This window comes from Muscardinus avellanarius (genome assembly GCF_963383645.1).
Source record: "Muscardinus avellanarius genome assembly, chromosome: 2".
Classification (NCBI taxonomy): domain Eukaryota; kingdom Metazoa; phylum Chordata; class Mammalia; order Rodentia; family Gliridae; genus Muscardinus; species Muscardinus avellanarius.
Genome location: NC_137787.1, coordinates 122346685 through 122635042, shown reverse-complemented (window position 1 = coordinate 122635042; position 288358 = coordinate 122346685). Strand labels below are relative to the sequence as shown.

The following is a 288358-nucleotide window of genomic DNA, read 5'->3' as shown; positions in this document are numbered from 1 at the left end:
AACAAGATTGCACAGGTATTACGGGGGACTTTTTAGGCCTTTGATTACTAATGTAGCCACTGGATGTCTAAGAAGTAGATGGTAAACAGTGGTTTCCACAGAATATACTTTGCAACCATCATTGCATGAGGTGAAACTTAGGAGACTTTACATAATAAAGTCATATTCAAGCCAGGCGTGGTGGCTCACGCTTGTAATCCCAGCATTCAGAAGGCTGAGACCGGAGGATCGCGGTTCGCAGACAGCCTCAGCTACTTAGTGAGGCCCTCCGCAACTCAGTGAGACCGTTTCAAAACTGTAAAGATTTGTGGAGATCCTGTAGAGATTATGAAGGAGGCAATCAGCCAGCGATGTACAGAATCTGCTTTTAATCAGCACCTTTGGAGACAGGTCAGCCAGTAGTGGGGGAAGAGACCAGTCCCAGTGGCAGGCCGAGTCACACACCCGGTGGGGTGTAAGTAGTCCTTTTAAGCTGGTATTCTGGGAGGTGGGATTAAGCGTGGGAACACTGATTCTCTTGTGACATCTGTAGTCTCGCGATCTCAAGTATGTCTCCCCAAGCCTGGAGTCTCGAGGCACCTGGAATAGCGATATCTCCACCTCCAGGGTTCCGCCTCCTGTCCCTGCTGCAAGATCACGTGGGGGAGGGGAGGGATCCGATTTATCAGAAATAAAGAATAAAAAATAGGGCAGGGGGTGTAGCTCGGAGGTAGAACGCCCCTGGGTTCCATCCCCAGACCCACATACACACACAAAAAAAGTCATATTCAGTGAAAACAATTGTAAGACTGGTATGGTGGTACAGGCCCAGGACTTGGGAGACTGAGACCAGGGGAATACCAGTACCAGGCCAGTCTCAGCAACTTAGTGAGATCTTTCAAAATAAAAAAAAAATAAGGAGGGCTGGAGGTATAGCTCAGAGGTAGAATGTTCCTGGGCTTCATCCCCAGTACGAAAAAGAAGAAATTTTATTGGTACAATATGATTATACATCTTAGTGAGGTTCAGAATTATACATTCATATATGCATTCAACATGTCTGGGCCTGTTTTCCTCCTAACCCCAACCAGTGTTCCACCTCCCTTTTGGTGTGAGTAATCAGGGTTGTTGGCAAGACCTTCATAGATAGACTAGTCCTGGTCGGCTTCCTCCCTCCATCCTCCCCTCCCCCATACCCCCTTCCTAACCCTTTGCCCTGTCCCATTGGTCTCACTTCTTAGTGTCCTGAAGTCCCTTGAAGATCCTTTTCTTTCCTTGACTTTGTTATTTATTTATTTATTTTGGTACTGTGGATTCTACCCAGGGGTATTCTACCTCCAAACTATCTCCCCTCCCCAGAGCCATTTTTATTTATTTAATATAATTTTAAGCCAGGTGTGGTGGCACACGCTTGTAATCCTAGTACTTGGGAGGCTGAGAAAGGAGGACTGCAGGTTCAGGGCCAGCCTCAGCTACTTAGTGAGGCTCTCCACAACTTACTGAGGCCCTGTTTTAAAGAAAAAAAATAGGGCTGGGGGTGTAGCTCAAAAACAAAATGGGCCTGGGTTCAATCCCCAGTACCACACACACACACAAATACATGAATATATGTGGCTCTAAAGTTACATGTATATAATTTTATCAGCAAACTAGAAATCCTGTAATCCCAGGATTTGAGAGGCTGATACAAGAGGATCACAGATTCAAAACCAGCCTCAGCAACTTAGTGAGATGGTGTTTCCAAATAAAAAATAAAATAGGTTTTCTGGGGCATCGCATGGAGGCAGAACACCCCTGGGTTCAATCCAGTCCTTATCACTACGTACGCCACACACACACACACACACACACACACACACATATATAATATAATTTTGGGGGTATTGGAGATTAAACCCAGGGGCATTCTACCTCTAAGCTACACCCCCAGTATTTTTTTAAAAAAATAGTCTCACTAAGTTGCTGAGACTGGCCTTGAACCTGTGATTTCCTGTCTTAGCCTCCCAAGTTCTGGAATTACAGGTGTGCACCACCATGCTCAACTCCTGTTTTATTCGTTATTTTGAAACAGGGTGTTTCTGGTTTGCTGAGAGTCTTGCTCTGTTGCCGAGGCTGGCCTCAAACCTGACAAGCCTCCTGTCTTTAGCCTCCTAAGTACTGAGATTACAGGTTTGCACAACCACGCCTAGCAACCCTTGGCTTTCTGAGACTGGCTGATCTCACTTAGCATAATGTTCTGTAGTTCCATCCATTTTCCTGCAAATGGAGTAAAACTCCACAAACCATAAAGAACTGTCCCTTTTTTTTTAAGCAGGGTTCCACCACTAGGTTGCTGAGAGCCTCACCATTTCTCAGTCTGTCCTCAAGCCTGCAATCCTCCTGTCTCAGTACTGGGATTCCAGGCGTGCGCCACCACGGCCTGCTGAGCTGTCACTTTTTAAGTTACATTTATTGAGAGATGACCTTGTGATCGCTAGTTTTTGTATATTATCTCATTCATAAAGTTAAAAAGGCAGTAACTGTCAGGAAGAAATTAAAAGAAGCACCACACTGTTCCCGTTTGTGCCATAATATTAAAGAATTTGCTCATTGTTTACTATTTGGGAAACGCAGAAAAGTACAGAGGAAATAAAATAACTCTTAATGTTATCTAGAGAGAACCTCCTCTAAAACAATATTTCATTATAGAAAAAATATTTTAAATGGTAACATATACACTTCACTTTCAGAGTAGGGTGTACACAAGTTTATTTACACAGGCTTTTTTTGTGTGTGTGTGGTACTGGAGATGGAACCCTGGGGCATTCTACCTCCGAGCTACACCCTCAGCCCTATTTTTTTCTTCTTTATTTTGATTCCTTATTTTGAAGCTGGGTCTCAGTGAGTTGCAGAGGACCTCACTAAGTAGCTGAGGCTGTCCAAGAACTGTGATCCTCCGGTCTCAGCCCCCCAAATGCTGGGCTCACAAGCGTGCGCCACCACACCTGGCTTATATGGGCATCTTTTAAAAAAAAAAAAATTCCCTTTTAAGCCAAGTGTGGTGGCACACACTTGTAATCCCAGCACTTGGGACACTGAGACAAGAGGATCGCACAAGTTCAAAGCCAGCCTCAGCTACTTAGGCTCTCAGCAACTTAGTGAGACCCTTCCTGTTTCCAAATAGGTCTGGGAGTATAACCTGGAGGTAGAAAAGTCCCTGGGTTCCACTTCCAGTAACACACACACACGCACACACACACCAAAAAAAATCCCTTTTAAAGTGATTTTTATTTTATTCCTTGGTACTGAGGATAGTATCCAGGGGCCATCTCCCTCCAAGCTACACCCCAGCCCTATTTTATTTTTTATTTTAAAGCAGGGTCTTGCTGAATTCTGGAGGGTCTTGCTAAGTTGCTGAGACAATCCTTGAACCTGCAATCCTTTCTCAGCCTCCCAAGTACTAAAACTACAGGTGTGTGCTTCCATACTCAGTTTTAAAGTGATTTTATAAATATACAATTAGCATAGTATAGTATCAGAACTCAAATTTTTCTCATACCATGGTGTGAAATCCTAACTCCATTTTTGAACTGAGCGACCTCTGTGCTTTTCTCTGGAGAAATAAATACCTCTGGAGAAGCCTTCTAAAAGTCCAGCTCCCGTTTGGGGATTGTAGTTAAAAGCAGCAAATACATTTTCCCCACCGTGAATGTGTTGGGGTTTGCGTTAGTTTAGAATTTCCTCCCCACGGTCCTGCACTGTGATGTGGCTGGAGCAGCTGACCCCCAGTCACTCAGCGCCAGCCAGCCAGCGAGCCGCCGCCAGTGTCTGGGCAGCTCTGGCTAGGAATGCAGGCAGCTCAGAAGCGGTGAATAAGCGGTTTCTGCCTCTCGGAGCCTGAGGCTGTGGGGCCTCCTGTGCGATGCTGTGCTGAGGACTAGCTTCCTCCTCACACCCTGTCCTGCTGTGCAGGTTGCCAACTCTCAAACCAAAGGATGGTAGCTAGAGGGGAGATTGCAAGATTCTGGAGCCTGGAAAGCCTTCATATGGGTATGTGTGCCGAGGACGGAGGAGTCCTGTCTGGGTGATATGGACGACCCCCAACTCCTCTCAAGTTGTAGCTCTGTCTCTCTGTTGTGATAAAGCTTGTTACTCCCAGGAAGGGGGGGGGGGTTCGTTGTGGACATACGTAGTTCATCAGAGAAATTGATTTTGCGTTTGGCTAGTACAAAAGAGAAAATAACAAACATTGAGCTTGATCTGTCCTTCCTGAGAAATGGGGAATGGTTCTGCTCCTGGCTTTGTTTACTATAGAGAGTTCATGAAATTTTATTCAAAAAAATATTGTTGAAATACCTTAAACTGCTCCCTGCCAAGTTCGGCGGAGTGAGTTTGAATCTGTGAGGTGACGTTTGGAGGGTCAGTGTTCTGCTTTGAGGCTCGCTCTTGCCGGGCTCGCCTGGGGCCGTGACTTGTGCTTCATCCCACCCTGATTGTCAGTGTCCACTGTACGCATCTACCAGCTTGGCTCCAGCTTAACTGCAAAAGTAATGTCCTCTGAGGCTCGGAAGTTATAAACTATAGTCCATGTATTCTTATAAGGAAGTAAGAGAAAAAACACTTGATGGAAAGAATTTCCCGTGGCCGCCCTAGGTGGACACCACAGCACATGCTGAAGACAGATCTTATCTCTGTTTCTGCTTTAAATAGATGCCAGAAACTCGTGCAAAATGCATGAGGATCGTAGGTGGCGGCTTGCAGGCACGCCGGCGAGCAGCGCTGTGCGGTTGGCATTCTCTTCCTTGTTTTGATGGGTTTCAGCGCTGGCCCGGAGAGGATGGGGATGTGGTTTACAACTCTGTCTCTGGCTGATGATAGAAACAGACTGGCGTGCTCCATTGCACAAGCCCTAATTTAGAAAAAGGCAAGAGAGTGTGGCCCAGATTTCTAGGTTGAGCTCAGGAGCCCTTCTTTCCTGCACGGGACAGGTCTCAGCAGTGCCAGCCTTGGGCCCACCGAGCGAGGCTAGGCAGAGGCACGGGTGAGCTGGCCCCCCACACCAGGACGGCAGTGTTGCAGCGGAGAGTGGTCAGGTCCTCCCTCCCTCTCCCTCTCACACAGAAGCCCAGCACCAGCTCTGAAGGGAATTCTGTCTCCATACACACCATGTCCTTTGGGAACCAGATTGGTATACTCTTCCCTTCCCTAGTGCACGCTTAAGGAATTGGTTGCTGAGGCTAGCCTTCTAGCCTCCTATCAGCATCCGAGTACCAGAATTACAGAAGTGTCACTGCCCCTTACACTCTTAGGAAATTAGGAAAACTCTGCACCAACCCCACCTCCACCACCCTGCACCCACCCACCTCCACCACCTTAAAGAAGTTTATTAAAAAGATAGAAATACAGAAGACAGTTAAAGCCCCATGCCATTCAGAAATGGCACAGGGGGGTGTTTGGAGCGAATTCACCAACAATCCCTGCATGCTGAGTGTTCTTATCCTGACCAAGTCTGATCTGCTCTGAGGGGGGGGCAGCTCTGTCTTTGGGATTTCCTTCCATCCTTGAGGCAGTTTGTCTCTCTTTAGAAATGTAAAGAGGCCCTTTTCTCTGGGCTCCTGGCTTTCTTTACTTCTCTTTAGAAATGTAAAAAAGGCCCCTTTTCCTGACACTCCTGGCTTTCTTTACTACCAAAGATATATTTTTAAAATTGGAAATCTTTCCCAGTACTGGTACATTAATACATTTTGATGGCTCTTCCCAATACTGACACATTGGGGTTCTGAAGGCTGTGCCCACCCCTACTGCTTTGAGATGGGAAGTCAGTGTGGCTGATCTCAGCCCTCAGGAAGTCAGAGCGGTCGGTCGCAGGAGGTTTTCTGAAATATATGTTTTTAACAGATAATTCTAACCATGGGAATTTCCCTGTAGTGAAGCTAAGGGAGGGGAGATTCCCGCTGCGGAGGAGGGCTGGATGAGAAGGAGCTGCTCCCTGGCCCTTCCTGTGGCTGAAGGGCTCAGGCCCAGAAGTCCATGCACAGTCAGGTACCCCGCCCTCAGCCCCCCAGGCTGGGTGTTTCTATCAGTTACAAAGGACAAAGACTTGAGCCCGGCGTGGTGGCGCACGCTTGTAATCCCTGTGCTTGGGAGGCTGAGACAGGAGGATCGCACAGGTTCAAAGCCAGCCTCAGCTATTTAGTGAGGCCCTCAGCAACTTAGTGAGATCCTGTCTCCATAAAATATGAAAAATAGGTCTGGGAGTATTGCCCAGAGGTAGAAAGCCTCTGTGTTCCACCCCCAGTACCACAAAAACAAAAATAAAAAGGACAAAGCCAAGGCAAGGTGGGGCACACACTGCCACCTTGAGATCCCCAGCGCAGTGTGTGGTTTTGTTGTTTGGGGTTTGCTTTTGTTTGTTTTTCCTTTGGTGCTGGAGATTGAACCCAGTGGCATTCTTGCCTCTAGGCAACTTTTTCTTTTTTATTTTGAAATAGGGTCTTGCTAAGTTGCTGAGGCTGGCCTTGTACTTGTGATCCTCTTGTCTCAGCCTCCCAAGGACTGGAATTACAAGCATGTGCCACTGTGCCCAGTTTTCAAAAAAGGTCCTTTTCAAAAATGGCATTTTCTGCCGTGCATGGCATGCTTATAATCCTAGTACTTGGGAGGCTGAGACAAGAGGATACAGGCTCGTGGCCAGTGAGGCACTCTACAACTTAGTGAGGCCCAGTTTCAAAATAAAGAATAAAAAATTGGGATGGGGGTTTAGCTCAGAGCCAGAATGACTCTTGGTTCAGTCCCCAGTACCAAACACACACACACACACACACACAGGCATTTCCATACCTGTTTTCAGCAAAACCAACAATATGTAGTCATAGGGAGTGCAAAGAAACTGGCCTCTCTAGGTCCCTGCTGGTAGGGAAATGGATTTCTGCAGCCCATGTGGAAGACAGACTGGAGGTTCATAAAAAATTACAGCTAGAAGCCAGGTGCAGTGGCACACACTTGTAACCCTAGTACTTGGAAGGCTGAGACAGGAGGATTGCAGGTTCTTGGTCAGCCTCAGCTACTTAGTGAAGCCTTCCACAACTTAGTGAGACCCTGTTTCAAAATAAATAATAAAGCCAAGCATGGTGGCACACACTTGTAATCCTGAAACGGGGGTTTCTTCTGAGCCCCCCAAGATGAAACGGGGGTTTCCTGAGAAGAAACCTGGTGTTTCATCAAAGCTGAAACGGAGTTTCTTGAGAAGAAACTCAGCGCTTCCTTACCGGGTTCTTGTCTACGGTGAGCAAAGAATGACACCCGCAGACCTCAGGAAGGGGAGTAAATGGTTTATTGGAAGCAGCAGGGAGTAAGGAAAGATGGCTGAACACCCCAAAGGGGTTGTTAGGAACTTTGGTGTCCAGCAGCTGCCTTCAGGACATTACTTGGGAGTCGCCCAAGCTGAATGCCCTCAATTACAGGCTGCTTTCTTCCAGAGTCCACACGATCAGCCAGAAAGGAATAGGGAAAGTGGCAGTGTCCGGCCGCTGCCTTCAGGACATTACTTGGGAGTAGCCCAAGCCGAATGCCTTCAATTACAGGCGGCTTTCTTCCAGAGTCCACGCAATCTGCCAGAAAAGAGGAGCAGGTCACCCCTAGGGTCCCTGGTTGGCCTTGATGTCCAGCAGAGGCCTTCAGGTCACTACCCGAGAGCAGCCTGAGCCACGTGCCCTCGATTGCACCCTGCCTTCTCTCAGGGCTAACACAACCTGCAAGAGAGAGAAAAGCTCCCCAAAAGGGGAGGGGGTCTCCAAGAGGGAAAAACTCCCCTTTGGTGGCCGGCTAGGGCCTTTGCCCCAATGTCTGGGTGTCCTCTTTTGGTTATGGTGAGTTTGGGATTCCGGGTATTCTGGGAAGCAGCTCTCAGAATTTGCATAGGGTATTTGCAAGTCCTTTGAAGAATCTCCATTCATTCAGTAGGAGTGTCAGACTTGCTCCTGTGATGGCTCCTAGGTTTGTTGATTAGTAATCCGATGGCTTTGTGAAGCTTTGGTCTTTCTTATCTCTAAACCTTGGTCCCTTGCCCCTCAGGAAATTAATTTTTTTCTACCAAGCCCTTTTCCCTATCTGCCTATTTCCTTTCTAGCTCCTCAATCCCAGCATTTAGAAGGCTGAGACAGGAGGATTGTGATTCTCGGCCAGCCTCAGCTACTTAGTGAAGCCCTCTGCAACTCAGTGAGTCCCTGTTTCAAAATAAAGAATAAAAAATAGGGCAGGGGGTGTAGCTCGGAGGTCGAATGCCCCTGGGTTCCACCCCCAGTACCGCAAAAAAAAAAAAGAATACAAAAAATAGGGGTGGAGAGTACATCAAAGGTAAAATGTCCCTGGGTTCAATCCCCAGCACCACAAAACAACAACAACAAAGAAACTACAGCTAGAATCACCCCAGGATCCAGCATTCTCGTTTCTTTGTACATAGCCAGAATTGAAAGTAGAGTCTTGAAAAGATAATCTGCTTGCCCATGTTGACAGTAGAATTATTCACAAAATCATGATGGTGGTACCCATCCAAATGTCCATCCACCAATTGCAAATAAGGTAAACAGAGTTGGACGTGGTGGCGCATGCTGGTAATCCCAGCATTCGGGAGGCTGAGACCAGAGGATCCAGGTTCTGGGACAGCTTCAGCTACTTAGCAAGGCCCTTCGCAACTCAGTGAGACCCTGTTTCGAAAAATAAAAAGACTAAAAAATTGGGCTGAGGGAGTACCTCTGAGGTAGACTGCCCCTGGGTTCCATCCCCAGTACCTGAAGAAAAAAAAAAAAAAGAAGGTACCAAAATGGAATGTTATCCTGCCTTTAAAGGAGGAAATCCCATCATGTGCTGCCTTGTGAAGGGCCTTGAGGCAATTCGCTAAGATAAACAAAAGGGCAGATACTATCTGGATGAGGTGGTGCATACCTATAATCCTAGTATCTGAGGCAGGATAATCACAGATTGGAGGCTATCCTCAGCAATTTACTGAAACCCTGTTTCAGAACAAAAAATAAAAGGACTGGGAGTATAGCTTAGAGATAGAACATCCCTGGGTTCTACCTCCAGTACCAAAAAAAAAAAAAAAACCAAAACAGACAGATACCATAGCGTCCCACTCATGCACTATCTGAAGCAGTCGGGGCCCTAAAGACAGGATGTAGAGAGTGAGTTGCTCGGGCGTGGGCAGTGGGGCTTCAGTTTCGCAAGATGAAACCTTCTTGTGATCTGCAGCATAGCAGTGTGAACATGCTTAGCACTACTGAACTGTATACTTAGAAAGGGTGAAGATTAGCTGGATGTGCTGGTGCACTCTTGTAATCCCAGCATTCTGGAGGCTGAGACAGGAGGATCGCAGTTCAAGGACAGCCTCAGCTACTTAGTGAAGCCCTTTGCAACTTAAACCCTGTTTCAAAATAAAGAACAAAATATAGGGCTGGGGGTATAGCTTGGAGGTAGAATGTCCCTGGGTTCAATCCCCAGTACCACAAAAAAAGGGGTGATGGCAAAATTTATTATGCTTTATCGAAACAGAAAAAAAATTATTTATTTTTTATACTCATTTCTCTGGGTTTGGAGAATGTATAATAGTTCCACATCACACAAAATTCCATTAGGTAAAAAGCTACCATTGCAGTGGGCGTGGTGGCACAAGCTTGTGATCCCAGTATTTGGGAGGCTGAGACAGGAGGACTGTAGGTTTGTGCCCCGCCTTAGCAACTTATAATGAGGCTCTCTGCAACTTAGTGAGACCCTGTTTTAAAATACATAGTAAAATAGGGCTGGGGTATAGCTTGGAAGTAGAATGCTACTAGGTTCAAGCCCCAGGACCCCCCCCCCAAAAAGCCACCTGTATTTGAGGGCTTTTTTGGAGGGTGGGGTACCCATGGGCATTCTGTCTCCAAGCTACAACCCAGCCATATATTTATTTTAATTTAATTTTTTTTTTTTTTTGAGATAGAATCTCACTAAATTGCTGAAGGTCAGTTGCTGAAGTCAGCCTCAGACCTGCAGTCCCTATCTCAACCTTCCAAGCACTGGGATTACAGGTACCTGCCACCACACTCTCTGGCTAGTTGAGGGCTTTTGAAGTCCTGGGCTGTTGGTGGGGAAGTGACAGGAGGAGGTGTCAAAGATAGAGAGGAGAAGGAGGAGGGTGTCAAAGTAGAGAGGTCTGTTTAGCATCATGAGGTGGGGGTGGGCGTCAGTGCCCGGTGGACATATGTAAAGACTTTCAATTAAACTGCAATTTGCTTTTTCTCCATTGCAATTTGTAGTTCAGTTAAAGAATATTAATTGCAAGTGTTTGGCCCACTAAAGGTCACTTAACTAGAGTACAGTTACATTACAGGAAGAAATTGGAAGACTAGGGAAGAATTTTGTCCTGATGCAATGGGTAACTACTGTGTAGTTTCTTGTGAAATCCTGAAACTGTTATTTTAGGGTTTGCCTTGGAAGCAATGCACAGCATGGCTTGGGGAGGGAGGCAGAAGGCGTGAAGACCAACTGGAGAGTTTTTCAGCCAAGTCTCAGGTGAGCACTGGAATGAGAGTCCTGGCTCTACCTCAGCACCATTAAGTGACCTCAATGGCCCCATTAAGTGACTTGAATTCTTGGAACTCCATTTTCTCCATCGGCTACTTGCAGTTGAGTTGAAAAGCACTTACTGAGTGCCTTCTGTATGACAGGTGCTAGGAACAGAGAAAATAAATTCTCTCCTTCCCTAAAAGGAAGTTACTATCTTAGAAGGAAAAACAAAGATAAGGAAATGAGCGTGAAGAATGACCTAAACTGTGTCCAGAGCCGTGCATGGTGGCGCACGCCTGTATCCCAGCACTTGGAAGGCTGAAATGAGAGGACTGAAGATTTCAGGGCAGCCTCAGAAACTTGGGGAGGCCTTCAGCATCCTAATGAGACCCTGTTAAAAAAAAAAAATAGGGCTATGGGTATAGTTTAGAGATAGAACACTCCTGGGTTCAATCCCCAGGAAACCGCTAGGTACAGATACATCATCAAAATAAAGCAGTCAAGCCGGGCGTGGTGGCGCACGCTTGTAATCCCCGCGCTTGGGAGGCAGAGACAGGAGGATGGCGCAGGTTCGAAGCCAGCCGCGCGCGCTGGCTTAGGAGACCCTGTTTCCAAATAAAAATGTAAAAATGGGTCTGGGAGTGTAGCCCGGAGGTAGAAGGGCTTCCAGGAACCCCAGTACCACCAAAAAAAAAAAATAAAAATAAAAAATAAAGCAAATACCTATGATCTAGACACACTGATGAAAAGCCAACTCAGCCAGGCATGGTGTCGCACACCTGTAATCCCAACACTTGAGAGGCTGAGAAAGGCAGATTGCAGGTTCGAGGCCAGCCTCAGAAACATAATGAGACTCTTAGCAACCTAGCAAGACCCTGTTTCCAAACAAAAACGTTTTTAAAAAAGTGCTGGGCATACAGTTCCACAAAACACATTTAAATCATATGCAGGAACACAGAGCCTTTCGCTTAGAAGGAGCTTAAAATCAGGATTGCAGTTAAGGTCCCGTGCTGGGGTGAAGGACTAAGACAGAAAACTGTAGCGGGCTTCCACAGGCAAAGCTGAGCAGAGGAACGGAGAACTGGCAAGTGCAGCCACTTCCTAGGATGGTGTAGAAGTGCTAAAATTTTGGTACCAAGCTGTGTTTTACATCTGTCCAGTCGTTTCTGTGTTATTACTAATAACAGGCGCCGCGGGGCACAGCACTGCTCACAGGTCGGGGCCTCTGCACACAGCTGTCTGGTCTTGGGACCGTTTTACTCGTGTGTAACCAGGTCTCCAGTGCAGCTCAGCATGTGGAATTGCCACGAGGATTGCATCAACTGGCTGCCTGAGCCAACACGGCCGCAGGCAATGCCCCGCACATCCTAAGAGTCCAGTAAAACTATATCTTGTACCTCTTTTTTTATTTTTTAGTATTGGAATTTGAACCCAGGGGCATTCTACCTCCGAACTACACCCCAGTCCTTCCTATTTTTTGTTTTTGAAACAGAATCTTGCCTGGTTGCTTGAGGATGCCACTAAATTGCTGAGGCTTTCCTTGAACCAGGGATCCTCCTGTCTCAGCCTCCTAAGTACTGGGAGCATAGGTGTGCACCCCTATGCCCGGTTTATCTTGTACTTGTATACTGCCTTTCAGTTTATAAAGTGTGCTTAAGTAACATCCTTGTATTGGGGGCTCACAGCAAACCAGTTATAGTTACTTTTGAGAATTTGTACAACAAGCCAGGCGCAGTGGTGCACACCCGTAATCCCAGTACTTAAGAGGCTGAAACAGGAGGATCACAGGTTTGGGGCCAGCCTCAGCAATTGAGTGAGATTCTAAGCAACCTAGTGAAACTCTGTGTCAAAACAAAAAATAAAGCCAGGCATGGTGGTGCTCATTTGTAATTCCAGTACTTGGGAGGTTGAGACAGAAGGATCTCAGGTTCTTGGCCAGCCTCAGCTACTTAGTGAGGCCTTCCACAACTTTGTGAGACGCTGTTTCAAAAAAAAAAAAAAAAAAAAAATAGCCAGGCATGGTGGCGCACACTTGTAATCCCAGCATTCGGGAGGCTGAGATCGGTGGATCACGGTTCGCAGACAGCCTCAGCTACTTAGTGAGGCCCTCCGCAATTTAGTGAGACCCTGTTTCAAAATAAAGAATAAAAGAGCCGGGCATGGTGGCCCACGCTTGTAATCCCCGTGCTTGGGAGGCTGAGACAGGAGGATCGCGCAGGTTTGAAACCAGCCTCAGCTACTTAGTGAGACTCCCAGCAACTTAGTGAGACCCTGTTTCCAAATAAAAATATTAAAAAGGTCTGGGAGTATAGCCCGGAGGTAGTAAGCCTCTGTGTTCCACCCCCAGTACCACCAAAATAAGTGAATGAATGAATGAATGAATGAAAGCCGGGCGTGGTGGTGCACACTTGTGATCCCAGCATTTGGGAGGCTGAGACCAGAGGACCGCGGTTCACGGACAGCCTCAGCTCCTTAGGCCTTCCGCAACTTAGTGAGACCCTGTTTCAAAATAAAGAATAAAAATAGGGCAGGGGGTATAGCTCAGAGGTCAAATGCCTCTGGGTTCCATTTCCAGATCCGCAAAAAATAATAAAAAATAAAAATAAAATAGCCGGGTATGGTGGCGCATTCTTGTAATCCCAGCATTTGGGAGGCTGAGACAGGAGGATCACAGTTCGAGGACAGCCTCAGCTACTTAGTGAAGCTCTTTGCAACTTAGTGAGACCCTGTTTCAAAATAAAGAATAAAAATATAAAGCTGGGGGTGTAGCTCAGAGGTAGAATGCCCCTGGATTCCATCTCTGGTGCCGCAAAAAAAAAAAAAAAAAAAATATATATATATATATATATATATATATATATATATATATATATTTATATATATATATAATAAAAATTGGGCTGAGAGTGTAGTTCAGTGGTAGAATGTCTCTACATTCCACCCCAAATACCAGAATAATAAATAAATAAGGCTGAGGGGATAGGTTGGAAGTAAAATGCCTCTGTGTTCAGTCCCTAGTACCATAAATAAATAAGGGCTTGGGGGCCAAACTTAGCAAGACCCTGTTTAAAATAAAAAATTCGTAAAGGAGCTAGGCATGGTGACACACACCTGTAATCCCAGTACTTCGAAAGCTAAGAAAGGAGAATCACAAGTTCATGGCCAGCCTCAGCAACTTAGGCCCTGTTTCAAATTAAAAAGTAAAGTTGGGTGTGGGGTGTAGCTAGGAAGTAGAATGCTCCTGGTTTCAACCTCTAGCACCAAAAAGTGGGGGTGGGGGTTGAAGGTATAGCTTGGAGGTGGACTGCTTCTGGTTCAATTCCCAGTATCCAAATAAATACCCTAGCAATGTGTGAGGTCCAGCATCGCTGCCCACAATGTTGTGCAGTGGGTGGCTTTCTTACCACCCTCCCTGTACGTTTTGGGTGTGTAGGCATTCAGGTATTGTCTAGTTACTAGGAATGCAAATGACGACGAATCATATTAGAATTGCTGTGCTTAGGTGATTTACACTTTAGCTGCACAGTGAATACAACAGAGGAGACGGTGACAGCTGCTGTGGAGGGCAGCAAACCTGGAGGAAGGTGTGGTTTTCAGGGGCTGGTCCTGGAGCACTTGCTGGGAGGGCAGTGGGGCTGGCGCAGTGCCTGGTGTTTGTAGCCAGAGCAGAGCCTCGGGACGTGGACTTGGAGCAGAGGAATGAGGGGATCAGAGCTCTGGGTGCACGGGCAGCATTGCTGCAGCTGCTTGGGAGCCAGCCACCTGCAGGCCAGGGGCAGCCATGGGGAGGGAAGGTAGGCAGGTGTGCTGGTGAGCCTCATGAATGGTGTGGAAGGCAAGAGGGGAGTGACCTGAGGCTATGGAGAACAGTTAGACCTGCTCCCATTTTACTGATGGGAACACTGCAGTTGAAAGAGATCCAGTAGCTGGGAGTAGTGGAGGATGCCAGTAATCTCAGTGTTTGGGAGGCTGAGGCAGGACAGCCTCAGCAACTTAGACTTTTTCAAGATAAAAATAAGGGGTATAATCACCCTGGGTTTAATCCCAAGAAAGGTCTAGTAACTTGGTCCAGGGTCATTTAACTAGAAAGATAGTCAAGGTAGGAGTTATATTTTGCCCAGGCCTTTTTTTTGTTTTTGTTTTTGTTTTTTCCCTTGCAGCACTAGGGATTGAATTTAGGTGCATTCCACCTCTGAGCTACACCCCCAGCCCTATTTTTTATTTTTTTATTTTGAAACAGGGTCTCACTGAGTTGCAAAGGGCCTCACTAAGTAGCTGAGGCTAGCTGCAAACATGCCATCCTCCTGTCTCAGCCTCCCAGGTACTGAGATTACAAGCATGTGCCACCACGCCCAGCTTGCCCAGGTATTTAAAAAAATAAGTGTTATTTTATTTTGAATCGACACACAACCATTGTACATGCCTACAGGGTAAAATGTAATGGGTATGTGTCTACATGTGTAGTGATCACACTGGGGCAGTTAGTCTTTCTATCACTGCCAGCCTTTATCATTTATTTGTCGCACCCCAGTACTTTTACAACAAATGCCCTAAGCCTTGTGCAACCCCCTCCCCCCCACACAGGGGAAGCCAGAATCACCTGACCTGTGCCTTCTAGATCCTTCTCCCTTCCAGCTACTCAGTGGGTGCTTTTTCACGATATGGAAACCATCACTGTGGGAATCTATCTCATAACCTACCTTGCTTTTTCAAGTGTTCATGGTAGTAGCTCAGAGGTCATCGGTATTTTACATACTTTTCCAGAAGGTTCCATTTGCGTATCGCCTGTGAAGTTTTTTTTTTTTTTTCTTTAACTGGGGGTGGAACCCAGCGGCATTTTATCTCTGAGCTACGTTCCTAGCCCTCTTTATTTTTCATTTTTATTTATTTTTCATGCTAGGGACTAAACCCAGGGGTGTTCCTCTGAGCTATACCCTCAGCCCTATTTTATTTTTTATTTTGAAACAGGGCCTCATTAAGTTGCTGAGTCTGGCCACAAACCTGCAATCCTTCAGCCTCAGTCTCCCAAGTACTGAGATTACAAGTGTGTACCACCGACTTTTATTTTTTATTTTGAAACAGGGTCTCGCTAGTTGCTGAAGCTGGCTTTGAACCTGCAGTCCTCCTATCTCCACCTCCCAAGCACTGGATTTCAGGCCTGTACTATTGCACCCAGTTTCATTTACTTGTTTATTTTCTTTACTGGTTTCACAGCAACGGCTGGATCAGATAGATTCCTTGAGGGGAAGTGCCATTTGCCGGCTCTGCTCTGGGCAGGAGGCCCAGGTGCTTTTATTTAAATGAGCTTCTTCTTTTTCTTCTCTTTTTTTTTCCCTTGGCTCAACTGCGGCTGAAATGTGATAAAGAAAAGTGCTGTTGGTGCCAGGCAGTGCTGGATCGCTGTGTCCGCCCCCTGCAGATTCCTGCAGCTTCAGCCGTCTACATCAAGGCTGTGTCTATTCTGCTCTTTAGAACTTTTCAGACGGTAAAGGTGATGAGGGTACCCTGCTGTTGAGGCAGCTGCCTCGAGATTGGAGGAAGCTGTCAGCTTTAGTACTGTCTCCTTTGTAGTCTAAGACACACTCCTGCTTGAAAAATAAATTCTGCTAGCTTCCCCAAGTCTTCCTCCCCCACCCCAAGTGCACACCCAGAGAGGAGGCCAGCCTGGGCCCTGCAAGCCCTCTGAGCACAGCAGAGGAAGCGGGATGCATTTACGAAGGAACCAGCATGGTAAGGTGTGCTGGAGCGCACTGCTGGAGCGCACTGCTGCGCAGACAGCGGTCCCCAGCCCCCACTCACACCCCCAGCATGGGGCCACTCTCCTGGACAGTGGGACTCAGTAGGTAGTGTCCTATGCTGTGCTACCAGGGTGCACACCCCTGAGCTGCCCTGTGCCTCCCTCCTGCCTGCACTTCCCCGACAGCTTATAACTAATTCCATTAGGACATTTTGATTTTAAAAGTACTATCACCCTAAGGCTGGGCGTGGTGACACACACGCTTGTAATCCCAGCATTCAGGAGGCTGAGACTGGAGGATCGCGGTTCACAGACAGCCTCAGCTACTTAGTGAGGCCCTCCGCAACTAAGTGAGACCCTGTTTCCAAATAAAGAATAAAAAATAGGGCAGGGGGTGTAGCTTGGAGGTCGAATGCCCCTGGGTTCCAGCCCCAGACCCGCAAAATAAATAAATAAAGTACTATCATCCTAGAGACAGAAGCAAAATAGTGTGTGTGAGAGAGAGGGAGTGGGGAAAGAGAGGTTCATTTAGGACAACAAGAAAAATACTCCTTCAAGGGAGAGTTATGACAGAGCAAGGTCTGTTTTCCTTTTTTGCACTGCTGGGTTGGAACCCAGGGGCATCCTACCTTCGAGCTACACCCCCAGCCCTATTATTATTCTTACTTACTTACTTACTTACTTACTTACTCACTTACTGCTCACTGCTGCGCAGACAGCAGGGCCTCACTGAGTCGAGGAGGGCCTCACTAAGTAGCTGAGGCTGGCTGCAAACTTGTGATCCTTCTGTCTCAGCCTCCCAAGTACTGGTTTTATAGCCATGCACTACCATGCCTGGCTAGAAGCAGGGTCATTTTTTTTTCCCCCCAGTACTGGGGAATGAACCCAGGGGCATTCTACCTCCAAACTACACCCTGGCACTGTTTTTTTTTTTTTTTTTTTTTCATGGTACTGGGGTTCCTGGAAACCCTTCTACCTCCAGGCTACACTCCCAGACCTATTTTTATATTTTTATTTGGAAACAGGGTCTCTTAAGCCAGGGAGGCTGGCTTCAAACCTGCACGATCCTCCTGTCTCCGCCTCCCAAGCACGGGGATTACAAGCGTGTGCTGCCATGCTTTATTTTGAAACCTGGTCTCACTGAGTTGCAGAGGGCCTCACTAAGTATTAGCTGAGGATGTCCTCAAACCACGATCCTCCTGTCTCAGCCTCCCAAATGCTGGGATTACAAGTGTACACCACCATGCCCAGCTAGAAGCAGGGTCATTTTTAAGAAACAATTCTATTTTTCATTTTCTTTGCCTCAAGCATATCAACATATTTCTTAGAAACATTATATTCATCCATCTACCTTGGAACACATTCCCAACTATATCACACACAATTCCCTCTTCCTTAACTCACAAAATCACTCTGTGCTGACAATAATTTCTGAAGCGGCCTGCTTCTCACTCACTGTGACACCTGGCTGCCGCCCTGCTCAGCACCACCACCACCTGGATTCCTGTGGCGGCAGGAATTCTCTAAGGATTTCTTCTTCAGGCAGGATGAAGCTGATTGCATTACCTGGGACTGTATCATGAAAGCTTGTTTGTTCCATCATATAGAATGCTCCCGTTGGTTAGATGTGCCTTCTAAACCATGCCTCCCTTCTGGCTCTAGTTTCTGCAGATGGAGGTACTGAGTCTTCGGCCCTAGTGGACGACAACGGCAGCGAGGAGGACTTCAGCTATGAGGATCTCTGCCAGGCCAACCCCCGGTACCTGCAGCCAGGCGGGGAGCAGCTGGCCATCAACGAGGTACCGCAAGTCCACCAAGAGTGGGGGTGTGGGGCACCTCACTTCAGGACAGATTATTATTGTCATTATTATTATTGTTACGGTGCTGGGGATTGGATCCAGGGACATTCTACCTCTCAGCTATGCCCTACAGCCCTTTTTATTTTGTATTTTAAAACAGGGTCTCCTGAAGTTGCTGAGGCTGGCCTTGGACCTGCAATCCTGCCATCTCAGCCTCCCAAGTGCTGGAATGATAAGCATGTGCCACCACACTCAGCCGATAATTATTATTATTATTATTATTATTATTATTATTATTATTTATTTTATTCATTTATTTTTTTTACTAAGTATAAGCCCAAGAACTTGGATTCAGACAACACTGGGGCTGAGGGGGTAGCTCAGAGCACCAGCCCTGCCTGCATGGGCCCATGGGTTCCATTCCCAGCACCAAAAAAATTGTCTGGGGGTATAGCTTAGTGGTAAAACAAGAACAAAGCCCTGGGCTCCATCTCTAATTTCACTGAATGAATGAACGGATGAATGGATGAATGAATGAGGGAGAGAATAACACTGACTTTCTGGCCTTGTCCAGGAGATGGCTGTGATCAAGCCTTCAGATAACTGAAGCCCACCCCCCACTAGGAACAAAGGCAGCAGGTGCTGGAGCTGGGCTTGCTTTTCAGCTTAGGAAGTGTTGGTTCCTTCCATATTTCATGTAATTTTTGCAAGGATCTAAGAGGTAAATGTTATCAGTTATTATCTACCTCCTGCTAAGCGCCCAAAAGGAAGCAGAGTACAAGGCACAGGTGAGATTCAGCACGCATTCCTCATCCCCATCTGGTGTATTTCTACCGGGATGCTGAGCTCGAGCCCTTCATATGAACATCTCTTTAGCAGGCACCTTCAGCTCTGCGCATTCTTAAGGGGAATATGACTTCAGTGAGTTCAGTGTCCCCCACGGTCACCGTCATCACTGTATAACATGGTACAGGCCCAGCATCCCTAAACTGAAAGTCTGAGCCTTTGTGTGTGTGTGTTGGGGGGTACTAGGGATTGAACCCAGAAGCATTCTATCTCCAAGCTACACCCCCAGCCCTTTTTATTTTAAAACAGGGTCTCACTAGAGCTGCTAAAAGCCTAAGTAGCTGAGGCTGGCTTCAAACCTGCCCAATTCTCCTCTCTCAGCCTCCCAAGTATTGGGATTACAGGTGTGCTCCACCACACCTGGCTCAATTTGAAACTTTATTAGCAAACAATATGATGCTCATAAAGTTTCAGGTATTTGGGTTAAGGATGCTCAGCCAGAGTCCACACAAATGTGCCCAAATCCAAAGCACTGAGAAATTTGAAACTCTCCCAGCCACAGGCATTTTGGTCAGGGATCCTCAGCCTGCATGTTGGGAGCCGAGGTGTCGCTTGCCAGGGGAACAGGCACACGGTGTCTGTTCTTGACTCGTCCAGTAACTGTTATCCCAAGATCATGCTGTGTGTTCTCTAACTGCAATCAGTGATGCTGCTGGGAACAACTCCCTCGAACTGAGAATCAAGTGTGAGTAGTACACTCTGAGAGAAGTTGTGAGGGACCTGAGTAGCATCTGTGGATGGCCTGAGGCCACGGGGATGTGGCTCTGTGACATCCAGTTCGGCCGCTCAGAAAACTTTTTTTGGGGGAGGGCAGTACTGGAGATTGAACCCAGGGGATTCTAACTCCTAGTGATAACCACAACCCAATTTTTTATTTTTTATTTTGAAACAGTCTCACTAAGTTGCAGAGGGCCTCACAAATTGCTGAGACTGGCTACGAATCTGTGATCCTCCTGTCTTAGCCTCCCAGGTACTGGGATTATAAGTGCGCCACCATGCCCTATCATCAGAAAACACTTTTGGAGCAAATATTCCAGATATTTAAGTCTGTTAGCTAACTATCTGTATCTAAGCGAGCTATTTATATAGAGAGTCCCTGATTTACAATGATTCAACTTGCCTTTTTTTTTTACTTCACCATGATGTAAAAGCAATAAATATGCACTCAGTAAGAAACCATCATTTTTCTACTTCTTTTTTTTTTTCTTTTACTAGTGATTGAACCCAGAGGTATTCACCTCCAAACTACTGCAATCCTCATTTCAGAAACCATCCATTCAGCCGGGCATAGTGGCACATGCGTGTAATCCTAGTACTTGGGAGGCTGAGACAGGAGGATCACGCAGGTTCAAAGCCAGCCTCAACTACTTAGTGAGGCTCTCAGGAACTTAGTGAGACACTGTTTCCAAATATATAAAAAATAGGTCTGGGAGTGTAGCCCAGAAGTAGAAAGCCCCTGGGTTCCATCCCCAATACAAAAAAAGGAGAGAGAGAGAGAGAGAGAGAGAGAGAGAGAGGGAGAGAGAGAGAGAAGCAGGCCATCCATTCAATTCAGTTGGGCATGGTGGTACACACTTGTAATTCCAATACTTGAGAGGCTGAAACAGGAGTATCACAGGTTCGAGACCAGCCTCAGCAATTTAGCAAGACCCTCAGCAACTTAATGAGACCCTGCTTCAATATAAAAAAAAAAAAAAAGTTGAAAACACTGGGAGTAGAGCCTGGAGGTAGAAATTCAATCCCCAGAAGTTAAAAAAAAGAAAAAGTCCTTTTGAAGTTTGAATTTTGATCTTTTCTGCAGGCTGGTAATACAGAACAACCATTGTGTATTTCATTTTTCTGTCCAGTATTCAATAAACGACATGAGCTGTTTAATACTTTATTATAAAATAGGCTTTGTGTTAGGTGATACTACCCAACTGTAGGCTAACAGGAGTGTTCTGAGCACATTTATGGTTAGCTGGGCTGAACTATTATGTTTCATAGCTTAGATATATTCAGTTTATGTTGGACATAGGATATTTTCAATTCATGAGAGGTTTATGAAGCTGGGTATGGTGACACACTTATATAATTCCAGTACTTGGGAGGCTGAGGTAGGTGGATTGCAGATTCAAAGCCAGCCTCAGCAATTTAGTGAGGCTCTCAGCAACCTAGTGAGACCCTGTTTCCACATAAGAAATAAAATCAGTCTGGGGATGTAGCTTGGAGGTAGAATGCCTCTGAATCCAGTCCTCACTACTCCCCTCCCCAAATGGGGTTTATGGAGAGATAGCCCCATTGTAAGACAGGGGACATCTGTCCAGTCTTTTTAAAAGTGAATTTGGAGGCAGGCATGGTGCAATACACCTGTCATCTAGTACTTGGAAGACTGAGACAAGTGGATCGCAGGTTTGTAGCCAACCTCAGCAACTTAGAGAGGCTCTCTGCTACCTAGTGAGACCCTGTTTAGAAAATAAAGGAGGGCTAGGGGTGTAACTCAGAGGTAGAATGTCCCTGGATTCAATCCTCAGTACCACCACCCCCCCCCCAAAAAAAAAGAAAGAATTTAGGTTTTCCCTTAAGAGCAAGTCAGAAGCCGGGTACAGTGGTATACACCTGTAATTCCAAGACTTGGGAGGCTGAGACAGGAGGATTGCAGGTTCACGGTCAGCTTCAGCTACTTAATGAGGCCCTCTGGAAGTTAGTGAAAACCTATTTCAAAATACATAAAAAATAGGGCTGGAACTCAGAGATAGAATGCCCTTGGGTTCAATCCCCATACCTCAAAAATAAATAAATAAATAAATAAATAAATAAATAAATAAATAAATAAATAAATAAATAAATGGGTTGAGGATGTAGCTTGGAGACAGAACCCCCTCTACAAAGAAAAAAAAGGCAAGTCAGAGATGGCTACTTGCACCCCACCCTGCCCCGCACATCTTTTCCTCCATTAAATAGTAGGAGTTGACTGGACCTGGCGAGGGTTTAACCAGAGACTCAGGGGCATCACTCTGAGTATGCAGAGCACCCCACCGTGGCCCTCAGTGAGCCTACCTGTCTCCCTTCCAGCTGATCAGCGATGGCAGCGTGGTCTGTGCAGAAGCACTGTGGGACCATGTGACCATGGACGACCAGGAACTGGGCTTCAAAGCTGGAGATGTCATCCAGGTCCTGGAAGCCTCTCACAAGGACTGGTGGTGGGGCCGGAGCGAGGACAAGGAGGCCTGGTTCCCGGCCAGCTTTGTCCGAGTAAGTGTGACCCTCACAGAAGTCTCTACCGGGGAAGCTGGGTACCCTGTAACCCCAGTATTGGGAGGCCAGGATAGGAAGATCATAGGTTTGAGGCTAGCCTCAACAACTTAGCAAGACCTCATTTCAAAATAAAAAATTAAATAGGGCTGAGGTATAGCTTAGAAGTAAGATGTCCCTGGGTTTTAGCCCCAGGATAGGAAGAAAAGCCATGGGCATCAATGGGGAATGGTGAATTGCTCAAGCAGATCTTCCTCTGGATTCAGTCAAGGTCTTTTGTAGTTAGTTTTTAATACCCAGGCAGATCAAACCTGTAAGACATAGGTGGGTCCACATAAGAGTTGTAGCGAAGGTGGGCGATAGCTTGCACTGCTGGTGTGCCTCCAGACAGGGCTCTGCTAATACACAAGACCTAAGCCAGGCCAGGGCGTCCTGGGAAGGGCAGAGCGGGAGGAAGGCAGGGGAGGGCTTCACTGCTGCCTGTGTGTGGACCGCAGCTCCGAGTCAATCAGGAGGAGCTGCCCGAGTGCTGGAGTGGCCCGCAGGGTGGGGAGCCAGAGCAGGAGACCAGCTCCAGCCGCCACCAGCACTCCGAGCACCAGCACCAGATGCGCACCAACGTCATCCAGGAGATCATGAACACCGAGCGCGTGTACATCAAGCACCTCAAGGACATCTGTGAGGTAAGGCCAGGCCCGGCCCGCTGCAACACGCCCCTCCCCCACCAGCCCTGCAGAACCCACGGGACCTGCCGCCGCCCTGCGGGTAACTGGCTGTGGCTGTGTTGCTTGTTTTTATAGCCAGTCTTTAGTTATTTATTTTGAGGTGGGATTTTACCACCTTTCCTGTGTGGCCTCCCAGTTCCTGGGCTCACACAGACCTGCCTCAGCCTCCCTAGTAGCCAAGCCTTCCATCTATCTGTCTATGTATCTATCTATTTATTTTAGGGTCTGGGGATGGAACCCAGGGGCATTTGACCTCCGAGCTACACCCCCTGCCCTATTTTGTATTCTTTATTTTGAAACAGGGTCTCACTAAGTTGTGGAGGGCCTCACTAAGTAGCTGAAGCTGTTCATGAACCGCGATCCTCCAGTCTCAGCCTCCCAAACGCTGGGATTACCAGCGGGCACCACCACACACGGCTGTCGCCAAACCTCTTTTAAGGGCATTCTGCAACCTTCCTTGTCAGGACTTAACCTCCTAAGCTGAAAGGTGCTGAGGATTGAACCCAGGGGTCTTCTACCTCTGAGTTACACTCCCAGCCCTTTTTATGTATTTATTTGCAGTACTGGGGATTGAGCCCAGGGTATGCTACCTCTGATATATACCTTCAGCCCTATTTTTTATTCTTTATTTTAAGACAGGGTCTTATTAAGTTGGGCCTCACTAAATAGCTGAAGCTGGCAAACCTGTGATCCTCCTGTCTCAGCCTCCCAAGTACTGTGATTACAAGCATGTGCCACCACACCTGGCTTCCCCCAGCCATTTTTATTTTTTATTTTGAAACAGGGTCTTACTAAGTTGCTGAAGCTGTTCTGGAACCCATGATCCTCCTATCTCAACCTCCCAAGTACTGGGATTCCAGGTGTGTGCTGCCTCACCGGGCTAAAGGCGACACTCTTTAAGTGAAGTCTACTTGATTTTACAGTTGAAGATTGTCAGTTTTTCCATCCCCAGCATCTAGTCTCTGATTCACAGATGAGATTCTGAGTCATTTAGATATGAGTGATTAAAAAAAAAAGTCTGGAATGAGGGTGCACATCTCTAATTCCAGTACTTGAGAGGAGAAACTTTATTTCAAAATGAATAAGCGCTGGGGGCTTATCTCAGATCGAAGGCCCCTGGGTTCAGTCCCCCTCCCCATTTTTATTTGGTTGAACTCAGAGGGCATTCTGCCTCCAAGATATACCCCCAGTTCTTTTTTCTTATTTGGAAACAGGGTCTCACTAAATTGCTAAGAGTCTCACTAAGTTGCTGAGGCTGGCTTTGAACGTGTGATCCTCCTGTTTCACTCAGCTTCCCAAATCCTGGGATTACAGGCATGCATCACCACACTTGGCTTCCAAAAAAATTATTATTATTATTTTTTTTTTTTGGTGGTACTGGGGTTCCTGGAAGCCCTTCTACTTCTACCTCCTGGATACATTCCCACGGGCTACACTCCCAGACCTGTTTTTTAACTTTTTTTTTTTAATGTGGAAACAGGGTCTCTTAAGCCAGCCTGGCTGGCTCCGAACCAGCGCGATCCTCCTGTCTCCGCCTCCCAAGCGCGGGGATCACAAGCGTGCGCCGCCACGCCCGGCCCCCCAAAATTATTTTAATTGATTTTATCTGGCAAGATCATGTGCTCTATTGTACAGTGTCTAATACTCTTGACAGGAGGACATTTTATTTTACAGCCTTGTCCTGATTTTGGAGGATGAGCATTAGAGGAGGTAACTCTGGAAGGCTCTTCCACACTGTTTTTGGTCTCGTGTGTGTATATGTGTGTGTGTCACACTGGGGGTTGAGCCCAGGGACATCCTACCTCCGAAGTATACCAACTCTATTTTATTTTTACTTGGAAACAAGGTCTCACTAGGTTGCTGAGAGTCTCACTAACTTGCTGTCCTCAAACCTGTGATCCTCCTGTCTCAACCTCCCAAGTACTAGGATTACAAGTGTGTGCCACCATGCCCAGTTGCTCTTGTGAATTTTGTCCAAGCATCCCAGCTGGCTTAGCTATAATGCTGAGGTTACACTACTGATACAGACCTGGTGTTCAGCACTGGAGACGAGCCCAGGCAGAGCAGTGTCTTGGCTATGGTTAGGCTAGCTGCCCACATAGACTACCAGTGTCTTGTTTACTGTCTTACTCTATAACCATGTATGGTGGAGGAAGTACCTTTAAAATGGCATTGCACAGCCAGGCATGGGAGGCTGACAGAGGAGGATCACATATTCAGGGCTACCCTCAGCAACCTAGTAAGACCTTCAGCAACTTAGTGAGACCCTGTTTCAAAATAAAAAATAAGAGGGCTTAGAGTATAGCTCAGAGGTAGAATGCCTCTGGGTTCAATCCCCAGTATCAAAAAAAAATATAAAGATATTTTATAGCCAGGCATGGGAGGCTGACACAGAGGATCACAGGTTCGAGGCAACCTCAGAAATTTTGTTTTGTTTTGTTTTGTTTTGTTTTTTGTTTTGTGGTACTGGGGATGGAACCCAGGGGGTTTTTTTTTTGGGTTTTTTCTGGTTTTTTTTTTTTTAACTTCTGGGCTACACTTCCAGGCCTATTTTACATTTTATTTCGAAACAGAATCTCACTAAGTTGCTGAGAGCCTCACTAAGTAGCTGAGCCTGGCTTCGAACCTGTGTGATCCTCCTGTCTCAGCCTCCCAAGCGCAGGGATTACAAGCGTGCACCACCACGCCCAGCAACCTCAGCAATTTAATGAAACCTTCAATAAAACTTTTCTTTTAGTTGGATGGCTGGCACACACTTGTAATCCTAGTTCTTGGGAGACTGAGACAGGAAGGATGATCGCAGGTTTGAGGACATCCTCAGCTACTGGGATTACAAGCATGTGCCACCATGCCTAGCCTCAATAAAACTTTTCAAGATTCTGTTTCAAAATAAAAAAGGGCTGGGAGTGTAACTCAGCAGTAGAACGCCCCTAGTTTTAATTCCCAGTACCAATAAGATAAAATGGCATTTTAGGAAAATCAGATTAACTATTACTGTTTTTTTAAAGCATTTATTATGCACTATCCCTTTACAGGATTAACCCAGGTACTAGCAGCTTTCTCCTTGGGCATGTCCTGTCAGCCCCTACAACAGATAAGGAAACCAGGGCAGAGCAGTGTGGGGCTGGGACTTCATCCTGCAGCCTGCCCCAGAGCCCGCAGTAGGATCTATTGCGCTCGGTTTTTCCCTATTAAAATTCATACCAAGCTGGGCTTGGTGGCACATGCTTGTGATCCCAGTACTTAGGAGGCTGAGACTGGAGGATCACAGGTTCAGGGCCAGCCCCAGCAACTTAGTGAGGCGCTCCACAATTTAGAGACCCTGTTTGAAAATAAAAAATAAACTTGGGCTAGGGGCGTAGCTCAGAAGTAGAATGTCCTGGGTTTCATCCCCAGTATCACAAAAAAATAAAATTTGTACCAAAGTGGGTGATATATAATTAAATGGTTACTTTTGTTTATTTAAATACATGACTGGTTTTGGAGTTGGCTATTGCATACACCACATATGGCCTTTTCTTTGTGACCCACTAACTCCTACCCACACCATAGTATATAACCATGCTATTGTGCACTGAGTATTAATTAGTACCCTTAATTAGTGCAGGCCTCAGACTAAAGCACATTTAAGGTGTGTTAAGAGCAGGTGGCGATGGAGTCCGTGGGTTGGATGTTCTTGGCTTCTGCCATGATGACCACGAGCAGGACCGCACTGGCCGTTCGCCAGCAGCAACATTCCATACCTGACAGCTCCTCTCACTGTGAAATGGAATTAGGATGGCAGGGTGACGCCTGAAGAGTTAAGAAAGAGGACAACTCTACTTTTTAAGCTCTGGCATTTGGAAAGTGTTTCTAGAAACTTTATTCATTTATTTACTTTTGTACTGGGGATTGAACCCAGGGTCATCCTACCTCTGAGCTACATCCGTAACCCATTTTATTTTTATTTTGAAAAAAGGTCTTGCTAAGTTGCTGAGGCTGATCTGGAATCCATGATCCTCCTGTTCCAACCTCCCAAGTACTATTACTACAGGCATGCGCTACCATGCCCAGCACTTAGAAAGTCTAAATCCAACTACATGGGATATTCTGCTTTCCTTTTTTTTATATAACTTTTTCCTTTTTTCTTTTTTATACTGGGGATTGAACTCAGGGGCATTCTTGAGCTACAAGCCCCAGCCCTTTTTATTTATTATTATTACTATATTTATTTTGGTACTGGAGATAGAACCCAGAGGAGTCTACCTCTGAGCTATACCCCAGCCCTATTTTATTTTTAATTTTGAAACAGCATTTTTCGAGGAGGGGCTCACTAAGTTGTTGAGGCTGGCTCTAACCTACAGTCCTTCTTTCTCAGCCTCCCAGATGCTAGGATTACAGGTGTGCTATACCACACTATTCCTTCGTTCCTTCTCTTTCTGTGGGCTCAATTGTACAACACTTGCCTAGATCAAGCACCACACAAATAAATTGAGATATAAAATACTTGTAACAAGCCAGACATGATAATTTCATGTACTTGGAAGGCTGAGACAGGAGGATCACAGGTTCAAAGCTGGCCTCAGCAACTTAGCAAGACACTGTTTCCAAATAAACAATAAAATAGGTCTAGGATTGTAGCCCAGAGTTAGAAGGCCCCTCCCTGGGTTCCATCACCAGTTCACTCCCCCTAAAAAAAGTTATATCTTGGAAGTGAGATTATCCTAGTAGATACTCACAGAGGTAAATATTATTTTATTCATTCTAAGCACCCAGCTATTCCCCCCTCCCCAAATCTTGTATTATTTGAATAATTTCTTTGAGCTTTCAAATAAATAAAGATGCTTGCTTTTGTATCCTGCAGGGCTACATTCGGCAGTGTCGTAAGCACACAGGAATGTTCACTGTTGCGCAGTTAGCCACTATTTTTGGAAACATTGAAGACATTTACAAATTTCAAAGAAAGTTCCTCAAAGACCTTGAGAAACAGTACAACAAAGAGGAACCGCACTTGAGTGAAATCGGATCCTGCTTTCTTCAACACGTATGTCACCTGCTGTGGCTCCACTAGTAACATTGGGTTAAAAAATAATTTCCAAGTGTGACTCTGCTAGACGGGCAGATGGCGCACAGCTCTGATCCCAGGACTTGGGAGGCCGAGACGGGAGGATCGCGATTCTCGGCTAGCCTCAGCTACTGAGTGAGGCCCTCTGCAACTTAGTGAGACCCTGCTTCAAAATAAAGATTAGGGCTGGGGTGTAGCTTAGAGATAGAATGCCATTGGGTTCAATTCCCAGTCCAAGAAAGGAAGAAAGAGAGGGAGGGAGGGAGGGAGGAAGGAAGGCAGGGAGGAAGGAAGGAAGGAAGAAAGGAAGGAGAAGGAGGGAGGGATAAATTTAGGAGGGAGACTTTATTTCTTTGTTTCCAGCCAGCCATAGTCAGGGAATACTAAAAGGACACAGCACCACCCCGTTGCTTCTTGGATGCTGTGCGCAGTAGATTTCTAGACGGCAGGAACAGGAGCTCGTCCTCTGGGGTGTGTGGCCTTTAGGTCTCCGAGCATCATGTTTGCAGGAGGCACCTGGGATGGGCCTCAGGGAGCACGGGGCATGTGCGGGACCCTGAAGGACCTGTGTGGCCGGATGCACAGGCTCTGGGGAGGGCAGCTGGAGTGGCCTGCGTATCTTGGGCCTGGCTGCTGCCACCAGGGAGCAGGACGAGCTCAGCCTGGCCAGGCGATGGCCTGGGAGATAGAACATGGGTGTTTGTCTATTGGAATTGGTGGTTTTGTGGAAAGTGTGACAAGACTGATTCTGGGCCACAAAGGAAGCAGTCAAAACTGCTTGTAGGGTTTGAGTCTCCAAGGTCAACAGAAGGGTTTGGGGTCTCCAGAGTCTCACAGGCTTAGGAGCCCAGGGTCTTGGGTTTCCACACGCTGTGTCTCAGCAGGCTGGGCCTTTGGTGTGGAGCAGGTAGGGATGGCGTGGGTGGATGGATGTGGGTGACTCAGCAGCCAAGGGTGGAGAAAGGAGGGACATGGAGAAGAGCCCAGGACAGGGCCTTGAACCCTCGTGCCTGCTTGATCTATGAGGGTGGAGAAAAGGAGGGAGCTGGGGACTAAGGGAAGAAGGGAGGGAGAATGCAGGCCAGAGTCCAGAGGCCCACATGGCCTTTTAAATTGAAGCAGGAAGGTGATGTGTGAAAACCAGGTCTTGGGAGAAGTGGAAGCACTGAATCAAAGTGCTCATCAGCCGTCGGTAATCCCAGTACTTGGGAGGCTGAGATGGGAGGACCGCAGGCTGGAGGTCAGCCTCCGCAACTTAGCAAGGCCTTCAGCAACCTAGCAAGCTCTTAAAAATAAAAAAACAAGCCGGGCATGGTGGTGCACACTTGTAATCCCAGTACTTGGGAGGCTGAGACAGGAGGATTGTGCAAGTTCGAAGCCAGCCTCAGCTACTTAGTGAGGCTCTCAGCAACTTAGTGAGACCCTGTTTACAAATAAAATATAAAATAGGTCTGAGGTATAGCCTGGAGGTAGAAAGCCCCTGGGTTCCATCTGCAATATCACCAAAAAAAAAAAAAAAAAAAAAAAAAAATCTGGGCGTGGTAGCATGCGTTTGTAATCCCTGAGCTTGGGAGGCTGAGACAGGAGGATCGCACAGGTTCGAAGCCAGCCTCAGCTACTTAGTGAGGCTCTCAGCAACTTAGTGAGACCCTGTTTCCAAATAAAATAGAAAATAGGTCTGGGAGTATAGCCCGGAGGTAGAAGGCCCCTGGGTTCCACCCCAGCACCACAATAAACAACAAAGAAATAGGACTGGAGTGTGGCTTGGGTGGAGAATGTTCCTGGCTCAATCCTCAGTACCAAAAACATAAGGAGTTTGACCCCGGAAGTACAGAGGAGCAGGCTGGAGAGCGCGGGCTGGACCGCTGCAGGTCAGAGCTGGCAGGGGTACGGCAGGGCCTGGCTCCCACCACCTGCGCTGCCTGCCCCTTGGCCAAGTGTGGAAACCACTGCAGAGTAGTTTGGGCCGTGCTGCGCCTCCCGCCGTGTCCATGCTGGGGTGCCCCGCCTCGGCCCCTTCCAGAAGTGTCCCCTTGGACAGCACCTGACCCGGCTGCTTCCCTTCCAGCAAGAGGGCTTCGCCATCTACTCCGAGTACTGCAACAACCACCCGGGCGCATGCGCGGAGCTCTCCAGCCTCATGAAGCAGGGCAAGTACAGGCACTTCTTCGAGGCCTGCCGCCTGCTCCAGCAGATGATCGACATCGCCCTGGACGGCTTCCTGCTCACCCCGGTGCAGAAGATCTGCAAATACCCTCTGCAGCTGGCCGAGCTGCTCAAGTACACCACGCAGGAGCACAGGTGAGGGGCGCGCATGCGCCACGCTTCACAGCTGCAGGGCAGATGCCTACCCGGCAGCTTCAACACGGGCTGCCAGGGCAAGATCAGTCCAGTTTGACTGTCCACTGCTGAAATAAGGGGTTAGAAAAGAGGCTTCGGAAAAGCCTTTCTAGACATAGAAAAACATATGGATAATTCTTATGCCGTGAACACATGGGGATTTTTACTGTACTATGTATTACCACTTATACTGTATAACTCTTCCTTTGTACTGGTTAATAATTTCAGTGGCAAGCTAAGAGTGGTCACATATTCTTGTAATCCCAGTACTTGGGGAGGTTGAGACAGGAGGCTCACAGGTTCGAGGACAGCCTCCACAAGTAAGACTCTCATCAGTCTAGCGGGACTCTATTTCAAAATAAAAACTAAAAAAAAAAAAAAAAAAAAAAAGCTAGGCGTGATGGTGGCGCATGCTTGTCATCCCCGCGCTTGGGAGGCTGAGACAGGAGGATCGCACAGGTTCGAAGTCAGCCTCAGCTACTTAGTGAGGCTCTCAGCAACTTAATGAGACCCCGTTTCCAAATAAAAATATTATAAAATAGGTCTGTAAGTATAGCCTGGAAGTAGAAAAGCCCCTGGGTTCCACCCCCAGTACCACCACCAAAAAAAAAAAAAAATAGGGCTAGGGGGTGTAGCTCAGAGGTACAGGTAGAGTGCCCCTGGGTGCAATCCTTAGTACTACAATAAATAAACAAAGAACAAATTCAGTGGCTGATAAAACATTTTTTTTTTCTTTTTTGGCACTGGAGATTGAACTCAGGGGCATTGTACCTTTGAGCTACATACACCCCCAGCCTTTTTAATTTTTTTTTTTTTAAACAGGTTCTTTCTTGGTAAATTGCAGAAAATCTTGCTAAGTTTCTGAGGCTGGCTTTGAACCGGTGATCCTCCCATGTCAGCCTCCCAAGCCCTGGGACTGGAGGGCATGAGCCCCACACCCATCTTCTGCTCTGCCTCTGTGAGCAGGCCTGCTGAAGACCACCGGGTCTGCTTTATGGGGAGGGCAAGAACTTGACTGCCCAGAGCAGAGCTCACCTGTGTCTGCTAGATAAACAGCTCTGAGGTTAAGGCTTGCCCCACTGCTGCACAGAAAATTCCAATTTGGTTCACCTGAGTTGACCCTGCACCTCTATCTGCTCTGCAAATCATCTCAAAGGAGTAAAAGTACAGCCTGTTAGCTTGCTGTGGTGGTGCATGCTGAGGTCCTTGAACTTGGGAGTCTGAAGTGGGAGGATCACAGGTTCCAGGCCAGCTTCAGCAACTCAGTGAGTGAGGCTTTGTTTCAAAATGAAAAGGGCTGGGGTTCTAGTTCAGAGGTAGAATGCCAGGAGTAAATTCCTGGAATCTCCTCATCCCTCCAAAAAACATTCAGTCCTTTAGCTGGATGATTGGGTTATAAGTTCCCAGGTTACTAAGGTTTAGCAAAAATGTGTCTGAAGGTAACACTTTGAAACAGGGGCCCTGCTGTGTTCATCCTGCCTACGGATTAGAACTCTGGTCTCAGTGTTTTCAGTACTTAAGGCTCTAGAGGCAGGGGGCACCCGTTTTAATTTGATTGTAGCATCCAGAACCCATTAAAAATGAAGGCCGGCTGGCCAGGCAGAAGTCCTCTTAGCACACCCACAGCTCACCGCCTGCCGCAGGGTCTGTGTCCCGTCGCCGTCCCTCTCGGACAGGGTGAAGATAAGGCTGAGTGCACACGTACACTCAAAATGGCCCGTGATTTTTAAAGTACTTGACAATAAGCAAAAGTGGTTATGTCAGAACCAGGTCAATAACGAAGACTGTTCTGTGGTAACAAATAACCCCCAGTCACAGTGACTTAGTCTCTCTGGCCTTCACCTTCGTTCACTGTGATTTCTGGGAAATGAATGAGCACATTCTTAGCCAAAGAATCTGAATCGCCTTCCAGGCTCCCTGGCCGCTCACACTGTGGTCATTCGCGGGGACACAGGGAAGGAGCAGAGGCCATTATTTAATCGCCACTCTGTCCAGATGGCCGGAGCTCGCGGCAGGCCAGGCGCACCGTTCTCGGGCCTCATGTGTGACTGGAACGAGCCCTCTGTTTTGCAGCGATTATAACAACATCAAGGCAGCTCACGAGGCCATGAAGAACGTGGCCTGCTTGATCAACGAGCGTAAACGCAGGCTGGAGAGCGTGGACAAGATCGCCCGCTGGCAGGTGTCCATCGTGGGCTGGGAGGTAAGTGGGGTCACGCACACACACGCCGGCCGGTGCTGCCCACCTGCTCTGCACCCACGACCAATGACGTCACACTTGAACATGTGCGATGAACACTTGATGTTCTTGGCTTCGATGGCATGTATGCTTTTAACATTTTTTTGTGTGTTGGGGCTTGAATTCATGAGCATTCCGAAGCCTCTGAGCTATACCCCCAGGCCTATTTTAATTTGAAACAGAACCTTAACGAGTTGTTGAGAGCCTCATTAAGTTGCTGAGGCTGGCCTCAAACTTGCAATCCTCCTGTCTCAGCCTCCCAAGTACTGCGATGACAGGCATGTGCTACCCCACCTGATAGTACATAAACTATAATGGTGTGTGTGTGTGTGTGTGTGTGTGTGTGTGTGTGTGTGTGGTGCCGGGGATGGAACCCAGGGGCATTCTACCTTTGAGCTATATGTACCCTAGTACTTTCTTATTTTTTATTTTTAAACAGGATCATGCTGAGTTGCTAAGGCTAGCCTTGAACCTGCAATCCTCTTATGTCAGCCTCCCAGGTACTGGGGTTACAGACATTCACCCCCATGCCTAACTTGGTCTATTTTGTTTACGGCATGCTGATCTAAAGCTTGGGGAAGAGCAGCTTAGCTCCCCCGTAGGCTCCCACAGCACTATATACCACAGTCCAAGCACTGTCTGGTTCAGCCAGTGGTAATAGTCCAACAAATACGTGCACTGCTATGCATTTACACCTATATACACACATAGAGACACACATCCTCACAAGCAGTGGCCGTAGTGTTTATTTTGTATTAACATCTATCCATCAGCTCATTTAATCCTCTACTGTCCTGCAAAGGAGGCACCATGACTATCCCACTTAACAGACAAGGATATGAAGAACAGAAAAGGAAAGCAGCTTGCCTAAGGACACAGAGCCAGGATCAGACCAGGCAGCAAGGCTTCACGCTTGTGCCGTCACTGCTGCACCACCCGCGGGCACCAGAACAAGTCAGCCCCGTGTGGGCTGTTTTCAGAATAAGTGAGATTTTCCCTACATCCATTAGTCGGTCAGAGTCAGCTCTCCTAGAGGATTGAAAGTTTGGAGTTAAGATTTATTTTATTTTTTATACTGGGGATCAAACCCAGTGGTGTCCTACCTCTGAGCTGTACCCTGAAACTTTATTTTTTATTTTGAAACAGGGTATCACTAAATTGCCGGGGCTGGTCTCAGACCTGCAATCTTCCTGTCTCAGTCTCCCAAGCACTGGGATTACAAGTGTATTCTACATAGAATTTAGCCGGGCATGGTGGCTCGTGTTTGTAATCCCAGTACATGGGAGTCTGACACAGGAGGAACGCAGGTTCAGGGATAGCCTCAGCCACTTAGTGAGACTCTGTTTCAAAATAAAGAATAAAAAATAGGGCTGGGGGTGTAGCTCAGAGGTAGAATGCCCCTGAGTTCTCTCCTCTGTACAAAAAAAAAAAAAAAAGAATTTTAAGCCAGCGTGATGGTGCACATCTGTAATCCCAGTGCTTGGGAGACTGAAACAGGAGGATCATCTTTACATCTTTAGCAGTGTAGCAAGACTCTAAGCAACCTATCGAGACCTATTTGTTTCTAAAACAATTTTTTTCTTTTCTTTTTCTTTTTTTTTTTTTTTTTTGTGGTACTGGGGATTGAACCCAGGGGCATTTTACCTCTGAGCTATGAAACAGGGTCTCACAAAGGAGCCGAGCCGCAAACCTGTGATCCTCCTGTCTCAGCCTCCCAAGTACTAGAATTACAAGTGTGCGCCACCACACTCAGAAAAGACGACGAGTTTTTAAAAGAGCTGGGGGTGCAACTCAGAAGTAGTGTGTTCTTGCGTTCCATCACCAGTACCACAAAAATTAAGTAAGTTAGAATTTTAACCAAAGTAGACTCTAGCAGTGAAACCGGAGAGAGATACTTAGATGTCAAGGACCCGTGTCCTCTGGAGTGGGTGAGCCTCAGACTGTCATTCTGTAAGTGAAGAATCTAGGGCACAGAATCGCTCTAGGCAAGTTAATACAAGAACTATTTTGGAGTCAAGCTCTTTAGCCTCCAAACAATATTATGTATGAGAAGATCTTATAAAACCAAGGCCAGTGGCATACCAATACCCTAAAGTGACACTGGACTAGATCCAGCCTAAACACTGGAAAAGCATGTCTTCCCTCTGATCTTAGACTCTGACATTTAGAAGACAGTGTACTGTCAGAAGCTCACTGATTTCTCACTGGTGATTTGCTGTCTGGCCTCTTGTTTCCAAGACCCTAAACAAGTCATTATTCCAGGGAGCTGCTATGTCCCTGACTCAGAAGGCATAGAGTTGGGCACAATGGCACAGACCTATAATCCCAGCACTTGGGAGGCTGAGACAGGAAAGCTCACGAGTTCAAGACCAGCCTTGGCAATTAGCAGAACCCTGTTTCAGAATAAAAATTAAAAATATCTGGAGGGATACCTCAGAGGTAGAACACTTCTGGCTCAATCCCTAATACCTTTCCTCTATGGCCCCACCAAAAAAAAGCCACAAGGGACTCTAGTACTATGCCCAGTAGTTCGCAACGCTTCCTTATTCTTTCTTTTAAGATCAGTATAGTTCAGATCTTGGCCGGATCTTGCTAATTTAGCATCCTTTTCACCAAGGATTTAAAAGGAAGAAAGAAGCCTCCAGTAACATCAAAGTACTGTAACATTCTTCCATTGAGTAAGAACCACAACCAAAAAAATGTCATAGACATGGAGACCAAGAAACGGTGACTTATTTTGCCCTTGAGGTCCTTCCTGCCAGGCTGTGAACATGGGGACGGCAGTAGGCAGTCCCTTTTCCTTTCTCTGGAAAATCCGAGAAAGATTATATATCAGGGGCCCCTTGCATGTCCCTTGTGCCCCAAGGAATCAGAATTGGGAGATTTTAAAAGTGCACTTTCATCCTTCCAGGGACTGGATATTCTAGACCGAAGCTCAGAACTGATTCATTCCGGGGAACTGACCAAGGTCACTAAGCAGGGCAAGAGTCAGCAGCGGACCTTCTTCCTGTTTGACCACCAGCTCGTGTCCTGCAAGAAGGACCTGCTGCGGAGGGACATGCTCTACTATAAGGGCCGCATGGACATGGATGACATGGAGATCGTGGACCTGGAGGACGGGCGTGACAAGGACTGGAACCTCAGCGTGAGGAACGCCTTTAAGCTGGTCAGTAGGACTACGGAGGAAGTCCATCTGTTTTGTGCCAAAAAGCAAGAAGACAAGGCAAGATGGCTGCAGGCCTGTGTGGATGAGAGGCGGCGGGTGCAGGAGGACCAGGAGATGGGTGAGCTGCCTAGGATCCCAGTGCTTGTCTGCCTCTGTCGCCAGCCCGCTCCCAGGACTAACCCTTTGGGAAAGTGAAGGGATTTGCAAATGCTACGTACTTCCAAGTTCAGCGAGGTGCAGTGGTGTGTGCCTGTAATCCCAGTGCTTAGAGGTTCAAGGCCAGCCTCGGTGACTAGCAAGACCCTCAACAAGACTATTTCATAATTACAACAACAACAAAAAAAAGCTAGGGTAGCTCAGTGGCGGAGCATTCCTGGGCTCAATCCCCAGTACTGCAAAACACAAAACAAAAACTAAATACTAAACTTCCTCACAAGTCACAGCAGGACCACTGTAGTTCCTGTAGCTAACATTTATTGCTATATTGCCATATGCCAGTGATTCTGCTGCACTCTTTTTTTATCTTTTTACTTTTTGTGTAGTACTGGAAATTGAACTCAGGGCATTCTACCTCCAATTTATACCTCCAGCCCTATTTTTATTCTTTTTTTTTGCGGTACTGGGGATGAAACCCAAGGGCATTCTACCTCTGAGCTGTACTCCCAGACCTATTTTTTATTCTTTATTTTGAAACAGGGTCTCACTGAGTTGCAAAGGGTCTAAGTAGTAGCTGAGGCTGTCCTCAAACTGCGATCCTCCTGTCTCAACCTCCCAAGTACTGGGATTACAAGTGTGTGCCACCGTGCCTGGCTTATTTTTATTTTGAAACAGTGTCTCACTAATTTTGTGTAGGGCCTGACTAAGTAGCTGAGGCTGGCTACAAACCTGCGATCCTCCTGTCTCAGCTCCCAAGTACTGGGATTATAAGTGTGCAAGTCACCACACCAGGCTCTCTGCTGCACTTTCTAGAGAGCAACTCTCTAAGCCTCTAAGGCTGACAATTGCTATTATGTCCATTTTACAGATGAAAAATATGAATGAGCCTTAGAACTGGCCCACTAGCCAGATGTGGTGGTGCACACTTGTAATCCCCGCGCTTGGGAGGCTGAGACAGGATCGCACAGGTTCAAAGCCAGCCTCAGCTACTTAGTGAGGCTCTCAGCAACTTCATGAGACCCTGTTTCCAAATAAAATATAAAACAGGTCTGGGAGTGTAGCCCGGAGGTAGAAAGCCCCTGGGTTCCACCCTCAGTACCACCAAAAAAAAAAAAAAAGAAAAGAACTGGCCCATTAGCTGTATGCAAGTGGTGCATGCCTTTAATCCCCACACTTGGGAGACTGAGACAGGAGGATCCAGGCCAGTGACAGCCTCAGCAATTTAGCAAAGCTATAAGCAACTTAGTAAGATCCTGTTTCCAAATAAAAAGTGAAGAAAGCTGGGGTGTAGCTCAGAGGTAGACTTCCCTGGTTCAGTCCTCAGCAACACACACACACACACACACACACACACACACACACACACACACACGGTTCACTGTTATACTGTAACCCAGTGGCATTTAAAAACAGCTTCGTGAGGCCGGGCGTGGTGGCGCACGCTTGTACTCCCCGCGCTTGGGAGGCGGAGACAGGAGGATGACGCAGGTTCGAAGCCAGCCGTGCACGCTGGCTTAGGAGACCCTGTTTCCAAAAATAAAATAGGTCTGGGAGTGTAGCCCGGAGATAGACGGGCTTCCAGGAACCCCAGTACCACCAAAAAAAAACCAGCTTCGTGTGACTTCAGAGACAGCCACACTGTGGTGACTGACTGTTCCCTAGGCTACTGGAAGTGCCAGAGTTCCTTTTTTGCTTGTTTTCTTTTTTAATTTTTTGCAGTACAGGGGACTGAGCCCAGATATGCTCTACCACTGAACTATATCCCCAGACCTTTATTTTGGGGGCTGGGTAAACAGGACTTTGCTAAGTAGCTGAAACTGGCCTTAAAATTGAGATCCTCCTGCCTGGAGGGATTAAATCCCCAGTGCTAGAGGATTTGTGAGACTTCCTCTTCACAGGGCACAGCACTTGACATTCACCTTGCTGCCTCCATCTACACTCTACCCGCTTGCTTTCCTGTCCATGCCGTCTTCCATCTCTCTCAGAAGCTGGTCTTGTCCTGTGAGGAAGCAGGCCTCAGGGCCCTTTCTGTGAACTCTCCTCCCAGGACCTTGTGTGCTTTAGGACTATAATTAGGGTGACAGTTGTACCATTTGTCCAGGAGTGTCTGGCTTTACACAGAGTCTGTGAGTTGGGTTTTGTTTTTTAATTTGAAATGGGGTCTTGCTAAGTTTCTGAGGCTGGTCTCAAACCCACTATCCTCCTGTCTCTGACTCCCAAATGCTAAGATTCCAGGTATGTGCGATCACACCCAGCTTGTGTGTGATTATCAACAGCATCCCAGTTCACTCTTAACATTGCTCAGCTCTGGGGATAACTCAGAGGGCAGCCCGGGACTGTCCTTCCTTCTCCTTTTCCAGCCTTTCCGCCCTCTCTCCCTGGGGCCATGGTGCAGGTGTTGTCCTGAAACATCACTTGTTCTGAATATAGATCATGTTTGTTTCTAAATCCAGGAATGGAAATTTCAGAAAGTCAAAAGAAACTGGCCATGTTAAATGCTCAGAAGGCAGGGCATGGAAAGTCAAAAGGTAAGACCTGGGGATGACTTCCTCTCCTTAACACAGTGTATTGAAAATCGATGGGGGGGGGGGGTGCACACTCAGAGTTGTTAGCCTTTAACCAACTCTGAGAGGGGAGAAAAGCCAGGTGAGATTCACAAAGACTGGCTCAGTCAGGCATGGTGGTGCTGCCTGTAATCCCAGGATTTGGAAGGCTAAGACAGGAGGATTGCAATTCAAGGCCAACCTCAGCAACTTAGTGAGACCTCATCTCAAAATAAGAAAATAAAAGGAACCGATGGGTATAGCTCAGAGGTAGAATGCCCTGGCAACATTCAGTACCAAAAAAGAAAGGAATTAATTACCAAAATGACACTTAGCATGCTCTGCTTTCACTGAACATGAACAGACTTTTGACCCCACTAAGTTAGAAGTATCTTCAAGGCTGAAAACCTCATTTTATTTTCTTGCATCTCTACTATCAATGGCAGGTAACAGGAAAATATCACTGCCGGCCTTTATCAGTGTATGTTCCAAGAGTCACTCCACTCAGCAGCTATGCCCCCAAAGACTGGAAGGGTGGAAGGGAGCACTTTATATAACGGTGCTGGGCACTTTTTTTTTTGTTGTTGTTGCAGTCCCAGGGATGGAACCCAGGAGCATTTTACCTCTGAGCTATACTCCCAGCCCTATTTTTTATTCCTGTGTGTGTGTGGGGGGGGGTACTGGGGATGGAACCCAGGGGCTATACTCCCAGCCCTATTTTTTATTCCTGTGTGTGTGTGTGTGTGTGTGTGTGTGTGTGTGTGTGTGTTACTGGGGATGGAACCACCCAGGGGCTATGCTCCCAGCCCTATTTTATATTTTATTTGGAAACAGGGTCTCACTAAGTTGCTGAGAGCCTCACTAAGTAGATGAGGCTGGCTTCAAACCTGCGCAATCCTCCTGTCTCAGCCTCCCAAGCGCAGGGATTACAAGCGTGCACTACCACACCTGGCTTTTTATTCCTTTTTTGAAACAGGGTCTGAGTTGCAAAGAGCCTCACTAATTAGCTGAGGCTGGCTGTGAACTGTGATCCTCCAGTCTTAGCCTCCCAAATGCTGGGATTACGAGTGTGCACCACCATGCTCGGTGGCACTGGGCACTTTCTATGGGTTTTTCTTTCCTCCTCCCTATGCCCCTGCAAGATAAGAGAAGTCCTATAGCAAGTCAGGACAGAGATGGATTCTGTATTACATCCTGTCAGCTTCCAGAACCCTCTCCTTCATCATATTGTGTTGATTTACATAGTTAATTTTATGATCTCGTAGTTAATTTTAATGATCTCTGCACAGATTTAAAATGCCTGCTGTATTGAAACAGTTGAGATTAAAGCAATTAGGTATCTGGAGGAAGCACTCTTCTAACTCATTTAATCCTTAATGACACCTTGGTATTGTTACCCATTTTAGAGATTAGGGAACTGAGGAACAGAGAAATCCAATCGTTTGCTAGCAAACGGCAGAATAGGCTCTGGGTAAGGCAGGAGAGCTCCAGGCTTTCACTGACTACGTTTTATTAAGTTTCTCATACTGATTGGCGACCTGGTTCTAATCCTCACTTACTGTTTAGGGATTCACATAGCCTCCCTGGATTTCAGTTCCCCTCCCTGGAGGGTATTGGGAGGATCCAGTGAGGAAATCTATGCCAGGCTCTAGGCGTGGCACCAAATGTAGTATTTTTTTAGGATGGCTACTAGATGTTCCTTTCGTTGATTTAAGAATAGCAAGCCAGACATGGCGGTAGACACTTGTAATCCCAGTACTTGGAAGGCTGAGATGGGGACTGCAGGTTCCTGGCCTGCCTCAGCTATTTAATGAGGCCCTCTATACCTTAGTGAGACCCTGTTTCAAAATAAGGAATAAAAGAGCCAGGCATGGTGGTGCACACTTATAATCCCAGTACTTGGGAGGATAAGACAGGAGGATCGCAGGTTCGTGGCCAGCCTCAGCTACTTAGAACCTCCGCAGCTTAGTGAGACCCTGTTTCAAAATAATAAGCCTAAAAAGGTGGCACACACTTGTAATCCAGCATTTTGGAGGCTGAGGCAAGATTGTGGTTTGCAGACAGCCTCAGCTACTTAGTGAGGCCCTTTGCAACTCAATGAGACCCTGTTTCAAAAAATAAAGAATAAAAAATAGGGCTGGGGGTGTAGCTCGGAAATAGAATGCCCCTCTGCTCCATCCCCAGTATTGAGGGGAGAAGGAGGAGGAGAACAGCAGCAGCAAAGAGACAGGCATGGTGGCACACACCTGCAATCCCACTACTGAGGAGGCTGAGACAGAAGCCAGCCTCAGCACTTGGCTAAACCCTGTTTCAAAGATAATCTTCTTTTTTTCTTTTTTCTTTTTTTTAAATTCTGAAACAAGGTCTAACTAGGTTGATAAGTCTTAACCTAGTTGAGACTTGCTGAGGCTGTCATCAAACCCGCAATACTGCTGTCCCAACCTCCCAAGTCCAGAGATTACAGGTGTGCCACCACGCCCGGCTCTTTTTTTTTAAGGGCTGGGATATAGCTCGGAGGTCAAACGCCCCTGGGCGCAATCCCGGAGGTCACACAGAGTCTTGGCACCTCTTTCTTCCCTGGCGGCCACCCTCGGTTCACGCTCTGCCTTCCTCCGTCCCGCGCAGGCTACAGCGGCTGCCCCGCGGCCCCGCCGCCCCCCAGCCTGCACCCACTGCACCAGCGCCACGTCACGGTGCCCACCAGCATCCCGCAGCAGCAGGTGTTCGCCCTGGCGGAACCCAAGCGGAAGCCCTCGCTCTTCTGGCACACGTTCAACAAGCTCGCCCCTTTCCGGAAGTGAGCCGGGCGGGCCGCGTTTCCCGACGCACCATTTTGGTTTGTTCCGGAGGAGATCTAGCCAAAGTGGCCCAGTGCCGAAGACTCTTAGGCGGCGCTCAGGGAGAGAGAGCAGGAGTTGGACTCGCCTTCACTCCTCGGAGGCCGGCCTGGGAACCAGGGCTGTTTTGTACTTGGGCTTGGCTTGAGCGGGGATGTTGAGGGTGATGCGCGCGGTTTTGGCGCGTGCCTGCTCACCGAGCGGGTGCACCACTTCTCCTGAGTGTCAGGGACCTCCAGCTGCCATGGCCGTGGTGTTCCTTGGTGTCGTCCGAGTCCACACAGTAGCCAAATGATAGCGCCGGCTGCTTCTCGCTCATTTCCGCTGCAAGCCTGAGATGCAGGGGCGAAGGCGTCCTTGCAGTAGCGCTGCTTTCCAGGCCAGGGAGAGATGCCACCCACCGCCAGCTGGTGTGGCCTTCTCAAGTCGCGTCCTCACCTGCCTGCGTGCCTTGTTGAGCTTCTCAAGCAGAAATTGCATCTTGCGCATGCATTATATCTTAAGACTTGTTTGTGATAAAAAGCTCTCGTTCACTGTATTTTTTTTATGACGTGGAATTCCCCCCGCTGGAAGTCATCGCCAAAAGCATCCTGCACATTTTCTAGGAGTTGTTTTTCATAACATTACAGAAATGCAGACATCCCGTGGAGAAAGCAATCCTGCTGCCTGTGGATTTGAAGCCACCTTTCCCACATAACCCTAAAGAGAAATGCATTATGGTTTCTGAAGATTTGTTTTGAAGAGACTTTAACAAAACACTAGGCTCAAAGAGAGCAGTCTTCTTAATGAAGACCACTCAGTCCAATACCTGCAGATAATCTCCTTTGTCGATATTGAAAGTTTGATGAAAATAATTTTTAAGTGTGTCCAGAGAAGATCGGCTCTGCATTTTAATCTCAGTGCACTGACGGGGATATTGTGTTGCGCTGTTTCTCGATTTCTACTTGAGAAGCTCATTTTTCTGTACGATAGTTTTGCAAAGTTCTTTCTTCTCTCATAGGTCCATGCTTGAGAACAAACAAGTCTGTAATGTCAAAAACAAAGGTATTAACTCCAAGGATGCAGTTCCTCCATCCTCTCCTGCCTTCCCATATCCAGAGCTACTCTTGAAGGACATGATGTCATGCATCAAGAAAACATTGGCCCTCTCCAGTGGCCCTGTAGGGCATTATGTGACTATTCATGCGCCACCTCGGCAAGAGTATTTATAGGCAGGATTGCTGGGAGGTGGCCTTTCCCTGTGGCCAGCAGCCCCAGGGTTGCCACCTCCCACCACAGGTACTGAGACAGAAGAGGTGCTATGGCTTCGTGCATAGGATTGAGTGGATGTGTGTGTGCGTGTATGTGTGCGTGTGTGTGTGTGTATCCATCCTTGAATAGATGTCTCAATTCAGTAACACTTATATAACTGACATTTTTACTAACAAAATGTAATGATATATTTTGGAAATGATACTCGACACGTGCTAAATAGAGTTGTTTGTGTATACAGCAGTTTTGAATGGTTTTAGTCATTGTTTTTAATGTAATATATAGAATTGCTTTAAGGAAGTAAAGAGAATCACCCTTATGTTACCTTTTGAGTGAGGACTCAAGTTCAGAGTCACTCACAGGGCTTCCTTTGCTAGTGGGCAATGAAGAAATGCTTCTAAGTTTCGTGACCAGTCCTAATGTGTTTCCCGCTGAGCTCAAACTCCCCAGTTCTGACCTACCTCCATGGACTCCCTAAGAATATCATGAACACCAGGACACACTTTTTAATGTTTTAAACTTGGGATTACTCTAATTTATTCAATGTAAGAATCTCTTGATCAATATATGTCCTAGTTAGCCCTACTTAGATTCTCAGGTAATTTTGAAAACTGCTAACATTTTTTAAAGGCGAGGACATCCTTTAAATTCTTGAAAATCTCTACATCTAGCTTGGGTTTTACTACCCAGGGTTCTAATACCTGGGTTCTGCACAGACTTGGAAGGCCTCCAGGATTCTCCTTTTTTATTTATCACACATGTTCTCCTTGGCAAGAAAAAAAGAAGCAATGAATCTCCTGCCTGGATTGTGTGAGAATTTCATTGAGAATCAATCTCTCTCCCCCTCTCCTCTCCTCTACCTCGGTGGGCCCAAGAAATGACATAACATTTTAATACATTTAACTTATTCTGTTTTTACTGTTTGAGAATTTGCCAACTCTCAAAAGGCAGTTGAAATGGACTTAGGTTGGCCTTGTCAATTTTGCTCATAACTAAAATGTATAACAAAAACCATGCAGTAGATTATAAGTGATCATAAACAATATTTTTAAAATGCTAGAGCAATAACATCACAATCTTTGGCCTAACTAGAAAGAGGGGAGCAAGCAGATGCCTGAGCTTTCATGGAATACTGCCCACCTGTTGGTTTTCATTCATCTGATCCTGTAATTGAAAACATACCACCATCTAATGTGATTTTTAAGTGTTATTCAGTTGAACACCAATGCCACATCCTATAATGCTCTTGTCTGGACACAAAGAAAAAGTGCATTTAATTTAAAAATTGGTTCACAATAGAAATCTTGTAAAAGCCAAGATTTCCAGGTGGAAATCTCTGCATGTCTGAATTGCTGGGACTCCTCAACCTAATTTCCCTGCTGGAACAGAACAGCCTGATAGCCTGGAGGTGAAGGAGTAATTTTGTGGTATTTAATCAAGATGAGGAGAAACAGAAATGTCCCTGGAAGGACAGTGCCAAGAAGTACGAGTAAACGTCCTTTCAGTGGCTTACAGGCCAGGGGTGCTGGGCACACAGCTTGTAGTTAGACCATGGGCCAGGTTTTCTGGTAACACACTTAAACTGAAAATTGTTCTCTCTAATCCTGTTTTTTTTTTGGGGGGGGGGTGGGGAGGTGCTTGTTTATTTTGGTTTTCTGGATTCAGTGCAAGTGGAGTTCAGATACCTTTGGAAAAAATAGGTGAAAGCCTCTAGCTGGTCTTGGAGAAAAAGAAAACCCAAGGCTTACATGTTTTATGTAAATTTATCTAGTGAAAACACACTTTTTGCAACTTCTAGTTATCTCATATGCATTGACATTTGTATTTAGAAAATGCTTTGAACTGATTCTGTAATTTAATAACTGGTCGTTTGTATATATTGGCACCCGCTGTGCCCACTCCACAGCAAGATGACGTCCTCAGTGTAGCCTTGACAGCTTGTATGATCTGCAAGATTACTGCAACGTGATACGTATCGTCACTGAATGAAGGGGTTTTTTTTTTTTTGTAAAAAAAAATATTTACAATGTTCTTTGAATGATTTATTGTAAATACTGTGAATCTTATATTTGTGTTTTTGTATCGCTATATTAAAGTTAATTTGCCAAAAGGTTCTAGTTATTCATTTGAATAGTGAAATAAGATAGAGGCATTGTTTAAAAAAAAAAAAAAAAGGTCGGGTGTGGTGTTGCACAGCCTGTTATCCCAGTACTTGGGAGGCTGAGACAGGAGAATTGTAGGTTTGCGGCCAGCCTCAGCAATGTAGTGAGGCCCTTTACAACTTAAAGAGATCCTGTATCAAAATAAAATATAAAGTAGGGCTGGGAGTGTAGCTCAGAGTTAGAATTCCCCTGAGTTCAATCCCCTGAGCCACAAAAGAAAAAGAAGAGTCAATGAGTACCAAGGTTTCCTGCCCTAGTGCGGTAGACTTCTTCCAGTAGCAATTAGCCCACTGATGACCTGGATCAAACCACTGGGTAGGTGTGGGAGAAAGAAGTCTCTGAGGCCAGCAGAGACAGGTCACTTGGCTTGAAAGAGTCTCTAGACTAATGGAATGAGATTGATGTAAGCAGAACCAGAAAAGTGAAATCCTGGTTTGGTGTTTTATTTTTTATAGTGCTTGGGACTGGGCCCAGGGCCCGTCCATGTTGAGCACTGTCCTACCACTGAGCTGCACCCCAAACCCTGGAGTCCTGGTGTGAAATTACAGCTTTTGCCAAGGATGATGGACCCTAAGTGACCAGAACATGCCCTCTCACCACAGCTAGGGGTTGGACCCCTCCATCAGGAGCCGTGGATGGCCCTAGGCTCCCGTACCATACCCTTTGGGTGTGGGGTGGACACAATTTCCTTCTCTAATTAAGGGCCCAGAAAAGCCAAGTAAATAGCCCATTGTTTGCTGTGACTAATCAGAAAAGGGCTCCTATGAAGGTTGCCAAGGCTGCTCCTTGTTTACTCATAACACCCACATCGTTCCCAAGTGGTCTCCCTCCACTCCCCAGCTGGACCAAGGGGACAGGAAGAGGGACAGCACCAGGGACCTAAAAAGTGACCCGAGATGCTCCCCACAGAGGAGTGAAAATACATTTTCTTCCTAGAAATGTTGGGGGGAAGATGAATGAATTCACATTAGCCACCTACTGTATGAACTGGAGAGTTGAACTGCAAAAGTCCTCCCAAGAAGCCAGAAGTGGAAGAGAAGACACACGGAAAGGTGCAGCCAACCTCACCTGAGCTGAGCCACTCTGACTGCCGAGAATGGAGTGCTCCCGGAAGTGCCCGTCCAGCCCACTCCTGCCAGGGCTTCTCCAGGAACCTGGGGCAGGAGCTCACAGGGCCAGCAAAGCCAGGCAAAGCCCCCACGGGATGGCATGTAGACCACAGGGCCTCAGTCTTAGGGGACCATCTCCTCACACGGGCCAGGCCGAGGGGGTAGAGGGAGCTCAGGAGAGAGGTCAAGGCTGGAGACAGCAGGTCAGAGAAGGTCCCACCATGGCAGAGCAGAAACCATGGGTGCAGAGGTGCCAGAGCAGATGCCTGAAAACAGCCCTGAGGCAGGAGGATCACAGGGTCGAGGCCAGCCTGGGAAATTTAGCAAGACTCTGTTTCAAAATAAAGGACTGTCATGTTGCTCAGAGACAGAACACCCCTGGGTTCAATCCTCAGAACTTATAAATAAAATGGGCTGGGGTGTAGCTCGGTGGTAGAGCAACCCCCTGGGTTCAATCTAAGTACTGCAAAAGAAAGGAGACAGACAGAGAATGAGAACAAAGAAGACCAAGCCAGATCCCTGGAAGCCCACGTGTGTTGCAGGGAGCCTGCCACCCTCCGGTGTCCTCCAGGTCTGGATGTAGCAGTCAGACAAGTGTGGCACTGCGAGGCTCAGCTACTTAGTGAAGCCTTCCACAACTTACACCCTGTTTCAAAATAAAGAATAAAAAATAGAGCTGGGGGTGTAGCTAGGAGGTCAAATGCCTCTGGGTTCCATCCCCAGACCCGCAAAAAAAGGGGGGGAGAGGGCTGAGGGTGTAGCTTGGAGGTACAATTCCCCCTAGTCTTAATCTCCAGCACCACACACACACACAAAAAGGAGTCAATACTTTCATGATGTTGAAGAGATAGTTTACTACATGGTTTTTCAGCAGCAGGTCAGGGTGTGGGTCTAAAGGGAATAGACACTGGTCCTTACCTACCAGGCCTCAGGTCCAGCAGCTTACCTGAAGTGAGAAAGATCTAGTCGAGTGATAGAACCCTAAGGGCAGGATCTCACGGAGACCTGGCCAGCCAGTCTTCAGCTCTGTCCTGTGGCGCCAAGTCCCCTCAGAAGCTGCTGCAGCAAACGGATGGGCATCGCTTGAGGGGGGAGAATCCTGCAGTAGGGTTCTCTCCCCCAGGCGCTGTGTGCAGGAGCACCTTGAGCTCCCTCGTCCCATAAAGAACAAAAAACAAGGGCCGCGGTGTTACCAAATCCTAGTACTTGCCCCAATTTGCGAAATAATTGGGACAAGACTTTGGGAAGAAGGAAAAAGAAATTTATTGACCTGCTAGCAAACTGGAGAAACCAGTGAGCGTAAGTGTTCAGGAAGAAGCCTGGGATTCTACTCCCCGGACAGAGGAATCAGTCCCTTTTAAGACGAGCGCTTCAGAGTCACGCTGGTGTCTTATCAGAAGAGATGAAGCTCATGTCTGGGTCTTCCTGGAGTCAGTTCTCGTTCATATCCACAGGTGCCAGGGCCTACCACCAGTGAATGGATAAGAACATGTTATTTGTTAACAGGAGGTGAAGGAAAAAGGGAAGACAAAGGAGGGGGAAATGTCAGCTATGAAATAACACCCTCCCCCATTACAGGGAGACTTTTCTACACTAAGTAGGGCTGGTAGCAACTGCTACTTGACTGAAACGTTGCTGTGATTTTTGAAGCCCTTCCAAGACATCTTGTGCCTTCCTTGGTCCCCTCCCCTTCCTGCTATTTTGCAGTTACATCCACTAGGGAGTTGTATGGCAGGAAGGCGTGATTTTCTTTAGTTTCACCAGATTCCCGATGTGCATAGCCCCCGCACGCAGCCTGCAGCCCTGGGATCCAGGTAAGCACACGGGGAATGGGTTTCTTTGCATTCGGCTTAAGGCATCTGGATCCTAAAGCAGTTCTTGTTATGTCAAACTCACTGTTTGCAAAATAGGTGTTGGGAAGGGGATATACTGTTTCCTGAATTCATCTTTGAAGAAGATGAATTGTGAGCTGGCTGGGATTTAAAAAAAAAAAACAGAATAAATTGTAAGAATACAGACCTGCTCTAGAGAGCTTTCTAAAGTAGTTTGCAGGCTACTTGTCACTTTTTTGGTGTTGTGTGAGGAATTGAATCCAGGTGCATTCTACCTCCAAGCTCCCCGGCCCTTTTTTATTTAATTTAATTAATTAATTTGCTTATTTATTTACTTATTTATTTAATGGTACTGGGATGGAACCCAAGGGGATCCTACCTCTGAGCTATACCCCAATCCCATTTTTTATTCTTTTTTTTGAAATAAGGTCTCACTGAGTTGCAAAGGGCCTCACTAAGTAGCTGAGGCTGGCTGCCAACCATGATCCTTCTGTCTCAGCCTCCCTAATGCTAGGATTACAAGCGTGCGCCACCACGCCCAGCTTTCTTTTTTATTTTGAAACAGGGTCTTGTCTCGCTAAATTGCTGAGGCTTCCCTCAAACCTGTGATCCTCCAGTCTCAGCCTCCCAAGAACTGTGATTATAGTGTATGCCACCATGCCTGGCTTTATTTTGCACAAGTTTTTTTTTTTTTTTTTTTTTTTTTTTTGTGGTACTGGGGTTCCTGGAAGCCCTTCTATCTCCGGGCTACACTCCCAGACCTATTTTTACATTTTTATTTGGAAACAGGGTCTCCTAAGCCAGCGCACGCGGCTGGCTTCGAACCTGCGCGATCCTCCTGTCTCCGCCTCCCCAGCGCGGGGATGACAAGCTTGCGCTGTTACGGATTTAGAGAGAATGTGGTTTGAGGAAACTGTTCCCCGGGAACCCCTGCGAGGGTCCCGGACACACTGCCCCAATCCATAACAAAACCCAAAACGATCAAAACCAGAAAATTACTGCGGGTTCTTGTCCTAAGCTAAGAATAAATATGCATAGCTTGGACAGTTGCTGAAGATTTAAAGAAGTTTATTAGAAAGATAGAAATACAGAAAATAGAAATACAGCTCCATACCAGACTGGCGTGGAGGGGTGACTCGAAATGAATACACCAAAGGGCTTACACGTGGACTCAGCCTTTTATACCCATGACCTCCATCTTGTTTGCATGACTCTGACGTAATGAACGTCCCTGTAAGGTACCTCCCCTTAACCCTGTAAGGTACCTCCCCCAATAAGGTGTGGCAGGGTGTCTCCTTTCATGAAGGTCGACCCCTCCTGCCATCTTAGCTAGCTTATCCAATCATGTAGATCTGTCTTTAGATAGAGAAAGGCCTAGTTCTCCTCAACTAAGGTCTGTCTTTAGATAGAGACAGGCCTAGTTCTCCTCTCCTATTGACTGGTTAATTGCTTTGAGCTAGGTTAATTTACATTGGAATAGCTGCCTGTTTTAGGCAGAAATCAAGTCCTTTCTTTACCCATGTCTGCCGCCATTTCGACATAACTATTTTGAAATATACCAATTATTTTCTTTTGAAATATATTAATAATCAGAGCTTTCCCAAATCTTCCTAGGCCATTCCCAATACTGGTACATGCGCCACCACGCCCGGCCTATTTTGCACAAGTTTTGATGTATACTTTTTATGTTTATGGACATGTTAATTATATGCAGTGTAATAAAAAGCCCTCAGCCAGACGTGGTGGCGCACACCTGTAATCCCAGTACTTGGGAGGTCTCAGCCTCCTCACACAGGGTACACCACCGGCACCTGCTGAGAGGATCCCGAGGCAAGGTGCGCCGCTCCCTTTGGCTGGTGCAGTTAGCACTCCTGCCTCTCGCTCTCCACCACCCCAGGGGCCAGAAACCAGTCTCCTGGGTGTAGCCAGGATGCAAGGGAGGATGGGAAGCTCAGGCTCTCGTGGGCAGATCTGCGACCAGCTAGAACTATTGTTTCCTAGAAGGCGGAGGGCATTGGAGATGACCAGCAGTCTCCACCAAAAGATGGGAAGTCACCTTCCAAGCCTCAGGGCTTGTGCAGACATAGCTAGAAGTAGGATACTACTTCATTCATTCACAAATGTTTGACTGTGTGGTACTGAAAGTAAGGAGGTGGACAGAGGGAGTCACTACTTCTCAAAAGTGGTCACCAGCTGAAGCAAGGTGTGGAGAGAAAGTGAAGATGGGGCTACAGGAGGAGGAGAGGAGAGAACGAGAGCATGAGAGGAAGAGAGAGAAAGAGAGAGAAGAGAAGAGAAAGAGAGGGAGAGAAAGAGAGGGGAGAGGAAGAGAGAAAAAGAGAAGAGAAAGAGGGGAGAGAAAGAGAGAAAAAGAGAAAGAGGGGAGAGAAAGAGAAAGAGAAGAGAAAGAGGAGAGAGAAAGAAGAGAAAGGGGAGTGAAGGAAAGAGAAAAAAAGAAGAGGGGAGAGAAAGAAAGAGAAAGAGAAGAGAAAGAGGGGAGAGAAAGAGAGAGAGAAAGAAGAGAGAGGGGAGAGAAAGAGAGAGAAAGAGAAGAGAAAGAGGGGAGTGAAGGAAAGAAAAAAGAAAGGGAGGAGAAAAAGAGAGAGAGAGAAAGAGAAGAGAAAGAGAGAGGGGAGAGAAAGAGAGAAGAAAGAAGAAAGCCAGGTGTGGTGGCGCACGCTTGTAATCCCAGCATTTGGGAGGCTGAGACCTAAGGATCGCGGTTCACGGACAGCCTCAGCTACTTAAGTGAGGCCTGCAACTCAGTGAGACCCTGTTTCAAAATAAAGAATAAAAAATAGGTGAGGGGGTGTAGCTCGGAGGTCAAATGTCCCTGGGTTCCATCCCCAGACCCGCAAAAAATAAATAAATAAATAATAAATACAAATGAAAGAGAGATCGGGGTGAAGAGTCAGATGGGAGGTTTAGGAGTGGGTCTCACCCCCACTGCCTTATGGAGAAAGAGCCAGGATAGGAATTTAAAGCTGGCAGTAATCACTGTGGTTGAACCAATGAAAACCAGCATTCCATTGTAGCTTTGTGAGGGACACAAATCCAACTTTTCCTTTCCCCAAATAACATGAATAGAAGGCATATATTCCTCATGCAAGACTGTCTTCTAAAGTTTCTTTCTTTATTTTGGTGGTGCTGGGGTTCCTGGAAACCCTTCTACCTCCAGGCTACACTCCCAGACCTATTTTATTTTTATTTGGAAACAGGGTCTCCTAAGACAGCGCGTGCGGCTGGCTTCGAACCTGCGCGATCCTCATGTCTCTGCCTCCCAAGCGCGTGGATTACAAGCGTGCGCCACCACGCCCGGCTAAAGTTTCTTAATAGTGGTAGCACCATGACTTTTTTCCTGCTCCTCTGGGAACAAAGTGTGTTCAATAAAAATCCGTTGTTAGGAGCCGGGCGTGGTGGCACAGGTTTATAATCCCAGTACTTGGGAGGCTGAGACAGGAGGATCGCGCAGGTTTAAAGCCAGCCTCAGCTACTTAGTGAGGCCCTCAGCAACTCAGTGAGACCCTGTTTCCAAATAAAATATAAAATAGGTCTGGGAGTATAGTCCAGAAGCAGAAAGCCTCTGGGTTCCACCCATGGTTACACACACACACACACACACACACACACACACACACCAGCTGTTAGCTGGGCATGGTGCTTCATACTTATAATCCCAGTACTTGGGAGGCTGAGACAGGAGGATCACAGGTTTGAGGATAGCCTCAGCAAGTAGTGAGACCCTCATCAACCTAGTGATATCCTGTTTCAAAATAAAAATAAAATAGGACTGAAAGTGTACCTCAGAGGCAGAATATCCCTGAGTTTAATTCCCAGTGCAAAAAAAAAAGATGAAAAAGATGAAAAAGTGGCTCATATCTCTAATCCCAGTACTTGAGAGTCTGAGACAGGAGGAGCCAGATCCAAGGCCAGCCTCCACTACTTAGCAAAATCCTCAACAACTTAGTGAGACGCTCTTTCAAAATAAAGAATAAAAACAGGGCTGAGGTAGAAACCTCCTGGGTTTCTATGCAGCCGAGACTGGCCTCAAACCTTGGGTCCTCCTACCTCAACCTCCCAAATACAGGATTACAATGTGCAGCACTACGCCCCACATGCGCTCAGCACAGAGCACAAGCAAGCTGGATTTCTTTCCCTGGATCAGGTATGCAAAACTAGTAAAAGACTAATATTTTCTCCAGCTGTACCATAAGATGAAGTCGATCCCGATCTGATGCCTGTTTGGTCCTGAGGTCTTTTTAGCACTGGGCCAACTGGTAGTTCACATTTTGAAACCTGGAAAGGGAAACTATACGACCTCAGGGATGGTTGTTCGGTGGAGTTTAGATTTGGCTATCGGATACTTTTGAGTTAAACAAAAGAGGAGGGGACAGATTATTCCTGGATTCAGCCTCAAGGAAACTCAGCTCAATTTCCTGAAATAAGTGAGTCTGTGACTTAAAAGGGAAACATCTGCATTTTCTCTTCGAAAAATACTATTATGCCGGGCCCTGAGATACTCAAAATGCCCATAAGATGGTGACACAACACATCGGAGGACGGACTAGCTCTTTAAAAAGGTTTAATCCCAGATGGTGGCACATGCTACTTATCTCATTACTTGGGAGGCTGAGACAGGAGGATTGCGGGTTCGCATCCAGCCTCAACTACTTAGTGAGGCTTTCCACAACTTAGTGAGACTCTGTTACAAAATAAATAAAAAATAGGGCTGAAGTACCACAAAAATAACTAAATAAAAATTTAAAAAATTCAAAAGCCAGGTGTGGAGGAATTTTAAAAATAAAATATGTATACAGTGCTTTTTAAAAAGCATTTTTTCAACCTGGGCGTGGTGGTGCACGCTTGTAATCCTAGCATTTGGGAGGTTGAGACAGGAGGATCTGGGTTCATAGCCAGCCTCAGCTACTTAGTGAGGCCCTCTGCAACTCAGTGAGACCCTGTTTCAAAAATAAAGAATAAAAAATAAGGCTTGGGGTGTAGCTTGGAGGTAGAATGCCCCTGAGTTCCAACCAGTACTGCAAAAAACAAACAAACAAAAAAAACTTTTTTTTTTTTTGTGGTACTGGGAGTGGAACCCAGGGGCTTTTCTGAGAGCCTCACTACGTAACTGAGGCTGGCTTGAACCTGTGCAATCCTCCTCTCTCAGCCTTATAAGCATGCGCCAGGTCTACCCCTCTATTTCTAAAGAAATCATGTTATTTTTGCATATATTTACTTCCAGTTTTTGTCAACATGCAAATATACATAGATACATTCATAATGTGAATGTAGTTTTAGTCTGCATTTTAAACTTTTTAAAATTAAATAGCCAGGCATGGTGATGCACGCTTGTAATCCCAGTACTTGGGAGGCTGAGACAGGAGGACTTGCAGGTTCATGGCCAGCCTCAGCTACATAGTGAGGGCCTCCTCAACTTAGTGAGACCCTTTTTCAAAATAAAGAATAAAAAATGGAGCTGGAGGTATAGCTCAGAAATAGACACCCCTGGGTTCAATCCCCAGTACCGCAAAAAGAAATTTTTTTTGGTGCTACTGGATATCTTTCTGTCTTAGCCTCCCAATTATTAGGAGCACAAGTGTGTACCGCTGCCCAGCCTCATTTAGAGTGTCTTCTGATTGTGTCAGTGTCCTTCTGATTGTGTGAACTGTGAATCGGCCATAGAAACAAAAACATAGTAGCTCAGCAAGGCAAAACTTTACTTCTGCAAAAGGGTGCAACCCACAAAGGTGTAGTCAGCAAGCACACCGAGCTAGTGAGAATCCAGTCAGGTTTGATTCCTGCCGCCGTCCTGCCCCACCCGTGATTGGTGGGGGTGTGGGTTTAGGACTGAGTGCAGTTGGCCAGTTTAAAGCACAACTCTGAAGTCGGACATGGTGGCGCACGCTTGTTGTAATCCCAGCGCTTGGGAGGCTGAGACAGGAGGATCTCACAGGTTCGAAGCCAGCCTCAGCTACTTAGTGAGGCTCTCAGCAACTTAGTGAGACCCTGTTTCCACATGAAGTATAAAATAGGTCTAGGTCTGGGAGTGTAGCCCAGAGGTGGAAAAGCCCCTAGGTTCCACCTCCAGTACCACACACACAATAAATAAATAAATAAATAAAGCCCAACTCTGCAGACTGACTTATATAAAAACAGGTAGGAGTTTTGACTTTTAAGTTTGACAAAGAAAGACAGAGAACATTCCGGGAAACTGAAAGTTATATTAGCTATAATGGCTGCTGTCTGACCAATCTCTTTGATAGAAAAGGCTCTGATGCTCCTCACAGCTGTGAGCAGGTTGGTCAGCTGTCAGGTGTCTCCCCTCATTGGTCCTCATCTTCTGTCCCAGTTTTCCAAAGGTGGGCTCGTAGCTGGTGTAGTGGCCCACACTGTAATCTCAAAAGGACTGCCGATTGGAGCCCAGGCTCTGCATTTAGTGAGACCCTCAGTAGCTTAGAGACCCTCTTTTAAAATAAAAAGGGCTGGGATGTAGCTTGGAGGTAGAATGCCCCCTGTTCAATCCCCAATACAAAAATAAAATAAAGCTGGGTGTGGTGGCTCACCCTTGCAATCCTAGTTCTTGGGAGGTTGAGACAGGAGGATTGCAGTTTTCAGGACAACCTCAGCAATTTAGCGAGGCTCTCAGCAACCTAGTGAGACCTTGTTTCCAAATAAGGAAATCAGTCTGGGATATAGCTTGGTGGTAGAATGGCCCTGCATTCAATCTTCAGTACAAAAATAAAATAAAGGTGGGTACGTTTTGCATGGCATGGAGCAGAACGAGGTGCCTGGCCCATGATGAAGGTTTACTGTGTCCGTTCTGTGTCTCTCTTCCAGCTCAGACTCCACAATCGGGACCATGCAGTTCTGGTGGCTCCTGCTTGCCACGGGTGTCTGCACGGTGAACGTGAATTCCCAGGACACGTGCAGGCAAGGGCACCCTGGCATCCCCGGGAATCCCGGTCACAATGGTCTGCCTGGGCGAGATGGACGCGACGGAGCCAAGGGCGACAAGGGGGATGCAGGTACTCACCAGCGGAGGCCTCCGCTGCCTCCATCTGTCCCTCAGCCCCGCGGGCTCACGTGCCTTCCTGCCTTCACCACCTGCGGCTGCCCGCCTACCCGCCGAGCTGCATCCACCACGTGTCGATGGGCTCCCTGCTCTGCGCCAGGGTGCTGGCGTGGATGGGGACCCGGCTGCACAGGCTCTCAGCTCCTGAGGATGCCTGTTTGGTACCCTTCGTCTCAGCATTCCTGCAGCCATAGTCTAGAAATCCGGCCATAAAGCTTAGAGGAAAGAAGGTTTATTTTCGTATGGTTTGGGCTCGGTCCATTGAGTTTGGGGACCTCAGATCCCAGGGCCTGGTGGCGGGAGGTGAACAGGAGAGCACGTGGGCTGTGTTCCTCACATCGCAGAGACAGGAAGCAGTAGAGGAGCAGGGAGAGGAGCAAACAAATATAATCTGGAGGGTCACAACCCGGGGACTCACCTGCAGCCACACCCTACCGCAGGTACCACCCAGGTAAATACATTACAGTGCATTTATTCACCGCCCAGGATTACAACCCTCAAGACCCGATTACAGCTCCAAACATTGATGAATGAGCTCTTCAGAGGACATTTTACATCTAACTCTAATAGATGTCATCAGTCTTCCTGCTTTGGCAATGAGTGGGACAAATCTGCAGCAACAAGGGCCCAACAAGAAACAGTTTAGTTTATATACTAAGTACAGCAGGAGATTAATAACAGCTAATAACAAAAGAGAACAGGTGGCTCACACTTGTAATCCCAGTACATGAGAGGCTGAGACAGGAGGATCGAGGGTTCATGGCCAGCCTCAGCTACGTAGGCCTTCCACAACTTAATGAAACCCTTTTTGTGTGTGTGTATGTGTGGTACTGGGGGTGGAACCCAGGGGCTTTTCTACCTCTGGGCTGTACTCCCAGACATATTTCATACTTTATTTGGAAACAAGTTCTCACTAAGTTGCTGAGAACCTCTCTAAGTAGCTGAGGCTGGCTTCAAACCTGTGGGATCCTCCTGTCTCAGCCTCCCAAGTGCTGGGATTACAAGTGTGCGCCACCACACCTGGCAATGAGACTCTTTAAGCTTAAAAATAAAACAGGGCTGAGAGTGTATCTCAGAGGTAGAATGCCCCTGGGTTCAAAATCCAGTACCAACGCACACACTCAAAAATAAATAAATAAAACACTATGCTTCAATGAAATTGGCAAAATCACTATCCCTATTTTTGCCCATTCAAGGTATTTTGTGTGCGTGCGTGTGTGTGTGTGTGTGTGTGTGTGTGTGTGTGTGTGTGCTGGGGATTGAACCCAGGTGAATTCTAGACTCCTAGTTACACCCCCAGTTCTATTTTTATTTTTCATTTTTTATTTGAAACAGGGTCTCACAAAGTTGTTGAGAGCCTTCCTTGCTAAGTTGCTGAGGCTGGTCTTGAATCTGTGATCCTCTTGCTTCAGCCTCCCAAGGACTGGGGTTATGGAGTGACCCACGACACCTGGCTTATTTTTTTATTTTGAAACAAGATCCCACTCAACTCTTGGACATCTTGCTAAGTAGCTGAAGCTAGCCTCAAATCTGCAATCCTCCTGTCTCACCCTCCCAAATACTACAAGCCACATCCCGCCCACCTGGGGTCATTATGGAGTGAAATAGGATTACTTGACTACAGTACTGTGATTCCAAGATCATCAGTAACAAGTTGGCCATCCAGGGACCAACAGGATAGCCCATATATATAGCATATATATTGTGGACCCGCTGTACCAAGCGGTAATTCATGTTCTGTCTGGGGCAGAGTGGACCACGTGAGATCTGCTCTTCCTACTCACTATGACATGTGACTTTATTTATTTATTTATTTATTTATTTATTTATTTATTTTGGTGGTGGTACTGGGGTTCCTGGAAGCCCTTCTACCTCTGGGCTACACTCCCAGACCTATTTTTACATTTTTATTTTGGAAACAGGGTCTCCTAAGCCAGTGCTCACGGCTGGCTTTGAACCCACGCGATCCTTCTGTCTCTGCCTCCCAAGCGCGGGGATTACAAGCGTGCACCACCACGCCCGGCTGACATGTGACTTTAAACATGTTCATTGCTTATTTCTGGAATTTTCCATGTAATGTTTTGGACCACAGTTGGCCGTGGGATCTGAAAGTGTAGAAAGTGAACCTGGAGATGCGGTGGGACTACTGTATTTGGCCAGGAGCCAGCAGTGGCGATGCAGGTGGGAGGCGACGGCTCTGCTGTGGGCAGGTGACTGTAGACACCAGGCAGCTGCTGCTCAGGTAACTCTAACCCGGGGTGGAGTCCTGCTCGGGTCTTGGAGATAGGATCCAGCCTCTTGGAGGGAGATTTGCAACAGATAAGAAATGTAGTGGTTTACATTATGCCAACCAAAGCACTTGGTTCCTCAATGGGACATCATTCCAGAGCACCCAACTTGACTGCAGGGTCATAGACCCAAGATGCATGCAGAACGATCCACACGGCTGCTCAAAGGGCTCACTAAGACTTTTATGGACAGTGTGTGTGTGTGTGTGTGTGTGTGTGTGTGTGTGTGTGTGTGTTACTGAGTATAGAGCTCAGGGGCCTTCTACCTCTGAGCTACATCCAAGCCCTTTTTTATTTTTTGGTGTTTTGAAACAGAGTCTCATCAGTTGTTGAAAGCCTAAGTTGTTGAAGCTGACCTTGAGCCTGCCATCCTCCTGGCTTGACCTCTCTAGTACCAGGCGTGCTCCACCAGGCCCAGCCTGCCTTGCTGTGCACGCGTGGTGCATCCTGCAGCTGGGTGCTTGGGGAGTCACCCTATCCACTCACAACTCCTTCATCTAACACAACTCGACAGCATGGAAGCCCACGCGAGCTGCCTCTCTCTGCCTGGGGGGAGTGCCCACTGGGGCTGGGTCACCCCGGGCTCTCTCTTCACCATGCAGCCCCCATGGAGACCAATGGCCACAAGAATCAGATTTGGAATTTCAATCTTGTCTGTGTTCTTCTTTTTCTACCTAGGAGAACCAGGACAGCCCGGTGGCCCAGGGAAGGATGGAGTGAATGGAGAGAAAGGAGAGCGAGGTTAGAAGCTGACTTTTTATTTATTTATTTATTTATTTATTTATTTATTTATTTATTATTTTGTGGTACTGGGAATCGAACCCAGGGGTATTCTACCTTTGAGATATACTCCCATCCCTATTTTTTATTTTTTACTTTGAAACAGTCTCACTAAGTTGTGGAGGGCCTAAGTACCTGAGGCTGGCCATGAACCTGCAATTTTCCTGTCTCCGCTTCCCATGTACTGAGATTACAAGCGTGTATCACCACACCCGGTTCTGGCTTCACTTTTAGCACAGGCTAATGCCGAACAAGAGTTTCCTGGTGGCTGTTACGTGCTTACTGCCGCCGTACATCTTTCATGAGGCCCCCAGGATGGCCCAGTGGCAGAGTCGCTAAAGGGCCGGCTCTGCAGGAGCCCCCCCAATGTGTGTGGGGATCAGCAACCTTTCTGAAAGAGTCCAGATAGTAAATATTTTGAGTTTTCCATCAGCACTACTAAATTCTGCTACTGGAGTGAAATGCAGCCACAGATCTACCATGACACGGTGTATATGAAGACTACATTCAGCTGGGTGTGCTGGCGCTCACCTGTAATCTCAGGCTTTGGGAGGCCGAGACAGGAGGATTGCAGATTCAAGCCAGCCTCAGCAACTTAGTGAGACCCTCAGGAACTGAGTGAGACCCTGTTCAAATAAAAAATAGAATGGGGCTGGGGCTGGGGGTATAGCTGAGAGGTAGAACACCCCTGGGTTCAATCCCCAGCACTGCACAACCACACACACACACACACACACACACACACACACACGCAGGAGTTGTCATCTGTCCTGTGAGCCCTGATGCTCATTTAGGGTCCAGGAGTCAAAGGGTCCTGTGTGTGTATGTGTGTGTGTGTGTGTGTGTGTGTGTGTGTGTGTGTGTGTCTGTGTGTGTCTGTGTGTGTATGTGTGCACCCCCCCCACACACACACACATGTAATCTGGGAATAAATGCACTTTCCAACCCTGAACAGAGACTGAGCCTGCGCACTGCTCTTTAAGTCAAATGCTTGGTAGCAGGAAGGTCACAGTCACTCACAAGGGAAATCTTCATGAAGCCCCCTCTCCTTTCTCTTCCTCTGTTTAGGAGCAGATGGCAAAGTCGAGGCAAAAGGCATCAAAGGCGACCAAGGCCCCAGAGGCTCCCCGGGGAAGCACGGGCCAAAGGGATCTGTTGGTCCCCTGGGAGAGACAGGGCTCCCTGGAGAAACTGGTCCTCAGGGACTGAAGGGGGATAAAGGTGACGTGGGGCCCACGGGCCCTGAAGGTCTGACAGGTGATGCTGGGCCCTTGGGCCCCACGGGCTTACCTGGCCCCACAGGCCCCATCGGCAAGCCAGGGCCTAGGGGAGAACCAGGACCCACGGGACCCCAGGGTGAGCCCGGAGTCCGGGGAATAAGAGGCTGGAAAGGAGATCGAGGAGAAAAAGGGAAAATGGGCGAGACTCCAGCCTTGCCCAAAAGCGCTTTCACTGTGGGGCTCACGGTGCTGAGCAAGTTCCCTCCTTCGGACACACCCATTAAATTCGACAAGATCTTGTATAACGAATTCAACCACTACGACGTAGCGACGGGGAAATTCTCCTGCCACGTGGCCGGCGTCTATTACTTCACCTACCACGTCACCGTGTTCTCCAGGAATGTGCAGGTGTCTTTGGTCAAAAATGGGGTGAAAATCTTGCACACCAAGGACGGCTACTCGAGCTCTGAGGACCAGGCCTCTGGTGGCGTTGTCCTGCAGCTGAAGTTGGGGGACGAGGTGTGGATGCAGGCGACAGGGGGTGAGAGGTTCAACGGGCTGTTCGCGGACGAGGACGACGACACCACGTTCACAGGCTTCCTTCTGTTCAGCAGCTCGTGACGGGGACGTGGCCTCACCCCCTCAGAGCTGGCTTGGCGAGGACTTCCCCAGATGATGTGACTGTCCCCCAGTTATTGCAATAAAGAGGTGCCAGGAAACATTCCCCTAACATTGGTTCCATAACTTACTGTCTTTTCAACGGCAAATGCTTGAACAGTTGCCCTGTCTTTTATAATTGTTTTTGCCTTGTCGGGGACTGACCCCTGGGCCTGTAAGGTGCTAGGCCAGCGCCCTGCCTCTGAGTGAGGCTGCAGGCCCTGCGCATCACACTTTAACATTTCCCATTGTCTCTATTACCTGAGGAATAACAGGTGCATGTTTCTTCTGGGGAGAGTTCTACTTCCACTGACACTTGCAGGTTCTGCAGAACCACATTGTACCTTACAAGTCATCTGTGTTTCTGAGGACATTAGGGAGAAGAGAAAAAAGAAAACGGCTGGGGCTGTAACCCAGTGTTAGAGCACTTGCCTGACACGTGTGGGTCCCTGGGTTCCATCCTCAGCAACACCTCACACACTCCCTCAATCCCCCACGCACATTCCACTTAGTGCTGATAAGAGCTTTAAGTTGATAACAAAGAGGTACTCCAGAAAGCTACATTCTTGTGTCTTTTTCTTTTCCCCTTCTTCTCTCCTCCTCTTCCTTTTCTCTCTCTTCTTTTTAGAACTCAGGGTTAAAGCCAGTGCTCTTCTATCTCTGAGCTTATTCTTTTTTTATTTTGAAACAGGGTCTCACTAAGTTGCTGAGGCTGGCCTCGAACCTACAACCTTCCTGCCTCAGCCTCCCAAGTACTGAGGCTACAGGTGTATGCCACGACAGCTGGCTACTTGCTTCTCTTCTAACTCAGTTTTTGTTTTTGGACTCATACATCACTTTGGAATACAAGACTTGAGAGGATATACAAGCACATATCATCCAATAAGCCCTCATCCAATCCCCATCCCATTCCCTCCCCCTCCCTCAATCCCATGCTTAATTGGTGATTATCTTTGATATAATTGTTTACACATGAGTTTTAAAGAGATTCCATCCTCCCCCATCCCCTCCCCTCTGATTGGTCACCTTAATTGCTTTTCAATAGGTCCCTTTCTACTACTCGACCTCCTCCTGTTACCCTTTTCCTCCTAGTTCTTGCTAATTAGGGGAAGCATCTAGGTTTTATTTTCTGTGCTATTTCTCTGTGCATGATGCATCGCAAGTTCCGATCTCACTCTCGATGGCCCCAGTAGTGGCCTGGCCACCTGGAGGACTCTGATCCCGACCTTGCTGGCTCCAGCACCGGCCTGGCCTCGCTGGCCCCCGCACCAAACTAACCCCTCAGCTGGCTCCTCTCCCGGCCTCAGAGGCCCCATCGCCGACTTAGCCTCACGACAGGCTCCAATACCGGTCTCACTGACCCTGGCACCGGCCTAACCCCTCGGCAGGCTCCTATCCTGGTCTCTCAAGTCCCAGCTCAATCCTTGCCTCACAGCAGTTTCCGATCCCAGCCTCGCTGGCCCCGGCACCAGCCTTACCCCTCGGCAGAGTCCGATCCCGGCTTCATAGGTCCCAGCACCGGCCTTGCCTTATGGCTGGCTCTGATCCCAGCCTTGCTGGCTCTGGCACTGGCCTAATGCATCAGCTGGCTCCGATACCAACCTCAGAGGCCCCAGCACCGGCCTTGCCTCATGGCAGGCTCCGATCCCAGTCTCCCTAACTGTGGGACCGGCCTAACCCCTTGGCAGGCTCCAATCCTGGCCTTGGAAGCCTCAGTAGCAGCCGTGCCTCCCAGCAGGCTCCAATCCCGGCCTCGCTGGCCCCGGCACTGGCCTCACCCCTCGGCAGGCTCCGATCCAAGCACCCTCCTAACTCAGGTTTTTGCTGCTAATCAATCCAACCATGACATGCGCAGTCCAGTTGTTCCTGGGCAGTGAGAGAGGTAGTTGAGAGACCGAAACCAGAGATGATAGGAGAGGTCAGATGTATCGGCCAACGCTCCAGGAGGGGATCCAGTGGCAACGGGCTGGACAACTGGCTGGACAGACGTCTCACCAGAAGCCAGGTGAGACCTGCCGTCTCCAGTGCTTCACCAGCAAACAGCATCTCCCGTGCCTTGCGTGCTTTGCCCAGGGGTGGCAGCCTGGAGAAAACGTCCCTGTCAGGGGTGCTTAGCTCAGCACCAGCTCCCCAGGAGAGGGGCTGCAAGTGAGCTACAGAAACAAGGGTGCCATGGACTTGCTGAGTTTGCTTTGCTCCTCCTATGAGCTGCTTCTCAAGGAGCAGCAAGACAGCAGCTGCTGCAACCCCGCCGACTTGCCCCGCTCCCTGTACAGGCGCACGCAGCGTGCTCCTGAAAACAGCTGCGCCTCCACACTCCTGCCCCGCTTACTCTCACTGTTTCCTTCACTTGCTAGGTTTGGGGTAATGGAAAGTGGGCATTTGGGAACATGGTGTTTTACTGTACCCCATTTTTTTTGGTGGTACTGGGGTTCCTGGAAACCCTTCTACCTCCAAGCTACACTCCCAGACACCTATTTTTTATATTTTTATTTGGAAACAGGGTCTCTTAAGCCAGCGAGGCTGACTTTGAACCTGCATGATCCCCCTGTCTCTGCCTCCCAAGCGCGGGAATTACAAGCGTGCACCACCATGGTCAGCACTGTACACCATTTTTAATTTAATTTAAAATTTTTGCGGTACTGGGGATGGTATCTAGGGGCATTCTACCTCCGAGCTATACCCCCAGCCCTACTTTTTATTCTTTCTTTCTTTCTTTCTTTCTTTCTTTCTTTCTTTCTTTCTTTTGGCAGTATTGGGGATGGAACCAAGGGGTTCTGAGATACACCTATTTTTAATATTTTATTTTGAAACAGGGTCTCACTGAGTTGCAAAGGGCCTCACTAAGTAGTTGAGGCTGTCCTCGAACTACGATCCTCCTATCTCAGCCTCCCAAATGCTGGGATTACAAGGGTGTGTCACCATGCCTGGCTATTCTTTATTTTGAAACAGGGTCTCACTGGGTTACAAAGGGCCTTACTAGGTAGCTGAGACTGGCCGTGAACCTTGATCCTCCTGTCTCAGCCTCCCAAATGCTGGGATTACAAGCATGCACCATCCCGCCCAGCTTTGTACCCCCATTTTTAAAAGACAAGACACCAGCAAGTAATTGCTTGGACAGACTTGGGTTGGTATCTGTTTTCTAGGACTGCTATAACCACAAACATGTATTGGGTGGTTTAAAACAACAGAAATAGCTGGGTACATGCTTGTAATCCCAGTACTTGGGAGGCTGGGACAGGAGGATCACAAATTCAAAGCCAGTCTCTGCAATTTAGCAAGGCTTTCAGTATCCTAGTGAGACCCTGTTTCCAAATAAGAAATAAAATCTGACTGGGGGTATAGCTTTGAGGTAGAATGCCTCTGGCTTCAATCCTCAGTACCCAAACCAACCAACCAAACAGAAATGTGCCCCCTCCCCAATTCTGCTGGCTACAAGTTCAAGGTCAGGGCCTCTTCAGGACGATCTGTCTTTGGTGATCAGTTTCTTCTCCCAACTTTATGTGGCCGTCTGCTTCCTGTGTCTGCTTGTATCCGAGTTTCCCTTTTCTCACAGGACATCAATTACTGCCTAACACAACATGACCCATCTTAGTCTGATTACACTGGGAAGGCCCTATTTCCAAATAAGGTCACATTCGTAGGTACCAAGGTTGGGACTTCAACATATCTTTTTGGGAGACACAATTTAATCCATTAGCAGTTAGCAGTCTGGAGCCCAAATTTGATGTCATTCTCATGTGCAAAATACATTCATCCCAATCTAATATTTCCAAAAGTCTTAACAATTTCAGTATCAACTTCTTGCTGTTGTTGTACTGAGGATTGAACCCAGGGACATTCTACCTCTGAGCTACATCCCAAGCTCTTTTTATTGTTTTATTCTGAAACAGGGTCTCACTGAGTTGCTGAAGGTCTTCTTAATGGCTGAGGCTGGCCTCCAACCCGTGATCCTTCTGTCTCAGTGTCCTAAGTATTGGGATAACAAGAGTAAGCTGCCACGCTAAGCGTGTGTGTGTGTGTGTGTGTGTGTGTGTGTGTGTGTGTGTTCTACTGGACATTGAACCCCAGTAAAATGCCTGGAAGGGCATTTTACCTCTGAGCTACACCCCCAGCCCTATTTTAGGTTTGTTGTTGTTGTTTTTGTTTTTTGGTGGTACTGGGGATGGAACCCAGGGGCCTTCTACCTCAGGTGCTTATAGTTTATTTGGAAACAGGGTCTCACTAAGTAGCTGAGGCTGGCTTTGAACCTGTGCGATACTCCTGTCTCAGTCTCCCAAGCACTGGAATTACAAGCGTGTGCCACCACGCCCGGCTTAAGTTTATTTAATTTAAACCATCTTTTCGAGTGGAGACAGACGGACTGGACAGACTGATAGGACTATGTATCGCCTCCTGGATCCTTCCACAGACTCTGCCACTGAACCTTCTCGGAGGAGGCAACAAGAACTCCAACTATGGGGTTCCCCATGTATTCAACTCCCTGTTTCTGTAAGGATTTAAAAGTATAAGGATTTTTCCCGCCCCTTCAAAGTCTCCTGGGAGGAAAAGGCGAATCCTAGCCGTTCTTTACTCCAACCACATGAGGGCGCTACACCGCGACGGCTGCCGAGAAGGCGGGCGGGCGGCGCTCTAGCCCTCGGGACGTCGACGTCCTTACGTCCTGGCAGCCACGCGCTCGACCCGGAAGCGGGGACTTCACGCGCGGGCGCGTGGGTGCTGCCTTGGCAACGCGGAACGCGCGCGGCGGCCGGAGCGGCGGCGCGGGGAGGAGGCCGGGCGCGGCCATGCAGTGTGTCCGGAGGCTGGGCTGGGCTCTGCGGCCCGGGCCCGCGGGCGGGGGAAACCTCGGGGCCCGGGCCCGCGGGGTCAGCACCAGCTGGTCCCCGGTGGGCGCCGCCTTCAACGTCAGGCCGCAGGGCCGCCGCCTGGACCTGTTCGGCGAGCGCGGGGTGAGCGCGCGGCGGGGCCCGGCCTGGGCGGGTCGCGGCGTGGTTCCCGCTGGGTGACCTTGTCCGGGGCCGCCCGTGGGGGCGCGGCGGGGCCTTCCGTGGTCTCGGGGGAGTGGGGTCGGGTCCCGCCTCGCCGCCTGCCCCTGCGGCGCTCCTCCCGCAGCCCGCCCCGGTTCGCTTCTGCTGCTTCCTCCTCGAGCCTTAGGCCTGGCCCGGAGTGTCTGTGTCTTGCAAGGACACGCACATCGTCAGTCGCATAATAGTAATTCTAAAATTGCACCATCCGTTATTATTTCAAAGCTCTGGGCTCTCCTATTTCTTTCTTAGGTTTTTAAAAAACGATGCTGGGGATTGAACCCGGAGGTATTCTACCTCCTAGCTACATCTCCGGGCCTTTTTTATTTTTTGTTTGGAAACAGGGTCTCACTAGGTTGCTGAGAGTCCTAATATGTTGCTGAGGCTGGCCTCAAAGCTGTGACCCTCCAGTTTGAACCTCATTAGTGGGGTTTATAGGCATGCGCCGCCCACCATTCCCGACTCTTCTTTTCGTACTATGAACCCAGGGACATTCTACCGCCGAGCTCCACCCCCAGATTTATTTTATTTTTTATTTTGAAAGAGTGTCTCACTAAGTTCTAAAAAGCCTCACTAAGCTGAAGCTGGCAGCCAAACCTGCGATCCTCCTGTCTCAGCCTCCCAAGTACTGAGATTACAAGCCTGCGCCACTACTCCCGGCATGTCTCTTTTCTTTAAAAAAACACAACGCCCCATTGAGTCCGATCTGATATCCTGTAGTGCATTGGAGTTGATCACATTGATTTCTTACCCCAGGAAGTCTGAGACCGAGTCCCTTGGTTCATGTACCTACATCCGCGCTGCCTGGTCCCTGCCCCGCAGCAGGCACTTCACAGTGAACTAGTGGAAAGTGAGAGGAAGGCGTGCCTGGTGTCGGTTTTGCTTTGCATTTGTGGATTTTCCTCATTTTAGGTTGAGGGATATTTATCTGCCTTTCACAATATCTTCGTTGTACCATTGCCTGTGTAGGGTATGGTTGCTGTGAGATTAGTGGTATTTATGTTTCTTATCTCCATCCTTAGCTTTGTTTAAAAATGCTACACCAAACCAGGCGTGGTAGCCGACACTTGTAGTAATCCCAGCATTTGTGAGGCTGAGACCGGAGGATTGCAGTTAGCGGACAGCCTCAGCTACTTAGGCTCTTTACAACTCAGTAAGACCCTGTTACAAAATAAAGAATAAAAATCGGGCTGAGGGTGTGGCTTGGAGGTAGAATGCCCCTAGGTTCCATCCCCAGGATCGCCAAAAAAAAAAAAAAAAAAAAAAAAAAGGCTACACCAGCTCCCACAAGGACATATGATCTTGGTATTGATGTGGATGAAAGTACCGCGTGTAAAGATGGGAAGGATTCATTAAACAGAACAACTTTTAGCTTCATTACATTTTCCTTTGTGCATCATGATTTTAAAGAATGATAGCAGCTGACTTTTCAAACTGGTCAGTTTTTGCCTCAAAAAAACAAAAAGTTTTATGTAGTTCTCTAGGATTACCTTGACAAGCACTATGAGATTGGAATTCTTAAGAGCATTATGGGGGATCAGAGCTGTACTGGAGGAAATTAAATCAATGCAAATAATTAAATTCAGCCAGGTGCCGCAGCATACACCTGTAATCCTATTATTTAAGAGGCCAAGACAGGAGGATTGCAGGTTTGAGACCAGCATCCGCAACTTACTAGGGCCTGTATCAAAAAGGGCTGGGATTGTAGCTCTGAGGAGAACTCCCCTGGGGGTTTCAACCCCCAGTACCCCCAACCCCCAAGAAGAAGAATGGATTTTTGGTATGGATTCTACTCTCAGCTTTCTTCCATTCCCTGTCATTATGCCATTAATTTTTTTCTAATCTCTAAGGATTTGATGAGCAACTCCTCCTCCCTGCCTTCTAGCTGTGGAATACTTGGTGTTGCGTCCTGAGACCTTGCTCTGTGCTTGGCCTAGTCCTCTAAGTACTCACTTGCACTTGGTAATTTAGTATCTGTGTTTGGGTCCAGAGATGAATACTGTCACCTCATCCTGCCCTTGTGCCCAAGAGAAACAGAAGTAACTTGGCCAAGGTTGCACATTGGCGCCCATCCTCACATCCATTAGGGCATTCTGTGTGCTGGGCACCAGCCTGACTTAACGTGTGCCCCACTCCTCCCAAGCGCTGTGTGAATTAGGTTCTCCAGTGGTGACAGTTGAATTTTAAACCCATACCATCCTGTTTTGGGTTTGGAAAGAATTAATGATTAAGGAAAAATTAAGTTAAATATTTATTTTGTACTGGGGATTAAATCCAGGGGTGTTCTAAGTTATACCCCAGCCCTTTTAAAATTATTATAAGTCGGCACATGCTTGTAAGCCTCATGCTTGGGAGGCTGAGACAGGAGGATCATACAGGTTCAAAGCCAGCCCCAGCTACTGAGTGAGGCTCTCAGCAACTTAGTGAGACCCTGTTTTAAAATAAAGTATAAAATAGGTCTGGGAGTATAGCCCAGAGGTAGAAAGCTTCTGGGTTCCACCCCCAGCACCACCAAAAAAAAAAAAAAAAAAAAAAGAGAAAGAGACCCTGTTTCCAAATAAATATAAAAATAGGTCTGAGAGTATAGCCCGGAGTTCCACCCCCAGTAACACACACACACACACACACACACACACACACACACATTATATATATATATATATATATATATATATATGTATATATATAATTATAAAAAATGATCTTATTTTCTGACTATATCACCAAGTTGCTGAGGACCTGGTCCTCTGGCTCAGCCTCCTAAGTACTGGGACAATAGTCATGTCTCACCACGCCCAACAAAAAATTTAGGTTTTTTTTGTTTTTTGTTTTTTTTGGTGGTACTGGGGTTCCTGGAAGCCCTTCTACCTCCGGGCTACACTCCCAGACCTATTTTTTATATTTTTATTTGGAAACAGGGTCTCTTAAGCCAGCAAGGCTGGCTTCGAACCTGTGCTATCCTCCTGTCTCCGCCTCCCAAGCGCGGGGATTATAGGTGTGTGCCACCACGCCCGGCTTAAAATTTAGTTCTTAAAACATCTTTTTTTGTGTGGTACTGGAGGTGGAACCCAGGGACATTCTATCTCTGAGTTACACACCCCCAGCCCTATGTTTTAGTCCTTTTTATGTTTGAAACAAGGTCTCACTGAGTTGCGAAGGGCCTCACTAAGTAGCTGAGGCTGTCTGTGAACCGTGATCCTCTGGACTCAGCCTCCCAAATGCTTAGATTACAAGTGTGCCCCAGCATGCCTGGCCTTAAAACATCTTTAATCTATGTGAAATAATGCAGGAATTGTGAAGTGATATCTATAGCCATAGGTATTGTCAGATACACCAACAAAAACCAGGTTTTTCTTTATGAGAAAAGTATTTTTTTTACAAGCACATGCTATTTTTCCCCCCCAGTACTGGGGATGGAACCCAGGGGCATTCTACCTCCAAGCTACACCTCCAGCCCTATATTTTATTCTGTATTTTGATACAGGATCTCACTAAGTTGTGGAGGGCCTTACAATGTACCTGCAGCCGGCTGCCAACCTGCAATCCTCCTTCTCAGCTGCCCGAGTACTAGGATTACTAGCGTGCACCCCCATTGCCCAGCTGCATTTAATTTTGGTTGTAAACTGATGTGTTCTCTGGATCTAAGGGTCTCTTTGGAGTTCCTGAGCTCAGCGCCCCAGAAGGATTCCGCGTTGCGCAGGAAGCAGCCCTGAGGAAGAGCGAGCTGCTGGTGGCGCGCGCCTGCTCTGCCCCGCCCGGGCCCCAGACCGTGCTCATCTTTGACGAGCTTTCGGACGCCTTGTGCAGAGTGGCCGACCTGGTAAGAGGCTTTGCTGAGGCTCGAAACTGCCTCTCTTTCAGGCAGTCATACTTATGTGAAGGTTAATCTTTTCTGTTGAGGGTGCATATTAGATTATATGATTAAAAATGCCTGGAGTCACTTGAGAGCTGTTAGCTATCAGTTTTCTCTTTGAAGTATGTCATTAGAAACAGGAAACATATCTGAAAGGTGACATTTAGTACATATATTATAAATGGATGTATGATAAAATATGCATATATTTAATAAAAAGATGATTGCTGATACAGTGGAGATTCTGTGACAAAGGTCCTTTGTTCATGAAAACTCATACCAAAATTCTAATGGGACATTTAATCTGTTACATTATAACATAAGTCCTTTTTTTATAAGATGAATGAAAACCAGTTTTTATAAACCTATTCAAGAATGCCATCAAGCTAATTATACTAGAGACTTTCTCCAAGTTATATCCCTAGCCTGATTTTATTTATTTGGAAATAGGGTCTCACTAAGTTGGAGAGGGCCTAAGTTGCCAAGGCCAGCTTCGAACCTGTGGTCCTCCTGTCTCAGCCTCTTGAGAACTGGGAATACAAGTGTGCACCACTACACCTCCCTTCTATTACAGACTTTAAAAATATTTTGTTTTAAATTGAGTCTGTTCTCCATCTCTGTAATTTTGTCTTTTCTAGAATGTCATAGAAATGGAACCAGATAGACATTCTGAGACGGACTTTCACTCAGCCCAGTACCTGCCCATCTTTGTTCTTTTTCCTTTTGAGAAGAAGATCCATCCCTTTTGCCTCTACACCTATAGAGGTGCAATAACACATTTCAGATGTATAATAGTCCTAGTTTTAAGAAAACGAATAAAGTATCTTATTTGAAGGGATTTTCCTCAGGAGTAGGATTCCGGGCTTTGGGTAGTGTTACTGGGTCGTCGTCCTGTCCCTCCAGTGTGTGCACTGGGCGTGCCTCTTTGGTGATGGAGAAGCTGTGGGGATGCACTGCCAAGGAGCTTCCTCTGTGTAATTATGTCACTGAATCTGAAGAGGAAAGCGTGCAGCATGGACCTCTCATGTAGTTGGAGGTTGGCCCTGGCAGTCAGGCCCTTCAAACTCACTCTTCGTTATCTCCGTCTCCATCTTATTTAAGCAGTGCCGTAGAATTTTTCTCCACATTTTTTTTTGTTATTGTTGTTTTGCCTCTTCACTAAAATACTTTAAGTTTTCTGCCCTGTATCTTATTCTGTTTTTGAGGTTTTTAATATTTGTGATATGTTATCTTATTTTAAAAACTTTATTTAAAAGACACTATAATGTGGTTTATACATGTAATTTACTGGGTAAAAGAACTTAGAGAACTTTTCTTTTTCAATTTTTAAGATCTTAGCGTGTATGATTGAAACCATTGTAAAGCAATAGTTTTGTAAACTTTCTCAGCCAATGTTTGTTTTTTATTTTTTATACAGTATTTTTGTAATAGAATTGTTGTCCTCATCACTATTACACTGAAAACTTTTCAGAGTATACCAGAGTTGTGATTTTTCACATTGATTGTAACTTCAAAAACATATTAATTTGTAATTTATAAAATATGCTGTAACATTTACCTAGCTCATTTCTCGGCTGCTTTAGTTCTGATTTCTTTTGTTACCTATTGTTACAACAAATGTACCAAGCTATGGATTTAAATGTTTCTGCATTCAAAGCTATTTGATAATAAAATTAGGAAATGTTACCTTGTGGTGATTTTTATTTCATATTATAGTTATACACATCTTGGAGAATAAAGAAAATATGTAGTGTTTTGTAATTTCTCTACACTTTAGTTTGTCGCAGTTTTCTTTTGCAATGTATTAAAATTAACATAAAAACTAAAATCTAGTTTTACATGACTTCATTTTTAGAAATATTTTTGTTAGGTTTAATTCTAGCAGTGAATGTAGCAGCCGCCGCTGCCATAGTCTCTGCTCTGGCTCAGATGGGGCCCAGGAGTTCATAGTTTACTGGAAGGACTAGGAGAATGTGCCTTTGTTTCTGCACAAGACTGGAATGTGGTTAAATTGACTTTGAAATACTGTGTGTCAGTTTTTAAAAGCTGAGTTACTGTCTGGGGTTAGAGTTTCTGAACCTTAGAGACCAGGGTCTGTCTGCTCTTTTGAACTGTAGGATTACAAAGATTTGCTTGGTGTTCATTTGAAGTAGAAAGACGGTTGAAGTTCACCAAAGTATTTTCTTATAAAAAAAACGGTTCTATAAATAAAGAGTATCTTATTTTCAATTCTTAAAACAAAACAAAAACAACAAAAACAAAACTCGGTCCCAAGGAATAACTTGTGTGCATCATGGCTGTGCCCCACCGGTGGGGGGAAGCCGCGGTGCCGGAGCGCGGTACCGGGCGGCTGGCTTGGGTAGCCAGGTGGCACATTGTGAAGCACACGATTTCATTTTCACACTCCGATCTTGGAAGCAAGCGTTCTAGCAAATTCCCCTTTGGTTTTGTCTTTTCCCTTATTAGGCTGATTTTGTGAAACTCGCACACCCCGAGCCAGCGTACAGAGAGGCAGCGGAAGAAGCCTGTAGAAGTGTTGGCACCATGGTAGAGAAGTAGGTGCTGTCCCTGCCGTGTGCTGGGTGATGCGCTCTCGGATCCGCCCACCTTCTCCGCCCAGCCGGGTGGAAGGTGGTGTGTGTGACCATGGGGCGCTGCCCAGGGTTGGAGAGGGTGGGCTCCGGGGTAGGGTCACCTCCTGGCTCTGACACGTGGGCTGGTAACGTAGCTCCTCCAGTTCCTTTCCCTGTCTGAGATGGGGCACTCAAGCCAACCCTGCCTTGCCGGGGTGCTGGGGGCACTAAAGGAAATAACCACATGTGTGAGGTGTCAGGACACAGGTGTCCAGTAGCCCAGGTCACCAGTTTGCTTACACTAAAACGAGGCCATTTTAGTGTCTTGGTGGCAGCTTGCAGTTCCTAGGTTATTGCATGGCTCCTTGCTGTTGTCTGGGCCACAAGGCGAGAAGCCAGAATTATATACACACATTGCCCTTCCGTCCCTGTTGCCTTGTGACGGGCCCCTGGAGGGAACAGAAAACCTTCTGGGAGGGCTGAGACTGTGATGAGGTGGATCATTTTAAAGTGATTTTGAGGTAAACTGAAATGTTTTTACACCCTTTGCGAGTGCTCTGAAGTGCTTGTTAGCATAACTGCAGACAGGGCCGTATTCCAAGTGCCATATTCCATATGCCAGTGCGCCACGGGGGTGTCCAGCAGGGAGAGCCCCAGGCTTGAACTGACTTAGGACAGAAAGACGGGCCTGCGGTGTTGAGAACTCCCCTTCATACACGAAGTTAGAGAAGGAGGTAGGTGCTTCTCTGGTTAGAAGGGCTTTCCAGAAACCCTGGCATCTCAGGATGTCTGGCTGCGCTCACTCCCTGGACCAGCCTTTGCTCAGTTTGGTGCAATGCATGTGGTATTTCTTGCAGCCACTGAAAGTCAGTGCACTAAAGGAACAAAACGAGCCCTTGCCGTGTCCAGACTTGGGGCGCCTGCAAGGTTTTCACGGGGACTCGTGGGAAAAGGGCCATTGCCTGTGGGTGAGGCCCAGACACGGCTAGCACGGCCAGGCCACCTGCCTGGGATGCCCTGAAAGGCTGCGTCCTGCGGATGCTGATGCAGCCTGGTGTGAGGATGACATGTTAACTGTGGGGTCAGTGGAGAGCCACTGTCGGTAGGAAGTGGTGTGCCGAGTCCACGATGCTCTCTTCTGTGGGACGCCTGGCAGCTTATTGGAGGCCGAGTCCTGACAGGGCCCATGGCCTCCCTGAGAGCGCTGCTGTCTCCACACCGCAACACATTTCCCCTTCACTCCAGCTGCACCGTAACTAACATCTGGATGTTTGACAATCAGGACGATTTCCAGCACATGTGTGGAATAAATTTATCTTCTGATAGTGGGGAGAAAAAGCCTAAAATATATAAAAACCAAAACCTCATGGGTGGATGGTTTTTGTAACTGTCTCCTCCTGAGGATCCACCAGGCAGGTTGTTACCTAGAGCACATTGTTATCTAGACCCAGGTTACTCTTTAGCCCTGAGGATGCCATGACCTTGTGGCACCTGGGGAAGAAGGTCCAGAGGGAGTCGGGCGTGGTGGTTGCCTGCTTGTAATCCTCAGCATTCAGGATGATCGAGGCTCATGGACAGCCTTTTCTACTCAGTGAGACGCTGTTTCAAAATAAAGAATAAAAATTAGGACTGGGGATGTAGCTTGGAGATAGAATGCCTCTGGATTCCATCCCCAGTATTGTAAATAAAATTAAAAAAAAAAAATAAGGCCAGGGGTGTAGTTCAGAGATAGAATGCCCCTGGGATCCAACCCCAGTACCCCCCTCCCCCCCAAAAAAAGAAACAAGACCCAGAGGTTAGGTTGAGACCAGCGCTGGGGTGGCGGCCTCTTGTTCCCAAGCCTTGGCTAAGGGCAGGCTGGCTGCAGTCAATAGTTCACTACTATGAAGAATGCACACTGCACATATGCGACCTTATTTAATCCTCATAGCAACCTCAGGTCTGAATACCTTGTCCTGGCCCACGGGCTGCACCTGGGTGCAGCACGAAATCCTGTGTCCCGAACTGTTCTTTTCCTTGTGGGCCTGCCAGTCCCAAGCTGAAACAGTGCTCAGCTCAGGACCAGGAACCTGTGTTTGTCCAGCCTCCCCATCCTCACTCCTTTCTCTCATTAAGAAAACAAGATGGGCACTGGCATCTTTCTGAGGGGAACTAGTTCTCCATTAAACCACTGCAATCCTCCCCAACCCCTGTTCATGACTGCCCTTCCTGCCCCGGCTGCCGACTGTGGATTTAATTTACCCTTCGCCTTCCAGAGCAGTCAGTTACTATGACGTTTCACCCAGCACACTGTCTGCCCCTAACTGAATAGTCCTAAGTGTGCTATACCCTTCCTGGCCCAAATGGGGGGGGGGGAATTCCCCCAACTTTTGGCTTCTGGGTATGAGTATACAACAATCTGACTCCATTTTTATGACGTAAAGTAAAAAAAAAATAAGGTTTTAAAGTGTTTTCATTTTTTATTTTTTTTCATTTGTAATTTTTTTAGGTTGAACACAAATGTGGAATTACATCAAAGTTTGCAGAAATTGCTGTCTGACAAAAAGCTCATGGATTCCCTTGATCCAGAAACCAGGTATGCACTCGTTCCTTGGCATTCGTTCCACCGTGACTCTACAGGTGCCGTGGAGAACCCCCTTAGTGTTCCTGCCGCAGCCTCATGGTCCTCCAGGGATAGGGTAGCGCTTCTTCCTGGCAGGTCAGGTGCCGTCGACTTATCTTTAGTTTCCTCATAGTCCTAGCCATTTTCAGCATTATCTAGCGTGTCGATCATCTCTGCCTCTCTTGCTCTTTGATTTACTGCTGTGTTATCAGCACCTCCATGTAGTGGGTGTTCTTCCAACCCATAAACCATAAACAGTGGATGAGCATACTTTTTTTTTTTTCTTTTTTGATACTGGAGACTGAACCCAGGGGTGTTTTACCTCCAAGCCACACCCTCAGCCTTTTTTTTTTTTTATATATCTTGAGACAAGGTCTTTCTCAGTTGCTGAGGCCGGCCTCAAATCCTTCTGTCTTGGCCTCTCAAGTACTGGGAGTACTGTCATGCTCTTTCATGCCCAGCTAAGTACACTTGTTTTTATGCTTAAAGGTCCATAATAGAAGACAGAAAAAGATATAAACAAATTGATTAATTTACTGGGTGGATAGCAGATCTTTGAAATTATGTTTATCAGTCTGATTGAAAGGCCTGGCTTCCAAGTAATACATAGGAATATTTATAATCTTGGATAGCTCATTTTTTTTGCTCAATTCTGTTTGTAAAATCAATGTAGCAGGGCTTGTCCTTTATTTACTCATTTCTTCTCAGCCGTTTGTATCTGTTAATCTTTTTATTTATTGGAGCCCGGCCTCCTTTGGTCACCTGGTTCTCTTTCCTCCTGTCCCTTCTGCTTGTCTGTCTCCATATGTGGCTTGTGACCCCCAGGGGCCAGCTGATGCTGGGATCTTGCTCTTCATCTACTAGATGGTACCATGCGGTTTGGTTAGCAGGGAAGCTGTGTTTGGGTATGGCGTCACCAGCTGGCAGGTGTGCGGGAGCCAGCTCTTGCCTGGCTTCCTCAGGCCTGACTCAGTGTACTGGGGAAGCCAGCCCTGTTGTCAGGATAGCTGGTGTCCTTAGACTTGTACTAGTCGGATGCATTCTGTACTTCTGGATGTTACTCAGAATCCCAATAGGAACTTTGTATAAAAAAGTGATAAATTGGAAAGCTTGAACTATGTGGGCGGAGCCTGTGGCACACAGCTGTGATCCCAGTACTTGGGAGGCCGAGACTGGAGGATTGCCAGCTCGAAGCCAGCCGCAACAACCACTAGTGAGGATCTCCTCAACTTAGCGAGACTCCAAATAAAAAGCAAAATAGGATTAGGGATATACCTCAGAGGTAGAATGCCCCTGGGTTCATTCTCCAGTGCAAATAAATTCAAAAATAAATAAATAAAAAGCTCTCTTAGAAGCCCAGCCACAGAGAAACCTGTTTAACTTGGGGATTTCCCAAACTGTATATTCTGTGTTCAGAGAATATAACAGACTCTCCAGATATGGTCATGGAGGGAAAGCCCAGTCAAGCACAACAGAAGCTGTACCTAGCTGGGAGTGAGCTCTGGAGGGCTGAGCATGGGTCTTGAACACCTGCATTCATGGATTCTCTGGGAGAGGATGTGAGGTGGAGCCAGTGGCCAGGCGGGGCCTGGGAAGAGTGCTCTGTTAGTTAAGAAAGAATATAAAGCCAGGCGTGGTGGCACATGCTTGTAATCTCAGCATTTGGGAGGCTGAGACAGGAAGGGTCGCAGTTTGCTGACAGGCTCAGCTACTACTTAGTAAGGTCCTTTCCAACTCAATGAGATTCTGCTTCAAAATAAAGAATAAAAAATAGGGCCGGGGGCCAGGTGTGGTGGCGCACGCTTGTAATCCCAGCGCTTGGGAGGCTGAGACAGTAGGATCACACAGGTTCGAAGCCCCAGCCTCAGCCATTTAGTGACCTGTTTCCAAATAAAGTATAAAATAGGGCTGAAGTGTAACCTGGAGGTAGAAAGCCCCTGGGTTCCACCCCCCAGTACCACCCCCCCCCCCAAAAAAAAGGGCTGGGGGTGTCACTCGGAAATAGAATGCCCCTAGGTTCCATCTCCAGTACTACAAGAAAAGAAAGAAAGAAGGAAGGAAGGAAGGAAAGAAAGAAAGAAAGAAAGAAAGAAAGAAAGAAAGAAAGAAAGAATATAAATGACTACATTATTAATTTTCAGGACTTAAGAAGAACTTTAATTCCATTCATTCAAAATGCATTTGACAAAATAATCAGGAAGATAAAATATCCATTTTGAAAAGCTAAGAAAGAAGATTATATCAAATGTTTGGTTTGCTTACCTCCAGAAAAAAGCAATTAAAAAGATATTGTTGACAGCAAAAGGTGTTACTCTTGAAATTGGTTCTAAGCATAAAGCAGGATTAAAAAGAAAGAAAACAGTTCTCCTTAGCCAAGAAACTCAGCTTCCAGCGCAGCATCAAAGAATTGAGTGCTTGAAGTTACTGCTACTAGTTGGAAAAAAACCTGAAAAATCTCATGCAAGAGGCCTTTGAAAAATCATCCAAGTGTAAACTGTTTCATGTTTTTAATTATTGGGATTTGGATGGAGTTAAAATAAATAAGTAATTATGATGGTGGCTTTCACAAGTTTGCACTGAGGAAGGGAGTAAGCCCCTACATGGCAGACTAATCGTTATTCTCAGTTATATGTTTTGCCTGACCTGAGATATGAAGCTCCTTGGCTAAAACAGACAAACAAATTGTTTACGTGTGTGTGTGTGTGTGTGTGTGTGTGTGTGTGTGTGTGTGTGTGTGCACATTGAAACAGCTTTTGGTAGTATTTCACAAAGTTCATTGTAACAAAACACCAGACTTTTGCTTGTGATTTTTATTGTCTGTTATAACCTGAGCCTTGTTTTATATTAGGCGAGTGGCCGAATTGTTTATGTTTGATTTTGAGATCAGCGGAATCCATCTAGACGAAGGAAAGGTAAATCTTTCCTTTATTTTTGTCTCTTCTTGTTTTGCTAACTTTTATAGCTGACATCTTTGTTGCTATAGTGCTTGAATTTGCATCTTACAAAAATCTCGGCTCTTCGGAGAGCTGAGGGCGTGATAGAGCACCCCTGTAATCCCAGTACTTGGGAGGCTGAGACAGGAAGATCACAGCAAGGAGGTCAGCCTCAGCAATTCAAACAAACAAACTAGGGCCGAGGGTGTCGTTCAGGGCGGTGCCGTGGGTCCCAGCTCCACCCCACATGCAAGTACGTGCCATTTTCTGTAAGGACTTGAACCCGTGTGGATTTCAGTGTCCGTGGAGGGAAGGTCTTGGAAACAGTCCCTTGAAGACACTGAGGATGACTGCCTGTCGTATACTATAAATATCATTGCTACTGGAGCTGGCTGTTGGTGTGTCCTTAGACAAGTTCATGTGGCTCTAAGGGCTTGACGCCTGCTGCCTTGTCCTGCCCTGACTAGGACTCGCCTTGACATCAGGTCACAAGGCCAGTGAGCGCTCTGTCAGCTCACTGCCTACAGTGAACATCTGAACATCTGCCCCTCTTCAGGTCAGCTCTTTACTAGTATTTTTCTGTGTCTGTGATACATACCATTATTCTCTGAGTCACTCAAAAATTCTGGAGTCAGTTAGTACTTTTCCCTTCCCAGTACTCATATTATAATTAGTATCCAAGTCACCAGATTGGGCTCTCAGGTCTGAGAACAAGTAACCTCGACCACATGGCTGAGCAGTCCTAGAAAAGGTCTTCGAAGCTTTTCCTAACATTTGCCGTCACTCACATCACTGGAGCTTTGTTCTGTTAAAGCGTATGTTTCTCATCCTGTCTTCATGACAGCTTGGAGACTGGTGACATTACTTCTGTTTTGTGGAGAGAGTGGTGGGCCAAGAGGTGGGGAGGCTACTTTGGAAGCTGTAACCTAGGCCAACCTGAGTGTGAACACGGGAACCTGTGGGTGCTTTTGTTCTCTGGCGCCTCTCCTCGTGCCCCCCCCCCCTTCCTGCAGGTGCTGCACAGCCGCTCCTCCTCGCCCTCTCGCTAGGTCTGTGCTACGGCACCCTCGCTTCAGTCTCTAGTATCTCAACAAAACAAAACATTGCATGAATCATTTTAATGCTAGCTAACATTAATCACGTTTGATAGCTTCAGAAGGAATGTTGCTAAGTAGGGATCTATGTGAATAATTGTAATATTTTATATAATCTCATAAAAGGTGCTTTGGAAAGTTTGCTGACAAATCATGTATGTTCTCCAGCACAGACTTTTCTGCTTTTCTCTCGCATGTCCTTAAGTATAGCGTTATTTTCCAGCAACCAACACCCTGGGGAACCCCTCAGCCCAGAGACGCAAGAGCTCAATCAACCAAATTCTTACCTAGTAGCCTCCTTGTACAAGGAAGACACGTTACATGTTCAAGAAGAGAAATGGCGAAGTAAACCCATCAACATTACTAACGTCAAGGCCTAGATTCTTCTCAGTCTTATTTTTTTGAGATGGGCATCTTCCTCATTGTTGGCCTTAAACTCCCGGGCACAAGCCGTCCTTCTGCCTCAGGCTCCCAAGGAGCTGGGACTATAGATGTGGCCTCCACATCACATAATTTTTTAAAATTTTTATTTTAGGGCCTCATGAATATATGTTTGCTTGCTTGTTTGTTTTGGTACTGGGAATTGAACACTAGAACAATTACCTTGGAGCGAAACCCCAGCCCTTTTTCTATTATTTATTTATTTATTTTTTGTGGATTTGGGGATGGAACCCAGGGGCATTCGACCTCTGAGCTACACCCCCTGCCCTACTTTTATTCTTTATTTTGAAACAGGATCTCACTAAGTTGCGGAGGGCTTCACTAAGTAGCTGAGGCTGTCCGCGAACTGCGATCCTCCAGTCTCAGTCTCCCGAATGCTGGGGTTACAAGCGTGCACCACCACGCCTGGCTCTCTTTTTTATTTTGACTCTGTGTCTCCCTAAATTGCTGAGGCTGTCCTTGAACCTTCAGTTTTTCTGTCTCAGCCTCCCAAATACTGGGATTACAGGTATGTGCTACCATGTCCAGCTATAAATATAATTTAATAACAAAATAAATAGAAGTGTATCTAACAATCATTTAATAGATAACAATTTCATAGAAGTTTTAGAGAGTTCAGAGTACTGCATCTGTAATTGTTATCTCAAAATGATGAAATAATACCTACAGATTGTTGAAATCAGAAAGTAAACTCAGTTTTTATTTTTCTATGTATTTTACCAGGTGATAAAATTGAAATTATTTATTTATTTATTTATTATTTATTTATTTATTTTTTGTGGTACTGGTGGTGGAACCCAGGGGCTTTTCTACCTCTGGGCTATACTCCCAAACCTATTTTATATTTTATTTGGAAACAGGGTCTCACTAAGTTGCTGAGAGCCTCACTAAGTAGCTGAGGCTGGCTTCGAACTTGTGCGATCCTCTTGTCTCAGCCCCCCAAGCTCTGGGATTACAAGCGTGTGCCACCATGCCCGGCCTAAAATTGAAATAATTTTATCACATTAAAAAAAAAAAATTCATAGTGAAAGCATGGGGAAGATTGGTGCAATTTCTAGGTATTGTGTGACTTGTGATTCCACTGGCTGCCATTAGGTGGCGACATGTGGCCATATGAGAAACAAAACAGGCAAAAAGAAATTGGGCTAAAAAGAAGGTTCCATTCCTAGTACCGGAAAAAAAAGATGTTGGCATCTCTGAAAATTTATGTTTCCCAGGGAGTTAACATTTTTACATTGGAAACTCTGGGTTATTAATATGTATTTAATATTTAATTTTTTAGCTCCTTCTGAAGCATACATTTACATCTTATATATTTAAATTTAAAAGCAATTCGTGCTGCCCTTTTTTTTTTTTTCAGTACTGCAGATGGAACCCAGGGGCATTCTACCTTTATGCCCAGCCCTATATTTTATTCTTTTTTTTTTTTTTTTTTTTTTTTTGGTGGTACTGGGGTTCCGGGAAACCCTTCTACCTCCGGGCTACACTCCCAAACCTATTTTATACTTTTTTTTTTTTTTTTTTTTTTTTTTTTTTTGGAAACAGGGTCTCTGAAGCCAGTGTGGCTGGCTTTGAACCTGTGCGATCCTCCTGTCTCTGCCTCCCAAGCGCAGGGATTACAAGTGTGCACCGCCACGCCCGGCCTTTATTCTTTATTTTGAAATAGGGTCTCACTAAGTATCTAAGGCTATCTGTGAACCTGGATCCTCCTGTCTCAACCTCCCAAATACTGGGATTACAAGTGTGTGCCACTACACCCAGCTTGCTTTGTAATTTTTAAAGGGGTAGTAAATTTACTTTAGAATGTATTAATAGTGTTCTATTGGCATGTGTTTCACCTGAATGAAGCCCCTCAAAGCCCCCCTTGAGCCTGGGGCGGACGCTCACCGGGTATTGAGTGATTAGCATCTGCAGTCCACACCTCGTGCTCTAGGGGAGTGACCAGCTCATTGTGGTGACTGGAGTTAACATTTGTGGCGACTCCTTTGTAGCATACAGTTCAAGACAAAACTCAGACTTGTCCACAGACACCATCTGCATCCTGGCTACTGCCTGAGGGCCTGGCAGGGATGGGGTCCCTGTGGCCCTGCCACGTGGGGCCCCTGTCTCCTGCAGATGGCTTCCTTGCTTGCCATGTTATAGCAGCTCAGGAGTGTGCCACATCAGAACTTTAATTGGGCTGGACTTCGTGCACACACTTGTCATTTCAGTACTTGAAGGCCGAGACAGGAAGATCGCAGGTTCAACGCCAGCCTCGACAACGTAGAAAGGCTCTCCGGAACATAGTGAGAACCTGTTTCCAAATAAAAAGATAAAATCAGGCTGGGGCAAAGCTTGAAGGTAGAATGTCTCTAGGTTCAATTCTTAGTACAAAAAAAAAAAAACTTTGATGGGCTTCCTCACATGGTTGTTCATATTTGTGAGAAGAGTTCTGTTGCTTCCCTTTTCTTCTGCCCTTTGATATAATCTTTTAAGATTAAATATATTTTCTAGTCTACCTTTCAAATACTTAGTTTTTCTTAACCCCAAAATATTTTATAAGTGCCATATTGAATAGCCTACCCAGCTCCTTATTCTTGGAGTCCCTTGACAAGGGGTTTACGGAGATGGAGAAAAATTGTGTGCTTTTTACATTGCGAATGTCAAAGATTAGTCACATAGCCTAGATACGAAATAGAAGTTGTATAAATCCTAAAACATAGAAACATTATAAAATTGGGATCTTAGATATCTGTTATCAAGAGCAGGTCATTAAGTGTCCTATATCAGTAATATATATGTTTGTTTTTTAACTTTATAGGTTGTCTTATCAGTTGTGAAACATTCATTTAAAATGTCTAAATCTGCTGGGTGTGGTGATGCAAGCTTGTAATCCCAGTACTTGGGAGGCTGAGACAGGAGGATGACAGGTTTGAGGCCAACCCCAGCGACTTACTGAGATCCCATCTCAAAACTTAAAAATAAACCAGGTGTGGTGGTGCACGCTTGTAATTCTAGTACTTGTGAGGTTGAGGCAGGAGGATCTCAGGTTCAAGGACAGCAAGTAGTGAGACTCTTAGCAACCTATTGAGACCCTGTTTCAAAACAAAAGAATCAAATCAGGCTGCGAGTGTACTTCAGAGGTAGAATGCCCCTGGGTTCCATCCTTACTACCACAAAAATAAAAGTAAATAAAAGAATGAAATGCCTATAAATAATGTTTACTCCTCCCACATGTAGCGTAAAAGAGCTGTGGACCTCAACGTTAAAATCTTGGACTTGAGCAGTAAATTTCTCATGGGAACCAACTTTCCCAACAAGATCGAGAGGCATCTGCTGCCCGAACACATCCGCCATAACTTTGCCCGCGACGGGAATCACGTGGTAGTCGATGGTCTGCACGCAGAAGCGCCCGACGACTTGGTACGGCCCTCTCCTTCTCTCTGTTGCTTAGGTCCCAGCTAGACATGCTAAACATGTGTGCTGTTAACCCAAAAGTTAGGGTGGCGATATACTAATATCCTGAAAAATCTTTCAGTCTTACTTAGTCCTAAAAATTTCACTCATTATTTCCTTTAATGCTTGAATCATGAAAATGGCTTAATTTTTCACGTCTCATAAAGAACTCTTCTGTAGAACATGGTGAGTAACAGTAATGATGGATGGGCCTTGCAGACAGCTGAGGTGCCTAATGCCTGCTTCTTCACTCCACCGCGTTAGAGCACAGCAGTGAGTCGGCGGTCCCACTGGGCCCAGCTGGAGCTCCAGCAAGCGCCGCGTGTCCTCGCCAGGGGTGACTGGACGGTGGCCACCTGTGTAGACGTGACGTCAGCAGCGGGAGCGCGGGGCAGTGCTGCGGCTGCGCTGTGCGTCCCGTCCTGGCACTCACGCCTCTCACTTTTTATACATAGGTGAGAGAAGCTGCTTATAAAATATTTCTGTATCCCAGTGCTGGTCAGTTGAAATGTTTAGAAGAACTGCTCAGCAGCAGAGATCTCCTGGCGAAGTTAGTGGGCTACTCTACATTTTCCCACAGAGCCCTGCAAGGAACCATAGCTCAAAATCCAGGTGAGCCTATTATCTGACTTTTGAGGCCAAATAGGGTTTTTACAAAACTGAATTTTTTTTTTTTTTTTTTAGGTATTAGGGATTGAACCCAGGGGCATCTATCTCTGAACCATACTCCCAGACCTATTTTTTATTCCTTATTTTGAAACAGAGTCTCATTAAGTTGTGGAGGGCCTCACTAAGTAGCTGAGACTGGCTGGAAACGGCGATCCTCTTGTCTCAGCCTCCCAAATGCTGGGATTACAAGTTGTGCCACCATGCTTGGCTAGAACTAAATTTTTATTTACTTATTTATTTTTTGGTGGTCCTGGGGATTGAACCCAGGGCCTTAACACACACACACACACACACACACACACACACACACACACACACACATCATGTACACATACACGTACTTTTGTACTAAGGATTGAACCCAGAGACATTCTATTTTTTTTTTTTTTCTGGGTCTGGGGATGGAATCCAGGGCCATTCAACCTCCGAGCTACACCCCCTTCCCTACTTTTTATTCTTTATTTTGAAACAGGGTCTCACTAAGTTGTGGAGGGCCTCACTAAATAACTGAGGCTGTCTGTGAACTGTGATCCTTCAGTCTCAGCCTCCCAAATGCTGGGACTACAAGCGTGTGCCACCATGCCCGGCTGACATTCTATTTTTGAGCTACACCTCCCAGCCCTATTTTGGTTTTTATTTTCAAATGAGGTCTTGCTAAGTTGTTAAAGTTCTTGCTGAGTTGTCGAGGTTGGTCTCGAACTCATGATCCTCCTGACTTAGTACCGGGATCCAAGTAGTGGAATTTACAGGTGTGTGCCACCAGGCACCACACCCAGCAATTTATTGAAATTTTTGACATCTTTTGATAGAAATGATCTTTAAATAGAGCAAGAAATTTGGCACATATTCTTTTAGCCAAGATAATTTATTGCGTGTGTATACTGAGAATAAATCATGCCTGAGTTTTCATATGATGCTAGTTTAGATTATTTTCATTCTAACTCAACTAGTTTCTGTATTCAATCTAATTAAACTGGTTAGAATCAGGGCGAAAGAATGAAAAATGAATGTTTTGCTGAGGTCAGATGAAACGTAGGCCAGGGCATACAGAAACGCGTTGTCCCATAAGCCTCCTTTTCCGAGAGAAGGACTGCCCGGAGGCTTTGTGCTGGGTGGCATGGGGAGAATGCCTTTTCTTGGCTTTGCGATAAACTCGCCCGATACCGTGCTGAGCCCTTCGTGATTCATCATGTCTAAGGGAGAATGTTATACAACGAGAATAATATAAATGTATATAGAGTAAACTTTTTAAAAGGCATTTAAAGATGACAGGCACAATTTAGGCAGTGATTCAGGACTGGAGTGGCCGAGATGGTGGAGCTGTTTAGATCCACGATGCATTTTGGAAGTGATGGTCATGAGACATGGAGCTGGTTCAGAGGGAGCAGTTCGGCATTGTGAGGCTTCTGGTCCCGTGCCTGGATGGGCTGGCCACTTGTGGGATAGGGAGCCTAGGAAACGAACTCTGTAGGAAGATCCATCCTTAAAGCCGCACTATTTCTATTCTTTCCATGTTCATCCCGTCTTTCCCAAGCATTTCCAGACCTTCCCCAGAGCCCTTTAAGCCCCCCCACCTTGTTCATCATTCTTTTGTGCACAGCTGTTTCTCTCCCTCACCTGCGGAGGCCCTCTGTGGAGGCCCTCAGCGGAGGCCTCTGCAGAGGCGCCCTGAGGCCATGGGAACGGCCGCTCACTCTGGCCTGGCCGCCTTTGGCCTGTTTCCATTGCTCAGCCCCAATGCCACCTCCCTCAGGAGCCTGTTAAATTTTCACTTTCATTGGGATCCTTTGTCTTTGGACCTTTATAGCACTTAAACTTTTTTTTCTTTCTGCACTGCTGGGTGTGGAACCCAAGACCTTGCACATGCTGGGCAAGTGCTTTGTCACTGAGCGAATCTCCAGCCTAGCACTTGAAGTTCATTTCACGTGGTCTAGTGCTCACCCAGGAAGTATATGTATCTCAGGTATTATGTCTTGTCTTTTTTTTTTTTTTTTTGGTATTGAGGATTGAACCCAGGGACATTCTACCTCTGACCTACAGCCCCAGCCATGTTTTATTTTTTATTTTGAAATAGGGCTTTGCTAAATTGTTGAGGCTGACCTTGAACCTGTGATCCTCCTGTCTTAGCCTCCACATACCGGGATTACAGGTGTGAGCCACCATACCTGGCTCTTTTTTATTTTGAAGCAGGGGTCTTGCTAAGCCATTGAGGGCCTCACTAAATGCTGACACTGGCGTTGAGCCTGTAGTCTTTCATCCCAGCCTTTAATACTGGGATTGCAGGTGTGTTCCACATTTCCTGCTTCAAATTCAGTCTTTTTTTTTTTTTTTTTTCCCTTTTTGTGCTACTGGGCATTGAACCCAGGAGCATTCTGCCTCCAAGCTATACCCCCAACCCTCTTTTTTATTTTGAAACAGAGTCTCACTAGGTTGCCGAGAGTCTTACTGAGACATTGCTGAGGCTGTCCTTGAACCTGCGATCTTCCTGTCTCAGCCTTCTAAGTACTGGAATTGCAGGCATGCGCCATCATGCCCCCTGAATTCAGTCCTTTTAATATGACAGTTGTTGAGGTAGATTATTTGAGGCAGCATCCTCACATATGACTAAAAAGATTAAAGTGGGTAAATGTTAGTAAAACATGGTTATTAGAAAATAAAAAGCATAGGTGTGGATTTATGTGCAAACAGTTCTGCACAGTAGCTGGTATAATATCCTGAAGTAAGATTTCACTTGGGAGAACATAACGTTTTTTTCTTTCTCTCTGTAATTTCTGACACTGTGTAGCAGGGCACAGGAGGCAGCGTCTCTAGAATTATCCACCTAGGCCTTGCTAAGCGCCAGCAATTGGCAGACACCCGCGGCTCTGCGGCCTGGGCTAGCCTCCATTCCTTCCGTAGCCTTTGATTTCTCTCAGAAAGGAGATAACTTAGATTGAAGAGAGGAGAAGAAACTTTAAACCATATAAAATATCATCTGGAACATATAAAAACAATGTTTGTGGCAAAGTAAAATACACACGAAGGGCCTGCACACATAAGTCACTGGCAGAAATGCTAAATGAAAAAATACACACGCACTTCTTTCTTTCATGGGAAACAATGGCAGTTCTACTACAATGGAAATTCTGCCTTAATGGAATTGTAAATTATAATGACCATAGCTGAATGTGTGTGTGTGTGTGTGTGTGTGTGTGTGTGTGTGTGTCCCCTCCCAGCTATATCCCCAGCCCTTTTTTTTTTCTTCTGATTTTGAAATGGGGTCTTGCTAACTTACCATGTGCTGGACTTGAACCTGGGATCCTCTTGTCTCAGGCTCCCAAGTACTGGGAATACAGGAATATGCCACTACTGGCTTAGCTGATGTATTTTAATAAGAATTTAAAATTTTTTGATTCACCTTAGAATTTTGCTTCATTTTCTTTTAGTACTAATTCTGAATATTTGAATGTCAAGTCAAAATAGTTAAAATTTAATTTTTTATCAACTTAGTTTTTAGTAAAAATTATTTTTTTCAGTACTGGGGATTGACCCTAGTGGCATTCTACCTCCAAGCTACATCCCCAGCCTTATTTTTCATTCTTTATTTTGAAACAGGTTCTCACCAAGTGCTGGAGGGCCTTACTAAGTAGTTGAGGCTGGCCACAAATCTGTGATTCTCCTATCTCAACCTCCCAAGTATTGGGATTATTATAAGTGTGTGCCACCATGCCTGACTATTAATGATAATTTTTTTTTTTTTTTTTTTTTTTTTGCGGGTCTGGGTATGGAACCCAGGGGTATTCTACCTCTGAGCTACACCCCTGCCCTATTTTTTATTCTTTATTTTGAAACAGGGTCTCACTGAGTTGCAGAGGGCCTCACTAAGTAGCTGAGGCTGTCTGCAAACTGCCATCCTCCAGGTATCAGCCTCCCGAATGCTGGGATTATAAGCATGTGCCACCACGTCCAGCTCTGTTATGATAATTTTCAAAATTTAATTTTCAGTAAATCATATTTTCAAATTATACAGACCAGAGTCTAGCCATCTCTCTAAACTTAAGAAAAAATTAGACATATCTAAGATATTTATTTTTTTCTCTTATACATATGGATTGAATCACATTGAAATTTTGTTTTCTTTTAGCCTCTCAATTAAAACTTTTAATTATGGAATATAAGACTTTGGATTATTACTGTGTCAGTTTAATTTTATTTATTTTTCTTTTTTTGTGTGGTACTGGGGATGTAATCCAGGGGCATTCTACCTCCGAGCTACACCCCCAGTCCTATTTTTTATTCTATATTTTGAAACAGGGTCTCACTGAATTACAAAGAACCTCACTAAGTAGCTGAGGCTGTCTGTGAACGGCGATCCTCCTGTCTCAGCCTCCCAAATGCTGGCATTACAAGCGTGTGCCACCACGTCCGGCTTATTTTTCTTATGAAGAAATTAACCTCTACAAATATTTGTTGTATACCTTACATCTGTTAGCATCTTTGCTGCCCCTTAAAAAATCATCAGTTTAAGGAAGTTGTAGTATATAGCTTATGATTATCTTATTATAATTTTACCAGATATGTTTATTTGATTTCACATAATTGAAAATATTTTTTTTGGATTTTGCTTTTAGAGACTGTCATGCAGTTCCTTGAGAAGCTATCCAATAAACTTGCTGAAAGGTTAGTTTTTATTCTACTTTTTAGTGTCTGAGTTATATGTTATTTCACTTTTAAAAAAGGGTTGCATTTGTAAAATGAATTAGGAAGTGACTTATTAAGAGTGTAAGCTGGGATGTTGGGCAGATCCATTGCCCACTGGCCAGAGACATGCACTGTAAGATGGTGTACTTTGAGAGCACATGGTGGACTTTTTTTAAGGTGGTAATTATGACAACAGGGACAGTCCTCTCCCTTTACCCACTGTCTTCAGCCACACTTCATTTGTGTATAATCTAAACATGTTTCCAGGACCTTCTTGAAAGTGTTTATTTGAATCCGTCCATTAATGTTGTAACAGGCTCATAGAGTAGCACCTCTAGTCTTCTGGGCTAATGCCGAGAGCCACGGATGTGCAGATCAGTCTAGGATACTGCACGTTCTGAGCCTGGCTCTGCCTCAGCCCCTGACTTCAAGATGAGGCGCTGTCCTCTGTGTGGGGTCCCTGGTCACAAGGCCGCCTTCCCTGCTGCCTCATCGCGCTGTTCTCCTTGCCGGGTGCTCTTCTCAGTGAATGGAGCACACACTGCCCTCACCAGTCTGCAGCTCCAGGAGGAGATGTGTCTGAGTTTTTTTTTTTTTTTTTTTTTTTTTTTTGCGGGTCTGGAGATGATGGAACCCAGGGGCATTTTACCTCCGAGCTACACCCCCTGCTCTATTTTTTATTCTTTATTTTGAAATCGTGTCTCACTGAGTTGCAGAGGGCCTCACTAAGTAGCTGAGGCTGTCCACGAACCGCGATCCTCCTGTCTCAGCCTCCCGAATGCTGGGATTACAAGCATGCACCACCACGCCCAGCTCGTGTCTGAGTTTCTTAAGGAGGGCACAGTCACCTCTTCTTTCTATAATGCTCCCTGATACTTTATTTGCCTTTCCCTGACTACAGCAATGCATTTAATGTTAGCTCAAGTTTCTGTTTTGGATTATAAACTCATATCTTAGAACTCTTTTGAATTTAGCTTATGTTTAACAATTCTAATACCTTATTTTTAATCCTACTCTGTCCTTGATATAATGAAGAAGGGGTGTTAACTATGCAGTTATTTAAGAATCTATTTTACTTAGCTGGGTGTAATGGCACACACCTAGAATATCAACTATTTTGGAGGCTGAGGCAGAAAAATCATAAGTTTGAGGCCAGCCTAGGAAACTTAGTGAGATTCTTTCTCAAAAAATTTATTTTTAATCAGTCTTAAAAAACTAGAAGTTTTCCTGTATGCCAACCATAAATCCACTGAAAAAGAAATCCAGAAAACATGTCCACTTAGGATATCCCACACACACACAAAATAAAATACTTAGGAGTAAACTTAAACAAGGAGGTAAAAGACCTCTACAAAGAAAATGATAAAACATTGAAAAAAGAAATCAAAGAAGACCTTAGGAGATGGAAAGGTCTTCCATGTTCATGGATAGGCAGAATAAATATCATTAAAATGGCCATCTTCCAAAAGTGATCTACAGATTCAATGCAATACCCATTAAATTATCAGGGTTATTTCTCACAAACATAAAAAAATCAGTCCTTAAATTCATTTGAAACAACAACAACAACAACAACAAAAACTGGAATAGCCAGAGTAGTTCTCAGCAACAAAAATTATGCAGGAGGAATCACAATACCTGACTTTAAAGTATACTACAAAGCCATAGGAATAAAAACAGTGTGGTACTGGCACAAAAACAGATACATAGAACAATGAAGCAGAGTAGAAAAAACCAAAATCTGCACACTTAGAAGCAATTGATTTTGACAAAGGGGCCAAAAACATACACTAGAAAAAAAAAAGCCTATTCAACAAATGATGTTGGCAAAACTGCTTAACCATATGCAGAAAAATGGAAATAAATCCCACTTTCTTACCCTGCACAATGTCAGTTCAAGATGGATCAAAGACTTGGAAATTAGACCAGAGACCTTGAGGCTCCTTGAAGAGAGCATAGGTCCAACACTGCAACACATAGGCACAGATAAACACTTTCTCAACAAGACCCCAAAGGCACAAGAAGCTAAATGGTGAATCAATACGTGAGATTGCATGAAACTGAAGAGCTTCTGTTCAGCAAAGGAAACTGTTAAGGACCTCAACCAAGAGCCAAATGAATGGGAGAAGATTTTTTCCACCTACTCCTCTGATAGAGGACTAATATCTAGAATATACAAAGAGCTCAAGAAACTCAGCACTAAAAAAACAAATAACCTAATTTAAAAAATGGGTATGTGAACTGAATAGACACGTCACGAAAGAAGAAATTCAAAGGGCCAATAAATGCATGAAAAAATGCTCAACATTATTATTAGCAATCAGAGAGATGCAAATCAAAACTAACCTTACTTCAACTAGAATGGCAATCATTCAAAACACAAATAACAACAAATGCTGGCCAGGATGTGGAGAAGTGGGAATTCTAATATATTGTTGGTGGGATTGCAAATTAGTGCAACCACTTTGGAAAACAGTATGGAGAATCCTCAGAAGAATGGGAACAAATCTACCATATGATCTAGCAATACCACTTCTGGGTATCTACCCAAAAGAATGGAAACCAAACTACCAAACTAATGCATGTGTATCTATTTTCATAGCTACACAATTCACCATAGCCAAACTATGAAACCAGCCAAGATGTCAATCAAAAGATGAATGGATTACAAAACTATGGGATATGTACATAATGGAATTTTACTCAGCCATAAAGAACAAAATTATGTCATTTACAGGGAAATGGATGGAACTAAAAACATTATGCTGAGATTAGTCAGTCACAAAAAGTAAAAATGGTGGTGTACGCCTGTAATCCCAGTATTTGGAGGCTGAGACAGGAGAATTGCGATTCACAGACAGCTTCAGTTATTTGGTGAGGCCCTCTGCAACTTTGTGAGACCCTGTTTCAAAATAAAGAATTAAAAAAAAAAAAAGATAGAGCCGGGGATGTAGCTTGGAGGTAGAATCATCCCCAGTACTGTAAAAAAATAAAAATAAAAAATCGGATGCTTTGCCTAATATGAGGAAGCTAGGGGGGAAAAGTGTCATAGGAGGAACCCTAAATGAAGAAGGAGAAACCATAGATGAGCAAATAAGGTGACCTCACTGAGGGGGATGGAGGGGAGAAGAGGGAAATTTCCTACATGATGCACATTCACAAACATATCAAAGTCAATCACTAAGCCAAACATGAGAAAGAGCGAGGGGGGAGGGGATGGGGTGGGAATTGGGGAAGGGCTAAATGAGTGATGTGTGCATGTATGACTACCATCTTGTACTCCATTAAGATGTACGACTAATGCACCAATAAAAATTTAAAAGAAAAAAAGTATTTGTAAAAAGGGACTAGAGTTGGGTATGGTGGGGCATGCTTGTAATCTCAGTAACTTGGGAGGTTGAGACAGGAGGATTGCAGGTTTGTGGCCAGCCTTAGCTACTTAGTAAGGTCCTCTGCAACCTAGTGAGACTCACCTGTCTCAAAATAAGAAATAGAATTACAAAAAAATAGGGCTGGGAGTGTAGAGATTTAGCTGAGAAGTGGAGTGCTCCTGAGTTCAATTACAGTATTGCAAAAAAAATACTGCAGTATTTTTCTACCTTGCAGTATTAGTATTCTGTTTCTGATTGTATGTAACTATAAATCATATCTTCAGCAAACATATCTTCATAATGTTACAGTTATATATATATATATATATGAATTAATGCTAATATGAGACTCATATTTTATAAATATTAAGAACCTATTGGATTATTGCCCACCTAGAGTTTTTCTGTAGGGGAAAAATATGAACACAATCCTAAATTTCTGTTAATATTCCTTCATAGACATAGTTTGTTAGTGTCTTGCCTTTTTAACATGAAGCAAACAGTAGTGATTTAAAGTTTGCTGATGGAGTGGTGAGTCGGCCCGGGCCACCCTCCCCCCATGCCATTTTGGCACGAGGCTGTAACTAGTTTCTGTATTTCTATTTTCTGTATTTCTATCTTTTTTTTTTTTTTGGTGGTACTGGGGTTCCTGGAAGCCCTTCTACCTCCGGACTACACTCCCAGACCTCTTTTTACATTTTATATTTGGAAACAGGGTCTCCTAAGCCAGCGCGCGCGGCTGGCTTCGAACCTGCGCGATCCTCCTGTCTCTGCCTCCCAAGCGCGGGGATTACAAGCGTGCGCCACCATGCCCGGCTGTATTTCTATCTTTTTAATAAACTTCTTTAAATCTTCAGCAACTGAAAAAATAAATAAATAAAATTTGCTGATTAAGGCTTTGTATGTTTCTGTAGCATTCGTAGTTTGTCCCAGCTTTAGTACTTATAAGGCATATGTGTGTGATGTGTTTTAAGGTAGAAATTGGGTGACATGCTGATTAATATATTGTTGTTTCTTTTAACACTTCAGTAAAATCTGGAATAATAATAATTTACAGTCACACTATAAATTCCATGTAATGTTATAAATACTGGCAGATAATATAAAGAAGCCAGTTTTTTCTTAATGAAATTATTAAAACTGTCCGAACAAGTAATGATAAACTTGTTTTACAGAACTGCAAAAGATTTTGAGATGATGCGAAGAATGAAGATGAAACTAAATCCTCAAAGCTCTGTAAGTAGTTATTTTGGGATTTTTAAAATTATAATATAAATATGCTGCTATCAATTAAAGTCATTATTACTTAGATCTAGAAATTTCTTAGCATATACCAAGGTTTCTGTAGTCTGGGTTCTGATGCTTGGTTTTGGTGAAGAAAGGTATGGAAATATCTGGTCCAGAGGTCTGAGTCTGAGGTTGCTTGGGAATCCAGAATTTATGATAATTAGTTGATAAACATATGCGTGTGCATATGTATATATGTAAACGTATGTTAACATTACATGCATTTATGCAAGGGCTGGCTGCTTCCATTCTCCAGAAAGCTGGCTCCTCAGTGTGAAGCATCCTTTACTGAGCTCAGTGGAGATGATCTAGTGGTTGTTCATTTTAAACCCTCAGCATTAGTGCTGACATTTATATGCTCATTTATTTGTGTTCTAATTTATAGTGTTTGCTCAATTAAATAGATCAGTATTGATGGAAAAAGTGTGCCATATTCTAAAAACATAAGTCATATGATTATATGGTCTTACAGTATAGTTACAGTATAAGAACTAAGTATTCTTATTTTGTTTTTTGCTTTTTTAAAATTTTGGTGTCTGTAATGGAACCCAGGTGCATTCTGCCTTTGAGCTAATCCCCGAGCCCAATTTATTTATTTATTTATTTGGCACTGAAAATTGAACCCATGGGCATATTGTCTCTGAGCTACTTCCTCAGCCTGATTTTATTCATTATTTTGAAACAGGGTTTCACTGAGCTGTGGAAGACCTCACTAAGTAGCTGAGGCTGGCCACAAACCCAGATCCTCCTGTCTTAAGCTCTCAAGTACTGGAATTACAAGCGTGCACCACCATGCCTGGCTCCTTTTTATGTTTCATTTGCAAACAGGTGTCACTAAGTTGTTGAGGAGTCATGCTAAGTTGCTGAATCTGGACTTGAACCTGCAGTCCTCCAATCTCAGCCTCCCAAGTAGATTACAGATGTATGCCACCACTCCCAGCTTCTGTGCTTTTTTCATTTATTTTTGCTTTCCTTTCCTTATTGTTTAATTCTAACCGACATTGGCGCGCCAGCCACAGAAGTATGAGAGGTAGCTTCTAGTCATTCACAAGTGCTGTGCACCTCTCCTGCCTTCTCAGATGAACTGCTTCTCTCTCTCAACCTTCATTTAGGTTTTGCCTTCTCTAGAGCATTGTCTGACCCCTCACTGTGACTGAGGTACCCTTCTCAGAGTCATTTAATACTCCTGTGTCTTAGGCACGTCGACATTCTGTGTGTTCCCTGTCCTCGTGTCTAACGCAAGCATCGTACGCGTGCGCTGTCCTGCAGCTCAGTCACTTCCGCTGCCGCCCAGCGGTTCCTGCCACGGGGCCATGTGTCCCACTTGTTTTTTGTCATTAGAGCCTGCACTCTGCCTGGCTTCTGTTAGAGGAACTGAACCCTGGGGACTAGAGGTCCAGGGACACAGCCCCTCACCTTTCAACACTCATGGCGGAAAAAAACCAAGACCGGTGTATCTTGTCATCCTGTGACAGAAGTATGACCAGATGACGTGGAGGAGGATACCGGTTTACGCGAGGAGGTGATGCTGAGGACACTGTAGGGGACTGTGGTAGGAGAGCAGCCGCACTCTGCCAGGCGTCGTTCTTAATAACATGAGTGCCGTTAGCTGTCCTCTGGGGGACGTGCTGTTGATTCATTCAGCAGCTATTTATTGAGTGACGATCACGTACCAGGCACTGCCCAGGGAGCCTGGATGTACTAGGGATCATGCGGGCAAGTTGCTGTCCCTGTGCACTTTGTAGTCCGTGTGGGTTGAGCACACACGGCCAGGCTCTCTGATGTCACAGGCGGGGCTGGCCCCTCGTGTGTCACCTGGACGCCCGTGGGGAGGGCGAGCCATTCAGGTGTTCAAGATCTGTTCTTTCAGTATTCTGTACCTGTTGTGAAAAACATTATTGTATTTCTTTATGACGTATTTCCTTTGCCAGGATTATAGATATTCTGTCTTAGTTATATGTTAAATTACAGATTTCATTTTAGGGACCATATGTAATCTTCATGCCTAGGTTTAGAAGGAACCTCAAGCTTACCTTCAGTGTCCAAGTCCTGGCTGCATTATGTTTAATGAGTTACTACTTGGGTTACATTTTTCAAAAAATGATACCATGGACAACTTAACCCGTTAGTGTTGACTCTTGGTAGTTTAAACTATAATTTTGAAGTACCCAGGCTGGCTTCAAACTCGAGATCCTCTAGCCTCAGCCTCCTGAGTATTCAGGAGTACAGATGTGTGCCACTGTGCCTGATGTTGTGTATGTTTTAGAATGACATTTCTTTACCTTTCCCTCAAATTCCTAGGGGTATGCCTTATTTATTCCTCTTTACTGATTGAATACAGAAAACTCAAATTCTGCCAGCCATGAAATTTTTTTTTCCTATAAATTTCTTCAGATTTACATTAGAAGTAACTGGGTTACAGGCATGATGGCACATGCCTGTAATCCTCTACTTGGGAGACTGAGACTGGAGGATTGCAGTTTGAGGACAGCCTCAGCAAGTCCTGAGACTCTCATCAGCTTAGCGAGACTTTGTTTCTAAATAAAAATAAAATAGGGCTGGGGGTATAGCTCAGAGGTATAGGTCGGAGGTAGGTTGCCCCAGGGCTCAATCCCCAGTACCACATACACACATACAAATACATAACTGGCTTACTCTATGAACAGGCTGATTTACAATAGCTGGTTTCTGTGTCATAAGCTAAGTTACTGACAATAATTATGAAACAGTCAAGTCTTTCATAACTGCACTATTCCATTGTAGGACTTGATGCCCTGGGATCCCCCCTACTACAGTGGTGTTATTCGTGCAGAGAGGTGAGTTTTTCAAGAAATACCCCTGCGAGAAGGAAGAGGGAAAGCAATACTGAGCTCTTTGCATGTTAGTTATGCGCCTACTGTATTCAATCCGGGCCCACAGTGCACCCTGCTCCTACCTCTCTCTTCCGTCTCTTGGCAGGGTGGCCTCCTGCCTACAGATCTTTAGAATCTAGATTGCGGAGTTGTGCTTGGTCATGGTGTCCTGCATCCCTCTCCCACAGGCCATTTCCTTGTTTAAAACCCTTCTGCATCTTTCTGCTGTGCCTAGCGGCACCCGAGCCCCCCAGCCCGTCCCTGGCTCCTCTAGACCTTGGGCCTCAGGTCTGGGCCTTTGCTAGAATACTCGGGGAGTCCCCTGCTGGCTGGGGGGAGGGGGTCTTAGCAAATGTTTGCTTAACCAATGAGGGAATAAAGTAGTGCTTGTCCTGGTTCTATGTGGCTTTTGTATGTTTTCTCATTTTTATTTGAACATTTTCTCAACACATTTTTGGTACATCTAGAAGAATATAAGTGAAATAAACATTTAGGAAACAAGTTAAATGAAGCATTCCTCTGTTCCTCTGTTTGTTGAAGTAGCAGGTAGATCTTTTTCTTCCTAAATGAATACAGAAATCTGTTCAAAGTGAGCCGTGTGTGTGTGTGTGTGTGTGTGTGTGTGTGTGTGTGTGTGTGTTTCAATCTGAGGATGGAACCCAGAGACATTCTATGTCTGAGCTATACCCTCAGCCCGTTTTATTGTTGTTGTTAGTTTTTTTGTTTATTTATTTATTTATTTTTTTGGTGGTATTGGGGGTGGAACCCAGAGGCCTTCTACCTCCAGGCTATACTCCCAAACCTATTTTATATTTTATTTGGAAACAGGGTCTCACTAAGTTGCTGAATTTATTTATTTATTTATTTATTTATTTATTATTATTATTATTTTGGTGGTGCTGGGGTTCCTAGAAACCCTTCTACCTCCGGGCTACACTCCCAGACCTATTTTTATACAAAGAACTTAAAAGACTTTACACTAGGAAAACAAATAATCAAGAAATGTGCAACTGAATTGAATAGATATTTCACAAAAGAAAAGATACAGATGACCAATAGAAAACTGGGCGTGGTGGCGCACGCTTGTAATCCCAGTACTTGGGAGGCTGAGACAGGAGGATCACACAGGTTTGAAGCCAGCCTCTACTTAGTGAGGCTCTCAGCAACCCTGTTTCCAAATTAAATATAAAATAGGTCTTGGAGTGTAGCCCAGAGGTAGAAGGCCCCTGGATTCCATTCCCAGTACCAAAACAAACAAACAAACAAACAAATAAACAATAAATTGGTGAGGATGTGGGGAAATAGGAACCCTGTAGTCTGGTTATGATAAACAGTGAGTAACTTACAGTATATTATGGCTTAACATAAGATATGGTTTTACAAGTGTCTATTGGTTGCAAAATTTTAGACCTTTCAATAGTTGTATTAAATTGTAATTTCTCTTTTAAAATTCTTTCAAAGAAAAATTTGGTTTTGTGGCTTGGCCTGTGAAGGATATGTAGTAAAAAGGGATAGCTGGGTTTGGTGGTACACGTTTGTAAGCCCAGCATTCGGGAAGCTGAGACAGGAGGCTCGCAGTTCGCAGACAGCCTCAGCTACTTAGGCCCTTTGCAATTCAGTGAGACCCTGTTTCAAAATTAAGAATAAAAAATAGGGCTGGAGGTTTAGCTTAGAGGTAGAAAGCCCCTGGGTTCCATCCCTGGTACGTTAAAAAAAAAAAGTAAAAAATAAAAAGGGATACTAAAATTTACTCACATTTTCATATATATTTAAGTTATTAGTTTTTAGTTTTTACTCTATAAAATAATGTAAATTGATCCACGCATGGTGGTGCATGCTTGTAATCCCAGTAATTGGGAGGCTTAGACAGGAGGATCGTGGTTCACAGACAGCCTCAGCTACTTAGTGAGGCCCTTCACAACTCACTGAGACCTTGTTTCAAATTAAAGAATAAAAAATAGGGCTGACAATGGAGAAGAAGCCTCACCAAAGCTAGAATGGAAGGAGAGGAGAGGAAGAACGCTGAGGTTAATTAATGAAGGAGCTACATCTGAATTTGCGTAAAAATATAAATATAGCATGGTTAGCTTTGACACTCATTTTTTGGGGGAGGGCAACAAGCATAGTCTGAATGCCATTTTCAATATATTCCATATAAAAATAAAAATATAGGGCTGGGGGTGCATCGCAGAGGTAGAATGCCCCTGAGTTCCATCGCCAGTGCCTCAAAATAAATAATGCAAATTGAATGTATTTGGTTCTAACATTTGCTACTGTGCTTTGTATATATTTCCATATCATATTCTCCAGCCATAATTATTTCAATTAATGCCATAGCCTTAAATTAAAGTGATATTCTTGTCATTTAACTGTATTCTGCAAGTATAGCATACCCAAATGATAGTATATATGTGAATATTTGAAGATTTGGAAAGATGCAATCGATAGGAGTTTAAAGTTTATGCAATAATTAGGCACCTGAGCTCTCTGAGAAGTTTGGTGTGATCTGAAGCAAAAGCTACTGGGTAAAGGACAGTGCCACCCTCCTTTCCATTTCTACTAGACACAGTGTTGGGAAGGCTTCCGCGGCTGACAGACTCTGAAGTCAGCACTCGGATTCCTGAGCTCCCAAGTACCTTGAGAGTTCTCACTCTGCGCGGCCTGGAGACGGTGTAACTGCCCGAGCCCACACTGTCAAGAGTGGACACGCTGAGTTAGTTGGTGCCGGGGCCAGAAGCAGGCTTCCTGGATTTAGAGGGACTTGCACATCTCGGTGGCACCACTTAATCAGCCCCAAGACCTGGACAAGTCACAGGCTCACACAGCCTCTCACCAAGATTGTCTATAAGGTGGAGGTCGCGTAGCTCTACTTCTGATCATGTTTGTAGTATTAGGAGTCAGGTAACTTCGTTATGTGGGATTGCTTATCTGCAGACTGTTGCCTGGGGGATGGCCCACTTGAAGGCGCTTCCTAGTACCTTCTAAAATCATCTGCAGGAGAGGCCAGATCTCCCTTTTTATTTATTATTTATTTTTTATGGTGCTGAAGTTGGAATCCAAAGGCATTCTACCTCTGGACTATGCCCCCATCCCTATTTTATTTTATTTTATATTTGGAAACAGGGTCCCAAAGTTGCTGAGAGCCTTGCTAAGTTGCCGAGGCTAGCTTTGAATGTGTAATCCTCCTGTCTGAGTCTCCCGAGGTGTGCAACACCATGCCCAACTTTAGTTCTCTCTTCAAAACACACATTGAGAATGTGATGGTTTGTGGCTGTATCAGCTGCGCTCTAAGATGTCCCCATGGAGCTTTTGATGAAGATAGAGAATGATGGTACCATGGGGCTAGGCGGCATGCCTGCACCTGGCTCTCAGGATGCTCACTGCACTTGGGTACTGCCTGTTCACGTCAAGGGGTCCCTGCTGCCCTGCAAGGTCTTCTAGGGTCTGATCATAACCTAGTTTCCTGGGACCATACATACATACATACATGCATACCCACACTTCTTAACTCTTCTACAGTTCATTGGATACATTGATGCTTTATAATTCCTTGAAAGATTAATGTTATTTTATTTATTTTGATACAGAGGCTTGATCCCAGGGGCATTCTACCCCAAAACTATATCCCCAGACCTTTTAATTTTTTTTCTTTTTTAATTTTGAAACAGGGGCTAAGTTGCTGAGGGCCTTGCTAAGTTCTGAGGCTGGCTTCGAACCTGTAATCCTTCTGTCTCAGCCTCTGAAGTATTGGGCTTACGGTATTTGCCACCACACTCTGCTGTCATAGTGGTTCGAGTGATATTTTTCATCCAGTGGGTTTGTGCAGTGCAGGGTGACCCTCGGGAGGACTTTGCAAGGTACACTGGACAGAGCCTCACCACCCACTTCCTGACGCTGGAATCACCAGCCCGCTGGGAGCACAGTGTGCCATTCCCGAGAGCTCAGGGGGCTTCTCAGTACTTTAAAGTTTCAATACTAGCTCCTTTATTTGACTCTTTAATCAGGAAAAGAGCTGCAGAAATGCTTCAGAAGGGATTGTGAGTGAAGTGGGCGGGGTTAGACGTCTACTTTAAGTAGTCCTCCAGAACAAGATGGAGTTTGAAATTTTAATAATCTTGATTGACAAACGCGGGCAGAGAAGCACAGGTAAGGGATGAGAAAGAGAGGGGAAATCAACAGTGTTAGAAGAATGGGGCAAAGTTAAAGATGTCTAAATCCTGTGAAATCCATTCACTTTCAAGTAAAGACTTAAATGTGTGGTTTGACACAGTGAAAAATAGAAGGGGCTGTCTGTGGTTTGAGCTTTTCTTCAAGCTAACCCCAGGGACTTTTTTTCTCTTATGTTAAATACTCTAGATTTATTCCAGGTTTCTTAAATGTCTGCCTAAAGAAGAAAATAACCTATTTGGAAGTAGGAGGAGACGCTAACATATTCTAAACCTGTTAGGAGGAGACGCTAACATATTCTAAACCTGTTAGGAGGAGACGTTAACATATTCTAAACCTGTTAAAAGATTGATCTGGGAAAAGTGGGATGGAAGACCACTGGTAAACCTTTAAAAGTGGGATGGAAGACCACTGGCAAACCTTCAAAAGCAGCTCAGGTCTTTCTTTTTTCAGTTTTAGCAATAGGTTTTTCATAGGGCAAAATTCAGCTATGAGAAGTATGTATGAAATGATTATATTTGAAATTAAAATTTGTTTTTGGCTGGGTGTGGTGGCACAGGCCTGTAATCTCAGTACTTAGGAGGCTGAGACAGAAGGATTGTAGGTTCGAGGACAGGCTCAGCGAGTACAATTCTCAGCAACCTAGCAAGACTCTATTTCAAAATAAAAATAAAAAGTAGATCTGGGATGGAGTAGAATACCTCTGAGTTCAATCCCCAGTACCGTAAAAAATAAAAAAAATTGATTTTGAATAGGCAATATATTTACATGGTTCAAAAAAAATCAAAACAGTGTTGAAAGTATTCAGTAAGAAACGTTGATCTCAGCTGGGTGTAGTGACACACGGTTGTAATCCCAGAAATAGGAGGCTGAGACAGGAGGATCATGGTTCAAAGATAGCCTCAGCTACTTAGTGAGCCCCTTTGCAACTCTCAGTGAGACCCTGTTTTAAAATACAGAATTTAAAAATAGGGCTGGGGATGTAGCTTGGAGGTAGAATGCCTCTGGGTTCCCTCCCCAGTACCGAAAAGAGAGAGAGAGAGAGAGAGAGAGAGAGAGAGAGAGAGAGAGAGAGAGAGAGAGAGAGAGAGATATAGATGTGTTCATCTTAGCTGGGTGTGGTGGTGCGCACTTGTAATCTCAGTACTTGGGAGGCCAAGACAGGAGGATCACAGGTTCGGGGACAACTGCAGCAAGTACTGAGAATCTCATTAACCTAGGGAGACTGTTTCAAAATTAAAATGGAGCTGGGGTGCAGCTTGGAGGTGGAATGCCCCTGGCCTCAATCTTCAGTGTCACCAAAAAAAAAAAAAAAAAAAAAAGCAATGCTTATTGCATCCCTGCCTCTGCCCCCCAGAGGTCATAATTTTAATGTGACTTAAGGTACCCTTATGGCATTTGGTTTTGCTTTTACTGCTTTGGGGACATTCTCTCTTTCTGCCAGTATCATTACTAAGATTGCAGGTATGTGCCATTGCTCCTAGTTATTAGGTTTTGTCTTGATTTCTGTTAACTACAATTTCCAGTGAGCTCTGTAGCTAATCTGTACCATTAAAAAAAATTGTTCTTGGCCAGGCGTGGTGGCGCACGCTTGTAATCCCCGTGCTTGGGAGGTGGAGACAGGAGGATTGCTCAGGTTCGAAGCCAGCCTTGCTGGCTTAAGAGACCCTGTTTCCAAATTTAAAAAGTATAAAATAGGTGTCTGGGAGTGAAGGCCAGAGGTAGAAGGGTTTCCAGGAACCCCAGTACTACCAAAAATGAATAATAATAATAATAATAATATAAAAAATTGTTCCCTGATTAGGAGGAAATGTGGCCAGAACAGTGATCTTGCCACTAGGTTCAGACATCAGGCAGAACCTGGCTAGCCATGGTGGATTCTTTATGAACAGAGGGAGGGAAAGGCCTTCCTCCTTAGTGCCTGTAATTACCTGAAAGGCAAACAGCCCGCGGCCTGGCTCATTCCCTTTCTGCTTCATCTTACCTTTACTTAACCAGAGAAACAGTAGCTCCGCCAGTGGCGTCAGCGTTTCAAAGTCTCATCCAACTGTAACATTCTAATCGTCCCCAGACAGTCATCCTTTCTTCTGCTAAGTTAAGCGTGGTCCTTTGGCCCCACTGTGGCCTGCACTGGTTTCTGCGTGGCTCTGCCTCTCCTCCCGCAGGCCTCAGGCCTGTGCCTTCGCTGCAGACGTTCTGTCCCACCTGCATTTACCTGCAATCCAACCTGCACCCACTAACCACACTTGTGTTCTGTCTCCACCAAGACCAATGCCAAGGTTTTTGGAAGTCATATCCAAGTTACTTCTTTACCCTAATTCCATGTACGTCAGAGGCTGAGACATGGGTCTGACTCATGGAGTACCAGTGAACATTGTTGTTGTTTTCTTTTTTAACTGAAATGACAATGAATGAAGAAATCTTCAGGTGAAAAATCTCTTAGTTACTGATGTTTCTCTGCTTATTTAAGTCATAATTTGTGATTATTAATCATAATCCTCAAGATAAAGGTTTTGATATATTGTTAAATTTTACTTTTTGTGGTACTGGGGACTAAACACCAGGGCCTTGTGCATACTAGTATGGGAATTTCACTAATACTGAGTGACACCCCCAAGCCCTAAATTCCATTATTCTTAGCAAAAAAAAGTCTTAATTATACTTAAACTGTTTACTATGTTGATTATAATATGTTCTGATTCTTTGAAAATTGAAAATTTGTAAACCCATATGTAGTTGGGCATAGTGGGGCATGCCTATAATTTCAGTTCTTGGGAGGCTGAGATAGAAAGATTGCTGGTTTGAGGCCAGTCTCAACAATTTAGCAACATCCTATTGCAAAATAAAAAAAATAAAACGGACTGGGGATACAGCTCAGAGGTAGATGCCTCTGGGTGCAGCCCCCAGGACCAGAGCCGCCTTTGTACTTCTCTCTGATCGTCCTCTCTCAGTCTCTCCCGGCTGGCCGGTGGGACTGACCACAGCCTCATCTCAGTGCAGAGCTCTGTTTACACCGCTCCAGTGGCTTTTTTTTTTTTTTTTTTTTTTTTGGTACTGGGGGTGCAACCCAGGGGCTTTTCTACCTCAGGGCTATAGCTATACTCCCAGACCTATTTTATACTTTATGTGGAAACAGGGTCTCACTAAGTTGCTGAGAGCCTAAGTAGCTGAGGCTGGCTTTGAACCTGTGCGATCCTCCTGTTTCAGCCTCCCAAGCTCTGGGATTACAAGCGTGCGCCACCACGCCCAGTGGCCTTTTTGATTAATCTTTTGGATTAGTCATTCTTTAGGGTTCTAATGTCTTTTTCTTTCTACATTGAAGACTTATCCTGTGGGTGATTAATGAGCACTTCCTGTATTGACTCAGCTTCTTGACTGACTGACTGACTGACTGACTGACCGACTGACTGAGCTTCCTTCCTTCCTTCCCATTGGACCCAGGCGCATTTTATCTCCAAACTATGCCAGCAGCCCTTTTTATTTTGAAACAGGATCCCTCTATGTGGCTGAGGCTGGCCTCAAACCTGAGATCCGCTTGCCTCGGCCTACCAAGTACTGGGATTACAGATAGATGCCACTTCACCCCACTTAGTCCCTTCTGTAAGTTGTTCACTGTTAGGCAGCCATGGAGTTCAGGGTAGGGTGCTAATTCCCCAAGCATAGGCAGTATCTCCTGCCTCTTCTCTCTCACCCAGGGAAGCATTCTGAGAAATGTGGTGAGAGTGACACAGTCACGGCAGTGCTTGCTTATCTAATGTTTCATTCCTTGGTGTAACATACACGGTATCCATGAACAGCACTTCTGTGCCTTGCTTGAGCAAAGCTGGGCTGTCTCCGTCACGCTCTTCAGCTCCTGTACCACTAGCATGCAGCTGAGGGAAAGTCTCAGCCCCTTCCTTAATAGTTGTAATCGCAGGAAGGTTATTTATCAACTTGGAAATCTGCTTCCTGTTTCCCATTGTAGCTGGGATAATGGTATAACCTTTAGCATGGCTTTTGCCATCAATGAGACACAGATAAAGGGCGTAGCCGAGTATCAGAGTGAGGACTCACCAAAGCCAGTCACTGTCCTTGTCATCAGCCATTCTCGCCATTGTCATGATGGCTTTGGGTGAGATGGTTCTCTGTGTGTAGATTAAATTTAGGGAAATAGCCAGGTGTGGTGTCACATGCTTCTATTCCCAGCATTTGAGAGGCTGAGACTGGAGGGTTGCAGAATCATGGCCAGCCTCAGCCACTTAGACCCTGTTTCAAAATAAAGAATAAAAAATGGGCTAGGGGTGTAGCTTGGAGGTAGAGTGCTCCAGGATTCAATTCGAGTATGACGAAAATAATTATGGAAAATTTACATATTTGTGATATTCAACCTTCTCTTCCCGTAATTATGGACTTAGATCCACTGGCAGAGAAATCTCACTAAGCTAAGTCTGCCTGGAAGTCCCTTGTGACTGTTCCCTTCTTGTGTCCCTGCCCTCTCCTTCCGGCTAGCCTTGACCCTTCCTAATTCCTGTGTGTGAAGGCCTACAGGGCTCCGCGTGCCTGCGAGCCTGCGTGGGCAGTCTTCACGAGCGCTTTCCTCCCCTTCCCACACGCGGTCCTCCTTCCTTCCTTTCCTGAAAGCCGGCTGCACTGCTGCTCTGGGCTGGGGGCACGCTGTTCCCTCCTGCCTCCTCTACTGTGAGCTCATGAAGACCAAGACGACTCCTTTCTCTCCTCCTCCTGCCAGTGGCTCTGTGGTCCTGAGGCTTAAGGGCTGACGCAGGAGTGGGCCATGGACCAGGTCTCCTCCTGCACTGAGACTCGGCTCTTGGGACAAGTCGCTGGGCATCCCTGTGTGCATTTATGGGTTCTTCAGGTCCACTGTCCCATGTGGTAGAATTCATACTCACCCACCAAATCCTGTCATTCATTTAGTAATAAATAGTCATTTGCGTATGTTTTATATATAAGCTGATACCTATTTTGTTCAGCCCAGAAAATACCTACAATTGTTCTAGAGCCATTCTTTTTGGCGATGGTTATACATCTGGGATTTAATGACACAGGAATAAACATTTGAATCGCATATTTTGGATCTGCTTTGGTTTATGTTGGAGTATATGGAGCCTAAAAAAGTTATTTTTGGGTGAAGAATAATTAAGCTTACCAGTTATGTTGCCCTTAATGTAAGACATACAACTGTAAAACAGATACATTAAAATGTGGCAGTTTATATTCCAGGCATTTTTTTTCTCATAAGTATTTTACCCAATGAGAACTTTCAGTTCTCTGAGTGTACCTCAGGATTGTGTTTGTTTAATATTTATGTGTTGTAAGTCACACTACTTTTACACTATAACACATTTTGTAAAGTGAAAGTTACCATTATAATTAGAACTGGTCACATTTTATAAATGAATATGTATAAAAGAATGTGTGTAGTGTGGCTCAGTGAGATAGATTCCCGAATTAGGTCAGTGAAAGATTTAATCTAAGAATCAAGATTAGAGAACAATAGAAATGGCTATCTTAATTACTTTCTTTTTTCTTTTTTCTTTTTGGTGGTACTGGGGGTAGAACCCAGGGGTTTTCTACCTCCGGGCTATACTCCCAGACCTATTTTCTATTTTATTTGGAAACAGGGTCTCACTAAGTTGCTGAGAGCCTCACTCAGTAGCTGTGCAATTCTCCTGTCTCAGCCTCACAAGCGCGGGGATTACAAGTGGGCGCCAGCACGCCAGGCTATCTTAATTACTTTCTAATAATAAAAGTAGGACTAACCAGGCATAGTGACACACACCTGTAATCCTAGTACTTGAGAGGCTGAGACAGGAAGATTGCAGGTTTAAGGACAACCTCAGCAACCTAGTGAGACCCAGTTTCAAAATAAAAAATAAAGCTGGGTGTGGTGGTACACGCTTGCAATCCCAGTATTTGGAGGCTGAGACAAAAGGATCCTGAGTTCGCAGACAGCCCCAGCTACTTAGGTCCTCTGCAACTCAGTGAAACCTTGTTTTAAAATAAAGAATAAAAATAGGACTGGAGATGTAGCTCAGAGGTAGAATGCCCATGGATTCAATACCCAGTACTACAGAGGTAAATTCCTTTTGGTTCAACCCTCAGTACCACCACCAAGGAGGAGGAGGAGGAGGAGGAGGAGGAGGAGGAGGAGGAGGAGGAGGAGGAGGACTGGCATTATTCTGAGGAAGACTGAGTCTAAGTAGCCCTCCAGTGACAGCCCTGGGCAAGGACTGGTCCCAGGGCTCCGGCGTATGTTCAGATCCAGGTCACTCCAGCCTCTCCTACAAAATGATGTAGTATTTGCACAGAATCTGTGAGGTCGTCGGTAGACTAGAACATCTCTGCTTAGAGAACTTGCACCATCAAGGAATAATGACGAGGAAAAGCAGTCTGAACATGTCTAGTGCTGATAGAATTCTTCTTCTCCTGAGCATTTCCGACTGCATTTGTTTCAGTCCTGGAACAGGGAACCGGTGATATCGAGACCAACGGCATACTTTTAGGTTTTGAGTCCTCCTAACCACGATGGTCCCAAATATTAAAGGAACAGTTACCGAGTTTCCCTTGAGGAACTGGCATGAAAGCGCTGCTGACGCCCTCCGCTTCCCCGTAGGTATAACATCGAGCCCAGTCTGTACTGCCCGTTTTTCTCTCTCGGAGCGTGCATGGAAGGCCTGAATATTTTGTTCAACAAACTGTTGGGCATCTCATTATATGTGGAGCAGCCTGCAAAAGGAGAGGTGTGGTGTGAGGATGTCAGAAAGCTGGTAAGTCTCTACTGCCTGTGAACCCGCGCTGGGAACTTTTGGTTGTAATCAAGTCCACAGCAGTTTCACCTTTTTCTTTTGTAATGAAGATTGAGCCCAAAAATATACTACCTCTGAGCTACAACCTCAGCCCTTCTTTTCCTATTATTACATTTTGAAACGGTGTCTTGCTAAGTTGCTGAAGCCATGGCCCTACTTTCCAGCTTACAAAGCACTTGGATCGCAGGCGTGTGCTGCCGTGCAGTTTTGTCTTTAGGTTAGCTTTGTCCTGATGGAGCATGCTTCACCATATTTCTGTTTAATAAAAAAATTCCTGGGAGTTGAGCACAGTGGCTCATGGCTGTAATGCCAGTACTTGGGAGGCTGAGACAGGAAGATTATAGGTTTGAGGCAGCAATTTAGCCTCAATTTAGTAATTTAGAAGACCCTGTTTTAAAATAAAAAACAGCTGTGTGTAGTGGCGTTGCTTGTAATTCCAGTACTTGGGAGGCTGAGAAAAGAGGATCCAAGGTTCGAGGTCAGCTCCAACAAGTAGTGAGACTATCATCCACCTAGTGAGACCCTCTTTCAAAATAAAAATTTAAAAATAGGGCTGGGGACATAGTTTGGGGGTAAAATGCCTCTGGGTTCAGTTCCCAGCAGAAAATTAAGAAATAAAATAAAAATAAAAAATTAAAAGGACTGGGGTGTAGCTCAGAGGTAGCTCAGAGGGGCATGATGACCCTGAGCTACACTTCCAAGCCCTCTTTTATTTTTTATTTTGAAGTTGCGGAGGCTGTTCTCCAACCAGTGATCCTCCTTTCTCAGCCTCCCAAGAACTGGAGGACAGGCAAGTGCCTCCGGCCCAAAGGCGAGTGACTTTTAATTTCTCCTCTGAAGCCTCTGAGGCTTTCTTGACCTGCGCATTCACCCCAGGCTCCATGTTTCGCACATCTTGGTGTTTGCGCATCTCATCGTGTTGTGCGGACTTCACTCTGTTTTGAGAAACATAAGCTCTCTCACTTCCTCTTTGCCACGTTTTGTGAGCAGGGATAGGTAAGGGCTTCCCCCGGGCACTGCTGCTGGGCGACTGTGTCCCAGCTGCCTCTAACAAGTTCTGGCACCTGTAGATGCTTTGCAGGTGTTTATTGGATGGGTGAATATATTCTTGTTAAGTTGGATGCAGTAGTGCAGGCCTGTAATCCCAGTACCTGGGAGGCTGAAACAGAAGGATTACAGGTTGGAGGCCGGCCTCACTAAATTGCTAAGTTACAACTTGGCAAGATTCTGTTTCAAAATAAAAGAATGGCTGGGGGTATAGCTTAGAGATCCAATGTCCCTAGGCTCACTCTTCAGTACTACACAAGAATACACACACACACACACACACACACACGCAGCAACAAAACAAAGCAGGAAGGAGACTAGTGGTTGCCTCTTTCTCTGTACAGCGTTTTTTTAAATATATATATATATATATATATATATATATATATATATATATATATAAAAGGCCCTTTTTGAAGAGAAAATTTAAAAATTACTAATATCCACCTGAAACTGAGAGCTGCATTTTGTTTTTATTTCAAGAATTATAGTCTGTATGCACATATGTCACTACATTCTAAGATGTGAAGGAAAAATAAATAATTTTGCTGCTAAGCTTGTCCGGGCAGCACTCGCGCCCTGCCCTCGGGTGAGCCTGCGGCCTTCTGTGAGGAGCCACGACTGGAGCAGCACTGGAGGGTGGCGTTCAGGGCAGAGGCCCAGGAGCCTCCTCTCTCCTGCACAGAGTTCTCACATCAGCACCATTTGAAAGAGGGAGCAAAACGGGGGGACAAGAGATGGGAGGAGAACCCACCTCGAGATAGCGTGGGATGCAGGAAGGGATTCGGGATGCCTGTATTCGTGGCTGTGGATGTTTAACATACAGGGTCTTGTGTGGGAATATTTTCCAGCAGGCTCATTTGCCAAGGAATTTCACTTTATGTTCTAGGCTGTCGTTCATGAATCTGAAGGCTTGTTGGGGTACATCTACTGTGATTTTTTCCAGCGAGCAGACAAACCACATCAGGTGAGCCTTTCTTTAAGAAGCAACCTAAGAGTGACCTGCAATATGTTTGTGTTTGTGTGGGCTTTGTAATTTCTATGATATTTAAAAGGTACTGATGATAGTAGTGCCCACTTAAATATATGTGTATATTTGTGTACAAAGTTTAATATTTAAAAGGCACTAATGATAGTAACTAAATATATAAATTTGAAAGTAGTACTTGATTACCCACAGGTAAAGCAGCATACACATTTTTTTTTTCCTGGTACTGGGGATGGAACCCAGAGGCATTCTATTTCCGAGTGACACCCCAACCCTATTTTTTATTCTTTATTTTTTGAAACAGGGTCTCCTCTCTCTGAGTTGCAAAGGGCCTCACTCAGGAGCTGAGGCTGGCTTCAAATCTGCGTGATCCTCCTGTCTCAGCCTCCCAAATGCTGGAATTATAAGCGTGCGTCGCCACGCCTGGCTCAGCATACACATTTAGCACAGTTGTGACTATTTGTTTTGGTTCCTGATCAGTAAGTTTTAGGGAGCAGAGATGTATGGGCATACGTATGTATGTGCTCATAGAAGGGTATTTCTTGTCTCTTTTTGAGTTTGTTTACTCTTTTTGTGTGACTCAATTTGGTCCTCTTCTAATGTTACAGAAAAATCATTTTATTAAGTACTAATTATCGAGTAGATGTGGTGGCGCATGCCTATAATCCCAGTACTTGGGAGGCTGAAATAGGAGGATCGTAGGTTGGAGGACAGCCTCAACAACTAGTAAGACTCAGCAACTTACCAAGACCCTGTTTCAAAACAAAAAAATAAAATAGGGCTGAGGGTCACCTGGGAAGTAGAACGCCCATGGGTTCAGTCCCCAGTAAAACACACACACACACTACTAAGTAACAAAATACTAGTTTCAGTTAAATATAATAGTATTGGAAAGTAATAAAGGTTATGGAAATAATGCTTACATCTGTGTCTGTTGCTTTTATCTGAAGCATGATATTAAGGATTGTAATAATGGTAGATGATGCTTTACAAACCCTTATTTGTGCAAACTAGTGCATGAAGCCTTTTTATACCATCAGGTACCTTTTGATGTTCACCTCAGTTTGTGTGTGTGTCGGAGCTGGGCTAGAGCTCAGGGCCTCTGCATGCTGGGTGTGTGTACTACCTCTGCACCACCTCCCCAGCCTTTTGAACTAAGCTCTAATGTTATGCAGAAACTGAAGCCAGCGAGGTTGTGCCCTGGCCCAGCGGCACACATTTAGAAGCGCTAGGGTTTGAACCTAGACGTTCTGTTCAGAGCCCAGCTCTCAACCTCTTCCCATGCTTGACAATGAGCCCGCTTGACCGTGCGTCCATCAGGAAGCCTTGCTGACCACCGTAGCTCCTCACGGGGAAGACGTGGGTGCGTTTCCTCTCCTTCAGCTGCACATCAGCTCTGCCAGCCAGTGAGCTCCAGCAGATCCATACAGCTCTGGGAAACGTCAGGAGTCGAGGTTTCCGGTTAAACACAAGTGATGCACCTTCCACCGAGCGGTGATTCAGTTTCCAGAGCATCTCAGCAGATGTGAGCTTAGGAAGTCTGGAAGGCCACTCTGAGATGTGGCAAGGTGGCATTCCCCATTTGAGGGAGGAGTGAGGCTTGCAGATGACCTGGCTAGGAAGTGTCACGGGGGCCTGGGGTGTATGTCATGAGCTCTGAGCCCCATGATCTTCTTCTGCCTGGGTGGGGGCAGAGGCTTCAGGCCAGAGACCAGCAGCCCTGCCCGCAGTCAGCTGCACTCAGGTCCTGGGTGCAGCGATTCCAGCTGCATGGCCTTGGATATGGTACTTGACATTCCTGAGGCTCGGTGTCAGTTTTCCCATGGAGAGTGAGCTGCCTGCTCTGCGTCTCAGTGCGGGCCCCCTCAAGTTGAGCTACTCCAGGCTCCTTGCTTCAGGATTCTTTACGACCAGCACATCCATGGCAGCAGACATAGTAAGTGCCTCCTTGTTCACTGTCTGGCACAGTGGGTACTCAGCGTAACTATCAGCGTTCTTCCCTTAGTGGCTGATGTCCGTCCCTTCCCCTGGACTGATTCCTGAAGCTGTGGGGCGAAGCTCTTTGATGCCTCTGTTTCCAGTGTCTGGCACAGCATCAGTCCAATGAATGTTTTTGGAGTGGAAAAGTGAATCAATAAGAGCTCCATGGATTATTTGGTGCTTTAAAAAATGAAAACTTTAGCAGAATGAAAAGTGTTGAGAATAAAATGGTCTATAACTAAAGAGAATAAAAATAGTTAAGTTAGCCAGACATGGTGGCACATGCTTGTAATCCCAGTACTTGAGAGGTTGAGACAGGAAGATCACAGGTTCAAAGCCAGCCTCAGCAATTTAGGAAGGCCATCTGCAACTTAGGCGAGACCCTATTTCCAAATAAAAATGTAAACAATTGGACTTGGGGCTATGGCTCAGAGGTAGAATGCCCCTGTGTTCAATCCCCATTAATACAAAAAATAAAAAATAAAATAGAATTGAGTTAAAGAAAATAGAATAAGTTTTAACTCACATGATTCAGTGTAGTTTTGTCCTAATGAGTACAAATGAGTGCAATCTTCTTGCTCTGTGGATTGCTAATATTTTGGTTTCCTTCTGTGTTTCCTGACCCTCAAGGACTGCCATTTCACCATTCGCGGAGGCAGGCTGAAGGAGGACGGAGACTACCAGCTCCCGGTCGTGGTCCTCATGCTGAACCTGCCTCATCCCTCCAGGAGCTCCCCCACTCTGCTAACTCCCGGCATGATGGAAAACCTCTTCCACGAGATGGGACACGCCATGCATTCTATGCTGGGGCGGACTCGGTACCAGCATGTCACTGGTGAGCCACGAGGAGGGCTTTCATTTCATAGAATCTTTAACAAAAGTAATTGCTTTAAGCCAGGCGCGGTGGAGCAGGCCTGGACAGGAGGACCGCAGGTTTGTGGCCAGTGCATGGCAACTTAGTGAGACCCTGTTTCAAAATAAGATAGGGCTGGAGTATAGCCCTCTGGTTTAATCCCTCTGCTTTAACCCTCTGGTTTAATCCCCAAGTATCACATAAAGGAAATTAATATTTTTTTAATTGGGAAAAGGGTTTTTTATTTTTTTAATTTTTTAATTTTATTTTATTTATTTATTTATTTTTTGGTGGTACTGGGGTTCCTGGAAGCCCTTCTACCTCTGGGATACACTCCCACGGGCTACACTCCCAGACCTATTTTTTAACTTTTTTTTTTATTTGGAAACAGGGTCTCTTAGGCCAGCGTGGCTGGCTCCGAACCAGCGCGATCCTCCTGTCTCCGCCTCCCAAGTGCAGGGATTACAAGCGTGTGCCACCACGTCCGGCGGAAAAGGGTTTTTTATTTGGAAAGTCTGATCATCACTTTTTTTTTTTGTGGTGCTGGGGGTTGAACCCAGGGGCATTCTACCTCTGAGCCGCATTGCCAGCAGGGCCTCATTAAATTGCAGAGGGCCTCACTAAGTAGCAGAGCCTGGCTGCATACCTGTGGTCCTCCTGTCTCAGCCTCCCAAGTACTGAGATTACAAGCATGCGCCACCATGCCTAGCTACACTTGTTAGTACATATCGCTGTACACAGTGATGTTCCTGTGATATCCCCACATGCGTGTGTGTGTCCCTGTTGTGCGTCTGACCCTCTCTTACTCTCTCCGTCCTTGCTCTGAGTTCTCACCGCTGTCAGTCTCAGCTGTCTGTCTTTTGAATTTGTACCTATTCTCATTTTATAGTGTCTTAGATGGAATTTAATTTTGTGGCTATGTGTGTGAATAAATATGTATCTCCTTAGCACAGAGTTAGTGAGTGATAAATTGAAGGAATGTTGCCTCTTTTATCTAAAATAAAATTTTGTTAAAAAAAAAATATGTCTGTAATCCCAGTACATGGGAGGCTAAGAGAGGAGGATCTAGATTCAAGGCCAGCCTCAGCAAGTACTGAGATGCTGATCAATTTAGCAATACATTGTTTCAAAATAAAAATAAAATAGGGCCTAAGGTGTATGTGGAGGTAGAATTTCTGCCCCTGGGTTCAATCTCCAGTACCCCCCCCACAAAGTATGATGAAATATTTTCAGTTTTTTGTGTTATTCCCTATATAAAATGATGATTCTGTTAGTTATTTTATGTTAGTTTTTTACGCTGATGTGTAACAATATCTGATGATATTTAGACTTCCCTCTTAGTTCTCTTATCTCTGATTCTTAAGCTCACTCCCATAACGTGGCCAGCATTTGACCACCTGGCAAACTGCCAGCGCCTATTACTTATTAACTGCACACACACTATGTACAAGGAGGGGATGTTTGAAAAGACTGTAGGCGACTGGACAGAATCATAAAGTGTCACCGAAAAATTCTTACAGGATCCATTGCTTTAAGTAATTTTGAGTTAAAAATATTGATTTTCCTCACTGAGGACTGACTTTGTTACAAAAAGAATAAATAAAGTACTTTTAAAGCAAATAAAGGCTAAAAGCATTTGGTAATGGAATCCAGTGAATTAAATGCAAACTCTGTGCTAATTGTAAGCGCATTCTAATTTGTGTTTCATGTGCAGCCAGCACACCAAGACGGGCTTGTTTGTAGAGGGCGTGAGTCGCTGCTTATAAGGTGTTTCACCAGCTGTGCAAATATTTTATTTTACTTTCGATATAAAGAAAAATCTATAGGATTATAATAAACTTTTCTGCAAATATGTACAATAATTTTATAGAAGCAAAATATTGATTTAATGAATTAAAGCTTATCATAGTTCATCAGAAATACAAATAAAAGTTTTAAAGGTATATATAAAAAAGTAAGATAACTATATTGATTTCGACTCATACTAAACTTTGTCCTTTCCTCCCCATTTTAGGGACCAGGTGCTCCACTGATTTTGCTGAGGTTCCGTCCATCTTGATGGAGTACTTTTCAAATGATTATAGAGTGGTGAACCAGTTTGCCAGACACTATCAGACGGGGCAGGTAGGAACCACTAATACAGCCTGAGCACCCTAACCAAACATTCCAAGTCCAAAATGCTCCGACACCCAACACTGTGTGAGTGCTGACATGATGCTGGATAATTCCACACACGACCTCACGCAAACAGTCATAGTCAGATCCAGGGGCACTAAGATATATACGGCTATCTGCAGTCTCTGTGTGGAAATGAAGGTGTCTGTGAAACACCATTGAGTTTTGTGTTTATTCTCGGATTTCATCCCGGAGATACCACCTTACCACGTGAGATATCCCTAAAGCTGGCAACCTCCAAAGTCTTGAAAAGCTCCCAGCCCCAAGCATTTTGAACAGAGACGCTCACCGGGCACTGACGCTGTCCTTTGGTCTGTGGTGACGGCTCTTATGACCTGCTGGATGATGCTGAACACTGGGCACTTTTTCAGAACCCCATGACTGTCTTGCAACACCAGATCCCTTTTACTTATTTGATTCTCTTTGTTTTCCCAGATTATAGAATCACAGCCTTATATGTTAAAAAAAATAGCTATGCTTCATAATATGCCAAGTATCTTCCCATTTAGCCCTCATCCCATCGCACAAGGAGACTGTGTCCTGTTTTCCAAACGAGGAAGCAGGTGCCGAGGTGAGCAGACCGCGGCAGATGCTCTGCAGAGATGCACGTGCTGCGGAGACGCGCTGTTTGTTCTCTCAGCCCGCATTGTGCATGATCCCGCAGTATTATTAGCATAATTTTTAATCAAAACAATAAGCCTGAAAAACCCTTAATTTCAATTTTGATGGTACATTTAATTTTAAAGATTGAAATGAAAATGAGGGCTACTTTGCAGACAGCCGTACGAGTAACTGTCAGTATTGTGCTATTTACTGTCCACACCCATTTTGGAAAAATATTTTTTTATCTGTGAACTTTAATCATTTACTATTGTATTGAATTGTGTCTTCTCCCCTCATAACATGCCTCCCTGTTACAAGTTTAAATTATATTTATCTTTGACTCTCTAGACCCTTTCTTAGTTTTAATAACAACAAAAACAAAAAGCTGAAACTGAAAAATAGTAAATGCCTCTGGGTTCAATCCCCAGTACAAAAAAAAAAAGAAAGAAGGAAAGAAAGAAAGAAATGTTAGGGACTTAATTAACTACTTGTCTGTCAACGTGCAGAGTTGCCCTGGGGATTATGTAGACATGGCCATAGCCTAGAAGCATGTACCCCCTCAAGTGATCACATGACCCATTCGTGGCTCCATGTCGTGGGCTTGGGGAGGAGCAGGATCTTGTCCTCGCTCCCTGCCTGGGGCCTGTGGAGCAGAGCCAGGTGCACAGCGCAGGCTCGGGAGAGCCCAGCTCCAGCTGCTGAGGAAACTGCGGTGGGCGCTGGAGGAGCGGGGGCTTGGAGAGGGCACAGAAGGGCTGCTTGCCAGCAGCAACCGGCAACCTCGTCTGCCTCATTCCCACCTGTGTTACTGAGGACATGCTGAGGACAGAGAGGTCCCTGATCAGAAATCCCTGTTAGAGTTTATGACATTTCCCAGAGGCTGAGAAACAGCCACGCGGAAGTCAACAGCATGCCAGCACTCATCTTTAATCTTAGGGACACTGAGGTAAAGTCAGAGACCAGGCGTTGGGGTCAAAAGAGAACACCCCTCAAAGGCCAGGAGAAGCCCTTGGAGGGCTTTGGAGCCATGGGCAGCGGGTGTGGCAGAGGCGCAGGAAGAGGGCACCTCCGGGGTGAAGGGCCGTGGATCATAGTCAGGGGTCTGCACCGTTTCCTGGCTTGGGCGAGGAGGGAGTCATTAAAGGGTTTTAACCTATGGCCCGGCATGATGGTGCACACCTGTAATCCCAGTACTTGGGAGGCTGAGAAGGAGGATTGCAGATTTGAGGACATGCTTGGCAACTTAGAAAGACCCTAAAAAAAGGCGGGGGAGGGGGTGGTGGTGCTGGAAGTTTATCACATAGGTAAAATGCTCCTTGGGTTCAGTACCCAGTAAAAGCAAAAGGAATTTAACTTAGTATGTCCTGTCGCACTATAAACATTTAAATATAGCAGTTTTATAGGGACCTATAACATTTTATAGATGTTTATTGGTGTTCCATATACAAGAGGACAGGATCTGATGGATAGGTAGGGAGAGCAATCAGCAAGCTTTTATTTGGGGGACATGATCCTGGGGCCTGGGGATAGGATTGGAGGGGTAAGCGTGGCCAGGGGGATGCCAAGGCTCCTGGAGGACAGGGCAGGGCCCAGGGCAGGGCCATGTGGGTCACCTCCGTCGTGGGACGTGGGCCAGTGCACCGGCTGCCAGGTCCCAGCCCAGCCTCGAGTCTAGCTCCTTTGGGCTCTCTCTGACCCCTGCTCTGTAGAAGTTGCTGGCAGTCTCTGCACCCTCTTCCCCTCATCCCCTTCAACCCTGGCCTGCCCCATCCCTTGTCTCTGGAGAAAGTTGCCTCGGCCCAGTCGTACCTGGCCTGTGTCTCACTTCCTCCCACGACTGTGCCCAGCCTTGTCCCCTCAGCCCGGGGCAGCTGGCTTCCCTGGCTGGTGCCTCACTTGGCCTGTACCAGGGTGTGGTGAAGGCTGTGCACCGTGCTCAGTGAGGATGAGGACCACACAGCATGGCTGGTGGGGGCCTGGGAGGGAAAAGGGCACCTGCTCGGTGAGGACCACCTGGAGGACGAGTAACTGGACACGGTGAGGGAGAGGGCAAGTCCAGGGCAGAGACCCACAGCAGTGACCCCTGGAGCAGGCGCGGCTGTGCTACTGTCCACTTCATGTTTGGATGTATCTCTGAACATCACTGCTGTTTGAAGTCTAGACGTCCATGGACATTGCAGCTGCTGGAACAAATGGGAAGGCAATGGTGGCCAAATAGTAGGGAGACAGGAGTGGGGGGGGGGCGTCTCCAGCCCTGCTAGCAGAGGAGCACGTGGACACAGTGTAAGGAGACACACACTCACACAGGCACACACTCACACACTCACACGCGCGGATGACTGCAAAGGACCATGGGCCTTTTTTTTTTTTTTGGTGATACTGGGGGTGGAACCCAGAGGCTTTCTACCTCTGGGCTATACTCCCAGACCTATTTTATATTTTATTTAGAAACAGGGTCTCACTAAGTTGCTTAAGTTGCTGAGAGCCTCACTAAGTAGCTGAGGATGGCTTCGAACCTGTGCGATCCTTCTGTCTCAGCCTCCCAAACGCTGGGATTACAAGCGTGCGTCACCATGCCTGGCATCCATGAGCCTTTTATTTTATTTTATTTTTTACTTATTATTATTTTTTTGGTGGTACTGGGGTTCCTGGAAACCCTTCTACCTCTGGGTTACACTCCCAGACCTATTTTTTTTTTTTTTTTAAACAGGGTCTCCTAAGCCAGCGAGGCTGGCTTTGAACCAGTGCGATCCTCCTGTCTCCGCCTCCCAAGCGCAGGGATTACAAGCGTGTGCCACTACGCCCCCCCATGAGCCTTTTAGACTGACAATTTTTTTAAAAAGTTAAATCTCAGGTCAAAATCCATCATGGAAAGCTGGGCATGGTGTGCACACTTGTAATCCCAGTACTTGGGAGGCGGAGACAGGAGGATTGCTCAGGTTTGAAGCCAGCCTCAGCTACTTTCTGAGGCTCTCAGCACCTTAGTGAGACCTTGCTTCCAAGTAAAATATAAAATAAGTCTGGGAGTATAGCCTGAAGGTTAGAAGGTCTCTGGGTTCCATCCGTAGTACCACAAAAACAACAACAACAACAACAAAAAACATGGATACTAAAGTGGGTTTTCAGATATAACCATTTTCTTACAAAGAAGCAAAAGAGAAAGGCTGGGCCCATGCTCAGGGCACACAGTGTTTGCAGGCAGCCCCTCAAGGCCTGTGCGCTCACTACACTCTGCAGTGAGAGCAACCATTTCTGCACGTGTAACAGTAATAAGCCTCAAATACATTCCAGTCCAGAGGAGCCGGGAAGAAAGCATTAAGCTGCTTTGAAGTAACTCAGCTTGCAGACTCAGAAGTCATGTCCAGGGCCCTCAAGGAATGAGGGACTCACACACACAATCTCTAAAGAATGTGAAATCTTCTGTGACTTCATGAGGAGGGGAAGTGTGCCTGAAGGCGAGAGACGGATAAATTGCTCTGAACCTCTGAACGTGCTTGCCTCTTCTTGTCACTAATTAAGACACCAAGGGGCTTGACTTTTTTATTTTAAGGGCAGCCCTAGCCTTAGGACAAGGAGTTAATTCCCTAAAATCTGAGAATTTCTAAATAAATGACATTTAAGCCCATAAAGAAAAATCACAGGGCTGTGTCTTTATGCTTAATTTCCTGTCCTGTTGCATTTCAGGGAAGAGTTTTTTGTTTTTTAACATCATGAAATTTATTTCAGAGAGCTCTGAGAGAGTCTGTGTGAATCAGTCAGTGATTTATTAACACCTACAAGCATCTTATCTGAACTAGAGCATAGCATAGCCAATGAATTCCTTGTGCTGGAGGAATTAGAAGTATGCTTATCAGATTTGCAGTGCCGCACAGATACCTGATAACAAATGCCAGGGGTGCCTGTGAGAGTCCGTTTTGGCAAGCTGCGACATCAGACGAGGTAGAATCTATCACAGCTTGATCTTCAAATCCATAGCCCAAGTGCAGGAGGGGACACACTTGGTAGCAGGCCAGGCCTTGAGACGTGATGAACTCAGTATGAATCAACCGTGATGGTTTTCCCACACGCCGCATGCTGCTCTAGGTTGCACTGGTGGGCCTGTGGTGTCTGAGGACCAAGAAGTCCTTGTCCCTCTTCTCAGTGCTTATTGGTTCTGACCTTGAGGCTTTTCCAGTTATTCTGAGTGAACATATGATTAATTATTTGTAGATGTCTACACTTCTGGAAGTGTGATCCTTGACTTCTTTAAACTCTTGTAATATGCAACCTTCCCCCCACCCCTAAAACTAGGACCCCTTGATGGTCACCAATATTTATTTATTTTGTTTTTTGTTTTTGTGTTTATTATTTACTGTGGTACTGGGGAATTTTACCTCTGAGCATACCCCTTGCCCTGTATTTTATTTTTATTTTGAAACAGGGTCTTGATAGATTGATGCAAGTTCCACTACTTGCTGAGGCTGTCCTTGAACTTGCCATCCTCTGTCTCAGCCTCCCAAGTACCTGGATTACAGGTGTGGGCCTCTATGCCTGGCTACCAATTCACATTTAATGATATAGTATACCGCCACCACCAAGTCTATTAAAAATCACAGGTGCTCTTTGCAATTATTTGGTCCTTGGATGTAAGAGTAGTTGTGACCTCTGTGCCAACATTGAGCATCTCCATTATGCGGCCTGGCTGGCTAACCCTTGACCTCATCCCTAGACACCCTACGGGAAAGAGAGACTGTTCCACCCCCTACATAACTTGAGTACTCAGAATCTTCCTTCTTTTTCATGGACCCCAGATATCCCCAAATGTAAGATCTTTTTGTCCCTACCCTTAATTAGTGACTTCATCATATCAGGTATAGATCACTTTCTAGAATGAGCCAAAGCCAAGACTTCTCCCTTTCCTTTATATTTCTAGAATTCTGTTCTCATTCCACTTTTTTCAGACAGGGTTTTTACCCAGAACGCTGTGATTTTATGTAACTGCATCAAATTAGCCAAACCCTGAAATAGACCAGATACATGATCGCCCATCCTGTCCTCCTCTTTGCTGCATCCCCGACCTGTGCCCGGGCAGTGGTGTGTGGGGAGGGCTCCTCTCGTAACTGCCCGGTTCAGTAGCGTGTGCCCAGGCCAGCCTCACCGTCTTCAGAGCTTCGTAATACACCTCCACGTATGTCTTCCCCGATTTGTTCTTCTTGAGAAAACTTCTTGTCTGCTCTAGGGCCTTCGTGTTCTTCCTGTTTATTTCACAATCAAGTTGTCTTATTTTCTTGAAACCCTTTTGTAAGAATTTGATTGGGATTGCATTAGTTCTAAGTCAATTTGGAGAGAACTAGTATTGCTGACTGTGAAATCTCTTGGTACATGACTGTGGCACAACTTTGCATTCATTAGGTCTTTTGTGAAGTTTCTGAGTAAAGTCCTAGCATTTTCTTCCTAATAGCCTTGTTGACCTTTTGTGAGACTTAGTCCTAAAAGCCCTACCTTTTGATAATGTTACAAATAGTGTGTGTGTGTGTGTGTGTGTGTGTGTGTGTGTATACATATATATATATTGTGTGTGTGTGTGTGTGTGTGTGTGTGTGTGTGTGTGTGTGTGTAGTACTGGGGTTCCTGGAAGCCCTTCTACCATAGGGCTACACTCCCAGACCTATTTTATATTTTTTATTTGGAAACAGGGTCTCTTACGCCAGCGCGCTGGCTTCGAACCTGCAAGATCCTCCTGTCTCCACCTCCCAAGCGCGGGGATCACAAGCGTGCGCCACCACACCCGGCTTAAAAATAGTATATATTTTTAAAAATTACATTTTGTGTTTGTTGCTGGTGTTCAAAAATGCAGCTTTTCCTTTATTGTATATCAGTCTTGTTTTCAATAAACTTGTTAAACTTTTACTAACAATGTTCATTAGAGACGGTATATGGGCAATTCCTGCCTTGATCCTCATTTTAAAGGAAATGTTTCTAATGTTTTATTATAAGGAAATATATTTGTTATAGGTTTGGTGGAGGTGCCAGGGAAAAAATTCTTTATTTTCAGTTTGCAAGTGTTTTAAAAATCATTTTTGCTGGGAGTGGTGGCACACACCTGTAATTCCAGTACTTGGGAAGCTGAGACAGGAGGATCACAGATTCAAGGACAGTCTCAACAAGTGGTGAGACTCTCATCAATCTAGCAAGACCCTGTTTCAAAATAAAGCTAAAAAGTAGGGCTGGTGGCTAGGCATGGTGGTGCACACTTGTAATCCTAGCATTTGGGAGGCTGAGACAGGAGGGTCACAGTTTGCGGCCAGCCTCAGCTACTACTTAGGCTCCATGCAACTCAGTGACCCTGTTTCAAAATAAAGGATAAAAAATAGGGCAGGGGGTGTAGCTTGGAGGTCAAATGCCCCTGGGTTTCATCTCCAGACCCGAAAAAAAAAAAAAAAATAGGGCTGGTGGTACAGCTCAGAAGTAGAAGGCCCCTGGGTTCAATCCCCAGTACTCACCCCACACAAAACAATCATCTTATCAGATTTTTTCTGTATCTTTTGACGTATCAGATTGTTCTTTAACTTGTTAATGTTGTGAACATAAATGTTAAAAATTAAACCACCTTTGAATTCCAGGATTAAATGACCTTGGTCCTAAATTTTTATTATTTTTTTACTACAGAACTCAATTTTGTGTGCTAATATTTTGTGTCTAGAGGTGTTTGGTGTTTATGAGACAGACTGGCTAATGATATTTCTTTGTCTTCTTGTTCTCCATTGGTATTAAGCATATACCATTTTATAAAATGAGTTGGTGTATTTTTCTTCTATTTCTGTTCTCTACTTGTATTCTTAAAATTATAATCATCAGTTCCTTAAAACTTTGTCAAAACTCTTTCATAAAACCATTCATGGTTTATTATTTTTTCTGTGGGAAAATTTTTTAAGTGACTGCTTCTCTAATAGTCATGGGGCTCTTTGGGCCTTCCTTTCTTCTTAATAAGCTTTACTAAGTTGTAATTTTCTAGAAATTTACTCATTTAATCCAAGTTCTTAAGTTTATTGGCATAACCTTTATACTATTCTTCAATCTTCAAAATTCTACTAAATCTGTAATTATGCCATTTCCCCCCCTTTTTATTTTTTGTGGTACTGGGGATTGAATCCTGGGGCATTAATTATCCAAGCTATATCCCTAGCCCTGTTTTATTTTTATTTTGAAACAGTGTCTCGCTAGGTTGATGACAGTCTCACTACTTGCTGAGGCTGTCCTCGAACCTGTGATCTTCTGTCTCAGCCTCTCAACTACTGAGATTAGTGGCATGCAGCACCGCACCTAGCTAATTGTCTTTTTTAATCTCTAGTATTATTTTCTCATTTTTTTCTCCTATTAATTCTGGCTAAAGTTGGTCTAATTAGGATTTTCAAAAACGAATGCTAACTTTGTTTATCCTATTTTGCATCTTTTTAGTTCATTAATAGTTTTTGCTTTTGCTGCTACTTTCTTTGTCCTTCCTTATTCTTCCACTGACTTTTTTGTTTTTTAGGGTGGAGCACTAGGGATTGAACTCAGGGGTGTTCTACCTCTGAATTACACACTCCCAGCCCTTTTTATTTTTAAAAGGAGTTTTGCTAAATTACCAAATTACCATACCTTGGCCTCCAACCTGTGGTCCTCCTGTCGGCTTCCCAAGTATTGGGATTGCAGTCATGTACCAGCATACCCTGCTCACCTATCTGATTTCCGAAAGTGGGTAATTAGCTAGTTACTTATCTAACATGTATTTAAAAATTAATGCTTTAAAATTTAAATTTCATGATCCAATGTGTTAGCTGCATCTTGTGATTTTAGTAGAAAATATTTATAATGTTCCTGATTTCCACTGCAATTTTCTTTTTGACCAAGAACTTGTTTATAGACAGTTTAAGTTGTTTGGGAACTTTCTTTTTTTTTTTTTTCTTTTTGGTGGTACTGGGGTTCCTAGAAACCCTTCTACCTCTGGGCTACACTCCCAGACCTATTTTATACTTTTTATTTGGAAACAAGGGTCACTTTAAGCCAGAACGGCTGGCTTCGAATCTGCACGATTCTCCTGTTTCCGCCTCCTGAACGAAGGGATTACAAGCGTGCGGCACCACGCCCGGCGGGAACTTTTCTTATTTTATGTCTGGACAAGAGCATTGATCTGGGCGGTAGAGACAAATCTGCCCCTGGCTGGCCTGACCACCATGCACGGGGATCTTAGATGTTGGGAAAGGGCCTATTCTTCTGACAGTGTATTTCACAAAATAACAGACCCATATCTATTTTGAGCGTTATTTTTGTAATAGTAAAATTTTATTAGTTTCATCTTAGAATTGTTACTGTCTCATCAGTATAAGATTAAGTTTTTCACCTTGGCTCATGAAAGTTAGCCTGAGGCTAAAGTTGCTTAAATTATATTTCCCAGGAGAAGTGCAGTCTGGTGGATGATAACTTCTCCTGTGTTCTCTCAGGAGATGTGATTATGGATTCAAGGTAAGAATCACAGTGCAGCTAGAGCTAGGTGAGCTTTAGCAGGCTTAAGTATTTGAGAACTTTTCTTATTTCAGCTTAAATATTTCAGTTATGTCTAGATAAAAGCATTCATCTGGGAGGTGGAGGCGGATCTGACCTGGCTGACCGTGGGCACAGGTGAACTGGCCACTTCTCTGCTCATGTATACTTAGGAAAAAAGCACCTAGAGATGATAAATTAGTAATGCAACTGAGCCTACTTTAAATTTTTTTGTTAAGTTTAATGATGTATGTAAACTGTAAAACATGGTATTTATGGACTAGTGTTTATATAAAGATGGAAATTAAACCTGGGCATGGTGGCGCACACTTGTAATCCCACTACTTGGGAGGCTGAGACAGGAGGACCCAGGTTCGTGGCCAGCCTCAGCTGCTTAGGGAGGCTCTCTACAATTTAGTGAGACCCTGTTTCAAAATAAAGAATAAGCCGGGCATGATGGGATATGCTTATAATCCCAGCATTTGGAAGGCTGAGACAGGAGGATCATGGTTCAAGGACAGCCTCAGCTACTTAGTGAAGGCCTTTCCAACTCAGTGACATCCTGTTTTAAAATAAAGAATAAGCTGGGTGTGGTGGCGCACGCTCGCTCATAATCCCAGCATTCAGAAGGCTGAGACAGGAGGATCACGGTTCGTGGACAGCCTTAGCTACTTAGTGAGGCCCTCCTCAACGAAGGGAGTGAGTGAGACCCTGTTTCAAGATTAAGAATAAAAAATAGGGCAGAGGGTATAGCTCAGAGGTCAAATGCCCCTGGGTTCCATCACTAGACTTGCATAAAAACCAAAAAATTATAAAGAATAAAAAAAAAGGCCAGGTGTGATGGCTCACGCTTGTAATACCCGCACTTGGGAGGCGGAGACAGGAGGATTGCGCAGGTTTGAAGCCAGCCGCGCTGGCTTAAGAGACCCTGTTTCCAAATAAAAATATAAAATAGGTCTGGGAGTGTAGCCCGGATCTAGAAGGGTTTCCAGGAACCCCAGTACCACACACACTAAAAAAAAAAGATTAAAAAAAAATAGGGCTGGGGGTGTTGCTCGGAGGTAGAATGCCCCTGGGTTCTATCCCCAGTACCACACACACACACACACACACACACACACACACACAAATAAATAAATAAAAAATAAAATATTGGGCTGGGGTTGTAGTTCAGTGGTAGAATGTCCCTGGGTTCAATCCCCAGCACCATACATATACACAAAAGGAAATTAGACTTTTGTCACATATTAAAACATTTATTTATTTGTTTCTTAGTTCTGGTGCTGGGGAATTGAATGGAGGACCTCACATGTGCTGAATACTTACTCCACCACTGCATCCACACCCAGCCCCTGAGGTGCTGAATTTTTAACCCTTTAGAGCTCAGTCGTCTGCCCTTTCTTCTAGCTGTCAGTGGGTTCATGATTATAGGTAAGCATTTCTAGAAGTTTAAAAAAAAAACTTGTTTCATCCTATTTTGTCAGAAAATATCACTAAAAATCGAGTAAATGAAAAGAAATGTTATTTTCCATGGATTTTGGTCTGAGATTGTTGTCTCTTTGGGCCGAGGCAGCATTTTCAACATTGATTACACATCTGGATTACCGGCCATATCAAAGCCAGCTGGTGCAGGCCGGCTGAGCTCCATTAGAGGTGGAGAGCCGCTCCCACAGGTAGCTTGAGATGGAATGGGTTCAAGCTGGAATCGAAGCTACCGGCTCGTCGTCTGGGCAGCCTTGGTGCGTGGCCCTCTGCCTCACCGGTCTTTTCTTGTTTTAAATGGCTCTGCCTCAACAAGTTTTATATCATTAGACCAAACATGTTCACAGAGGACGTCGATGGTAGGAGTTTTTTGCTTTAGGAGGAGTTAAATCATTACCTTAACAAGGATTTGTGCCAGAGAAGGTCTTAACTTTCAATATTTATGCAGCTTTACAATAATAACTTTTCTAGGTGGTCATAAATTAAACAAGGTATTTTATCACAGAAAATTGTCTGTAGGAATACATGGCAAATTTTTATCCTGACATTATTTAAATTAGACTAGTGAGGTTGTGAAAAGACACAAAGTGTCTGGCCAGTGAGTGAGCTCAGGTGCATACAAGTTCAGCTCACGCAGGACATTCAGAGGTGTCAGGTAATGCCAGCTTGTCTCCGCAGCCGTATTTTCCTGGTGTTATTTCTAAGATCCCCCCAAAATGTTGCTCTGTGTTGGTGTGATATTCCTTACCGCCTTAATGTTTTTGTTCCTGTGTGGTCAAACGACACTGGTATTTGTTCATCCCAGGAATATAGTGAGGCGCTTCTTGTCTTTCTGAGGAGTGAAGTACTGTCTGTGGACGGCTGCCGCCAAGTTTGACAGGTGACAGTGTGATCTGCTGGGAGGCCACTAGCAGTCACACCGAGACAGACCCAGGCTCCTCCTGCACTTGTGGTCGCTAACTGGGACCGCATTCACAGAGCCAGATGTGTTAGGTACAGGGACCTGAATATCTTACATCTAGCTAATATTTATTTTATAAGTTGATCGAATCATTATTACCTCATCGAATCTTCCTGCAGTTTTTTTTTTTTGTTTGTTTTGTTTTTTTTTTTGGTGGTACTGGGGGTGGAATCCAGAGGCTTTCTACCTCTGGGCTATATTCCTAGACCTTTTTTATATTTTATTTGGAAACAGGGTCTCACTAAGTTGCTGAGAGCCTCACTAAGTAGCTGAGGCTGGCTTCGAACCCGTGCGATCCTCCTGTCTCAGCCTCCCAAGTGCGGGGATTACAAGCGTGCGCCACCACGCCCGGCTCTTCAAAGGTATTTTTATCCTTACTTTACAAGTGAACAGGATACTGGGAGATGTAAGACCCTTGACCTCAGGTTCTGTCTTCTGTCTTTCACACAGAGCCACCTCCTACAGGCAGTTTTTCTCTTTGTAAGGTTCAAATTGTTTCATTTTTTTTTCTTTTTTTTTTTTTTTAAGTCTGGAGATGGAACCCAGGGGCATTTGACCTCTGAGCTACACTCCCTGCCCTATTTTTTTATTCTTTATCTTGAAATATGGTCTCACTAAGTAGCTGAGGCTGTCTGTGAACCACGATCCTCCTGTCTCAGCCTCCCAAATGCTGGGGTTACAAGTGTGCGCCACCACGCCCGGCTTCCCCTTTGCTTTTTAAATCATTGTGATGGTCATGTTTTTCTAAGTCAGGCCATCTCAAACTTGATTGTGGATAAAGTCAGCAGAGCTCTTATTTATTTATTTATTTATTTAGACCAAGAATTGAACCCAGGGGCATTCTACTTCTGAGCTATACTCCCCATCTACCTTTCTTTTTTATATTTTGAAACAAGGTCCTTCTAAATTGCAAAAGTCCTCACTAAGTTGCTAAGGCTGTCCTCAAACCTGTGATCCTCCTGTCTCAGCCTCCCAAGTACTAGGATTACAGGGATTACAGGCATATACCACCATGCCTGGCTCAGTGGGGGTAATTATTATTTGTATAACTCACACTTAGGCAGAAAAAATATATAATTCTGAGCAAGAAACCAGACTTTATTATCTTCCTGACACAAGAAGGGGCTCAGTTTGAATAGTCTCCTTTTTTACTAAAATTACGTTCTAGCATTAAAAAAAGAATGAATGAACCAGCGCCGTATCAGCAAAGTTGTGTGCTGTGGGTGCACAGGATGGGGGCTTCCACGGCCAGGTGATGCAGGACACCTTTGTCCCCATGATGGCCAATAGCACTTTACAGAGGTTGGCTGAGGTACCCCAAATTTAAACCGAAGCCACCAGCTGCGTGAGTGGGCTTCATGAGCTAAATACCAACAGTGGGATGTCGGTTCTCGCCATAAGGCAGAGCCTGAGCGCAGGTGTGCATGGAGCCACTGCTGCGCGTGACTGAAGTCCGTTCTCTAGCTTGCACGCACCTGTGGCATTTCCTGTGACCAGGCTGCATTTCCAGTGCAGTCACATAGAGCTGCAGCTCAGCTTTTCAGAAATAAATATGTTTTCTGTTTTGAAATAAAGAATGCTAGTAATCATGGAAAATTCAGGTTAAATTATTAAAGCCAGCAAATTAAGCCACTGAAGTTACTGGCAAATTATGTTACCATTATGGAAATAATATTTCTACCATTTTCCTGTGGCAAAACTGAAAAACCTTTCTCTCTCCCTCTCTCTCTCTCTCTCTCTCTCTCTCTCTATATATATATATATATATATATATATGTATATATATATTTTTTTTTAACCACTGAGCTATACCCTAAGTTCTTTTTATTGTTTTATTTTAAGACAGGGTCTGCTTAGTTGAAGGCCACGCTGGCCTTGAAGTTGTGATCCTCCTGCCTCAGCCTCCCATGTAGCTAAGATTACAGACATTTGCCACCAGGCCTGGCTTCTTTGTCTAACAAAAAGCAAAAAATTCACACTCTATTTCAGATAAAATATATGCTATGTAGAGAATTATAGTTCTTGATCTAAAAATTTAGGATTAGCTCAGAATCTTCTGGGTTGTTAGAAAGCTTAAATATTTTCTTTATTGTAAATTTCGAGTTAGGAAACAAACATATGAACCTAGTATTTGTTCTGGCAGAGTACCCTTTAGTCAAACCCATTCATTTTTCTCCATATTCACGAAGTGAGACAAATGCTTTGAAAAGATGGTTTGAAAGGATGGTGTTTGTGCAGGTCGAGTCAGCCACAGATGTGTTAGTGTGAATGTCTCACAGCTTCCAGGCTTCCGAGCTTTCTGCATTATGAGGTTCTAGGCAAGGGCTCTGGGCTGTACTTGGCACTTAGAATAAGACTCATCCTGCCTCCCTCCCCGGGGCTGCAGGGAGGAGCCGCAGCTGCCTGTGGAGCGGTGGGGACTAGTGAGTAGTGGGCTTCTTGTGGATGTACACGCTTCCATCCTGGCCCCCTTCCCTTTATCCTGTTTTCATTTCTCTCGTCTCTGACTTCCTCGTCTAGCACATGCTAATCGCCTATTAAATACATAATTATACTCCTTGCATTTTTATTACCTCTGCTAAGCCTTTTTTGGGGAATTTGTTACAGGTGAGAAAACACATTTTGCATGGGGATACTTCTGCCACTGAGTGTCAGCATGCCTTGGCTGCGGGGTGATTTCGAGGGGGACATAAGTAAAGTGAAAATGAATCAACAGTCCTGACATTACTGACTGCAGGTGCGTCACAGCCTGGGCTCCCTGTGAGGCTGGTGACCAGCATTACCACCCTTCCGAGGGCGGACAGAGGATGGCGCTTTGTCTTGTTCCTTTTGTGTGTGGGGTTGGGGGCAGGTGCTGGGGATTGAATCCAGGGGCATTCTGTCTCTGAGCTATACCCTAGCTCTTTCTATTGTTTTAATTTTGAAACAGGTCTCCCAAGGTTGCTGGCAATCTCACTGTTGCTGAGGCTGGTCTCTAACCCACTATCCTCCTGTCTCAGCCTCCCAAGTACTGCGATTGCAGGTATGCACTACCCTACCAAACTAGATACTGCTTCATTCTAGGAGTTTTACTGAATGAATGGATGAATAGTTAGATGGTACTTTTAGCTTGTTTACGTTTTTGCATTTTACCATTTCTTTTCCTTTGAAAGTATATTCTATGCCCTTACCCTTTGTTGGCTATCTGCCTTCATTCAAATTAAGGTATAAAGTTAAACTTAAAATCAATGTTTGCATATGTAAACATCACTGTAAATTAGTGCAGTTTGATACTTTGGGTCAGGTCTTAGAGGACACAGGTTTAAAACCTTTCCTTATATTATGCACCTGTAGAAATTGAAACAAAATGGTGTTTTAAAGAATAACAAGGTTTGTGAGGATAAAGTTCCTTGAGAACCGGGATTTTTATCCCTTTTTAGTCACCGATGATATTATCAGCTCTACCGGTCACACGTGGGCATCAGTCAGCGAGTGGCTGTGGAGTGGACTGCCTTGGCCAGGTCCTGCTCCCCTGCTGTCTTGCCAGAAAGAAGGCGCAGTAGGGACTCATGGCACCTCCAGCAGGGCCTCGTTCTGACCCTGGACATCTGGCCTGCCGGGCCTTCCCACCCTCAGCAGATGTAGACGGTGAGAAGGCAGAGCTGCCGACCCGAAGGCAGGACCTGAGCCAGCCGCCATGGGGAGCAGGGCACCCGGGACAGCCAACGCCACACAGGGTGAGAGGAGTCAGATGGCTGGGCCAGAGGCCTGGCTGTCAGTCTGGAATATTGGAGGGGAGTTCGCGGCCCTCGAAGGCTGCTCCCCGTTGGCCTCTGCCGGGTGCTCGTGAGGACCGTCAGGAGCATGGTGAGCGGCTCCAGTGGGTCCCTCCTCGGGTGGCGGGCCAGGAGGATGAAGGAGGGCTGCTGCTGCAGGAGCGGAGACCCTGGCCTCCCGCTCCAAGGTGGGGCAATAACAGAACCGACTCAGAATGCTTGGGAGCTGGTAGGTAGCTAAGACAGCTTTGACAGGGACTTGGATGACTCTGTCAAAGGATGTCATGGAATGGATGAGTGACATGCATGACAGTTGGGGAGGAGAGGTGCAAACTATGAGGCAGCCAAAAGGAAGTTCAAGAAGTAAACCCACAGTTCACCAGGGCTGAGTTCCGTCCGGGATCCAGAGGTGTGTGTGTGTGTGTGTGTGTGTGTGTGTGTGTGTGTGTGTGTGGTGGTGGTGGTGGTGGTGGTGAGTAGGGGTAACTGGAGATTGAACTCAGAGCATTCTGACTTACATCCCCTGCCTTTTTTTCTGAGAATCTTACTACGTTGCCAAGGCTGGCCTCAAACCTGAGATCCTCCTCTTTCAGCCTCCCAAGTACTGAGGTTACAGGCACGCACCACCACGCGTTCTTAATATGTTAGTTGGATTTTTTTGTATCTTTAACAAGTTTGGCAGTATCCAAATCCTGTGGAGAACCAGATTATATGCCAGTAGATTTAAAGATGAGTGGAGTTTTATTCTATTTTGGAAATTGTGGAGATTGAAGAAGACTCTGGTAAAACATGCAGCTGATTACATGATGACAGTTACTATTTCTAAAGGCACAGACTTTGGTAAGCTCTCATTTAATATAATGAAAGTTATTACACTATTATTCAGCATTCAAGTCTTTTCAGTGTCCCCATTGGCATTTCTATATAGTTTCTCATTACCTATCATTTGAGATGTGTTTATTCTTTGTTTTTTTAATGTACCAGATGTTAAAGTTTTGAGCTGAGGAGACGATACTATAAAACGCCTTCACTAATCTATTTGCATATGTATGCATATATTTACATATACATATACTTTTGGAATGGCAGCCAACTTTAATTATTTTAATCTTGGTTATCATGACAGATTGGTAAAGTGATATTTACAGAAGAAAATCTTGAGCAGATTTAGAACTTTTATCTACTGTAAAGTTTATGCTTTAACTTCTAAATATTGTTTATTTAATAATGATTTTAAAATCTTTGCATAAAACTTAAAAAGAAAATCAACTTTTTTAGGTTGATTTTGTTTTAATTTTTTTATAGCCCATTTATTTTAAAAACATTTGCTAGGCTTAAGTGGTGCATATCTGTAATCCCTCGGGAGGCTGAGCCAGGAGGAGCACAAGTTCACCGCCATCCTCAGCAGCTCAGTGAGGCTTTGTTCAAAGTAAAAAGAAGGCTGGGCCAGGCATGGTGGTGCATGCTTGTAATCCCAGCATTTGGGAGGCTGAGACCAGAGGATCGGGGTTCAAGGGCAGCCTCAGCTACTTAGTGAGGCCCTCTGCAACTCTGAGACCCGGTTTCAAATTTTAAAAAGAATAATAAAAAAAATTGGGCAGGGGGTGTAGCTCAGAGGTCAAATGCCCCTGGGTTCTATCCCTGGATCCGCAAAAAAAAAAAAGAAAAAAAAAAAAGAGGCTGGGAATGTAGCTTGAAGCTAGAACAGCTCAGGGTTAATCCCCAATATCCCTCTTCCCCCTAAAAAAGAGAGAGGCAGGAAGTGGGGCAGGAGAGGGAGAGAAAGAGAAAAAATGACTTCCTATGAATCTATTGCAGAGAATAGCGTGGCCGGGCCGCATCCCTCGGGCTCCTCCAGGGCGAGCATGCCGCGTGGCTGCGGCAGCGTGTGCTTTTTCGAATGCACCAGTTCTGATGGCGCGCTCGCTCTTGTCCTTGAGCTGTGAGCGGCCCTTCTTTAAACCTGTCGTAGTGCCAGCCTGACAAGGAAGGGATCTGCCTTCCCAGGTTTGTCCAGGAATGTCTGCCCTTCCTGCAGAGGTCTGGATCTCGAGGATAAACAGACTGGGCGGGGGGTGTGGGGCTTGGCTCTGGGAGCTGAGGCTTGGCATTTCCGGTCATCGTTCGCCTCCCGCGGCCTCTGCTGTCCTGGTTTCCCCAGTCCACCCTCTCCATCCCAGCGCTCCTCTCCTGATCTCAGCCTGCAGCCCCCTCCCTGCCTGCCTCGCCTCCCCTCCCCTTCCCTCCCGCATTCTTAGGAGCCCCTCCTGCTCTGATTCTCTGGAGTCTTCCTCCCCTCTCTGGACTGTCCCCTTTGGCATTTTTCTCTTTTCTGTTTTGTTGTGTGTGGGGTGGGGGTTATGGGAAATTCAACTCAGGGGCATTTTACCTTCGAGCTACATCTCCAGCCCTATTTTATTCTTTTTTATTTCTTTTTTATTCTTTATTTTGAATCAGGGTCTCACTAAGTTGCTAAGGCTGGCTGCGAGCCTGCAATCCTCCTATCTCAGCCTCCCAAGTACTGGAGTTACAGATGTGTGCCACCATGCCTGGCTTCATTTTGCAAATCTTGCCCATCGTTTCCAAGTTAAGCCCTTCAGGGCACAGCTGTCTTGGCTCTGCAGCACTGCACCTTTGTAGCACTTGCTGGGTCCACAGTGGAGTCTGTGCGGTGTGGCAGGCCCTGGCTGTGGTTCACGTGGGTCCCTCCTGCCACCACAGCGAGCCCTCACAGTGATCTTCACATTAACGTCACCCTCTGGCATACACTTGTGCTGTGAAAATAAAGCTATTAAGCCGGGCGTGGTGGCGCACGCTTGTAATCCCAGTGCTTGGGAGGCTGAGACAGGAGGATCACACAGGTTCGAAGCCAGCCTCAGCTACTGAGTGAGGCTCTCAGCAACTTAAGCAACTTAGTGAGACCCTATTTCTAAATAAAATATAAAATAGGTCTGGGAGTGTAGCCCAGAGATAGAAAGCCTCTGGGTTCCACCCCCAGTACCACAAGAAAAAAAAGAAAGAAAAGAAGAGAAAGCTATTAAAACTTTGTAGAGCCAGGCATGTTGGTGCATGCTTGTAATCCCAACATGTGGGGGGTTGAGACAGGAGGATCGTGGTTCGCAGACAGCCTCAGCTACTTAATGAGGCCCTTTGTAACTCAGTGAGACCCTGTTTCAAGAATAAAGAATAAAAAATTAGGGCTGGGGGGAGCTAGCCACTGTCCATGAACCTGTAATCCTCCTGTCTCAGCCTCCCAAGTACTGGGATTTCAGGTGTGTATCCATGTCTAGCACATGAGCCCTTGTGCTTGTTCACAGGCTGGTCATTTGTGGAAAGACGAGTTGCCTGCCACTACCCTCCTGTGCACTGTGCTTCTCTTTGGAATGACATCTGCCGTAATTTAGACTGTAAACAGTTATATAAAGTGATAGCTTTCTTCAGCATACATCAATATTAATTATTTTATTTTATTTATTATTTATTTATTTATTTATTTATTTGGTGGTACTGGGGGTGGAATCCAGGGGCTTTCTACCTCCGGGCTATACTCCTAGACTTATTTTATACTTTATTTGGAAACAGGGTCTCACTATGTTGCTGAGAACCTCACTAAGTAGCTGAGGCTGGCTTTGAACCTGTGTGATCCTCCTGTCTCAGCCTCCCAAGCACTGGGATTACAAGCATGTGCCACCATGCCCGGCTCAATATTAGTGATTTTAAACGCTGAGCAAATAATTTCTTCAACCACACTTTAAAGTATTTCCAAGATGCTTATGTTATAGGATTAGGCTTAGTTAGTCTCACAGAAAAAGTTTTATCATACAGGGACTTTTTTTTTTTTTTACCAGATGTTCAAGCTCTACAATTCTAGAAAAATAAACAATCTCTGCTGGATGTAGTTGGTACAGGCCTCTAATCCCAGAACCTAGGAGTCTGAGACAGGAAGACTGCAGGTTGGAGGCCAGCCTCAGCAATGTAGAGAGACCCTGTTTCAAAATAGGAAATAAAAGGGGCTGGTGATGTAGCTCAGAGGTAGAATGCCCCTGGGTTCAATTTCTCCCAAGGGGGAGGGGGAGGAAAAAGAAAAGAAAAGAATCCTCAATTTATTCTCATGCCAGTTTGTCAGAATATCAGTTCAGCTTTAATACCTGCAGGCTCATGGATTATCGTTCTTTTCTTGATATTTTAACCTTTCAGTTATTGTATAGCTTAAAAGTCAAGAGAGCACTTGAACAGATACTCATGAGGAACCAAGGGGCAGAAAACGTTTTCTCTTGGGGGTTTTAAGTAGATTGTAAAGATCAGCGCCAGTATCACAGTTCCCTGTAATCCTGGTTTTCCACCTGTAAACCCTTTGTATCTGGTAGTTACCACTGTTGGAAATGAAATGGAATGTCTTTGTCCATGTTGTTTTGTCAGCTAAAATATCTAAGTTATTTTAAAACTATCCCACATTTCTTTCATTCTTCCATTTGATGTTATTTTTAAATATCCTGACTCATAGGCACACATAATACAATGGCTTATTAAGCAGTTTACTCACATCTATCTTCCTTTGTTTTTTTAAGCCACTGCCAAAAAATATGGTGTCTCGTCTCTGTGAATCTAAGAAAGTTTGTGCCGCTGCCGATATGCAGCTTCAGGTAGGTAACCACCTTTGTTCTGAACTTCCCCGCAGTCTTTTATCCATATAAATATAGAACGTGAACTTCTTGCCAATGCTGCCCATTCATTATAATAATTAGGCTTCTGAAACATCTTTCATCTGAGTTCAAAGAGCTTGGCCAAGACTGACTCATTGAGCCTTGCGCTGTCCTTACGCGTGGAGGATGTTAGAGAAGGCTATGTGCCATTTTTAGTTGGAAAATCAATGCCGAGAAGGGCTGCACTACTTCTGAATCGGACAGCTCAGCAGCCAGGTTAGGGCTCAAGTCCAATGATATGTATATTCTTACTCGTTCTGTATTCTTTCTAAAGTTTGTGGGTTTAGATGTGAAATTGAAACGGTAATTACCGTTAGTTTTAGATAATATTCAAAGCCAACTTCTCAGGTCTCCAGAGGAAGACAAGAAAAACTTTATGAAGCATCTGGACACCAGGTCCGCACGGTGCAGACATTTGGCTATTTGTGACTGCTGCCTTGTTTATGGAGTCCTCACTCTTCACAGATCATGAGAATTATGTCAACACAGCCCGGACACGCAGCTCTCCTCTGTAAATAGTTGCCTTATAGATTTGTAAAATTCTCTCCGGTGGAAGTAACAAACTCCATTTTTGTTGTATCTTAAAATATATGTTTCAGGGCCAGAGAGCGAGCTCAGTTGTAGAACACTTGCATGAGGCCCTGTGTTCAATCCCAGCACCACAAAAAAGAGTAGTAACAACTGTGTGTGTGTGTGTGTGTGTGTGAGAGAGAGAAAGAGAGAGAAAGAGAGAGAGAGAGTGAGAGAGAGAGAGAGAGAGAGAGAGTGAGAGAGAGAGAGAGAGAGAGAGAGAGAGAGAGAGAGAAATTCAGTGAGGAATATTTGATTTATATTATTCACTATCTATTCATATTAATACAGTTTAAAAGGATTTCTGAACTGTTTTTTTTTTTTTTTTTTTTTTTTTTGGTGGTACTGGGGTTCCTGGAAGCCCTCCTTCCTCCAGGCTACACTCCCAGACCTATTTTATATTTTTGAAACAGGGTCTCTTACGCCAGCACGGCTGGCTTCGAACCTGCGCGATCCTCCTGTCTCCGCCTCCCAAGCGCGGGGATTACAAGCGTGCGCCACCACGCCCGGCTTTCTGAACTGTTTTTGAAAATTAATCTTACTTTGTAAAATGGCAAGTCTTTTGATTTGCTGGTATCTCTAGTAGAAGGCCCGCCTTTTAGAATTCTGGGTTGTAGCTTTTTTTTCAAACAGTTGTTTCAGTGATTTTCTTTTAAAATGGAAAAAAAATCAACCTTTCTTTCCTTCATCCCTCTAAAAAGAATATCCTGAGAGAGAAATTTCTGCCAGAGGACATGCTTGTGTCTTGATTTTATATTACACTTATACAGTGAATGAAAGGAAGTAAAGGATTTTAGCTTCCTAAGAGGGTAAAAACACTTCTAATTGTGAAAAAAAAATTATTTTACCATGCATTGTTTTAAAATTAGGCTCCTTATTTTCCTGGGGCTCTAAGAGTCTTGGTTCCAGGAACGTGTAATCCTCTGGGTAGACAAATAGACTGATTACTTTAGAATGGTTTGGCTTATCAACAAATAAACATGAAATAAATACACATTTATTTTTCTCTGTTTTTATAATTCAGAAGAACCATTTCATGTTCCTATCATTTGTAAAAGGCATAATTGAACAAATAAAACTCTTGGCATTGTGACTTGTATATAGTCTGTAGCCCCACACCACTTCAGTTCAGGATGTGTGTGTGTGTGTGTGTGTGTGTGTGTGTGTGTGTGTGTGTGTTACAGGGGATTGAACCCAGGGGCATTCTACCTCCTAACTACACCCCAGCCCTATTTTTTATTCTTTATTTTGAAACAAGTTCTCACTAAGTTTCAGAGGGCCTCACTAAGTAGCTGAGCCTGGCTACGAACCTGTGATCCTCCTGTCTCAGCCTCCCAAGTACTGGGATTACAAGCGTGTGTCACCACGCCCAGCTCAATTCAGGTTTTAATGAAGAGTTTTCATTCCTAATAATTTACTCTATTAGAATGTCGGTAAGACACCGAGGAGTAGCTTTGGCTTCTCTGATTATCTTTAGGTCTTGTTAGTCATTAGAGAATCTCAAACTGGAAGAGCTGTGTTTAGCTACATGTTTAGTGTGTGGTTAGAGGAAGGCAATATTTATATTTAGGAAATGTCTGTATTTTTCTTGGACTGCTGAAACTTGGCTTTGTAATTTAGAACCATAATTCTATATCTAGATGAAGCCAGAAGCGAGAGGTCATTTAAATTTTTTCTTTTATCCAGACTAATCTTCACTTCTTTTAAGTCAACAGCTGCACATTCTCTACAAATTCCATTTCAGAACCAAAAAGATATATTTCAGAGGCATAATTGCATGGCAGAGTTTTTCCTTTACATAAAGCATTTTCAGTGGGTTTACCTGGCTTATATCAGGTAAATTCCAAGCTGTGTCAGTATTCAAGCCAAATGTTGCTGCAAAAGAACCCTTTATCTTCACTTTCAATTTTCTGTGCATTTCATTTTCGGTGTTTTGTGCACAGCACATCTCCTGCTCAGCCTGCCTCTGCTGCCTCCTCTCCCATCCTGTTTCACGGCTCGGAGGTGCCTGGTCCTCCTCACGGCCCTTGCTGCACCGGCGCTGCCCTGCACAGGTGGCAGCCGCTTCCTGTGTCCTTCCTGACTCCGGGCGTGCAGTGGGCTGCCCCTCGTTCAGGCTTCAGCAGGCTGCATCGGGGTTCCTCGTGGTACCCGGGCTCGCCCATGCCCCCTGCTCCACTCGGAAGTCACAAGACGTAGCTTGTGACCATTCTGCTTTTCTTATTTAAGGTCCATCCGGATGCAGAAAGAAACCAAACAGGATTTGTCACAACTATGGGGTCACAAGTTGTCACACTTTGTTCCTATGTCTGACCTTGTGTAGACTGACACAGTTCCAGTTTTATGGCCACAGATTCAGCTTGCTACATGATACATAAAGTGTACTCTATGGATACGGTTCACTTTTTATTTTTGGTACTGGGGATTGAACCCAAGGGCATTTTACCTCTGAGCTACACCCCCAGCCCGTTTTATTTATTTATTTTTTTAAATTTTGAAACAGGGTCTAAGTTTCTGAGGGTCTCACTAAGTTGCTGAGGCTGGCCTCAAAACTGTGATCATCTGTTTCAACCTCACTTCACGGTTCTTTAATATTGTTAATCATGAAAAAGTTGAGAGCCTTCCTTTTCATCTTTGACATGGTTTAACTCTGGTACAGTATATGTTGCCACTCATATATGTTTTATGTGTGAGAATTTTCAACCATGGTTTATTATTTTTATTATGTAGGTACACTTAGGACATCTTTTTTTTTTTTCTTGCCATATTGGGGATGGAACCCACAGGCATTGTACTCCAAGCTACACTCCCAGCCCTACTTTTTAGTCTTTTATTTTTTATTTTTATTTTTTTATTTATTTATTTTTTTTGGTGGTACTGGGGTTCCTGGAAGCCCTTCTTCCTCCGGGCTACACTCCCAGACCTATTTTATATTTCTGAAACAGGGTCTCTTACGCCAGCGCGGCTGGCTTCGAACCTGCGCGATCCTCCTGTCTCCGCCTCCCAAGCGCGGGGATTATAAGCGTGCGCCACCACGCCCGGCAAGTCTTTTATTTTTGAAACAGGATCTCTCTGAGTTGCAAAGAGCCTCACTATATAGCTGAGGCTGTCTGCAAACCAGGATCCTCCGGTCTCTGCCTCCCAAATGCTGGGGATTACAAGCATGTGCCACCACGTCCGGCTACTTACAACGTCTTTGGTTGACCACATCTTAAATATGAGGATGGACTACTAAATCTAAATCGACATTTCTTCGTCTAGGTCTTTTATGCCACTCTGGATCAGATCTACCATGGGCAGCATCCCCTGAGGAAGTCAACCACAGACATCCTCAAGGAAACACAGGAGAAGGTTTACGGCTTACCCTACGTTCCACACACCGTGAGTGCTGCTGTCCCGTCCTGTCGCGAGCATCTGTGGCTCTGTGGTGTTTCCGTGCAGTCACAGGGTAACCAGTTAGAAAAGCCAAGGCTAGGAGGGCTGGGAGCTTTCCAAAGCCACCGAGCTTCAGCCTGAGTTGTTTGCTCACTGCATGTATTTATCTTATGTCTTTTTTTTTTAATTTAAATTAAACTTTTTTTTAAACAATAGCATGAAACATAAAAATCAAACATATTTATGAGCTATGATTCTTGTCTTATGATAACAGAGCTATGTCTCTTTTTTAAAGAGAACCTAGAATTCCTTGCCACCTATCTTCCGTGTGTATAATCACTTCATATACAAGGATGAAACAACAGCGGCAACCACATCATGAACTAGTGACTTGTAAATTGGTGTGTGTATGTCTTGCCAGAGTTGAACCTAGGGCAGTTCTACCCCTGAACTACAGCCCAAGCCCTACTTTATTTTCTGTTTTGAAGCCGAATCTTGAGGCTGGCCTAGAGCCTGTGGTCCTCCTGTCTCAGTCCTCAGTGCACGGCTGCACCCGGCGGCTGTTGCTAGCGACTGAGGAAGGTGAGCCCATTCCTCCTGTCTGAGCGCCTTTTGAGGACATAGAAAAATGTATCTCTTCAGTGGGCCTGCCTGCCACATGAATGCTCAGTAGCCATTTGAGTAAGTTCTTTTAAGATCCCTGTAGAAGATGATAACTGTATTTAAAAAAAAGACATTCTATTAAGGCCTGTGTTACTTCACTTTGGTGGCTGAGAGTCTGTTTAGATTTGCATACATGTTGTACTTTTCCTACTGAGGAGTTCTATATCTCTTCCTTTGTCAATTCAGTCCTTAAACTGATAACAAACATTTCCATACAAATAAAAAATAAAGCCAGGATGTGCATTGGAATAAATCCCCAAATGTAACTTGCATCAGGGCAGTAGGACACAGAAAGGAAGAAAAAGCTGGCATGATTTGTGGATGACTGACTTTCTGCAGATAAAATCAAAAGTATCGGCAGATAAGTTTTAAAGTTTAATAAAAGAAGCTGGCCATGTTGGCACACACTTGTAATCCAGGACTTGGAGGCTAAGACAGAAGGATCACAGATTTGTGAGGCCGTCAACAACTTAATGAAACTCTGTTTCAAAATAAAAGAATAAAATAGGGAGACAGGGTTGGGACTGTAGCTCAGAGGTAGAATGCCCCTGGATTCCATCCCCAGTCTCTCACACACACACACGAATTACAACTTTCTGTGTAAGTCATTCATATGTTAAAATTAATTCCTTCTCTACTTAATGACCAACAAACTGAAGAGAATTTCAAGGATGCCATTACTGCAGCACAAAGCAAAAAAATACCTACTAAAATAGTCTTTTTAAAAGTGTATTTGTAGCCGGGCGTGGTGGCGCACGCTTGTAATCCCCGCGCTTGGGAGGCGGAGACGGGAAGATGCAATTGGTGGCCAGCCTCAGCTGCTTAGTGAGGTCCTTTGCAACTCAGTGAGATCCTGTTTGAAATTAAAGAATAAAAAATAGGGCTGGGGATATAGCTCAGAGGTAGAATGCCCTGGGTTTCATTCCCAGTACTGCCAAAAAAAAAAAAAAGTATATTATTTTGATATAGAAACTGACAAAACTTTACTCAGACTATTTGCAAAATCCTAAGTAAGCAAAGAACTGAACCATATTTATGATTAGCAAAATTTATTTATTTATTTATTATTATTATTATTATTATTTTTGGTGGTACTGGGGTTCCTGGAAGCCCTTCTACCTCCGGGCTACATTCCCAGACCTATTTTTACATTTTTATTTGGAAACAGGGTCTCCTAAGCCAGCACACGTGGCTGGCTTCGAACCTGCACGATCCTCCTGTCTCTGCCTCCCAAGCCCGGGGATTACAAGCGTGCGCCACCACTCCCGGCTTAGTCTTTTATTTTTTGAAACAGGATTTCATTGAGTTGCATAGAGCATCACTAAGTAGCTGAGGCTATTTGTGAATCGTGATGCTCTGGCCTCTGCTTCCCGAATGCTGGGATTATAAGTTTGCGCCACCACTCCCGGCGTCCCATTTGAGTATTTTAATTTTATTATTATTATTAGTGTGTGTGTGTGTGTGTGTGTGTGTGTGTGTGTGTGTGTTACTGGGGATGAACCCAGGGGCTTTTTTTTTTTTTTAACCTCCCGGCTCTACTCCCAGACCTATTTTATACTTTATTTGGAAACAGGGTCTCACTGAGTTGCCAAGGCTGGCTTCGAACCTATGCGATCCTCCTGGCTCCGCCTCCCAAGTGCTGGGATTACAAGCGTGCGCCACCACGCTCGGCTCCATTTGAGTATTTTTAGAATGCAGACCGTGAATGCCTGGCTATGCAAAGAGACTAGATTGTCTGAAGACTGTTATGAGGCAGTTGGACCTCAGCATTTTGAACTAATTCGTAGATGTGTGAGTTTGAGTGGCCACGTGGCATCTCCAGCCCAGCCCCTCTGGAGTCGCACTGCTCTAAACAAATCCTGTGGCCGGTGAGACATATTTTGCCCTTTCCTGACCTCAAATTGGAAACAGCAATGTATACAGAATTAGAAGGTCCTGAGCACTGTGAGTCTTGGCAGGAAACTATCGCAATACCATGTCTAGAAGATGGTCTTTCTTAGTTGGTAACCATACTCACATCCTGATGGACTACAGGTTGCTTAAGGCAAAACACAAAGGTGTCAGGAGAACCGTTACTGACGGATATGGAGCTATTTGGACATTATTCTTGTAGGAAGAAAACACCAGCAAAGAGTGTGCAAACAGGACATGGTTCTTGTAAATGGTGTCCATATCACACTTGGATTTTATGTCTGTCCCGCAAAGCTTGTCTTGTGATCACGACACAGTGGTGATGTTGGTTAAAAGTGGCACGGCAGTCATTCCGCATCTGGCCGGTGGAGGGTGTGTTGGGGCCCTCTTTAGTTTTGAGGTGGCTCCTCCAGTGTTCCCCAGGCCTTTGCATTCTTCCCCACATTCACACGTGTCTGCAATGTGCACCGCACTCCCTCCTGCATGACCCTACCGCACGTAGCCTGCTGGACACCAGGAGGGTAAGCAAAGTCAGCAAAGCCCAGCTCTCTAGAGTGGCTGAGGCTCAGGGCAGCCATCACACAGGTGGAGGAGAGGTGCTAGACGGGGTTATGGCACCCAGCACTTACTGCCACCAGAGCCTCACAGCCCTGGGGAGGAAGCCTCCGTGGTGGTGCAGAGGTGCTGAGATCAGTGTGACGGGGTGTAGCATGGCCAGCCGTGGGCCCCTGGATCTGAAGCCTGGGTCAAGCAGAGCTCTGTAGACTTGAGAATCGCCACCTAGGGAGCGTGGGAGCAACCCGGGCTGGCTGGTTCAGCAGGGAGGAAAGTTTAAGTGGGTGTTCATGAGCGGGCGTCACAGGCGCAGACTGCCCAGCTGGTGTCATTGACTGAGATCTGCTCATCAGAACAGACTTCTCAAGTACCAGCAAACACCAAAATTTAAACATGTTCTTTTTTTTTCAGTTTCTACTACTACAATATAATACTACTACTATGACAATACAATGTTCTACATTTATTTATTTATTTATTTATTTATTTATTTATTTATTGTGGGTCTGAGGATGGAACCCAGGGGCATTCAACCTCCAAGCTACACAGCTCTGCCCTATTTTTACTCTTTATTTTGAAACCGGGTCTCACTGAGTTGCAGAGGGCCTCACTAAGTAGCTGAGGCTATCTGCGAACCATAAACCGCGATCCTCCGGTCTCAGCCTCCTGAATGCTGGGATTACAAGTGTGTGCCACCATGCCCAGCACCCTTTTTTATAAATTATTTTAAGGCTAGATTGGTTGCATAATTGCTTGAAATATTTATAAAGCATTTGTTTTGAAGCCAGGCATGATGTCACATGCTTGTAATCCCAGTATTTGAGAGGCTGAGACAGGAGGATCACAGGTTTGAGGTCAGCCTCAGCAACCTAGCAAGACCCTACTTAAAAAGTAAAAAGGTCCAGCTGGGCGTGGTGGCATATGCTTGTAATCCCAGCACTTGGGAGGCTGAGACAGGAGGATTGCACAAGTTCAAAGACAGCCTCAGCTATTTAGTAAGGCTCTCAGCAATATAGTGATACTCTGTTTCTAAATAAAATATAAAATAGATCTGGGAGTGTAGCCCAGAGGTAGAAGACCCCTGGGTTCCATCCCCAGTATCACACACAAAAAATGAATAAATAAATAAATAAATAGTAAAAAAAAAAAAAAAAAAAAAAAAGGTCTGGGAGTGTAGTCAGAGGTAGAATGCCTCTAGATTCAATTTCCAGTATAAAAAGAAAAGAGAACATTTGTTTTGAATGTGTGCTTTGGGTTCGCAAGTAACAAACTAATAAATGGACTCTTAGCATAGACTTATGCGTCATTTGAGGTCTTTTCATGCTGAGATGGCTTGATTTTTGGAGCAGATTTCTAAACTGATGTTGTTGTGACCATGATTATATGTACAAAGAAAAGTAAGAGCTGGCTTACCATCTGGGAGCTGGTGTGCACGCGGCGTGGAGCCAGTTGTTTACTCAGTGTGTCCAGATCAGCTTCTCAGCAGCCCTCGTGGGGAGGGAGGTGCAGGCCCAGGCTGAGCGCGCTGCTGTCACGTGGACTGACTGTGTGTGGGTTGTTTCTGATAGTCTAAAAGAAGAAAAATAAAAGCACCCACCATGAGACCATGGCACTATTATGCACAATGTAGGTGTTAAGGCTTTGATTTATTGTCACTAAAGTTGATTTTTCTTTTCCTGTCAGATTGTCAATTATTTTTTTTTTCCAGTACTGGGGGTGAAACCCAGGGGCATTGTACCTTCGAGCTACACCCCCTGCCCTATTTTTTATTCTTTATTTTGAAACAGGGTCTCACTAAGTTGCGGAGGGCCTCACTAAGTAGCTGAGGCTGTCAGTGAACCTGTGATCCTCCATTCTCAGCTTCCTGAATGCTGGGATTACAAGCGTGCACCACCACACCCGGCTCGATTGTCAGTTTTTAAAAGCTTCTTTGTTCAAATATATATGTATATGTATATATGCATGTGTGTATATGGTCTTCATGAGTACTGTGTGTGTAACTAAAACATGGACGTGTTAGAAACACATGACAATAGCTGACATTTGAGCATTCTCAGTTTTTATGTATATATCTATGTATGTATATATGTGTATATGTATACATAATGATACTCAGTATTGAACCCAGGAGCATTCTACCTCAGACCTAGACACCAAGCCCTATTTTATTTTTTATTTTGAAATTGTGTCTCATTAAGTTCCTGAAGGTCTCCCTGAGTTGCTGGCCCCCAACCTGTGATCCTCCTATTTTAGTCTCCCAAGTATTGGGATTACAGGCATGCATCATAATGCCTGGCTATATATTTTTTAATTTTTGTATTTTTTAAAATATATATTTATTGGTGCAGTGTAGTCAAACATCTCAATGTAATATAAGATTTGTGAGGATATACAAGTACACATCACCCAGTAAGCCTTTATCCAATCCCCATCCCATTTCCTCCCCCTCCCTTGATCCCATGCTTGATTTAGTGATTGACTTTGATAATTTTGTTTAAGTACATCATGTGCTTTAAAGAGATTCCATCTCCCCCCCTCATGTCCCCTCTGATAGGTCCCCTTAATTGCTCCTCCATAGGGCCCTTTCTTCAACTAGATTTCCTCCTATTACCTATTTCTTCCTAGTTTTTGCATATTGGGGAAAGCATCTGATTTTTTATTTTCAGTGATATTTCCCTGTGGATGCCGCATTGCAGGCTCCGATCCCACTCTCCAAGGCCCCGGCACGGGCCTCGCCTCACGGCAGGCTCCAACCCCAGCCTCCCTGGCCCAATCACTGGCCTCCCCTTCTGGCAGGCTCCAATCCCAGCCTCACTGGCCCCAGCACCAGCCTTGCCTTATGGCAGTCTCCTATCCTGGCCTTGCCACATGGCAGGCTCCAATCCCGGCCTTGGAGGCCCCAGCACTGACCTTGCCTCATGGCAGGCTCCAATCCCAGCCTGTGCAGTGAGGCAGGTGCTGGGACCAGCGAGGCTGGGATTGGAGCCTGCCATGAGGCAAGGCCGGTGCTGGGGCCTCCGATGCCAGGCTCCTATCCTGACCTTGCTGGCCCTGGCACTAGCCTCACCGCATGACAGGCTCTGATCCTGGCCTCGGAGGCCCCCACTGGCCTTGCCTTATGACAGGCTTCAATCCCAGCCTGGCAGGCCCGGGCACTGGCCTCGCCACAAGGTAGGCTCCAGTCCCGGCTTTGCTTGCTGGGTACCGGCCTCGCCCCACGGCAGGGTGCCTTGCTTTACTTTTAATTCTAAATCTATAAAGCTTTTCATAGATTGATTTCACAGATTTTTTTTATTTTTTTCTCTTTCTTTCTTTCTTTCTTTCTTTCTTTCTTTCTTTCTTTCTTTCTTTCTTTCTTTGTAGTATTGGGGATGGAACCCAGGGGCATTCTACCTTTGAGCTACACCCCCAGCCCTATTTTTTATTTTTTATTTTGAAACAAGGTCTCACTGAGTTGTAGAAGGCCTCACTGAGTAGCTGAGGCCGTCCGTGAACTGTGATCCTCCTGTCTCAGCCTCTCAAGTACTAAGGTTACAAGCATGCAACACCACTCCCAGCTCACAATTTTTTTTAGTTTTTTTTTTTTCCTTTTTTTTGGCACTACTGGAGCTCCAACCCAGGACCTCAAGCTGAGCACTGTACCATTGAGCACCCCAGCACCCAATTTTACAATTTTAGTTCAATGAACAGGAAATTGTGTCACTGCTATTGACTTTGTTTCATCGGATATTAATAATTTTATTTTAAAACTTATTTTAGAATAATGGATGAACCACAATGATAAAGAATAATTATCTATTCAATGAGTTCTATCTTCATTAAAATAGCAACTAGATTTTTTTGACCTTTGCCATTCTTTACCGCTCACCTGCTCAGATGCTGGTTTAAAGAATGGCATTAAGGTCTCTTTCGCAAACACAAAAATATGTTGTCTATTGAACAGGGGTGCAAGTGCCCCAGGGTAGTTAAAAGGTCACGAGTCTCTCAGGAGAGTATTCAGTTTATATTACTTGGTAAAAAATGCTTATCCCCCTCTAATTTTTTTTCCTAGAAAAGTTCTATTTTCTTTTGTTTTCTTTACACTCCATCCCACCCTCCAATTCTCCTGCAAATGGAAAATCTCACTGGACAGTGAAGGCACTGTCCAGGTTAAACTACCTTGGTGTATTTGATGTTGCTAAGCAAATGTTAAAGAACACAGTATTGATTTTTGCTTTTTTTCTTTATCTTAAATACAAAGCCCATCTGGTACATATCTGGAAACACCTAAGTGGTTAATTGCATGTTAAATTCCTTTCCTCTTTGGCTGCATAAACAACTGAGAAAATATTTACCTTCTCTGTCATGCTAGATTTATTTATGACTTTGTAACTAAAACACAGAAGTGTTATAAATTAAAACTTTAATCTCCTGATTGACTCATTTTCTAAAAATTTATATGTTTTGGTCTGTGGGACAGCTGCAATTCCAGATTTTGCCCATTTAAAGCATGAGGAAATTGTGTCTACCCAGGTTGTTTTTATGATACAATGCTATGAGCCAGGCAGGTCATCCACTTCCATTTTTGTCTTGGTTTTCAGGAATAGCAGTACACTTTTTGTTTTTTTAGCCTGCAATTTGACATGGGGTGGATGTAATGAACTGAAAATCCAGGATATTAGAAGTTCTTTCTTTTTTTTTTAAGTTTTTTTTATTTATTTATTATTTTTTTTATTGGTGCATTATATTCATACAACTTATTGGGGTAAAAAACTTGTGTGTACAAACATGTACTCATCGCTGATTTAACCCCTACCCAAATACCACCCCATTCCCTCCCCGTCCCTCCCTTCCTTGCTTGGCTTAGTGATTGACTTCAATATGTTTAAGTACATTGTGTGCTTTAGAGATTTTTCTCTTCCCCCTCCTTTCTCTTCCTTTAGGTTATCTTGTTTGCTCCTCTTTTCTCTCTAACTCTCACATATTAGGGAAAGCATCTGATTTCTTATTTTATGTGACTGACTAATCTCACTTAGCATAATGTCCTCCAGTTCCATCCATTTCCCTGGAAATGACGTAATTGAGTTTTTTTTTGATGGCTGAGTAAAATTCCATTGTGTATATATCCCACAGTTTTGTAATCCATTCATCTGTTGATGGACATCTTGGCTGGTTCCATAGTTTGGCTATGGTGAATTGTGCAGCTATGAACATAGATACACATGCATTAGTTTGGTAGTTTGGTTTCCTATCTTTTGGGTAGATACCCAACAGTGGTATTGCTGGATCAAATGGTAGGTGTGTTCCCATTCTTCTGAGGATTCTCCATACTGTTTTCCAAAGTGGTTGCACTAATTTGCAATCCCACCAACAATATATGAGAATTCCCACTTCTCCACATCCTGGCCAGCATCTGTTGTTGTTTGTGTTTTGAATGATGGCCATTCTAGTTGGAGTTAGGTGGAATCTCAGGGTAGTTTTGATTTGCATCTCTCTGATTGCCAGTGATGTTGAGCATTTTTTCATGCATTTATTGGCCATTTGAATTTCTTCTTTTGTGAAGTGTCTATTTAGTTCATTTGCCCATTTTGTTATTGGATGCTTTGTTTTCTTAGTGTTGAGTTTCTTGAGTTCTCTGTATATTCTAGATATTAGTCCTCTATCGGAGGGGTAGGTGGCAAAAATCTTCTCCCATTCTGTTGGCTCTCGATTGAGGTTCTTGATAGTTTCCTTTGCTGAACAGAAGCTCTTCAGTTTCATGTAATCCCATGTATTGATTCTCCTTTTAATTTGTTGTGCCTTTGGGGGTCTTATTGAGGAAATGTTTGTCTGTGCCTATGTGTTGTAGTGTTGGACCTATGCCCTCTTCAAGGAGCTTCAAAGTCTCTGGTTTAATTTCCAAGTCTTTGATCCATCGTGAGTTGACTTTTGTACAGGGTGAAAAAGTGGGATTAACATCCAATTTTCTGCATATGGTTAACCAGTTTTGCCAACACCATTTGTTGAAGAGGCTATCTTTTTTCCAGTGTATGTTTTTGGCCCCTTTGTCAGAAGTTCTTTCTTTACTGGGTAAACGTTACATGTCTCTTAGGTTTGTGCTGTTTATGTCTCAGGAGGAGTAACTCAGGTTTGTTCTCATCCATGAGTTGTGGGAGCTGGACCCGGGGCCCTCATTCCTAGAATGCCTCTTTACCCCTGGTCTTAACCACCAGCTTCAAGGGCAACATCTACATGATAAGAAAGGTTGCAGGTGAGGGTGTTCATTTTGAACTGTAGGTACATTTTTAGTAAGCAATGTATGTACATAATTAAAATTTCATATGGTGTAAAAGGGTTTACAGTGTAGAGCCTCCCTCCTACTCTGTTCCCTGGCCCTTGTTCCCTGCCCTGAAGGAAGCCCAGGTTACTATTGGTCATGCACCTATTTAAAGATGGAGCTAGCTGGGCATGGTGGCACACGCTTGTAATCCTAGCATTTGGGAGGCTGAAACTGGAGGATCTTGGTTCACAGACAGACTCAGCTACTTAGGCCTTCTGCAACTTAGTGAGACCCTGTTTCAAAATAAAGAATAAAAAATAGGGCAGGGGGTGTAGCTTAGTGGTTGAATGCCCCTGGGTTCCATCCCCAGACCGGCAAAAAAAAAAAAAAAAAAAAAAAAAAAAAAAATTAAAAAAAAAAAGATGGAGCTACGCCTGTAAACATATATATAAATAAAACTCACGTTTCTCTGGCTGATGCTCAACCAGAAAATGGCAATCGTCCCCTGAGGAGCAAGTCCACACAGTCTCCAGTGGGGACTTTTCTGGATATGGATTTAATTGTGACACCTCTCCCCTTAAAGCCCTGTGTTGCTTCCATTACCCTTGAGCTAGAGGCTCATGCTGTCCCGCGCCTCCCCCGAGCTCCTGTATACTCTGGTCCCCGGCCTCCTCCTGCTGGATGCACCCTGCTTCCTTTGCCACAGTTCTGGGCATATCCCCTCTGTGTCCCTCTGCCTGGTGCTGTCGGTTCCTGCTTGCTTTGCAGTGTCAGGTGTCCAGGCTGGTTGGGCTTGTGCTGAACCACAACCTAGCACCCAGCCGGCCCCTCAGATCACCACCTTCCTGCCCAGGGTCACTCAGCGAGGAGCCAGGCCCACTCTCGCGTGGTCAGCATTGTCCAGAGCCCTGAGCAGTTACATATTACGATAGGTTCCCAGAAAAGATTGACTGAAGATTGTTTAAATCTCTTGATCGAGGCAAAACTTCCAGTATTGATGGACATTTAAAGTATTTCCAGTTTGTAGGTATTATGAATAAAATTCCTATGAATATTCTTGTGTATGTCTTTTAGTAGATGTAATTATTTCTGTTAAATACCTGAGCGTAGCTGTTGCAAACAGTACTTTCTTTCTTTCTTTCTTTTCTTTGTAGAACTGGGGATTGAACCCAGGGCCATTGTACCTCCAAGCTACACCCTCAGCCCTATTTTTTTTTTAATTATTTATTCTTTGTTTTGAAACAGTTTCAGCAAGCTGTAGAGGGCCTCACTAAGTAGCTGAGGCTGGCTGCAAACCTGTGGTCCTCCTGTCTCGGCCTCCCAAGTACTAGGATTACAAGCTTGTGCCACCACACCTGGCTTGCAAACAATATTTTGAAGTGGTTATCAGGAGGGTGCTTCAGCCAGCAAGGCTTGACATACTGTTTACTCCTTGTCTACTCCAGTATCTAGTGGTGGTCTTTTAATTTTATCCATTCTGGATGCATGGAACCGTAGCTTGCTGTGCTTTTAATTTGCTTTTCTCAGGACTCACGAGCAGGCACACATTCACATGTTCATAGGCCATTTGCTTCCTCTCCACATGAGCTTCTTGCCTGTGACCTGGATGAAACAGGATGCCATCAGAGGGTTTCAAGCAGAGGCTGGCAGGAGGAATGTGGCAGAAGAGAAGCAGATGGGCTGAGAGCCACTGCAAGGGTCTTGGCCTGAGAAGCCTGAAACATGGCATTGCCACTGAGTAGAGAAGACTGTGGGGATGTGGGTCCTGGAGGAAGACCAGGAGGTCTGAGTTGGAAATACTAGGTTATGTTTTTGTTTTTGGTGCTGGAGACTGAACCCAGGGGCTGTGTATTTCCAAGCTACACCTCCACCCTGTTTTTATTTTTTATTTTTATTAATATATTTTTTTGTGGGTCTGGGGATAGAACCCAGAGGTATTTGACCTCCGAGCTACATCCCCTGCCCTATTTTGTATTCTTTATTTGAAACAGGGTCTCACTAAGTTGCAGAAGACCTCGCTAATTAGCTGAGGCTGTCTGCGAACCACGATCCTCAGTCAGCCTCCCAAATGCTGGGATTACAAGTGTGCACCACCACACCCGGCTTTATTTTTTATTTTGAAATAGAATCTCACTAAGTTGTTGAGGGTCTTGATAAATTACTGAGGCTGGTCTCGGACCTGTGATCCTCCTGTCTTAGCCTCCCAAGTGCTGGGATTATAGGCATGTGCCACCACACTCAACTGGAAATACTAAATTGGAGACATCTATTGCACATAAATAAAAGAAGAGGTCACTTGGGTAGCTGGACATGTGAGTCCAAAGTTCACACATGGGCTGGGTGCTGGCAGGACCTAGCAGGAGCCATCTGCACAGGCTGGATCTAAAGCCAGGGCACGTGGTGAGCACACTCCTGGGAATGTAAACAGGAAAGATGTGTGTGAACAATGAGCTTCAAGCTTTGGGGTACACCAGCATTAGAGACTGGAACTGGCGGTAAACACAGAGGACCACCGCTGTCCTTGGGAAGGAAGCAGCCATTGTTTGAAAAGTGAAGGAAATAGGACTCTCAGTGGAGGCCCAAGTCCGTGGAGGCCCAAGTCCCTGATAGGAGAGGTAGAAGGAACATTCAAAGGAGCCAGATAAAAATAAGCTGATTTTGCTGATGGCTGAATTTCAGAAAGCTCAGCCAAAGATGGGGGTCAGAAGAGGTCAGAAGCAGAGTGTCGGAGTGTCACTGGGAGATGCTGAAGTTAGTTATAGAATGGCCTGTGGTGAAGAGCCCTAGACTGCTGTTTGCCTTGAGGTTTTGACCCCATCAATGGATAAATCCATCGTAATGGATTTACCTGGATGTGCGGCAATGGGATTACATACGGTTCCTCCTCCCCTGCCTACTTGCTCTCACTTGCATCCGGCCTCCATGATGTGAGGAGCTCAGCCCATGTTCTCTCCTCTCTCCACCTCTCTTCACCATGCCCTGAGACCTGCTGTCCCCAGCCTCACAGGGACTGAGCCTGAAACTAGAGAAAAACAAACCTGCTTTCTACTAACTTAAGTTAGGCATTTATTTATTTATTCATTCATTCATTCATTTATTTTGCAATACTGGGGATTGAACCCAGGAACATTCTACCTCTGAACCACACCCCCAGCCTTATTTTTAGTTATTTATTTTGAAACAGGGTTTCACTAAGTTGCAGAGAGCCTCACTAAGTAGCTGAGGCTGGCTGAGAACCTGCCGTCTTCCTGTCTCAGCCTCCCAAGTACTGGGATTATAAATGTGCACCACCATGCCCAGTTGGGGCTGATGGTTTTGAGGCCAGTGATCTTGTCTCGGTGCGCTGTGAGTGGTGGACACCAGGAGGGTGGGAAGCCTCAGGCCTTCACTCTTCATTGGCAGCAGGCTGGTAGAAGGTTGGTGTCACTCTGGCACCTGGGGAAAAGGGAAGCAAGTTCAAGACCTGCCATGCCACAGAAACTGGGAATCAAAATGAAGATTCAGAATAAGTGAGACTTTTTTACATTAATTTATATATGGAAATACGGTATTTCTGTTTGTTTTTGGCAGAGTATTGGCAGAGGCCAGATGTACATTTAGTTTGTGAAGAAGCTAAGAAGCTTTGCCTTAGTCTCCAAACACTGGAATTGCACTTTGGGGACAGGGTAGAGTGAGGCTTGAGGAGCTTAGCTAAGGCATCACGTGTGCATCGATGCACATTTTGCATGACATTTGCTGTCATGAAATAAATTCCAGTGGACTAAGCATTTACATAGAAAAATTAAGGCCTTAAGATGGCTTAAAATTCACAGCAAACCACTTGGTTTTAGCTGTTATGACATTTATGACAAATGGTTTATTCTCTTGCTGCTCAAAGAGCTCATACAAATAAGCCAGGCCAGGTGTGGTGGCACACACCTGTAATCCCAGTACTTGAGGCTGAGACAGGAGAATCCCACGTTTGAGGACAGCCTCAGCAACTTATAGCAAGTCCCCGTTCCCAAATAAATAATAAAATAGGGTTAGGAAATAGCTCAGATGTAGAATGCCTCTGGGCTCAGTCCCCATTACTGCAAAAATAAAATTTAAAAAAAAAGGTCATACAAATGAAATAGTAACTATAGTATAACAAAAAAAAAATTTTTTTTAAAGGAATTCTCAACATTCTCCCATAGAATAATGGACAAGAACATGAAAATTTTAATCACAAAAGAAGAAAGTGTAAATGATTAATATACTTTGAAACATTGTTCAACTTTCCTAGTATTCAAAAGTACCTAAGTAGAAATAACAGTGAAATGACATACCCACTTATGAAATTACTAATTTTTTTACGTAAGGATAACACTCTAGTGTCAGTGTTGATACACTGAGATAGATACTTTTTTCTTTGTTCATAGAGGAATATATAGGTTTGGCAGAAGATGGAGAACCAAAATGTTATGGATCCTTTAAGCTAATAATGTTATTTGGGGGAATTTATTCTAAAGAAGGAAATAGAAGCCAGGCATGATAGCACACTCCCGTAATTCCACTACTTGGAATGTTGAGACAGGAGAATAAGTTCAAGGCCAGCCTCACCAACTTAGCAAGGCCCTCAGCAAGATGTGAGACCCTGTTCAAAATAAAAAATAAAATAGGGCTGCAGGTGTAGCTCCGCAGTAGAATTCCCCTGGATTCAATTCCCAGTACCACGAGTCGTCAGGCCTCCTCAGCAATGTCTAGCTCGCCCATCTTTGGCATCTGGTAGAATTGCACTTCCTTGTCTCAGGAGGTTAAGCTGTGGCCTGTGACTCAATTTGACCAAAGAAATGTGAGCATAGGTGGTATGTATCATTGCTAGGCTCTGTCTCTAGATGATGTACCAGCTATTTTGTTGTGACAACCCAAACTCAGATGGGAAGTTTAAACTTGGTTCACCAAACATTTTTCAAGGAGCTTTGCACTGTGTGCGCAGTGGAGGGTGCGCCCGGGACCCCCGCAGGCTGCACGGCCTCCCCGTCATACTCGCGTGTTAACCCGCGCCTTGGCTCCTCCTGTGGGGTGGTGTTCACATTCTCTCCACTTGATCTGAAACTCCACCCTAGAATTGTATCCTCTTTAACCTTGTTCAAGGCTCTGGAAACATCTGGAGTATTGCAGAAGGACAAGGTGTAACCCGTGGGCACCTAATGTTTTGTGCACTTAACTACTTTCACCTTCAAATAAGTTCCTAAAAATGGGGCTGCAGAGGTAAAAGATATCTACCCACAGTTTAGAATTCCACGCACCCTGCACTGTTATAATCCGACTTATTTTCCCCTAACAATCCAAATTGCTGATTTATATTTTAATTTTTACTGACAGTGTAATTTATTTCTACTTGTAATTCTTTTATTACTAGTTAAAATCAGTGTCTGTCACCATGGCTTTTTTTCCTTATCTTTTTATATGGGGGAAGGATGAAAAATATCTGTTATGTCATTTTCCATGTTTATGAGGGGTTTTGTATGTGTGTGTTTATTGTGACACTGGGAATTGAACCCAGGGGCATCATTCTACCTCTGAGCTACACCCCCAGACCCCTTTTAACTTTTTGTTTTTGAAACAGGGTTGCACCAGGTTGCTGAGAGTCTCACTACATTTCTAGACTGTCCTCGGACCTGCAATCCTCCTGTCTCAGCCTCCAGGTACTGGGATTTCTGGTGTGCACCACCACACCCAGCTTCTAGTGGGTTTTGAATAACTGCTCTTTCCCCGTGCATCTGCAGAGGCCTTTTTTGCCAGCTGCTAAGCTCCATATACAACAAGGTTTGCTTTTGTCTAACTTGCCATTCCTGGCGTGCTGGCCCAGGTGGGATAATCACATGTGCAGTTTTTGTTAATAGTTGATTTAAAATTTTTTTTTAATTTTTATTGGTGCACTGCATTCATACATCATAATGGGATAAAAAAAACTTGTGTAGACATATATGCACACATCGCCTAGTTAGCCCCTACCCCACACCATTCCCTCCCCCTCCCTCCTTCCCATACTTGGCTTAGTGGTTGACATTTAGTATTATAGCAATTTATCCAAAATTAACAATGATAATCTCCATAACAGATTCATTTGTCTGATATCAAACTTTTGATCACTTAGATATAACATTTCAATATTTCTTTTTGCTTTCTTTCTTACCAGAGGATATTTTTTTCTTTCTTTTTTTTTTAAGTTGAAACTATCATACATTTTTTTTTTTCAGAAAAAATCCATCCTAACATGAAATATGAACTCTAAATACCCAAAACAGTCTTGAAAAGGAACAAAGTTAGAAGATGTACATTTTCTGATTTCAAACCTTATAAAGCTACATTAAATGAAACAGTGTAGTACTGCTATAAAGGCAGATATATAAACCAGTGGAGTAAAATAAAAAGCCTAGAAATAAATTCTTCCATATATGGCCAAGTTATTTTTGACAAGGTTTCCAAGAACATTTGATAAAGGAAATAATAATATTTTCACTAAATATTGTTGAAAATAATAATTACATGAAAAAGAATAAAATTGGACCCTTACCTAACACCATATACAAATATTAACTCAAAATAGATAAAAGACCTAAATGTACATCTTAAGACTATAAATTTTTAGAAGAAAACCTGCGTCATAACACTTCAAAACATTGAAATTGGCAGTGATTTCTTGGATATGATTTCAAAGGCACAGGCAACAACAGAATAAACAAACTTCCTAAAAAATAAAAAAAATATTGTACATCCAAGGACAATGTAAACAGAGTTAAAAGTTACTGATAGAATGGGATAAAATATTTCTAAATGCTATATCTGAAGGTATATTAATATTCCAAATAGAAATCCTAAAAATTAGCAACAATAAAAGGAAACAATACAATTTAGAAATAGGTAAAAGACTAAAATAAATGAATCTCCAAAGATTTTAACCAATAAACACATGAATATATTCTTCCTTGCTTAGTTGTCTGCTGGATGGAAAATCTTGTTTCTCCGGTTCTGGTGTGTATTACCTATTTCTTCTTTGTAGTTAATCTCTTTGAGTATTTTCTCTAGCACTGGTTTTGAAGACATAAATTCCTTCAGTTTCTGTTTGTCATGGAAGCTTCTTATTTCCCCATCTAATTTGATAGATAGTTGTGCTGGGTAGGAAATTTTTGGCTGGAAGTTGTTTTCTTTCAGTCTGGAATATGTTACTCCAAGCCCTTCTGGCTTTCATGACTTGGTTTGGGAAGTCTGGAGTGATTCTAATTGGTTTGCCTCTGAATGTCACTTGGCCCTGTGTTTTTGTTGCCTTTAAGATTCTCTGCTTGGCTTCCACATTGGTCATTTTGACAGTTATGTGGCATGGGGAACCTCTTCTCTGATCCTGTCTAAAGGGAGTTCTATAAGTTTCGTGGACCTGTGTATCGACTTCTTGCTCTATGTTTGGAAAATTTTCTGCTATTATTTCTTTGAAGATATTATTGATCCCTTTGGTTTCACCTTCTTTTCCCTCCTCTATTCCAATTATTCTTAGGTTAGCTCTCTTAAAATGGGCCCATATTTCTTCAATGACAGATTCCTGCTGTCTGATTTTTTTTATAAGTTATAAATTATGCATTCGTTTTTGGAGTGATCCTCTTCCAGGAGCAAGATTCTATTCTCCATGTGGTCGAATCGATTGTTTATACTTTGAATTGAGGACTTTACCTCAATGATCGCATCCTTTATTTCTTTTTTTTTTTTTTTTGTCTTGCTTTAGAATTTTTATTGTAGTTTATAAATCATAAAATATACCTGGCGCAGATGTCACATAGACAAAACCATCCCATTAATCCACATTTTTTCACATTGCTCCCCAGAGAGATGTCTAACACTGAATTATATTAGGATTCTCTCAAACCTGCTGGGCCATGAAACTGGCCTACAAGACTTGGATGACTTTACAAGTATGAACTAAGTTATTGGAATTATGCATATACTATATGCTTTTATTTTTTATTTTTATTTTTTGTTATTAGCAAAGTTTATTTAAAATTATGATATGTATATCTTTTATCTTACAATGCCATATATCCTAGAAATCTATTTATATAAATAAAAGCATTTGTACAAATATATGTGTGCATATGGAAACACACCATAGCAATGTTAATAATTCTCAAAATATCTGGAAACAAAATACATACCATTTATGGGAAAAGCATAAAATGTAGTATATCCATGTCATAGGATAGTATTATTAATTCTTTTTTTTTTCACATGAGCAAAAAAAAAAAAACAACAACAACAAAAAACAAAATCAAGGACAGTGTGGCTAAATTAGCAAAACTCTGCCCCCCCCAAAAAAAAATGAAAAAGGAAGGGGATGTAAGTTAGTTGTAGAGCACTCCTGGGTATAATGTAGTATATTGTAGATCTTGGATAATCTGAATTATTTTAGAAGCACTAGAATGACCTTGTTATACTATGTTTTTGTCTATGAACCTTCCCTGTGGTTAGATGTTTGAAATCATAATTAATGATTTCATTGTCCTTTATTTCTTTTAAACTCTCTCTAAATTCTTTTAGAAAGTCCTGTATTATTTCGACAGTTATATTCCTGATTTGATCTTCTGGAAATCTCTGAATTTCTGTGTTATCAGGTTCTGATAATATGGGGTTGTGGACATTCATTGCTCTATTGTTGTTCCTTTTTCCCATGATTTCAAAAGTTTGTGCCTTCCCTGGATCACTACGACTTCACTTAGGGTGCTCTGTATCTTGAGTGTGTGGTAATCTCAGCCGCCACTACTCCTTTACTGGGTTGTATCGTGAAGTCTCAGACCCAGGAAGTTAATCGAGGCTGCATGAGACCATGGGGGTGCTGGGCTGGGTGTTTTCCCACAGGGAGCTGCGGCTAAGGTGTGGTATCTCTGCCACCACTGCTCCTTCATTGGGTTGGACTGCAAAATATCAGACCCAGGGAGATTTTAAAAGTCCCTGGGAGGGCAGTACAGGGATTTCTCCTTTAGGGGCCTCAATTTCACTCATGGTTATTGTGCGTATTGATCAGGAGCTGTCGAGGGCGTGGTGAACTCGCTGTTGCTGCTGGAAATATGGTGCCGCTGCCACGCCCTCGGCCGTGAGGCTGGCGTATTTCTTTTCTGGTTTTGAGCTCCGTTCTGAGTCCCTGGAAGGTGTGATGAACTTGGCCACTGGGAGTTTTAGCTGTTCTTTGCACTGAAAGAACTGCTGAGTTACACCTGAATGATCCACAGCTGCTCACTTCAACTCCTTGTTTACCTTTCCTGTCTGGAGCCTGGTGTTGTGAGGCAAGATGGTTCCGGCGTGGCTCCGCTGCCGCATCGCGGGCTTGAATTTCTGGTCTCTGATTGTTCTTCTAGTTTTTCTCTGTCCCTTGTGTTTACATTTTTTATTTCTCTGCTGATGGTGTTTCCTGGCTATGAAAAGCGCTGATTTTGTGGCAATAGAGATCGAGTTTTAGCAGGGCTTATAAGCGCCGCTTTTCTCGGTCGCCATCTTCCTGGAAGTCAATAGTTGATTTTTAATAGGGATGCCTTTGTTCTATTATATTGACCTTTGAATTCTTTTTATACTATCATATATTTATAATGTTCTTTTTAGAAATTCCTCATACACTTAATTTTTTGGGGGGTGATACGAGGGCTCAAACTCAGGGGCACTCTAACACTGAGCTACACCCTGGCCTTCCTTTTTTCTTCGTGTGTGTGTGTGTGTGTGTGTGTGTGTGTGTGTGTGTGTGTGTGTGGTACTGGGAATGGAACCCAGGGAAATTCTACCTCTGAGCTACACCCCCCAGCCCTATTTTTTATTTTTATTTTTATTTTTTTTTGAGATGGGGTCTCACTGAGTTGCTGAGGACCTCACTAAGTAGCTGAAGCTGTCTGAGAACCTGGATCCTCCTGTCTCAACCTCCCAAATGCTGAGATTACAAGCATGCTGCCACCACGCCCGGCTTCTTGTTTTAATTTTTACTTTTGAAGCAGAATCTCACAAAGTCACTGAAGATCTCACTAAGTTGCTGAGGCTGACCTCAACTCTGACATCCTCCTGTCTCAGTCTCTTAGGTACAGGGATCCCAGGTATTCACCACCATGCCCAGCTCATTCATCTTCTTAAATGTATTTATTTTATGATTTTTGTTTGGGCTGTCATGGATAGGAAATTTATCCCTCCCTTTTTTTCTAGCTGAATATCATTAATAGGTAAGAAAGTTGTGTGTTTCAGTTTGTTGGTTCTGTGGCTGTTTTAGAACTGAATTACTTAGAACAGAAGCACCACAGCTCCCACCTGATCACAGTTCTTCTTCCTCCTCCTGTGCCATTTTATTGGACAGACGTCTCTCAGGATGGATGAGTATATAGATGTATTTTATGTATAAGATGGTATGGAAACACGATGCAGTGCTCTAAGAACAATGTCACAGGTAGGGAAGCATTCAATTTTGCCTTGTGGAGTCAGAAATGACATTTATCTATCTGGGCATAGTCACTTCTAAGCAAATTTTACCCTAGATAGAACCACGTTGGGAAGGAGGGAGGAGGGTGCAGTGAGGTGTGGTAGAGGGAAGATAGAGAGCGATCCGTCTAGAGAGCGTGCTGAGAGGAGCTTGCATGGTAGGAGGGCTGCTGGGCGTGGGTTGAAAGTAGATTGGGAAAAAATAGATTAACATGTATTGCTTGCTCTTGCTGTTGTTTGTGGCACTGGGGATTGAACCCAAGGGCATTCTGCCTCCAAGCTACAACCCCAGCCCTTTTTACTTTTCATTTTGAAACAAGGTCTCTGGGCCGCTGAGAGGGTCTCACTAAGTGGCTGAGGCTGGATCACACTCCTTCTGTTTCAACCTCCCAAGTACTGGGGTTACAGGAGTGCGCCTTTGCTCCTGGCTTAACTTGGAGGTTTTCAAACTGTGGCTCGTTACCTACTAGTGGTTTGTGAATTCAGTATTGGAGGCTGTTGACCAGTTTAAAGAGATAAAGAAACAGAAAAACTGACATTCTCCTCACTCAGCGAGGGTGGCCTCTGCTCTCCGGCACTTGTGTCTTAGCTTCTCACCCACACGTGCACTCACACACTTCAGTATGAATACACACATTTGTGTAATAGGTCATAATGTAAATGCATGTCTTGCTGTGGCTTTGCTCAAAACACTTAAAAGCCAGCAAGTTAACAGTTTAAGGACACAGATAAGAAAATCAGTGCTACTAACCTAGAGAGAAGAAGAGGCAAAAAGCTCAAGATGGTGATCCCATGGTATCTACTGATTTTACCTACCAGACAAGGGGACTATGAAGACAAAAAAGCCCCCATGGCTCTTTACAGGTAGCTCTTAAAACATTTGTGTTTTTCTGGTGTGAACACAGTCCTGAGCAAGTCTCTGCTGACCCCAGTTCTGTCAGTCCTGTGTCCATGATGAGTGTAGGCTCTGGTTGTCTCCTCCACGGAGCAGAAGAGTCGTGCTTAAAGGGCAAAGTGACCATTCCCAGATGCACCGTCCTGGAAAATGAAAGGTGGCAGATTCCAGAAGGAATCAAAATTATGGAACAGAGTATATAAAAGTAATTCAGATGGCCAGCCTAGTGGTCTTGTGCCAAGGTCGGCTGCCTGGACCTGAATGCACTGTGGTGATGCAGGTTATTAATATTGGGAAAGCCAGGTAAAGGAACATGGCAGCTATTTGTGCAACTTAGGGATATTAAGCTATTTCAAATAAGAAATTATTGGGAAATCATTCAAATGAAAGTGTTCTGCGGCTCCTGGGCTGGTGCCAAGAGGCCAGTTTGAGATGCCTCAGCGCAGAGACTGTGCTACTGAGCTCGGGTGCAGATCGCTCCTCAGGGTCTGTCTGTATCTCTTTATTCACGTCAGCCTTAATTTAGTGCGAGAGGGGCTCTGCTTCTCAGAGGATATACTGAGTTTTTAAAAGGGAAAACGTGTTAGAAAAAGTGGTTATGAAATAAATGTAAACAATCGTTTGATTTATAGGCCTCGCCGCGTCTATGGAGAGGGCATAGCAGTGGGACAGGGTTGTTTAGACTGCACTTTGGCTTAAGTGGGAAAGAGTTATTGCTGTAACAGTATAAATCATTTCAAATACTGTTTGATTTGAGCTTTTAAGTGTCTGGGTTTTTCTAAATGATCTGAGAAGGTTTGGTTCACTTTCATTCACCATAAATCAGCAAGTACTTCATAGCTTCCCTGAGACACAGAAAGACACGCACAAGTAGAAAGGAGCACTGCATCCCCTGAGTTAGGGATCTGGAGACAGTGTGTGGAAGAAAGCCGAGGACCAGTGTCACCGCAAATTGAGATGTGTCACAGAACCAAGATAAACCACTCCAGCACGCCAGGACGTTAGAAGGGCCTGTCTTGGAAAGAAGACAAAGCTGGGGGGCTCGCACCTCCCGATTTCAATATTTCCCACAAAGTTACAGTAATCAAGACCCTGTGGTACCTCGATAGAATTTTTGTTTTGAAACAGGGTCTTTCTAGGTTGCTGAGAGTCTCACTAAATAGCTGAGGATGTCCTCTAATCTGCAATCTTTATGTCTAGTCTCCCAAGTACTGGGATTATAGTTGTGCACCACCACAACCGGCCCCAATTGGTGTTTGGTAACGGTGCCAAGACAAATCAATGGGGAAAGTATTGTCCTTTAAGAATGATCCTGCCGGGTGTGGTGGTGCACGCTTGTAATCCCAGCATTCGGGAGGCTGAGAACAGAGGATGGTGGTTCGTGAACAGCCTCAGCTACTCAGTGAGGCCCCCGGAAACTTAATGAGACCCTGTTTCAAAATAAAGAATAAAAAAATAGGGCAGGGGGTGTAGCTCAGTGGTTGAATGCCCCTGGGTTCCAACCCCAGACCTGCAAAGAAAAAGAATGATCCTGGGTCAGCTGGGTGTGGTGATGCCTGTAATCCTAGTACTTGGGAAGCTGAGACAGAAGGATCACAGGTTCGAGGACAGCCTCAGCAGCTTATTGGGGCCCTCTGCAACTTAATGAGACCCTGTTTTAAAAATTAAAAACTAAAATAAAATAGGGCTAGAAGTGGAGCTCAGAGGCAGAATGTCCCTGGGTTCAATCCCCAGTACCCCCACATACACACATACATAGGAATGGTGCTAGGTCAATTGTATATCCACATACAAAAGAATGAAATATGATTATTAAAGTTTTCTTTTCTGAGAAACCTCGACCCTGATCTCTATAGTGGCTGTACTAGTTTGCAGTCCCACCAAGAGTGTGGTAGGGTTCCTGTTTTTCCACAACCTCGCCAGCATTCATTATTATTCATGTTCTTGATGATTACCATCTTAACCGGAGTGAGATGAAATCTCAGTGGAGTTTTACTTTGCCTTTCACCACTGACTGCTAAAGATTTTGGACATTTTTTTGTATATTTATTGGCCATTTGTAATTCTACTTTAGAAAATCTTTTAGTTTGGTTGCTCTTTTTTTTTTAGTGTATATTCTAGATATTAGACCTTTGTCAGGTGGGTAGATGGTGAAGATCTTCTCCCACTCCATAGGCACCGCTCTCTGGAGATTCTTGATGTTCTCCTCTGCTGTACAAAAGCTTTTTAATTGCCATCCCATTCATTGATTTTTTATTTTAATTTCTTGAGCTTTTGGGGTCTTTCTAAGGAAGTTTCTATCTGAAAAGTTGGTCCTATACCCTCTTCTAACAGTTGCAAAATTTCTTGTTTAATTTCTTCTACTTTTCTTTTTTTTTTTTCTTTTTTTTCTTTTGGTGGTACTGGGGATGGAACCCTTCTACCTGCGGGCTACACTCCCAGACCTATGTTATACTTTTATTTGGAAACAGGGTCTCTTAAGCCAGGTGAGGCCGGCTTCGAACTTGCGCGATCCTCCTGTCTCCGCCTCCCAAACGCGGGGATTTCAAGCGTGCACCACCACGCCTGGCTTCTTGTCTAATTTCTATGTCTTCATACCATCTTGAGGTTAGAATTCAGTACCACTTTTCTATATATGAATAGCCAATTTTCCTAATACCATTTGCTAAAAAGGCTGTCCTCTCCAGTATATGTCTTTGTTGCCTTTATTAAAGATCAACTGGCTTTAGATGTGGGGCTTTGTATCTGAGTGTTCTGTTCTTTTCTATTGGTCTATGTGCCTGTTTTCATGCTAGTACTATGCTGTTTTATTATTATCATTTTGTAGTATATTGGAGTCAGGTATTGTAATTCCTCTGGCATGGTTCGTATTGCTGAGAATTGCTTTGGCTATTATGGGTCTTTTGTTTTTCCATAAAAGTGTGTGTGTGTGTGTGTGTGTGTGTGTGTGTGTGTGTGTTACTGGAGATTGAACCCAGGGGCATTCTACCTACGAGCTACACCCTGAGCTCTATTTTTATTCTTTATTTTGAAACAGGGTCTCACTAAGTTGCAGAAGGCCTCACTAACTAGTGGGGGCTGGCCGTGAATCTGTGATCCTCCTGTCTCATCCTACCCAGTACAAGCGTGCACCACCACATCTGGCTCTATATGAATTTTATAACTGATTTCTCTACGTGAAGAATAATTTTGTAACTGATTTCTCTACAAGAAGAATAATTTTGTTTTTTGCAGTACTGGGGATTGAACTCAACCCCAGCCCTATTTTTCATTCTTTATTTTGAAACAGGTCTTATTAAGTTGCGGAGGGCCTCACTAAGTAGCTGAGGCTGGCCATGAACCTGCGATCCTCCTGTCTCAGCCTCCCAAGTACTGGGATTACAAGTGTGCCACCACGCCTGGCTGATGATAGTATTTTAATAGGGATTGTGTTGAATGTGTTGATCACTTTTGATAGAATGGCCATTTTGGTAATATCTATTCTGCCTATCCAAGAACATGGGAGGTCTATCTTCTAAAATCTTCCATTTCTTTTTTTAGTGATTTATAATTTTCATCGTAAAGGTCTTCCACCTCCTTGGTTAAATTTATTTCTAAGTTTTTATCCTTTTTGAAGTTATTGTGAATGGAATTGTTTTCCGACTTCTTTTTCAGTGGATTCATGATTGATGTAAAAGAATGCTAATGATTTTCCTAGGTTCATTTTGTATCCTACCGCTTTGCTGAAACTATCACCTCTAGAAGTCTTCTGGTTGAGTTTTTTTGTTTTCTAAGTAAAGGATTGTGTCATCTGTAAACAAAGATAATTTCAATCCTTTCCCTATTTGTATGCCTTTGATTCCTTTCTCCTGTCTTATTGCTGAGGCTAGAGTTTTGAGTACTCTGTTGAATAGGAGTGGTGACGGTGTTACGTTTTTGAGTTCTTTATATATTTTAGATATTAGTTCTCTATCTTATATATTTTAGATATTAGTTTTCTTAGTGAGGCCTTCTACAACTTAGTGAGACCCTGTTTCAAAATAAAGAAAGAGCCGGGCATAGTGGCGCATGCTTGTAATCACAGCATTTTGGGGGGGGGCTGAGATCGGAGGATGGCGGTTCGCAGACAGCCTCAACTACTTAGTGAGGCCCTCTGCAACTCAGTGAGACCCGGTTTCAAAATAAAGAATCAAAAATAGGGCAGGGGCTGTAGCTCGGAGGTCGAATGCCCCTGGGTTCCATCCCCAGACCCACAAAAAATGAATGAATGAATGAATGAATGAATGAATGAATAAAGATTTCGTCCCATCCCATAGGCTCTCTCATCACACTCTTGATTGTTTCCTTTACCATGCAGTTTTTTTGTTTGATGCTATCTCATTTATTGATTCTCAGATTTATTTCCTGAGCGTTGGGGTGGGTTTATTGAGGAAGTCTCTACCAGTGCCTAGATGTTGGAGTTGGTCCTATATGTTACTTTTATCTAATTTTTTTTTTTAAGGTTTTGGAAATTGAACCTGGGGCCTCTTGCATGCGAGGCAGCTCTAACCGTTGAACAACACATTTCCCTCATTATCTAAGTTCTCTCTGTTTCAGCCACAACTGTAACATTTTTAATTGCTAAAAGCTGTTTCATGAGGAATTTTGGAAATTCTTCAGAGGCGACAATCTAGGAAAACCGCCGATGACATGTTGATGGAAAGCAGGCAGCCCTAGCAATTCCTGGGGATCCGTTTCATGTTTTACTTCAGTCTGTTACACTACACAAAATGCAGGCAGCCACATGCCGTGTGGATGACACCCTGCCACATGCCCGGAGCTGCCCTTTGGCTTCTGGAAGGCCCTGTGCATCTGAGGGCGGGGAGGCTGCTGGCGAGTGTTCTGGGGTGAAGGTGTTCCACCATCGTCATGAGCTTGGAAGAACATCTCCCAGACAACATCTCTGGAGAAAAACTTAATTGCATGTGTCTAGCTTGTGTACCTTAGGAATGTTAATAGGCGACACTTGTTCATATGACCTGGAAGCATCTGTCACCAGGAGAAATAGAAAGTCACTTTGGAGAGCAGCGGCTATTCCAACCCAGGAAGCTGAGTAGACATCATATAAAGTTTTTAGGTACGGGTTAACAGGTTAGAACATGAGATGAGGTGCAGATGTGCAGACCTCAGACTCCACAGCATTCAGACGGAATCACGCGACTCTTGAGGAATCCTAGCTAGACTTTAACCTAATCCTATGAGAAGTTCATTGAGCTGATAATGGGGTTATTTTAATTTTGATTTATCCCTGTAGAAATTGAAACGTGCACGTATATGTGTGTGTTGATAGTAAGCTGGTTCTATGTTACCTATCTTTCATGGCCAAATTATTAAACCAACCTAGGTACCCAAGCACACCATGTGCGTGTGTATGTATGCTTCTGTCACTTTGAAGCTATGATGTGTAATTACAGTGCACCAATAATGATGGTGCGTGCCTCTAATCCTAGTACGTGGGAGGCTGAGACAGAAGGATTGCAGGTCCAGGGATCACCTAAGGAAGTAGTGAGCCTCTCAGCAACTTAATGTTTCAAACATAAAAAATAAAAAGGGCTAGGGTAAAATGTAGCTAGGTTTAATACTTAGTGCCAAAAAAGGTAAAAGAAAAATAATTTTAGTATTTATCGAAGCTAATCTGAACTTCCAAATGCTAACTGGGTGTACATTGCATTAATTTGTGTCTACACTTTTATTCCTTTTATTGTCTTCCATGTGCAAATGTACTGAAGACACTGCCAGCATCCTTCCTGCTGCCATGGTGATTAGGCTGGGGAGGCCACAGATGGAAACATCCCCAGGGCCAACACAGTGCAAGCTTTTTACTTACTCTCTCTTACATAACTCACAGGATGGTCCTGTTGGGTGTTGTGATGCTGATCTTCAAGATGAGGGTGGGTTGAATCCCGCAGTGGTTAGGCAGCCACTTTGTAACCACCTGGTGCTCCTTAATTTCATGTGTGCCCCTGGCGGGCTGTGAGGTAAAAAAGATCTAGCCTCGGAGGCCAGCAGGGCATGGTGTTTAGTGAATTTTGAAAAGATGGCTGATTTTCATTCTGTGTCTGTCCATCACGAATCCTGCCCCCAGGTAAGGAGGAAGGACCGTGTGCAAGTCCACTTGCCCTGGCTGCTCGAGTAGACACTGAGGGCACCAGGAGTCAGGAGAAGCTGGACAGCCTTTCCTTTTTTTTTTCTTTTTTGGTGGTACTGGGGTTCCTGGAAGCCCTTCTACCTCCGGGCTACACTCCCAGACCTATTTTATATTTTTGAAACAGGGTCTCTGAAGCCAGCGCGGCTGGCTTTGAACCTGCCCGATCCTCCTGTCTCCGTCTCCCAAGCGCGGGGATTACAAGCGTGCGCCACCACGCCCAGCTGGACAGCCTTTCCTGTTCTCTTTGAAGACTTTAAAGGCACAATATAAATCTCATTAGTTATTTAAAAACTCAATTTTTAATTTAAAACCCCATTTTTATTTAAAACTTTTATTTATTGCTCAAAATATTTATTTAAAAAACTAAAGTAACAATAATAGTCATTATTAGTATGTAATGAGGATTGAGCCCAGGGTTTCCAACACTGCTCCCTGCCTCCTCAGGAGGGTTTCTAGAGCAAGAGACATTGCATAGGGCGATTACAAAGAGGACAGCCAACACCATTGCCATATTCCTTTGATTAGAAGCAACAAACAGATTCTGTGTATATTTAAGGGAGGCGATTTCACAAAGGTGTGACTGCCAGGAAGGCAGGTCGTGAAGCCACAGAGTGTATCCACCATAAAGGCTGTGTTTTGTTGATCACCTTAATTCCAAGTAGAAATTCCTGTTTAACCCTGCTCTTCCGTGAGTTTTGGTAAAATGTCAGTAGGTACTGGTTATCATTGAAAATATGAGTCTGCCTTAATTCATGGAATGTGCAGACACATACAGAGGGCCCTGTGAGCAGGAGAGGGTGGGCAGGGACGCTCCCTCGCTCTCCACTGGGATCAAGCAGTCAGACACCATGGACGCCAGCAATTTGATATCATGGGGAAGACCACATACTCAACAGCAGTACGGTGCGTGGAGAGTGTGAGGGGCGAGGAGGGTCTGTCTGCAAAGACCGGCTCAGGAGAATGTGAGGGGCGAGGAGGGTCTGTCTGCAAAGACCGGCTCAGGACATTGCTTCTTCCCATCCGTTAGTTACCGGAATTACAGCAGGTAGCAGCGCCACATAGTATATGAAGAAATGTGGCATTGTAGCCCATTGTGTAGATTCTCTGAGGCATGAAGGAGATCGCGATTGCAGTGTTGGAAGCCCTTCTCATATTCTGCACACAGCCCAAACTGGAAGGTCTGCTGCCAAAATTAGCCTCAAAAGTCTTATATTTCTCAAATAGTATGGTCACTTTTTTGGGGTTTTTTTCTTATTTTTGGTACTTGGGATTGAACCCACAAGCATTCTACGCTGAAGCTACACCCCCAGCCCTATTTTATTTTGTATTTTGAAACAAGGCCTCATTAAGTTGCTAAGGATCTTGCTAAGTTGCTGAGGCTGGCTTCCAACCTGTGATCCTTGGGTGTCAGCCTCCCAAGCACTGGGATTACCAGTGTGTGCCACCATGCCCAGCAAAGAACTGTCTTTGGAAAACCATTCATACAGCCAGGCGTGGTGGCTCACACTTGTAATCCCCACACTTGGGAGGCTGAGACAGGAAGATCGCACAGGTTCGAAGCCAGCCTCAGCTACTTAGTGAGGCTCTCACCAACTTAGTGAGACCCTGTTTCCAAATAAAATATAAAATAGGTCTGGGAGTATAGCCTGGAGGTAGAAAGCCTCTGGGTTCCACCCCCAGTACCACCAAAAAAAGAAAAACCATTCATAGCCCGAGATACAAACTTGTTTTTGCTACCTTAGCATTCTTTTGTCTGTGATGTAAATATAATTTCTGGGCTCCTTATCCCCACCAGAAGTTCAGCCTGAAAGGTCACAAGCATGGCGCTGGCCATCCGCCTGCTTCCCCATCTCTGCTCCGCGGAGCCTTCTGACCCCGGAGGCCCCCTCAACTGGGTTCGGAATATAATTTACGCCTTCCTTATCTGGGCCTATTTCAACAGAGAGTTTAACATCACCGAGTTCTCAGAGGGGGCCAAGCAGGCTTTTGCTCATGTATCCAAGTTGCTATCACAGTGTAAATTCGATCTATTGGAAGAACTTGTGGCCAAAGAGGTGCTACATGTATTGAAAGAAAAGGTCACTTCACTGCCGGGTAACCATAAAATGCTCTTGTGCTGACATAGATGAAATTGTTTATACATCAACAGGAGACATCTCCATTTACTGCGATGAGAAAGGAAGTTTGTTAACATCCTGAGGTGCTTTCCATATCTAACCAGTGCCAACGTCCCCAGTGAAACTATAAGTGGAGCCAGTGTATTCCAGGTTAAGTTGGGGGATGAAAGCGTGGAAACTAAACAACTTCTTAGTGCAAGCTATGAATTTCAGAGGCAGTTTACACAAGGAATAAAGCCTGACTGGACCATTTCACGGATTGAACCCTCAAAGTTACTAGAATAATCTTTCTTGGGAAAACCAGCTTATGGACTTTTAGCAATTGCTGTAAAAAACTAAGGAAGAAAAATTTTAGATTATTTGATCTCCATTTAATCAAGTCTAAGGATTACTTTTGTATTTTGAACTATTTTTTTGCGGTATATTGGCATGGTATAATAAAGCATTTTTCACACACACACACAAAAAAGTCCAGCCTGTCCTTAACACTGAGCCTCCCGGTAGGAGAATCCCATGACGCTCATCTAGCCATCGATCCAGCCAGCAGCAGAGTGCTATTGAATTCCCACTGTGATCCAGTGGGTACTGTGTTGAAACTAAACCTGGACGCAGCATGTGGCCCAGGGCTTTAAGGAAATTCCAGTTAAGAGCGACACACGCCAAAGAAGCAATAAATGTCATCTCTGTTCTTGGTTGTGATGTCCCAATGATGAGATTGTTTTAAAGTACATGTTAGAGCCAGGTTTGGTACTGCATGCTTGTAATCTCAGTACTTGGGAGGCTGAGATAGGGGATTGCAGGTCCGAGGCCAGCTTCAGCTATTTAGTGAGACCCTGTTTCCAAATAAAAAATAGAATAGAGCTGGGTGTGGTGGCACAGTCTTGTAATCCCAGTACTTAGGAGGCTGAAACAGAAGGATTGCAGGTTCTTGGCCAGCCTCAGCTACTAGTGAGGCTCTCCACAACTTAGACCTTGTTTCAAAAATAAAGAAAAAACAGGGCTAGGGATGGAGCTCGGAGGTAGAATGTTCCTGGGTTCAATCCCCAGCACCACATACACACATACATTTTAGGTAAGTGTCCATACATCACTGGAAGTGAACTTAATAGTGAAATGGAGAGAGGATTGGTTAGTTCCATCTTTTGACCTTAGCACGTAGTGGGAGGGTGTACTCTGCACCAGCCCCTGTTCCAGGTTTGAAAGGGATAGGGTAAATGACTATATCTTTGTTTTATGTTTCTATAAAACTATGGTGTTAGAGAAGAGGTTCCTGCAAATCGGAGCCCTCACAGGGCCTCACAGGCTTAGTTCTAAAGCAGATAACAGTGTGCTTGCTCCACCAGCTCCAGGTTGTGTTTCCAGGTGGGAGCTGAGATTCCCTTGCCCAAAGCAGGCTGAGATGGCTGAGCCTCGGGTAATGTTAGCATCCATGAGGGAATCTGTACAGGTGTTCGTGAACCTGCACAGGTGTTTCTCTTTGTGAAACCAGACCCATGTGTTAAATGTCAAGGAAAGGTGGAAATATTTTTATCATCTGACAGACCCCCCCTAAGGAGGAGGAAACCGATCTAAAAGGAAGAAGGTGTCTGATCCCAGAGCCTATGAGAATGTGTAAAGTGGAAACCAGGACTTACTATTAGGCTGAATTAAGGAGGAATTCAGCAATTATGTTCAAATAACAGCAGAAGTTACAAACTTCTGATGAAAGGTGTCAGGTAGGTGTGATTTATTTAGCATGTCTCGAGCTGCGGGCAGGATGTAGTACACAGCTCCAACCTGTAATTAAGGACAAGACTCAGCGAGATCACTGGTATCCAGCGGGGATGCCCCGCGACAGTGTTTCTGTCTGCAGTTCTAAAAGGTCTTGTTCTTACTGCTCTGTGTGTGGAGGGGAGGATTGGGTGTGTGTCGAGGAGCCTGACGAGCCTCGCCATCTGAACTCACATCAGTTCACTGTCGAAGGTCTTTTCCAAAGATAAACAAATCTATTCAGGTCAGTTTTGAAGGGAATAAGCTCTGCATTGTACCGCAGAGGTCGCCAAACTTGCTCTGGCAGATCGCCATGAAGACAAGAGTTGCAGAGACAAAGCCCCTTCACTGCGGCTACTTTTTGGTGGCTTCTGCTGTGCTCGATGCTCACGTGATCCATAGAACCCAAGCCGGGATCTTGGCGAGGCACCGATGAAACCAGAGGCCATATTCTGTCACCAAAGGCAGTGCCACATCCAGATTCTTTTATGTGAGGAAGATCACCGATCGTATTCTAAGCACATTTAGTAGATTAAGATTCTAGGCGTGCAGTGGCACACACCTGTAATCCTAGTACTTGAGAAGTCAAGACAGGACAATTGCAGATTCAAGGCCAGCCTTAGCAACTTAAAATTTAAAAAGACTCTGTTCAAAATAAAAAAGGCTGAGGGTAGCCTGGCGTGGTGGTGCACACTTGTAATCCCTGTGCTTGGGAGGCTGAGACAGGAGGATCCCACAGGTTCAAAGCCAGCCTCAGCTACTTAGGGAGGCTCTCAGCAATGTAGTGAGACCCTGTTTCCAAATAAAGTATAAAATAAGTCTGGGAGTATAGCCGGAGGTAGAAAGCCTCTGGGTTCCACCCCCAGTACCACCAAAAAAAAAAAAAAAAAAAGGCTGAGGGTATAGCTCAGAGGCAGAATGCCCCGGGTTCAATTCCCAGTACCCCACCCCCCCAAAAAAAATTCTAGCATCACATTAAACATATGTAAATCCTCTTTTAATAAGATGGAATACATAGAACTGTGTACATTATAAACAAATTCTTATGAGTGGCTATACTGGGATTTGGCCATAGATGGTCCTGGGCCATTTGCTTTCTTCTAGATACCTTTTTGTCTGAGCAGACTGAGAAGACTGTGTCTGTCTCTCTGTCCACATGCCTCCAGAGGCCCTGTTGGCAGAAGGCTGTGGGGACCCAGTTTCCCGTGCCTGACTCCTCCCATCAAGGCAGGGGGAGCCTCCAGGAGCCTCAGCTCCTTGTTGGCGTGACCATGTTACCCGGTGGGGACCACACCTGCACCTGGGTGAGGCGTGTCTTGTGCAGGTGGGTGAGGTGGAGCACAGACCCGAGATGACTGGCACGCGAGTGCACCCGTCCCTGTGGGTGGTGGCCACCAGGAGCCAGAGCCCCGTGCCCTGCTGGCTGTGACCCACAGAAGGATCCCGCCCTTGCAGGCACCCATGTGGGACACCCCAGGGAGGCCCCTCCAGGACGTGCTCTGGGTGACCACCTTACCTCCAGTTGTATCTTTTTGCAGAGGAGAAGCGTGGACACTGGGGGTTATTGTCTCGTGTCCTCGGTTGATGGGACTGTCCCTGGACTGTCTCACTAAACCTCCCTGCAGTGGCCACTTTGCCCATTGCGGTGGGCCAGTTGTCTTTATAGAACTAGACACAGTGGGTGTGGGGCACATGTCCTGAAACCCTAGGACGTGGGAGGCCGAGGCGGTAGGAGCCAAGGGTTTCAGGCAGCTTCAGCGACTTGGCAAAAGCCTGTTCCAGAATGAAAAAGAAGAGAATGGCTGGAGGTTTAACTCACAAGTAGAATGTCCCTGTGTTCAATTCCCAGTACCAAAAAAATAAAAATAAGAAACCACTGAAGCTGGGTGTGGTGGCGCATGCTTGTAATGCCAGCATTTGGGAGGCTGAGACAGGAGGACCGAGTAGGTTAAAAGCCAACCGTAGCTACTTAGTGAGGCCCTTTGCAACTCAGTGAGACCCTGTTTCAAAATAAAGAATTAAAAAAAAAAAATCGGACTAGGGGTATAGCTTGGAGGTAGAATGTCCCTGGCTTCCAACCCCACTACCACAAAAAAGAAGGAAAGAAAGAAAGAAAGAAAGAAAGAAAGAAAGAAAGAAAGAAAGAAAGAAAGAAAAGAAACCACTGAGCACATTCAGAGTGTAACTAGCAATGACTTCATCTTTAAGGTCACTGTGATGTGTAGGGGCACTGGTGAAGAAACCATCTTTGCTAATCTTTGTTTCTTGTTCTAGTAACTAGAATTTGCTTATAGTGTGTGTGGAATTATAGTAAGGATTAACTTTAGTTGTGCTTCATTTCCTAGGGAAATGGGAGATTTATTAGAAAATGATCATCCTTCAAAGGAAAAGCTTTTTTCTTTTATACAAAAAATTTGAAAATCAGAAAAGTGCATCTTAGAAGTAAGTGTATGAGTGCATGCTTCTGTTGTTTATAGAGTAGCAGTAAGGATTAGATGTTATTTGTACTCAAGGGATGTAGAAGGTTGGTTGCTGAGTGATTCTTTTTCTTTAAAAGCTTCCAGTTTTTTGTTTTTGGTATTGGGCATTGGACCCAGAGCATTCTACCTCCAAGACAGGCCCCCAGCCCTTTCATTTTTTAATTTTGAAACAGGTTCTCATTAAGTTTCTGAGGGTCTTGCTGTGCTGCTGAGGCTAGCCCCAAACCTGGGATACTCCTGTCTCAAGCTCCCAAGTAGTGGAATTACAGACATGCACCACCATGCTCGGCTCGCTTCAGGTTTGAATTTTTTTTTTCTTAATGTCATATAAAGTTTATATTGGTAAAAATGGATGACTGCATGTCAGATTAATTTTAGAAAAGTAAAAGAAAAAACTTATTTTGATAGTAGTAGGAATTGAAACTAGAGGCATTCTACCTCCAAGCTATGCCCTCAGCCCTATCTTATTTTTTATTTTGAAATAGGGTCTCACTAAATTGCTAAAGGTCTCACTTTGTTGCTGAGGTTGGCCTCATGCCTGTAATCCTCCTGTTGTAGCCTCCCAAGTACTTAGATGACAACCGTGCGTCACCACATGCAGCTCAGAAAAGTAAAAGTTTTAAAGGCTCAAGTGTGTTCTTTGAAGACAGGGTTCATAACCTGGCCTCTAGCCAAGCGTGGTGGCGCATGCCTGTAATCCCTGTACTTGGGAGGCTGAGACAGGAGGATCACAGCTTCAAGGACAGCCTCAGCAAATAGTGAGATTCTCATCAACCTAGTGAGATCCTGTTTCCAAATAAAAGTAAAATAGGGTTGTGTGGATGGCACACACTTGTAATACCAGCATTTGGGAGGCTAAGACAGGAGGATTGCGGTTCGCAGACAGCCTCAGCTACTTGAAGCCTTTGCAACCCAATGAGATCCTATTTCAAAATAAAGAGAAAAAAATGGGGCTGGGGCTGTAGCTCAGAGGTAGAATGCCCCTGGGTTCCATTCCCTGTACCACAAAATTAATTAATTAAAAATAAAAATAAAATAGGGCTGGGGCTGTAGGTTGAAGTTAAAATGCCTCTGGGTTCAGTATCCATAACACACACACACACACACACACACGCACGCACACACACGCACGCACGCACACACACACACACGCACGCACACACACACGCACACGTACACGCACACACACACGCACACACACACACGCGCACGCTTCTGAGGGCGTAGTGTTAGAATGGCCTGTCAGACAGAAGTGGGTGTTTTAAGCCAGGCATGGTGGCGCACGCTTGTAATCCCGGCGCTTGGGAGGCGGAGACAGGAGGATCGCACAGGTTCGAAGCAGCCTCAGCTACCAAGTGAGGCTCTCAGCAACTTAGTGAGACCCTGTTTCCAAATATAGTATAAAATAGGTCTGGGAATATAGCCTGGAGGTAGAAAAGCCCCTGGGTTCCACCCCAGTACCACCAAAAAAAAAAAAAAAAGAAGTGAGTGTTTCAGCTTTTAGGAACAGAAAAGGCATTTGTAGGAAGAAAAGCTTCTGCTGGAACAGTGTTCTTTTATGAAAACCCATGTGGCCTTCTTTTTTGTGGTACTAGGGATTGAACTGAGGGGCATTCTACCTTGAAGCTATAACCCCAGCCCTATTTTCTTTTTTATTTTGAAACAGCATTTCACTAAGTCACAGGGGGCCTCACTAAGTAGCTGAGGCTGCCTGCAAACCTGGGATCCTCCTGTCTTAGCCTCCCAAACGCTGGGCTTACAGGCGCGCCACCGCGCCTGGCTCTCATGTGGTCTTTCTTATAATGAATGTCCACATCCTTGTCCTCAGAAAGAAGAGATGCTTTTTTGAAATTCCTCTTCTGGTGCTTGGCTGAGCATTCCAAAGCAGGGCAGAAGAGCCGTGCAGGCCCAGTCCTGCTCCCGTCCCCCTCCTGCCCTCTGTAGCCTCTCTGTCGCAGACGTGGATCCCAGGGTACTGAGCTAGCACCGTGTAGTCAGGTGGCCCGATAGAAAAGCAGCTCAGAGGCAGGGAGCCCCGAGTTCTCCACCTTCTCCTGAGAGTGATGGCGAGGCCCTCGGCAGTTTAGCTCAGAGGGGGAATGCCCCTGGATTCATCCCCAGGGAAGGAAGAAAGCAAAGAAAGATCAGCCCATATGAAGTAATTTATGCGGCAAATGGTCAGTGCAGAGTAAAACTTAAACGGACCAGATTATAAAAATAAGTAACTCATGTCATCTTTTTTCTAGTCATATGATATAAAATATAATTTTAAAGTACTTAAACTCCCCAGCATTCGGGAGGCTGATACTAGAGGATCGTGGTTCGTGGACAGCCTCAGCTACTTAGTGAGGTCCTCTGCAACTCAGTGAGACTCGGTTTCAAAGTAAAGAATAAAAAATAGGGCAGGGGGTGTAGCTCGGAGGTCGAATGTCCCTGGGTTCCATCCCCAGACCCGCAAAAAAAAAAAAAAAGTACTTAAACTCAATGAAGACTAAACATATACTTGGATATATATACCTACGTATATTTTACATACATACATATGCATGAATGTGTACATATATATGTATATAGACGTATGTATGTGTATATATATACACACATATATATGGTGTGTCTGAGGATTGTACTTACATGATACAAATTTTCTTGTGTGTGTTAGGACCACAGTAACAAAGCACCACAGACCAGTGGCTTACAGAGCAGAAGTCGGCTGTGCTTCCTGCCGTTATGGAGGCCGAGGCTGAGGCCAGGGTCTGGGTGTGGCTTCTCCGCGGCCTGCCTCTGCCTACCACCTTCTCTCTCACTTCATACACGTGTCCTCTCCTCTGTGTCTTTTTCTGTGTCCAGATTTTCTTTTTCTGAGGCTTCCAGCCTCATTTTACTTCATCGCCTCTTTAAAGGTGGCTTCTACATGCAAATGTTAGGGAGGTACAGTTGAGCTCAGAGCAGCGTGTAAAGTGTTTATTTGTCTATTTGTGGTACTGGGGATTGAACCCAGGGGCATTCTACCTCTGCGCTACTTCCAAGCCCTGTTGATTTTTTGTTTTATTTGAAACAGGTTTCTGAGGCCCTCACTAAATCGTTGAGGCTGGCCTCAAACCTGTGATCCTCCTGTCTCCCAAGTACTGGGATTCCAGGTGTGAACCGTGATGCCCAGCTGTGAAAATATCAGTATGGCCCTTGGGGGGACGCTGAAATCACTGTGCGGTTTCCTTATGCATTCTCCTTGTGTTCTTGGGCGGAACATCCCTAAACCCCAGCGAGTGAGTGTTTCCCATGCTGCTTTGTTTGGCAGGCCTGGCAGCTGCGATTTAGCCACCTCGTGGGCTATGGGGCCAAATACTACTCCTACCTGATGTCCAGGGCCGTGGCGACCATGCTTTGGAAGGAGTGTTTTCTACAGGATCCATTTAACAGGTAACAGGGCAGAGGGGTTCACAAGCTATCAACCCACAAATGCAGCCGTCCCCCATCCTACCATAGCCAAAGCCCACACTCGGATCCTAGGTGACTCTGGTGGGTGCCCTCCAGTCAGCCCCCTCCTGCCTCCTGCGGTGATGTCTCTGCAGGACCCAGCTGCCCTGCCTGTGCTCTCCAATTTTCTGGCTGTTTCTCTGGTCAGGCCCTGCTGCACTCAGAGCTCCGTCACCTTAGACAGGCTTCTTGGCCCAGGCACAGACGTCCAAGCGTCATGCACGGATGCATCTTTCCCCTGCCCACTCTTCCTCACCGGCCGGCAGCCCTTTGAGAGTGTTGCATGCCCTTGTAAACATCCCATTTGCTTTGGGAATCCCCCTGTGCCTCGTCTTGGGACACTTTCCTTCTCTGGGGAGGCGGTCTCCAGAGCATAGTGGTGGTGTGGAGGAGGTGGCAGGTCCCTTCCTGGCGGTGACTGGCTACCATCTAGACAGCACTGGTAGGTGGCTGCGGAGTTCTTCCCACCTGGCATTACCTGGACTCAGCTGGCAGCAGGATAGCCCGCCCTGGAGACGAGTCTAGCTCTAGAAGCCGACCAATGTGCTCCGCTCCTAGACCTCGGGTCAGCCCGTGAATAGGGCGAGCCTCCAGTGAGTAGCAAAATAGGGACAGGCCACCTTCGTTATGGCTGCATCGTGCCCAGAACAGAGGCAGGACAGGGCTCTGCAGAGGCTGGGCAAGGGTGGGCCTGCTCCCCGGGGAGATTACTGGATGTCCTGCTGGGGACGTTGGATTTTGAGCTCACCATTTCTTAGAAGGGCTTCCTTTGAAAGCAGACCAGTAACTCCAATCTGATATCATAGTTGTTTCAAGCCTTTTATCTCCTCACTGCTCAAATAAATACCCCCAGGCAGCTCTGATAACAATTACCTTCCCTGCTCTTCCTTTTTTTTTTTTTTTTTTCTTTTTTTTTCTTCATTTTATTACTGGGATTCCAAGCTACACTCCCGCCCTTTTATTTTATTTTTGAACAGGGTCTCACTGAGTTCCGGGGTTCCTATTAAGTTGCTGAGGCTGGTCTCAAACCCGCTGTACCTCCCTCTCCATCTCCCAAGTCCTGGGCTTGCAGGCGTCCATGCCTGGCTTCCAGGTCACTTTTGATACACAGTAGACATTCAGTAAAAGTTTACTTATGAAAATACTTATGTATGAAAGCCCAGGAAGACAGAAAAGCCTTCTGACACTGCATGGTTGGGCCCAAACAGCATCAATAATGCACTGAAACAGACTCCCTCTAAAATTAAGGGCTACTTCCTGATAGCTTGTTTTTCTGCCTTCCTGAGAGTAAAGGCTAGAGTGCCCCTGCCGCCCCAACCCCGTGTGTGTGCTAGTGTGTGTGCTAAGTAAGCAGAGGCTGCCAGGTTCTCTGGCTATCCAATTTGCGTATGTATATGTCTTTTGGGGGACAGGGCACTGGGAATCAAACCTAGAAATAGTCTACCTCCAGGCTCCAGCTCCAGCCCTTTTCATTGTTTATTTTGAAACAGGGTCTGAGTTGCTAGGGCTGTCCTAGAACTTGTGGTCCTCCTGTCTCAGCTTCCCAAGTACTGGGATCACAGGCGTGCACCATCATGCCAGTAACTCTCTTCTTTGCTTTAACCCTGTTTAAATGCACACGCTGTTAGATTGAGAGTGCCCTGGAGTTTGCCGGTGGCATTCACAGCGGCATGGCTGAACAGGTACTTTTTGGAAGGCTACCCCAAGGCAAGTGGTCTGGCCAGATCTGTTCAGAGCTTCACAGTGAACAGACTCAGCTCCAGTGGCCCTGCAGGCCTCCACTCCCAGTCCCCAGCCTGCTGCCTCCCCACACCCTCAGCTTTCACGCAGTTGGACAGAGATTTGCATTTTCTCAGCAGTTAATAATCACATTCCACCCCCAAATCTTTTGAACTTGAATCTGTGTCAGAGTTTCTGAATGTGTGCAGCATGGTGCCCACATGCTGTTTTGCCTCCTGCCCGTGGTCTACCTCTCAGATTTTATAATCTTTCCAAGAATCTACACAGCTGATGTGGCTGCAGTAAGTCAGTGTCGGGGACTGCCGCTCTTTACTAGACATTTTCATAAAATGGGCAAAATATCATCTTATTTGAAGCAACTAAGCTTTCCTGGAAAACCACATAACATTAAAAACATACATTTCCAAATACTTATGTCTTTGATTGCGAGTGCCATCTTGCCTAGATGCAGAGCTGCCGTCTTTCTGTGGACACGAAAATCCCTGGCCTCTGTCAAAGGGACCGAGTCACAGCAGCAGCAGGCCCAGAGGAGCAGGGCCCAGGGGGGCACTGACCCAGGGCAGGGCGCTACTTCTGTGGCCTGAGGGCGTCCTTGCCAGCAGCCTGGGGTCTAGCTGGTCCTCTCTGGGACGCCGTGTGTCCTTCAGGCTCCCTGTTTTACCTTAACACTCACATCAGGGCACGAGCATGGTCTGTGTTTGATGTCAGTGTGTTTCTGATGTAATGCTATCAAAGAGTCTAATGAAGCCGGGTGTGGTGCTACATGCCTGTGATCCCAGTACTTGGGAGGCTGAGACAGGAAGATCACAGGTTCATGGATAGCCACAGAAACTTAGTGAAACTGAGCAACTTAATGAGACCTTGTTTCAATACAAAAGCAGTAAAAAGGGCTGGGGATGTAGCTTAGAGATAGGATGCTCCTGGGCTCAGTCCAGGAAGAAAGAGGGGGAGGGAGGGAAGGAGAGAATAGAGAGTCTAGGGCCAACTTGTCCTTTGGGGGCAGCTGGCGGCTCTTATGAATGCGGCATCCAAGTGGCTTCCTTTGAGGATCTCAAGGCGATGTCAGGGGGACTCGAAGGGAGCAGAGCACCACGGAGCAGGTGGGGTGACTGTCTCCTCTCCCCAGGGCCGCCGGGGAGCGCTACCGCAGGGAGATGCTGGCACACGGCGGGGGCAGGGAGCCCATGCTCATGATTCAAGGTAAGACAACACCAAAACCAAACATTTTCTTTCCTCTGTGGGGTGATCCCCCCTTCTTTTTAAAAGGTTTTGTGTGACATATGTTTGGTGTTCATTGTCAGAATGTTACTAACAGTTTAATAGAAAATTGTCAGATTTGTTATAAATTCTTATAAAATTTGCCTTCAGATTTTAGTAGATCACAGTGTTTTATGGTTTTTGATTTTTCGGCCTAAAGAACTCCTTTCTTTCTCCCTTTCTTCCCTTCCTCCCTCCCTCTGACCATCTACCTGTCTCCCTTTTTTGTACTAGGGGTGGAACACAAGGGCATTCTGCCCCCAAGCTACACACCCAGCCCTTTTTATGCTTTTATTTTGAAACAGGGTCTCACGGAGTTTAAGTTTAGAGTCTCACTAACTTGCTAAGGCTGGTCTCAAACCTGCAATCCTCCTGTCTCAGCCTCCCAAATACTGGGATAATAGGCCTGTACTTCCACACCTGGAAATAATTTATTAATTTTCTTCTGAAAAATTCCAAAACATCAAGGTAAATGTTTTTACCTGTTGAAAACTAAAACCCAACCCAGTCTTTTTTTCAGGTATCATAATGTTTGTTTTCCTATGTAATTTTTTATATAAATGTTTTTACAGAAAGTTTAACCAGGGCCGGGCGTGGTGGTGCACGCTTGTAACTTGGTGCACTTGGGAGGCGGAGACAGGAGGCGGAGACAGGAGGATCACGCAGGTTCGAAGCCAGCCTTGCTGGCTTAAGAGACCCTGTTTCCAAATAAAATATAAAATAGGTCTGGGAGTGTAGCCCGGAGGTAGAAGGGTTCCATCTCTAGTACCACCAAAAAAAAAAAAAAAAAAAGAAAAAGAAATTTTAACCAGAAGCAGAAGTAGCCATCATGATTTTTTATGGCATGTTTGCATAGGTATTTCTAGGAAGATGTGAATATTACTGGGTTCTGTCAATATATTGGCAGTTATATTTGCAGCTCAGCCTTTGGACTATTTATTTAGTCAGAATAAATAAATAGTCATTGGGAAATGACTCCCAATATTAGGGCCGTGTTGCTTTCTTTGTAGTAATTGTTGGTAATTGGTCTGATTTAAACATCTTTGTGCCTATATCTATTGACTCTAATTCCTGTAGCCCCTTTTAAAAATAACACTAGATCCTCTCTTCAGCCATTCATTTATTTACCAATTATTTACTGAGTAAATAATAATGTACCAGGTAAAATTATAAGCCAGACGTTATGCACTAGAAGACTCAGAGGCAAAATTTCCGCTTTCGGAGCTTGTTTCCATTCAGTTGGCTTTCCAGGCTGGACAGACTCTGCTTAGACGCCACAGCAAATCTATGACCCAAACTAGCCAGCCAGTGGCCCCGCGGCTTCACAGGGCCTGAGTGGACTACGCCTCTGACCGTCCTCTTGATAAAGGACTCGTGAGGCCGCGTGTCCACGTTGGTGATTCTTATCCCCTTTTTGAGCTGGGGTTTGGTTTTGTTTCTCTTGTACGGGCTCTTGCTACGTTGCCCAGCCTGGTCTCTAACTTCCTAGGTAGGCCGGAGCTGCCTCCGCCTCCTGGGAGATGGGATACCAGGCCAGGCCCCTGTGCCCAGCTGGAACTGCTTGACATGATCGTCCAGTATTAGTTAATTTAATCTTCTTAGAAACCTTTGAAGTCAGAATTATCAGTATCCCCACCTTACAGATGATGGAGCAGGCCAGGGCCCCTGCCCACATGGAAGGCAGTGAACAGAACCATCGTATTCAAGCCAGGTTCCCTTGGCAGCAGAGAGCGAGGTTTTCTGTAGCCTGTGGCCCATAACACCTGGCCACAGTTCTTCTGTGCGCTCAGGGTGTGGTACAGGGACTGTTCAGGTTGTGCGCGTCTAGTAAATGGTTTGTACTGTGTGTACACAGCCCACTTCAAGCTGAGAATGGACGGAAGAGATGGCCCAAATCGCTTTCTCACAGAGGTAGTCCTATTGGGCATGGTCTCCGGTCACCGTGCTTACCAAGGCCAGGCTGTAACTGCTGTCTGCACGTCCACATTGATTTCCGACTGGTTCCATCCAAAGAAAAAAATGAATTTCTTTTCCCAGTTGGCCAGTGTGTTTTCTGCTCTGTTCTGATGATGGTACACCCACCTTGCTGACAGTTCTGTTCTTTATTCAAAACGTTTTCGTGTTAGGAAACTTAATATTTTCTGTATTAAAATTCACACACTCATGAGAGAAAAACAAGTCCTGTTTCAGACCAGAGGTGCTCAAGTGTTCCGATTCCAGTTAACAGCAACAATAGGAGGATTTTGCTCCTACAACTTAATGTTTGTCTTCATGTCATCCCGTCAGACCGCATTAATTCACATGACCTGTCGCCTGTCAGAGACGAACGTCTCCTCCGGAACGGGTGACATCCGAGCCACTCTGCAGGGCGGGATCCACACGCCAGGGCCAGCAGTGGCTGCTCATCTCCCTGTACACCGCCAGCCTGCACCCCAAGACAGAGTGTTTGAGAGAGGGTGACTTGTCACCTTAACTCTGGGGCTCCCCTAGGCAGGACTGTCCGGTGAAATTACTGATATTTGTAATATAAACGTGTATCTAATCGAGTTGGTATCACTCTTCTATGAAGATATAATCTTTTTTAGGTACTTCATATTTTTTCTTTACTTAGTAGATAAATATAAAAATTTTTATTCAGGAGCAAACAGTGAAAAGAATACCTTGGCAGGGCGTGGAGGCGCACGCTTGTAATCCCCGCGCTTGGGAGGCAGAGACAGGAGGATCGCGCAGGTTCGAAGCCAGCCGTGTGCTGGCTTAGGAGAACCTGTTTCCAAATAAAAATGTAAAAATAGGTCTGGGAGTGTAGCCCGGAGGTAGAAGGGCTTCCAGGAACCCCAGTACCACCAAAAAAAAAAAAAAAAAACCTTCAAATTATGTACCCGCCTCACCAATCACAGCTTTCTTAACCTCCCAGAAGGAGGCTTTGGTTCAAATGAAACCCCAAGCTATTTCTTAGGGTCCCACTGCCCATGATTCCTGTTTACAGTCTTGAAATGATACCTAGATAAACTGGGTGGACACAGCTCTGGATCTTTGCATAGTAAACACTGCGTAGGTGCACTTTTAAGTTACTTATCCGTCTGGAATGACTCTTCCCTTGGAAGCCAGGCTCTGCTGGTTCTCTGAGTCTCCCTGCATTGTCCAGTTCCCACCAGACAGATAGCATCAGTGGCCAGAACCCTGCCCAAGGAAGTCCCAGAGAACTTGGAAAGAGCACCGTCCTCTCCCGTCTCTGTCCGAGGGATACAGCCTCCCGCCAGGCTTTGAATGTCTGCTCCCCAGCCCCGCAAGGCCAGCAGTTTCCTTTGCCTCACTCTGCACGGAGGGGTTTCACAGGAAAGAGCAGGATTTTTCTTAGGGTCTGCTCTAAAGACCTTTTGAAGACCACAGGATATTGGTTAAAATGGCGCTTCCTTCCTCAGAGAAGAGGAGCAGCATTAGTAGCTCTGCCACAACAGGAGGGTCTGTGTGTGTGCGCGCGCACAAGCGTGTGTGTGCTTGTGACAATGAAAAGCACAGCCTTATCAATTTTGAGACACAGCCATAGTTTGTATAGAAATATGTGTCACCCAGCTACTGTGGTGTACTCATGTAATCCCAGTACACGGAAGACTGACACAGGAAGATTGCAGGTTCGAGGCCAACCTCAGTAACTTAGTGAGACCTCAACTTTGTGAGACCGTTTTCAAATAGAAAGGTCCAGGGCCCAGGATATAACTTGGAGGTAGAATGCCCCTGGGTTCAGGCCGGGCGTGGTGGCGCACGCTTGTAATCCCCGCGCTTGGGAGGCGGAGACAGGAGGATCGCGCAGGTTTGAAGCCAGCCGTGCTGGCGTAAGAGACCCTGTTTCAAAAATATAAAATAGGTTTGGGAGTGTAGCCCGGAGGTAGAAGGGCTTCCAGGAACCCCAGTACCACCAAAAAAAAAAAAAAAAAAAAAGAATGCCCCTGGGTTCAATTCCCATTAAATAAAAAGGAATTGAAGGGGGGATAGGCACGATACTAGTTAGTTCTGGCCTGGTGGGTGCACTGTGGCACCGGCTCTTCTCGTTACTGGGTTCTGCGAGGCCTGGCTGCTGTGTACTCACTTGTCAAAGTGAAGAAGGTTTTCTGCTGTTCTCTTCTTGCTCAATGGTGCTTTTGGCCTATGTTAGGGATCACATGTCTAAGTAATAAGAGAACTTAAAATTTTTGCTTAAAATAAGCCATGATGGTATGGCATTTTGGTGCATCTTGTTTTTTTTAAGTTGTGCTGTGATGAGCCTCATCTGAAGCTCAGTTTTCTTTATAATCATCTAGAAAATGTGTCGTTTTCGAGAAAGATAAACATGCCCTTAGACTTATGAGTAGCAAGAAAGCAAATTCCCATGGGCAAGGAGGCACAGCTATTTCTTAGTACAAATCAGAGTGGAATTATATGGCTATTAGGGATAGAAACTATATTATTTCAGAGTTTGGAACAACAGATGAATTACTCACGCATGTTTACATCCCTTCCTCTGTAAACTATTTCTTTTTTTGTGTTTTGAGTTATCTAAAATTCTTGAGTATTCTGGTACATTGGTACGTGCCTGTAATCCCAGTAATTGAGAGGCTGAAACAGAAGGATCACAGGTTTGAGGCCAGCCTCAGCAACTTAGTGAGACCCTGTTTCAAAATTAAAAAAAAAAAAAGAAAAAGATTTAAAAAGGGCTGGGGGTGTAGCTGGGAAGTAGAATACCAAAATAGTAATAATCATAATAATAAAATTCTTGGTTAAATGGCTTTTACTGAGTTTCTAAAATTAAACTTTACAAATCTTTCCATAGCCAGAAAGGAAAAAACAAAATACAGTACACTGAAACCCTGCGGCCAGCCAGGTGCTTTCTGCTGCTTCCTCACTGGCCCCCACTTTTTTAAATAAAGACACTTAGTGAAGGCTCGTCCTCCTCCCACTGCCTCCTCACCCATGGGAACCCTGACATTGAGTGGGCCCAAGCTGCAGCGGGGGTCGTGAGTGACATGAACCTCACAATTCCCCAAGGTTTGTTTTTGGGGCTTTGGGGGCTTAAGCCCAGAGCATTCTACCTCTGAGCTACAGTCCCGGCCTTTTTTATTTTAAATTTTGAAACAGGGTCTTGCTAAGTTGCAGAGGCTAGCATCAAATGTGTGATCCTCCTGCCTCAGCCTTCTGAGTACTGGCATTATGCATTACAAGTGTGCATCATAGGCCCGGCCCCTAGTCGTTTTTTTTTAACATTCTGCCCTGACTATTCCATTGACGGCCAAGAGTCTGCTGACATTCCCCCTCCTCGCTTTTCTTCGAGCCTCTCTAGACTTGCGGCAAACTCTCCTTTGGGTCTGAACCCTCTTAGCCAGAGCAGCCTGGTGAGACGATTCTCAGTGCCACTGGGTTGGGGTTCAGATTTCAGTCTCTGCCTGGTAACTTTGCCTTCAGCCTTTCCATGAAGATGTTTGGGGACTAAAAGGTTAAAAGCTAAGGTTTTAGCATCCAAAGAGAATATGTGTGGATGTTAACAGAAAGAAACTCTAAATTTATATGTTTCTCTGCCCAAAGGCAGCTTGCAAGTAGAGATCTAAAGTAATAATTTGACAGAGTCTGAAAAGGACCATAGATCAGATAGAAGAAGAAAAAGTAGGTAAATGAGTCATTTCTCAGCAAACTGAAACTCCCTTCCACACTGACTCAGAAGCAAGTTCTAAAAGCCCGCAGGGCCTTACCTTAAGCTGATTAAAATCATTTAATACTTTACATTTCTGCAGAGCTTTATGGTTGCCAAAACACATTCGCTTTTGCCATAATTATCCAACCTCATCTCTTCTAGCTCATTAAATACTATGTTTATTCACAAAACAAACCAGTGAATTAAAGCTTATATTGTAAAAGGTCACCCTCGATACCCCAGGGAGATTAACACAGCCATCTATGGAGATGTTGATCTTTTCTTTAAAAGCCTCCTTGGTTGCAGTGGCATCAGGAATGCCAGCACGCAGAGGGTGGGTTCACACCATTTTCCTTAAGAGGAATCAGGGCTCTTTGGAAAAACGGCCAATTCTAGGCCTGGAGCAAGGAAGATTCAAGATGAACCCTGAGCATCTTCTAGGGCCAGAAAATAAGAAAATGCTCAGAAACACACTGGGATGGATGCCTAAGTCATAGGCACTCAGGAAGGAGCCAGACAGCGCACAGTGGCCATAGCAAGGACAAGTTTGAGCAATCAGATAAGTAATGCAGCATTGGCATAGTACTCTGAATACAAAGTATAGATGATATCAGTGATTGAATGAATAAATAAGTGGAAAGCATAGACATATTTCCCACGGAAAGGAATTCTAAATCTTTTTTTTTTTTTTCAGTACTGGGGATGGAAACCAGGGGCTTTCCATCTCCGAGCTACGCCCTTTTTTTTATTCTTTATTTGGAAACAGGGTCTCACTGAGTTGCAAAGGACCTCACTAAATAGCTAAGGCTGGGGCCGTGAATCATGATCCTCCTGTCTGAACTGCCCAAATGCTGGGATTACAAGCGTGCACCACCATGCCTGGCTTCTTAATCATTTGTGTACCTTCTCCTGCCTCAAGGAGATGGCGCAGTGCCTCCCACCCCTAAGCAAGGGCGGGACAGCATGAGTTCCTTCCAGAGAGCAGCTTGGAAGAAGAGGAAGGGGCAGCACTCACTCCTCAGCCAGGTGATCGGCAGGATGGGATTCTGGGACAGAAAAGGGGCATTCGGTAAAAACTGAGGTGCCGTGAATAAAGTATACCTTTAAGTGATAATACTCTCCCAGGATTGGTCCTCTGTGGCCAGTGTACCACATCAAAGTGAGATATTACTAATGGAAACTGGCTGCAGTTAGAGCACATGGAGAGTCTGTGTGATCACAGGTTTTCATCAAATAATAAGCTGTCCTAACATAGAAGCCTCCTTGGTAGGATTCTCAGGACTGGTGCTGTCACCATGGTTCCGGTCCCGCTGTGTCGATCCTGGGTCCAGAAGAGAAGGCCTTAAGTGTAATTGAGGAACAGGGTGGTCGAGGTGCAGAATGAGGCCGGGAGGTAAACAGGCACCAGGCAGGGTGTGGTCAACACTGCAAGAAATGGGGGCATTTATTTTGAGGACCATGAGAAACCATTGAAAACCACTTTTCTATAGTGCAAATTCATTTTGCCCTTAGACAGCTCTCATCAACAGGGCAGTGTGTTTATTCACATTGACCAGAACATTTGGTCTACTTTGGAGTGTGCTCTCCTGTTGACACATCACCTTAGGTAGGAGCTTCAGGCTTTTTTTTTTTTTTTTAAGTAACTTGATTCCCTGCTGAATAGCCCAGATGTGCTGATGTGGGTTTCACTGTGGGTGCTGTTTGTACAAGGCAAACATGACAGCAAGCAGGGAGCTGTAAGCCCTGCCCGTCAGCAGAATTACAGCTGACGCTTAAAGTCGCCAAATAAACAGTCATTGTTCAATACCCACTTGATTGATTTTTCTCTCTTGTCAAGATGTAGACACAGTAACTTTACACAAAAGGCATTTTATATTGTTTCATGGCACTAGAAATTAGTAGTTATGACTTCCAGTTTTAAAACATGCAGTTAACTTCTAATCATGCCATCAGATTAATCACTAAATATTGGCCTTGTGTGGCAAAAGGCCAGTGTGCTGTCTTTAGGTGGCTGCTCCTAAGTTTATTTTATTTTATACACACACACACACACACACACACACACACACACACACACGATCTTTTTAACTAGGAATTGAACCTGGGGCATTCCACCTCAGAGTTACATCCTCAGCCCTATTTTATTTTTTTATTTTAAAACAAGGGTCTCACTAAGTTACTGAAGACCTCCAAGTTGTTGATACTGGTCTTGAACCTGCAGTCCTCCCGTCTCAGGCTCTCAAGTAGTAGGTTACAGGCATGTATCACTAAGCCCAGCTCTAAGTTTTCTTTCTTTTTTTTTAATGTCTCTTTGCTTTTTAAATTCTTTAATCAAGTGGGATTTTCACAGGAGAGATAGCACCAATACTTGACAGGTTCTCCCTGGCCTGGCCAGCTCCATCCCTGGGTATAGGGGCCCAGAACTAATGAATGCCACACCATGCCCAGAGGCTGTGTGCCTTGGCCTATGGTGCCCACCTCATAGTGGGTTCTGTATTTGTAGATGACTTAGAGCAAACCCCTCACACTCATTCATTAAATATGCAAAGATTAAGATAGTTAAAAAGTACCAGCATGCCAACCAAACTCCACTGTTGAAGTAAGCCCTAGATGACATTTGACTGGTGGCTCAGAAGTCTGTAGATGCTTTCCATTTCATCCTGAGTCAGGGGCCTCTCCTGTCCTTTCCTACCCGTTCTCTGTATACTTTTCTGACACCATTTTTTTTTTTTTTTTTTTTTTTTGCAGTACTGGGGATGGACAGCCCTATTTTTTATTCTTTATTTTGAAACAGCGTCTCACTGAGTTACAGAGGGCCTCACTAAGTAGTAGCTGAGGCTGTCCACAAACCACAATCCTCCTGTCTCAGCCTCCCAAATGCTGGGATTACAAGTGTGTGTCACCACTCCGGCTCTGACACCATTTTAAAAATTTATTTATTTTTATATTTTATTTATTTTTGTGGTGGTGGTACTGGGGCTCCTGGAAGCCCTTCTACCTCCAGGCTACACTCCCTGACCTATTTTATTTTTGGAAACAGGGTCTCTTAAGCCAGCACAGCTGTCTTCGAACCTGCGCGATCCTCCTGTCTCCACCTCCCAAGCGCGGGGATTACAAGTGTGCGCCACCATGCCCGGCTCTCTGACACCATTTTAATGTTCATGTTCATTATGGTCTCTGCACTCGATAGTCTAAGCTGTCTGAAGGAAGTTCAACTGCTGGCCAGGGTCACAGCTATATCTGGAGCTTTCCAGGCTCATGTATCAGCCTTCAGTGAAGACCATCAAATGAGGAGACCTGTTAATATCAAAACAGACTTTCAGGGTCAAAGGTTTCTTGTGCCATAAAAAAGGTTGTGATTATTAGAATGAGAGCAAGTTTTTATTTGCCTGGTTCTAAAATTTTTATATCATAAAAATTACAAGTATTTTAAATTATAAGTATTTTATAGGCCTAAACATTTTCATGAAGCTCCATAATAATGTATAATTTTTTAAAATGTAGATAGCTCCAGGTGTGGTGGCGCATGCCTATAATCCCAGTACTTGGGAAGCTGAGACTGGAGGATCACAGGTTTGAAGCCAGCCTCAGCAATTTGGCGAGGCTCTAAGCAATCAAGTGAGACCCTGTATCAAAACAAAAAATAGCCAGGCGTAAGTGGTGCACACCTGTAATCCCGGGATTTGAGAGGCTGAGATTGGAAGATCACATGTTCAAAGCCAGCCTCAGCAATTTAGCTAGGCTCTCAGAAACTTAGCGAAATACCATTTCCAAGTAAAATTAATAAATTTTAAAAATAGGGCTGGAACGCCGGGCGTGGTGGCGCACGCTTGTGATCCCCGCGCTTGGGAGGCGGAGACAGGAGGATGGCGCAGGTTCGAAGCCAGTCGCACTGGCTTAAGAGACCCTGTTTCAAAAAAATATAAAATAGGTCTGGGAGTGAAGCCCGGAGGTGGAAGGGCTTCCAGGAACCCCAGTATCACCCCAAAAAAAAATAGGGCTGGGGTGTAGCTCAGAGGAAGAATGCCCCTGGGTTCAATCCACATTACCACAAAAACAAAACAAAGCCAAACCAAACCTGACACACAGAAAACTTGCAGAAAGATTTATTTGCTTTGGGGTCTGGAGAGTCGACATGTGTAGTCCATTTGTACTGGCGGCCGAACAGGATGGGCAGTCGGTCCGCAGGGCCCGGTGGGGAGCAGAGAGTGAGGAAAAGGAGTGAGGACCACATAGAGCGTCAGGGCCACGTCCCTGAAAGGCCAGCCCCAGGAGACTGCCTCTGAGCGTGGCTGCCCCCAGAACGGGAGGCCCAGGGGCATTCTACTTTCAGACTGTAGCACTGAGATTAATATATCTAGAGTTTGACCTTATTTCAGGAATGAGGGGTTTATTCTCCTCCCCAAGTAAATAACTTGTAGTAGATTCATTCTGGAAAATGTTCCACCAATGCCATTTTCTAATAAATCTATGTGTACCACCTTCTAAAACAAATGTAGATAGCATTGTTTCAGTGCTTTGAATACTTTCTAGAAACTCAAAAGCTGGTCTTGGTGGCACATACTTGTAATCCCAGTACTTGGGAGGCTGAGAAAGAAGAATCACAGGATCGTGGCCAGCCTCAGCTACTTAGTGAGGCCCTCCACAAATAAGGAACAAAAAAAAGAAATAGGGCTGGGGGTGTATCTCAGAGGTAGAATGGGTTCAATCCCTAGTAGTCCCCCCCCAAAAAAAAAAAAAAAACACTCATAAAACTTTCTTACAAAGCTGGTCATTGCAGATGGTGTTTTTAACATGTAGTTAGAAATGGGTATTTGTGCAATGGGATGAAAGCAGGTTAAAAAGGCACATATTCTCTCTCCAAAGCTCTTGATCTAGATCCCTTTTTGTTTAGCTTTGTTGCTTGGTAGCCTGAGGCATTTGGCTCCCAGGGCTGAGGTCTGAGAAGCTGAGTACTTCAGGCAAGACTGATGTTGGGGTATACTCATGAATTCACACTTGGAACATTCACCAATCAAAGTCTAGTAGTGAGCCAGGCGTGGCGGCACATGCCTGTAAGCCCAGTCCTTGGGACTGTGGGAGCCTTGCTCAGAAAGTTGAGGCCATGCTCAGCAATTTAGCAAGACCCTGTTTCAAAATAAAAAATAAAATGGGCTGAGGCGTAGCTCAGAAGTAGAATGCCCCTGGGTTCCATCCCCAGAAGCCCCTCCCCAAAAAAACTTAAAAATCATAATACTGGAGATTTAGAACAGACTGTAGTTGAAGAACTGGAGTTGGCACTTACCATCCAGCTCTTGTTAGGAATGCTGCCACCAGTCACGGACAGGAAACTGGATTGTTTTAACTGGATTGTTTCCTGGAAGAACATTTAAATGCTGTCTTCTAGGGTTTGAGTCCTTCTGCTCCCTAGAAGAAACTTTTCTTTTGACTATTATGTAATACAATTAATAATGAAATTAGATTATGGAATTACCATGCCTATGCCCAATTTTCTTTGTGTTGAATCATTGTTTCATTAAAGTTTCTCTTGTGGAATAATCGCTTCCTAAACTCAGAGTCAGCACACCTTAAATGCTTGAGCAGCATATCCAGTCTTTCCTAAGAGTAAGCGAGAGTGTGGGAGCACAGCAGCTCCATTCCTTACTCTCTCCTGCAGGACCAGATGAACGTTTCGTTTGCTTAAGCTGCAGGGTCAGGAAGGAGGCCCACCTGCGCTGGTATTTCCCCTTCAAGCAGTTTAAACAAAATAAAGCTTTGAAAAATTCTTAAAATCTTAAGTTCCACCCTGAGAATATTTGGAGTTTCAGCATGAGATTTATTCTTGTCTTCCTTTTTCATGCACGTGCCTTTCACATTTTAGTAGGGGTTTTAATTAAATGCCACAGTAGCCTCATATATGAATTTTCCAAAGAGAAGTGAGACTTTATGTTAGCTATTCACTGGGGAGACTAATTTCTACTGCTTTTATATTTTATTTATTTATTTGTGGGGGGGGGGGTTGTTGCGGGTGGAACCCAGGGGCTTTCTACCTCCAGGCTATACTTCCAGCCCTATTTTATACTTTATTTGGAAACAGGGTCTCACTAAGTTGCTGAGAGCCTCACTAAGTAGCTGAGGCTGGCTTCGAACCTGTGCGGTCCTCCTGTCTCAGCCTCCCAAGCACGGGGATTACAAGTGTGCACCACTGCGCCTGGCTGCTTTTATATTTTAGAATTGAGTGGACAGGGGAGAGTTGTGGTAGCAGCAATAACAGTAGTAACGAGGGCAGTATCAATACTACAGGTAAAGGCGTTTGTGGAGTATTTGTGATACATTGTGCAGGATTTGCATGCTTTGCTTTATTTAATTCTCTGAATGGTGCCAGGGTGCCCAGTAACTTACCTGCCTAAGGTCACCCAGGAGCAAGGCCGGACTGGGGTTCAGATTCAGACTCGGGGGCTCATCCTGTGTGGTGAGAAATTCCTTACACTTTTTTTCGTCAGCTTCTACCAGGAATCTCTTGCTTTGAAAGTGGACGCACACATATTCTACTGTAGTTTTCCACTTGCTCTTTTTTAATTTTGCAACTGAGTTGTCTCTTTGTCAGGAACACTCTGACACGCTTACTTCTTGCTCAAAGAAGGCACCGTTGAGTTCTCAGAGCGAGGTATCTTGGGTACAGCTCTGCAAGCTGGCATCTGCCAATGAGGACCAATAGGAACTCACTGCTCTCCATTCAGTAAAATGATTGTATAGCAAAATAAGATCTGTCAAGAGCCAGATGTGGTGCACACCTGGAATCCCAGTACTTGGGAGGCTGAGACAGGAGGATCACAGGATCAAGGCCAGGCTCAGCAACTTCGCAAGACCCTCAGTGACTTAGCAAGACTCTGTTTCAAAATAAAAAATAGCCAGCCGGGCATGGTGGCGCACGCTTGTAATCCCCGCGCTTGGGAGGCGGAGACAGGAGGATCGCGCAGGTTCGAAGCCAGCCGTGCTGGCTTAGGAGACCCTGTTTCCAAATAAAAAATATAAAAACAGGTCTGGGAGTGTAGCCTGAAGATAGAAGGGCTTCCAGGAACCCCAGTACCACAAAAAAAAAAAAAAAAAAAAAATTTAAATAGCCGAGCATGATGGTGCACGCATTCAGAAGGCGGAGACCAGAGGATCGTGGCTCGTGGACAGCCTCAGCTACTTAGGCCCTCTGCAACTCAGTGAGACCCTGTTTCAAAATAAAGAATAAAAAAATAGGGCTGGGGGATGTAGCTCAGAGGTACAATGCCCCTGGTTTCCATCCCCAGTACTACAATAAAATAAGATAAAATAAAATGGGAGTGGGTTGTAGCCCAGCGGTAGGCTGCCCCTGGCTTCCATCCCCAGCACACAGTCAGTCGGAGCTGTCAAGGGTGGAGCATGCAGAGTGAGCTTGGCGCTAGGGGAAGGTTGGCAGGAGCACCCTGTTCTTGCCCAGCATTAGCAGGAATGAGCAAGGAGGCATGCCGTGGAGCCAGAGTTAGAATTTGGTGGCTCTGAGATTTCAACATATTTCAATAATCATGGTAAGTGGCACCATGCACAATAGCCAGGTAAACAGAACCCTTAATCTTTGGCTTATTCAGATATTTACCCAGCGCAGCATCTGAAATAGCTGAGAACTTTTTGGAAGAAAGGAATGGAAGGGAGCACCTGTGTTCCCCAGGCAAAGGCCTCCTTTCTGTAAATGCCCTGGTTTTGAAGAGGGCGTGTGCATGTTTAAGGTGTGGGTGTGTTTGTCTAAGGAAGACATTGAGCTTCAAAAGGCAAAGTGTTTCATAACCCAGAAATGTAATTGTGAATGGAATTGTTAAGTCTGCTGGTGGAGCTGAAATAAGCTAGTGTGGGGCCGTGCTTGCCGGCCGGCCTTCCCTCCCGGCCAGCCTGACTCCACAGAGACCGGCAATAGTTACTAATCAGCCGGGGTGGGGGTGGGGTTTCTCAGTTCAAAGGAAGAAAGGAATCTCACTTTCTGGCCAATAGTCTAATTTCCCCAGGAACTGATGGTAGATAGTGGGAATCCACCGTTAGCAAAGGTGTGGGTAACCACAGCCTTGTAGCAGAGGACTTCAAAGTCAACAAGGTGAGCCACGCGGTTGCCCCAGGCTGGGGAGAGACCCACCTGGAACGAGGATCTCGTCTCATAAAATTCACTTCACGTTTTTCAAACTGCCAGGCCAACCTTTGTAGCCATAATTCCCAGTCACTCTGAGCTGAGTTTGCACATATAATTATTTTTAGCATAAAAAAATGTAGCCATGCTGGGCATGGTGGCGCACGCTTGTAATCCCAGCATTCGGGAGGCCGAGACCTGGAGGATCGCGGTTCGTGGACAGCCTCAGCTACTTAGTGAGGCCCTCTGCAACTCAGTGAGACCCGGTTTCAAAATAAAGAATAAAAAAAATAGGGCAGGGGGTGTAGCTCGGAGGTCGAATGCCCCTGGGTTCCATCCCCAGACCCGCAAAAAGAAAAAAAAGAAAAGAAAAAAATGTAGCCATTAACTATTACAGTGGGTTTTTAGAATCAGTAGTGGTGCTGGGAATACTCAGGCCTCCTTTTCTTGGATTCCCAGACCCGTTGCGATGACCTGCTCTTCTGTATATCCACGATGTTACGCTGAGTGCTGGGAGCAGTGGGCCGACTGCCGTTTACCTGGGCAAATCCAGAGCTCGCAATGTTGTCATCGTCTTTCTCCTCCTCCTCTTCTTCCTATGCCTTTTCTCCTCTTCCTCCTCAATTCTGATAAAGCATACAGAACATAAAATTTGCTATTTTAACCTTTTTTTTTGTAGAAACTGACTGACGCAGTATCGTTATACATCGCAGTGAGATTCAGAGTGGGACACACACACACAACATCTGCTGGTGTGTTTCTCTCAGCACCGTCCTGCCCGTCCCCAGCCTCCGGTGCATGCTCGTGAGGTTGGCGGTGACCCCTTCGTATGTCAGCACACCACTGCTTGGTCTGTTTCTTTCCCTCAGGCCTCTTTCTTCTCCCTCAGACCCCTCTCACGATTCCACTGGGATCTCTCCTTGCTGTCACGACGTCCTTCTGTCTCCTATTTTCTCCCTAACATCCGCATTTGTGAGAAAACATTTGACCTTTGACTTTGAGGCTGGCTGATCTCATCTAGCATCATATTCTGCAGTTCTGTCCATTTTTCTGCAAGTGGCATAATTTTGTTCTTCTTCATGACTGAGTAGAACTCTGTTGTGTACATGTAACACTTCATTGTTGGACACTTACAGTGGCTGCGAGCATCACCACTACCTATATCTAGAACTTTCCTATCATCTCGGGGATCTCTTTATAATAGACCTTTGATCAGAGCTGCTAGCTGGTAGGAAAACGAATTGATTTTAGTTATATATTTTGTTTGTTTTCTTTATTAGATAAACTGCTATCCAATAAAAGAGCAGACAGCAGCCAGGCATGGTGACGCATGCTTGTAATCCCAGCACTTGGGAGGCTGAGACAGGAGGATCCACGCATGTTCGAAGCCAGCCTCAGCAGCTTAGTGAGGCTGTCAGTAACTTAATGAGAGCCTGTTTTCAAATAAAATATAAAAAAATAGGTCTGGGAGTGTGGCCTGGAGGTAGAAAGCCCCTGGGTTCCATCCCCAGTACCCCCCCCCACACACACACACACACAAAAGGGCAGACAGCAAAAAGCAGAAAAAAGTAAAATAAGCAATGATTCATAAGCTGGATAGCCTAAACATTTAATTATAGACCAGGGTTTTGGATTCAACTTATGCAAAAAATAGTAAGCCACCTCACCCGTCAGCCCTGTACCTGGGAGGTAGGCTGTTTGCTGTCATAGACCTTCGGATCTGGTTGTCATTATTGCCTATTACTGAGCATTTTCCTGCATTAAACACACTATATTTAATCCTTATAACAGTTTAGCTAAGTCGATGGCCAACGCCAATTTCACAAACTTCAGACACTGTGTTGGACTCTAGCATTTCACTTCACCTCAGACTGCTCCGGCCATAGGAAAGCTGGGTGACTAGTCTGGCTCCTTTCCCCAGTCGGCCTCACTGGGTGAGTGCTCACCGGACACTTGGCCCAGCTGTCAGGACACAGTGCCCTCTTCAGAGGCATCTGAAATTCTGTTTAGAAAAAGAGGAACGTGGGTTTGTTCTCTGTTCCTCCTTCACATCCCTTCAAAGGAAAACTTTTGAATAATTAGAAGAGGAGATTATTAAAGTGACATTTTAAGCCCGAGTCTGTGGGGCCCACACACGGCAGCTCCTTTCTGCAGAGTCTCCATGTTGGCAACATCTTGATCCCTGGTCTTTTCTTTGGAAGAGGGAGCTCCACCCGGGCCCCACCTGCAATCCTCCCAAGTACTGGAATTACAGGCCTGTGCACCATGCCTGGCTACTTTTCAGATTTAATGTGTTTTCTCCAGGATTTCTAAGCAGCTTTTCTCACACTTGAGCATACTCTGAAATTCCTGGAAGGACTTTTTGAAAATCACAGATTGTAGTGTCATGATGGTGCACACTTGTAACCCTAGTACTTGGGAAGCTGAGACAGGAAGATCACAGGTTCAAGGATAGCCTCGGCAACTTTAGTGAAGCCCTTAGCAGCTTTGTGAGATCCTGTTTCAGAATGAAAATAAAATAGGACTGGGAGTGTAGCTTGGAGGTGGAATGTGCCTGGGGTCAATCCCCAGTACCACAAAAATTTAAAAAAAACCCACAATGACTGGGCCCCCCCTGTTACATTCAGTGCCCCTATGTCATGGGTTTTGTCCTCTGCCCATTTAAAAAAAACAACAAGCAGTTGCAAAACTCAGACTAAAGTTTATTAAAATTAGAAGAGTACAACGTAGCCGCTTGAGGAGGCATTGACTTCTCCAAGATCCCCAGGTCTTACATAGGTTTTTATGGTGTTTTTTAATCAGCTTCCCGTGACAAGGAGCCAATGGCTTGCTTTTGCATTCTCGCTTTTTTCTGTATAAAGATGGGCCAATCTGACATTACAAATCAGGGTTTAGCTACTGAGAAGATGCACGGTGCCTTTTAACCCCCCTCCTTAAGTCCCAGGGCCTTGTAACTTTCTAATCTCTTTACCCATGACCCAGCTCTGTGAGAAGCTGCCTGTTTTAACCCCTAAATGCCTGCTCTGCTTCAGGACCGCGTAGTATGAAATCACCATCCACAGCTGATCATTCACCCCCAGTTCCAGCTCTTCAGTCTGAGGCCCAGATCAAGAATTTATAGTCTCAGTAGGATCCCAGGTGACTGATGAGACTGGCTCCACTTTAGACCTACTAGGTCATAATTTCTATAAGACAGGGTCTCAGTGATTCTTATGTGTAACATCTTCCTAGAAAATAAGACTTAAAAAGTCCCATTAGGCAGAATGAATGAGTGAACGTCCTGTGTGTAGCTTCATTGAGTCCTCTTTGTATTTCACTAAAACTTCGATCAGATTCAACCATCCATTTACTCTGTCAGGCCTCCTTGGTTGGCACTAAGTGGTGCACGAGACACATTCAAAGGAGAGAGGGCACTCTCACTTCTCTCTCAAGCCTGAAAATAATTGTGATGTTTTTAATTGCCCTGGTAATCCCCTGTGTTCTGGAAATGGAACACAAACCATTTCACCCCAGGCAGGTAGTCAAGGGAGCCAGATGAGAGTCTGTATTTGCAGGGTTGGCTTCACGCTGCCAGCCAGTTGCCCTCAGTTGCATTTCCAAGCAGTCTTCCTAGTTAGATGTCTCAGACAGTATTTAAGGGGTTAAAGGGACCATGATTACTCTGATGTTAAAATGAAGGTCTGCTTAGGTTACTTATTGCATGTTACAAAATATAGGGCGAGCCCCTGCAGCTTTGTACACACATTGAACTCACCCTGGAGCCAACAGGCTTTCCTGGTGAAGCGTGGAAGTAAGCACAGGTAGCAGCCCCTAAAACACCAGAGGCTTCTGTTTGCAAGGGGTTGCCACAGAGACTTGGAGACCACCCAGGAAACATCTTTAAGTGCGAAACTCAGTTACTTTTTCTCCCAGTATCATGCCAAGACAAGAGCCCCAGCTGCAACCAAGCGTTGAAAGCATAAAGCCCCAGTGGGGAGAGGCCTTGAGCCACAGAATGAGCACCCATCCTAGTCTCATGCGCATCCCAGGCACACACAGCTGGGCAACGCCGTCACGCAACGCCGTCACTGCTAATATCAGCCTGCTTCCCTGGGGGCAGAAGCCAGTTATTTCTTCTGCCTCCCAGGACACAGATACACAGGGATGGCTGCTCATCAAGTCTGTCTGTGGAGAGCAGACTTAGTTCTATACAAAACTGCTGAACCTTAGCTTGCATGGTGGCGCACACTTGTAATCGCAGTACTTGGAAGGCTGAGACAGGAGGATGACAGGGTTGCGGCCAGCTTCCGCTCCATAGTGAGGCTTTCGACAACTTAATTTGACCCTGTTTCAAAATAAAGAATAAAAAAGAGGGCTGGAGGTGTACCTCGGAGATAGAATGCCCCTGGGTTCCATCCCCAGTTCTGCCAAAACAAAACAAAAACTCTAGACCTTTTTTCTAAGTCGTCACATCACTTTACCTGTTCACAAGTGTGGGACAACTCAGGTGGTCTGCAGCCTGCCCACATTTGGGACTCTGGTCTTTTTTTAACTTCAGCCATTCTAGTAGGTGTGTAACAGTATCGCATCGAGATGTTAGTGTTCATTCCCAGTGACAAGTGATACTGTCTTCTTGGTGCCTGTTAGTTGTACATGTTCATTTAGATATCTTTTGTGAAAAATCAAGCCCCTTGTCCACTTTTAGTTTTTAAAAATCTTTTCTGATGGATTGGAGAAGTTGTATATATATTCTGGATACTCTTCCTAAGTTTTGTGGGTAATTTCTCCCACTCGTTTGCCTATTCTTTTATTTTTTGGCAGTACTGGAAATTGAACCTAGGTGTATTCTTCCTCTGAGCTATACCTCTAGCCCTGTTTTATTTTTGACACTGAAACAGGGTCTCACTGAGTTGCTGATGCTGGCCTCAAACTTGCAATCCTCCTGTTTCAGCCTCTCAAATACTGGGATTACAAATGTATACCAGCAAGCCCAGCTTGCCTATCCATTTTCTTGATGGCCTCTTTTAAAGAGTAGATGTTTTTAATTTTGATGAAATCTAACATATTGGTTCTTTATGATTACAGGGTTTGTTGTTTTTTTTTTTTTTTTTTGTCCTTAGAAACCTTTGCCTACCTCAGAGTCACAAAGATATTCCCTGACACTTCTTCTAGATGCTTGTAATTTTAGCTTTTACGCTTAGATGTGTAACCATTGTTTATATATGTGCTAGGAGGTGAGGTCGAGGTCAGGGTCCCCCATATGGATATCCAGTTTCACGGTTTGCTTTTATGATTATGGTGTGGTGACATAGCCTGCCCGCCTTTGTGTGCTCATGTCCTGGCCTGATCCTCACACACAGCAAATATTCAGTGCCTGGTAACTGAGCTGCACCAAAGATTTAGAAAGTCTGGCAGGCATTTTTTTTTTTTAAAGCATACTTTTGTATTTTTTTTGTGCAATTCAAAGTAAAATAGAACTACTAGAAATACACATGGTATCTTGACTTATTCAAACCATAAACATTTGGGATTTATTCAATCAAGTATAGCATTATCACTAAAACAGCATCACTTGATATTGTTGAAACATAACGAACTTGTTTATAGTGATAAGTTATAATTATCAGATATTAATCAGATATGACAAGTGATGCAGAAAACGTCTTGTGTACTGGTTCCATATTTATTTTGTAATTTGAATTTTTCGAGAATGGTATGCCTTCCAGAAATCATACATTTTTCTTTTGCAGGAAACTACAGAGGGGTCTTAGATTTGTTATTGTCCCTCCCCCGCTTTATTTTTAACATTTCCCTTGAAATGGTAGCCCCGTTGCTAAGTGGTAATGAATGCTTGAGGAGTGATTGAGGAAAGCGAATTCAAAGAGAACTATGAACAAAGAGCTTTATCTGTTTCTTGTGTAGAGCAGGTTCTGTTGCAGGCACTTTGCATATCTGAGTTGGTTTAAATATCACCGCACAACAGTGAAATTGACGTTGTTGGCCCTGTTTTACATACAAGAATGCTGTCCCGAAGAAGCAGAAGAAGCAGGTTTCAGACTGCTGCGGCCTCTCCCCACCCCCGTCTCCCCATCTAAACCATGCACAATTTTAGGCCCTGTGTCTTGTGTTCTTCCCATCCCGTATCCCTCCTGCCCATTCGTCTTATTTTTATCTCCTGTTTCTTGCAGTCCTGGGGGTTGAACTCAGGGCTCGCGCATGCTAGGCAAGCCCTAGACCACCGAGTCACATCCCTGTCTATATCCATTATTCTTCTGTCACTTTTTTTCCCTGACAGTCGTCTAGTGGCATGGTGTTCAAAATAGCTTTGTAGGAGCCAGGCCTAAAACGAAATGCCAGCAGACACGGCCTGTTCAGCCCCTGAGCCAAGGTCGAGTGCTTGAATCTTCATCTTTGCCTTCTTTGAAGTAAAGAGTGGAGACCAAATCAGCTTTTGATTTAATTCTTAATTTATGCCAGATGCAGTGCCTTGTGGTTTTCTACTGCTTTTTATCTTCTCTTTATAGAAACTTTGTATATTCGACGAGGAAATTTGAGTCCCAGAGTTCTTCAGTGACTTTTATGGTGCACAAAGCTGGGAGTTCTCTAAGACAGGGAAACCTGGAGGAACACCAGTAACTTGATTCTGGCATAAGATTTCTGCAGAAGAATTCATGTTTGAGCTAGGCAAGGTGGCACAGACCTGTAATACTTGAGAGGCTGAGACAGGAGGATCGCAGATTTGAGGCCAGCCTCAGCAATTTAGCAAGACCTTGTTTCAAAATTAAGAAATTTAAGCCAGGCATGGTGGCACACACTTATAATCCCAGTACTTGGGAAGCTGAGACAGGAGGATCCAGGTTCGTGGCTAGCCTTAGCTACTTAGTGAGGCCCTCTGCAACTTTGTGAAACCCTGTTTCAAAATAAAGAATAAAAAATAGGGCAGGGGATGTAGCTCAGAGGTCAAATGCCTCTGGGTTCCATCCTCAGGTCTGCAAAAATGAATGAATGAAAGAAAGAAAGAAAGAAAGAAAGAAAGAAAGAAAGAAAGAAAGAAAAGGACTAGGGGTGTAGCTCAGAGGTAGAATGCCCCTGGGTTCAATCCCCAGTGCCACAAAAATTAATTAATTAATTAATTAATTTAAGGCCGGGCATGGTGGCGCTGCTTGTAATCCCAGCATTTGGGAGGCGGAGACCAGAGGATCACAGTTCACAGACAACCTCAGCTACTTAGCGACGCCCTTCACAACTTAGTGAGACCCTGTTTCAAAAATAAAAAGACTAAAAAATAGGGCTGGGGTGTAGCTCGGAGGTAGAATGCCCCTGGGTTCCATCCCCAGTACTGCAAAAAATAAATGAATAGATAAATGAATAAATAAAATTTAAAGAAGGGCTGGTGGTGTAGCTCAGATGTAGAATGCCTCTGGGTTCATTCTCCAGTACCAAAAATAAATAAATAAGAGGATTGGTATATAGCTCAGAAGTAGAATGCCCCTGGGTTCAATCCTCAGTGCCAGAAAATGAAATAAAAATAATTAACACTTGATTGATTTTGAAGTATATAGAACTTAACAATAAAGTCTTGGTAAGTAGTTAAATTTACTAAACTTTTAATGATTCCAAATATACCTAAAAACTTCAGTCTTCTAATATTATTACAAGTGATTAGTAATAACCCCAGTAACAAAAGTTCTTGGAAAGTATGTTTGAGCCTCAGTGTCTAAGCTAAGCCCTGATTAGAAAATAAAAGTGATTTAGCCAGGTGTGGTGGCGCATGCTTGTAATCCCAGCATTCAGGAGGCTGAGACTGGAGGAACGCGGTTAGCAGCCGGCCTCAGCTACTTAGTGAGGCCCTCTGCAACTCAGTGAGACCCTGTTTCAAAAATAAAAAGAATAAAAAATAGGGCCAGGGGTGTAGCTCGGAGGTACATGAAAAAGAAAAGGTACTGAAAAAGAAAGAGAAGAAAAGTGATTTAACATCATAGTTTCAGGGCCTCCCTGGTGCCCATGACTATGAAATGTCCTCCTTGTTAGGCATAGTGGCCCACACCTGTAATCCTAGTGCTTGGGAGGCTAAGACAGGAGGAGCACAGGTCCGAGGCCAACCTCTGCAGCTTAGCAAGACCCTGTCTGCAAATAAAAACTAAAAAGGGTAGGGGTATAGCTCAGAGAACACCCTTGGGCTTAATTCCCAGTACCAAAACACAAACAAAAAAGCAAGAAAGCCAGACAGTTGGGCTGGTGCGGCTTGAACCTGCGCCCTCATCCCTGCCCGTGTCGGGTCCTGTGCTGCTCATGCCTCTTGTGGTTTCAGGGATGCTTCAGAAGAGCCCGTCAGTCGATGACTTTGTGGACGCCCTCGTTTCCGACCTGGATTTGGACTTTGAGACTTTCCTTCTGGATTCTGAATAATGGAAACACCCTGGATCTTCTAAATCAAAGTCCTGCACAGAGTAACTTAGCCCCGTACATGCTGCGGCTGTGAAAAACTGTTTCTGGTTTCCTTATGCACTTACTTCTGACAAGCCTTAGGCTCCAGGAACTTGGAATAAAGAATTTGTTTGAATTATGCTGGTTTCGACCTGCCTGGAAGGTGCTGAGTGTGTGGAAATCGGCTCAGTGAGCCAGTGGGAACTGTGCTTGCCTGGGAGCAGGAGGACGTGGGGCTCACACTCGCTGCCCTGAACTTCTCCCTTGTCTCTTGATCTTTAATTGGTTAAACTAGAAACTTAGTTAAAAGCAAAATTATTTTACTTTGGGAGACAGGTTGAAGCAGTCTTCAGAAAGATCAAACACGTAGTTTTTTAAGAATAACTATCATTTTTGCAGGACATGGTGGCACACACCTGTAATCCCAGTACTTGGGAGGCTAAAACAGGAGGATTGCAGGTTCCAGGCCAGCCTCAGAAAGTAAGGCCTTCAGCCACTTAATGAGACCTTGTTTCAAAATTTTTTTTAAAAACTGGGGGTGGGGTGGGGTTCAGAGGTCCAACACTACTTCTGGGTTTGATCTAGCGCTGGATATTCCAAATAAAAAAAAAAACCCACATAAGAATAGGAATTTCAGGTTGAAGCAAAATATTTGTGTGTGTGTGGTTCTGGGGATTGAACTCAGGGGCATTCTGCCTTTGAGCTGCACCCAATTCTATTAATTAATTAATTGATTAATTTTGGAAGCCCAGTTGTGTTTTTGCATTTCTTTAAATAGTGCTTTTCACACTCCATCCTTAGAGCCAAGGCATGGTGATACACACTTCTAACCTCAGAACTTGCAAGACTGAAACAAGGAAGATCACAGCAACTTAACAAGGCCCTTGGCAGCTTAGTGAAACTCTATTAAAAAAAAATTAAAAGGATTAGGAGCAGGGTATGGTAGTTCAGAGCTGTAATCCCAGTACTTGGGAAGCTGAGATGAAGGTCACAGGCTCAGCAGCTTGGCGAGAGTCGAGCCCAGTGGTAGAACGCCTTGAGCTGGAAGGAAGGCAGCAAACAGGCATAAAGCACATGAGTGAGCGCCCCGCCCGGTCCAAAACGAGCCGCCTCCTGGATGCCGGTGCGGGCTCTTCCAGCAGTCCTCTGAAGTTCTTAACGTACCCTGTCCACGGACAAATGGGATTTCAGCAGTGCATACCTTAGGAGGGGCAAGGCTTGGCTAATCATTTTGTCATGGTTGGAGAAAAGGCATATGGAGACTGAGCACAGATGGTAATGTACAAAAGTCAGAACTGCCAGAGATGAAGACTAAAGCCGCAGCTTCCTCTGGGTGTGTGCCGTGTTCCAGAGAGTGTTCCCATCATCTGTGGAGTGTTTATTTATTTTTATTTTTGTGGTACTTAGGGTGGAACCCAGGGGCTTTTCTACCAGAGTCTCACTAAGTAGCTGAGGCTGGCTTTGAACCTGTGCGATCTTCCTGTCTCAGCCTCCCAAGTGCTGAGATTACAGGCATGCGCCACCACGCCGGCCTCGTGGATTGCTTATTAAATAAGCATGTGTTCTGGCTCTTTATGGCTTGCTGTATGTTCTTCAAGTCCTTTTACTTTTTAGTTAAAAAAAAAAAAAAGCCAGAACAACATGGACAGGTAAGATCACGCCTTGGGAATGATGAATCACAACCCTGTTGGACCAGTGCATGGAGCCCAGCTCCAGGAAGAGGGCGGACTGATCCTCCTACCCCTGTGGCCAGCAGTCCTGTGGCTCCATCCTCAAATACTACGTTGGGATACACGAGCCCGTGCCATGGGGCAGAGGCAGGGAGTTCACTCGAGGCGACACTAATCAGACTCCTATGTGAAGGCAGTGTTAACCCCAGCTGGGGTGGGGCCACCCTGCTGTCACCAGCAGCAAACGCAAGGAGCCCTGGGGTCACTTAGAGGAGACACCGGCTCAGTGCAGAAGGCAGAATGTGACATCTGTAATGCAGATGTTTGTCTTATTCGCACCATTCTGTGTGCCAGGACTCCTTACGGTCTCTGGGGGATTTAAATCCAAACCCTAACAGTACTATAAGGATGAGCCAAGTACGCGTCCTGCCCTGGGGCACCAATGGCAGGTGCTGAGGACCCGGGAGTCTCGTGTGATGCTGCAAGCCAACAAAGGCTTAGGAGGACGTCTGGAGGAGGAGCCTGAGATGGGTGATAGAAGAGAAGAAATCACTGAAAGTGGCCAGGGGCTGGGTACACCTGGAATCCCAGCACTTGGGAGCATGAGACAGGAGGATCACAGCTTTGAGGCCAGCCTCAGCATCTTAGCAAGGTCCTCAGCAACTTAACAAGACCCCATTTCAAAATAAAATGGACTAGGGGTGTAGCTCAGAGGTAGAATGCCCCTGGGTTCCATTCCCAGTACATTAATTAATTACTTAATAGTGGTGGTCTCGCTGTGTCTTGAAGTCCTGGCCCTAGTGACCCTCCTGCCTCAGCTGCACCTGACTCCCCTCCTCTCCTTCCCTGAGCCTCCCTCTGATTCAGGCCCTTCCCTGCCACCTGCCCTGGCTCAGTCCCTGCCCATTGCAGGTAGCTGAGTGGCTACCAGGGGCCCTTCTGAGGCCTGTCCCTTCCAAGAGGCCTGCACTGACATTGGAAAGGACAGGCCAGTGTTTAGGGGGAGGGAGCAGAGGAGGGGCTGACACCGGGGCCTGTGAGCCACCACACGTCCCCAGGGAGGCTCTCTGCCCAGGTCCTGCCCCTGCACAGGTCCAACCTCGGTGTCACCTGATTCAGACCACAGGTTGCCCTCCTTCGGCCTTGGCTCGTGCGCACTCTAACCAGATCTGTCCAGAAGCTCTGCACTGTCTGCTTTCTGTTTTGGGTTTTTTCTTTTTCTGTTTTGTTCATTTATTTTGCAGACCCGTTCACAGTGTGGAGTGTTATTCCCGAAGATGAAAGACCATGCGGTGACTGTCCTGGGTGGGTTCCTTACAGCCGGCCTTGCCCATTATAGAAGCTCGGTATTGATTTGTGTATCGACTTTTCCTGGCGCTTTGTAATTACACGTCACAATGGGCTTCCGAGTGATGGGAAGCTTGGCGCGCATTTTTCCTGGGTCCCACCCTCTCCCTCCCCTCACCGTGGTGCTGATAACTTCCTATAGTGTATAGGATTATTCGAACTGTTTATTAAGCCTCCTTTTTCTCCCCACCCCTCAGATTGGTTCAGTCCCCAGTACCAAAAATAAATAAGTAAATACAAACATGCCTGCACATTAAAGAGAACAGTGCCCCTCCTCTCTCCGCTCTGCTTCCTCGATGCCTGATTAAGCATCTTTCCTCTCCCACGGGCTTCTCACCATGACACACGGCCTTCCACAGACCCACAGCTCAGGCCAGGCACAGGTGAACAGGTCTCTTTGGAAGCCTGCAACCTTCTGGCTCTGCAGCTCGCAGCTCTTGGGGCAGGAAGCCACTGTCCAGGACTCGGGACACAGGGGCAGCTGGGCCTTTTCTGCAGAGCTGCTCCGTCCCTCACTGCTTTGGGCTCCTGCCTCGGGTCCTGCTCAGAGGTAGGACTCACTCTTCAGTAGAGCCACCCCACCTCTGCCTCGGGGAAACGCAGCTCAGGCCTCAGCCACTGCTAGTGACCCAAGTCAGCCATCAGCGTGGTATGATCTGTATCAAGAGTTATTAGGTCTCACTCACGTAACTCTGGAATCAGAGGATAGAACAGGCCGCCCCAGGATCACCTCCGCCCCCCGCCTTATGGCAGAGGCACAAGCCAGGTGTGACGGTGCACGTCTATAATCCCAGTACTTGGGAGGCTGAGGCAGGAGGATTACAGGCCTACAGCCAGCCCCAGCAACTCAGTGGAATCCTGTTTTGAGATAAAAAGTAAAACTGAGCTGGAGGTGTAGCTTGGAGGTAGAATGCCCCTGGATTCAATCCGCAGACAGTGGCAAGGATGACTTTCTATTTTACCTTCTGCAGAGGAACCCTTTCCAGGGTGACATCTCTTTGCTTTACTCCAGACGTCAGCACCCACCTTCTCGGCTTCAGTGCCGAAGTCACTGCCCTTTTGGCACCGGGAGCCTCGGTGAATTGTGCTTTATCCTTGGGGTCATCTGTACATCGCACGATCGCCATTTGCACATCGTTATGAGCATCGATTGAGAACTAACTGTGCAGGCGATCTCTGTGATCAGAGATGATCAGAGGTGATGTGCAGTTCATCTCTGTGATCTGCCCCAAGGCGCTGGCCATGTCATGGAGAAGAGGCATCTGCACAAAGGATCACGATACACCCCACAGCGCGAGGGCCGTGGAGTGAAGTGGCTCGTTGCCACCTGGACCAGGGCCACCACCTGGGATTCCATGTAGATTTGCTTCAAGAGAGTAATTTGTTAAATATGAATTTTTATTCTTATTTTTAACAGTAAACATTTATGTAAAAAAAAAAAAAACCTGTAGAATGCAAAGGTCAGGCATGGTAGCACACGGCTGTAATCCCAGTGCTTAGGAGGCTGAGACAGGAGGTGGCAGGCATGAAACCAGTCTTAGCAAGTTAGAGAGGCCGTCAGCAACTTAGTGAGACCTTGTTTCCAAGTAAAAAATAAAATAGGGCTAGGAGTATAGCTTGGAGTAGAATGTTCCAAGGTTTGATCTCCACTTAGAAAAAAAAATGTTTAAAAAAAAGAGCAGTTGGAAAGTCAAAGCATTGCCTTTATTCCTGATCATGATGAGATTGGAAGATATAACTCCCAAAAAGAGACAACGTGGTCCTTAGAGGTCTGCTGAGGCCTTGAAGGACCCCCTTGGGCATTCTGGCTGGACCCGAGGTGGGCGTCCGGCTCAGAGGCTCAGAGCTCCCCAGAGGATGGATTCCTGACTTCCGCCTGCGGGCTGGGGTGTGCCCTCGGGGACTGCCTCCGGTCCTTCCCCTCCCCCTCTCTGCTTCCAGGCTGCCCTGAGCAGAGCAGTTTTCCTCCACCACACTTTTCTACCTTGATGTTCTGCTAGGCTGCAGGCCTAGAGTAATGGAGTCAATCAACCTTGAACCAAGACCTTGAACCATGAGCCAAAATGAACCTTTCCTCTTCTAAGCTGTGCCTTTTAGGTGTTTTGGCCACAGCAATGAGAGGCTGAGTGATAGCCAGGGAAAGCCTGGCATGGACCCTGGCAGGACAGAGGAAGAAAGGGAGCAACTTCCTCCAGCACGAAGCCTCTGAGCCACCTGATACCTGCAACCCAGCAGCCACTGCAAAGCCCACCCAGGCCCCTGGGAGGCCGGGAAGGTGGGGAAAGGAACCGGCATTGTAGAATCCCCAAGAAACAGAGGGATACACAAGGGTCCCTGCCTCACCTAACAAGTCCTCCATTGTACACTTAGGTTGTTTCCAGGCAACATTGAATAGAAGGGTCTCAATCATCAATCTCTGTGGAAAGTTATGGTCATTTTTCCTTAAGATAAATTTCTAGAAGTGGAATTCCTGGGCCAAAGGATGTGAAACATGTTTACAACTTTTTTTTTTCTACCTCTGAGCTACACCCCCAGCCCTATTTTTTTATTCTTTATTTTGAAACCGGGTCTCACTGAGTGAGCTGCAAAGGGCCTCACTAAGTAGCTGAGGCTGGCTTCGAACCATGATCCTCCTGTCTCAGCCTCACAAGTACTGACTGGGATTACAAGTGTGCACCACCACAGCCAGCTTTGTTTACAACTTGAAGCTTTTGGCTACATTTGCCTCTAGAAAGCGCGTATCAATTTACACGGCTGCCGGCAGTATATGAGAACACATTTCCTTAGCTCCGATGTCCCACCCTGCCTCAGTCCTCTGTGCTCATTCATCCGCTCATGGTCCTAGGGATTGAGCCCAGTGGCGTTCACGATGATCCTAAACGTCCTCATCAAAACAGTGTCCCGAGCCCAGCATGGTGGCGCACACTTATAGTCCCCACTCTTGGGAGGTTGAGACAGGAAGGTCACAGGTTCAAGGACAGCAAGTAGTGCGGTGCTCGGCAACCTAGCAAGACCCTGTTTCAAACTAAAAATAGGGCTGCGGTATAGCTCAAAGGTAGAATGCTCCTGGCTTCGATCTCCAGCACCACCAAAAAAAGTATTTCACTAAGTTGCTGAGAGTCCCGCTAAGTGGCTGAGGCTGGTTTTTAAACCTGTGATCCTTTGTCTCAGCTCCCAGTTACTGAGAATATGGGCCCGTGCCACCAGGCCCGATGTCGCCCTTTCTTTCTGATCTTCTCAAAATTGATGGACGGACCTCTTGACCTCAGTCTTGTTTCGACTCTGAGCAGGCTCAGTGCAGGAGCTTTTCTGGACACGGCAGGGTAGGTCACGTGAAAGAAACTTTCGGGGTGGACGGTGTTTCCAGATGAGGCTTGGAGCCCCGAAGTCACCCCTCTTCCTTCCACTTTTATATGGAGATTTTATTTTCTGACACCTTATTAAAGTTGGGAAAGAATGATTCTAGAAGCATAGGTGACTTAGTAATTCCACAGCCAGAGGCAAGATGACCCTAAATGTCCTCACCATAAAAGGGACTGATCGAAGCCCTGCAGTGGCCGTGAGCGACTGGCCGCCATTCCAGAGTCATCTTGAGTCTCTGGGGGGGGGGGGCTGAGCGTGGCCTCCGTCCCAGGCTCACAGGGAGGAGGAGGCTGCAGTCACTAGGCGTTTCCCCTTGGCAGCTCTGGGCCTGGGTGTCAACTCCCAGTGACATCCTAAAGGAGATGGGCTGTCAAAGCATTGAAGTTAGAAGGCCACCCTGGACAGAGGGACGGAGCCAGACAAAAGCCAGCATGGCAGGATGGCCTTCCATACTATCTGGGCAGCACACACACTGTCAGCAACATGGGTGGTGGTGGTGGTGGTGGTGGTGGTGGTGGTGGTGTGTGTGTGTGTGTGTGTGTATGAGAGAGAGAGAGAGAGAGAGAGAGAGAGAGAGAGAGAGAGAGAGAGAGAGAGAGGAGAGAGAGAACTGGCCATAGGTGGGGATCTTCATAAATGTCACAGGCCAGATTTTCATTGCCCGCTATAGGAAATTCCTGCCACAAGCATCACTTGAAGTTTATTTACTTACACATTTAATTGTAGACCTGGGTAATCATTTGGTTTATAACATTTGCCACCTGGCACGGGTACGTGTTTAAAGCATCTGTACACCACAAGGGCAAGTACATGTCCTGCGAGGCACTGGGGCTTCGGGCGGCTCCTAGTTGCAAAGGAAGTCGACTGAGCCACCCCGCCACTCCAGCACCATGGAGCCCCGGCCGGCCCGCAGGGAGCCACTGCTTTCTTTCAACAAGTCCCGGGTGCGGTGAGATGAGCTGAGAGCTGGAGAGCTGGGCGCGGCTGCCTGTGCCTGGAGGACAGACGGTGCAGACCCGGTGAGCCATTTCCAGGCGGCGGAGGTGCCTGCTGACACAGCACCACAGAATCCAGCTGTAGGGCAGGTGCGGTCCTGGGAGCTGAGAGGAGGCGCCGTCCTGCGGTGGCGCAGCTGCATCCTGGAGACTCCCTCGGCCAGCACTACCTGCATCCTCCCCTGAACACCTCCCCTACTGCTTTCCAGCAGGCCGCCCAGACATCCTGGCTGCCTTTTTCCTTTTTCATTCTTACTTTTCCTTGTGGTACTGGGGGTTGAACCCAGTACCTATTATTTATTTATTTATTTATTTATTTATTTATTTATTTATTATTTTTAAAACAGGGTCTTACTAAGTTTCTGACTGAGGCTGACCTCAAACATGCCATCCTCCCGTCTCAGCCTCCCAGGCATACACCACCACACCCAGCTTCCCACCCCCCTTAAGGAGCAATTCCCCACAGTTCCAGGGCCAGTCTTCATCCTTGACATCTCCGCTCCAGCCCATCTGCTCAGAGAGGTCTTTCCACGCACATTAGCCCCCTGGGGCATCACCCATAGGAGGAATGATGAATCTGAAACCATCTGCAACTTCTTTGAACGTAAGTCTACTGCCTCTTCCCTGCTCAGAGGAAAGTAGGGACCTCTTCTCTCTGGTGATGGTGGAATCTCCAGCCTTCAGAAGACAACCTGCCTCAGCCGGGCATGGAGGCTGAGACAGGAGGATCACAGGCTTGAGGCTAGCCTCAGCAGCCTAGCAAGACCCTCAGCCATTTAGTCAGACCCTGCTTCAAAAATAAAATAGAGCCAGGCACGATGGTGCATGCCTATAATCCCAGTGTTGGAGAGGCAGAGACAAAAGGATTGCAAGTTCAAGACCAGCCTCCGCAACTTAGGGAGACTCAGCAACCCAGCAAGATCCTGTTTCAGAATAAAATAGGCCCCTGGGATCAATCTCTAGTTCCATATACACATATTACCTACATAAAACAGAAAGGGTTGGGTTGTAGCTCAGATAAAATGACCCTGGGTCCAAACCCCAGCACAAAGCGAGGAAAGGAAAGGAAGAGGGAAGGGAAGAAAAAGGGGGAGGAGAGGAGGAGAGGGAAGGAAGGAGAAAGCGAGCAAGTTCCGAGGCTCACACTCTGCCAACCCGTGGCTCCAGCAGCCCCAGGGCAAGCCAGGCTTTCCGTGGCATCTGGCGGACCAGCCTGTGGCTGGATGGCGACGGGAACGTGTGGCAGGGAGGGGCCGCTGCAACCGGATGGAGCTTCCCGGCCTCTGAGCCTCGTCTTGAACTCTTCCCGCATCTGCTGCTGGAGCCGCCCTTCCCAAGGTGGTTCTTTTATGGGGCTGGACACGTCCTCATAGCTCAGTCTTGTGTGTGTGTGTGTGTGTGTGTGTGTGTGGTACTGGGGTTCCTGGAAGCCCTTCTGCCTCCGGGCTACACTCCCAGACCTATTTTATACGTTTTTTTATTTTTGGAAACAGGGTCTCTTAAACCAGCACGGCTGGCTTCGAGCCTGCGCGATCCTCCTGTCTCCGCCTCCCAAGCGCGGGGATTACAAGCGTGCGCCGCCATTCCCGGCATAGCTCAGTCTTTAAAGGCCTCAAGAATTTCCAAGCATTCTTTGATAAAGTAACTTTTTTTGTTTTTCTTTGGTTTGGTTTGGTTTGTTCTTGGTACTGGAGATTGAGCACAGGGGCATCTGTTTCCAAGCTGTATGCTCAGCCTTTTTATGTTTTATTTTGACGTTGTCTTCCTAAATTGCTGCTGCTCGTCTCAAACCTGAGATCCTCCTGTCTCAGTCTCCAGAGTAGTGGAGTTGCAGGAATACACCACCATGCCTGGCTCGGTAACATTGGTATTTATACTTTTATTGGTGGGATGGAATTCTACATCGTAATGGGATTCACAGTGATACAAACGTGGCTAACACAGCACTTGGTGTATTTCCCTCTGCATGCCCGTACACTCAGTGAGATTGGAGGTGAAACCTTCTGTGGACATAAACTTTTTTTGAACCGTGGATCCCTCCCCATCTCCACCCCAGTCCTCTGCCACTCTCCTACTCACTCCAAAGGCCCTTTTGTTCTCTACTTTGACTCTAGCTTCCACTTATGACAGAAAACATTTGACCCTTGACATTCTGAGACTGGCTGAGCTCATTTTGCAGAATATTCTCAAGTTTCATCCATTCTCCTGCAAATGATTCCTTTCCTCTTCCTCCTCCTTCTCCTCTTCCTCCTTCTTTTTGGTGTGGTACCAGCAATTGAACCCAGGGGCGTTCTACCTGGGTTCTACCTCTGGCCCCAAGCCCCTTCTATCTATTATCTATCTATCTATCTATCTATCTATCTATCTATCATCTATTATCTGTATCTATCTATCATCTACCTATATATCTATATCTATATCATATATATATATCACCTATCTATAGCTATCATCGATTTGTCTGCCTATTTATTAATTTATTCATTCAATTTTGAGGCATTCTACCTTCACACTACATCCCCAGCCCCTTTTATTTTTTTATTTTTTAAATTTTTTTATTTGCGGGTCTGGGGATGGAACCTGGGGGCATTTGACCTCCGAGCTACACCCCCTGCCCTGTTTTTTATTCTTTATTTGAAACAGAGTCTCACTAAGTTGCAGAGGGCCTCACTAAGTAGCTGAGGCTGTCCGCAAACTGAGATTCTCTGGTCTCAGCCTCCCGAATGCTGGGATTACAAGCGTGTGCCGCCATGCCCGGCTATTTTTTATTTTGAAACATGGTCTCTAAGTTGCTGAGGGTCTTGATAAAATGTTGAGGTTGGCCTCAAACCTGTGATCCCCCTGTCTCCTCTTCCTTCCGGCACTGGGCACTGGGATTACAGGTGTGCCTCACCACACCCAGCAGTTTGGCTCTCCATGGCTGAGTAACGCCCCATTGTGTGCATTATGTGCAACAGTTTCTTTATCCGTGTGTCTGTTGATAGACGCATGTTGGTTCCGTAATTTAGCTGTTATAAATTGTGCTGCTATAAACATGGGTATGTAAGAACGTACCGTTTGGATGCTGTCTGCGTGGCAATGTGTAACTTGGAAGCCAAATTGCTAGCACCTTACACGGGCGGTGGTTGCAGGAAGGTGAGTAAGTGCTTTGAACACAAGAAGAGTCGCCGGGGAGAGGCAGCTCCCTGTAGACTCTGGAGAGCTCCTGCCCAAGCTCTCAGAGCTCCGGGGCTCATAGCAAGTGAGGTGTGGTCCTTGGACACCTGTGTGTCATCTTGCCACACCAACGTGGCTTCTGTCGGCTACAGGACCAGTAGGCCTGGCTGCCTCCCCACACAGACCCCCACGCGGTCTGCAAGCTGCCCGGCCTCCCGCTCTAGAAGGGCCCTCCCACACCCCCAGGCTTCCTGGCGCCCAGCACCCGCAGCCACGTGGGTTAGCTGTCTCCGGGCTCCTGTGCCCTCGCTTGCACGACCTCTGCTCTTCTCAGTCCCCAGCTACGCAGGCCGGGTGGCCGCAGTGAAGGCCAGCCCTCCCGGCCCAGCCTTGGGCTCCTTTCGTTCCCATCCCTCTTCCCGGGGCCTGCGCGCTTCCCTGGGGCGGTGGGAGGCTCCTTTCCTTAGCCCGTGACTCGGTTCCCAGCTATGCGAGCCAGGATCCTCTGCTTCCTGCGGTCGCCTCCCCACCCGCCGGATCGAGTTGCAAGCTCCCGTGTAATTTGTTGGCCTTTTCTCATCCCTGGGGCTCCTCCTGTGTCTCTGTTTCTAGGATTTCATCTCCTTGCCGTTAATGACTGTGCGTGGGATGCCTGGGCTCCACAGTAGGAGCTTGCATGGTCTCCGCGTCTGACCTCCTCTGTGCACTGCCCTTAACCGCCCCCCTCTCCGTGTCCTGTTCTCCCGCGTTCAGGGGCTGACTTAGCTTCAGTTAATGGACGTTCACCCACTCCAGCTTCTCAATAGGGAGGGGAGGCCAAAAGACGCCTTGGCTATCGGCTACTTCTGCCTGTCCGTGGGTGCTGGTTCAGTTGGTCTAGGTTCTCCACCATCGGCTACTTCTGCCTGTCCGTGGGTGCTGGTTCAGTTGGTCTAGGTTCTCCACCATCGGCTACTTCTGCCTGTCCGTGGGTGCTGGTTCAGTTGGTCTAGGTTCTCCACCATCGGCTACTTCTGCCTGTTCGTGGGTGCTTGTTCAGTTGGTCTAGGTTCTCCACCAGGACCCGTCATCACTAAGGCTTTTGGAAGGACTCAGAGATGTCGTCTGTGATGAAATGTAGGATATCTGAGACTGAGCTGGGTGAGGCCCTCCACAACTTAGTAAGACCTTGTTCCAAAATAAAAATAAAAAAATAAGGCTGGGGGTGTAGCTTGGAGGTAAAATACCCCTGGGTTCAATCCTTAGTACTGCAAAAACAAAAACAAAAAAGAAAAAAAGAAAAGGAAAAAAAAGAAATCTGACTGAGCTGGGTGTGGTGGTGCATACATTTTTTTTGCAGGTATTTTGTTATTTTATTCTACATTATATACAGGTCATAAAAGGCCACAGCAGTTTTAAAAACAGAGGGCTCTATGAAGAATAGACAAGTATGAAATGGAGTCCAGAAATAAGGGCATATGCTCAGTGCAGTATTTCTGAGGAATAACAAAGCAGATGCCAAGTCATCCATATTTAGCTTACACTATTCCATTGTTTCTCTTTGTTGGTGTGTGTGTGTGTGTGTGTGCGTGTGTGTGTGTGCGCGTGTGTGTGTGTGTGTGTGTGTGTGTGTTGGTACTGGGGATGGAACCCTTCTACCTCCAGGCTACACTCCCAGACCTATTTAAATTTTTTTAATTTGGAAACAGGATCTCTTAAGACAGCGAGGCTGGCTTCGAATCTGCGTGATCCTCCTGTCTCGTCTCCCAAGCACTCCCAAGCACGGGGATTACAAGTGTGCGCCACCACGCCCAGCATATTCCATTGTTTTTAAAATAAACCTCTCTGAAATCTGTTTACCTCTCTGAAACATGGCCCAGTTGTGCCATGTTGCGTTGCCATTTACTTTTTTTAAAAAGTGAAACCAGAACCAGGTGCGGTGGTACATGCCTATAATCCCAGTACTTGGGAGGCTGAGACAGGAGTATCACAGGTTTGAGGCCAGCCTCAGAAATTTAGCAAGACCCTGTTTCAATTTAAAACGGCTGGGGGTAGCCGGGCGTGTTGGCGCATGCTTCCAATCCCAGCATTTGGGAGGCTGAGACCGGAGGATCACGGTTCTTGAACAGCCTCAGCTACTTAGTGAAGCCCTCCGCAACTCAGTGAGACCCTGTTTCAAAATAAAGAATAAAAAATAGGGCAGGGGGTGTAGCTCAGAGGTCAAATGTCCTTGGGTTTCATTCCTAGACCCACAATAAATAAATAAATAATAAATAAATAAATGAAAATGGGGCAGAGGGTGTAGCTCAGCATTATTCTCTGGTGGAGGCAGACAAGCTCTATTTCCCAATTCTTTTACAGGATGTAAGTGGGTTAATACTAGAGTAAGAGATCGCTGTAGTTCATTTTATGTGCTATAACAAAATACCCAAGGCTGGGAACTTTATATAACGAGGTCTGTGCCATTGTCCTGGCTAGGGTGCCCCTTGTCTGGCAGAGAAATGGAAAGGCAACCAGCCACGTGCACAAGGGGTCACAGAGCAAGCAGGAAGCCAGAGAGAAGCAGGGGGCGGGCTCGCTCTTTTTGTAACAACCCACTCCAGACCCCCGGCCTCGCCTCACCCTCAAGCCAGTGAGGCTGCCAGGCTGCCCAACGCCAGCTGTCTCTTCGTCAGCCATTTCCCTGCTAAGCACCCCTCATTCCTTCATAGTGCCTGGTCTCCTCTTGCGAGATATTTTCTGGAACATAGGGATGGAGTTCATCTTGCTTCGATGCCCATTTTGGTCGCTCTTCCCCTTGCTTTGTCCCTCAGGCTCCTCTGTCTCTGGGGGAAGAGACTTCTGCGGCAGGCTTGCACAAAGGAGCCTCCGCGGGAGGTAAGTCAGCCGCCACAGCCAGCTGCACACCACTCCCCCATCCCCAGCTCCAAGCATTCCCGAGGAGCTTGAGGAGCCACGCTCCACTGCGTGAGCCAGCAGACAGCTTTCCCAATAGAGACTGGTTTAATCTCAGCTCTGCAAAGAACTTGTGGGTTGTAGGAATCTCACCTGCTAACACCTGCTTGCAGCCTTTCCAGCCCTGCCCACTGGGCGTCTGCAGCCCCTTAAGATTGAGGTCTTCTTCCTGGAGCTATGCAAGCGCCTTCCTGCCAGGTATCAGAGACTTCCCCGAGCCTCCATCTCTTGACTTCCGAGCCTCCATCTCTTGACCTCCATCCCTCTGTAAAATGATGGGTGAAGGCCCGAACACAATATTGGTGGCCGTTTACCTCCAGGGGGGCTAGAAAGGGTCCCCCCTGCAACGCCGGGGCCACTTATTCCAGTCTAGAAACCCACTCTGGACTCAGGGACGGAGCATATCCCGTCCCCCACCCCTCAGTCCCACCCTCACCTCAATGGGCAGCACCGGGCCAGGTCCCCTCCCCAACACCTCCAATCAGAAAAATGAATGGATGGCTGGAAGTGGGCTGGCTGCAAGCACAGCAGAAAGATGGCTGATTCTATCATAAGGGCTGAGCTGGGGAATTGCTGGGGAGCAGGTGTGCAGGACATGGTTTTGCCCCACAGTCCCCTGTGGGCAGCATGACAGACACTTGCCCTCCTGTGGTTCTGTGTTCCTGTTGGAGCTCCTTGGTGACCCTCGCCCATTCTAAGGCCGGCCTTGCATGGGTCAGATGGGATTTTTTTTTTCTTTTTGGTATTGGGGATGGAACCCTTTGAGCTACACCTCCAGCCCTATTTTATTTTTTATTTAAAAATAGGGTCTCGATAAGTTGCTGAAGCTGGCCTCAAAGCTGTGATCATGCTGTCAGCCTCCCAAGGACTGGAATTACAGGTGTGTGCCACCATGCCCAGCTCAGATGGAGTCTCCAGAAATCCCAAAGACCATGTAGGTCAGGTGTGGGGTGGACTGGATCTGGTCCCCATGGTGTCCAGTCAATGCCTGGTATGCTGACTTGTCCTGAGACTGCATGGGACTGTCCTTCAGAGCTGATGGGAATGGGGGCAGCTGCCTTATCTCTCTCTCTCCAACCCTCAACAGCTCTCCCAGGACTGGCCAGGGCCGTGCTCCTGGCCAAGCCCTGCCCTGGGCCCGCTGTCAGCACCTGCCTGTGTGTGGTCACCTTTGAATGTCCTTCTGGAAGCAACCATGCTTCCTGCCCCTCCACAAAGGCTGAGGCTTAAGAAAGCTTTCTTGGCAGCCCCAGCTACTGCCAGGATTTGAGCTTTCTGAGGCAGTTGTCTTAAAAGATGGCCGCCACACTCCAGGTGTGGTGGTGCTCTTCTGGAATCCCAGCACTTGGGAGGCTGAGAGAGGAGTCTCACAGGTTGGAGGCCAGCCTGGGCAACTTAGGGAGACCCTGAGCAACATAGTGAGGTCCTGTTTCAGAATAAAAAATAAAAAAGGATTGGAAGTATAGCCCAGAGATAGAATGCCTCTGGGTTCAATAACCAGGAACACACACACACATACATACATACTAAATAAAAAATAAAATAGAGCTGGGGGGATATAGCTCAAAGTTCAAATGCCCCTGGATTCAAACTCCAATACAAAAAAAAAAAAAAAAAAAAAAAAAACCTCCCTCAAAATATATCTTTCTGAGTTGTCGTCCAAGCTGGGATGTCCTTGGTGGCGATCTCGGTGTCTATTTACTGGTTTCGAATGCAGTTTGATGAAAAACAGCTCATGATGCCCACACGCTCTTGTTATGTGGCAGATCAAACTAGCGCCTCCAACGTGCTTATACCCCCGGGGATGCCTTCTACGCTATGAGCTTGCTTTTTGGTGTCGTATAATTTTCCTAAAGTTCAAGTTCCAAGTCTCCACTGAGGATTTGTGTGGAAATTGACAGCTGAACTGGTTTCCATAGAAAATGGCCTGGAGTGCCGTGCTGGAGAGCTATGCAGAACTTGTGTTTAGAAGGGAGATGTCTGATTCCCTCGCAATGATTTATAAGATTAGGTGGGCAGGGCCGCTTGGGGAAGTAATGCTTGCGGGCACTTTGCTCTTGGTCCTGGGAACATGTTTCTACTGGACTCTGGGGATGATGTTTGGGAACTGCAGGAGACAGGTTCTTCTCAGGTTCTGCCTGAGTCACGGGGGAGACCTGGAGCTCCGTCTGGGCCTCGCTGTCTTTACCGCAACAGAGAGAGAAATCTCCGCACTGCTGAGGACACGGACTGATCACAAGGACTGCAGTTCTCACTGCGGAAATCACACTCACCGGCCGCGGCCTTGCATGACTAATAACCAACGACAATAGAATGTTTTAATACAAAAGCTCTTTCTTCTCCCCCTCCTCCCCCTCCTCCTCCTTCTGTGCTGGGATTGAACCCAGGGGCATTCTACCTCCAAGCTACACCCCAGCCCATTTATTTTTATTTGAAATAGGGTCTTGATAAGTTGCTGAGGCTGGCCTCGAACCTGTGATCCTCCTGTCTCAGTCTCCCAAGGTGTACACCACCATACCTGGCTCAAAAGCTCAAAGGGAATCGTTTGGGTCATCCTTCAAGAATAGAACCACCACTTTCTTTTCCTGATCCTGAACTCCTCTGTTGCATCAGACCAGCTTGACACGGGCTTCCTTTTCACGTTTGGAGAGAGAGAAAAAGCAAGCAAGGAAGTGTGGAGGGTGGACACCTCATAAAGGAGTGTGCTCATTGCAGACGGACAGGCTGTGGCCTACTTCTGGGATCTGAACCTTGGATCGGAAGCCGGGCACAGTGGTGCATGCCTGTAGTCTCAGTACTCAGGAGGGAGAGCCAGGAGGACTGCTGATTTGAGACCAGATTCGGCAATATAGGGAGACCCTTAGCAACTTAGACCCTGTTTCAAAAGTAAAAATGAAAAGGGGCTGGGGGTAAAATGCTTCTGGGTTCAGTCCCCAGTTCAAACCAACCAACCAACCAACCAAATAAGAAAAATAAAAATCAAAGACCCATTTAATAAACAGAAGGCACCTACCTCACCCTCCTATTTCTTAGTATCTGCTTCGGTATTGGCATTGCATTCGGAACTGAGAAAATGCTACTCTACAAACACCTGCTGAATTAAGGACACAGAAGTAGCCTCTCACTAGAGTGCGCCTTCTGAGCAACAGCCCTGTGCTCAGAACTTCAAGGGGGACGCTGGAATCTGATACGTGGGGCAGCCCACCTCTCCCACCCTGCCGTTAAAAGACTGCCGGTAGAATCATCAAGAATACAAACAATAATAAGTGCTGGTGAGGATGTGGGAAATAGGGACTCATATAGTGTTGGTGGAACTATAAATTAGTACAACCTCCATGCAGATCAGCACGGAGGTGCCTCAGAAGACTAGAAATGGAAGCACCACAGGGCCCAGCCATCCAGTCCTTGGCAAGTTCCCAAGGAACTGAAGTTAGAGTACCTACTGATGCACCCATGTTTATAACAGCACAACTTACGGCCAAGTTATAGAGCCGACCCAGGGGTCTGCCGATAGATGAATGGATAACAAAAATGTGGTCTACACACAGTGGAATTTTACTCAGTCATAAGGAAGAAGAAAATTATGTCATTTTCAGAGAAATGGCTGGAGGTAGAGAAAGGTAGAGATAGCATGCCAAGTGAGATCAGCTGGTCTTAGAGGTCGTTTCTCATGTGTGAAACTAGAGAAAATAGGAAGCAAAAGGGACTTTAGTGAGTGGGGAGACGGGCCAGTGGAACAGTGGAAGGGACTGCAGGAGGGAATGCAGAGGGGAGACGAGACCGAGGAGGCCGCAGTTCAAGTGCCGCTACACGCATCCAAGGCTTCGCTAGCCTGCCCGGCCAGGGGGAGAAGTGGCCTGGGAGCGCAGCTACAGCCTGGGGTGGGTTTGCATGTTTGTGTCACTTTGAGTCTCACTGTGATGTATAATATGTTGCAATGAGAGTATACAAAGGAAGATTGCCAGTAGACACGGGCAGAGTGGTGCTCACCTATGACCCTAGTATTTGGGAGAGACTGAGACTGGAGGAGTGCAGGTTTGAGGCCAGCCTCAGCAACTTAGCAAGATCCTGCCTCAAAATAAAAAAATAAAAAGGGCTCTGCCCTGGAGTTCAATCCCTAGCACCAAAAAAAAAAAAAAAAAAAAAAAAAAAAAAAAAAAAAAAAGACGGCCAGTGAATGATTCCCGTAAGGCAAACCCACATCCCTCTGCAGTCTGCTTGTTCAGTTCCACCCTAAACAACACCAACAAGAAGGCACAGCTGCTTCTGTCTGACACAGAAGTCTTAATGCCATCAAAAATCAAGGAGAAAAGAGAACCCCTTGTCCTTACTAATAATTGAGACCTACTTCAGAAGCCCACCCATGGTTCTAGAGAAAGTGTTTTTGCTGGAAGTTTTTTTAAGATTCAAGTGTTCTGGCGACATTGCTTTTGAAAGCAGTCATAAGTCACACTGGTTCAAATGGCTCTGGTAGTTAAGGAAAAGGCCCACCTGGCCGGCTCCATCTTGGAAGTAGAATGCTTGTGGTCTTCCTTAGGCTGAACTGTGATATAACTGTTACCATGAACTGTTTATTAAACATAACTGTATCTATATAATCACACACCAGGTCTTCCTGAAATTTGCTAGATAGAATAGAAGGTTTGGGAAATTCTCAGACCACTATATAGTTTCAGAATGATTGACTGAGAGTGAGGCGTGGTGGCAAATGCCTATAATCCCAGTACTTGGGAGGCTGAGACAGGAAGATCACAGGTTCAAGGACAGTTTCAGGGACTTAAGTGAGTCTCTGTTTCAAAATAAAAAATAAAAAAGGGCTGGGGATAAAACTTGTAGATAGAACACCCTTAAATTCAATCCCTAGTACCCCCCAAAAAATGGTTGATAAACTTAAGTATTACTTTCATACCTTACTGGGTGCCAAATTGGGTTTTAAAAAAGTCAGACACTATCTTTTCAAATTAAAATCAGACAGACAGATTAGTTCACATTAGCAACTAGGGAACTGCAGAGGCTTCAGCATGGTGGCAGGATGAGGACATTCTGAGATACTGCTATGGAGTCTTTCAGTTCCCCTGCGAGGATCTGCTAAGTGTTACTGTTCTGCGAGTTGATGGTTTAGGCTACCCCAACGCGCCACCTGTTTCCATGGGCACTGGCAAAGTGCACGCCAACTAGGCTGGGCTGGAGGTAGGAAAGAAACCAGTGTCCTTTCCACGTGGACTCTGCGCCACTTCACATCAGAGACTCGCCAGCTGATGTAGCAAGGTGTGTCACTTCATAATTAAAAATATAATTCCAGCTAGGCGTGGTAGTGCACGCTTGTAACACCAGCATTTGGGAGGCTGAGACAGGAGGATCGCGATTCAAGGACCTCAGCTACTACTTAGCGAGGCCCTTTGCAACTCAGTGAGACCCTGTTTCAAAATAAAGAATAAAAGGCCGGGCGTGGTGGCACATGCTTGTAATCCCCGCGCTTGGGAGGCTGAGACAGGAGGATCGCACGGGTTCGAAGCCAGCCTCAGCTACTTAGTGAGGCTCTCAGCAACTTAGTGAGACCCTGTTTCCAAATAAAATATAAAAAGGTCTGGGAATATAGCCCGGAGGTAGAGAGCCTCTCTGGGTTCCACCTCCAGTACCACCAAAAAAAAAAAAAAAAAAAAAGAAAAAGAAAAAGAATAAAAAAAAATAGGGCTGGGGGTGTAGTTCAGAGGTAGAATGCCCCTGGGTTCCATCCCTGGTACCACAAAACATTATATATATAATTTTTTCCCCAGGAAGCATAAACTCCTCTCTCAAAACCCAATATAATGACACTAAAAGCTTTACTGAGGCAAGAAAGGGCGAGGAAGGATAAAGAGAACTCCCTGTTGACCGCTGTTGCTGTGGCCATTCCTTCCTGCAATGCACTGGGCAGGGGAACATCCAGTGACCTCAAAGAGAGGAAACTTTGTTCTTCTCCTCTTTGAGAATTGTAAAGTGACGGGAAAAGAAAACAAAATCTCCCTCAATGAGATTCTGATAAATTTTGATATCAAGGTTTCTCAAAGTACTCTGGGGCATTCACAGCGAGGTGCTTGGTGAGGGATTCACACCACCGTCCCAATGTGTCTACCCACAGGAGCGGCAGCGTACAACCCTCACCTGGATATCTGGCAAGAAAAAAACACCTGCATCCACAAAAATCAATCATTTTTCTGGATACATAAAGGAGAATAATAAGTCAATTTTATTCACAAATAAAAAAGCATTACAAAACTATTTGTATAGGAAACCGATAATTTACAAATTATAAATTCTAGAACGCAAAACAGTAATGATGAACTCTAAATTGATTTAAACTAAAAGCAACGATGGTCTTTATTCTTTCCTGTTTTTCTCCTTTCTTTACCAGCACAGACAACAGTGCTTAACTTAACTAAAAGCAACAGGAACACTTTAACTAAAGTAAAAAAAAAAAAAAAACCCTACATTTAAAAACTATATCCCATATACACAAAAGTAGAAAACCCATGGCTCGACTCGGTGGTTCTTGACTCCTCGTGTCAGAGCAGTGGCAGTGTCCCCGGGGTACAGAGGTCTCTCACATCGGCTACTAGCTGCTGAGCCCAGTATGGTGGAAGGCATTCCAACAACAAGAAATGCACACTGGATATTTTCCTCGAGTGTTTACCAAGAACGTAAACGCTAACATCATCGCACGATCCTAGAGGAGGTGGTGGTGAGAAATCTTCATCTTGATAAAAATAACCCAGGATTTTCCAAATGCAGAATCAAGTGACTCCGTTGTCAAGCCTAAGCATCTGTCTACTAATCAACAGTGATGTTTCAGGATTTGGGGCCAAAGTCTCCATCTTCGGCGAGCATCTGTCTTGAAGTCAGTCGGGCTTTCCATATGGAACCTATTCGGGTTACACAAAGGAGTGCGAGCCTGCCGGCTTTGATCATCCTCTGTCAGAGCAAATGATCAGGCTGCAGACGATAGCCCACATATGCGAGGAGACGTGACCTACATTCTGATAGTGTGCCATGGCCAGATCCCAAGAATTTAATGAGTTTCCTAAAGGCAGTGTCTACCAAGTCTAAGGATCATTGGTTCCTGCTAAAACAGGAAACAAAAATAGTCAACCAACTATGACTGAGGCAGGGAGGCACAAGACAGTGTGTGCCATGAGACACTGATTTCCTGTTTCAGTTAACTGAAATGAAAGGAAGTGCAGTCCCTAGGAGGCCAACACAGGCGGCTCACACATGCACATCGAAGCCCGATGCGGTGAGCAGAGAGGGCCACGCGGGACAGGGCTCAGTACGTTTTATTAATGTCTTGCAAAGGGGACAAATGTTTGGGTCAGTAAGTGATAAGCTAAAAGTGGCCTCAGAAAGACAGACCCATCATAATGTTCAGTTTAAATGTTAGGTTAAACACACGGATGTGGGCCGGGCAATTCCCCAGCACCTATCTGGGGAACACTCTGCATTCAAAGATCTGGTTATTATTTAAGTGTAAAAGTAACAGGGCTAGTTAGACAAACACCACACTTGATCATGGACTTTCCAGCAGGAAAGAAAAAAAAAGAATCCAGATCAATTAAGTGTCTTCTCTAGGACATAAAGATTAAGAGCAAGCCAGATCTCCCCTCCTCACCCCTTGATTGGGTTCTTTCTTAGCCCCAGAGAAGTTCTAGTGTTTGGATTCTAGCATGTGGCGGAAGATGGACTGCCTCGGCAGAAGCACAGGACTCACACTCAACACCGTCTGGACAGCACAGCAGATGAGGTGCTGAGCTTCTGACAAGCTCTGAGGGACCAACGTCCCGGTCAAGCGACAAGCGCCAGTTACGCACTGTTCTACACGCCATCTATAAATTGTCCTTTTTCTTCTGGTTCTAATCTTCTACTGAAGATTTCTTCAGTAGTAGGAGACTCTGATCTGCTGAGCTACAGAAAGCCTTTAGAATAAGACACAATGCAAATAAAAGATCCCTGTGTTTATAAACATCTCCTTTCCAGGAGAGACCTCCTGGGCCTTGGTCTAAACTCAGGCACAGGGGCAGATGTGACCAGACAGCTTCACATCAACTAGCTTGACATGGATACGCTCCCCGAGTGTCCCAGTGTCGGGATGCATGCGCTGAGTGGTTGTACACCAGGGCCGCCTTCCCGACCCCCACCCCGGGTCCCCTCTCCTCCAGCACCAGCGGGTGTCACATGACAGAAGCTGAGGTTAGAGGTATAGATTCTGGGGAAAAGCTTCACCTAATGAACCTAATGAACCCAAGGTCTGGGGAGGCTGCGTGAAGCCACTCTACCCCCAGGCCGCCCAGCTTCAGATGCTGAAGAAGTGACCTTCGCCAACAAACACTGACTGCTGAGCCATTAGACACGGAAGCTCAGGCAAGAAATCAGACGGGGACTTTAGCAGGATAACAGGCATAGAAGACTATTTCAGGGGAGAAAATGTCACAAAGACCTCTGGGTCTTGGGTCTTTTAAACCACATTCACCAGGAAAATAAGCGTGAGCGCCTGTTGCTTCTTGCTGTGTGTCTGTGACCTCGCGGGCAGCAGTCCTGAAGCTTCCTGTGTAGGGATGACGGGAAGGATGTGAGGCTCCTGCTGCTGGAGGCTTCGGCTCAGAAGCAGCTGGCTGTGAGGCTGAGAGCGCCTCCGGTTGGCTTCAGGTTCTTCCCCAAAGCTCATGGGTCCAGGCTGCTGGGGCCAGAGTCCGAGGGAGCAGAGCAGCCAGCTTCAGGTGCCGCAGAGCGCGTCTACTGCAGGAAGAAGCCCGGCCTCAGGCTTCCTGAAACAGCAACACAAGGAGAGTGAAAACCAGTTCAGCTTCAAGCTGCTAATTTTCTTTTCTTTTCTTTTTGTGGTACTGGGGATGGAACCCAGGGGAATTCTACCTCCAAGCTACACCCCCAGCCCTATTTTTTTATTCTTCATTTTGAAACAAGGTCTCACTAAGTTGCGGAGGGCCTCGCGAAGTAGCGGAGGGCCTCGCGAAGTAGCTGAGACTGGCTGTGAACTTGCATCCTCCTGTCTCAGCCTCCCGAGTATTGGGATTACAAGCGTCCATCACCATGCCCGGCTCTCAAGATGCTAAATTCTAGTGCTAGGAAAAAATATCACGCCGGGCGTGGTGGCGCACGCTTGTAATCCCCACGCTTGGGAGGCAGAGACAGGAGGATCGCGCAGGTTCGAAGCCAGCCGCGTGCGCTGGCTTAGGAGACCCTGTTTCCAAATAAAAATGTAAAAATAGGTCTGGGAGTGTAGCCCGGAGGTAGAAGGGCTTCCAGGAACCCCAGTACCACAAAAAAAGAAAAGAAAAAAAATATCAGCCAGGTGCAGTAATGCCACATTAACCCCTTATTTACCACTCCTCACTAATTAGCATCAGTTGTCCTAGTACTTGGGAGGCTGAGACAGGAGAATTGCAGGTTTGAGGCCAGTGCATGTCAACTTAGTGAGACCCTGTTTAAAAAAAAAAAAAAAAAAAAAAAAATATATATATATATATATATATATGTATATAAGGCTGAGGGTGTAGCTCAGAGGTAGAGTGTCCTTGGGTTCAATATATATATATACACACACACACACACACAAATATATTTTTTTTACTAGTACTACTCAATGCATGAATAAGAAACTACCTAAGTGTTCAAATACTCAGGTGCCCATGTGAACTGAGAATAAAACTGAGGTTTCCATAACAAACCACAGTCACGCAGTACTTACCAAGGTTAATTAAAAATGATAATGTACCCCACAGCCTGCACGAGAAACTAATAATTATTTTGCTGATTTTCAATGTTATTCAAGCATCTGAAGTATGCTTCTTCTGTGCTGTGCTTCTTTAGAGTGTCTGTAGGTGAAGATTTTAGGACTCTTTATGCTCTTCTTTTATTTATTTATTTTTGGTGGTACTGGGGTTCCTGGAAGCCCTTCTACCTCCGGGCTACACTCCCAGACCTATTTTATATTTTTATTTGGAAACAGTGTCTCCTAAGCCAGCACAGCTGGCTTCGAACCTGCGCGATCCTCCTGTCTCTGCCTCCCAAGCGCAGGGATTACAAGCGTGCGCCAACACGCCCGGCTCTATGCTCTTCTTTTAAAGAGCAAAGATAATCAATGAATAGTATCATTTTGTGTGTGTGTGTGTGTGTGTGTGTGTGTGTGTGTGTGTAGTACTGAAGATGGAACCCAGGGGCATTCTACCTCTGAGCTACATCTCCATCCCTATTTTTTATTTTTTTACTTTGAAACAGGGCCTCACTAAGTAGTTGAGGCTGGCCTTGAACCTGCAATCCTCCTGTCTCAGCCTCCCAATTACTGGGATTACAAGCACGTGCCACCACGCCCTGCTAGTATCATTCTTATATGTCATCTTAGTCTTTTTTTGGTACTGGGGATTGAACCCAGGGGCATTCTCCTTCTGAGCTACACTCCCTGCTTGTCGCTCTCCACCCCGCCTGTCCTCCCTTACTTGCTTTTTTATTTTGAATTAGGGTCTTGTTAAGTTGCTGAGGCTCTCACAAGTTGCTGAGGCTGGCTTTGAACCTGCGGTCCTCCTGCTTAGCCTTCCAAGTACTGGGATTACAGGTGTGTAGGGCCACATCCATCTGAAATGTTTTACATCCTAATAATTCTTTTCTGAATTCAGAATGTCATACTTTATAAGGTAACACATGTTGTAAAATTAATTTAAAAACCCTTAAATAAGTTCTATTAGGGAAAGGGAAAGTAACATTTCATTTCCTAATAATCTAGGTTGAAAGTATCTCTGTGTGGGTCACGACAGTCACCTGGACTGCCTTTGAAAAGGAATCCAGACGTCACCTCTGCCAGTGGTGCATGTCTGCCATTTCACACTCACAGAGCTGAGATCTGAGCCCTAGCCCACCCCTCCAACCACAGCAGCAGAAGTAGCTGGACAGGGGCTGGCTCGGATACAACCTGGTCTCCAGGCACCTTAGCCTCAGCCATTAACTTGGGGAGAATTGAGGTGGGAGGCAATTCTCTCTGCGGAAAGACTGCCAAGCTCGAGTCAGCCAGCGGGGAGCGGACTGTCCTCTGAGACTCTTCCCTGACCCTGGAGGGCACCGCAGGCCTGGGGGCAGGGCACGCATGGACAGTTGGCCTCCCCTTGCTACTCCAGGCTGCTGGGCTCCTCAGCCCCTAAGTTTGTGGTGCAAAGTCCATTTTTTTCTTTTTTTGTGTGTGTGTGGTATTAGAGGGATTGAACTCAGGGCATTCTATTCCACCTCTGAGCTACACCCTCGGCTCTTTCATTTTCATTCTGTAGAAGGGTTTTGCTAAGTTGCTTTGATCCTCATCTCAGCCTCCCAGGTACCAAGGTTCTAGGCTCTCACTTCTATTTAAGGAAAGCCGCATTCCACCCAGGTCGCACCCGCACCTGAAGGACAAAGCAGAGAGGCTGTTCTCTCCCTGCTCGGCCTTCTCTGCTCCTCACTGTGGATGCAGGGAAGCCATCCCTCTGCCTTTGCCCCCACCCCGGGGCTTGCACCTCTACCTGGAGGCTCTTCCCATGCACTTGGCTCCAGGTCACAAACACCAGTCAATTTCAGCAAATGATCAGTGAGTCAAAGCAGAGCCATCCAGAAAAAAAAACAGGACAAGAGAGGGATGGGAGGTGTAGCGTCAGGAGCCCCAAACTCAAATGGAAATGACAGTGAACTAAATACACTCAAGTACCGGCCATGAGGATATCACATAAAAAATGAAGGCTGGGCCTCTAACCCCAGGACCCGGGGAGGCTGAGGAGAATTGCAGGCTCGAAGCCAGCCTCGGCAATCTAGCGAGGCACTCGGTCACCTTAGCAAAGCCCTGTTTCAAAATGAAAAATAAAATAGGGCTGGGGTGTAGCTGGGAGGTAGAATGTCCCTGGGTTCAATTCCTAGCACCACAAATAAACAAATGAATGAGGGAGAGTTGGGAACTGTTTGCAGGATGCCTCCGTAACTAACTCATCTCTCTCAATCAGAGGAGACTGTGCTAAGTAGTCCAATTTATAAAGAAGAATAAAAGCGCAGCTGCTTTTTGTGGTCTTATAGAATAGCTCTAGTAATAATAAAAAAAAAAACTCATAGAATTTATTTTAAAACAAATTCTCCTGCTGGGCCCAGTGGTGTATGCCTGCAGTCCCAGTACTTGGGAGGATAAGACAGGAGGATCACAAGTTCAAGGGCTAACTCAGCAACTTAGTGAGACCCAGTTTCAAAATAAAAATAAAAAAGGGCTAGGGGTGTAGCTCAGAGGTAGAATGCCCCTGGGTTCCATCCCTAGTACCAAGAAAAAACTTCCATAAGCCCTCCATAAAACAAAACAAACCCTCCTACAAGGTGTAAGGAATGATGAAAGATGGAAACCTCATCAAGTTCCTATTTTCTGAGGGGCAGCGATGGAACGCAGCGCCTCACACATGCGGAGCCCGTGCTCTACCGCGTGGCCACATCAGCCCAGGCGCTCCCGCACTGTGCGCCGGCGCTCCCTCCATCCCCCATCTACTCTGAGTGCCGTGCTCACGCCTGCGCAGAAGCGCCTCACCTGCAGCCCCGGAGCCAGGGTTAGGTGCCTGGGACCACTGCCTTCCGAAGCTCGCTGCCTGCTGGTAGCTTGAGCATCCTGAGTTAAGGTGGGTTCTGCGTCCTTACATCCAGATAAAACAGTTGTCTCTGTGAAGTTTCCAGAATACAGGTGCACTGGAACTGCTCTACCAGCCAAGTCCTGACTGCTTCTGGAATCCACAGATGTTGAGCTTTCGTTTTCTGGATTGGGAGAATTAACACCTTCTCCGGTGAGGTCGGGGTAAGAGTCACAGAAAGAGAGGTCATCGGCACCCAGGGGAGTCTGCATCAGAGGCCACGCATCGGAAAACTCGCCACACAGGGACCTTGAACGGGTCCCGAAGAAGGTCGGCACGGGGTCGCCCACCGGAGCTGCGTTTCTGAGCACAGAACAAAGACCTCTGAGTATCTTGTGACGCGAAAACACTACCATAGAGCAGAATTTCAGCTAAATTTTAAGTCTTCTAGATAGAAAACCCGAGTCTGCTTCCTCTGGCTATAAACTCGCCTCAGTACAGCGAGTCAAATGACTCCATTTACTTTAAAATTGGGTTACTATACCCACTTTTTATTTATTTTGCAGTACTGGGGATGGAACCCAGGGAATTCTACCTCTGAGCTACACCCCCAGCCCTATTTGTTTAGACTTTTTATTTTTGAAATAGGGTCTGACTGAGTTGCGAAGGGCCTCGCTAAGTAGCTGAGGCTGTCTGTGAACTGTGATCCTCCGGTCTCTGCCTCCCGGATGCTGGGATTACAAGTGTGCCCCAAACACGCTGGCTACGGCTACTACACCCACTTCTTGTTCTTTTTTTTTTTTTTTTGGTGGTACTGGGGGTGAAACCCAGAGGCTTTCTACCTCTGGGCTATACTCCCCGACCTATTTTCTATTTTGGAAACAGGGTCTCACTAAGTTGCTGAGGCTGGCTTGGAACCTACACAATCCTTCTGTCTCAGCCTCCCAAGCACAGGGATTACAAGCGCGTGCCACCACACCAGGCTTTTTTTTGGGGGGGGGGTCTGGGAATGGAACCCAGGGGCATTCTACCTCTGAGGTACACCCCCTGTCCTATTTTTTAGTCTTTTTAGTTTTGAAGCAAGGTCTCACTGAGTTGCAGAGGGCCTCACAAAGTAGCTGAGGCTGTCCTTAAAAGCATTCCTCCAGTCTCAGCCTCCTGAATGCTGGGATTACAAGTGTGTGTCAACACACCCAGCTCTACCACCCACTTCTAATTGACATTCTTCTTCTTCTTCTTCTTCTTCTTCTCCTTCTTCTTCTCCTTCTTCTTCTCCTTCTTCTTCTCCTTCTTCTTCTTCTCCTTCTTCTTCTCCTTCTTCTTCTTCTTCTTCTTCTTCTTTTTTTTTGCAAAACTGGGGTTGAGCACAGGGAAATTCTACCTCTGAGCTATACCCCTAACCCTATTTTTTACTCTTTATTTTGAAACAGAGTCTCACTAGGTTGCAGAGGGCCTCAATAAGTAGCTGAGTTTGGCCAAGAACATGCAATCCTCCTGTCTCAGCCTCCCAAGTACTGGGATTATAAGCGTGCACCACCACCCATGGCTAACTGACATTCTTAATACAATGTATGACGTGTGCAGCTCCCTACATCTTAGCTGGGTTTCTTTGACTGCTGTTGTAAACTTCTAAACTGCTATGTCATGAGGTGTCAGGAATATAAAAGGAAAATAAACTTAGGGAGAGAAAGGAATACAGAACGTTGCACTGGGTATCGGCACCCTCCAGACCTACTGCCAAGAATCACCCACCTTGAATACCTGGAATGTCTTTAGCAATATTTAAAAAGCAACATCCCTATAGTTTCATATGAAAACTGGTAAATCAGAATGTACAATTTACTAAGGAATATGACATTGTTGGCTACTGGCTGGCAGTGCCGTTACCTCTCCTGGAGGGTGGCGGTGGAGCGGGCCCCACAGCCCAGCGTCGCCCGGTCGGTGCGGCAGGCCTCCTCCCAGCACAGGGACGGGATCAAGTGCACAGGTCCTGGAAGCCACAGAGGCGTGAGGTACGGAGCTTCACAAGAAACTTTCTCTTTAAAACCACTTCAACATTGCTTGAGACTTACCTAATCTCTCTGGTGATCTCTTCTGGAGAAGAGATATGAGATTCACTTTTTCCTTATTTAAAAAAACTATGATATAATTGCAATGCACTAATAAAATAACCAGTACATGGGAGGATGAGAGGGAGGACTGCGGGTTTTAGGCCAACCTTAGCAACGTAGCGAGACTCTCAACAACTTAGCAAGACTGTTTTAAAACAAAAAGTAAAAAGGGCTGGGGGTATAGTTTGGAGGTAGAATATCCCCGGATTCAACCCCGAGTACCAAGATAAAAAAAAAAGAATGTGAATGATGAACTACTTCTACGAGGTGCTTGGAGGAGACAGATGGGGACTGGGAGTTGCCGGGGGCTGCAGGGAGGGAGATGGGGAGCGAGTGTATAATGGGAATTTCAGCATGAGGAGATGGGGAACTCTGGAGATGGAAGAGGGTGATGGTTACCCAGCAATGAGAACATGCTGACATCCACTGAGCCGTATGGTCTTGGTGGTAAATTTTGTGTTAGGTGTATCTTACCACAACAGAAAGTGAAGAAAGGCAACCATACGGTCTTGTGGGACACAAGTGAAGGAGACAGGTGCATTGCTGGCAGCAGGAGAGACAGCGCGACTCTTCTGCTGAGCATCTGGTATGTGGACAAGAGCACAGAGCTAGCCTATCCACAGCCCAGGCTCAGTGGCACACATGCACACGCACGTACACACCACTAAAGCTGAGATCAGGAATAAACAGACGTATGCACTCAGCTTTCCAAACCACTGTGTTCACTGAAGCCGTATATTTTTTTTGTTATAAAGATAATAAATTATAAGATAGGGCTGGGGGTGTAGGCTGAATATATATATACACATATATATCCCTAGGTTCCATCCCCAGTGCCATACACGAACACACATACACACACTAAAACGGACACATGAGGCCTTGGGTGTCACTCAGTGATAGAGTGCTTGACTAGCATGCTTGATGCTCCTGGGTTCTATCCCCCGTACTGCAAAAAAGAAGAATAAAAGGAGGAGGAGGAAGAGGAGGAGGAGGAGGAAGAAGAGGAGGAGGAAAGGGTGCATCTGAATCAACCAGATAACAAAAGTTGTATTCTACAACAAGCTAACATGATTTTACATGGAACTGACTCAGAACATAAGAAAGGCAAACTTGCCTAAGGAGTTATTGAAAAATCCTAGTATTTTAATGAAATGCTTATTTATTTATTTATTTATTTTGGTGGTACTGGGGTTCCTGGAAGCCCTTCTACCTCTGGGCTACACTCCCAGACCTATTTTTACATTTTTATTTGTAAACAGGGTCTCTTAAGCCAGCGCGTGTGGCTGGCTTCGAACCTGCGCCATCCTCCTGTCTCCGCCTCCCAAGCGCGGGGATTACAAGCATGGCCACCACACCCGGCATGAAATGCTTATTTTTAATACTGAAGAGACTTGAAACACTCAAACCAACAGAGCATAGCAGAGAATAATTTTCCTTTTGGGGGGAGTACTGAGGGTTGAACCAAAGGGCATTCTACCTCTGAGCTATACCCAAATGCTTTAATTTTTTTGTTTCAAAACAGGGTCTCGCTAAGTTGCTGAGGCTGGCCTCCAACCAATGATACTTCTGCCTCAGTCTCCCAAGAACAAATTATGTGTCTGCTCAAAGGCACTGTGGAGAGTGATTCGATAGGATTAGCTGACTGGAGGAGCAAGCCGATGACCACTGTGCGTTGTCCTCTGCGGGCCCCCCGGCATCCCTCGAGGCTGCTAGACCTTCAGGCTGAGCTTACCGTAGCCCTGGGCAGAGTCCTGGCGGCACTGACAACATGCTCTGTGGGCGTATTCGCTAAGCCCGGGTCTGTCGAAGCATGACAGCTCGGAACCGTTGTACTGAATGTCCTGTGACCTCAGAGACCCTAAGGAGGAAACAAAAGTTCTATCAGTGAACACGATTTTCTCTCTAAGGGGGGCTGTTAACATTGTAATGCAGACTGGTACCATTCTAGCTTTTATATTGTCAAAGAATAAGACAGTTCTTGTTACAATTGTTGGTTACAAATGCTGCTTGACTGACCACAGGACACACAGGCATATGAGCTTTGTGCTGATGAAGTCAACCGACAAAGAAGTCAGTATCAGGCACATCTGAGAAGCTCTTTGTAAGTTCAAGATATTCTAAATCAAAGTGCATTTAATATTTTTAACATCATTGCTTGGCATAGCCTACCTTAAACATGCTCAGAACACTTCCTTTCACCTTCAGTTGGCCAGAATAATCTAGCCAAAGCCTATTTTTAATACAAGATTGACTATCTTATGTAATTTATCAAATGCTATACTGAAAATAAAAAACAGAATGGTTGTAGAGGTACACTTCTATTCCATGGTACAGTAAAAAAAAAAAACTGTTAAGCTGATCCAATATAAGTTGAGGACTATCTGTATTTTTTCTTGGGCACATATACAAACTACGTGGTTAAGAAAGCTCAGAATGGAGTGCAGGAGTGCACACCTGAAACTCCAGTACTTGGGAGGCTGAGGCAGGAGAACTGCAGGTTCAAGGCCAAGGCCAGTCTCAGCAAATTAGCAAGACTCTGTTTCAAAATAAAAAGGGCTGAGGGTCTAGCTCAGAGGTAGGATGCCTTGAGTTTAATCCCAAGTACAAAAAACAAAACAAGCAAAAGACAAAAAAGGTAAAAAATAAAACATAAAGAGCTAGAAACTTACAGTTGGGTTTCTTCTCCATGAACTGTCTCTTGCAGTAGATGACGCAGAGGATGAGGAGGGCCAGCAGCACCGTGGCCAGAGCGCTGCAGATGACCGCAGCCAGCGCTGTATCCCGGGGACTGGAGGCCGTGGACGCGATCTTCACGAGGTTGACCTTGCTGCTGGTACCTGAAAGTCACAGGATTCGGGTCAGCATGCTGTCAGCGACCCAGTTCTGACACCACACTTGGAGTGCACCCGTAGCAATGGCCTTCATGCAACAGAAATAAAACTGAGGAAAACTAGAATGAGAGGTCTTAAGATGGCCAAGCAACCCTCCTCTTGGAGAACCCCAAAATGTGTTGGGCATCTCCCTCCATCCCCACCGAAGCCACGGATATACAGCCCAAAGCACATTGTGCTACAGAAACTGCTTTCCGGCCCACGGCCCAGGAGGACAGACGGCTGGGCCCGGGGTCTTTATCTCTGTTCCTGCTACTTGGAGGATGCTTGGTGCACAGCCATGGTGGATGTAGGGAAATTCCCCCTCCTTCCTCTTTAGGCTCATGGATATGACCGACGGCAGGTAGATTAACAGGAGAAAAAGAAACGCCTTTATTCCCATGCACAGGTGTCCCTGGGCACAGGTGCCTGAGACGCCCCAGAGGTCAGATGCTCCCATGGCCTTCCTCACTGAGGAAAGGGAGAAGGAGAAGCCATTTCTGAGGGGTAGTAAATAATGACTGGGGACAAGGAATGGGCCTGGGGATTATATGATGATCTGAGTGACTTTTTGGGAACTGAGGGGACTGTAGAACAGATAACAGCATGTCACAAAGTCTGCCCTGGTGTGGTAACCATCCTGGATCCATCTTTCTCTGGTTAACTGGAATTCAGGGATGGGGTCTGAACTGTGTTCTCCTAGTGGGCACTGTGGTCCATGCCTGTAACCCCAGTACTTGAGAGGCCAAGACAAGAGGATGGCAGGTTTAAAGCCAGCCTCTGCAACTTAGCAAGACCCTGTTTCAAAATAAAAAACAAAATAAGAGCTGGGGCTGTAGCCCGGAGGTAGAAGTTTCCTGGGTTCCATCTCCAGTTCCTAAATAAATAAACACCTAAAAAGGTGAAATTCATGGTCATCTATTTTACTTGACCAGCATCTCTTAAAATCCTCTGGCATCAATGCAAAATAAACATTACTAATGACATATTTTGCCATCTCTGTTTTGTGTGAAAATCTCAAAATCTGGAGTGATTCTGCAGGAATGGTTCAAGTCCACCCAAATAAGCCACGTCTCAAGGGCTCTGCAGCCGCGTGTGGCTGGTGGCCATGTGACAGGCCTCACACCGAGGAGAGTGAGGGCTGCGCCTGTGTTTGTGCCACGTGGCACCTAGAAGCAAGACAACTTGTCCTCTGGGGCCTTTCTCCTTTTTGTTTCTGGCCACATGTCCCCCAGCCTCAGTGAGATGGTATCTACTGTATGACACATGAGGCTGGACCAAGTGAGAAACATTTAATATTACTAAATATTATGCCACAATGCCTGGGTTAATATTATTGAATCATACAAATAAAGATACCAGGAACTATTTTCTTGAGGTCCGAGTTTTGGTATTTCTAGTCACAATGATTCTGGACCACAGATAAAGTTTCTTTGCATAAAGTTATATACTTTGACCTTTAATGAACAGGGGCCAAAATCCAATCACATTTTAAAGGATATTTATTTGTAAACATGTTTAATGTGCACGAAATATTTTAGTCACCGAGAGCTAAAGGGGATACTATAACACTCAAATAGTCACCGAGAGCTAAAGGGGACACTATAACACTCAAAGAGGACAGGTGCTCATCATGCAACAGGTAAAGGACCTGACCCGACAGAGCTGAGATCTACATCGGAAGTGGCCTCAGCCAGTGGCCGGAGTCCCTCGGGGGCCTATGAACACAGCCCAGCTGCGCAAACACCACAGGTAAACGACCACACCGGGCCCATCCCCACCAGGCAAACAGCGGGAGCGGCTAGAAGTAGCAGGGTCTGTTTGGGCCAAAGGGGGACGCTATGGGAAGCCGTTATTGCACTTCCTTTGTTCACTTCAGAGTGAGAACAGTGTCCTCAGCTTAAACTCAGCCCTGCTCAAAGTGGGGCTTTAGCAACAGATATGTCATCAAAATGAGCCATGATGTGAGCTAAGAGCTCAAAGTTCCTGTGTGTTGTGACCTTCAGATAAAAAACAGAAATCCTTGTAATAGGAATTTCAAGTTACAGAATCCTCCTTCCCTTTTTCTTGTACTGGGGATTGAACCCAGGGGTATTCCCCTCCAGGCTATATTCCCAGCCCCATTTATTTTTTATTTTGAAACAGGGTCTCTCTAAGTTGCTGAGTCTGGCCTCAAACCTGCCATCCTCCTGTCTTAGCCTCCTAAAGCAAACTCTTAAAGGAGTCCTTTTAGTTCGTAGTGTTTAAAATTCTTCCAAAAGGCGCTAGTCAGTTTTGCCTTAATATAAAGGGAAACTAGGATTTATTTTTAATCTGGGAGTTTGACATAAAAGTCACTTGATGATACACAAATCATACCCATACTTTGTTAGGCTTCTGACAGTACTTAAAAAGAACTGGGGATAGGAATGGCCACACTCTTGGGAGACCTTTAACTTTTCCTGTATACAAAGGCAGCTCTCACCCTAACCAAGTAAGTTTTAGATTCAGCCGCACTCTTAGCGCTGCCCTTAGGCACGTACTTCAGTGTGGGGGCTGTTTCTGTAGCTTAAGTTCTCATTGTAGCCGGGTATGGTCCATGCGAATGAGCTCTCATGTGCTGAGTACTGAGGATGAGTTGGTAAGTTGAAGGAGAACCCAAATACAAGAAGAGAAGACAGAGGCCAAGGACAAAGGTTAGGGTGTTTGTTTGTTTGTTTGTTTTTGGTACTGGGGATGGAACCCAGGGGCATTCTACCTCCAACCTATACCCCCAGCCCTATTTTTTTTAAATTTTGAAACAGGGTCTCCCTTAGTTTCGGAGGGCTTCTCTAAGTAGCTGAGGCTGTCTGCGAACCGGCATCCTCCTGTCTCAGCCTCCCAAACGCTGGGATTACAAGCTGTGTTACCACGCCTGGCAGCGAGGTTTTTCATAAGTGCAACTGGGTCCTCTTTGGAGTCCAGCTGAGGTGGAGAAATCCACATTCTCACCTACCATTTCATACCTCAGATAGCTAGAGAGATTCGTGTGCACCACACAGGCCTGGCTCACTGGACGCAGACTGCAGGGACACCCCCATACTACAAACGAGGACCCCACCCGCAGACCCACTTCTGAAGAGCCGCGCTTCCGCAGGAGTGCACCTGCTTCCAGCCTGGCAGCGGGTCATCCGCTCACCTGGTAAAGGGCGGGGAGTCCACTGATGGCCCATTTGGCCTCTGGGTGGACAAGAGCTTGGGTCACCTGCTCAAGGTGGCACAGCAAAGGGAGAAGGCCGAAGAGCTGGACTCAGGCTGGAAAGGGCCCCATTGAGACAGAAATGAGCACGAGGACCTGCAAAGATGGCTGCCAGATGATAAGTGGGGGGGGTCCCTCACTCACCCACGTGACCTCTGCCCAGGCAGGGGGTGGAACCCTGGAGGCAGAAAGAGTCGGCCTCGCAAGTAGTATCTCGCAAATCGCGTGTTCCCACGAGTACACCACACCCCCGAGATGCATACCTTAAAAGAAGGCCCCCCCTTCTAGCCTCGGATGGGCCTGCGGGTCCCTGGAACTGCCCAGCCCCATCCCCGGGAGAACCCTACCGTTAAAGCTGATAGCACGGTACTGGACTTCGCTCCTGTTTTTCACTGTATATGGACTTGCATTTTACTCCACACCAGAAGCACCGGCCGCTCTGCGCCCGCCCGCAGCCAGCTCTCGTTGCTCTGCCCATCGCCCTACTCGTTTAGCTTCTCAGCCTCCAAGTTCCTGATGTGCAGACGCCTGCTGCACGAAAGGGCCTTCTCCAGAGGACTCTCCTGACAGAGGACGGGGCTGGCTTCCAGGAAGTGGCGCTCAAAGTCCGACTCTGGCCACCCCCCAGGACCCGAACGAGACGGTCCACTTCTCCGAGTCTGTTTCCCCTGGGGAAGGCAAGCCAGCGGCTCGTTCTGCGCATGCTCAGGTCTCCGCGCTGTGAAGCCGAGCCGCTGAGCTTTCCTCCCAGGGCAGAGGTGGCCCGCTGCTTCTCGGCAGAAAGTAGGTGGCCTCTGCCTCGGGTCAGATCAAGCAGACGCAGCGTTTCACCCCGCCGCAGTCCACACTTGAGTCCGGGCGGCTTTCCTGAGCTAGAGATGCTGTGTCCAGCAACCTACCCAGCATCCCAGCTTGGGCGAGGGCGCACCATAGACTCAGGGGGTCAAAAAGCAAGCTCCCAGCCGGGCCTGGAATCTCAGTATTTGGGAGGCTGAGACAGGGGGGTCACAGTTTCAAGGCCAGCCTGCAGTAACTTTGTAAGACCTTGTTTCAAAATAAGAAATGAAACAGGGCTGGGGGTGTGGCTCAGAGAAAGAACACCCCTGGGTTCAATCTCCAGCACCACAAACAAACAACAAACCCAAGACGACACTGAGCTCCTCATCACCCTGTGACACCTCCCCCAGAGCTCCGGCCGCCTCCCACATCTCTCCACAGGTCACAGGTCACAGGTCACGGCTCCACATCTCCTCGCGCTGCGGCACAGATCACTCCACGCTGACAGCATCCTTCCTCAAATGCCACCTAGTCCTCGCCAAACTGGAATTGCAAATCCGGGCGGCACCGCCCTCCTTGCTTTCTTTTCCCCCACAGTAGTGACATTTCCTATCTTTACTCGTTTGATTTGCGGTCACTGCTGGAGGTGGGTGTCACGGCACCTGCAGCATTCTGGCGACACGCCTGCGGTCTGTGGTCAAGCCCAGGACAAGAGCCCTGCTTTCCAGCCCTCTTGGCAGCGAGATGACATGTGGGTCATCTCAGTTCAGGGACAAACTGCTTGCCTGGTACGCCCCCTCGCTGCGCCTGGAAGATGGGGGCAGCCGCAGCCCGGGTGGTGGGTGGGAGGGAGACTGACTTGGAGAGGCTGCAGGCGGTGGGGCCCCTGACTGATCCTGTGAAGGTGCACCCCCGCCGGACTGGCCAGGAGGTTAAAGAGCAGACGCCTCTGTCCACTCAGCCAAAATATTTGTGTGTGTGGCGCTGCACACTGAACCCATGGGTGTTCTGAGATATACCTCCAGCCCCTTTCATATTTTATTTGAAACAGGGTCTCACTAAGCTGCTGTGGTTGGCATTAAACCTGTGGTCCTCCTGGCAATGCCTCTCAAGTACCATCTCTGGAATACAGGTGTTGGACACTGTGAGCAGCTAGACCAAAAGGATTTTTTTGTGTGTGTGTGGGTATGGGGATGGAACCCAGGGGCATTCAACCTCCGAGCTACACCCCCTGCCCTATTTTTTGTTCTTTATTTTGAAACAGGGTCTCACTGAGTTGCATAGGGCCTCGCTAAGTAGCTGAGGCTGTCCGCGAACCACGATCCTCCAGTCTCAGCCTCCCAATGCTGGGATTACAAGCGTGCGTCACCACGCCTGGCTAGCCAAAAGGTTTTGATATCTCTTCATTATCACAGATTAGCCTTCACCCCAACCAAACACATTCCCCACACACATACACCACAGAGACTCCACAAGGGTGGGGATTTTGTTCACTACCATATTTATAATTTCTCTAAAGGACCTTAGTCCTGATAAATATTTATTTATCTATTTATTTTGGTACTGGGTATTGAACTCAGGGGCACTCTGCCTCTGAATTACCCCAGCCCTATTTTTTTTGTAAATTTCGAAACAGTATCACTAGGTTTATGAGAGTCTCACTACCTGCTGAGGCTGTCCTTGAACTTGCAATCCTCCTGTCTCAGCCTCCCAAGTACTGGGATTACAAGCCTGTGCCACCAGGCCCGATAAATACTTATTAAATAATAGAATGAATGAACATGTATGAACGAAACTGGGACATCTGAGAAATTCCAAAAAGCTTATCTCACGGGGACTTGTCCAGTCAAAAAGATGGGACTACACAATGATGTGACTCCTGGGTGCCTCCTCTTCCTCCGCCCCAGGCTGGGAGGGGCACAGGACAAGCTATTCACACCCACTTACTTCCTGTAACACTTGTCAGATCAAAGAGCAGGGCTGCTCAGCCTGACCAGGACACAAACCCCGGAGACTGGGAACTGTGTTCTCAGAAAGAATACCAAACAAATCTTGGCCTCAGGAAGAAGTGCGATTTAGTTACCATAGGCCAAGTGTAACCTGAATCAACAAAACACATAAAATGATGGCTACCTTTTAAAGAAAGCCCAGAATACTCAGAGAAAGGGAGGACCTCAGGGAGCCTGGTCGCTTCTTCCAACAACATTTTGGTGGCAATTGCAAAAATTGATTACTAGGTGAATGGTATCAAAGAAGCAATGGACATTCATATCACTGTGTCAAATTTGGCATACTAATCTTACATTTCTACCGTCCCCCTAACACTAATGAAAGGCAGGGAGAAATGAGCCCACGCTTATCTTTGGTAGACAGTTACCCAGGCATAGGTGACTGCCATGGCGCACACATTGAGAAAGGAGGATCAGGTGTCGGGACAGCCTTAGCAACTTAGTGAATCCTGTTTCAAAACAAAAATGGAAAGCGCTGGATGTGTGGCTTGGAGATAGAAGGCCTCTGGTTCAATCTCCAGTACTAAAAAAAAAAAAAAAAAGTTAAGAAGAAAGTTGCCAGGCTGTCATGGACACATGACAGCTGCCACTGTCAGCACGACCAGGGAAGCCCTCACCTACCCACTTGCTGGTGCCGTGCTGTAAGAGTTTTACACTGAAGAAATCGGACTTTTTTTTCCTTCATGTGAAACAGTAAGTATTTGGATCTAGATTTGTCTGACTCTAAAACTCTCTCTTTAAAGTTATACTATTATGATGTTAGACTATAATGTAAAAGAAAGGTGTGTAAAAATTTAAAAAGTTATACTGTATTCTCTATAACTGTTTGGAGTAAAGAAACAATACTGTAGAGAGCCGGGCGTGGCGGCGCACGCTTGTAATCCCTGCACTTGGGAGGCTGAGACAGGAGGATCGCACAGGTTCCAAGCCAGCCTCAGCTACTTGGTGAGGCTCTCAGCAACTTAGTGAGACCCTGTTTCCAAATAAAATATAAAATAGGTCTGAGAGTATAGCCTGGAGGTAGAAAGCCTCTGGGTTCCACCCCCAGTACCACAAAAGAAAGAAAGAAAGAGGAAGGAAGGAAGAAGGAAAGAAAGAAAAGAAAGGAAGGAAGGAAGGAAGAAAGAAAGAAAAGAAAAAATACTGTAGTTTGACGGATCACTGCCCCAATTCTGTAGAGGCAAATTCTAGTTGGCTAGCACGTACAATATGGTTTGAGCTCACGTAACGCTCAAGTGTGGCTTCACAAATTCATCGTGTTCTATCCCTAAATTAAAGAGGCTACTGTATTTCCTAGTAGTAAAAAGCAGCATGGCCTTTAAACTTTATTTTAAGTGCTATGTTCTAGAGTTCTATAGCGTAAGCAGATGAACACTGACTGCACCAAGTAAGGATGAACACGTCATAAAGGAGCTAACTGCTCCCGCCTGAGCGCCCATCCCCGAGCCTGCTCTGATGCCTGTCTTCATCAGAGAGCTTCGGCTTGAGAGCAGTACGTGTGTCTCCTGCCGTCTCGCATGCCCTGGAAACGCCAACTTAATTGGAACTGCGGCCTGTTTCCTTGTTGATGACTGTCTTTGAACCGTTAGTTCTGGAATCTAAGCATACAGTGAGACATTTAGAGAATTTCTCACTAAACTATTTTCTCTTTGACTTTTACATTTGTTTTAATAAAGTACAATTTAATTTACTGCTTTCTGTGTTTTCACCACCACCACTACCACCACCACAACCACCACCACCACCAGCAACAGAGAACCCAGATTAAATAAAGATTTAACACAATTAAAACCTGATGATGAGTCTATTTCTAGCCTTTCTCTTTAATTTAAAAAAATATTGCAGCCAGGCGTGGTGGCGCACGCTTGTAATCCCAGCATTCGGGAGGCTGAGACAGGAGGATCCTGGTTCACGGACAGCCTCAACTACTTAGTGAGGCCCTCTGCAATTCAGTGAGACCCTGTTTCAAAATAAAGAATCAAAATGTATTGCCGGGAGTGGTGGTGCACGCTTATAATCCCAGCATTCGGGAGGCTGAGATGGGAGAATCAGAGTTCGTGGCCAGCCTCAGCTACTTAGTGAGGCCCTTCGCAATTTAGTGAGACCCTGTTTCAAAGTAAAGAATAAAAAATAGGGCTGAGGGTATAGCTTGGAGGTAGAATGCCCCTGGGTTTCATCCCTAGTACTGCCCCCCAAAATACACACACACACACACACACACACACACACACACACACACACCTCTTTGCAATTATAACCAAAGTAAAACATGGTTCTTGAGAGTAGGATTTATCTTGTTAATCTAAATGAGTCAAATAAAATATAAATAATAACAATGGACATGTGAGTTCCAGATGTGCCCTGTCTGCCAGTAAGACTAAGTTTTGACATGCTTTGTAACAGAAATTCCAACACTGGATGGGAGGTTAGCCTTCATCAACTACCTTCTCTTCATTACAGACTTTGATCTGAATGGTTTCTTTTCCAATAGCTGATAGAAATATTACATCAAAGAGAGAGTTTTCAGCCAGGGTTAGTAGTACACACTTATAATCCCAGTACTTGGGAGGCTGAGATAAGAGGATCATAGATTTGAGGACAGCCTCACCAAATAGTGAAACTTTCATCAATCTAGCACAGCCTATTTCAAAATAAAAATAAAACAGAGGTCGGGATATAGCTCGGAGGTAGAATGCCCCTGGGTTCAATCCCTAGTGCCACAAAGATAAGTAAGTAAGTAAATAAATAAATAAATAAATATGTTCTCTTTGCTCTCCCATCCATAGCTATATAAATATTTTAAAATGTGACTGATTTTCTCATGGGGTAAAATATGCATAAGATTTACCATTAGAGACAATGAATGTGTTCACACCGTTGCGCAGCCGCTGCCGCTAACTACAGAGCACCGCCAACACCCCGAGGGACCCCTGTCCCTCAGCAGCCACTGCCCTGAATTTGCTTTCTGCCTCCGTGAATGTGCGTGTTTTGCATATTTCCTGTTTCATAGTGTCATGTGGCCTTTTGTGTCTGACTTCCGTCACTTACCATGTTTTCAAGTTTCACCCCTGTTGTAGAATGTATCAGAATATCACTTCTTTTTATGGCTGAACATATTTTTGTTCACCCATTTTTCAGGGTATAAACATTCATCCCCCCAACCTTTTGAATAGTGTGAAAAATGCTGTATGAATGTACAAATGTTTCCCTCCTATTTAAAAAACTCTCCAGCCAGGCGTGGTGGCGCACGCTTGTAATCCCCGCGAGGCTGAGACAGGAGGATCGCACAGGTTCGAAGCCAGCCTCAGCTACTTAGTGAGGCTCTCAGCAACTCAGTGAGACCCTGCTTCCAAATAAAGTATAAAATAGGTCTGGGAGTGTAGACCAGAGGTAGAAAGTCTCTGGGTTCCACCCCCAGTACCACCAAAAAACAAACAAACAAACAAACAAAAATCTGTCCACAGAGATACATTGTAATTATCCTACATGTTATCAAACGATTCATTATTGCTATTATGCTTAAATTTAAGTTAATTTATAAGTCAACAAAAATATTCCCTGAGTAAGAACGAGAAGAGCTGAGATGATGCCAGATGAGCTGGGAGGGGCCAGTGCAGTGGAGATCTACGAGCCACCCCAAGGAGTTGAATTCTGTTCTAAAATAACAGGCCGGACTCATCAACATCAGAATAAACACTCTCCTGCAAAGCACATGGAACACGGTCAGGACAGACCGATGGAAATCGCAAAACAAGCTTGAAGGAACGAACACTGGCATTATACAAAGTCGTTTTTTCCAATCACAATGGAATGAAACTAGAAATAAATAAGAGGAACAAGATTGGTAAATTCACTAATATTTGGAAATTAAACAACACACTCTTAAATAATTAGTGGGTCAGAGAAATCACAAGAGAATTTAGAAAGTGTGTTGAGATGAATGGAAATCAGCACTGCACACTGGGGCCCTGGAGGAAACTACAGCAGTAACTGTCTACATACCCACAAAGATCTGAGGGTCACAACCAAACCTCCACCTTACAACAGGTATTTATGAGGGATATTGATCTGCAGTTTTCCTCCCTTGAAGTGCTTTTTATATGACTTTAGGGTAATGTTGACCTTCTAGAATGAGCTAAGAAGTATTCTCTTTTATTTTGGGGGGAAGAGTTTGAGAAGGATTGGATTTAACTCAAATATTTGGTAGAACTCACCAGTGAAGGCTTGTAGCCCTGAGCTTTTCTTTGCTAGAAGGTATTTGATTACTATTCAAATAATAATAAAAGGGGGAGTAAATGAACCACAATGGCAGATGGAAGGAAACAGACAGGACTGAAGCAGAGAGCCACGGGATACAGAAAACAGTAATAGGATCAGTAAAACAAAAAGTTGGTTCTCTGAGGAGATTAAAAAAAGTCTTTAGACCACAAAAAAAAGAGAGAAGACTCAAATCACTAAACTCACAAATGAGAGAGAAGCTGGTGCAGTGGCGCACACTTGTAATCCCAGTACTTGGGAGGCTGAGACAAGAGGATCACAGGTTCTCGGCCAGCCTCAGGAACGTAGCGAGGCCCTCTGAAACTTAGTGAGATCCTGTTTCAAAACAAAAAAGAAAGAAAAGAAATGAAAGAGAGAACATTACTACTTCACTTTACAGAAATAAAATGAATTATATGAGAATGTTTTAATAACTGCATGCCAACAAATTGAACAAGTTAGATGAAACAAATTCCCAGAAACATATGAACTAACAAAAAATGACACAGAAGAAATAGAAAATCGGTGTATACATATAATATGTGAGAAGACTGAATAGTAATCAAATACCTTCTAGCAAAGAAAAGCTCAGGGCTACAAGCCTTCACTGGTGAGTTCTACCAAATATTTGAGTTAAATCCAATCCTTCTCAAACTCTTCCCCCCAAAATAAAAGAGAATACTTCTTAGCTCATTCTAGAAGGTCAACATTACCTTAAAGTCATATAAAAAGCACTTCAAGGGAGGAAAACTGCAGATCAATATCCCTCATAAATACCTTGCTCGGCAAAAAATCCCCAGCAAGCCAAATTTAGTAGCATATCAAAGGAGGAAATAAAACTATCTCTATTTGCAAATGAAATTATGTTGTATGTAGAAAACCCTAAGGAACTCACACACACCTATTAGAAATAACAAAGAATTCAACAAAGTAGCAGGTTACAATAAAAAAGAGAGCTAAGAAATTTCTATTTACTAAATCATCCAAAAATCGAAGATACTTGGGGATAAATTTACCAAAGAGGGCCCAATACTTGTACAATGAAAATTATAAAACATTACTCAAAGAAATGTTAAAAGACCAACGTAAATAGAAAGGCAGCCAATGTTCATTGAGTGGGCCAATGTTGGGATGGCAGTGCCGCACAAGGTGACATCCAGGTGTGATGCAGATGAGATGCAGATATGATATGATTCACTCCCTATCAGTGGTGTTCTTGCAGAAACAAAAATTTTAAAATTTATATGGCATTTCAAGGAACTCTGAAATAACCAAAGTGATCTTCAAGAACAAAGTCAGAGTACTCAACTTTTCCTCGGATTACAACAAAAGCTACAGTAACCAAACCAAGTATTATAGCATTGACATATTATAGACACACAGAACAGTAGAACAAAATGGACATCCTGGGAATAAAACCGTGTTTATGGTTGAAGGATTTTTGACAAGGTGTTGACACAAATGAAGGGGGAAAAGAATCTGTTCAAAAATCGGTGCGGGGGAAACTGGAGATTCACTTTGCAGAAGAATGAAGCTGGATACTGCCTCACACCACAGGTGAGAGCTAACTGGAAACGGGCCAAACACCTAGATTCAAGAGCTAAACTAAAATTCTTGGAAGAAGACATAGGGGAAAATCTTCAAGATTCTGAATTTGAAATGGGTTTTTTATTTTATTTTATATTTTTGGTGGTACTGGGGTTCCTGGAAACCCTTCTACCTCCGGGCTATGCTCACAGACACCTATTTTTTTATATTTTATTTGGAAACAGGGTCTCTTAAGCTAGAGAGGCTGGCTTTGAACCTGAGCGATCCTCCTGTCTCCGCCTCCCAAGAGCGGGGATTACAAGCGTGCGCCACCACACGCCCGGCAGGTTTTTTAAAATATACATCCAAAGTATAGAAAACAGAAAAATAAGAAGATAGGGCTTTGCATAAATTTACAATTTTGGCACTTTGAAGGACACTACCAAGACCGTGCAATGACAACCCACAGAGCGGGGGCTGCAAATCACAATCATTTGCAAATCACTCACTGGCAAGGGCTTAATATACAGAAAACAAAGAATTCTTACAGCTCAAAAAGAATAGGACACAAACCACCTGCTATGGTATGAGAGTCAAACGTGCCTTGGCCCTCGTGCCCTGGGGGAAGCCAGGCCTTGGGGATACTGTCTGTCTCGCTCCCTGCCATCACACCCTGAGGCCCTGTGGCCCTGGCTCCTGCCTGGCAGCTGGGCAGAGGGACTGTACGCGTGGGGCCTGGAGTCTCCAGGCCCACAACCAACACGTTGTCCTCCCTCTGAGCTGTGTGAGCCTGGTGTCTGGTCACAGCAGGAAGATGCTGGCTGAAACCCCATCCAATAAAAAATTGGCAGACACGCCAGCCTCAGCTACTTAGTGAGGCTCTCAGCAACTTAGTGAGACCCTGGTTTTTTGTTTTGTTTGTTTGTTTGTTTGTTTGTTTTTGGTGGTACTGCGGTTCCTGAAAGCCCTTCTACCTCCGGGCTACACTCCCAGACCTATTTTTATATTTTTATTTGGAAACAGGGTCTCTTACGCCAGCGAGGCTGGCTCCGAACCAGCGCGATCCCCGTCTCCGCCTTCCAAGCGCGGGGATTACAAGTGTGCACCACCATGCCTGGTGTGAGACCCTGTTTTTAAAAAAAGAATAAAATATCGGGCTGGGGATATAGCTTGGAGGTAGAATGTTCCTGAGTTCCATCCTGTGTGCGTCTCCAAAGATACATAAATGAAAGTAAGCACAGGGAAAGATTAGGTCTTTACGCAGAGAGGGGCAAATGAAAGCCTGACTGAGATACGATGTCATACCTACCAGGGTGACATTATCATCACCATCATAGTAAAAAAAGAACCAGTGCTGATGGAGATGTGGAGAGACTGGACTTCTTGTACACTGCTGGTAGTAAATGGAGCTTGTGTGCGACAGACAGTTTGGCAGCTGCCTAAGTGTTAAACACAAAGTTACCTTGTGACCCAGCAATTTCACTCCTAGGTGCATATGCCAGAGTGGAAAGCAGGGACTCGACTTCTCGTACAAAAACTGAAAGCACAATAGCCCACATGTGGAAGCAACCTAATTACTTCCAATCAACAGATGCCTGGGTAACAAAAATGTGGTATGTACATATACTGGAATATCATTGAGCCTTAAAAAGGAAGAAAAATGTGATATATGCTACACCATGGATAGACCTGGAGGACATCATGTTAAGAGAAATACGACAGACAAAAAGGGCTAAATTTTAGCCAGTGGTGGCACACAGCTGGAATCCCAGTCCCTGGAAGGCTGAGACAGGAGGAGGCAGGTTCCAGGACAGTCTCAGCAATTCAGTGAAAGCCTCAGCAACTTAGTGAGGCCACTTGAAAATAAAACATTAAAAGGTCTGGGGCTGTGGCTCAGAGGCTCTAGGTTCAATTCTTAGTACCTCTCTCCCCCAAAACATAAATAGACATGTGACAAATATATACAATGGAATACTATTCAGCCTTAAAGAAGAAAACACGAGTAAACTTAAAAGACAATGTTAGAGTGAAATGAGCCAGGAACAGGAAGTCAAATGCCACATTAACTCACTCCTTTGTGGAAGTTAAAAAAGTTGATCTCAGCAAAACAGGGAAGAGCATGGTGGTCACCAAAAGCGGGGAGGGCTGGAAGGGGACAGGAGATGGCCCACTGTCTCTGCACTCCAGCCAGACAGGAGTCACTCCAGCATTTTGTATTGTGCAGAAGGGTGACCACAGTTAAGAATGCACTGTAGTTAGTTACTTAGAACCACAGGAGCAGAACACGGCCCTGAGATGACCGGGAGGACTTGGTCTCTCTCCTTTCACTGACCCTCACGTATCCATTTCTGCTTTCCTCTGCGCTGCCTGGCCACCAGTTTTATCATCGTCGCCCCGAGTCTATTACTGTGTGTTGAAAGGAAACCATCAAGAAAAAAACGCAATGTCCTTAAAACTGAAGGGTTATTTATATCTGTTCTTCAATTTCAACCGCTTAGTGGTTTATGTTTGTTCTCAAATTCTTATGAGTCATTTAAAAATAGTTTCCTTTAGATTATTAATAAAACATTACTCTCTACCACAAGACATCTGAGACGATACGGTTATAGCCAATGTTCTAAGATGGTTTCCATTATCACATTTTTATCTTTTAAATTATAGAAGAAAAGGTCCAAATCTTGCAATTATGTGAATCAAAGCCACGTTCTGCATTTGGGAAAGCTTTTGTTAAAATATGCTGCTGATATTCTTATAACAGAAGAAGAATGTTATTAGAAAAGTAGAAATTTCTTTTAATAACAAGGGTTTCAATGACAGCATCTTCCTCTCACAGTTCACAGCTGCTACTTTATCTCTCCTCCTGAAAAATCTTGACTTATGCCAGTTAAGACTCTAAAGTTTGGGAAGGCTTGTAATCCCAGCACTCGGGAGGCTGAGACAGGAGGATCACAGTTTGAGGACAGCCTCAGCTACTTAGTGAGGCCCTCAGCAACTCAGTGAGACCCGGTTTCAAAATAAAGAGTAATAAAAAATAGGGCAGGGGGTGTCTCTTGGAGGTAGAATGCCCCTGGGTTCCAACCCTAGTAACATGAAAGAAGAAAGGAAGAAAGGAAGAAAGAAAGATAAAAAGAAAGTTAGTTTGGGAAGGCTTTCAGAAGAAAATAAGGTATCTAATTAACTGATTAATTGGTGATGGTTTGGTACTGACAGATTATTCTGAATCAAAGAGTTAAAATCAAGAATAAAAAAGAACAGTTGAATAGTTGCCGTTTTTTTATGGTGTTGGGTATTGAATCTAGGGGCATTTTACCTCTGAGCTACACCCTCAGCCTGATTTTATTTTTTATTTGGACATAGGGTCTAAGTTGCTGAGGCTGGCTTTGAACGTGGGGTCCTCTGGGCTCAGTCTCCCAAGTACTGGGGTTACAGATGTACACCACCACTGCCTGGACCACTGCTACCTTTAGCTAACAATCTCAAAGGTCTGTAGAGACTTCAGAATCTTTTTCTAAAGGCTTTCATTGGGTACTGGGTAGTTGGAAGAAACAAACTAAAATAATAGGATTCTTCATTGTCTAGCTGCTTTAACATGAGGCCACAGTTTTGTTAAGTGTGGTCTAGAGCTGCCCCAGAAGAGCTTAAGTTTAGCTTAAATTTGGCTTGAGAGTTTCTCTCTACAAGCTGGCATGTTGGCACATGCCTGTAGCCCCAGTACTTGGGAGGCTGAGACAGGAGGACTGCAGGTTTGAGGCCAGTCTCAGCAATGTAGTGAGACAGTATTTCAAAATAAAAAACAGAAAGGTCTGGAAGTAGAGCTCAGAGGTAGAATGCCCCTGGGTTCAATACCCAGTACCAAACCAAACAAAACTATTTCTCCACACACACTGTGAGCGGCGACCTAACTTGATGCGTAAGACTGTAATCTAAAGACGAATGAACACCAACATGGGTACCCTACTCCTGTAACAAGCAGCTGAGTCTTGGCCAGCCACAAGTGGCCAACTCTTCAGACCATATTTAAGTAAAAGACGGGAGCTGCAAGCTCTTTGGTTTTCTGTAGTTACTTCCTTTTCTTTGGCTATAAATATACCCCGCCCTTGTGGTAGAGCCAGGCAATCTGAACTATTTTTGATGTGCCTGCTATGGGTTCTAGAATTCCAAATAAAGCTAATTAGGATCCCTGAAACCAGCAGGGCAGGGTGGTGTATGACTGTAACTCTAGTATTTGGGAGGCTAAGAAAGGGAGGTCACAAGTTCGAGGCTAGCCTCAACAACAGGGGGAGGCTCTCAGCAACTTAGCGAGACCCTTTCTCAAAATACCAAAATGAAAAGAGCTGGGGTGTAGCTCAAAGGTAGACTGCCCCTGGGTCCAATCCTTAGTACCAAGAAAATAAAAATAAAGAATCTCCAAAACCCCAAACAAAATAAATTTATAATTTAAAAAAACTTATAACTTATAATTTTATTATTTAACTTGAAAAATTTATTTAAATAAATTAAATAAAAATTAAAAATTAAAAGTTAAATAAAAATTAAATTTATTATTTAATTTTATTATTAACTATGAAAAACAGAAACAAAACAAACATAAAGCGAAAATAACATCAATATTTAAATCACATGCACAGAAGGGGCATGGAAAAAGGGGAGAGGGCACTTAAGGAAAAGAAATGGATAGAAGAAGAGAGCTGAAAGGGCGCGGAGACGCCATCTGCATTTTCTCGGCACATGTCTGTCCAGCTCTACTGCCAACACTCGCGCGGTCCCCTGACTGCAAAATGACGGCAGGGACAAAGGAGGCTGTGTCTGAGGACCAGGGGTCTGACTTGGCACGACCCAGAAGGACATCTTTGCCATTTTGCATCACCAAGGCGGAGGGAGAGAGCCTGGTGCTTGGGGTGGGGGCGAGGGCTGGGAATGAGGAGAGAGAAGAGCGCCGGCCGGAGTGGCATCTCCCGCCCGAGGGGAGCTGCGGTGAATGGCAGCAGCAGCAGCAGCAGCAGCAGCAGCAGCAGCAGCAGCAGCACTTATGGTGCTGGGGACTGGGTCCAGGGGCATTCTACCTCCAAACGACACCTCTAGCCCTGTTTTATTTTTCTTTGGAAACAGGGTCTCACTAGGTTGATGAGAGTCTCACTACTTGTTGAAGCCATCCTGGAACCTGAGATCCTCCTGTCTCAGCCTCCCAAGTACTAGGATTACAAGTGTGCACCACCACACCTAGTTTGATTTAACTACTTTTTTGTGTGTGTGGTGGTACTGGGGTTCCTGAAGCCCTTCTGCCTCTGGGCTACAATCCCAGACCTATTTTATACTTTTTTTCCTTTTTATCTTTCTTTTAAATTTATTTTTATTGGTGCGTTGTAATCATACATCACATTGGAATACAAGACTTGAGAGGATATACAAGCACACATCATCCAATTAGCCCTCATCCAGCCCCCATCCCATTCCCTCTCTCTCCCTCGATCCCATGCTTGTTTGGTGATTAACTTTGATACATTTGTTTATGTACCTCCTGCGTTTTAAAGAGTCTCCATCCTCCCCTATTCCATACCCTCTGATTGGTCACCTTAGTTGCTTCACTATAGGGTCCTTTCTATAGCTCGACCTCTTCCTGTTGCCCCTTTCCTCCTAGTTATTGCTGATTAGGGGAAGCATCTGGTTTTTATTTCCTGTGATATTTCTCTGTGCATGCCGTGTTGCAAATACCGATCCCACTCTTGATGGCCCCAGTTGTGGCCTGGCTACCCGGTGGACTGATCCAGACCTCGCTGGCTCAAGCAGCGGCCTTGCCTCGTGGGAGGCCCTGATTTTGGTCTCACTGGCCCCGACACTGGCCTAACCCCTCAGCTGGCTCCAATCCCGGCCTTGGAGGCCCCAGCACCGGCCTTCCTCACGGCAGGCTCCGTTGCTAGCCGATGGCTCCGGCATCAGCCTAACCCCTCGGCAGGCTCCGATGCAGGCCTCGGAGGCCTCAGTAGCAGCCTTGCTTCATGGAAGGCTCCGATACCGGCCGCTGGCCCCGGCACTGGCCTAACCCCTCGGCAGACTCCAATCCCGGCCTCGGAGGACCCGGCACCGGCCTTGCCTCGCGACAGGCTCCAATGCAGGCTGCTGGCCCCGGCACCGGCCTAACCCCTCAGCAGACTCTGGTCCTGGCCTCAGAGGCCCCAGCACTGGCCTTGCCTCATGGCAGACTCTGATCCCGGCCACGATGGCCCTGGCACTGGCGTGACCGCTCGGCAGGCTCCGATCCTGGCCTCAGAGGCCCCAGCACTGGCCTTGCCTCACAGCAAGCTCCGATCCTGGCCACGCTAGCCCTGGCACCGGCCTGACCCCTTGGCAGGCTCTGATCCCGGCCTTGGAGGCCCCAGCACCGGCCTTGCCTCATGGCAGGCTCCGATCCCAGCCTCGCTGGCCCCAGCACTGACCTGACCCCTTGGCAGGCTCCGATCCCGGCCTCAGAGGCCTCAATAGCGGCCTTGCCTCACAGAAGGCTCCGATGCCAGCCAGTGGCCCGAGCACCGGCCTAACCCCTCAGCAGGCTCTGGTCCTGGCCTCTGATCCTTTTTATCTTTCTGTAGTAGGGATTGAACCCAGGAGCATTCTACTTCTGAGCTACATCCCAAGCCCTTTTTATTTTTTATTTTGAAACAGGGTCTCACTAGGTTGCTGAGAGTCTCCATACTTGCTGAGGCTGTCCTCGAACCTGCGATCCTCCTGCCTCAGCCTCCCAAGTACTGGGATTACAGGCGTGCGCCACCACGCCTGGCCAGTGTTGGTGATATTTTATCTTTCCTCCTCTCCTTGACTTTACCTTTTCTTCTTACCTGGAGAGCATACAATGTGAATGCTTCTACCCAGAAAGAGGAAATGTAAAGGCTGAGCTGAGGCAATATTTCTACTCAACAGGATAAAAGGAAATCGTAGATTGTTAGGATAAAGCCCTACAGCGCCCGGCTCTAGTGATACAGTGCACGGGAAGTGGGCGGAGCCTTGGCTAGAATGTGCGAGAGGCCCGGAGAGCCAGGCGAGAAGTGAGACTGTGGGGAGCCCTGGGCGACCCCGAGGGGCTCAGGCTGGACCCCGCGGAGGCCGGCAGGCCGTAGGAGCAGGGGATCCTCCAGTCCCCTGTGAGACGCAGATGTGGCACCCAGGGAAGAAGCCCAGGGTAGGCTCTGCGGCTGGAAACCAACACGCATGCGCCGGAGCCCTCCCGCATTGCTTAACATTTAGTCTCTAGTTCTCAGTCTCCCTTCCAGATCACTTTCCTGGACACCTGTTTCCCACCAGGAATGTGTGAGCCAGCTATTTCCACACATGTCTTTAAAGGGGAAAGGGAAGAAAGAAGAAAATGTAGAAGCCAAACGTGGCAGTGCACACCTGTAATCTCAGTACCTGGGAGGCTGAGACAGGAGGCTTGCGGGCTTGAGGCCGGCCTCAGGAAGTCAGAGAAATCCTTAGTCTCTTAACAAGACCCTGGTTCAAATTTTTAAAAATAAAATAAAATAAAAGAGGGCTGAGGATGTAGCTCCAAAAGTAGTACAACACCACGCCCCTCGGTATAACCTACAAAGAAAAGGAAAAAAAGGAAAGAAAGGAAGCGGCTGCCACAGAAGGCTGGCTGGCGAGGCGAGGAGAGGCAGAGGCGAGCGCCAGGCCGCCGTCTCCGGAGCTCTAAGTGCTGGCTGAGGAGTTACCACCATGCCCTGTTCAAAGACAGTGTGAGCCGCCAAGAGCGATCTCATCGCTGTAGACTCCCCTTCAGTACTCAGCGGATTCTAAGTATAACTGTTTTGTACTTTAATTACCATAAATATCATAATTAACTCTGGAAAAAATCTTAAGCCACAAAATGGCAGCAGATTGTCTACAGTGCTTCTCTGCAAATACAATTAGGTTGAATGCGTTTTCCCGCCTTCCAAGATGTCTCCCTTCTTTTTATTATCCTGCTGACCTCTGAGGTCTGGCGGTGTTTGTTTGACTCATGAAACAATCAGGCTTTGAAATTTCCCCACCAAGAAACAGAAAGGACGCCATTAAAGAAACACAAGATTATGGGCTCAACATCTGTGCTGAGGACGAGCGAGCTTAAAAATAGCTGTGCTTCAGCTGGGGCGAAGACAGGCCCGCCATCTGGGAACCCGACGGCACAGAGCTTGGGCTGCGCCTCCGCGTGCTCATGCCCTCTCTCCTTAACCCTCTGAGCACCGGCTCCAGGTGGGGTCCTGGAAACGGAGCCTTGCACAAACCTGCAATCCCAGTACTTCAGAGGCCGAGACAGGAGGATCACAGGTTCAAGGCCAGCCTCGGCAACAGTGAGACTCTCGGCAACTTAGCGAGACCCTGTTTCCACAGAAAAATAAAAAGGGCTGAAGATGTAACTCAGGCAGGATGTCCCTGGGTTCAATCCCTAGTACTTAAAAAATAAAAAGAATTTAAAAAAAGAAAGAAAAGGAAAGGAAAGCAAGGCTTTGTCACTCACCTCCTCGCTGGAGATGGCCACAGCTAGAAAGGCATCTCCGGGCCAAGGACCTGCACCCTGCAATCCTCGGGTTCCCTGTCATTAGTAAAGTGGCTAATTCTTATTTACCTCACTGCGGTATTTAGAAAAGTAATCTCCTGTGAAATTATTCTCAGATGATGAAACTCAAATCATTTCTACCCATAAGCTTCCAACTAAGGGGAAAAAAAGAGCGTAGATGCATTTTGATCTGACCGATGGAAAGAAATACCTAGACAGCGTTTCCCGCTATCTCCTATTTCAGCAAAATTATTACTGCTTAACTCACTGATAGCTTTATAGTTGGCAGGAATCAGAGGAAAAAGAAAAAACAAACAAACAGGAACTGATTTGGAAATTCAACCCATGTTTTCTTGCTTATTTTGTAATTATTAGAACATTTGTTTGGTACATGAAGAGAGAGACACACATGAAAATTATATCATACATCTCAAAGTTCTATGTTTGTATCAAGACTCAAAATCAAGCCTCATTCACAGTGAAAAATAAAAATAAATAAAAAGGAGCAGACCCATGAAAGACAGCAAACTGATACTAGTTTGCGTTAGTCTTGGGATAACAACTGATGTCATTATGTGAAACTACTAAGTTCGGTGCCAATTAATATTAGAGAGAACTTCACGATCTTACTTTCAGATCTTGATCTGTGTCCCCAGGTTTAAAATCATAGAAAACACTTACACGTCGTATAATCATTATGGTACGATGTGAAATCCTGTTAACCTCTTCCACGTGGGTTTAGGGAAAACAAAACCAAAAACAACCACATGCTATAATTCTGGATTTTCATTGATGTAACAGGCAGTTTTAAAAAGTCATTCCTTGATATTCTGAGGGCTCGGAGCTAGGACCTCGCCCTGCCTCCTGGAGTCTGAAAAATCAGCGATGATCCAGGCCTTCACATAACCCGTTTTAGGGTCTGCTGTAACCTGCGCAGACTGTCTTGTCTACTTAGATGGGCTCTGGACGCCACAGAATGCGCCACACGATGTGAATTCTGTCTTCTGGGGGAACAATGACAAGGAATAAAAGCCGGTGCAGGTTCCTCGCAGACACATCTCTTTTTCCACTATTTTCCACTCATGTTTGATTGACTGAATCAGCAGATGGGAGCCGAAAGATATGGAAGGCCCACCGTGTAATAATATTATGTCATTAAAATGTAGCTAGTAATTAAGTCAATCAAATGAAATTTAGGTTAAAGAAATTAAAAATGCAACCATTAAATGAATTAAGCTAATCATCCACTCCAGGGAAAGAGGCCTGTTCCTCCAAGCGCACGCTTCACTGTGCCCGCCTGTTCCTCCAAGCGCACGCTTCACTGTGCCCGCGCTGTTGAAAACGGGCTCTGGAAGCAGAAGGCAAGCTCCTGGGGATGGCCTGGAGCAATCCCCTGCAGACACCAAGAGGCGGCTCCATGTTTACTTTTGCTTTTGTTTTTGTGGTGCGGTGCGGGGCGAGAGCTCCACCACTGCGCTCCACCCCAGCAGGCTGCGTGTGAAGGAAGTAGTCCTGTCCTTGGCAGTTCACCTGGAGAGGCGGTTTTGAGCTTAGCACACCTGCCAGGCGGCCCTGGGGCCTCTTCAGGTGACCCTTCCTGGGCTGTGAAGCCCGAGCTCTAGAAACTGCACGGCACGGAGGAACTTGGGCGCAGGCTGAGAAGTGCCAGGGGCTGGCGCCTGTCCTCATTCAAAAAATGTTGGCTGTTTCACCCTGTCCTGGAGCTCTCCAACACACACGCACCTTTTTTCTTTTCTTTCTTGGTGCTGGGGATTGAACCCAGGAGCATTCTATCTCCAAGCCACACTCCCCGCCTTTTTCAAGTTTTATTTTGAAGCTGGGTCTTGCTACGTTGCTGCTGCGGCTGTGCTCAAACCGTGATCTTCCTGTCTCAGCCTCCCAAGTACTAGTATTACAGGAGTGCACCACCACGCCTGACCCTTTTCCCTTCTTAAACGATCTTAATCAAGTTAATTCCTCTCCTTAGGGGCAGAAGGGCCAGACACCAAAGTTTAAGGACAAAGGAATCCCAATCTGTGGTAGAAGCCGAGTAACCCAGTCCCCTCCAGAATGTGAATCCACAGAGGACAGCAAGCGGCCCCCGCCCCCGCCCCTGCTGCAGGCACAGGCCACTGCGCCTAGGAAGAGGCCGAGCTCCACGCTGAGCACTTCTCCTGAGACCTGCGTCCACTGCCTTCCTCCATACGCTCATATTTATTTATTTTTAGCATTTACTGGGTATACACATAAATCACTGATTCGTTTGTGAAAGTCCACAACTTAGTGGACTGGGCCTGCTGGATGTCATACTTTTTTTTTTTTTTTAAGATAAACTGCATTTAATCTAAAATTTATGTAATTTAGTGATGCCCTTCAACAAACCACAACCTGTTTCTTCGTGAGTAAATATTTAAACCAGCTCGCTGGCTTTAAATGTCTGAAAGAGACTGGAGATAAAAGCCAAGGAATTTAGATTTACTGGGACCTGGCAAATAGCAGCCACTGCAGTTCTCAGAGGACCCCATCAAGCCTGGAGCCCGGGCCTCCCAGGTCTCAGGAGAGCCGGACCCTCCACAGGGACCCAGAGTCAGGGAGTGCTGTAAAATTAACTTCTCTTTTTTTCTGCTGGTAACAAAGTTAATGACTTACAAATATTTGGCAGTTTTATACTGGGAGAAAGGAACTGATGTAGAGCATATGAGTTTAAGGGAAAAAAATATATATGTGTTTCTTGGGGATTGAACCCAGGGGTGTTCTACCTCTGAGCTATATCCTGAGCCCTTTTTTTTATTTAAAAAAAGAAAAAAGACCTCACTAAGTTGGCCTCCAATCTGTAATCTTCCTATCCCAGCCTCTCAAGCACTGACATTACAGGTATATGCCTCCAGGCCTGGCTGAATTCAGAAACCTCTAAGTTAATGTTCTAGTCCACATGGTGGTGCATGCCTGCTATCCCAGCTACGGAGGAAGTGGAGGCAGGAGGATCCAACGTTAGAGGCCAGCCTCAGCAACCTGGACCCTGCTTCAACATAAAAAATAAAAAGGAGTGGGAATGTGGTTCAGTGCCAGAGCACTCCTGGGCTCAACCCCAGGACTGCAAAGAGAAAAACAGATCTGATTTCTGCAACTTTGATGAAACTAAAGCTAAGGAAAGACATTTGGAAGACTCGTGGACAGTCAGAGGAAGGAATCTCCAGGAGGGCGCGGTGGCTCCTGACAGCCTCTGCCCTCAACGCCTCAGCAGGCGGGTAACAGATTTCAGAAAAAAACCCACAAAACCTCTTGACCACGATAAGCAAATAAGCTTAAGAGAAGCATAATCATCGTTTATGACAACCGTCCTGAGATGATTCGCGATGCCTTTCTTTCCTCCGTTTCTCTCTCTCGCCTTCCTTCCTCCCTTTAGGCACTGAAACCTGAAGCCACAGACATTCCACCTCCAAGATACACCCCAGCCTTTATTTATGATCCTGGGGGTTGAATCCTGGGGTACTCGGCCTCTTTCTTTTTGTCAGTATTATATGATTGTGTTGTTTTATAAAAAAGAATTTTCAGGAGCAGGAAAGGTTGCTTATGCAGAAACCTAGTCAACTCAGCTGACACTCAGAACTCCACCAGGTCCCCGGCTGGGTCCCAGCAGGACAGGTCTCTGTTGAGATAACACACCCTCAAAGCGCTCCCCAAGCAGCCCACCAAATACCAAACACCAAACCAGCAGCCCTGGAGGAGGGACTCCAGACCCGGCACAGCCTGAGGGGGCAGAGCCCTGAGCCCAACGGGAACTGACGTGAACAGCAACCCACATCCAACAAGAATCCTGCCGCAGGCAGAGCAGAGAGCTGCCCCTTCTGATGACCCGCCCCTGAGGTCTTCTCTGGTGCCACTCAGTAGGATAATTACATAATTCTGGACCCCCCCCTCCAAAAAAAAGGGTGGGTGGGGAGAATGACCAAATCACCCATGTGGAAGCTTTTTACTTTTTTTTTCTGGTGGGGCTGGCATCCTAGGCGAGTGTTGTACCACTAGGCTGTCCCCCCAACTGAAGTCTAAGAAAGCTATTGCAAGCTGGCTGTGGTGGCACAACACACAATCCTAGGACTTGGGAGGCTGAGACACAAAGATGACAGGTGTGAGGCCAGCCTTTGCAATTTAGTGAGGTCCTCCGCAACTTAGTGAGACCCTGTTTCAAAATAAAAAATAAAATAAGGCTGAGAGTGTAGCCCTGAAGTAGGATGCTCCTGGGTTCAGTCCCTAGTACAACAAAGAGAAAAAAATAAATGGCCAAGGTTGGTGGCCCACGCACATAATCTCAGTATTTGGGAGGCAGAGACAGGAGAAAATCATGTTGGAGGCCAGCCTCAGCAATCTAGCTAGATCTTGTTTCAGAATTAAACTAACTAAATAAATAAATACAGGGTCCAAGGGCAGATGGCTGTGCAGTCTGTCTCCACAAGCCTGGCTGTTGTGTCTCATCTTCCCTACCCTGAAAGATCGTTCAGCAGAAAGAGGTACATTTTCCAGACTTCTTGATAAGAGGCCCCCTTTCTACTGCAGTAGACACCTGTCTGCATGTGTAGCAGGGCTCCTGCGTTTGTGGGACGGGCCCTGGCAAGGTTCCTAAGCAGCGTCCCCGCCAGCGATCCCCTGGCTGTGGGAAAAGTAAAATGCTAGGTAGAAAGAAGATTAGTTGAGAAGGAAAGGGAAAATACAGTTTTAAAATCCAGAAACTTCATAATCCTTAACTTCACCTTACAGGGTCTGCTCTTTCTTAGACGAAAGCCCTCCGTGGGCCACACTTTTAATTTTAACAGCCTATATGGCTTGTCCTTTTCTTAGCTCCTCAACAGGCCAGGCCTACACTCTTAATCATAACGGCCTCCCTTCACACTGGGTTCCTGGGATGCTTGGCAAACAAACAAGCAAATAAAAATCCCAAAGAAAGTCTCACATTTGTCAAGCCCAGACATCACCCAGCACCCCAAAGAAACGGCAAGAATCTGAGGAGTCAAGGAAAGAAGACCAGCCATCCCAGGTTACCCCATCCCTGCCACGTGCCCCTAACACCCCCTCTCAGGGTCCCTGTGAATTATAGAAAGATGACAAAGACCCCAAGGGCCTCTCATACCCTCCAGGTGGACCACGTTCTCCCTTGAATGTGTATCTCCACTTTTCCTGAGTGAAACCTCTGTCTTTGTCTCTGACTGGGACATGCTAAATTTTTTTTGACACAGAAGCCAAGGACCCCAAGGTCTTCAGTTTCCATCCCCGAGCCTGGGAAAGCCTCAGGATGCCCCACGAAGGAGCGTGTTTGCCCTTGACATCCGGACGACCCAGAGTCGCAGGCTGAAGACCACAGACTACTTCAGAACCCTCAGTGAACTCAACTCTCCATCGGTACATTTTGGCTTTGTAAAACTATAATGTGGAGGCTCCAGGAAACATTCTGGAAAAAACGGGCCATTCAGTATTAGCAAGTTCATTGGGAAAACTGCTGCGGAGACAAAAAAGCCATATGCACAGTTAATGAAAATCGCGGGCCGCTTCCAGCCAGCGTAAAAGCCTTGGGAATTACATCTGCCCTTCTGCACCCCGCTGGATGGCTGTTTTCTCTGGTCAGACTCAGCCAGGGTTCGAGTCCCCAGAGACAGTGAGCAGCAGCTGCTGGAGGCACCGGGATCCGGCTTCGGGACCTGGGTCAGCTGGCAGAAGCGTTCAGGAAAAAGCCCAGGGAGTCCCCGAAGGGAGCCGGCTGCCTCTCCCTCCTGCCTCTCTGCTTTTTTTTTAAAATTTAATTAATTAATTTTTTTCTTGTGGTACTGGGCTTTGAACCTACGGGTATTTTACCTCTGAGCTACGCCCTCAGTCCTTTATATTGTTTGGAACAGGTCTTGCTAAGTTGCGGAGGCTGGCTTTGAACCTGTGATCCTCCTGTCTCAGCTTCCCAAGTACTGAGTTCAAGACTCCCACTTTAGATCATTTTCATTTAATTTTGTTATGTTTTGTTTGTGTGGTTTTTGGTACTAGGAATCAAACTCAGGGTTAGCTCCAAGCTATATCCTCAGTTCTTTTATTTATTTTTTTTTATTTTGAAACAGGGTCTTGCTAAGTTGCCAAGGCTGGCCTCAAACCTGCAATGCTTCTGTCTCGGCCTCCCAAGCCTTGGGATTACAGATACGTGCCACCGTGACTAGTTGTTTTTGTTTTCTTCAAGAGAGGTGTCTTCCAGGCAGTCTTACTATCAAAGATCTGAGCACTGAGTGTCAAGAGATAAAAAGCAGTACATTTGGCCCTGCACACAGACTTGTGGGCGTCCGTCTACAAACCACTGCAAGGCCTCTTTTACCTGCACAGGTGAGTAGCTGCGTGTGAGAGAGAAAGCCTTAAAAGAGCCCAAAGCCGCTATGACGTGCCATGTAATAAAGCCTTTGACATAATACTAACAAATAATATGTGAGAAGGTTTATCCCAACTTTAATACAGGGGGTTGAAACCTAGGCTTCATCTCTGCTACGCACCTGCTCTACTACTGAGCTACCCGCCCCCCAGTCCTTATATCTACATTCAAAAAATTAGCATAAATATAAAAAAGAGTGGGACAAAAATGTCAAAATAGAAAAAAGTGTGGGGAAAATCTCGAAATTCTGAATTTTGTTTGTTGTAGTTTGTAATGCTGAAAATGTTTTGTTAGGGGACAAGTGGTGGTTTCCTACTCTTTCCTATTTTTTTTGGTGGTACTGGGGTGGAACCCAGAGGCTTTCTACCTCCGGGCTACACTCCCAGACCTTTTTTATATTTTATTTGGAAACAGGGTCTCACTAAGTTGCTGAAAATCTCACTAAGTAGTTGAGGCTGGCTTCGAACCTGTGCGATCCTCCTGTCTCAGCCTCCCAAGCGCGAGGATTACAAGCGTGTGCCACCATGCCCAGCTCTTATTAAACTTTAAAAATTATCTTTAGTGAGCAAGTGTTACTTTTACTTTTTTATTTTTCATTTTTTTGCGGGTCTGGAGATGGAACCCAGGGGAGTTCTACCTCCGAGCTACAACCCCTGCCCTATTTTTTTATTCTTTATTTTGAAACCAGGTCTCGCTGAGTTACAGAGGGCCTCACTAAGTAGCTGAGGCTGTCCACGAACCGCGATCCTCCTGTCTCAGCCTCCCGAATGCTGGGATTACAAGCATGCGCCACCACGCCCGGCTAGCAAGTGTTACTTTTAAAGGTTCTTCTAGTGCTTCCTTTGGCAGAACATATACTAAAATTGGAACAATATGGAGAAGATTAGCGTCACCCCTGTGCAAGGATGACACGCAGATTCATGAAGCATTCTATATTTAAAAAAAAAAAGATTCTTTTAAAAGTTCACTTTGAGCTAGGCGTGGTGGTGCACACTTGTAATCCCAGTGCCTGGGAGGCTGAGACAGGAGGCTCGTGCAGGTTCTCAGCAACTTAGTGAGACCCTGTTCCCAAATAAAACACATAAAAGGTGTAGGAGTGTATCCCGAAGGTAGAAATTCCCTGGGTTCTGGGTTCTATTCCCAGTACTACCAAAAAAAAAAAAGTTTACTTTGAAACGATTTGTATTTGTTATATACAAAGACATTCTCAATTTTCTTGGAAAAATAACCATCTCTGGATTAGTAATGTGATCTATTACCCACTGGTACAAGGACCCGCTCTCGGGGCTGATGCCCTGGTTTCATCTTGAGGGGACGCACCTGCTCTGAGCGGGGAGCCTGGAAAATCCCTGCCCCTGCCTTTCCCTCGCCCAGGCCCTGAGTTACCTGGCAGCCAGCTCTCTGGAAGGGGGCCTGTCTTTCAAAGCCCCAGGAACAAAGCAAACATGAGACTAAACACAGGCCCACGGTGCTGGGCTCTGGGGAACACCCCTCTGAGGCCCCCAAACCTCTCCTTCCAGCCATGGTATTCACGAGAACCGAGTGAACACTGATCAGAGAGAGAATCTGCATTTCCCATCAGACCCGCGACAGTGTGGGCAGACCCAGGTCTAAGATTTCTTCTGTGTTTTTCTTCATTTCTTCTGAATGTTCTAATTGAGCAGATGGTTATTAGGAAAAGGAGATGACATAAGTGAAAAGTATACAGCTACAGTCTCTATCTAAAGTGCCCTTTACTGCACAATTACTTCAAACAGAAAAAGAAACCTTGATACTTTCGAACTCTAAACTGAAAAATACTGGCCGGGCGTGGTGACACACGCTTGGAATCCCAGCATTCGGAGGCAGCGACCGGAGGATCGCGGTTCGCGGACAGCCTCAGCTATTCAGCAGGGCCCTTCACAACTCAGTGAGACCCTGTTTCAAAAATAAAGAAGACGAAAACATAAGGCTGAGGATGTAGCTCGGAGGTAAAATGCCCCTGGGTTCCAGCCCCAATACTGCAATAAACCAACAAACTGGGAAATACTGATTCTTATTTTACACATCTAATCTCTGCATGATGGTTTAGATGAACTTTCTCAACAAAAGGGGGTCTAAGCATGTTAATTGGCAAAAGGATATGTCTTTTTTTTTGGTACTGGGGATTGAACCCAGGGTGGGCTCTAACCTCTGAGCTACACTCCAGTCCTTTTAACTTTTTTATTTTCAAACAGCATCTCACTAAGTTGCTGAAAGTTCTTGCTAAATTGCTTGTAATCCCCGCGCTTGGGAGGCAGAGACAGGAGGATCGCGCAGGTTTGAAGCCAGCCGCGCGCGCTGGCTTAGGAGACCCTGTTTCCAAATAAAAATGTAAAAATAGGTCTGGGAGTGTAGCCCGCAGGTAGAAGGGCTTCCAGGAACCCCAGTACCACTAAAAAAAAAAAAATGATGAATTCAATGATCAGGTGGTGTGAACTGGGATCCCACCCGACGGCGCATGCTCGTGGGCAGGGGAGTCACACGGGGAGCTCCCCGGAAAGGCAGACACCGCCACAGGATGGTGGCCCTGGAATTCATGGGCCCAGCAGGAAGGCCTTTCTCCTCAGGTCTGGCCTTGCCTGCTCCTGTGATGAGAGATAAGACTTGAGCACAAAACAAGCAACACATCCGTCTCTCTGCGGACACTTCAACTCCATGGACACGTCTGCAGACGGAGGCACAGGGAGGAGGGGCTTCATGTCCTGTTAGGAGCCCCAGGAGAGAGGCTCACTGCGCGCCCCCGGAGAGAGGCTTGGCTCCCTTCACCCACCCAAGAAAGGTTCACAGACACTCTTTAAAGGCCCGTGGCCTCTGCTCACTCACAGTGCGGTTCGTAGGGAGGAGGCGGGTCTCCACAAGGCACACACTCCATGTCTTGAAAGCCAACGAGTTTAGTCTTCCTGTAAAATCTAGAAGAGAAAGGAAAGGCATCCCCATTAGCTCTGCTGTAGGCTGTGTGTGCAGCAAACTAGCCTTACGTGGTAAGTTACTGCAGTCTCCAGGATCAGTTTTGTTGTTTAGAAAAAAAGGCATGCCAAGACTTAAATACGATAGCATCTTAGAAGACAGGCATGGTGGTGCACACTTGGAATACCAGTACTTGGGAGGCTGAGACAGGAGGATCACAGGTTCAAGGCCAGCCTCAGCTACTTAGAGAGGCCCTCCACAACTTAGTGAGACCCTGTTTTAAAATAAAGAATAAAAATTAGGGCTGGAGATGTAGCTCAGAGGTAGAATGCCCCTGGGTTAAATTCCCAGAACCACTAACGATAATAATAATAAAATAATAATAATAATAACAACAACAACAACAGTAATAATAGCAGCATCTTAGAGGAGCACATCCCAGGGAGAGCCTTTCTGGGCAGGCAGTCAGCACTTCAGAACTCTCAAGTCCAAGCAGGTGTGGTGGCATATGTCGGCAATCCCAATTGGGAGGTTGGGATAGGAGGAATTCAGTTTGAAGGCGCTCAACAACATAGTAAAATCCCATCTTGCCGGGCGTGGTGGCGCACGCTTGTAATCCCCGCGCTTGGGAGGCAGAGACAGGAGGATCGCGCAGGTTCGAAGCCAGCCGCACGTGCTGGCTTAGGAGACCCTGTTTCCAAATAAAAATGCAAAAATAGGTCTGGGAGTGTAGCCCGGAGGTAGAAGGGCTTCCAGGAACCCAGTACCACCACAAAAAAAAAAAAAAAAAAAAAAAAAAAAAAAAAAAAAAAAAAATCCCATCTCAAAATAAAAACATAAGAAGGGCTGGGGTGAAGCTCAGAGGTAGAACGCCCCTGCTTCAATCCCCAGCTACACACACACACACACACACACACACCCCTAGTTCCAAGCCGGGCATAGTGGTATACACCTGGAATCCCAGCATTTGGGAGGCTAAAGCAGGAGGAGCACAGGTTTAAGTCCAGCCTCACTAATAAGAACATTAATAAGTACTAAGAAAGACCCTCGGCAACTCAGTGAGACTCTCCTTCAAAATAAAAAGTAAGAAGGGCTGGGGTGTAGCTTGGAGGTAGAATGCTCCTGAGTTTAACCCCCAGTACCAAAAAAAAAAAAGATCAGAAGGATAATATACTAAATAATTAATAGAGGCTATTTCTGGGTGGTGGAAATTCAAGTGATTTTCCTTTTTTTAGATATATAACCTCCAGCTTTTCTATGACAAAAACAGCAATATGAGCAGGCATGGTGGTGCACACACCTGGAATCCTAGCACTTGGGAGGCGGAGACAGAAGGATCGTAGGTTCAAGATCAGCCTCAGCAATGCAGTGAGACTCAGCAACCTAGTGAGACCCTATTTAAAAAAATTAAAAAGGGCTGGGGGTGTGGCTGAGAGGTAGAATGCTCCCGAGTTATTTAAATTCCCATAACACACACACACACACACACACACACACACACAGTCTGACATAGAGACTAACTTACGAATCAGGTCTACAATAATTATTACAATATTATTACAATAATAATAATTGCCAAATGCAATTATTTTATGAAACTAGATAATGTAATAGCAAATCTGCATAATTTATGGGATGGTAGAAGTAAAATCTGGAGCTAGATGAGTGACCTCAAATGCCCAGATACATCAATAATACTCAAGCTTTCATTTTCATTTGACTATAAAAATGTCTGTAAATTACATTTAGTACAAAAATTTCCTATCATTTTTTTTTTTTTTGGGTACTGGGGTTCCTGGAAGCCCTTCTACCTCCGGGCTACACTCCTAGACCTATTTTATACTTTTTTATTTGGAAACGGGGTCTCTTACGCCAGCGAGGCTGGCTTCGAACCTGCACGATCCTCCTGTCTCCGCCTCCCAAGCGCGGGGATTACAAGCGTGCGCCACCACGCCCGGCCCTATCAAATTTTAATTTAAAAAACTATTCAATGTGAATCCCAGCATTTGGAAAGCTGAGACCGGAGGATCGCGGTTCACGGACAGCCTCAGCTACTTAGTGAGGCCCTCCGCAATTTAGTGAGACCCTGTTTCAAAATAAAGAATATAATAGAGGGCAGAGGGTGTAGCTTGTTGGTTGAATGCGCCTGGGTTTCATCCCCAGACCCACACACACAAAAAAAAAAAACCCAAAAAACAACTATTCACTGTGGAATTTACAAACGTGAAGGACTCACACTGCCTGCTTTCCAGCATATTTCAAAGGTACAATAATCAAAACAGTGTGGCACTGGCATAAAGACAGAAAAACAGACCGATGGAACAGGAGAGCCCAGGAGGACGCCTTGCTTCTGTGGCCTTCTGACAAGGAGGCCGAGGCCACTCTGTGGGGACATGGCGGTCTCATCAAAAGAAGGTGCTGGGGAAATACCCACGCGCAAAGGAATGAGTGTGGGCTCTGATCTTACGCCATGTACAGGAGTGAACTACAAAACTACAAGGTTCCACGAAGACAACAGAGGAAGTGTGCTGCCGCACCGGGCAGTGATGTGAAGGATTCGCCACTGAAAGCACAGGGAAGGATAGCAAACGCTGACAGGCGAGACGCCATCAAACCTACAACTTTCAATCAAAGACCTATCAGCAGAGTGAAAAGACCTGTGCAATGGGAGGAAATAGGTGCAAATAGTGTGTCTGATAAAGGGTAATATCCCAAATACACAAAGAACCGTACAAACCACCACCAACAATCAAGGAACCTGATTTTAGAAGCAGGGGACTGGAGTGGGCGTTCCTGCAGAGGCGCGCGCAGGGCCAGTAAGCACGTGTAAGACGCGGACCCTCACCCGCGGGGCTGCGGCCCCACCCTGCCACTCATCACGACCCACACGCCGCGATGGGGACACCCCAACACCCCAGCCGTGGGAACAGCACCAGACAGGGTGGAGAAACTGCGTCCTGGGGTCGCTGCTGGGACTGTGAGTCGGTGCAGCCAGGTGGACAGCATCATGGCAGCTGCTCAAAATAGTACAAAGGACGAGTATGCAACCCAGGGGTCGCTCCGAGCACAGGCTCAAAGCAGGGTCTTAAAGACATATCTGCACGCCTAGATTCACTGCGGCGTTACTCACAACAGCCAAGAAGTGGGAGCCAATCAAATGTCCACTGACAGAAATGGATAGCGCAAATATGGTAAATGATTCGATGGAATATTAGTAGGCCCTAAAAAGGAAGTTAATCCGATCACGTGCAATGATAAGAAGAGACCTTGAGGACAGTATGCTTAAGTGAATGAGCCAGTCACAGACAGACATGATACGATTCCCTTTGGAGGAGGAATTTAGAATGTTAAGTTCGCAGAAACAGACGGTAAAAGGCTGATTACCAGGCAGGGAAGGGCAGGAAGGGAAAAGACTTAGCAGCGGGACAGAGTTGCAGTTTGAGAAGTTGAGAGAATTTAGAGCCTGGCTTCACAACAACATAAATATACTTAACATGCTGAAGTATACACAACACAATGCGAGATGGCAGACTTTAAGTATTTCTCACCACAGTAGAAAAGTGAACATAAAATAAAAATGACATAAAAGGGAACGTCATGTTTTCATATATGAAGTTAATACTGTGTGTGGGGAGGGGGCGGGAGCAGGGCAGAACGCGCAGTGAGTGCTGTGTGCACGTGTTTTTATCACTCTGAGCCTCTCACTAGGAGGTACAGTTATAATGGACCAATAACAAAATTGCAAAAACCATTAGATCACATTTATTTATTTATTTATTTATTTATTTATTTATTTATTTATTTATTGCAGTACTGAGGTTGGAACCCAGGGGCATAGGTCTAACTCCAAGCTACACCCCCCAGACCAATTTTTTATTCTTTATTTTGAAACAGGGTCTCACTGAGTTGCGGAGGCCTCACTAAGTAGCTGAGGCTGGCCGCGAACCGTGATCCTCCTGTCTCAGCCTCCCGAATGCGGGATTACAAGCGTGTGCCACCACGCCCGGCTACTTTTATTGTTAAAAAAATGATTTTCTTTTTGGTACCGAGGATCTAACTCAGGGACAGTCAGCCTCCGACCTACACCCCCAGCCCTTTTTATAAATTTTGAAACAGTCTTGCTAAGTTACTGAGCATCCTGATAGGTTGCTGGGGCTGGCCTCAACCCTGTGGTCCTCCTATCTCGGCCTCCCAACTACTGGGATCATAGATGTGCGCCACCCCACCTGGCAAGATGTATTTTTGGATACACATTACAACACATGCAGATGAATATTTTTTGTTCTTTCATTCAGGAAATCTACCCAATGACAAGTTGATTAAATTAAATACTGATGAAAGTCTAAAATAGCTTTTTATACAGAAAAACTCATTACAGGTAAAAAGTAAAGTGCAAAAAGTAGCATATAACAATATCAACAGCAAATACTGAGGATACAGAAATATGTTCTTTACTTAAAGCTTCAAATGTAGACAATGTTTAACTTTGTTAAATAATGTGTCCACCTTGCAGTGGGTCAGTGGTCAGGCCTGTGCTTCCCCAATCATCAAGCAGAGCCCATTTGCACACAGTTTTCAAAGCCCCTCAGCAGCCTGAGGACCGACACCATGAGGCTGGGCAGCAGGCCCGCTGGGACTCCAGCTGGAAGGGAGTGGAGGGCACCGGCCGGGGCCCCAAGAGCTCGGCCACCAGCGGCCCCAGGGGAGACGGACACGTTAAGCAAAGGGCCGAGGCTCCTAGGCCAACTCCAAGGGTCTTTAAATGCAACAAAATTTTCAAAGCTATCAACTGATTTGCTTTTCCAGTCATTTCAAAGTGAAATTAAGGTCAGACCCTTAAAGCACAGGATAATTGCTAAATCAGCTATTAAGTAATAACAATGACATTTAAATTTTTTATTTTATTTTTTGGTACTGGGGATTGAACACAGAGACATTCTACCTCTCAGCTATACCCCTAACCTTATTTTATTTTTTATTTTGAAACAGGCTTTCACAAGTTGCTGAGGACCTCACTACGTTGCTGAACCTGGCCTCACACCTGTGGTTTTCCTGTCTCAGCCTCCCAAGTACTGAGACTATGCTTCGCTTAGCTAAAGATGTTGTTCATAATTTTTTCTTTTTGAGGTACTGGGAATGGAACCCAGGGGCATTCTACCTCTGAGCTACACCCCCAGTCCTATTTTTTATTCTTTATTTTGAAATAGGGCTCACTGAGTTGCAAAGGGCTTCACTAATGTCTGCAAACCACGATTCTCCTATCTTAACTTCCCAAGTGCTGGGATTACAAGTGTGTGCCACCACGCCAGTTATTATTCATAATTTTTTAAAGTTCTCACAAAACTATAATCTAATGTGAAGATGAAGATCTAGAAATTAGAAGTTTCTTTGTGGTACTGGGGATTGAACTCAGGGGCATTCTACCTCTGAGCTACTCCCCAGCCCTATTTTTTAATTCTTTCTTTCTTTCTTTCTTTCTTTCTTTCTTTCTTTCTTTCTTTATTATTATTATTTTTTTGGTGGTACTGGGGTTCCTGGAAGCCCTTCTACCTCCGGGCTACACTCCCAGACCTATTTTTACATTTTTATTTGGAAACAGGGCCTCTTAAACCAGAGGCTGGCTTCGAACCTGCGCGATCCTCCTGTTTCTGCCTCCCAAGCGCGGGGATTACAAGCGTGCGCCACCACGCCCAGCCTATTTATTAATTTTTGGAGATGGGACCCAGAGGCTTTTTACCTTTGGGATACACTCCCAGACCTTTTTTTATTTTATTTGGAAACAGGGTCTCGCTAAGTTGCTGAGAGCCTCACTAAGTAGCTGAGGCTGGCTTCGAACCTGCGCGATCCTCCTGTCTCAGCCTCCCAAGTACTGGGATTACAAGCGTGCGCCACCACGCCCGGCTCATTCTTTACTTTGAAACAGGATTTCACTAAGTTGCACAGGGCATTATAAGTTTCTGAGGCTGGCCATGAACCCTGATCCTCCTGTCTCAGCCTCCCAAGAACTGGAATTACAAGTATATACACCACGCCTGGCTAGAAATTAGTTTTAAGATATGACTCAGAATAAGTGGATAAAGAGCTCCATAATCTTTGAAAGTTATTCATCTTCCCTCCATCCTCTCCTCCCCCCCCCTATCCTCTCCTCCCCCCCCCCTTTGCTGCTGGGGATGGAACTGGGGCTTGAATGTGCTAAACACATGCTCTACCACAGGCTGCACCCTGGTCTCCTACTTTTTCTTCGTTTTTAGAATCCCAGGGCTTTAGAGACACAGGGAAATTGGAAACTCCATTTCCAATCCAAGTCATACAGGACACACACATTTTTAAAAATGAAATAAAATAAAAGCGAACAGAGACATTACACAAGGTGTCTGGTTAGACTGGTTTCTAGAGTTCAAAGTTAAATTGTATTCCTGGCCTTCAAAGGGATAGTGCAAGAAGACAAAAGAAAGCTACACTGCATTTCACTTAACCTGTCAGATAAAAGGCAGTATAGAAATACATTTCAGAGACTAAAATTTTTCCCTGACAGCGAATATGAGGAGAAATTTGTAAATGACCCATATTAAAAAAAACACTAGATAACCTAATGAATACTGTGAAAAGTGTCTTAAAACAAGCTGGATGAGCCGGGCGTGGTGGCGCACGCTTGTAACCCCAGCATTGGGAGGCTGAGACCAGAGAATCGTGGTTCGCGGATAGCCTCAGCTACTTAGTGAGGCCCTCTGCAACTCAGAGACCCAGTTTCAAAATAAAGAATTAAAAATAGGGCAGGGGTGTAGCTTGGAGGTCGAATACCCCTGGGTTCCATCCCCAGACCCACAAAAAAATAAAAAAATAAAAAAATAAACCAAGCTGGACGTGGTGGCACCTGCCTATATTTCCAATACTTGGGAGGCTGAGACAGGAGGATTGCAGGTGCGAAGCCAGCCTCAGCAACTTGGCGAGGCCCTCAGCAATCCAGTGAGATCCTATTCCAAAATAACTCAGAGGTATAATGCCCCTGGGCTTAATCCCTAGACCCAAAAATAAAGTAAAAAAAAAAAAAATCAACCTTCATTCTTCAATCCATAGAAACATTTCTGCAGGGGGTCAAGAGTCCAGCGCTGGCGTGAGACCTGGGTTAACACAGCGTCAGAGGCTGGTGACAATGACACGGTGTCACCTGCAGCCCAGCCCCTCCACTCTCCATTGCAATGCCCCCCCCCCCCGTCTAAAACTGACCAGGTCCTAGTGACAGCATGGGCGGCCACGGTGCAAGAGGGCGCAGACACCCAGGTGACTTCAGGAGCAGAGGGCAGGTGGGGTGGGGCGAGGTGGGCAGGGTGCTGAAGGGGATGGCACCCACAGCCGCCACCAGCAAGGGTGCCTCATGAACCAGGTGCCGGCAGGCAGGCAGATCCAGCCCTCCATTAGCAGACGGTCCCCTCTGACAGACCACAAGTCAACTCGAAGGATCTGTGTTCCTCCTACCTCAGCCTCCCAAGTGGCTAAGATTGTAGGGTGTTCCACTGCGCTGAGCCAAATGGGTTCAATTAAAAAAAAAGTCTTGTGTGTGTGAGGGGTATTTGGGGTTTGAACCCAGGAGCATTCTACCTCTCAGCTATACCTCCAGCCCTATTTCATTTATTTATTTATTTATTTATTTATTTATTTATTTATTATTTATTTTTGAAGTACTGGGTATTGAACCTGGAGCGTTCTACCTCCAAGCTATATCCCCAGGCCTTTAATTTAGAAACAGGGTCTCACTAAGTTGTGGAGGATCTTCTAAGTCACTGAGACTGGCCCTGAACCTGTAATATTTCTGTCTAAGCCTCCCAAGTACTGGAATTAAAGATGCACACCAACACACCCAGCTAGCCCGGCTTCGCCGCGACCTGGAGCACCGAGTCTAGCTTGAGTCTTGCTGGGTGTGGTTCCAGACATGGCCATGAGCAGCTGAACAATCTTGCTGAATCACCCTAAACCCAGGAAGGCTCGGTTTCTTCATTTTGAAACCTTATAAAAATTACGACAGAAAATTATTCGTGTAATGTACCTAGCCAGTACTTTGTACGTTTCAGATGCTTGCTGTTCGCTCCCATAATGCTCGTTTCTGCCCGTTTCCCGTTTTTGTAAGAAGCCTGGTCTGTGAAGCAGGGCTCTCTCTCTTGCTCTGTGTGCCCTGGCTCCACGCTGGCCCACAGACTCTCATGCTGGTCTGCTTTGCTTCTTTACTTCGGTGCCTGGTGTGGCAAGTCTCTCCAGCCCCAGGCATTGCTACCCTCAGTCCAAGGCCAGCTCCTGTGCAGACTGGCATGCTGGCCCCGGGTGCTCAGAGGCACTCTTCCTTCTGGGCACCAGGTGCCGAGTCTAGCCCAGGTCATCCCTGTTCTTTCCACAGTCCCCTCCTCGCTGGGTAGGAAATACCCTGGTAGGTCAAGCATGACCTTCTGCAGAGACCCAACATCTAAGGAGCTACAAAAAGTGGGCATTGAGCCAGGCATGGTGCATATGCCTGTAATCCCAGTACTTGGGAGGCTAAGACAGGAGAATCACAGGTTCGAGGCCAGGCTCAGCAACTTAGCAAGGGTTTTCTGAAACTTCATGCTTCAAAATGAAGAGTGGAGATGGTTGGGGGTGAAGCTAAGAGGTAGACACCTCTAGGTTCAATCCTCAGTGCAAATGAAACAAAATAATTCCAGGGGAAGAAGTGACCCGACTCACCCTGGCAAGCAGTCCCCGCAGACGGCGTCACTGATCACTGAGCAGTTGGCCTTCTGGAAGCGGTTCACCAGGGCACAGTCCAGACAGGGCTTGCATTTCTGGAAGCCCCAGTCCTCCTTGAACCTGTGAGGCCTGCACGCCGTGCACTGAGCATCCTCCCCGTAGCCGAAGCCACATTCCTGTGGGGATTAACAGGCAAGAGAGAGCTATTCAGATTCTGCAAGCGTGAAAACGCCAAGGCCTCCAGAATGAGAGGAAGACCTGGCCTAATAATTACCAAGTGTGGCGCCTCCACACAAAGGCAGCCCTTTCAAGCAGTTCAAACGCAGCTTCCACCGCTCATAATCTCTCTTACTATGGCAAGTCCACTCCGTCATCCACTTTATTCAAGAAGCCTGGCCTGTGAATAGGGAAAGGGCCCTGGACTCCCACCGAGGTATTATTGTGAGCTTAGGGCAGGATTATGGCACTCTCCTGGTTTCTAATGAAGCCAGTCATGTGAATGTTAGAAGCTGAAGCCAGGTTTTTATCAAGGTAGAAAGGAAGTGTACTGATTCCAGGGTGATAGGCTAAAACATGAGGAGAACTGCATAAAGGATTTCCTAAATTCACAAGCCCAGAAATCTACCCAGCAAAGAGTACCTTGAAGTGTTTAGTAATTTAATATTTTCTGAAAGGAGAAAGATTCTTAAATGTTTGTTAAAAAGACACGGACTTTTTATGCAGACAAAGTTCTAGGACTAAAGGTCCTGTTTCTCCCCATCAGAGCTCTGTTTTCTATGGATGGGCACAACTCTGCGGCCCACAGCCGAAGATTTCAACAAACTCAAAACAAAATGCGTTACAGTGTATCCCAAGTCGCGATTGTAATGCAGCCATGAAGACAGTAAGTCCTAACACCAAATTAGAATACAGTCTTGTTGCAGGGCAAGGCGGTGCCACCTGTAAACAGGAGGATCACAGGCTTGACACCAGCCTCAGCAACTCCACAAGACTCTCAGAGTTTGAAAATAAAAACGGTCGAGGGTGTATCTGGGAGGTAGAAATGCCCCTAGGGTTCAATCCTCAATATAAAAAACTTACATATATGTAAAAAAGAAGTATGATCTCATTGACTGAAGCACATTAATAAACCTATTCCCATGTTGTTTTTGTAGACTTCTTTCCTAAAGGAAGCCATCATTCATCATTGCTGTCAGAACCCTGTGCACTCTGTCACATCTTTGGTCCTAAAAAGTTCAGTTTTTTTTCTTCTTCTTCTTTTTTTTTTTTTTTGGTGGTACTGGGGATGGAACCCAGGGCCGTCTACCTCCGGGCTACACTCCCAGACCAATTTTTTTTTTTTTTTTGGAAACAGGGTCTCTTAAGCCAGCAAGGCTGGCTTCGAACCTGCACGATCCACCTGTCTCTGCCTCCCACGCCCAGGGATTACAAGCGAGTGCCACCACGTCCGGCAAAGTTCAGTTTTTCTAGTGATTGTGTTAACACGCTGTGAAAGACTGAAAATGTGTGGCTGTGTAGTATGTATTATACTCAACCGAGAGCCATTTAAGATGGCGCATGCCTCTAATCCCAGTACTTGGAGACCAAGACAGGAGGATTGCAGGTTTGAGGCCTCAGCAATCTTAGCAAGGTCCATAGCAACTTAGTGAGACCCCATTTTAAAACAAAAAACAAAGCGGGGGCGGGGGGCGTGGTGGCACACACTTGTAATCCCAGCATTTGGGAGGCTGAGGACAGGAGGATCGCGGTTCACCGACAGCCTCAGCTACTTAGTGAGGCCCTCCACAACTTAGTGAGACCCTGTTTCAAAATAAAGGATTAAAAAAATATATAGGGCAGGGGTGTAGCTTGGAGGTCGAATGCCCCTGGGTTCCATCCCTAGACCTGCAAAAACAAACAAATAAACAAACAAAACGGAGCTGGAAGTGTAGCTCAAAAATAGAATGTCCCGGGGTTCAACCCCAGAACCACACAAAAGAACAAATACATAAATAGGGAACTGGTGGGACCTGTGTTAGTTTATTGACTATTTGAAAATATTGATAAATTCTGATATAAAATTTGCCACCAAATGTGAAGCTGGAAGATGACTGACACAACTGTTTAAAAAGAAATCATATTTTACAGTTTGGGGGATTTTTTAGTAGTTAAACTAAAAATTGCATGCAAATTAAAACATCTGCGTACTGATTCTTAACATGACCAGTAAAATCTCAATTGTGATTAAAAAAACCAAAACACAAGTCCTAACAGTTAATGGGCGCTGACGCCACACCAAGAGCGGCCTGCACAGTCACTCAATAAAGCACAGGCCTTCTCCCGTGCTGTCCCGCTGCAGGGATGAGGGCTTGGACTCTGAGAGGTGAGGCCAGCAAGCAAGATGCCCTGCACGAGGAGCCCGAGGGCTGGGATTTGAACCCATGCGACTCGGTTCCACAGTCCAGCTTCAGTAACTGTATTCACTAGCGGGTCTGTGCATACGTGCAAAGGCAGCTGTGTGAGGAGTGCACGCTCGTAACGCTGGCTGCCTGGGCTTTGCGGTGCTGGCCTCTGCGGTGGTCATTAACATCAGCCTGTGCCTCAGGGAGAGGCCTTCACCAGCCACAAAGCAGGGCTCAGGCAAAGCCTCTTACAGACTCAGTTTCCTCATCTGTAAGCCCTGGATGCTAGGGCGCAAGCCCCAGCCAGCCCCAAATTCCCACTTGTCTAGAAATTTTATATATTTTTAATTTCTCCATTCATCTTTATATGCAAACCCAACTAAGCAATACTTATCAAAAATTAAACCAAGACCAGCACAAGAGATGGCACTGCCTGGACTCAACTGAGTCCGTAAAGGATGCTGAGTAGCCACCGCAATCTAGACTTTTTTTTTTAAACTAATTCTCATATTGGTGTAAGTATGCACATTGGGCACTGAACCCATGGACATTCTACCTCTGAGTAACACTCCTAGTCCCGTGTTTATAAACAACAGTAGTAGTACTGGGGATTGAACCCGAAAGGACAAAGTTTGACCACACCAGAGACCACCTTGTAGCCAAAGGATTTATTGGAGGGGCCGGTATGAAAGGAAGAGAGAGAGAGAGAGACAGACAGACAGACAGAGGGGGAGAGAGAAAAAGAATCCAGGAAGAGAGGGAGCACGTGCTGGGATCAGGGTTATATAGGGGCTTGGGGTTACAGATTGGGGGCCAACAGGCTAGGAGAAATGCCCTTTGAACTAATTGGCTGGAGTCCCATGGGAGGGGGTCGTGCGGCCAGGTAATTGGCTCCGGGGGTCAGCAGGGAATGTCCCTTTCACTGATTGGCCAAGGGTACCAGGAGGGGGCAGGTCTCCCAGGTAAGTGACCAGGTGCAGTCAGAGGGGGATGGTAGCTTAACTGGTCAGACCAGGGCCTTTCAGGAGACTTAGCTTATGGGGAGGGTCTGAAGTAAGAACCGAATTCATCTAACAGAACCTAAGGGCATTCTACCCCCAGCCCTTTTTATTTGGAACCTGGTCCCGCTAGGTTGCTGAGGGTCTAAGTTGCTCCGGCTGGCCTCGATCTTGTGATCTCTGTCTCGGCCTCCTACGTACTGGGATTACACTGTACACGTTTTGGATGAGGGATACCTCCTATCAGTTCTGCCTGTCTTTCAAATGCACATCTTGAACACACACCGCAGAGGACTGGGGAGACAGGTGCGGCCAGGCCTCTTCATCCCAGGCATGGCAGGGTATCTGAACCCTAGGCACAGGCAGGAGGAGCAGGGGGCACAGGATTGAAAGAATCAGTTCACAAAGTAGAATTCTTTCTTGGCCATTAGTGGGGTTAGGAGGTGCTTTCAATTTTGTAATAATTCCGAGCCAGGTGTGGTGGCACATGCTTGTAATCCCAGTACTTGGGAGGCTGGGACAGGAGGATCCAGGTTCTCCACCAGCCTCAGCTACTTACTGAGGTTTTTGGCAGTTTAGTGAGACCCTGTTTACAATAAAGAATAAAAAACAGGGCTGGGGTGTAGCTCAGAGTTAGAATACTCCTGGTTTAATCCCCAGGACTTCAAAAAAAAAAAAAAAAAAAAGAAGATGTAATGTTAATTTTGGCAAAAAGCATTCAGAGTATTCTAGGAATAAAAACTCCCGACTCTCAGCAATCTAGCAAGACCCTGCTTCCAAATTAAAAACAAAAACAAAACAGAAAACAGAACTGATGTGTAGCTCTCTATTAGAAAGAGTTTCTTAGGTCCTGTGCTGAGTTGCGGACTTCCTCCTTATGGCTAGCTGCTCGGGAGGCGGGCTCCGGCTCTGAATGGGGCAGATGTGTGCCCTCACCGGGCAGTCTATGGCTGGGAGCCCTGCGGGCGGGCCCAGGCGCTGCGAGCACAGCCCCCCTCGCGCTCAGAGCTGTGCACGTGACTGCTGGGGGCGGCACCCGCCCGCCCGGGTCCGTGGCTGGGCCTCCGGAGACCGCCCGCCCGGTAGAGCTTCAGAATCAGGCTTTGATCCCCGGGGCCGAGCTACAGCCTCCTTCCTGTACAGGCTAAGCCCCGCAAAGGAGGCAAGGCGGGCGGAAGGAAGAGGGGCAGACGAGGGGGAGAAGGGAAATCACAGAAGAGGGCCTTCGCTGCGGGACGCGTGTTTGAATTCTTTTCAAGCTAAGTAAAAAATTGTCTTTTCCTACACTGGATTCCAAGCTGCACTGCCACCCGTTTGGCTAAGTTATCAGAGAAACTCTCAGGCCCTCAGTCTCTCTATCTGTGAAATGGGGTTAGAAATAACTGACCTACACTGTTGTTTTGAAAAATAAATGGGAAAACATGAATTCTAAATCAAGTACAGAGTGCGCTCTCGTTAAGTAATTATACCTGTGGCTATTACCATTTTGATTCGAGTATAATAAAGCTTCATGAAGAACATGTGGATCTCTTGGCCCCAATTTTTTCTTGGTTACCTAAATCAGACCACTTTCCATCTAAAATATTTTTGCTGAGTAAAAATAATTCGAAAGTAATTGCATTTTTGTTTGTTTTGCACTACTGAGGATTGAGCCCAGAGTCCTCACTTAGAGGCAAGTGTTCCACCCCTGAGCTACACCCCCTCAGCCCCTCCCTCCTTTCTTTTCTTTTCTTTTCTTTTCTTTACTTTTCTATCTGTAGTAGAAATTCGACCCAGGGGCATTCTATCTTTGAGCTACACGCCACCCCACCCCTTTTTTTTTGAAAAAGGGTGTGAGTTGCTGAGGGTCTATCTAAGTTGCTGAGGCTGGCCCTTTTAAGCTGGTGATTCTCCTGTCTTCCCAACCAATGGGATTACAGACATGTGCCACCACACCCAGCCCCCAGCCCTTTAGAAAAATAAATTTTTTAAGTTTTTTTGGGGGTACTGGGGGTGGAACCAAGGGGCTTTCCTACCTCTGGGCTATACTTCCAGAGTATAGTACTTTATTTGGAAACAGGGTCTCACGAAGTTGCTGAGAGCCTCACTAAGTAGCTGAGGCTGGCTTCAAACCTGCACGATCCTCCTGTCTCAGCCTCCCAAGCACTGGGATTACAAGCGTGCGCCACCATGCCTGGCTTTTTTTTTTTTTTTAAAGTTTTGAGATAGGGTCTTGCCAAGTTGCCCAGGCTGGCCTTGAATTTGTGATCTTCCTGCATCAACAAATAATGAATTTTTAATTAAAAAATTCAAGTGGTACACAGAGTATAACTGAAGTTGACTTCACTGAGTCACCTGCTGTGTGGTAGGCTCGGACAGCAAGCCAGGGTCCTCTGTCTATAGAGGCAGTCCCGCTGCTTCCTCCCGTCATGGGGGAGTAAGCTAGGTAATCAGCTAGACATCATGAATTCACAATAAATCCCAACAGCTCTGGCAAGCTCATTTTTTTTTTAGAACACAGACTGATATAATGCACCAATAAAAAATTAAAAAAAAAGAAAAGAACTCAAAAAAAGAAAAAAGCACAGACTGTAGCGTCGGAGGGGTCCTAGAGCCAACATACTGATCCCTGACTATCCTGCAGTTTGCACCATGTGTAAGAGTGGTTTGGACCCATGCGGTTTTGCCATGTGATGTTACACATGTATTTTGTAGACTGAGCAGCTCATGGAACTGTTATTTTTTGGTCCATTCTATATTGGACCAAAACATATGTAGAAGGAACAAAGCCAGGCTTCCAGTGCCTCAGTTTACCTTCCTTTCTAGATGTCGGCTTAGTGTGTCTGCTAAGAGTCTATGTGTTTTGAGAATTACATTAATACTTTTCCCTGGAGTGGGATTAGTTAAGGAGTTGAGCTAAAGATAGCAGCCACTACTATTCAACAATAAAATTTGCTGAGCATATATCATACATCCTTTAGGGAACTTTAGAGACTGTTTGCTTGGGAGGATTTTATTTAAAATAAATTTTCTCTGAAGTATTTGCCATTCTCAAAAAGATAATATTGGAAAAACCAGCCTGCTATTATTTTTATTTAAAAAAAATGTTTGGGAGGGGGCTGGGAATTTAACCTTGGAATATTTTACCTCTGAGCCACACCCTCAGTTCTTTTTATTTTTATTTTTTAAATTTTGAAGCAGAGTCTTGCTACATTGCTGAGGCTGGCCTTGAACCTGCACTCCTCCTGTCTTAGCCTCCCAAGTACAGGGATTACAGGAGTGCAGCTAGAGAGAGGCTCATACAGGGATAGACTATGTGACCTTAGGGTTATTCGTATCATGCTCTAACCAACTGAGCATTTTTAAACTTATAAAAATGGTTGCAGTGTGTAGTCGTTTAAGAAATTAATGAGGCAGGTGTGGTGGGACATGCCTGTTATCCCAGTACTTGGGAGGCTGAGACAAGAGAATTGCAGGTTTGAGGACAGCCTCAGCAAGTAGTGAGACTCTCATCAATCTAGTGAGATCTTGTTTCCAAATAAGAACTAAAATAGGGGTGGGGTTTAGCGCAGAAGTTGAATGCCCCTGGATTCAGTCCCCAATACTACCACCAAAAAAGAAAGAAAAAATAAATGAATGAAGTGACCATTCTACATGTTTGACTAACTAGAAACCTTGAATCAACTAGAAATCCGAGGAGGCAATTTCCAAGGAATTAAATTACAGTATAGTGTCTACGGCAGCAACCACTTTTTGAGTTGATCTTCGTACTTCTAAAGTACCATAAACAGAGACTCTGTAATTATTTGTAATCCGGGCTATAATGTAAACAACATATAAATATTAAATTACCCTCAATATAAACGTCTGCTTTGATGTTTTTATTTCACTCAGTGAAACCAGGTGCTTAAGATGCCTTGAAATCTTCCCCATTAAGTCCAAGAAGTAACTGCCGAGAGGAGGCGGCGGAGCAGCTCAGGGGCTCAGCCTCCCGCCCGGCCTGGTCCTGTTCAGCACAGACTGGCTTTTCACCTTTACAAGCTGTGGCGGGCCCGGCAGGAGCGTTTTCTTTTTCTTTTTCTCAATTCGTGTACTGAAAACTACTACTATGTATGCATAGAAATACCCACTAGCACACTTTTCTTCGCATCCCTAGTCCCAAACTTCCTTCTTCCACCACACAGAGCAGGTTTTGGTACCAGGTTTTGGGTACCCTGCTAGAAACATCCTACATGTGTGTGTATTTGCATGCACACCTGTAGCATGGCTCTGCAACTCCTTTGGTTTCCCTGCCCCGTGCATCTTGAAGAGGCTTCCTTATATACAAACGGAGAGTCTTCCAAGATAGGAAGGCAGCCCAGCTGACTTCCCAGAGCTACCTCCATCTGTGGTGCAATGGGAGGGACTCCGGGTAGGCTCCCACCTCACCCTGCAGCTGACAAACACAGCTTCAAGCCTCCTCTTTCCCCTACAACTTACTGAGAGGAATGGGCAACTTCCCTAGGCATATTATGTTACTGTGGCAGGCAAGCAAGGTAGTCAGTGATAAAGAAGGAAAGGAATAGGTGAGGTTTGGGCTTAGCTGCTAGTAGATTCTCCTCGTGGAGCCCTGACAGGCGGCTCCAGCCTCTTGTTCCCTGGGCTAAGTCCCCCACAGTCCCGCTGCCCCAGCCGTAACCTACTCAGGTCCCTCCATCTCCAGCCCCGCCCAAGTGAAGTCTGGCCCCCCAGGCCTGTCTCAGTAAGAGTTGTCTGGTTAGTTTAGCCAGAATCCCCCTGGCCCCAATGCGTCCCCTTAGTAATTCTCCATCCACTGACCTCATCGTGCCCCTTGGCTACAAAGCCCCACTGGACTCCAGCTGTACATCGAGGTCCCCATTGAAGAGTCCCGGGTAAATGGGGTATATCACCTGACTGTCCAGCTTGGGCTTTTCTTCTGCATTTTCCACATTGTTACGCTAGGGTCTCTTCCCCGTGATTTTATAAGAAGTAGTGTTGGGAGGCAGGGAAAGGAAAAGAGGGTGGGTGAAGAAGACAAGTCTATCAGGGGCCTGGTCTTTAGAAGTAGATACGTAAGTGTCATTTTTATGAAGCAAGATCTACCTTTAATGCCCATGGTAGAAAGGCATCTTGGCCCAGCCAGGCGTGGTGGCGCGCACTTGTAATTCCAGCATTTGGGAGGCTGAGATAGGAGGATCCCGGGTTCATGGCTTAGTGAGGACCCCTACAACTTAGTGAGACCCTATTTTTTTTAAGTACCATTCACTTCTGATATGACTTGAGTACATTAAGTAGGCATTCTCTAACCAGGCTTTTCTCCCATTTTGTTATTAGTTTATAGTAACAAATATTTTTATATATTTTGCTCCTGGTTTAATCCCCAGAGCCATGAAAAAAAAATGCATCTTGGCTCTAAAATACCCTACAGTCTTTATTTACTTATTGATTTATGGTTTTTTTTTTTTTTTTTTTTTTTGGTACTGGGACTGAACTCAGGGGTATTCTACCTCTGAGCTCCATCCCCAGTCCTTTTTATTTTTACTTTGAGACAGGGTCTGCTAAGTTGCTGAGGCTGGCCTCAAACCTGCGACCCTCTGTCACAGGCATGCCAGGCAGTCTTTATTTTTTAGAATTATAACATGATACCTTATAAACCTGAAAAAAATACCTAGCCCTTCCCCAAATTTCTGAAATTTTTAATTAATAAACTTTTCAGGTTGAAAAATATACAGATGAACTAATAACAAAATGGAAGAAAAGCCCAGTTAGAGAATGCCTACTTAATGTCCCCAAGTCACATCAGAAGTGAGCGGTACCTTTTTTTTTTTTTTTTTTGTGGTACTGAGGATGGAACCCAGGGGCATTCTACCTCTGAGCTACACCTCTAGTCCTATTTTTTAGTCTTATTTTTGAAACAGGGTCTCGTTTGAGTTGCAAAGGGCCTCACTAAATAGCTGAGGGTGTCCGTGAACCGCAAGCCTCTGATGATCTCTGCCTCCTGAATGCTGGGATTATAAGCGTACGCCACCACGCCCAGCCCCAGGGGTACCTTTATTTAATGTGCATCCGAGGCCACAGCAGTGGTCCCCTCTTGGCCAGGCCTGGCAGCTGGGGGCTGTGGGGAAGTGGGTGGGGCAGGGAGGGCAAGTCTTGGGGGCACCTTCTGATCTTGGTTCTGGGTCCAGCTGGGCGACATCCAACCTGCTGGCGGCGGCAGCAGCCTCTGTCATTCTGCCAAAGTCTCTGAAGCCACATTGGGTGGCTGTCCAGTAGCAAAATGGCTCAAAGTAAACAGTCCCCAAACCCCGTCTCTTCTTTCTTTCTCCCTCTGAAAATCCCAGCACTTCAGAGAAACCTACGTTTGCCCCACCTACACAGGGGAGGCCCAGCTCCCGGGACCACAGGGGAAGCTCATGGTCCTCCAGCGCCCAGGAATCCCATTCTCGGGCCTCGAGTCCACTCAACTGTTTATTTGTACAGCCAATACATTATTCACTTTGGTTCTCTGAACTTTAAAAGCTGCATGTTACATTACAAATTTGGATAGGTTAGGAATTATTTGTGGAGAAAAGCTAGGGCACACAAATGGAAATGACAAATTAGATTTATGTGGCTGGTTGTTAGAAATCAGCTAATTTACTTTAATAAAACAACACCTAAGAGGTATTTCCCCCAATTTTCAGTTTATGAAAATCTGTAGTGGAGTTGCTTTTTTTTTTTTGGAGAAAAATTACAAGTGAGAGCTTGTTAATAGCTGCCAAACATCCCTGGCCTTGATCAGGTATAATTAAACATAAATAAAGTGAGCAACACTATAATTAAATGGCAGAAATGAATTTTTTTTTAACACTTTCAAATTATGTGGTTGGTTGGGTTTTATTTTTTCTGGTGACTTTCTTCATAGTGATGAAAACAGTTTTCAAAAATTAGCCATGTTTAAAAATACTAAGTTGGATATGTACTTGGTGGAAGAAAGTATGTTGTTGTTTACAAGAGTTAATTTTTTCACAATAACTAAAATCATCCCAATAATTGGTTACAAAAGCTCACTTTGAAACCGGTGCCAGAGGCTTGCAGCTTGTTTCAAGTGGTTCATGCAAAAACTAGTTTCCTGATTTACTGCTGGGAGGCGGTCAAGTTAAAAGCACGTTGCTGGCCTTAGTGCTCAGGGAGGAGGAGGGGTGGTGGCCGGGAGTTCTAGGCAATGAGAATTAAGGCTAATGTGGTTACTTTGGAAAAACAAAACTCATCCTCTCCCACATATCCCAAAGCTAGGGTTACTTTCCAGAGCTGAAAGGATGCCCGGTGGCTGAGTAACGTTCTTCTGAACATTCACAGCTCAGAGTGCGTTGTAGGCACTGCTGTGGCGCAATGGAAACACTGGCCTTTTGTTTCGGTACTGGATACCGAATCTGGTGGCACTGCACCTCCAAGCCACAGGCCCCAGCCATATAAAAATATATACATTCTCTCTCACACACACACACACACACACACACACACACACGCGCGCACATCTTTTTCTTTAATTTTGAAACAAGGTCTCATTAGGTTGTGGAGGATTCTCACTAAATTGCTGAGCCTGGCCTTGAATTTGCAATCCTCCTGTCTCAGCTTCCAGTACTGGGATTACAGACATGTGCCAGTGTACAGGGTTAATGTTTTGTCTTTTTGACTCTCAGACAGGGAAAATATTCTCAATTATCTTTCCTATATAAACTTTCAAAATCGAAATCCTGTGGAGAGAGATAAAGTAAATAGAACTCAGTGAGACAAAATCTTCCAAATAGATTCCAAATGGCTCAGCAAGCTGTCATGTATTTTTTCCAAAAAATACAGGGAATCTAATGGAGTTGAATTACTGAAAGGAGCCTAACGAGAGGAGAGGATGCTTGGGGCTTCCAGGGAAGAAGACTGGGAACCCCTGAGCTCAAGTCATGGGCCCACTCGGAAGGCCGCGGGGACAGCACTGGGAGGAGCACGTAGGGCTGGGGGCACGCAGTGTGGCTGTGGGAGCTGGTGGTAAGGATGGTGGCCATGGAGAAGAAGCAGAGGACCCTCAGTCCACTCCTCGTTACATGGGGGGTCAATACGCCTGTCCCTCATAGGTCTGTATGATTTGCTTATCTTTCTGTTTTGTTTTACTATCATCATCATCATCATCATTATTATTATTAATTCTGCAGTGCAGGGAGCTGAACCCAGGGCCTCAAGCATGGCCGGCAAGCATTTTGTCACTGAGCTACACCCTCAGCCCTTTTCTCTCTGTTTTAGAAGCTGGTCCTAAGTCAGGATTTCTGGAAGACGGTTCATCATACTAGAGCTGGACCATCCAATTCAATGGTCATAGGACTTCACTTAAATACTAATTAAAATTAAATAAAGTTAAAGTTAAACAGCCAGTTTCTTGGAGTCACTGGCCAGCTGCATTTGAAGTGTTCAGAAGCCATGATAGCTCCAAAGTTGGAAGACAAAGACACAGAGCATCAGAGCAGAAAATCCTACTGCACAGTAACATGCTAGAGCGGTATTAAAATGAGAAAGAGACAGGCGCAACACTGCACCCGGCCCTATAATCCCAGAACTTGGGAGGTTGAGATAGAAAGATCACAGGTTTGAGGCCAGCCTCAGCAACTTACCGAGACCCTCAGCAACATACTGGGACCCGGTTTCCCATTTTTTTTTTTTATTCTTTATTTTCAAACAGGGTCTCACTGAGTTGCAGAGGCCTCACTAAGTAGCTGAGGCTGTCTGCGAATCGCGATCCTCCGGTCTCAGCCTCCCGAATGCTGGGATTACAAGCGTGTGCCACCAAGTCGGCTAACTCTGTTTCAAAATTAAAAACGACAAAAGGCTGAGGGTGGAGCATGGAGGTTCAATCCTTAGTGAGTGAGAGAGAGACAGAGAGGGAGAGAGAGATTGATTGAGAATGACTGCTGCCCCCACTTGGTTTTACAACTCCCCCCACTGAACACTGTTATTAATAGCAATGGGTGGCAAGGTACAAATCGATTAGCCCTCTTGATGTCCATTTCTTTACACTGTAATCCTATGTAAGAATGAGCCCATTATTTAATACACAGAGATCACATAAATAGTACATGACTCGTAACAAAAGCCAAAACCATCCATTTTGTTTGCATGGTATGTATTGCAGTTTCATAGTATCTATTATGGAGTCACAAAGAAGGATGCATTTGTTCTAAGGAATATCCTTTGGATGAACCTAACCCCAAATGCCCGGGTTTTGTGAAAGATTCAGAGAAGTAAGCTATACAAAGTATCCCAGAAGGGACGAGTGTCCGTCTAAACCGTGGAAGGTGTTTTCAGAGCTGAGGCTGCCCTGCAGATCTCCCACTGGCTAATAACTAACGGAAGCGAGCAGGGGCCAGGCGCGCTGACCCGCACACAGGTGAGCCGGGTCACGCTGCCTCCAGCAGCTTCCAGCACGCCCGCCTACGTGTCCAGGATGGTAGACAGCGAGCCAACAATGGGCAGGGAAGCCTAGACACCTTGAGAGAAAACAGAATTGAATGCCTTCCAAAGAAAATAATAATTAGGAGCAATTAAACCACAGATGGAAAGTGGAACTATGTCTGCTTATCCAAAGCATTTTCCGCGCTTTAGTTTTAAGACGGAGAGACGTGTTTGCCATGGGAAGAACCTCGTGACCCAGGAGCGTGACCCAGGAGCGTGCTGCTTTAGATGAGACGCCTGATATTAGAAAACAGACATACATTGTAGGTGGTGTTCAGTACAGTGACAGTGATGTTAGCAAAAGGCTACTGAAGGCTCTTACATCTGGTAAAATGCCCTTATTTTTACCCTGAAGATAAAGAGACTAGTTTTCTTAACCTTTTTATAACTAACTTTAATATATTTACTGTACTTTCAAATTTTCAAACACTAAACTCAGTATTTATGAGGCTGAGACAGGGAATCACGGGTTTGAGGACAGTCTCAGCAACTTTGGGCTGGGGTGTAGTTCATAAACAGAATGGCCCTGGGTTCAATCGCCAATACAAAAAAAGAAAAAAGCCGGGCCAGGTGGCACACACTTGTAATCCCAGCATTTGGGAGGCTGAGATAGGGGGACGATGATTCACAGCCAGCCTCAGCTACTTAGTGAGGCCTTTTGCAATTCAGTGAGACCCTGTTTCAAAATAAAGAATAAAAGATGGGGCTGGGGTATAGCTTGGAGGTAGAATGCCCCTGGGTTCCATCCCCAGTACAACAAAAAACAAAACCAAAAAAACCAAAAAAAGTAGTATTCTGGTATATTTCAGAATGGTACTTTTCCCCTTCTTCAGCAGGAATACTGGGAAAATTTTTCTCTGATATTTACTGTGATAATCTGATCCCTTTAGAGGTAAAAAAAAAAATAAATAAATAAAAACGTAGGTTCCACTCTGTGACCAGATTCCCCTAGAGTTTTGAACTCTCAGACTTTTTCAGACCTAGGCTCTGTCAATTTGTCAATTCCAGTTCAGAATTTCCTGCCCCAGCACGGAATGCCAAGGAGGTTTCTGCAACAGTGTCCTGTCAATCTCTGTGTCTACCCCACTGGGGATGGTAGCGTTCCTGTGATTTGATTTCTCTTACAGATCTAAGAAGAGTTGCTAATTTTTCAGTTTGTTCAGCTTTTTACAAGCTCCTTACATGTGGAACCAGAAGCTACAAAATGACTTTTTTCATTTATTTTTTTAAAGTGTATTGCTGGCTGTGGTGGCACACACCTGAAATCCCAGTACTTGGGAGGCTGAGACAGGAATATTACAGGTTCTTGGCCCATATTAGTAACATAGTGAGACTCTTAGCAACCTAGTAAAACCCTGTTTCAAAAACAAAAAAACAAAACAGGGCTAGGGGTGTAACTTGGAGGTAGAATGCCCTGGGGTCAACCCCCAGAGCCCCCCCATTGCATCTTCTGACTTTCCAAAAATTATTTTAATATTATATTATAGATTCAAACAATGAAGGTAAGAAAACAATTTCTTTCTTTTTTCTCCTTTTTTTTTTTGACTGGGGAGTGGACCCAGGGGCATTTTACCTCTGAGCTACACCCCCAGCTCTATTTTATTTCTTATTTGGAAACAGTGGCTATATTGTAAAGGACCTGGTTAAATTTCCAAGGCTGGCTGTGAGCCTGTGATCCTCCTGCCTCAGCGTCCGACCACCACGCCTGGCTGAGAACAATTTCTTAGAAATAATTTCCTTACTCATGTCTTAGTGTCTAGAAGGTTTAATTCACATGTTCATAGAGATTTGAGGAAGAAGGGCTTTTGAGGAACAGGAACTTCACCTTCTGTCTTCCTCTGGACCCAATGACATGTGTGCCTACTTTGTTCATCGATTCTAGATATCAATAGGTCTTCTACAAATCAGTCTTGTCCCGCCCACCAGGGCAAAACCTGTCTGCAGATGTACTGCTACAATAATCAACACAGACTGAAAAGTATCTGTTGAGATGCAGAATCAACTAGCTGTCCCAGGGCCAGTGAGTCAGCTGGCCCAGGACACTGGAAGCTGCCACTTTTTTAACAGAAAAGCGCTCTCCACCGGGGTCTGCTTGTGGAATGCTTGGGGTTTTGTTTCCTGCTGTTCGTAGATCATTGATCAACAATCTATGAATGACAAGACTCAACTTTAAATAATGGTAGTGGGAAGGGGGAAAGGACTCCTCTTTTAACAGTCACTCCAAATAAAAAGAAACATCCATTGTTCCTTTTCTAGCAGGAAGGCTTTGATGTCTTACTTAGAACAAATTTACATCAATTCTTCACAACTAGTACCATCTTCAAAGGCTCGGAGGAGAAGCGAGTGGATGTCAAGGCTCTGAACAAGCCGGATGAAGTCTGCATGCTCTAGTTCTTAGTAAACAGCCATTGAAGTGAAAGTGTTTAAAGTGCTCGTGGAAATAACATACACTTAGTGTGGTGAGATTAATACTGGTGCTGTCGGAGGCATGTTCAAAATTCTGGTTTGGAGAAGAATTGTTACTGTGGACCATCTTTACCGCTGGCTTTATCTTCTGACTAGCAATGGTGACATTCATTGTTTTAAAAAGTAGATGATAGCATTACCGCTTTCTGTTATCAATTCTTCATTTGTAAGTTTTTGGCAGACTATTGATTCTTTTAAATTAACCCAAACAGACCTTTACTATTCTGTTCTTTCAATGAAATACTATAAACATTAAATTACGTTAACGAATGACATTTGTCCAATTACTGTTTTTAGAACTAATTTATCTTCTAAGGCATATGAATGAGAATTTTTGAAAAGGGAATTGTATAATATTTGGCTACTGAGGTAACAAGCCAAGAATTCTCTCATGGTGTCCAAAGCCTCACTAATAATTAACTAAAACAATTTCGTTCAAAGAATGCATAACACACCGCACACATACAAAAAAGGCATTTTACAGACACAGATCTACAGCTTTACCACGTCTGCAGTGTGTACCTTGGACAACTCCATGCCTGGTCCACATTGTTTGCAAAGAATGCAATTCCCAGACCGATCTCTGAACTCCTGCTGTCTGCAGTCTCCAGTTTCACAAATCACTTTACATGACTAGGGGAAAAAGTTATACAAAATGTTATCTTAAAGTACGTTCATTACATTGTTTGCAAGAAAGGAATAATATCTACAGTGTTAGTCTCATAATCATTGGGTGTAAATAGCAGCTCAGAGTGAGGTCAACTTAATTTTCGCTTTACAAAGAAAAGCCACTTTTTGAATGAGTCAGTGGAACAAATAACATCGGCAGAGCCTTCTGTGTATTCCACAGAATGGTCACTCGCTTCCTAAGCAGTGTCTCCCTTTTTCTGAGAATTGGCCACTGTCTTCTGAGTATTGAAGGTTAACAACGACCAAGGAATACTGTCTTTACTGAGATGACATTTAAAAGAACAACTTGATTTAAAAGAACTTTTGCTACCTGAAACATTCTGCATTAATAAGAGAGGGGGAAAAATCCAGCTGTGGTGGTACGTGCCTGGAACCCCAGTATTTGGGAGGTTCAAGGCCAGCTTCAGAACTTGATGAGATCCTTTAAAAAAAAAAAAAAAAAAAAAACTAAAAACAAAGCCAGGAATGGTGGTGCACACCTGTAATTCCAGTACTTGGGAGGCTGAAACAGGTTCAAGGCTAGCCTTAGCAACTTAGCAAGGCCCTGTTGCAAAATAAGAAATAAAAAGTTCAGGGGGTATAGCTCAGAGGTAGAACACCTCTGGGTTCAATCTGCAATACCAAACAACAAATTTATTTTGATTTTCTAGAAACATAAACATATTAAACTATAATAAATTATACAAGTAGATGAAACCGGTTCCTATATCCACAAGAACTTGCAATTGCTCTTCAGATACATCTGCGAACTGATGGAGAACTTCCAACCTTTTAAAATTGTACCCTATTTACTTAGAGATCATTTTTTCTTTCTTTCTTTTTTTAAATTTGGTACTAGGAATTGAATCCAGGGGCATTTTACCTCTGAGTTACACCCCTAGCCCTATATTTTACTTTTATTATGAAACAGGGTTCTCACTAGGTTGAAGAGAGTCTCACTACTTGCTGAGGATGTCCTCAAACCTGTGACCCTCTTGTCTCAGCCTCCCAAGTACTGGGATTACAGACATGTGCCACCACACCCAGTCAGAGATTATCTTTTAAAAAATATGATCTAGCTGGGCATGGTGGCTCACTCCTGAAATCCTGGTACTTGGGAGGCTGAGACAGGGGATCCTTGGTTCAAGATAGGCCTCAGCGACTTAGTGAGACCTTGTTTCCAAGTAAAATATCAAATTGGGCTGGGGGTGTAGCTCAGATGGACCGGCTTTGGATTCAGTCCCCAGTACCACACACACAATACTGTCTAGCAGCCATGAGGCCAGTACTTAATGGTGCTGCTGAAGATGGCAACAGTGGTCAAAGTCTTTGAACTGTTCAGAGCAAAAGTGCTACGTGCATGTGAGCTCAGGTCAGTACTGATTTCCACAGCCATTTCCTGGGACCTAACAGGAAATGCTGGTTCACAGCAACGGGCTTAGTTGGAAAAAAATTATACTTTGGCAAAATAAAGGTTGTGAGCCATTTTCTAAAAGCAGCTTTTTTTTTTTTTTTTTTGCTTATTTTACCTAAAAACAAGTACACCTTATTACTACCCATCATTCAAAATGTGTTTACCTGCTCCTTAACAGATAATATTTATTTACGATGTTGGTATTAATAGCATCTCAGAATTGATGAAGACGTTCAGCCAGCCTCTCATCCTAAGCAGGAATAACAGTGTTGAATATTGAATAACGATATTCGCTATAATTATGTTTCCTTAAATGAATGCTGAACGCCTTAGAAGGTACTGTGGGAACTACAGACAAATGTCTACCATACACAGGAGCACAGAATACTGTTCCTGATGCTTTAAATAAGGAGCCATTATTCCCTGTAAACTACCTCCACCTTCCAGCAGGAACGTCTGCAGCAGCTTCCCCAAAGAAAGCCAAAGCTGGGCTTCTGGGACAATTTTCTGGGAAGAAAATTCAAGGTGAGAGTAAGGACTGAAAAATTCTTTAGAGCAAAAAGTCTAATAAGCGGTTCCCACCCCTCTTCGCTCCTGCTGCCAACCATCTTGATATCCTGATTTTACTTTAAACGACTGGCAATTCCTCCTATCCCAGAGTTTTTGATCTTTACAAGAAAGGAATTCTCCAACTGGACCACGTCCTCACTGTTTAATAAGTTTCGTGCCGGACGTGGTGGCGCACGCTTGTAATCCCCGCGCTTGGGAGGCGGAGACAGGAGGATCGCGCAGGTTCGAAGCCAGCCGCACGCACTGGCTTAGGAGACCCTGTGTCCAAATAAAAATATAAAATAGGTCTGGGAGTGTAGCCCGGAGGTAGAAGGGCTTCCAGGAACCCCAGTACCACCAAAAATAAATAAATAAGTTTCGTGACCAGAAAGGAAGTTCTCCTTAACTCTACCTGACCCATTTCCTCTTCCTTTATCTTCCAAGACTTAGGTTCTGCCTGCAGTGTAAACAGCTCTCTACACTTCTAAATCCTTGTGACATCTCAAGATTAGACAAATCGAACACCTTCAGAGATCCTTGCCAAAGCTGCAAACATAAAAGTTTAATCTTTAATCTGTCTTTAATACTTTTTGAAACCAAGATGGATATAAGCAACTCTATCAAAATAACAGCTCTTTCAAGAATCTACGCTAAGTTCTTTACAAACTGTGTAGGGTCTTGTTAGAGGCCAGATGTGTTTTGAGAGACATCTATCTATAAATCCAAGATAGTGCCACTATCTAATGCTATAAGTAATGTGGCAATTTTGTCACCTAAATTTAAATAATTTCAGCACCTGCTACAAACTTCACAGCACACTTTCATTTATTTAAATCTGAAATGACTGAATGCAATTTGAAAGAAATAAAAGTAATATTAGATCAGAAACAGAAAATGGTCTTGGCACCATTTATATGAATTCTTTCACTGGAGAGAAAAGAAAAGTTCACTTACCAAACAGCCTATTAAAAGTACAATGGTGAAGAATGTTTTCTCTTGTTCTAGTGGTACTTTGAAATCCATCTCTCCTATCAAATGTATTTATCTCTGAAGAGTCCTAAATAAAAAAATAAAGATACAGTGAACATCAAAACATTTAGTGAGTGTTCTGTAGTTACTATATAGTATCTGACACTGTCTATAGATACTAGTTACCAAATATTATTTATGTCCTATGGGGAGTATATATTGAACCCAGGGACATTCAATCTCCCAGCTACACCTGCACCTCCTGCTGACGCTGATTCTGTTTCCTCCTCCCTAGTACTGAGCTGACAAGCATCCCAGCATATTTATGTTTTAAAAGGAATCACTTTTAAAAAGATACAAAAGAGCCGGGCGTGGTGGCACACGCTTGTAATCCCAGCATTCGGGAGGCTGAGACCAGAGGATTGCAGTTCGTGGGCAGCCTCAGCTACTTAGTGAGACCCTGTTTCAAAAATAAAGAATAAAAAATAGGGCAGGGGTGCAGCTCGGAGGTTGAATGCCCCTGGGTTCCATCCCCTGATCCACACACACACACACACAAAATATATATATATATATATATATATATATATATATATATATATATATATATACACACACACACACACACACACACACACACACACAAAGACAAATAACATGCAAATTTTAAAAACTGAAGTAATGAAAACTGGTGCTTTGCCTTCTCACACACTACATGCAGAGCTCCTCCCAGCTCTGAAGTCCCTGGTTATACTGGCCTTGACTTTCTACCCAAGTCTTTATTGTGTCCGATCTTCTTCCCAGAAGAGAGTTATATTCCAACAGTGACTTATAAACCTTCCATTTATATGGGGTTAGTCAGTGCCAACAGGATAATAACAGTGATAAAACAACAACACTGGCTAAGAACCATGAGCCAGGTACTATTTTTAGCACATTAACTCATTTAACCCTCCCAGCTACTCTAGAAAGTCACTACTCTCCTTCTCCCCACTTTAGAGACGGGGCTGAGTGGTCCGCCCCAGCCTGCTAGTGAGAGGGGGATCTGGGTGCAAACCAGGCCGGGCGGCTTCAGGGTCTGGTCTCACATCCTATTTGTCACCCAGGTCCCAAGACACAGTGTGCTCTATTGAGGGCGGCAACTTAGACCCTGTTTCAAAATAAAAAATCAAATATAGCAGGTGTGTGTGTGTGACCTGGTAATAGAATGTCCCTAAATTCAATCTCCAGTACAAAAAATAATTTTTTTGGTTGCTTTCCACAGATATCCACAAGGTCAAAAGAAAAGACTGCTATAGATAAATGAAGTGGAGCCTCATCTGGTGGCCGTCTATCAGGAGGGAAACAGTGATTTGTTTATTTTAAAGAAGAATCTCCCAAAACTAACAGAAGCCACAGTGGGTCGTCTGACTACTTAGAAAGAGACCAGAACAGAGGACCAGAAGAGTGGTCAAGCACTCCAGGGACACGCCACCATCAACAGCAGAGGCACCCAGGCAGGCTGCGGTCACCTGCTGTCAGAGCCTGCGGGGCCAGGGTGGAGTGGGCAGGGGAATGACTTAACTCTTGTTGAGTGAATGACCCATTTGAGAGAATTAAAATGTTTTGAGCTGTCTGATGATAGCTCGCTCTCCTCTGTCAAAGTTCAAAGCCATCCAGCAACTACCCACTATGCACCTTACAGCCTGTGTAGACAAAGGTCTAGGGGAGGGGGCGGGAAGGGCAAGGGTAAAATCACATTCCATGAAATGCATACAGCAGGTTGTCTCTTTCCTGACTTGGTCCTAAATGTTGAGAAATGTGTTAATTTCTACAAGTTAAAAATGTG

At 45.5% G+C, this 288358-nt stretch overlaps 4 protein-coding genes and 1 pseudogene across 7 annotated transcripts; 4 read left to right on the top strand and 1 right to left on the bottom strand.

Moving 5' to 3' along the window:
* Positions 1-3953: 3953 nt before the first annotated feature.
* SPATA13 (spermatogenesis associated 13) lies at positions 3954-41130 on the top strand (the record flags this gene model as incomplete). Of its 3 annotated transcripts, XM_080690098.1 has the most annotated exons (10): positions 3954-4008; positions 17900-18036; positions 21937-22116; positions 22614-22799; positions 27685-27864; positions 29954-30186; positions 32299-32428; positions 35376-35748; positions 38240-38314; positions 40955-41130. In XM_080690098.1, 10 exons carry the CDS (start codon positions 3954-3956, stop codon positions 41128-41130), a joined length of 1725 nt encoding a protein of 574 aa, XP_080546224.1. The 3 variants fall into 3 exon arrangements, with proteins under 3 accessions (XP_080546224.1, XP_080546226.1, XP_080546225.1); XM_080690100.1 differs by lacking the exon at positions 22614-22799; XM_080690099.1 differs by lacking the exon at positions 27685-27864.
* Positions 41131-54379: 13249 nt separating this feature from the next.
* Positions 54380-59501, top strand: LOC308279774 (complement C1q and tumor necrosis factor-related protein 9A; the record flags this gene model as incomplete). The annotated part of the gene is made up of 3 exons (XM_080719945.1): positions 54380-54545; positions 57559-57621; positions 58729-59501. 3 exons carry the CDS (start codon positions 54380-54382, stop codon positions 59499-59501), a joined length of 1002 nt encoding a protein of 333 aa, XP_080576071.1.
* A 2208-nt stretch (positions 59502-61709) lies between these two features.
* MIPEP (mitochondrial intermediate peptidase) lies at positions 61710-198205 on the top strand (the record flags this gene model as incomplete). The annotated part of the gene is made up of 20 exons (XM_080689425.1): positions 61710-61911; positions 64125-64489; positions 68211-68384; positions 70884-70972; positions 73479-73565; positions 76441-76504; positions 81280-81462; positions 81951-82107; positions 86775-86823; positions 91391-91451; positions 94266-94318; positions 105135-105288; positions 107264-107341; positions 109973-110177; positions 112210-112319; positions 132242-132316; positions 136208-136327; positions 172855-172976; positions 175900-175973; positions 198108-198205. The coding sequence occupies 20 exons, from the start codon at positions 61710-61712 to the stop codon at positions 198203-198205; spliced, it is 2520 nt and encodes an 839-aa protein (XP_080545551.1).
* LOC308279857 (m-AAA protease-interacting protein 1, mitochondrial-like) lies at positions 165031-165612 on the top strand (annotated as a pseudogene). The gene has a single exon. The product of its transcript is annotated as a m-AAA protease-interacting protein 1, mitochondrial-like (transcript).
* Positions 198206-224163: 25958 nt separating the features above from the next.
* On the bottom strand, positions 224164-286584 carry TNFRSF19 (TNF receptor superfamily member 19; the record flags this gene model as incomplete). Its single annotated transcript, XM_080689424.1, has 8 exons — positions 224164-224656; positions 226181-226283; positions 228140-228265; positions 229077-229237; positions 258826-258915; positions 267626-267804; positions 283452-283562; positions 286516-286584. The coding sequence occupies 8 exons, from the start codon at positions 286582-286584 to the stop codon at positions 224164-224166; spliced, it is 1332 nt and encodes a 443-aa protein (XP_080545550.1).
* Positions 286585-288358: the final 1774 nt, after the last annotated feature.